At 39.4% G+C, this 288,358-nt stretch overlaps 3 protein-coding genes and 2 long non-coding RNA genes across 5 annotated transcripts; 2 read left to right on the forward strand and 3 right to left on the reverse strand.

The window, feature by feature from the left end:
* Positions 1–57,155: 57,155 nt before the first annotated feature.
* On the reverse strand, positions 57,156–144,622 carry OXCT1 (3-oxoacid CoA-transferase 1). The gene is made up of 17 exons (XM_072030862.1): positions 144,396–144,622; positions 141,966–142,074; positions 140,431–140,521; positions 126,372–126,507; positions 123,677–123,826; positions 122,250–122,356; positions 118,125–118,189; positions 98,242–98,345; positions 95,420–95,531; positions 94,844–94,938; positions 94,298–94,346; positions 90,826–90,898; positions 89,988–90,063; positions 76,559–76,648; positions 70,987–71,067; positions 67,784–67,885; positions 57,156–60,947 (listed from the first exon to the last, which is right to left on the reverse strand). Exons 1-17 carry the CDS (start codon positions 144,474–144,476, stop codon positions 60,912–60,914), a joined length of 1,557 nt encoding a protein of 518 aa, XP_071886963.1. The 5' UTR covers positions 144,477–144,622; the 3' UTR covers positions 57,156–60,911.
* A 12,376-nt stretch (positions 144,623–156,998) lies between these two features.
* RIMOC1 (RAB7A interacting MON1-CCZ1 complex subunit 1) lies at positions 156,999–160,580 on the forward strand. Its single transcript, XM_027446829.3, has 6 exons — positions 156,999–157,157; positions 157,447–157,553; positions 157,947–158,093; positions 158,480–158,611; positions 158,817–158,931; positions 160,280–160,580. The coding sequence occupies exons 1-6, from the start codon at positions 157,025–157,027 to the stop codon at positions 160,564–160,566; spliced, it is 921 nt and encodes a 306-aa protein (XP_027302630.2). The 5' UTR covers positions 156,999–157,024; the 3' UTR covers positions 160,567–160,580.
* A 159-nt stretch (positions 160,581–160,739) lies between these two features.
* On the forward strand, positions 160,740–168,287 carry FBXO4 (F-box protein 4). Its single transcript, XM_038169974.2, has 7 exons — positions 160,740–160,928; positions 161,024–161,259; positions 162,862–163,082; positions 163,931–164,006; positions 164,501–164,679; positions 165,595–165,770; positions 166,627–168,287. The coding sequence occupies exons 1-7, from the start codon at positions 160,740–160,742 to the stop codon at positions 166,714–166,716; spliced, it is 1,167 nt and encodes a 388-aa protein (XP_038025902.1). The 3' UTR covers positions 166,717–168,287.
* A 12,771-nt stretch (positions 168,288–181,058) lies between these two features.
* On the reverse strand, positions 181,059–182,087 carry LOC119714366 (uncharacterized). The gene is made up of 2 exons (XR_005261491.1): positions 181,839–182,087; positions 181,059–181,440 (listed from the first exon to the last, which is right to left on the reverse strand). It is a non-coding gene; the product is annotated as an uncharacterized lncRNA (long non-coding RNA).
* A 7,377-nt stretch (positions 182,088–189,464) lies between these two features.
* LOC140000708 (uncharacterized) lies at positions 189,465–197,945 on the reverse strand. Its single transcript, XR_011805870.1, has 2 exons — positions 197,882–197,945; positions 189,465–189,848 (listed from the first exon to the last, which is right to left on the reverse strand). It is a non-coding gene; the product is annotated as an uncharacterized lncRNA (long non-coding RNA).
* Between the last annotated feature and the right edge of the window lie 90,413 nt (positions 197,946–288,358).

Here is a 288,358-nt window from a genome sequence, read left to right on the forward strand (position 1 = left end):
CCCTGAGCTCGGCAGGGGGTGGGTTAAATAAATGCCTGCTGTGCTGGGACAGGTGGCCCCCCAGGGGTCTCTCAGCCCATGACTGGCTCAGGTTGCTCCTCATATAAACTCTGTGCAGTGGGTTGCGTTAAAAAACATCGTTCCTCACCTGAGCCCTCTTCAATGATCTGTTTTTTTTAGGGTCTGTGATTTTGTAGTGGCCGTTGAAGATGGTGTAAAGTAGTATCATCCACTATCATTCCCAACCAAACTTTATTTCAAGAGGCAGCTTCTTAAAGGTTGGCATTGGCAAAGCAATTTTATTTCTGCCTTTGGATCAATGAATTAGTGAAGCTGATAAAGCTCAGTGACCATCTTGAGCTGTTACAGCAATCCTGATCTTTTGACCTCAACATGACCGCTTATGTTTTATTAAAGTATCTAGTAGGTGATATGTACGTGGAGTTCTGGAGATGTTCACCTGGTGGATCTGCCATAAACAATGCCTGAAGAGATACAGAAGCAATGCTTGCTTTGCCCTGAAGTCCTAGGAGAGCCAGCTCTGGTCCTGTAGTTTGTGTTCTTCCTCAACATTTTCACTAGCAGCTGGCTTTGGAAGTAAGCATGAAAGGAGCAATTATTAATAACCATTATTTCTTTTTCAGTGCAAGTTTGAAAAACAAAACAAACAAAAAAACCTCTTCCTTCAAGCACAATACAAAAGAAGGATTTCTTGAAAAATGACTGAATATTTCTGAGGTATTCAAAAAAAGGAAAATTGCTGACTCACTTATTGCAATAGAAACAGCTCTTAAGGTGGGATCCGTGTGCAGAAATGTGAACAGATGGTTGACCTTGTGAGAGACATTGGATCGCAATTGGTAGTACATGAAAAAAGGGATGGAGTAAACAGTCATGGTGACAGGTTTAATTTTTGCAGTGTTAGTTCCCTGAGTACTAGTATGCTAATCTGCCCTTCCAAAATCACTGGTATTAGTAAACATGGGAAAAAAAAAATAAATCCAGATTTTGAATATGAAGGCATAAAACCCACTAAGGACATGGAAAAGGAAGATGCTGCCTTACTTAATTTTCAAAAGATGGTAAGAAATAATAGTCAAAAATTATAAATTTCCAAAGAGCATTCAAGTGAGGAGTAATGAATATTTTTATTAACATGATTGGAACAAATCAGTTTAAGTGGCAACATTAGTAATGGATTGCACTGTTTACCTGGAAAACTGCTGCTGAATTTTTATCCACTCCACTATGTGTTGTATCTTTTCTGACACAAAACTGATGTATATTGCTTTTTGAAAGGTTAAACATGTTATTAATAACTACTGTTGATCTCTTTCAGTCTCAAAAGCTTTGGGTCTAACTCAGAGCAAAATAAAACAAATACATGAAAGTCCTGTCATTTTTTGATGTATTATTTTTTATAATAATGCTAGAACTATGTGATATCATTCCAGGTCTCTCAGGAATGCATTCTACTTTACTGGAGAACTGTAAGTGTCCCTCTTTGTAATAGCTAGAAATTTGTGGGCCTTTGCTTCCACAGGTAATTGGAGCTTTTGTATCTGATTTTATTTTATTTTATTTTATTTTATTTTATTTTATTTTATTTTATTTTATTTTATTTTATTTTATTTTATTTTATTTTATTTTATTTTATATTATTTTTTTGTTTCAGCATGCAAAGCAGGATTTCTTAAAAGTCTGGATTTTCAAACCATGGATACCCTGCTTTCTAAAAACCAGTCCCCCCCTAGTATGTCTCACACTAACCATGTTGAAGAGGTTTGCCTCTGTTTGCAATGTACCGTAACTGCTAAGATAGCAGACTTGAAATCTGTCACTGATTCCCTATGAACTTCTGAGAAAGCACACACAAGTAATTTAGAGGGAAGTGGTGCAGGAGAGGAAGCTCCAATGGGACAGAAGGTAGGAAATACTTCTCTAGCAACTTGAGAAAACACTTATGTGGAATTTTTGACTTAAAACATAAAGATAGCTTTCTCTTGAGTGCTTCAGTGATCTGTAAGTTCAGAATAACAAAACATCCATGTCTGGGAAGAGGTTAATTAAAAAAAAAAAAAAAAAAACCACAACAAACAAACAAACCAAAAAAAAAAAAAAAAAACCACAAAAAAAAACAGAGCAAATGCCTCTCTTGGTTGAAGAGCAGCTTACTTTGGTTTGGCCTAAACCTATTTTACGGATTTTATTGGATTTAGAATCACAGATTCATTAAGGCTGGAAAAGACCTCCAAGATGATCTGGTCCAACCATCCCCCTACCACCAATATCACCTGCTAAACCACGTCCCTAAGCACCACATCCAGCCTTTCCTTACACACCCCCAGGGATGATGACTCCACCACCTTCCTTGGCAACCTGTTCCAAGGCCTGACTATTTCTGAGAAGAAATGTCTCCTCATTTCCAACCTGAACCTGAGGCCATTCCCTCTAGTCCTGTCACTAGTTATCTGAGAGAAGAGGCTAACCCCCAGCTCCCCCCACCTTCCTTTCAGGTAGTTGTAGAGATCAATATGGTCTCCCCTGAGCCTCCTCTTGTCCAGACTAAACAACCCCAGTTCCCTCAGCCGCTCCTCACAGGACTTGTGTTCCAGGCCCCTCACCAGCTTTGTAGCCCTCTTCTGGACATGCTCCAAGGCCTTGATGTCCTTCTTGTAGCAAGGGGCCCAAAACTGAACACAGTACTCAAGGTGCGGCCTCACCAGAGCAGAGTACAGGGGGACGATCACCTCCCTGGTCCTGCTGGCTGCACTACTCCTGATACAAGCCAGGATGACATTGGCTTTCTTGGCCACCTGGGCATACTGCCAGTTCATGTTCAGGTGAGCATTACTAAAACCTCCAGAGCCTTCTCCTCTGCACAGCTTTCCAGCCACTGTGCCCCAGGCCTGTAGAGCTGCATGGCGTTGTTGTGGCCAAAGTGCAGGATCTGACACTTAGCCATGTTGAACCTCATCCCATTGGCCTCTGCCCATTGACCCAACCAGGCCAGGTCCCTCTGCAGGGCCTTCCTACCCTCCAGAAGGTCAACACTTCCTCCCAGCTTGGAGTCTTCTGCAAACTTACTGTGTGCACTCAATTCCCTCATCCAAGTCATCAATAAAGGTATTAAAGAGGATGGAGCCCAACACTGACCCCTGGGGAACTTCACTGGTGACCAGTCACCAGCTGGATTTCACTCCATTCACCACCACTCTCTGGGTCCAGCCACCCAGCCAGTTTTTAACCCAGCACAGAGTGTACCTGTCCAAGCCATGGGCTGACAGCTTCTCCAGGAGAACACTGGGGGAGGCCATGTCAAAGACCTTGCTGAAATCTAGGTAGACTATGTCAACAACCTCATCCACCAGGCGGGTCCCCCGGTCATAGAAAGAGATGAGGTTGGTCAGGCAGGACTTGCCTTTCATGTACCCATGCTGACTGGGCCTGACCCCCTGATTATCCCACACATGCTATGTGATTGTACTCAGGATGACCTGTTCCATCACCTTCTCTGGCACTGAGGTCAATCTGACTTGCCTGCAGTTCCCTGTATCCTCCTTACAACCCTTCTTATAAATGGGTGTCATGTTAGCTAGCCTCCAGTCACCTGGGGCCTCTCCAGTTGACCATGACTGCTAATAGATGATGGAAAGCAGACCAGCCATAACATCCACCAGCTCCCTCAACACCTTGGATTGATTGCATCTGGCCCCATGGGTTTATGGCAGTCCAGGTGAAGCAGCAACTCTGTTTCCACCTGAACTGTGAGGTGTTTATTCTGTACCCTGTCCCAGACTTCCAGGTCAGGAGGATGAGTACCCCAAGGATAGCTGGTCTGACTATTAAAGAGAGATGTAAAGAAGGCATTGGGAATCTCAATCTTTTCCTTATCCTCAGTAGTCATGTTCCTCACTGCATCCAGAAAGGATGAAGATCCTCCCTGGCTCTCCCCTTACTGTTAATATATTCGTAAAAAGAATTTTTGTTATCTTAAAACATTTTTCGTTATCTTAAAGAAAATTTAAACTGTGGCAGCAAGTAAAACAAAGCCAGAGTTTCCATACAATCTTTTGTTCCTATTTACAATATATATATATATATATATATATATTTTTTTTTTTTTTTTTTTTTTAATCGCATCTTTGTTCAAATTACCTAATCCCTACACACAGCAAGTCTGGAGTGTTAAAGAAAACAAATTCCAGGAATTAAATACTTTAAAAGTTTAAGAGGGACCAGATACAATGGAAATGAAAGGCAATGCACAGATAGTGAAGAATACCATCTTCACTCTTTTATTCGCAACTTTGTTGAGCTCACTGAAGATGCCATGAAGAGAAGGAGAATTGAAATTGTGCTATTTTTTCATGGCATATTGTGTTCTCTCCAGTCTGCAACTATAACCGCATTGATGAACAGTGACACCTCTGCTTCTCTGGAACAGGAAAACACAGTAATTTAGCCAGTAGGAATGTTACTTCAGCACTCAAAATTAATTTCATTGTTAAAAAAAAAGGTTTTCCATTGTTTTCATTCTCTTAAAAATTAGCATTTTAATGGTAAACATTCATTGTTAAATTCTGTCATTTTAACAGTCAGATGCATTGTCTTTTCGCATGTCCTTGGCATCTATTTTAATCATGTGAATAACAAAAGAGTAGTAACAGGATCTTTTTCTCTAAATAGCATAAAGTACATTCTACTCTGAAAGGTAAAAGAAAAAAAATGGCTTAGCGAGACATTGTCTCCCTGTAGTTTTCCTGTTACATGTGATTTATTTAGAGGCTACTATAAATCTGTTGTTAAAGAATTCACAATGAGGCTCTGCACAGAAGAACTGATATTCTTTAGATATTTGAAGTTTTGCAGTAGATCCTGCTTCTGAGGTTTGGTCTCTTCCTCCTTCTTTGCCCATTTCTATGAATAGAAGTTTTTCAGAATACATCCTGGCCACAACCCCACATTAGCAGCTCTCATGTCTTTAAATGATGCCATCAGTCACAACTGGACAGCAAAATCCTTCCAGTTGTTTGCAACTGAATTTCTACTTATCTTCTTGTTACCTCCACAAACACTGAAACCATGCTATTCTCAGCATTGTTAGTCTTCACGGCTAACAGGAATAAATAGACATTTTTATCCTGAAAACAAGCAAAACCCTAAAGAATCAGAGGTTGGTTGAAGGACGTGATTTTTAAAATGACCATATGGATTAATACAAGAAGTGACAAGTATTTTTGTCATTTCAGACTTCATCTGGATACTTCAACAATCTCAGATTGCCTTCATTAAGCAATCTTTATTTGGCAGTACTCATCCTGGCAAAACGGCTTACAAAATTTATGAGTAAACATAAAATGAAGGCTTGTAAAATTAGGGTAAATAGTCTATTTTTCATTTTATAGGAAAGAATATTTGTGTTTCTGTCTATTTTTTTTCAAGGAAAAAAAAAAGTGTTTTACTGTGCACTCTGATTTGTTATTCTCTGCTAAGAAGAACTGAACATCCTTCCTGTTACTGGTGTTGAATCTGAGCAGAAGTCATTGTAGTTGTACTAGGCAGCTGATGAAAAGGATTCTATGTTATTCCCATTTGTCTTAGAGAACTACAGGCACTACGAATGAAATGGGTGAATCTAAAGATCCAACTTGCATTTATAGTAGCATACTTTACAACCAAAGTAGAAACTTCACTATAATATACAGGTGACCCAAGAAAATATGCATGTCTTAATGAAAAACAACAAACAAACAAACTAAACTGAAACAAACAAACAAAAAACACAGGTCCAAAATGTATACTCCATCTACTGTTAACCCAGAATAAAATAATTAACATGTATGGAAAGACAGTTTGTTATAATTAACCAACTCTCAAAAGTTGTGATAAAGTGGCTGAAAGGTGAATTATAATACAAATGTCCAGCATACAGGTGGAAATCAATTTCACCATAGCTACCCCTCTATGAACATTACATGTATATCTAAGGTTTCTGGAAGAGAGTGTTTTGTTTTGTTTCTTCTCATTTCTAAGATTGTCATGCGGAGTTATTTATTGTTTAGGAAAGGCTATATAAAACAAGAAAATGACTAAAAGGTACAGAACATTGTACTTGTGATGAAATGAAACATGTTCAGTAATCACCTACAGCGTGTTTTATCAAAGAAGTTTGTTTAAAAATACAGCTATGGTAACTACTTTTTTATTTGGTTAAAAACAAACAAGGTTGGTAATATTGGCATAATTGCAAAGACTGTAGTGGCATTACTGATTTTGGTGATGGCAAATCATGATAAACCCTATTTTCTGAACAGTAGCATGAGATCACAGAAAAAAATACATATATTCAACTTCAGTACAGGGAGGGATTGGAGAGACGTGTTTTTGTTTGTTTGTTTGTTTGTTTGTTTTTAATCTAAACAGGCCTGACAATGCTTCAAAATACCCTACAGAAGCTCAGGAACATTTTGCCATTAATAAGTGTCTCTGTGACTTTGAAGGCGCCATGTTTAACTCACTGAAAACCTTTCACAGCAGGCTGGATTACAGCATATTAACTTCAACACGTTGTCAAGAATGAAAACTGAGTTTTAACAAAAACAAGAGCTAACTGAACCAGTTTAATGGTGGAGGTATCACAGACAATGCAGAAGTCCCAGTGCTAATCATAAAATATGTAGCCACCCTGCATAGTGTTGAGATGGTCACAGGAGACTTCTTCAACAGGAAAATGTCTACCTTTGGTTACAAAGTATAGAGTTGAAAGCCCCCAGTCAATATCTCCCCCTCCAATTTCTTCCTCCCTCCTCCCAAGTTTTAAGTTTTACAGCAGCACGTATGAAAAAAAAGTTTTCAAGGCAGTCAGACAGACAATGAAGCTACCTAGTTTTGTCAGAAAACCCACCCCTTTGTATGAATATATTTTTTGGCCAGTCTAATTAAAATGTGCACTGAAAAGTAATATGATACTGGACAATATATTCCAGAAGAATTCAGAGTATCTAGATACTGAGATCTTACTTTAGGAGGCTGTAGCTAGTAGAGACAAATTAGGAACTTCCATGGCAGGGTAAAAACTGTTAAAAATGCAAGACAGAACCAAGTCAAGAAAAAAAAATTGTCAATATTTATTAAGTTATCCCATGGTAGTATGAAAAGACAAGCCCACACACAGAAAAATCAGTGAATGTAGCAGGAAAAAAATGGTTGAGATTACCCAAAGTGGATAATCTTCCACTTGTGTAATCTTCCACACTGAAGCATCTGCAGGATTTTACAGTGGACCATCAGAAATAGAAGATGCAATCATTCTGTGTGGGTCAGCCATTTAGGATGAAGTTCAGACCTCCCTGACAGGGTATTTAGCTACCAAGGGAAAAGAGGAAAATAGTTTTTTATTTGTTAAAGTATGGAAAACAAGTTTTATAAAAAAACGAGTCTCAAATTCTACAGAGCTTTCATCACAATCAAGATATTCTGAATGATATCTTGTAATTGATCTTGGCTGTGAATGAAGAGCACATGCACTTCTGTGTAGTTTCCATTTCTTTGCTGTAGGATTATTTTTAAAAGAGCAAACATCAGTTAAGCCATTCATGTTCTGTAGTAAATGTTATTTAAAAGAGGCTAAAAGAAATGGGAACTGAATTAAGTGAGAAAACTGCAAAAGTGAATAAATATAGAATGGCTCCTTAAGCGATTAATATTAAGCAATAATAAACAAATTATTTTTATTTCTTTGCCTGTTGGAAAAATAAACCAAAATCAGTGAAGAAAATGAATTTCTCTGCTGGATTCAGTAGGATTTGGATTCCCTGGATGGAGAACCAGTGTCAGTTGGTTAATTGCTGATGCTTCTACAGTGCTTATATCCAAAGCCACTAGGGATGAGAAGTCTCTTCTATTTTTAAACAGAAACCATGATGGATGACACAGAGTGTTCCCAACAGGAGCTGCAGAGTGTTAACAGTGGTCACTTCCACTTTTGGCAACTGGAACTATGTTTCATGAAAGATGCATTTCAGTGTCCTGGACAAGGCTTCCTAAACAGGCTCTTGCTGTTTGCATAGTAATGAAGCATTGGGCAGCGGTGTTGAAAATGGTCAGCAGGAGTAATGAGATTTTAGCACACTTCTGGAATCAGTAGGGTAGCCACATTTTATGGGCTGCAGTCAGTGCATGCTGTGGGAATGAGAAGTAATGTTCCTTTCTAATTAGACACACCCTGTGATCAGTATGAACAAAATATTCATACTGTCTTGGTATTTGCAGGCCAGGTAGTACAGAATGCAGGGCAGTCTCAGCTCCAGAGAAATGCATGATTCATCTGTCTTCTCCAGAGGAAGAGGTAGGAAGAGGTAGGCATGGATGCCAAAGAAATAAAGATGACAACTAATTCTGGGGAGTCGGCATTTCTGTAGCATGCCAGGCTCTGCCGTGTGTTAATAAGGAATGTTATACAGTCATTGCTCAAAGGTAGTATCCTATACAACAACAAAGAACCTTTCTCCTGAAACCAGGAATATTTGTTTTTCCAGCCCAGGAGAATGAGGTGAGAAGGAAAGAGGGAAAGAACAAGAGAATCAAAAAGTAGCTGGTCATGGAGAGAGAAAGTAACTGCTGAAGGAAATGGAGAATGCTGAAATCCAAAGGTGATTCCTGATAACGACATGCCTGCAGATTACCACAGGGTTCAATGTTGTTAACAAACCAGAGGCTGCAAAAAAATCTGTCAGATGCTATGTCTTGACCAAATCCCCAGGAAGGCAGACTCCAGGAGTATCTGTTGGCAGAGGAGTTTCATCAGCAGATGGCAGGGTTTTAGCTTTCTGCTGAGTGATGAAACACCTTGAAACCTATGTGCAGATCATAGGTCATCAAGATCCTAAACACCTTGTTCTACATATCTTCCAAAATCAGTGAAAGGAGGAGAACTATAAGCTTGGAGGATGAATGTCTTTTATAAAGCATGAAGGCCTGGAAGACAGCAAGCACAGCTTGTCTCAGCCAAATGCCCTGTAGCTAACAGCTGGGCACAAGACAAACGCACACCTGGAAATCTCATCTAACCTGCCTGTGGGGCTAATTGTTTGCAGCCAAGTAACAAAGCAATGGAGACATCAACAGGCCAAACTAAACATGCTATTGAACCCAGGCTAATTAAAGGAAGGGCTTGACTCACATCAGCCCTGGAGAGGAATATAGTGCAAGATTGTTCTTCAGATCTTGCAAGGTCTTTAAGAATGGAAGGAACCACACAATATAGCCTGCAAAACTCAATGTGATAGTGGTTGAATTAAACGTATAAAAGTAATCAATAGAACAATTGAAACAATGCAATGAAAATACAGAATTAGAAGGGGAACATGGAATCACAGCTTTGGATCCAGGCTGGCAAGTACACAGAGGAACTTGAAGTTTGCATAACAGTTGTATGACAGTATGGTTTCTCTTACTGCCTAATAAAGGACCATGTCTGGGGGTCAAGCAAGGCTGCTTGGTAAGGCAGGGCTGGCTGTGAACTGAAAGAGTGACAGGGGCCAGTGGACCACAGCAGCATCCCACACACCCTTGTAAAAGAAGCATGTAAGAGAAGCTGCACTGTAATTCTAGTTTTCTCACAGGGGCTCATGTAGTCCTTGACATGTCTGCATGGGAAGCCAGCCACGTAATTCTGCTGAGCACTGGAGAAATGGAGATAGCCCCAGTGATTAGAGACCACATTTCCTTCAAAGAGCATCTGTCCCCCTGCCTCCTGGCTCCTCCCAGTACCCGCGGACTCATCTCTGCTTTGAATTGCTTCCTCACCCTTGACCTGTGCAGCAAATTAAATTATGCACCTAACACCTTAATTGCTTGATAGCACTGTACCTAATGAACAATTCCAGAAGGACACGAGTGTTTCTAGCTAAAGCTTGGAAATCAGGCATCAGTTTCCAAAGTAATTTTCTGTCCACAGGATCGAGCCCTAATTACTGTGCATCATGACTTGCTACCAGAGTGAAAAGATGTTAAAAACAGTTTCATTAAATGCAGTGTAGCTCTGGATTATAAAGATAATTAAGTTTGCAAAAGCAATGATCCATATGACGTTGGGCGAATAAAAGATAAGAAGAATTTGTAGTAAATATACAAACCCCTTAGGATTAGAACTATTTTTTTCTCAATATAAAGTCACATATTTTAGCTGCTGGGCTGTAAAATATTTGGCTAATTCCCTTAGAAAAAAAATGGGGTTAAAGAATTCATCAGAGACTTCTCTACATGTAACCTGCAAGCACCATAAACCAGCAAGCTGGAGGGAGAGGTTATGGCCCACTATGGTAACTCGCTGTGCCCAGGTCCAGCTGGTGGCACAGCCCTCAGTGAAGGATCAGGCCAGTGAATTTCATTTTCAGTCTCACTCCTACAATGAAATAAAGCCCCAGCATTTCACAGGGCTCTGGGCAGCTCATTTCCTTGACCTACTCACCTGAACGCAAGGTACAGCTGCTTTATCTTAAAATATGTCTGATCCTTTTTTTTTTTTTTTTTCCAGATACCTGGTCTTCTCATTACAGTTTTTCAAGGCAATAGGGAAAATCAACCCTTTGCTGCAATCAGTGTTGCATGGTATTTCCATGAATGGGCTGCATCCAACACATGTTTTTGTACAGGCCAAGCAGGCTAGAGCAGGGCAGGGCTGTAGTGTGCAGTATCTGCTTTTCCTCATGTCGACTCCAGACCCGTGGAGATCATAGGGCTCACACAGGCAAGACAACAAAAAGTGAAAGAATTCAAGTTCCCAAAGCCATGCTGGCTACAATAATTTGCACACAGGTGTAAAACTTTACTGAAATACATTTTGTGTCTGCACAAAGTGATGATTTCCAATTTCTACTGCTGTGGAAAGCTGAAACTTAATCTGGGTTGTGCTCCTGCTGTTTTCACACCTAGGAGGAGATCCTGGGAAGTTTTCACCTGGTAATTACGGTTTCACAAAGCCCTCTTACCTGAGAATGAAATTAAAATAACCTCAGATGACAAGTGGCAAGAGATGGCTGGGCATTTAGGTGTCAGTGGCTCAGAAGCAGAGCCTGGGCCTGGAAAGCCGCATGAATGGCTCAGTGTGTCCACAGCAGCCATGAGGACAGCCACCAGCACTAGCATGGGCACGGGCAAGTGAAGGGGATGCAGATGGACTTGGAGAAGAGGCAGAAGCTGCAGGGAGAGAGCCCTGTACTTGGCTTCATCTTTGGACAAACTAAAAGGTCTTTCTGCACAGGGACAGAACATAACAAAGGGTTTATTTAGTTTAATTTAATTTTTAATTTGAAAAGAATTTATTTAGTTTAATTAGTTTCATTTAAAGTGATAGGTTGAATCTAACGATTTTTAAGTGGTCTCTTATTTTAACAATGTTATTTCTGTGTTAAAGTATGGTGAGGTGTAGCTCTGTCTAAATCAACAGACTGATGCCTGTATATATATATAAGCTTCTCAAAATCAGACAATACATATTTATGAATGGAAGAAAGAGTACATTGATTCACAGTGTAAGTATGTTGTTGAAAATCTCTGTGTGGAAGTGATGCAGCACATTCATCAGCATCTACATGGTGAGGATAGACCAATAATGTTTCCTTGCTGTTACGTTGAGCATATGCCATCTGAAAAGCAGGAGTGTTGATGTGTTATTCTACCAGCCATATGAAGTGAAAATGCCAGCAAAACTTGGGCCCATTTTTAGAATTTCATTTTTGGAAGAGTTTTCCATTGCTGAAAGAGAACCAGCAGCAGGAGGTTTGTGAATATTCAGAGTGATAAGCAGCTTGAATGGCACACAGATGGAGAAGATGCAGTGGGTAAAATCCTCTCCCCTTTGAAGTCAATGGGAGGTTTGGCTCCAAACATGAGGGAGCCAGCCTTCACCGGCACTGTTTTGGCTTTCCCTGGGATGTAGCAAGAGCTTTGCAACTCACATTGTTGGCTAAACAGCCACAGTGTTGTGGAAGAAAAAGGAAAAGTGGGAACTACTTTTTTTTTTTTCCATTGCAAACAAGAACCAGAACCATGCACTTATCTACTGCATCTCTCCTCTTCCCTGGAAACAAACCGGGCATCCCAGGTCAAAAATTTTCTTTACCTGTGTGGAGACAGACATCCTTAACCCCACAAACCAAAGGCATCCCAAAAAGCAAGTGCTTTGAAATGGTATTCCCTCCAGAAAAAGCAAGGTCATTTTGAGCAAAGTGCATGCACACTTTCATGGGTGCACACAAAAGTCCATCTGGGATGTGGTGTGTCACCACTCTGACTCTCTTCTCTGGTACTTCTCACTGCAATATTTTCTGGAAAGTGTCTTTATTGGAAGAAGCTCTTTGAGCAACTTTCAGGAAGTTAGAGCAGTTCAGCTGAGAGTGGGTTGAAGTTCCAGCTCTTTTCTGATGCACAGAGAGGGGCTGTAGGACAATGAGGAAGAATAATTAAGAAAAATGTGAGAGGAAAGGATTTCAGTAGCTGAGTGTGTGCCAGCCATGGATAAATGGCTTGCTGACCAAGGAATAATACCTTTGGAGAAAAAAAAAAAAAAAAAAAGTCTTCACAAAAGTACACTGGAATAATCAGAACATCCTTTTACTGTGCATCCAGTGCTTGAAAAAAAAGGAAGTCTTGCTAGATATAGAAGGAACTTCTGGCACTTCATGTACACATAATTCACAAAGAAAATATTTAAAAGTATAAGTATGAAAAGGCAATGAATATCTGCTAAAACTGCCTCTGTCTCTGGGAGATAAGAGGGCAGGAGAAAGGAGAAAGAACAGTAATTTCTTTTAAATTCTCCTTTTAATCCATTTACAGCACAGCACTGACAAAAAAACATGCAATTACGAGGCAGACACACCAGCAGTATTGCACGCTAGCCTGACCAGAAGTGCCTCACTACTTCTTTCCTTTACCACTCCTTGCTATTCACCCCTTGCCCTACAATAATTTCTCTAATACAGTAGTAAATTCTTCAGCTCAGGTGCTTTTTTTTATTTTTTCAGTGATGTGCTAATAGTGACATCTCCTCATTAATGCCATGCAAATTCATATCCCGAGTGAATAATTAACACAGCGGTATTCCAGTGGCTAAAACGTGCCTGTGAAATTCAGGGTGTGTTTTTGCTTTGGTGTTTCTGCTGTTCTCCTCTATGGCTCTGAAGTCCCCAGTGGTGGGGAGATCTGTGAGACAGGGGGATCTCTAAAATATTAATGAAGGGGGATAAACATCCTTGTTGGTGTTCTATCTGGTAAAGCTTGGTGAACTTAAGGTACTTACCTCAAAAATTAGGAGGAGTGCCTAGGAACTGGGATAGGTTTTTGCTTTATTGGCTTTATAAATCAAAAACTTTGTTTCCAACACCACCCAACCCCATACATGTATATGCTGTGCTGATTAGTGACTTATGGATTTTGCAGAATATAAAAAAGAGTAAACCCGTTTTATTGAAGGAAGGAAGGAAGGAAGGAAGGAAGGAAGGAAGGAAGGAAGGAAGGAAGGAAGGAAGGAAGGAAGGAAGGAAAGAAGGAAAGAAGGAAGAGAGAAAGAGAGAAAGAGAAAGAGAAAGAGAAAAAGAAAAAGAAAAAGAAAAAGAAAAAGAAAAAGAAAAAGAAAAAGAAAAAGAAAAAGAAAAAGAAAAAGAAAAAGAAAAAGAAAAAGAAAAAGAAAAAGAAAAAGAAAAAGAAAAAGAAAAAGAAAAAGAAAAAGAAAAAGAAAAAGAAAAAGAAAAAGAAAAAGAAAAAAAGGTCAGAAACTACGAAGCCCATTGCAAAGCCATGTCACAGGGGAGCAGCTATCTGTACCTGCTTTCACTGTGGGGAGAGAACAGCTCAGAAAGAGCTGATGCCTGATGCCTTCCTGAGCAGCCACCTCATTTGCACCCCTTCCCAGTCCCGTCAAGGAGAAAGAAGCCTTGAGAAAGCTGAGGGAGACTGGGAAATGTGTTCACAGGATCTTTGCTCTTCCCCAAATACATTTTTTCCGCTACCTCTGTATCAAGCATTTTATTAAGGCCAGCTGAAGTGTGCATCTGCGATTCTCCACGGAGAGGGATGAAATAGATGTGCCTGGATTTTGTTTCTTTTAAGGTCTTCTTGAAGGAAAAATGAACTTCTCAAGTCCAATCTTCACGTTTGCAATCAAGCTTCTGGTAGCAAAATTTTTGTGTTTTTCCCTGAAACTCTATAAACATTAGGGTGAGCAGAAGGTGCTGCTCTGTGAGTTTAAAACCCCCAGAAAGTTTATGGCATTTTTATGCCCTAAATCCAGATTGTGTCTAATTATTCTCCTCCATCACACAACGTGCTGTAACCTCGTGCTTCCAGCCACCACCTCCAGAAGACACAAAACGCAGCACTTGTTCCCCGGGCAGGCTGCTGCAGATGCACATTAGGTAGCTTCCCTCTCACTTTGGTTAAATTAAAGCAATATTTTAAACATCCTGGGGATGGGTTTCGCTCGCCTCTCTCGTGATGAGGCCTGAAGGGGAAGCAGGAGATGCTCCCATCTCCTTGGCAACTGAGCCAGGTGTGCTCGGTGCCACCAGCGTGTCCCCGCAGCTGTCTCCAAGCAACAAAGCCACCGCGATGCCAGTGAGGATGGGGATGAGGATGAGACGAGCTCCCAGCCCCAACGCCCGCTCTGGCATCAAGCAGGAGGCAAGACCGAGCAAACACGAGGTTGTCAGAGAAATGGAAATCGATTGAGCAACCCAGGCATCTCCATTCAGCCTGCCAGGCACTGGGTATGTGAAGAATAATCTATTTTAACACAAGCAGCACTCAGCGGGCAGATGTAGATGTATTTTGCTGAGACTTTTCCTTAGCATGCCAACGTGGGGCTGCTACACCTGCTGTCCCAGAGCTGGCTCAGTGGGGAAAATGGAGCAACGGCATAGCAAAAAATATTTACAGTAATAACTCAGTGTTACACTAGTTGCCACAATTTGCCAAAATTTTCATTTGCCATCTCAAAACTAATTCCTCTTTGAAGTAAAGAGACTCACATATACAATGGTTATTGTGTCAGCAAACACTGAGTTTCTAAATAACAAGAAGGTACTAAGGCTTGCCAAATGTAAGCATGACAGATAGTATTGTTCTCCTAAAATAAATAAATAAATAAAATACTGGTTTAGTTAAGGTGAAATTTACTTTGAAAACTGAGATTTCAGAGGAAAAAGCTGCAGTTTATGCATCAGTCTGAGCCAATGCATTTTAGGTGCAGAGCTAACACCTGCAGGTTACAAAAACCAAGCAAGCACTCCCTCAAGTCAACATTTCACACCTGTCCCTAAATTGCTCTTACTGGAAATCCATAAAACCCTCTAAAATACCAATATTCAATCCACTGCTGAAAATATAGTGGTGTTTGCTTCCCAGAAACGTTGGTCGGGAGACAGGAAGGACACATGGAAGATGGCTAGGCTGCCCCTGCTTTGTGGAAGGGTCAGGCTCTGAACCTCTATGTGGGTGCATGGAACCTCTGGAGGCAAGCTGCCTTGTGCTGCTCCTCTTGGTAGCATCACAGAATCACAGAGCAGTTTGGGTTGGAAGGGCCCTTAAAGCTCATATAATTCCAACCCCCCTGCCATGGATAGGGACACCTCCCACCAGACCAGGTTGCCCAAAGCCCCATCCAGCCTGGCTTTGAACACCTCCAGGGATGAGGAATCCACAGCTTCTTATTTTTGTCCTGATTTTAAAGGTTGTCTTTTGTACAGCTTCCCTAGGAGAGCTACCACTTAAAACTTTTTATGACAAGCTGCTGAAATTATCATCAGTGGCAGCTGTTCCTTAATTTAAAAAGAACATAAAATTGTTGATATATATCAACAGTTGTTTCCCACTGAAGTGATAAATACTTGCAGTGGTAAAAGCCTGGATTTATGCTACATATTGAATAACAAATAAATAAATTAGAATTTGTTACTTGACACCAGCTATACACTTTTGTTGGTGCTGCTGTTTTAGCTCAGGTCTCACTGTGATTTTAAATATTAAAACAAACAAACAAAAATGCAGTTTATCTTTAAGAGCAAAAAGTACCAAAATCAGGCATTTCCCTGTTTTAACCAAGCATAATCAAACTTTTGCAGCCTTCAGAAGCTCAAGAAATGCTATCTGGCCCTATTACAGCAAAATAGCTAAGAATGTGTCTAATTTCTTTCATGAGTTACAAAAGATCTTCAACCACGTGAAGAGTATCACCAAATCCATGAGACTAATTGCACGTCTGATGCTAACAAAAGGCTCAAATGTCTTCTTTAATTGAGGATCCAAATTCAAATACACTTTCATGGTCTGCACTTGTCTGCTGCCATTTGCAGTGAGGCATGCTGCCTCTCAGCATGAAGTGGCTTAATCGGAGAAGCTGATGCTCTGTGCGACATGAGGAAATGCTGCCTCTCCGCCTCTCCCATGAACAGCTCAGAGCTTGGGGTCCTTCTGGAGTCACAGAGAGACTGAGGCTGGAAGAGAGCTCTGGAGGCCATCTGCAGGGTGGCTGGACCAGGTGGCCTCTAGAGGCCCCTTCCAAACACAGTCACTCTGAAAACCTAAAACCTTGAAACTTCTTGTGCATGTAAATATACTGAAGCAAATAACATTTTTCTTCTATCAAACTGCTGCAAAAGGAGAACCAGACCTGTGGAAAATACAAACCCATTCCTATTTAATGGTTTTAATGCTCACCTGCTTATTTGCATATGTATTTTAATATGAAGCTTGAAAGAACCCCAATGGAAATAACCCTGTGTAAGCTTTCCTGGAATTGCAGATTTTATGCCTGAAAGAGTAAAAAACAAAAAATGTTTCAAATCACACAAACTATTTTTGGCTTTCGTGCCCCTTCCTTATAGAACTGTTTAAAGACTAAGCTAGAAGTACTAAATGTTTTATTGTTTGTCAGCAGACTATCCTTTTATTAGCCCTTATGCCTAATGTGCACTTGTTTGCTTCTGGCAAGCTCTCCTTAAGTGGCATAACTTCATTCAGGTTTGTTGTTTAAATTAAAGGAAACAGTCTGCGACTGTTACAGAGAAGCTCCCAAACAAACCTAACGTCCACCAGACAGCCTTTTCTTCTTGCAACTCCTTAAGAGTTGGCCCAAAGGGGAGAGGATGAGAGGCCAAGAGAGGAGCACATCCTACACCCTCTCCTGTTATTGGAACATTGGAACAGAAAGGCCAGGGTGGATGATGGCAGAAAAATCCTCTCCCTCTGTGGGGGAGGAGAAAAAAAAAAAAAAAAAAAAAAAGTGAATAACAAGGGGTTCACAATGTGAAGGTCAGACCTGACCCTCTGGGACACTCAGTGTTGGAGGCTAGGGAATTTTCACCTTCCATCTTGCTGGGAGCACAGAAATTATGGAGTGACTTCCTACATCTTGGGGAAAAAAACACTGAACAGGCCATACCTCTCCGCCCTCTGAAGCAGCTCATTGTTGGAATTTTTATATCCTGAATTCAGCACTTTCCTCTTTTCCTTTCTTTCTTATTGCTTAGGAATTGAGAATTCTCTCTAAAATACCTGCACTTTATATTTATGAAATGGGCTTCCAGTCCTGGTACACCTCTTCCAGCAGCAGCAGCTCAGTACATCATAGCTGGGATTTTGTGAATGTATCTATATATATTGGTTTTTTTCTCCATCTCCCTTTGAGCAGTGTGATAGATTTGCAGATTTCTTTAAATGGCATATATGTTCTTTCCCCCAAATTTTTCTTTGGCCTATGTGAGTTGAAAAAAATGCCTTAAAATAAGCCTGCAGAGTTTGAGAAGAGGTTCCTGTCTGGCTGGTGAAGTAGTCCTCTGTGCCTGCAATCCATAGCACAAGCACATACATTAGCTCTCGAGGTGCCAATTCCCCATCGACAGGCAAAACCCATCTGTGAGAAGCTCCTGCTTCTTTCCTTGCTCCCTAGCAGACTCATTTCTCAAGAATAAAATCCTCCAGCGAGGCTCTAACCAGGCGCACGATGGCTCCATTTAAAATTTCCCTAAACAGCACTATGATATTATTAATCCCTGCCTCCTCTCTGATCCCAGACCACTAACAGCTGTCACGAACACAGCAAACCAGGCTGTTTGTCTGTGCCTCAGCACATGCAGGAATCATTTTCTGTTTGATTCTTCAGTCAGATCTGCAGGCTTTCCGTCGGATGCCTCTTTTATTTTCAACCCACACAAGTCAGTAAAATTGTCATCTTTTAAAAGCAAATATTGTACCTTCCCAGTTACATTCTCATTTAAAAAGTAAATCAATAGAGTTTGTAACTGATAACCAGATTATGATTGCTTTTAAGATTCTGGTATCTCTCCCACAAGATAATCTGACAGCATCTGACAGCACAATAAAATATATCTATTTATTACGAGGAACACTCATATATTCAATAGGCCTGTTTTAAGAGAGACCGTAAATGAGATTTAGGATTTTAAACAGCCTGGATGACTTTCCTGCCTCTTAAATTCCATCTGCTTAGTTTTCATAACTGTCCTTCTTCCTGAAAAGAGTTTTAAAGTATTATTTTATGCATGTATGAACATATACATGCATACACACATACATACACACACATGTCCCTGCCCATATAACAAAGCAAAAAACTTCTTTTCATGCTTCTTTCACAGAAACTAAAAGGAGGTGAGACACTTTGCAGAGATCATCAGAAGAATCAAAGAATAACAGAATTGTTAAGGTTGGAAAAGCCCTCCAAGACCATCTGGTCCAACCATCCCCTTACCGCCACTATCACCCACTAAACCATGTCCCTAAGCACCCTGTCCAACCTTCCTTAAACACCCCCAGGGACGGTGACTCCACCATCTCCCTGGGCAACCCCAAGATGCTCATGATGGAGGAGAAGCCAGCCAGATCATGGCCATGGTTTATGGGCAGCATTTGCCTTGCAGTCATCACAGCCTCTTGTGGGAATGAAAAGGAAACTCAGGGAGGGGCGCTCCCCATGCTGGTAATGCAAAACGTAATTTAAACTGCAATTAAAAATTTTTGATCTGAATTAAAAATTACCCTTTTTGATAATTTGAAAAGGTTAAGTTCAGTGGTTAAAATCTCAGTGTGATGGATTTGGAAGTGGGGTGAGGAAAAAACTGGGGTGAGACCAGAACTATGCTGTGCCCACAGGCACCCTGAGGAGAGGGAAGTTCTCTGCAAGCCGTGCAGCCATACAGCTCCCCTCTGCCTCCCAAAAAGCAAGAACCAGCTGTCCCAGCCTCTGGCTGAGCAGCCCCAGCACCAACACCCACAAGGAAGTTGAAGAAGCTCATGTGCTGGTTGATAGCTGCCTCGATCTGCCTTGACAGAGGCCAGCTTTTCTCTTCCTTTTTCCATTTTTCTCTATGTTGCTACATGTGCCAAAATAAATAAATAAATAAAATAAAATGAAAAAGCAGCCAAAAGCAAGCTTGAGTGCCATTACCAACATATAAGCAACTAGGCAGCAGATGCTTGTGTGCACCTAGATGTGATATTTACGTATGCCAGCATAAAAACACAAATCAGATGAAGCAAATATTTCCCGTGTTGCCAGATACAAATCCATTCAGTATCCTCAGTCCAAAGGATCCCATGTTGTGACTGTTGCACGTCCATTGCTCTGGGAATCTGGACACAGGATGAAGAAAGGACACCCTGGCTCTTCCAAAACTCAGATACATATTATTTCATTATGTTTTTCAGTTTGTGAACTCGTAAGTGCTGTCAGATGAAATAAAAGAGTTGCACACAGCATTCTACTAATGCAGCTGTAATGACAGCTTAAAAAGCTTAAATTCCTGTTACTCACAAATAAACAAACCCCGACAGTGATGTTAATTTTCAGTTTAAACTGATTTTTAAGAAATATTTAGGGCTTCTGAGATTACCATTCAAACCAATCACTGGATTTGCAGCAAGCACCAGATCCTGGGCTGCCAAACCCAAAGGAAAATTCCAAGAAGCAGCCCGCTACTACTCAACACACAGGCATTGCCCAAAGTCTCAGCCTTCACCCAGGTCTGGTACACCCTCCAGTAGGGTCAGGAGGCTCTCGGAGGGCTGTGGCTTTGTCTCCCCACCTGCACCCAGCCTTGGTAGGGCTACTGACCTGGTGGACATGCATGACGCCATGAAATGGACTACACCAAGGCTCACAGCACAGCTGGAAAGGAAGGTGGGAATCACAGCTGGGAACCAGGTTGGGCTGTCCCCATCAGCATCTGCTTGAATTATTTAGGTGCTTATTGCCACAGCAGGAGAACAAGAGAGCAGGTTTGTGCAACTAGAATTCAAAGGTTGGCCTTTGACACTTTAAAACCCTGTATGTTGTATGGATGTTTCTGCTTATCTCAAATCTAAGGTTTGCTAGGGAGATTTTTGTCATTATAGGAACTAAATCTGAAGATCAATATTTTTGTAACTTTAGTGCTGCCACATGTCTTGATGGAGTGGTAAGTGAGGACTGTTAGCGTTAGGTCAGAGGTTGGACTCGATGATCTTGAGGTCTCTTCCAACCTAGAAATTCTGTGATTCTGTGTGATGTCTCCTGATGTAGTGGTAACCTTGTATCTGTGACAACCTTCTGCCATGGCCATGGAGAGGTGCAGTCAGGACATCTGTAATGACACCAACATGGTCCGTCCCCGAGCTCCCTGGCACAGACAAACAAACAGGGCCACCACACAGTGCCAAACAGTGCCACTGCTCAGCATGGCACAGCAAACACTCATGCATTCACCTGCTGAACTGGACAGAAAGTTGTGCTGCTTTAAGTGTCTAAAGACAGGAGAAAAACACAGTTGAAACCGCAACAAGTTTCCTGTCTTTTCATTTCCTCCCCTACATTTTAGCCTGTTTATGTGACTGCAGATATTACTATAGACACCTAATCAAAACCAGGTCAATCCCATTACACTCAGAGCAGTGCTTTAATGCCAGAAAAGGCCAGGAAGCCGTCCTTCTGGAAGCAGGAGATTTCCCTGGAGTGAGAGACAGCTTTAATGCACCGGACCCCCTGACCCTGCAGTTAAGCCACTTACATCTGACTCCCAGCTACAGAACGACTGGCCAGAGAACACTCTCTGTTGGTAAAAACTTCTATCTGTGTGTGTTAAGTCAATCCCAATGCTGTTCCCCATCCTAAGTGGTGTTAAAACTCAGGGGAAGGAAAATGCAACACCCCTGTTGGTGCATCCTCTCCAGCACTGTCAGATCTGGGGCTGCAGCCCTTCCTGCTGGCGTTGGAGTGTCTGATGTCTCCTAATGCTCAAATGATGCTAGGCTGACTCAAAAGCCTGAGCCACAAAGTTTTCTCAGGATAAATTGATGTAAAACACCATATCAACACCACAGAAGAAGACTTCATTCATGTTGTCACACATTTTAATCTTGTTCTCTTTCTATTTTCCTGAAGAAAAAAAAATGATTCATATCGTGAAAGCTATAATGATGTGAATTTTCAACTATTATAGTTCTTTCACTAAATTTCGTAATTTTGGTAACACAAGGACACGTACAATGTCTTCACAAGATTAAATAAGACTGAATAACTGTGTTAAGCTACATAACCACTTACAATCAAATAGCTGCTTCCATAAATGTAAGCAGTGTATGCCCTGTCTCTAAGAAACTTTGTATTTGTCAAAGCAACATTTAGATGGAAATTGGAAGGCAGCTAAATTACATGCAGTAGAATTTAAGAGCAGTTTTATTTGTTAAATTGCCTTGAATTTGCTGGACACAAAAGAAGAAAAATAAGCCTATCAAATCATATTCTACATTAAAAACTGATTTATTAAGAAATACACTGAACTGAACAGATTGTTCCTGGTGATGATGTCCTTCAAGATTTTAGAACCAATACATTTTCCTTCTACACTTCATTTTTATTCATAAACAGAAAAAAAAAAACAAAAAAAAACATCGTCTACTTTTTCTGCTCCCAGCTGACTTTCATTTTTGTGGGAAATCATCTTTGGTAGATCTATTTGAGGGAAATCATATAGTCTTTGCAGATACAAAATGTGCATTTTCAACCAAAAGTTGGTTCATTGCTTCAGACATTTTTTTTCTAGATGTATAACCAGTGATATTATTTCAGGATTTTGACATCTTTTGAAAATTTGACAGCAGACATGCACTGCTTGGCATTATTTTGCTTGGGGGAAGTTGGGTTTGTTTTTCATTTGGTGCAGCAGAGATGTAAGCATATAGCATATGCTGAAGGAGAAGATAGGTGAGCAAAAATTCAAGAATCAAGGGTGCCAACTCGTCTTGTATTGTGTCTGGCTACAGGAATGGTCAAAGTGTTTAAATGGTAGCCAATTTAGACCTTAACTTTTCATGATACCAAATTCAAAGTTAAAATACCAAACTGTTCTTCTTTTTAAGAGTGTATTTTTCCTTGCTGAGGCTCATGTAGTGGTTTCATAACAAAAAGGCCATCTTCTCCAACAAATTTGCAGAAATGATCTATATTGTTGAAATCCTTTTCTATCATTGTAAATGTCCGTGCTACAGAAAGGTGAAAAATTAGTGTATGGGTTCCAGTTAGAATAACTCTTGAATAACTCTTAACATTGCCTACTCCATCTCTTTTTTGGGGGGCTAAATGACTTGTGCAAGACAACATGGATAAATGAGAAATGTAAGAGTTTAGAACCATATAACAATTTTCCCTGATCTTACTGTGAGCCTGTTCTTGGCACTCTGGGACCGCCTAGGGGCATCCTTCTGCTTGGATAAGGAGGAGAACTTGGCTCAGCTCTCTTCACTTCTCTCTTCCACCAAAATAAGCTAATTCCCTCCTCATGGAGACATAAGGCAAGTTATACTAGTACAACAGACATTGCCAGTTCAGACTATTATCCATAATACATTTTAATCATAAAAGTTATTATAAATAAACACTTCATACCTGTACTATTGACACAGTCTAGATGAGACTCTAATCCTTCTGTAGGAACCATAGCCAAATTCCTGAGATAATCCAATACTCAATCTCTTTTTGAAATTAACGGGAGTTTACCATGTCATCTGAACTCTTCAGAGTCCTTTAAAGATTTTGACCTTGCCAGTGCAGCGCTGAAGAACACACACACACATCTACCTCTATGTATCTATGTATATATGTATCTATCTACCTATCTATCCCTATACCTGTACCTACATCTATATCATGTATATATCTATCATCTACATCTATATCATTTATATCTATATCATCTATATCTCTATAAGAGTGTACTATCAGGTTATAAATGTGGTGTTATCAAGTGACTATTCCCACTCTTCTTACCCACTGGGAATGAACTATATGATTTTTTAAAATAATGAACGTGAATTCAGAAGGCCAATGCATGAGTGGCTGTTGCAATCCATTATAATTCTTTTCCCTTTTTGCATGGTGTTACATTTTTCAACATATTACTATACTGTCAGACTGCATTCTTAAGCAAAAAACATACTTAACATACCACTCATAAATATACTGCATACAATCTGATGTGCTGAACAGTTATGTGCTCTTTTTAACACTGTTATCTGTGCTCAAACTGCAGCAATGACAGGGCTTTACCACCCTCATTGCAAGCAGTTATTATCCTGTCTTTTCCCTTTAGTTTTATCTTAGCCAATTTTACTTCTGCAAGTTACAGCTTTTCCATCGTCGAATTAGTTCTCTTACTATTAAGTAACTTCCATTTAAGACGGTGAAGAGCCCACTGCAGATAACTGTGTGTGGCACTCTTATTAGGTTAACCCCTCTGCAGCAGGAAGACTGAGATCAGACATTGGCCCTTTTCAGTCCAAATGTCATTTCCAAGAATAATTTCCCCTCGTTGCTTAGCAACTTCTCTTAATCTTGCCTTTCTCTCGTTCATATCAATATCCAGCCCCTCGGCCACATCACTAAGCCAAGGCACGCTTCCTCCAGCCTGCTGTTCATGGTGTCCTGGTAATAACGGTCAGAAACTCACTGGGACCCATTTTCACTATGTTTCTCCATAGTATAGTTGCTTTTATGGTCAGTTTGCCCAAGGAACAGACAAGGCGTAAGATGTGCAGGCAATAGCGCACCAGGGCACAGGGATGTCAGAGGAGTAACAGCAATCAGGTGTTTGCATGTCCATTCCCCGGGTGAAAGCACCTGCAGGCTATCACTCAAAGTATAAAGCATGGTCATAATTTATTGACGTGTAACTTTATATCTACTAAATAATTTGGGGCCCTTGTTTGTTTATTCTCTTTTGTGCACAATTCTTTCCCTTTCTCTCCTATGTTGCTTACAGCCATGCCTTACAGACTGTGCTGAAGTATCACTTATTTGCTTACAAAATAATAATTGGCCCAAGCTTTCTTTGTACACCCAGGTGCAGCTCAGAATTCAATGAAAGCAACATCACATTAACTACAAGACAATTGCCTCGTGTGTATGTTAAGAGCAGTTAGACAAGTCCCTTCCTCTGAAGAAAGCATTTTCTCTGAAGGGCATTTTGCAGTCATCAGCCAAATATAAGGTTTGAGAATCGTAGAATCATTTAGGTTAGAAAATACCTCTAAGACTGTCAAGTCCAACCATTAACCTAGAGCTGCCAAGTCCATCATTAACCATGTCTTTAAGTACCACATCTACACAACAATTAAATAACTCCAGGAATGGTGACTCAACCAGTTCCACCATTTCTCATCCTCATGGTTATTCACTGGTGAACTATAAGGACAAAATATCACTATAGCCTCATATGGTATGATTCTAAACTCTGCTGGCATCCCTGTGTTTGCTTAGGCATAAATAACAAAGATGTGCTCTGCAGTTTTTGTGTGGGAACCCCACTGGCACCTTATGTTTCTCAAGCTGTAGGAAAGAATTGTGACCTTCTCGTCCTCAGCCATGCCAATGAAGAAATTTCATCTGAGATCTTTAACAGTTTTAAAATCTCCTTCACTCTACAAAGCTAGGCAGATAGCAATGTTGGCCAAGGTCAAATGACCCTTTCAATAAACAATCAAATTAAATGTTAAAATAAAGTCCCTTCAAATCTGCGGTAATATCCAGGACTTTTTGCAAGTCTGGATAAAAGCCATATACCCCTCTATTCATAATCACGTGCAGTCCAGATTGGAGAATGCTAGTAAAAAATGAGAAATAGAAACAGTTTTTAACTCAGCTGGAGGCATCAAATGGTTACCAGGCTGTCAGCAAGTCAGCTGCCAAGAAACCTGCCGATGGAGAAACAAAATTCAGCTAAATGGGGTGTAACCTGATAGTCACCCCTGTGGTATGAAACATCAACTAAGAGACGTTCTTTAAGACAGCTATTATCAATACTGAGATTATGAACCATTCCCCTTGGAGGTTCCAAATCACTGTGTGAAGGAAGACTTTAGTAATTGGCACAAGAACAACATAACAGTGCATATTGTCTCTCTTAAGGAGAAAAGTACAAGTCCTGTCTTTTTACTTGAATTGCAGGAATTGGATAGAATTATCAAGACATACAGAAAACCACTGCTAATAATGATACATGCTGGGACCAATATTATATCTAACTAAACTAAACAGATCAGAAGAAAAAAAAACTCGTCTCAATTTTTTTTTGTCCCCATTAGTGAGACAAGACAGGAAGAAAATAATGGAGACGCATTAATAGTTTTACTAAAGTGAAGCAGGTTTTCTTTTTGCAGAGACTGACACAGGAGGATTATTATTATTTTTTATTTTTTTTGAAAGACTGGCTGATCAGTATCTCCTGTGTTGCAGCAATAATTATTGTGAATGAAGGCAAGGAGAGCAGTAAAGAATGTATTACTTCAGAAAATATATGGGAGTATGCAAAGGAGACAAATGTAACACAGACACTAACCCAGCAAATCATGAACAAATTGACCTACAATGACAGAAAATGTGAAAAGAAGTAGTATCACAATTGCTGGAACTTGCAGTAAGAAGCAATAAGAATTGGAAATTTCTCATTTACAAGAAGACATTTAATATAATTGGCATTATAGAAACCTAGTGGGAGGATTTTCATGCCTGGAATGTTAAAAACATTGCTTATAACCTGGTTAAGAGGGATAAAGCAGGTAAGAGAATTACACCAAGAATTATACCATGTGTCACAGGTTTGGTTGTTCACCTTAGGGACTTGAAACTACAGAGAATAAATATAATAAAGAAGAGAAGAATGGGCAGCAGCTTGAAATCTGGGTATACCACCTACGAGTTGGTTTGCTTTTCTTTTTTTAGGTCTTTTTTTTTTGTGCTTGACACATATGGATAGTTTGAACATCGATTAGAAGAGTATATACGTAGAGGATAAAACTGTTATCTTAGCCAGCTTGCTATTCTGACATTCAGGTCTTTGACTCAAATGCTGTCTGGCACGCTGGTGGATCTTGTCCTCCTCTGTTCACCCCTTCAGAGTGCTAACTGGTGTTTTTATTTTTATTTCTAACTTTCTGTAAATTTTCATAAAATGTACTTCAGCATTAAAAGATCATTGAACAAAGTTGTTTTTATTCTCCCTATAATTTCATTATTTACATTTCTGCCTATAAGTCTTTCAAAGTCTGAAACTTTTACCTGTTCCAGTTCTTTTGAATCTTGTAAAGTAAGATCTTTGTTAGTGTCAGTACTGGTAAAAAAAAAAAAAAAAAAAAAAAAAAAAAAAAAAAAAAAACAGTTCTTTTCTTGTATATGAGGAAAGTTTTAGGCAACTTCATCTGAAAGGAAGAAAAAAACAGGTCAAAGTGAAGGAATAAGAACAAGCATTTAGTTCTTTAAGAAAAGTTTTAGATGGTCAAAAAAACTACAATCAAGACTAAACTTCTTTGAGCAAAAGTTCCAATTGGATAAATGAAGACAAGAAGATTTATAATAAAGAAACAAGGAGAAATGGGCAAAATGAACATAATGTCTAGCTCAGAATATAGGAAAGTGTAACAAGAAAAGTTAACAATGTTAGATAAAAATCAGTGGCAGGCAGGGTAAAGAACTAAGTAATTTCCATCTACATATCTACATGTTTTAAGAGGAGGGAAAAAAAAAAAAAAAATAGGCAAGCAAGATGGGTACCCATTTATCAAATAGTTTTTTATATCTCATTAGTAACATCCTTTCTACAATCATTTACTGCTCTGTATCTGGAAAAAGGCAAGATGAAGCACTAGATGAATTAATTTCATGACAATGATAAAAGGATTCCCAGGCCAGCAATAACCAACGAGGCACATCAAGCTACATATAGGGGATAAACACTTGATACAATGGGGCCTGTTAACGTCTTCACAAGTCATGGAATGAGTTTACTGAGGAAGATTCTAGACTGTTGATTTTCTATATAAAATAAAATTCAGGAGAGGCCAGAGAAAATACCTGGTGACTGTAAGAGCTGCAACATTGTCCACACTTCAGCAGGAGCAAACAGGATGACAGATGGTGGGTTAATTTGATAGCAATCTCAGGCAAAATAGTGGGAAATCAAATAATCAATTGTAGGAGATTCAGCCCACAGAAAATGAGCCATCTTACATCTGCCATAGCAACATATTTGCCACTGCTGCTCTTTATTCTGCCCCAAAAGCGAAGGTTTTTGCTCTGCAGACAACAAGATCCAACTTAACTCAAAGGTTAAAACCTTCTTGGCCTTACCCACACCTTTCTACCTTTTCCATGCTTCTTAACTTCTTCCTTCCTCTGTCCAGAGCCAACACTCCTCAGCTGTTGATGGTGAAACTTGTACATTGAATCTTCATTGGCTGCATAGAGTCTATCTAATTTATCATAGCAGTACAACTGATAAAGAATTAGAGGAAGACAATAATTAACTTGAGTCAATGTGATTTTCTGTAAAACAAGTCTTGCCAGACAACTGATTTAATTTATTGAGTGGATAAAGGTAACTGGCTTGAAGTCTTGAACATTAGTAATGTGCATTTGACTTTGTTCTATAGAAATTTATGACTGAAAAATGAGTGGACTAAAATATTTTCAAAGCACTTGAACTGTCTAATGAGATGGAATATTTCTTGCAAGATAATAGAGAAGAATGTTCCCTGAATTTTGAAAAAAAGTATTGTTAGTTATAGTTTCTTGAACACCAGTGCACAGTGGTTTGCTTATAACCTAAGCAATGAGTAAAAGCATCAAACAAGCTCAATTATACCTAAAGCTTGCATGGCAGCAGAAGTAAATGAGGTACATGCACTTGAGAAAACAAGTCAGACAAACAGGAAAAACAAAACAAAACAAAAACAAGCCATCAAAACAAAAACAAAACAAACAGACAAAAAAAAAAAAAAAAAAAAAAAAAAAAAAAAACACCAAAAACAAAAAACAGAAAACCTCTTATGAGGAGAGGACTGGAAGAACTTCCACGGTTCATCACATTCAGCACATCACAATTATGACAAATAAACATGACCCAGAGATGTTCCTGGGCCATCTTATAAAGGTCTTGAAGAATAACATAGCTTGGAAGGGTTGAGTTGGCCTCAGGTGCACCCTCCTACTGAAAGGAGGTCAGAACATGTGGCCCAGGGCTTTCTCTATCCCTTTGTTTTCTTGAAAATCTCCAAGAAAGCCACATACATGTAGCCTTCCTGGGCAACCTTCTGCTCTCTGGACTGTCCCATGGGGAAAAAGTTTTCCCTTTACATCTAATATGAGCTTCTCCTCTTTCAGCTTAGACCCACCTCTCTCATCCCGCTGCCTTGCACACCTGTGGAAATCCTGGCTTTGTCTTCTTGGTGACCTGCTATTAAGTAGGGGAAGGTTGCTCTGAAGTGCCCACAAAGCCTCTCCTTCTCCAGGCTGAAGCAGCCCACTTGCATGGTAGGTGCTGTACCCCTGAACATCCCATTGGCCCTTCACTGGACTCAGTCCACCTAATCCACCTCTTACTCAGGTTTATTTGTACAATAAAAGGCTACAAAGGTCTCCCATTGATTTCCTGGCAGAGATTTGTAATTAAAATAGACTCTGCTGATGGTAGGAGGAGGTAAATTTTTGTTCATTTTTTTGCATTGGCTTGTAATAGCTCCATTGGCCAAGTAATATCAACAAGATGCTCAGTGTTCCCATTTCAGGCTGCAAACAGTGTTATCTGCATCTTGAAATAGAGATTTTTAATAATGTAAAAGACTAAGCTGCTACTGATCAGGGATTAAGACAATTTTGACTGGATTTGATTCCCACAGCATCTTCTGGACCAGGACCTAAACTTATCAAGCTTTCACAGAGGAATGGAAAAGCTCTGCTTTCTCATTTGAGAAGTCAGTCAAACTGTCCAAGTACTGCCAGAAAACAAAAGCCACCAACAGCAAAACTGCCTGTGAATATTCATTTAAGATTTTACATGATTTTCCCCTGTTTACAAGGAGGTCTCTTTGTATTTGTTTATGTGAACATTTTGTTCAATGAATTCACCCTGTGATCTGGCATGGAAAGTTGTTTTGAATTCCCAAACCTTTGGCCTGGCAACTCACACCCAAATGCCATGCAATGTTTGCTTTAAATTAAAACAGCTCAAGATCATTTGTTTTGAAGGCTAGTTGCTCTTCAAAGCAGTTATTTTAAAAATGCATCAAATAGTAAATCAACCGGTAAACCAAATCTCACCCTATTTCTGGTCAACAGAAAATTAAAACATTTGTCGTTCAAGTTATATGTGATATAAGTCAGATCTAAGTCAGATGTGCAAATCTAAGTCAGAAATGCAAATGTCTCTCTCAAAACTACTTCCCCCTACTTCACCTCTACTTTTTATACCTAGCCCAAAACACTGTTCCCCATCTGAGTAGTTTTTAAAAAATTTGCTTCAGTTGAAAATAATTAATTATCATCACCATCTTTAATTTTCTCAGTGTTGAAAGCAACAGAAACATTAAAATGGAGACGTTATATTTGCAGAATACATCCTCTAAAATGAGTATCAGATTCATCCACAATGAATAAACCATCACAGATGCTGTGCACATTGTGCTCAGAGAAAGCAGTTTTCTTCCTGTTAAAAGGGGCTTTATTAACTAATTATGCAGTAATAATCAGAACATGCTGATCCTGGGGATTAATGACCAGAAGGGTTTGATTGTTTCTCTGCACACCTTGGCCCATTAGCTCCCAGCAAGCCCCCAGTTATTCATCCTCAGGAAATTGCATTGTTCTTATTGGCATATTAAACTGCATATGAGAGCAGAGCCTTCAGGTTTATGGATAGCTTAATTTTATTGGCTAATGTAGAAATAGTTAGTGTGTACAGCAAAGAGAATGAATGTCATGTATATCAAATTAATTGGGAATAAACCCTGAACATGCTATTTACTTTATAATCACAATAGATTTTCCTGTAGTAACGTGACCAATTTTAATTTATAGTGCTATACTTGCTACCTGCAACACCATTTTCACACTTTTTTTTTTTTTTCTCAGAGGTATTTGCATGATCTTACACTTTCAGAGGTCACTGATTTCAAAACAGTAATAGCCATTATTTACAAAACTACAAAAACTTTGAAGAAGGGAGGGAAAAAAACGTGGCTGAATTTTCTTGCTGCCAGCAGGGCTGGCTTTAAGGAGCGAACCTCACTGATGACAATGAGATCTGGGACCCCAAAGCTCGGGAGAGGTGGAACAGCCAGTCCTAGCAGCCATGAGGAAAGGGCAAATCCTCTTTCCTACTAAATATGTTCTTCCTTCAACATCATTTTCCACAACATAAAATGTAATAGAAGTGCTTTATTAAATCCTAGCTAGACTAAGTAATTTCTTACCATATGATTTTCTAAGACAAAATAAAAGCAGCTGAACATCTCCCTGTGCCTGAGACTCGTTGGTTAGGCTGCTACACATAAAGTTCAATCTGAAAGCTTTGTTTTGCCTTAGTGCTTGTTGTGGGTAGCCTGACATGTCCTCCCCACCTCTGTCCTGACCATGCATGCCTGTGGTGGGCAGGTCTGGGCTCTCCTGAGCATCAGCAGAAGCCTATGAGGACACATGTCCTCCCATCCCACCAGCCTGAGCATGGCAGCAGGGCAATAAGCAGCATGAGGGGGGCAGTTCTTCAGCTTGGCAGCTTCTTCACCATCAGCAGCAAGCTGTTATTTGGGGTTTAACCAGGGCATGGATTGCTACTGACAACAGTGGCTTAGTCACACTTGTAGGCACAGCATGGAATATTGTGGTGACTTCTCGGACAAGCACAAGTGTGATATGTGCTCTGGATCCATGCCATTTTGTAGAAAAAGTGGCCTCATCGTTTAAGCAAGAAACAATATCAATGACATCAAACATGCCAGTAAGAAAGCAAGGCTGAATGAAAAAAGTAATAATTATAGTGCTTCTACTTTTTAGTTCTGTGTAGGAATACAATGAGCAATTTTATGGTGACTTTCACCCAGTCTGCTCCAAGGGCTTTAATTAAACATATCTCAGATTATTTATTTGTCCATCATTTGTAATTAAAAAAAAAAAATAATCTCTGCTGTAGTTTGATTTTATCTAAGTAGGACCACAGAGTCAAAAACAAATGTTGTTTTTCCCTTCAACATAATATCCCAGTCTCTTACAATTATTCATTAACATAATCTTATCTTATCTGGACTAAAGATCAAAGCCCTATTTCAAGCCATCATTTTACAAATGAGATAGCAAAGTCCAGAAAGAACTACAGATTTGGCAACAGGAGTCATGAGGCACAGTAAATCCTAAGGGCAAGACCCTTATCACAAGTCATGCCATCTTCTCCCTTGCTTGGCTCATTCCCTTATCCTATTGAAGTGACTTTTTACTTTTTACTTTTATTTTTTATTTTTATTTTTATTTATTTTTATTTTTATTTTTAAATTAAACATGCATTAGTACCAATCTCTGGTCTTAAACAAGAATGTTCCGTACGCTTCTGTATGTTATTGCATTCAGGCACATGCTCAGCACACCCCCCCTTCTTACTAAAGAGATACTCAGATACTCAACTGCAGATGCCCTGTGCATCTCAAGCAATAGACAAGCTGTCCCAGAAGTATTATTGTCCCCGGAGGCTGGAGAAGTCCCTAAAGCAGAGCCCATCATTATTCTACCAGTGACTTTGTAGGTTACGATGAAGATTTTGAACTTTGTTCTGAAATTGAGGAGGATGACACAGTTAGCAGAGCACACTGTGAATTGCTTGCCTTGGCCATCATTGTTTAAGAGCATGTCGCTGCACGCTGCACAGTCTCTGGCTTCCTGTAGTGTTCGTATTAATACTGAGGAAAAAGGAGTTGTGAGAGTCTGTGCTGGACATGACAAGAATATGGATCAGTAGATATGTTTCCTTGCTTGAGAAAAAAGAAAGTTTGTGGACCTTTAACAACTTTCTGACCAAAACTAACCATGAAGCAATGCTATGCTCTATTTTGTTAGTCTGCTTTCAGCTGCTCAAAATCCTAGTGAGACAGATTAAAGTACGAAGGTGATCCTCAAAGTGTTTCGTGATAATGGTACAAAAGTACTAAAGCTGTCCAACTTGGGTAAAACTTCTGTCAACTGCTCTTTGCCTATCTGTTCAAATTTTAGAAGCTCTGGAGTTTCTACAAAAAGAAGGAAAGGACAGCAAACTACCTCTGTCTCTATAGAAGTGTGAGTGACACCTCACAGGCTCTCTGAGGCTGAAAAAAATAATACTTAAAAAAAAAAAAAAAAAGAGATTCTGGTGTGCTCACCATTGAACACAGCCATATAGACAAAACTGTCTGTCTACCTAGGATCCGAAAAGTTGTACCTCTGTGCATGGCGGGCCACAACCCCTCATGTGAAATCTTTGACCCTCTCTAATGTTCAGTCCCACCAGAAGCCTGAAAAAATGGCTGTTCTCAGTGACTGCAGCCAGAGGACAGTGCAGCCTCTGAACTGGTGTTCACTAAACCACTAACAGCTTCTGGGTTGTTCTTGAGACAGTGGCTCTTATTTCCAGTAAGGCAAATTCTTAGGTGTTGATACCTCTGTCTAAGAAAACATCACTCTAATTTTGCCTTAGAAACAAGAAGAGAACACTTAAAAACATAACTGTCTGTCAGAATTATGAAGCACATAACCTGTGCGTTACAGAGCTGTTGAAGAGTTTGATTTGTCCAACGCAGATGTGCCCAGGAGAGAGATGATCTATGTACCTGCTGTAATAGTAACACCAAGAAGACAAGAGTTCTCAGTTGTGCTTAGGTGGAGCCTGAATGAGATTTCTGCAGGGATGTTGATTTCTCTGGCCTTTTTCTTTTTTCTGTTTTTAATATAGTCATCATAAAACAATGATGCAATGTGGGGCCACGTACAAAGTGCAGCTGAGTTTGACCTGACATGGTCAGAATTTGTATTATTTCATCAATTTATCAATGTGCTAATTTCTGGAGGTGGCAGCAGAATTGTCTTCTGCTGTGTTTTGAAATGATCAGTTGTATTTCCAACAAAGTACTATTTCAAGGCTCACAAGGAAATGGCAGGTTATCTGAAGTGTCCTTTGCTTAGTGGTAGTTCTCTTCATTTTGAGGTTTAATCATCCACCAAAGAAAAGGGACAAACTACTGATCATCGCTAGATAGTCTTAGCATACAATATTAATTGTAGAATTAACCAAAATTATTTAAAAATTCATATGTGGGTCTCTCTAGATTTTGGCTGGAAGAAAATCGGTAGAGCTTCTAGAACTGTGTAAAGCTCAGAAGGTGAGTAAGGGCTCCTTTTGCTACCTGCTGGCGTACAACATTGGTAAGGACAAGTCATCTCTGTCACAGGGTAGGAATAACAAGAATGGATGGCAGGCATCTCCACCTTAGACGTATGAGGACACAGAGCCTGACAGGTGAAGGTGCTGACAACTGGAACAAAGCACCGAGAGACAGAGATGTTCAGCCATCACTCGGTCTCTCCAAATCGAGACTGTGCATCTTTCTGGAGTATAAATCTTAGATCAATGGGCCAGGGCGAAGCTTTATTGCACATGACATATGGGTCAGACTAAATAATTGGAGTTATCTTCCAGCCTTAATATCTATTAGTCAGCCAGTCAGAGCAGCACATGAAAGGAAGATTGTGTCTTCAAGTAAGAACCACAGGCAGGAACTGACTCTGCCTCTTCAGGGAACACGTTGCATTCAATTCATTAGGGCAGCCCCTAAGTGGTAGGGTCTTCTCTCCAGAAAACTTTGTTTCTCTTCATTCAGATTGCTTTTGTTATTTTATAATGAGACAAAGGACAGGAACAGTACAAGACTTTCTTTTGTAGATCATGATTTCATACCCTACATCTGAAATTGAAGTGTAGCATGAAATTTATTTTTTGTCCTAATATGAAATTGGATCAGGTAAAAGCAATTTCTGTACTCTTAGCAAGAAGAGGTCACTAAAAATGGGTGAAAAGGGCTCCATTCAGTTTTTTAAAAATAACCATATTTGTACCTAAGCTCACAATGATTTTATTACCATCTGATATAAGACTGGTGATATTGAATTACAGAAGAATCACCATATAAAGAAACAAAATTATGAGACTTTCCTTTTGCACTAATGCATTGTTCAACTCTTGGCTCCCTCTGACTCAACAAAAGGCACCAGGCTCTGTGCAGCTGCACTGAAAAGAGCTGCGGTAAAACACCAGCCCTGTTTGCAACAACCAGGAGACTAGTTTCTTTCTTTCAATAAAAGTGGTCTTGTAAGAGCTGCCATAAGATGCTTTTTGTAGATCCCCTGTAAAACAGCTCTGAGACCAAACTAGTCCTTCCTAATCCTCCAAAAGCCCCTCCTTACAGGCAACATGAAACCCCATTAGCACATATCAGCTAGCAGAATTGGCAAGAAACAAGGGTATCTCCGTGTGCCCATGATGCCAGCAGCCCTTTACATGGGGAACACACCCTCTCTCAAAGAGCTGCTCTCTTCTCTACATTTTGCATTGCCTTGCAAAGTACCTAGAAATACTGCGGAAGCACTGTGTCTTGAGTAAATAAACCAACAGTCCCAATTTGTGATTAGTATAAGGCAGAATGACAAAATATAATGAAAAGTGAGACTTTCCCCAGACTATAATGAATTGTTTCTGCTGTGGCATTGAAGAATGATTTGGCTTTGTGCAAGAATAATGCAGACTGAATGGCAAACAGTGAGAGCTTTTATACACCAATAAATTGAAATTATCTAGGTGGAGGAAAAAGATATACACAGACACACATGTGCACACACAGCTTTGTCTGAGAAAACTATTCTTGAGCTATTCCTCTGCAGACACGATGGTTGAATGATCACATTTTCAAACCAGTACGCTGGTGCTTGGCTTCTCCTGCTCAGGCAGCCGTAGTGAAGGACAGGACTAGCCACAAGCAGCAGCTTAAGCAGGTGCAAGATGAGCTCCCAGATGGCAAAGATGCTATTATTTTGAGGAAGACTGTTACTATGGTTTCTGCAAAAATATTCCAGGTAGCACCAAAACTCTCTCATCCTGACAATGTCACAGCCGGTAGCCTCGCCATGGTGGCTTTTGGCTTCCAGCACGGTTGGGCTGGCAGTCCTGTGTTGAACTCCTCATGCTCTGCCATCCTGCATGAGGAGTGGAGAGGCCCAGCTGCAGCCAGGCTGGGGCCTCCCAGCCAAAACAAGAGTAAACATGTTGCTGAGCCCCTAAAACTACCAACTTGCTGCTCCTGGATGCAAAGCCACTGCTTTTAACATTATGGCTCTCTCTTCACTTGCCATGTTAGTTCATGAACACCTCATGTCCCTGCTGTGCCCAGGAAAGGCCTTGTGGACACCAAGGGCCTGCCCAGAGCCCCATAGCAAGGGCTTGCATGAAGAAACCTTACCAAGGAGGATCTGAGCCAGCTGCACTGGCCCCAGTGCCCCAAAGCACCAGCTATGGGCTCTCCTGGAGCAAAACTCTCTGAGCACCACCTTGATCGTGAAATACTCCTGAGGATGCAGACGGTAAACGTGGCCACAGGCAGAAGTGTGGTGGTAGGGCTGTCACCTACCAGAATATGGGCTTACTTCTTTCATTGACTCATCTTAAGAGGTATTCTAGCAAAATATTAAAAATAAATAAATAAATAAATAAATCATAGCAACCTGATTTTTAGATATAATGGCATACACTGAAAGCCATTTGACTTTGGTGAAAGTGACTGCACGTAGACAGTGAGACGGTTAAGAGCAGCAGGCCAGTCCCTGATGAAGCATCCTGAGGCAGCCAGCCGTGGAGACTACAGGCTAGAGGCAGTGGGATTTTTCTCTTGATGTATAGTATTGGTAAACAAAAACACCAGAAAGAAGGATTATTAAAGCCAGGGCATGCGTTAGCACCACAGCAAAAGGCACAAATCCCCATGAACAGCACCAGGCTGGAAATGAAAAGAAGGCTTCCAAACACTGGAGGCTCTGGAGCAGCCTCTCAGCCTGGGTGATGGGCAAGCTATGTGTCAAAATGGGCTCAGCAGGTTCAGGAAAGGGAAAACACAAAGTGACTGGGGGGAACGGACTTGACACAGTCAGGCTTGGATTCTCTTTGCCTATTTGTGGTCAGAAATGTTCAGTATGAAATTTACAGTTTTTCTTGGTGTTTTCACAGTGCTGATGCCAACTAACATTGATGAACAGTGTTTTCATCATTTCTGCACCTGTCAGAGTTTCATTCTCATCCTTGCATGGGACAAAATCTTGCTTCCACAGCTTGTTATTTTTGCCACCAGAACTGTAGCCATGCAATATTAATAGGACCTGAAACTCAAAAAATGTTAAAGCCTAAATTAAAATATTTCCATAGTAAAATTTTCTTCTGCAACTACATTTTTCCCCATAAGAAGACATATTGCAGAATGGGCAGAATGTCCCATTACCTGTCTGAAGTACCTTGGAAACCCTTCAAATACTGCAGTGATGAGGATTCTGTAAAAAACAACAATAACAAAAACCCACCACAACTCTATAAATTCTATACAAGCATGAAGGAAGAAAATTAATGCCATGCTTCAGAGCCTCTGCAGAAACATGGGTGTGAATTGGTGTGTCTAGTACCCTCTGAATTTGTTTCCCTATTACCTGTAAATCTGAATGGGATGCAGGAAATAATACTCTCTAATTCAGACCAGTGGGGAAAAGATTGTTCAATGTTATTAATATCATGTAGAAATGAACTACATCCCTATTGTTTCTGGTGTAAACTGGTCGAGCTTTGTAGACTCCAGTTTTTGTTTTGTTTTGCTTTGTTTTCAAGTTCTCCCATCACTTTCCCCATTCCCCTTCCCTCGCATTGTGTAATATTTTTGCAGCCATATCTTTTGGAGACACTATAAGTCTCTCATAGTGCTAACATCACAGTCTGCTTCAGCATGGCATTGGTCACTACATGATTTTTGCTAAGCAAATGTTCACAAAACATCAGAGTTTTTAATACCATAACAAAACAGGTGTCGGTGTGAACAAGGAGTTGACATTCAGCTGATGTTTCTACATTTTATGAACATAGGTGCAGAGAGCACGTCTTCATGCATGACTTGCATGTGAGACCTGATGGTCATGAGTCTTAGGTGAGTCTGGAGAATAAACAAATATCACTGGGCTGCTTGGGTGAGAAGTTTTTGCTTTATGTTTGTGACTCCAAGGCCTTGTGACAGTGAGGACACCAATCTTGTTCATCACAGGACAACTTTGCTGGAAGTTCTCTCATCAGTAAAGAGAGGGAATTACATCTGAAGGGCTACAAGCATGCGTATCTTAGTTCACCTTTTAATGACAGACCATCCTCAAAAGTCAAGACATTCCTCTCATGGGGAATGAACCTGCAGGATTGTAACAAACTGGGAAGACTGAGGACTGTGCAAAAATAGTCCTAATCATTCAGATCTATTTCATTTTGTAAATGGATGGTGACAGAACTGTTCTGACAAACCTCACCTGGAAAAGACAGATTCTGCTTTATTTTTTTTTTTTTTTAAGACACAAGGGCCCCTCTCACCTGTGGAAGTGCCAGGACTTCCCATTTCTATGGGAATCTAGTAAAGAAGCCTTCTTGTAAAGAAGGCTTAAAAGATGAATAGGCAGTGTGATAGGTGCGCTAGGCCCCAGTAGCTGGTGTTCAAGATGGCCCTATGCACAGCTAGGACTGTGGATAATGATTAGTCATGGTTATAAACTATTTAATGACCTACTGAGTTTCTTTAGTAAGGTATCCATGACTTGTATTAACTAACATCAGACAGTGCTTACAATTAAAAGCATAATGTAAAGCATGGTTAATTATTCCAAGCTCTAGCTTCCAAACAAAAAATTCTTTCTTACTGAAAGACAAAAACTTTAGTAGGAAATATCATTCATAGGACAACAAACAGGGAGGAAGGGGAAGACAAAGGGGGGGAGGAGGTAGGAATGGAGAGGAATGAAGGGGAAGGAAAGGAGATGAATGAGAGGAAAAGGGGCTGCACACTGCCAGTGCCACATATGAAGCTGCACAGCTTTCCTGCCTGTGGAAGACTTTCCCATGCAGAGCAGGCAAAGCATGTGCATCAACAGCACAAGAAGTAAGAAAGGGACATCCTGCCTGATTTGTGTTTCTTCATGGTCCTAGAAGTTGTAGTGCTGCTGGCTGTAGGCCAGGTGTGGCTCTGCCTGTGTTGGTTTATTTATGGTGTTTTCAGAGGAGAAATTTGAACAGGCAACACACAAGGATACAAAAACAACCAGCATGCTTTTTCAGGGCAGGCCACCCTCTCAGATGATCTCACAACCCATTCTCATGGATAGCACTGATTCTCTGACAACTCACAATTGTTTCAGTGTGCACAACCCACTATTAAAACTGCTGTATATTTTTCTTTATTTGCTGCTTTCTTTATTCTCCTCCACTTTAAGAATATTAAAGAAGAAGATAGAAAATTCACACACACAGACACCATGCCCCAGATTTAGGCTCTGACATGAGTGTTGCACCCAGCAGGTACCATGACTGGCTGTGGGAGAACGCTCACCTCCATAATAACATCTCAAAGACAACATTGCTAATGGCCAGAGGCATTACACAGTTAAACAAGCAGCTTTTCTGGAGACAGTTCCCAATCCGATTTTTATCTTTCTGCTACAAGCCCAAACAATATGAATGATGCTTTTTGCTTAGAGAAATGTTTTCTTTGAGGATCTTCATTTAAACAGAACTGTGTGATTTCATCTGTGAATGCTGGAGAAAAATCACACATCAGACAGATAGAGAAGGCTAACTATAGTCATCATAGGTAATACACCTTTCAGAAAAAATCACTCTGGACCAAAACCCCTGCAAAGCAGCATTGCACTTGTTTTCCAGATACTTGCAGGGCCATGCACACAGCTACTCAGTACTCACAGGAATGCCAAGCTAGGGCGACTATCAGGATCCCAAGGTGCAAGGCACCAAGTGCCCAGTGTAGAGGGACTACAGGACACCCACCCTTGTGCAGGGTGCCAGCTGCCAGCTCCAGAGCACCTCTCCACAGCAACCTCAAAGCCCGCAATAATTATCCCAGATCCTTTCTCAGGAAGAGAATGAGATCAGGGATGTCACTTGCACCACTGGCTTTCTGGTAACTGCACCTTATTGCACCATGGCAAAAACAAAAACCAACCACTGCATGGACCAACAAAGTAGCCCAGGATCATGCTACCACAGCAGGCATAAGCAGCCCTCAGTCTCCTATCTGACTTTTTTTCACTGTCAAAGCAAACACCCCAGCAGCAAGGGCACATGTTTCCACCACTGTCAGGGGGATGCCAGGGAACCGTGTCCTTCCCAGCATGATGGAGCATGAAATGCAAGGTAATTGCAGTACAAATACAGCATAAGCAGATGAATTTGTTCTTTTTTCAAAAGCCCTTTGTATTTATTTTGATGCAGCCTCACAGCACCAACATCAACCTTTTCCTCCAAGGATTCTTCCAATCACCTGTTCCCCCTCACATGGGGTCACAGAGCTCCTTCCTGCAGCAAGCACAAGCCTCCCCATTTCCATGACCAAGCAGGCTTTTCAGAACTCCAGACATCCAAAAACCATCTTCTAATTCACAGGAACAATTTATTCATAACCAATATGTAAACATTTGATCCTGTGCTAATGGTATCCTCCAACTCAAAGAACTCTTTCCTCTCCTCAGTATTTTCCACCCAGCATATTTATTAAGAGGTATTACATCCCCTCTAACCTTTGTTCGACCTGGCTAAACAAGCCAAGCTCATCAGAGGAGACATTATAATTATTTTAAAATACAATTACCATTTCTGCTAACAAGAGAGAACAGAGAGACTACAAAGTCCAGGGGACTTCATAGTAACAATTACAACACAGAGATGCCTGCCTTAGAGGTTTTAGCTGGAGATGATCATTAATTTCCTGAATATGTATTCACCCGTGAGACACAGTCACTCAGCAATGGACAGGTCTCCCACTAAAGCTGAGGATAATCCATGTGTTGTTCGACAATATCAAACCTGCACAGCATCCTGCCTGCCTCCCAGCTGCAGAAGGTCGGCGTGCCCTGCCCCTGCACGCACCCAGGATATACAGCTTAAAGGCAGCATAAAAAACACCAAAATGGAAAAGAGCAGAAAAGAACAGAAGACTGCCCTGCCACCTTCCTTAGAGAGCTGCACTGAAAGGCAGAGGGAAACTGGAAATTCTCCCTCCCCATGCATTTGCTCAGATGGCTCTTTGCCCATTTTCTTGCCTTCTCCAGGGGGGTCTCAGAAGGTGCCACTGGCTGTGACACAGACACCACCTGCACACGCTGTGGCAGGAGGCAGAAGAGTGGCTGCACTCAGGAGTGATCACTCGACAGGCTGGCACTGAATTGGCTTTCCACTGACATATGCTGTCAGACCAACCAGCTCAATTTCCAATCAACATGTTTTCAAGAAGAAAAAATACACACACACACACACACACACACACACACACACATATATATATCGTATTTTCCCTTCTCTTCTTTAATCAAGTTGTGATTTGAAGACATTTACATTTTTTACACTGACATGTCAGAGGCTAAATAGCAAGTAAATGAACCAGGGAATTTTTGCCCCACGTTGTGGAAGAGCCCTGTCATTAAACCAGGAGTGCTCCATGAGATGAACAATAACTGCCTGAGGAAGAACAGCAGGAAAAAAAAAAAAAAAGTCTCTGATTTTAATGACAGTCTTCTCCAAGGAGTCACTGTGCTTAATCCTGATGACTCCTACAGCATCTCTAAGCATCTAGGATTTGCATTATGTATATAAACACATACATACATATATTGGTATGAAAGATGGCACCATTAATGCTAGAGGAAAATGGTTCTACTTGCACAGAGGAAGAAAGATGCTTTGGCCTTGTAGTCTACTAAAACTTGTAAAAGCTGTAGGAAATGACTGTAGCTGTACAGATATTTAACACTAGAACAAGGTCAAGTCACTAAATTACAAGGCTAATCCACTCCAACTGCCCTAGCTATCCCAGTCAGCAGCAAGGACTTAGTGAATTTACATAAAACTCACGCTCCCCTTCCTTTACTTCCTATGTAAGTGTTATTATTTTTCATTATTATATTTTTAAGCATGAGTAGCATCACAGGGTAACCGGAAGCCACACTGTGCACTTCAGAAATAGAAGGAAGCTCTTCCCTTGGTCATCCTCATGGGACTCCCACAACCACCAGAAGACCAGCAGCTGGGGGCAGACAACGTGAGCCTGATTTGTGAAGGAACATCCCATGTGTGGATTGAGTTTACACCGCTCTTCAGATATGGGCAGGTTGCAGAAATCCCTTGCCACTGGATGCAAAGGCAGAGAGGTAAATGAAAAAGTAGTGTTTGGTGGAACATGTGTTTCTTCTATATGAACATGACTTTGGGGCTAGCACAGCAAGATTAGCAAATGTGAATGGAGTCATATTTGGGCAGCTCTTGCATCAAAATAACAAGGGTAGAAAACCCTCAATCTGAGCACTAAGCATTAGGCAGAGCAGGGAATGGTGAGCTGGGCTGGTGGTTAATTTGTATAAAGGGAAAAAAAAAAAAAAAAAAAGAAAAAAAAAAAGAAAAACAGAGAGAGGGGGGAAAAACCTCAGCACCAGCACCGTTTTTGTGAGTGGAAGTTGCTGTATATTAAAGATGTTACACAGCACAGCCTAATGTTTCCACATTTGAAAGACAAAGCTTAGCACAATCAATTCACAACACCAGCAGAGACAAGACACTGCCTCCTAGCACCTCCCAAAGCACAAATTCTTGACCTGGGAACAATGAGGCTGGAGAGGGAACCTGGATATTTCTGCACTTGTTGCAGTGCACAGGTTGGAGATGGCAATCTGTGGCTGCTGCTTGGCCCAGCCTCTCTTCACAGAGAAAGGGAGATGCTTAATGATAAATCAGAGACTATTTTTCAGAGTGACTTTCTCCTCCTGTTCTTGTTTACAGTGCTGCTGGGAAGAGGGACCAGTCCCCTCCACATCCATGCCACTCCCTGGGCTTAGCCTGCATACTTGCCATGGGGAGAGCACAGCACAAGCCTGGAGCGGGGCTGGGAGAAAAGGTGCAGCTGCACCCTGGTAAGGTGCCTGGTCCAGAAAGCCACCAGGAACACAGGGTTAGTCACATACACTCATTTGCATGGCAGGTGCTTTTCCCTTTATTCAGGCTGATTTAAGCCTGATCTTTGCTCTGAACACGCAATGAAGAACATTACTGCACAGTGTTGAGTAGCGCTTGAGGCAGGCTGCAGGAATGCAGGCATCAACAGCCTCCTTTGTTACAGCCTCAAAGACTCAGAAATTAAAACAAGCTCATTGCTACTTTGGTACATGGCTGAAGCAGGTAGGGACAGGATTAATTAGGGTAGATAATGCCACAAGGATAAAATCCTGACATAAGATAATGTCTCTTGGTGGTACATAAATGTCAAGACATTCATGGAAGACAAGTGTTGCAGCAAAACAAATGCTTACATTTTCATTACACCAAATGATGGATGAAGATGCAAATGTCACCATATGGCTGAAAGGTGCTGTGCAGATGAGCGGAGGTGGCTTGCTCGCAGCATGCTGCCCAAGCCACCATGCACAGGGCAGGGTCAGATCACAGGTGCTGGAAGGAGGGTAGGCTCTGCCCTCAGGGCTCACCAGGGTCCTGGGGTTGCTGCCTGCAGAAGAAACTGCCTGCACAAAGCAGGTCTCTGAAGAGGCAGGAAGGATCAGACCCTTCCCTGAGCTCCAGTGCTGGAGCTTCTCAGGACAGAATACCAGGACTGGGATTTGGCCTTTTGTGCTGTGGGATATGTCCCTGAAGTGCCTGTACTGGGTTTACATGGTTTGGGTAGCGGGGGGCCGCAGGAGTGGCCCCTGTCAGGAGAGCCCAGCAGCTGCCCCGTGTTTGATAAGAGCCAGCTCCAGATGGCTCCAAAGGGACCCACTGCTGGCCAGAGCAAAGCCAGTTAAGTGGTGTTGTTTGAACCTCTGTGAGAGCAGATTTAAGAAAAGTGAAAAGAAACTACTGTGCAACAGCAGCTGGGAGAGAATGGTGAGAACCAGCCCTGCAGCCCCCAAGGTCAGTGCAGCAGGAGGTGCTCCAGGCACACAGCAGCAGTTCCCCTGTGGCCTGTGGAGATGCCCATGGTGGTGCAGGCTGTCCCCCTGCAGCACAGGGGTCCCACATGGAGCAGATCTCCACGCTGCAGTGGAGGAGTCCTGGTGGAGCAGGTGGATGTGGCCTGGAGGAGGCTGCGGCCCATGGAGAGCCCCCGCAGGAGCAGGCCCCGGGCTGGAGCTGCAGCCCGTGGAGAGGAGCCCACGCAGGAGCAGGGGGTCTGGGGGGGCTGCCGCCCACCCGTGGGGGACCCGTGCTGGAGCAGTTTGCTCCTGGGGCATGTATGGAATCCGTGGTACGGAGCCATGTGGGAGCAGGTCTTGAAGAGCTGCTGGCTGAGGGATCCCATGTGGAGGAGGGGCAGAGAGTGACCATGAAGGAGCAGCGGAGGTGAAGCGACAGGGACTGACTGCAGCCCCCTTTCCTTCTCTGCTTGCAGGGAGGAGGTAGAAGAGGATGGATGAGGGGAAGGTGGTTTTGCTTTGCTTTTAGTTCTTACTGTGCTAGCTTGTTAGTAATAGGCAATAAATTATATTAGCCTCCCTATGCTGAGCCTGTTTTGCCCATGACAATAATTGATGAGTGATCTCCCTATCCTTGTCTCAAGCCTTGAGCTCTTCCTATCATATTTTCTCCCCCCTTCCCTTCAAGGAGAAGGACTGAGAGAGCAGTTGTGGTGGAGCTCAACTGCCCAGCTGAGTAAAACCATCACAGTCTTCCTCATTGAATTAATCCTGACTCCACTGATAACATTCCTTTCACCATCCTTCACATGATGGACGTTTGGGCTCCAAGACGCACTGAGGACACAAACAATAATTAGTGACAGGATGCTACATGGACATAAAATGTCACTGTGAAGATAATATAACTTCAGATAATAATCAGCCTTTTTGCACCATTCAAATCCTACTCCAATTTCACGGCCATTTTTAGAATTCTCTAGCACTACACACAGCAGAGATAATACATTAAAAATGCAAATCACAGATGAACGATGAACTAAAATGAAGAACTAAAATTGTTTTCTAACAGGCAGCAGCAACTCTTTTCTTCCTTTTGCTTCACTTTTTTACTGCTGGCATTGAATGATACTTTGCATTTTGGGGTTTTTAATACAGGCTCTGGTTTCATCAGCGTGTGTGCTGCACCCAGTGGGACTGCGGGTACCTGACACCACAGGAGCAACCCAGAGTGCAGTGCCTCCAAATATTTTGGAGGATATTGCCATTCTAGTTTTCAGGAGCAGACAATTTAGGCAATAAATGGATGATTAAAAACATCAGCCAATAGTTTTCTTTTAAGAAATGACTGACTGGACTTGGAAAACACTGTAATTTAGATGTGTTGAAACAGATTATTGAACAAATTGGTCAAACTTTCTCTTTTTTATTACACATGAATTCCATTCCTTTAGCAAAACGCTTTTCTAGCAGTGCCCCACACCATGGGAAAACTGCAATTTAATGCATTTACTTTTAAAGTAGGTAATTTAACAGAAATGTTAAAGCAAGACAGAGCCAAATAGTTAAATTCCTTTCCTGCAAAGGACTAGAGGTCAATCTTCCTTACTGTCATCAATTTAGTCTTTAATGCATTTATTTCCTTAAGATATATATTTTTTAAATCAAATAAACCTTTAGATAGAAGAGTCTGCTTTTTGCAACTATTAGTGCTCCAAAAGACAAGTCTTTTCTACCCTTTCCATAGTCTCTGCAGGGGCTGCAGCAAGCACCCTCCTGCAGTGCCTGCATGTAAACATGTCTGTGAGTTCAGGAAGAAAAGAGAAAAAAAAAAATGAAAAAAAAAAATGAAAAAAAAAAAAAGATTAAATACCTTCAGCATAGTGTGTGTGCAAATAAACATACACAAACACAGACAGAAAAGGAAGCAGGAACACAGCTCCAGTCTTGCCCTCTTTCAATAATCTGAATATATGCTGGCAGCCCCATCCCATCTGAGCAAATCCGAATAGGTTTGTCAGGCTGACCACATCTCATCCAAGATAAAGAAGAGCCACAGTTTGGCTATATGGTCGCTAATCACTCAGGAGTCTGGGGAGTTTGGGGAAACAAGCCACTAAAGAGAGAGAAAAGCCTTGAATAAAGGACCAGCATGCAGGATGCAGGAGAGAGCAAAGGATTTTTTTAAAAAAACAACTTATTTCCATTTTGTCTCATTTTTGATTTTTTTCCTCAGTTTTCAGAATTTGCTGCTCAAGTTCTGGAGTTCAAAGGCTTTTGGTGACCTCAGCACCCATGATGAGGGAGAAGTGCTGCCCTCACAGCTGTGGCTGGCTGGAAGCCCGCCACTGCCCTTCACCAGTGGGAAAGAGGGACCAATCTGTAAATTTTCACACAAAGACAACATGAGGGAGCCTAAGAAATGCACAGAACACCAGAGCTCTTAAAGTATCATCATCTATAATATCATGGAGCGATTCAGGCTGGAAGGCCCCCCTCGAGCTCATCTAGTCCAAACCCTTGCTCAAACAGGTCAGGTCCAGAGCACGTTGCTCTGGTCTGAGATCAGTCAGGCTATGGGCCTTCCAAGGAAAGAGACTGCAACCTGATGTATCAGGCATGATGACTGGTGTGACCCACTGAGATCCTACACACAAGTTTTTTGACACCAGGCAACACCCTGCACCCACACAGCATCTTGTCTTTTGCTTAGATTCACCCTTCCCAGAGACTGACCTCTGCATCACTCGGTGAATTAGCTTACAAGGAGACTCAGGCAACAGCTACACCACCCAGCAACATTGCCACCACCTGTGCACAACTTAACACAGCTGGCCATACCCCAGACTGCTCACAATTCCCCTTGTTGCTCATTTGACCCACTTAATAACCCTCTCTAAATGCCTGGTGCTCACCTGTGATCATCTCTACGCAAATAGCAGGGTGAACATACAGGAGAAAGTCCTGAGTCACAGAATTCAAACTGCTGGTTTTTGTTTGTTTGATTATTTGTTTTAAGGGATCTTTTCATTTAATATTTTTACAGGGGAGGAAGAAAACAAGAAAAAAAAAAAAAAAGAGAGAGAGAGAGAGAGAGAGATGCAAAAGGAGTCATGCCTTTGCCTTCAGATTTGGATAAGGTGGTGCCTGAACCTGGAGTTACTCATGCACCTATCCTGACTCTCACTTCCCTGAGGTGCTCAGCAGCACCACTTTGACGAAGCCTATCTGTACTCATTAAAAACAAAAACAAACAAACAGGTGTATCTGCCCAGTGTCTCTTGCTCTAACACACACCAATTAAAGGCTGACATCGAGAGTTTTGTTTGAGCTCCCCCAGGATCAAAAAACATATATATTTCCATTTCCATGCTTTTGCAAGCTCAGCGCCATGATGTTCACACAGAGTGCAGTAACTCAGCTTATGGACAAGATAGCTCTGTGAAGAAACTTGGATTTTTTTTTCTTACTGCATGCATATATGTTATACCACAGGCTGGGCTTCCTTCCCCTGATTGAGTTCCCCTGATTTCTTTCCACTTCTGATTAGGAGCTCTCAGGTTTTTTTTTGAGTCAAAACCCAGACACCAGGAATCACCAATTATCCCAGTAGAGAAAGGCAGGAACAGGATTTAAAGATGAGGGGCTGAAGCTGTATCACCTGTTCTTGTTCTTAATTGCACTGTGCACAGCTGGAGTAAGAAAAGGGAAACCTCCTGAGGAGCAACCATGAGGGCCCTCTGCTTAGTGAGGAGCAGCACCAAGTGAGGTTGAACCAGAGGCTGAACCTGTTGGGCAGGATTATTGCCCAGCTCCTGGTGCCCCTGGGAGCATGCTCGTGGCCCCTGGGAGCCCTGTGCTCCACCTCTGGTGGGGTTTCCTGAATTGTGGAGCTGCTGCAGGCATCTCTGCTCTGGTTGCATCATGACTCCAGTTCGGGTGCTCTCCTGCTCCCCCCCTGCAGTCTCCTCACAGGCACCCCTTTGCCTGCTCAGACTATTAAAATGAAAATGTGTGTACTTTGGGTGGTTGCATGAAAACTAGAACTGAACAAATCTTATTAAAAGTGAGCATAAAAAGCCCTATTAAAAGTGTGCGTAATTTTTAATCTGAAATAATATTCAGTAAAAACACCTTTTCTGTTTTAAAACTCTTCTGTGCATTCACTATAGTTTCATTCACATTTTTAGCCTAGCCAATAAGATATGCGTCTTAAAGTACCACTTATAATGGAGTTTCACTGAGTTTTTCATTCTTTTTCATCACACCACTTCTTTCTCATTACACTGTGACAACAGTAGTGCCAGCCAGAGGAGATTAATGTTCCACAGAGCCTGTTGTGAATTTCCTTTACAAACGTGTGGTTTCTAGGAAGATTCTTGACACAATCTTCAAAAATAAAATAAAATAAAAATGTAATAGTAATAATAAATGACAGCAAAAACAACCAGCCAGCCACAACTTCAGCACGTCTTGTTAACTGTGGACAAAAAATGTTGTCATGCTGCTTCTCCCTGGCATTTCTTGTTTTCTCTTAAGATAGCTAAATTTGGATTATTGTGCCATGGAAATTTCATGGAAATTGCCAATGCCACCAGCTTTGGGGTACACAAAAAATGCACCTTGAAATCTGACAACCAGCATCTGCCAATTATTCAGGCCCACATCTTTAAAAAATTTTACTCAATTAAATAGATATCCCTCACAAAATGCAGACAAGCCCTCGTGGAGGCAGTGGAACAAGCAGGTGAATTTCAGCAGAGAAAACTGGAAGGAAGTGAAACCAATACAAGAAAATTAGCCCAGTATATCAGCGGGTGGGAAGTTGGAGGAGGATAGGTGAATCACCTCGGGGTAGGAAGGCAGCAATTAAAAAAGCTATGAATATTACATGGAAATTTAATTTGCTTCCATCAGTCATCGGTACAGCGGATACCATATCACTCCTCATCAGGACCTATTAGTTCAGATTGCAATTTCTGCACTATGCCCACGGTGGACTTCACGGCAGGACAGTCCCTACAACCACCAGGTGTTGATGAGCTCTGCTGGACCCCTTCTACCTCCACACGGGAAGCCTGGCCACCAGGCACTTACTAAATTTGGCAGACTCCTAAATCCTGAAGCTCCCTCCCCATCACTGCAGAGCCTGGATCAGCCTTGTCCGTTCTGCCACGGCCACCAGCATTTGGGGAAGGGGACGAGCACCTGGCTGTTGTGGTAGGAGACCAGAAAGAAATGGCCAAGCCCCTCAAAGTGCCTAACAGCAGAGCAGGTTGAATGAAATAAGGCATAAAAGCTGCACGGGGGCTTGCTGTAGCCCCACATTTCAGGTGTGCCCATGCTAGCTCCCCTTTTCTCTGCCCTCACAACAAGCCCATCCATGAAGGAGGTGTTCATAGTGTCGATGTATGCTCGGACACATGCCACCCTGGTGGCCAGTCCCACCTGCATAAATGCTTTATGTAGAGAAATGATGTTTTGTATTGTCAAGAGAACTCCCCAAATACTAATGGTGTGGTGATTCTGTCCTCAGCAAGCACAATGGAGAGCCGCTAGGGCCAAGATCATTAAGGGATGGCCAAGCTCTGCTGGTCTGGGAACCTCTGAGCACCACCAGAACCTGTGCTTGCTGCGGCCCTGATGGAGAAAGATGTCCTGCACTACTGTGAGAAGCTCTGCTGCGTGTGCAAGAAGAAATCTCTTTAAATGAAGTTTCTATATAAGCCGTGTTGCTTTGGGGTATGGTACGAGGCAGGAGCTGAGCGGGGATGAGGCAGTCTATGGACAGGCTGCCACCTGGTTATGGCTGTGGGAACTTAGTGGGTGAGAAGTGGTGCTGCTTTAACAAAATCAGCTTCAAAAAGTGATGTGATTTAGTGCAAAACACCAGCAGGGGGGCTCTGACAGCAAACTCATCTGGATTGATCCATGGGCATCTAACCAAATTATGCAAGGGATGTTGCTGGTTTGGTGCAGAAGCTCTGGAAGAAGCTGGAGTTCAGGCAATGAGACAGTGTCAACCACTTTGTGTCTCCAAAAACTATGTATGATGTTTAAAACTGATTCTGGAGTGCTGAGCTGGGCCCTAGCCCCTCTACACAGTGGTTCTGACAGTGATTCACTGAGCAGGCTGTGCATTGATCAGCACAGGGTACAACCAACTCATCGGTGTGCTGGGGCAGGCAGCAAGGAGATGGCCAAAATATCACTGAGGGTCCTGGAGGAGAACAAGCAGCTCATGGGCACAGCCAGGAACAATTTCTGCACTTTCTTTTTTTGGAGGAAGCCCACGAGTGTCCCAGGGGGTTGGCTGAGGAGAGAAAAGCTCACATACTTCTGGAAGCAGGACATCGCAGAGCATAGCTGGAAGCTGCTTGTCTTACTTTGCAAACACTCTGAAAACAAATGCTTTGGCCTCATCGAGGAGGAACATCTTGATATTTCCTATTCTCAAGTGGCTTTCAGCTTCTTCTTTATTTTGCATTGCACTTTATTAAAAATAGAAAATCTATTTTATCAAAACAAAAATGTTCTAAATGATCGATTTGAAATTAATTGCTTTTTATCTAATTTTGTAAAGGAAAACTGGATGCTTTGGGCTTTCTTTTCACTTTTTTATGAAAACTAACAACAACATTTTGGGGCTTTCCCAGGAAAAGGAGTATTGAATTTCAAGCAGATCTTGTTAAAAAATCTCAGCTGTTGTATTCACAAGCATATGAATTGCATAGTTTTGTCTGTATCTACAAACTGTGATTTTTCATTCAATTTTTTCCTGGAATTAACAAAGATTTGTGAGCAAGGGGAAGAGCCTGGGGAAGAGTCTAATTTGTTGTTTCTTAATGGTACAGACGTAAAGCATTATCTACATCCCTATTTACAGCTAATAGCAAGATAACATACCCAGGAGACAAATCATAGCCTCTTTAAAAAGCTTGTTAGCTCAGAAACACAGCACCCCACAGCACTCAGCAAATAACAAAGGCTTGCAAAGGCATTGTTAAGTTTATTGTCAGGGAGTAAAGATGATGTGAATGGACACAGGCCTATAAATAATACTATTTCATGAAACACTGATGAGAATTGAGTGTGGCCCCTTTGCAGATGACAGCAGAAGCGAACCCTGGGGAGTGCTCTGGAGAAGGTCCTGCCCCAGCTGCTCTAAGAGCAGATGGGAGGATGCTTGACCACTCCAGTGACGCTGTCTGAAAGAGAACCACGGGCCTGAAATCCCTCCCAACCTGGTGGTCCAGCATGAGATACTCCAAGGAACAGTAATGCAATATTCCCATCTTTTTCCTCAGTTACTTGAGGTCTTCCGTCAGGCACAGCCTGGCAAATGGTTTTGAGCTTTGATATAAATAGAGAACAAATATGTTAACATCAGAGAAGCAAGCCTTCTGCCCTGCCCCTTGTTGCAACTCTCCTGGAGCAGGCTTTTTCTCACCAAAAGAAGAGGTGCATTGGAATAAATTGTTATCACACCCAACTTGCCACCCCTGGCAGACTTACTGTTGAATTTATTATGAAAAGGATATTTAACAGGGGAATATACAGATGACCAAATCTGCTTTACACTCATTAGGAACTGGAGCAAAGGTTAAGTGAGAGGATGAACTTTTAATCATCCTGTCAGATATGAGGTGGAAAAATAACTTTATTTATTTATTTATTTATTTTTATTGCATACCAGGACCCCTGGGAACTATTCCCAAGCCTGATTAAGCCCTGACCAAGTTCAGGCTGAACATCCTCACCGCCACGCCCTGTGCCCTCACCATCACTTCAGTTTGAATGGCTTCAACACCAAATCATAGGATTGTCAGGCACTGTGGCTTGTAATATGATGCAGGGTCCCTTTTTCAGTGCCAGTAACATGACAGTGACCTGGCCAAAGAGATTTTCATTTTTACTTGTACTGCAGCACTTCTAGCCTCATGCCACTTAGCCTCACTGTGATGTGCCTGCCTGCTGCCTTGTCCCCCATTATCTTGCGTATGCTGATGATCTTGAGACTGTGCTGGTAGCATCTGTGGAATAAGATGTACAAAAATAAACTCTCCATCTTGTTCCAAGAGAGAATTTAAAATCAATATTATTTTTTTTTCATGTAGAGGAGTGTGGAAGAAGGACATGGTGTGTCTGCACATGGCCAGTAGGGAAGGGAAGCCACAGGGCAAGGTGTGGGGGAGCCAGCTCTGCCTGAGCTTTCTGGAGATGGTTCTCAGCTGCAGGGATTTTTTTGTTTGTCTGTTTATAGGGATTAGCAAATAGCCCTTAAATCTTAATTTGAGCCATGCCACAATGGAGAACTGCACTTTGTAGAGGAACTCATGCCTGTGTTAGAAAACAATTTAATTCACCCAAGAGGACACAGCAGCTTTCCTTATCACAAAGACCTGGGTCTTCATGGCAGGAACCAGCCAAGAATTTACCTTTCCTTCTGTTGTTTCCAGCCTGTTTGGGCACTGTACTTCCATGCTGTCACCCATGCCTCCTATGGGTGCTGTCACATGGTGGCATGGACCTCAACAAGGAGCACCCCCTCCTGCCCCTTACTAGCTTTTTACAGCATGTCTCAAATTAAATTTAGTGGTTAGTATTTTATTTTATTTTATTTTATTTTATTTTATTTTATTTTATTTTATTTTATTTTATTTTATTTTATTTTATTTTATTTTATTTTATTTTATATTTTATTTATTTTATTTTATTATTCTCAGATAATTTCTAGGCTTCAGCATAATCTGCCTCAATACTTGAAAGCCATGGGCCAAAAACGTTTACTGTGACCCAGTGGTGAGAGCCCTCACCCAGGAGCAGAAATCCTGGGATCCTCAGGCCACAATCTCACTTCATTGCTATGTGTTTAGTAGTTAATGCTTAACCAGCTCAAACTGTGCTGGGCAACCTCCACCTCCCTGCAGATCTGCCCCAGTCGAAGCATCTTGCTATGCCTAAGTGTCTTGCACTTGAAAATCTGTCTCCATTTTGGGTAAAACTATCAACTAGCTCCAAAATCTGAGAAATGTTCTGTACACAAAAGCCTTCAGCTGTGTCCCATCCAGAGCTGGGCTCAGCGCTCAGCCTCCCATGCAGAGAGGCAAAATCTCCATGCCGCAGGCTGAAGTGCCTCCCCACTTTGGTGAGCTCTGCACAGCATCAAACAGGTTTTGCTTTGCATATTAATGACATGGGGCAATGGGGGCAGCAGCACTGCCCATTGCTTCCCACCTCTCCCACCCCACAGAAACCTGCTGTGCCCTGGGGACACTGTCCTGCACTGGCTGCAGACAAGTGCCCTGTGCCCAGGCTGCTGGCAGGTCCCACCTGGCCTCTGAGAGCCCACGCTGCTGCAGCCAAAGAGCTCTTCAGCTTTGGATGGCCATCACCTGCCTTGCTCCAGCCTCGGCTGGCAAGCCTGTGCTCCAGGAGGTCCCCAAGCACACACTCAAACCTGATTAGTTTTGAAGATACGCTTGAATTAAACATGCCATTGTAAAGCTCACCCAGAAGAGGATCCCAACTAAACCCACAGCCAAGAGCAGAGGCAGCATGTGGTCCTCAACCTCATTGCTGCCTTCTGGGAAGCAGCATCAGAGGGACAGATAACAGGAGACAAAAGCCAGCTCTGGCACAGCCCTCACCACCAAAACAAGCCTATGAGAGAGCAGACAGCTCCAAGCACATCCACACCAGCCCTTCCAACAAGTTATATGCTGCCTGCATGGGCACAAAACCTGACCTCCAGTGGCAAGAGCTTGGTGAAGAACTGGGTCTCTGACCTCTGGCTGTGAGCACGTAATCATGCAAGCCTGTGAAAAAAATAGCTGTGCCACAAGTTCAGAGCAGGGGGAGGGAAAGAGGGAGAGGAGAGATGAAGGGGGGGGGGGGGGGGGGGGTGGAGGGAAATAACTAATTCACCCAGGAAACAACTTCTTGGTTTAAAGTATTTCTGTGACTTTATCAGCAACAAAAAGGTGCAGCCTGGTGCTGTGTTCACCCTGTTCCGTAGCAGCAGCTCAGTCCCAAAGCCCACTGTCCTCTCATGGCCCTGGAACCAGCCTGGTCTCCCCTTCCCACAGGCACCACAGCAAAGATTTTTGCCTTCTTTAACATATAGAGTTGTTTTTTTTCAGGTTGCAACAGTTTTGCACTCCATATGCAAATTGGTCTGTGCCGTTTTCTTTGCAAATTACAAATGGGGCTCTGCAAGGCAGTGGTTTATTTCCTATTGATCTGCAGCCTCCTTTCCTCGCCGTGGCAATCAACATGTCCTAAAAATGCTGGATTGCTCTTAATGAGAACATGGATATGCTGTTGCAGACTAATTTCACCATCTTTCAGTTTTACAGCTAGCAGATTTATGCAGTTGGTATTTTTTTTTTTCTTTTCCAGGCTGTCATTTGCCTGAGGAAGAGAACTGAAAATGTCCATATGAATCAATACAGCAGCAAAGCATCAGCAAACAGCAGCTTGTGAGATGAAAGAACAAGGACATAGCAGCGGTACTGTGAGGAGCATCTCCTCATGGAAGCAAAAGCAGGCAGAGAAGTGTTTTTGTGCCATTTCAGACCCAGACCTCAGCCCTGCCTTCTCCTCTGAAGAGTCCTGGGCTATTGACAGACAAGGCAGGCAGATGCAGCACAGCCCTGTCCTGTGTGATGTTAGAAACTGCTACAGGTGTGGGTGATGGAGCCTGGGCACAGGCTGCCCAGAGAGGTTGTGGAGATCTTCCTTGGAGATCTGAAAAATTCACCTGGACACGGACCTGGGCACCCTGCTGTCAGTGTCCCTGCCTGGGCAGGGTTCAGACCAGGTGGCCTTCTGAGGCACCTTCCAGCCTTGGTGTGGTGCTGTGATTCTCACAGAGGCTCACAAACCAGCTCTGCTCTTCTGCTTGTGGCACAGCTCAGCACACGGACACACAGACACACATTTCTGCCTTTCTGCCTCCAACACAGGAAGCAGCCAGGCCAGCGGGTGTCCTGCAGGCATGCGACAGCCCCAGCAGCACCGCGGGCACAGGGAGGGTGCCACGAGAGCTGAAAGCAGGATGGGGCAGAGCACACTTGATGGGCTTTGTTCAAGCAAACGTAAGAAGAAAGTAGACAGAAATGACTGGCAATCTAGAACTTCTGATTATGGCTTTTAAATTTGGCATTTCTCGGGATACTTATTGGGCGGGACTTTGCCTGCCCCAGCCTTGCACAACTTGCTTTATTCACAGGCAGACATGAGAAAGTGCTAATTGCTCGTGCAGATTTCACCATTACCCACAGGGGTGGAGGAAGGACAGTTTTGCAGGATCGCATCAAATCATTTCTAGCCTTCATTCACTCACCACCTAAACAGATGATGCAGAATGTGTCCTAGAATTAACGTATACTTTCTGTAGGTGGTACCAGCATGCTCCTTCTGTGGCTTGCCTTTATTTTTTGGGGGATAACGTTTAAGTCTGCTTCTCATATCGCTTTTGCTCGGTTTATGCAAATACTCTAATTCTCCTCCCGGCTGCAGTTTTTGCACTGCTTCTTGTAATGTATTTTCCTGCATTTATAAGTTTTCACTTCCACTTTCAGCCCACATACTACGTACTTTCCAGCTGAGAGAGATCCAAAGGGAATATTTAGGAACTTATATACATGCATATACATATATATATACATATATATATATATATATATATATATATATATATACATATATATATATAAAGCAAGAAAGGCAGAAAGCAATAAAGACAAAAAGAATAGGAAAAAGAATAATTGATATTGGACAAACCTGATGCATTTTGAACCATCCTGTGCAGAGTTAGGAACCAAACCTTGACAGTCTCCTCACTGGGTTCACGTGGAGAAAGAAGCGCCATCACCATTTTTTAAAGAGATTGTGGCTGTGACACTTGTTATGTTGAAAACCACACAAGCCTACCTACCAGCTGAGTGAGACCCTTCATCAGTCAGGCTGATGAACATTCAGCTCATGAATCTCATACAGCCATAAGCCTGGGACAAACATGATGCTTTGCATTGCAGCATCTGCAGTCTAAGCACCTATCACAGGTTTACAGAAATTTAACACTTCTTCTGTGGATTGCATGCCCAGGGGACGGCATTAAGAGCATGGAAATGGAAAGTCTAGTCCTAGATTTCTACTGCTCTCACATGTGAGTAATTGTCTACTTGTTTCTGCCAGACATTATGAAAATAAATAAATAAATAAACAAACCAAACCAAAAATAAAAATAAAATGTAATTACCATGGGAGGCATAGACAGAAGCCTTTGGGTTTGAAGGCAAGCACTTCTCCCCTGCCCTCACTTCTCAACACATACCTAAATATGTGAACCAGACATAGCAAGTTTATGGAATACAAACAAAATAGCTACTATTTATTGATGCTGGAGCCTCAAAGCCTGATGTTATGTACATTCAGGAAAGGAACTTCTTTCTCCCCAAGCTGTCCCCTGAGGTTGTTCTGTCAAAAACCACCACACATGCTGTGGTGCGGGCAGCAGCTGTGCAGGTATCTTCAGAGCTAAGCCCCCTGGTCTACAGCAGCAAATAAACAAGGGCAGAAGACTGCAGTGCATCAGAGACAATGGGATACAGTAAAGCAGGCAACAACAGAAGATAGGTAAGCTGCCACAAAACTACTCAGACATGCCAGTAATTAAGTGGTTTCTTTCTCCTCTTGTTAGAACCACATTGAATGGCAGGAAAACTTCATGTTCTGCATTTGTACAACCGGATTTCAGAGCCTCAAGTACTCTCGTGTTGGTGCTGGCACTTACCTTGGACCCTATTCACAGGGATGAGAGAATGCTGGATTTTGACCAGACATGTAAATTACTGAAGAATCCAATTTCTGAGTGAATCATGTTTTTTTTGTTTGTTTGCTTGCTTTATTTATTTATTTATTTATATTTTTTATTATTAAACATTTTTACTCACATTCATCAACCTGCTTTCCTATGATGCAGGAGATAAAACGATACTATGACATATTTACTCATATTTCAAAAAGAGCATGACTTCTGTTTGAAAAGATGACCTCACTATCCAGACAAGCATTTTCATCACTTCGCAACCATCCAATTTATCATTCACTACGTGGTTAATGGAATTTGTCTTCATTTGTCACCCAGTGCTATTTTCGGAGTGTAGCCACACGCTAACATCAATAATAAACATCTCAAATGCCATCACTTCTACAGCAGTTTTAATCAAAAGGTGGAAAACACTTCTCTAAGGACAATCTATGTAGTCCATTATTTGACTTGATTGAAAAACAAGTCATTACAAAAATGAATGTGATAATTACGTTTGAGATTGACCCGACATGGAAAATAGTAAGAAGAGTGAACATGGAGAATGTGGCTGTTGGCTGAGTTTTGAGCTTTTTGTTATTTCTGTTCATCAAATCCCTCTGCCCTCAGCCAAGACCTTGAGGATTTTATGTGTGCTGAGGTATGACATGCTGGTGTGAATAGAAGTTAATCCTTTAATGCTCCTAATGGCAGAACAAAACACCATGGAAAACAGTAACAATAGACGCAACCTGAGATTTTTAATCTTTTCTTTATTGATTGTTTTGCAAATACATAGTGGGACTTTGATGTATAGTTTGCAGAGCTTACAGTACAACTACGTTTTATATCATCATTCATTCTTCGCTTTTTCAGGGACAAAAGTCAATAAAATACAAAATGAATTAAGTCCAACATGATAACAGTAGAATCATCATCATCTTCAGGACAAAGAGCATCAGCTGTCCTTGTCTTGTGAAGTGCTGTGAAGCAGGCATAATATCAGTGATGTCCCAATACACCATAAACCTTCACGCATACCAGCTTTCGTACAGCCATGGAAGAGAAAGAGGGATGAGAATCTCTCATCCCCATAATACCCATCATCACAACTACTGCTCAGAGTATACCTTACCTACAAACCAGACTTGTGTCCACAGAGAAGGCAATACTTTGGAGTGTTTTAATTTCTAATCCTACTTTACAAATCTCAGTTTAAACAGCAGAATCAGAGCTTGTTGTAATTAGCTTGTGCAGACACATGACATTTTCATAATACCAGTATTCTACCACAACATAATGTCTTCAAGATAAAAAATATGTGTGACATACAGATATTTGCACCACTGGAATATACTTAGAGTGCCCGTTTTCCTCACTTCCTTGGTCTTCAGCACCATATTGACTTTTGCCCTCTTGCATTATACTGGTGCAAATAAGAGTAGACACAAAATTCAAATATCTAGCATGTATGGCATTCTTCAAAGCACTCTTCCATGCTCTTGATGCAAGCTGAAGAGAAAGCATAACCTGTTGCACAGATCATAGCTGGTTATTCCCCACAACACCCCTGTGAGGTAGGAAGAAAAACATCCCCTTTTCTAGGAAACAAGACAGAGAGCACAGATGACAATATTCAAGGCAATACTTAGAGAATTGGAAAAGCTAAAATGTGGGAGTTCATGGCTCCTAATTCTTTGTGTCAGAAATCAAGGTCCTGAACTCCCAGACATTATCAGGTCATCAGTCTTTTTATAAGCCATATATTAAGGATAATTATGGCTTCTGTGCGTATGCCAGCAAAGCATAGTTCAATGGAAGAAGCAGCACATGCTTGATGCTGCCCTCAGATACTTCTCCCATGCCCTATATATGCCAATAAAGTATGCTGTAATTAACTAATCAGTACTATGACTAATATAACACAGGTAATTGCAATAGATCAATGCTTCATTTCTAGATTTCTTTACGACTTCCCCAGCTATTTAAATAAATTTATTTCTGGATAAGTTATTAAATCTCCTCCCCTGTACAATATTTTTTATATTCCCCTCTAAAAACACCACCCATTCTGGTTGATCTCTATGAGAGCTTTAAGTGACGATGGACAAGAAACTTTCAGGGACCAGATCCATCCCCTTAAAGTAGCTCTTCACCCACCCTTGACCCTGAAGGCAAAGCTAGGCACATTTTGCTGTGTGCTGCATTGCAAGGGTCAGAACTGTCACTGACGTGTTGTTGTGGAGCGTGGCAGAGATCTCTTGGCTGCTCTGTCTGAAACCAAAAATGTTTCACAGATCTGAAAGTCACCTTTTTAATATAGAGACTTTTAATCTGCAAAACCTCTCTGAATAGAATCACTTAGATCATTCCACAGCAGTAGAAATGGCCAAACATCGAGAAAATAACTTGTTTGGAATGAGGGTATATGCACAGGGGTATTAATAGAGAAAATATGAAAAATAAAGCTAGGTAAAAATGCTACTAATCCTGGATATTCTGGAGCACTTTGATCAATGTAGTTTCAGGTCTTGCATACAAATTAACAATCAAATCATTCGTATATGTTCAGTAATGAAATTAACATTTCTCATATAAGACATTTCTTTCTCACATGTTTGGCATTAAGGTCTTGCCTACACATTTAGGCTATACAACAGCCATTAGCACCTATAAGCTCAAGTCATACAGCTTAGTTATTACGGGAATACTTTTGTACTAATGTAAAGGTGCTTACAAAGGTATTTTGTTTATTCCTTTGTGAGAACAACAACATATTCTGGTATTGACAAGAGACTATCAAGGAACTGCTTAGAGTAATTATAACTAAATAAAAATAATTTCTCTAATCAGCAGTTTTACTGCTGTAAAACCCATGTGTGGGATAAGACAAATTTTATAACTGCCCCATGAAAAATTAGTATTTCTTATACAAGGTTACTAGTACAGTACAAAGGCTAGTACTGGAGCTAAAATTGCAGGAGTTTCATATCTGGTTCCCTAGAAATGTGTTACATTCCTTCCACACACACACTGAATACCTCATCCATCTAGTACCAAAATTCCCTTCTACACCATATCCCAACACTGCTTATCACATTTATGATAGGCATATCTATATAATTCTTTGTGCATATACATTTTACATATTTTTCAGTCACTTAATTTCCTTCTATCAAACATCAAACATCAAATATATATCAGGAATTATTTTCACTAAAGTGTTTTAAGCATTCCTGTTTAGATGAATGATGGAAACTATCATACCTGGAAAGAACACTGTAAAAGAACACTGTATTTTAACAGATGCAGACTTCCAGTATTTCTAATCAATTAATGCTCTGTATAATGAAGATCCGTTGTGCTAATCTGGGATGTGAGATCCGATGCTGTCATAACTGTGTTGCTTGCTTGCAAAAACCATTGGTTTGTAGTTAGAACAGGGAAAGATCTTTACCAAATAGCAGAACCAGTATGAGAGAATGACTTTTCATATTGATTGTCTCACGGTGTGCATTCTAGTTATCATGAGTTTGGGTTCCAAACTCTCTAACTTTTGCTGGTGCCTTGATTCTGAAGTGGTGCAAACTTACTGCTTTGTATTCCCTTCAGAAGCAATCTTCCAAATGCCCACAGCATTCTCCTCCCATATGTAACACTGGAAGGGCAGACCTCACTCCAGAAACAGCCTTCATTTGCCTTTGAATGGAGGTAGGGAGGAGAAGGATTATATCTGAAGAGTAAGAGCAGTTCATGTAGGACAACTGTAAAGCTATCAGTTGTTTGCAGGGGAATGGAAACATCTTTTTATCTTCCTCCTGCAAACTAGCCCCATTCTGGCTTGTACAATTTAAACAGAAGGGGTGAGAGTTGGACTGTGGGTACTGCATGGCATCTTAACACCAACAGACACTGTTGAAGCAGCAGACACATTCAGGGCTAAGGGCCCAACCGATACAAACAGTTTTGTCACAGACTCATTAAAAGGTTCAGGAAAAGGGAAGTCCATATTCCTGATGGCTCTCTAAAGATGCATGCATTTGCTATACACCACTCCAGAAGAAAGACACCTTACAGGAAAAGAAACATATTAGTAAATGCTGTAGTTAAAGAGCAACAGAGTGATTTGTAACTTGAGCAACATCAGCAAAAGCAGAGGCAATTGTAAGTTTGCATGGTCATTTCCTGAATCTGTGTAAAAAAACTATTATTTGGCAGAGAGACTAAAAGGCATTTTTTGGACAATGTTCACTAACATTTTAGTATAACATTATTTGAAATTTAGGGAATAAATTCACCCTTCTATTAAAATTGGTAATGCTATGAAAGTAAAATTCCGTTTAGGCTGATAGTCACGGCCTGAGTTTAACTATCTGGAAACTACTTACAAAGCCCTTAAAAAAAAAAAAAAAAGAAGGAAAATTGCAAAACAGTCATCAATTTTTCTTCACTGAGCTCCGATTTGGAAACAAGCCTTCTGGCAATTGAAGCCCAGACTGAGCTGCAGGTTTAAATCTGCCTCATAGGTATCAGTTTTGGCGAAACCTATCAAGAAGGAGGGAAAAAACAGAATAGTTAACATACAGATATAGCAGTACAACCCACAGTTCCCTTCCACCTTTATTAACAATTTGCCACTAAAGAATAGAGACACTGTATTTATTTAAACCCATATATTTGCTGCATTTCAGAGAAACACCGCCACCACTAAATTTCTGATGCAGAAGTACAAGATGCATGTAGTGCTACTACCCAGCCTCTAAATTTCATTTACTTGGAGTTGGGTTATTGATTTAAGAATGCAAGCAGATTAATCCTGGAGAGCTGAACCTGCACTTGCCCCTGCTAACTGTGTGGTCTTTGTGGAGGGCTTCCAGTGCCAGCAGAACGGATAGCTGAGCTCAGGTGAAGCAGCAACTCATTTATACAACACTTAGGATGGTGTGTGAACATCTCAAGAACAGGCCATGGCTTTGTTAATATACTGGACCATAAAAGGCCATAGTTTGTGCAGAGTGGGGCACTGCTTGCCATGAACAGCAATAACAGAGGTAGCTGGAGATGGGCTGGTGCTTCAGCCTTCACCTTGTCCACTTGCATTCACTCACCAATACACTGAATGATGCACAGGCAACAGCACAAATGATATTTAATACCTGCCTGAACCACCACATCAGTATTAAAACAAGCATGCCAAGGAATCCTAAACTAGTATTTTCCTTTCTTTGCTCAGCTGCTAAGTTCATCCTGCTTTTTCCTCCCAACACACCTGGAGATGGGATGCTGTGTGTCAATGGTAGGTCTGCACAGCAGTAGTCAACCAAAGTTGTGGAACATGCGTATTAGCAGGCAGTGTACAATCAAATGTATACACATTCTATATACCTACATTATGTGTAATGTACATATGTGTAATGTACATATAGTTCAATACTTCTAATTTTAACTGTTATTAAATTTTAAAGTCACCTTCTTCCATTCACATTTAATTTCATGTCAGGACACTCATATATTCTATTGTTTTAATCCTATACAGTCATAAAATCCATTAGTTGTATTATAAGATATCCAGTAGACCAAAAATAAAACATATTAAGCCTAAATAGGGAAGTGGGTGAAGACAGAAGGTATAAATGGGAGTAATGCAGAGAAGAGTTCAGAGCAAAGAAAAGCATTGGTTAACAACCATTTGAACCACGACTGCAGATCTACATAACACCCTGAGGAAAACCTCTCCGCAGAAACTCCAAGACTCATTAAATATATCCTGTTCCCAGCCTTATTTAAATGCCCTAGGATGAAGATCAAAAACAATTTGTGTGATCTTACTCTTTCTGGAGGAAAGAAAGTACCACAGATATGTGGCTCCTTGTTGGTTAGCGTGTCCCACTGAAACATCACATACTGCACTCCTTCTGCCTCCTTATCCCATCTTTTTCACTTAGTAGTACTGAACAAGCTAACTTACAAAAGAGCAATATATATGGGCCTTTTCCAAGCACAGGGAAGGCTGTATTTCCAAACATATAGGACTGTATTTCCTACACCAGTTTGATTTCTAAGTTATCCTTGCTCCAGCCACAAAATGTCACTGCCTATAACTTTATGAGAACAGTGACTGAGAAATGCTTAATTTGTGAAGAACGTGTTTAATATATCAAATGTTAATGACATGTTTTCAGTAGATGTAATCTGTTCATTGATTTTGAAAGTTCTGTGTGAACAAGGGTAATAAAAAGATTTAACAGCTATAGGTGCAAAGGAGCTAGAAAAAATAAACATTCCTGAGCTAGTTCCAGACGTACTTCAACATTTCCAACTCAAAGTGGGTATGCACCTCACTTTATCTGGGCCAGTTTCTGCCTCACCTAGGGATGGTGCTACTGAGATAAAGAAAAAAACTGGAGGATGAAGACAGCGCCATTAAAATCTGTACCCTACAAATAAAGACAAAAGGCAATTAATGGAGGAGATGGCTGTTTTTCTGCTAGATTTTGGTACCATCAAAGCTTCAAATGTTTCACAATTCAATGAGTATATTACATTAAATGTAATGTCTGCACTTTTGATGTAAACAGCTGTCATTTGTGTGTACCATTACTCCTGTCTGAAAGGGTCTGATCCTCAGGAGTGCAGAAGTACCATTGTGCCTGCTGAACAGAGGTGGCAAGAGCCCAGCACCACTAAGAACTGGATGCAATTAGAAATGTTTGCTCTAAATAAATGTGATTAAATGAGCAGAAAAATGCTAACATAAAGAAAGGGATGTTATGGGCTTGAAAAACAATAAATAATCAAGTCTGAAATGCAGAAAGCCTCCTGAATCTGCTACTTTAAATCCCAGCATACTCAGTCAATTCGGTATCACTCTGCTAGCAGCACAGCATTTGATAAGGGCTGAATGCGCTTGACAAAGACTATTTCACAGTACACAGATGCATAGTTGCTACTTTCCTGCAGTACATCCTAAGCAACACATTTTCAATGTTATTTCACTTACAGGAAGAACAGCTGATCTTGGAAGCTCCAACAGGCTTTGCTAATGTTGAACAGGCAGTACTGGGAGCTGCTTGCCTTTGCAGTCTGGTATGCAGCCCCAGATCTGCTAAGAGGAAGACCCTAGCTGAGGACACATGGCCTCAGGGACTCCCTAGAATTCAAGCTTGTTGACTTCCTGATTTCCAGCCCCAAACAACACTTTTCAGCTACACTGACATCTCTATGCTGATTTCATTATGTTTATTTACAGCAAGCAGCTCTTTCAAGGGCTGATTCTGAAAGATGCTAAGTCCCAGCAACTTCTAATGATCTCATCAGGAGTATGAAAGCAAGTTATTGTGCAGAGCAGAGAAGAGAAGCATTGTTAGCATAACTGTTAAAATAATAAAAGTAGCTTATACATTATTAACTCTTAATTATTGGAAATTGCAGATAAATGCAAACCATATTTCTAACATCTGCTTTTGTAGGAAAATCTGTTCCTACTGTGAGTTCTGTATTGGGGATGACTGATAAGGAAAAAACACAACATCCATTTAAAAATGGATTCAATCCTTCCCATTTCCTCAGAGTAAAATATATTTCCAGAAACTAAAGCAATGTCCTCTGGTATTTTGCACTCACTGGCTTGAGCTTAGACAGTCAATTATTTTTAAACATACACTAGTCAAATACTGTTCAAGTACCTAATTTTTCCTTTGTCCTAGCAGATGCTTTTCCTAAAATCTGCATTATCTTTTAAGAATCTTTTTTTGTAAAACTGAGCTCTCAGATTATATTTAAAAAAAAAAGATTTTTTTATCTCTATTTTATTTCAGGTTAAGCAGACTTACCCTGATGATCTTTACAATGATTTTTACAACTGCAAAAGTATGGTTTCTCAGTCTGTTCTTTCATGGTCTCATCAAAGCTATAAACCAGTACAAGCCAAAACAGATTACCTGCCAAAGTAACCTATATGCTAGGCAGCAACTAATATGATTTAAGCGCATGAGATAAGCCAACACTTTGTCTTCACAGTGCAGTAAAATTGAGGTTGAATCGTTTATTTTGGATATGATGCCAGTCTAAAATCAAGATTGTTGACTCTAAATCCTATTTTCTTTGTCATTTTCATGTTGCAAATGTCCTTTAGGTGATGTTTTCCCAAATAAGCAGGCTGTGAAAATGGGAATGTATAGCCAAATGTGTCTCAAAAGCCACAAAGACTATAAAGCTCTCCTCTCCCAAAGAGAAGTAGCTTGCACAGGGAGAGATAGTTATATATGAAGGCGGAGTCATTCCTGAAATTCTCACTAGTAACAAACAGAGAGATATGCTAAATTTAGTTCAGATCGTTTTATGCATTCACTGAAAAGCTGCAAGAAAAGGCTTAGCTCCTCTTTTTCCACCTATTAGTCCTGTTACAAACTACTAAAACATATGAGAAAATCTCACTTCCCCCCCCCCCCCCACAGCTTTTACTATAGCTTTACAGTATCACTGAAGTTCCTTGTCATCAATATAGACAAGATACATCATTCAGTGGACATAATCGCAAACACAACTGTTACTCTTGCAAAGAAGCTTTAGGCAGAGTCTTGAAATTTGGAAAAACAGACCAAGGATACTACTTTCTAAACAACTGGCTACCACAGTGCTCAAATCTCTTTATTTTCCCAACTTCAAAATTAAGTGAGGGAGCTATAGATGTTCACTGTGTATGAGAATCAGGCCCTCAAGGGTCGAACATCATGCAACAGTGACCCAGTCTTACTGTCACTTATGCCAATATCAGTTTTGCTGAGGATTTCAATCAGACGAGGAGGACTGGGTCACCGTAACCTAGAAACATGCTCAGTGGAAACAAAGAAAGATGAAAGGAAAAGAGAAAAGGCAGAAAGAAAGAAAATAGGAGAAAGAGCTACTGTTCTTCCGTGCCATGACTTTGATAAACAAATCATGTTAGTTCACTCCTTCCATTTGCAGAGCTGTGGAGATTAAAGGAGTTTTTAAGGAGCTACCAACCAGAATGCAAAGTCAACCTATGCACATACTCAGGCAGAGGTCAGCACAGTACATGGTTTGCAAGAGTTTATGGAAGCCGCATGCTCTCAAGATAAATATATTAAAGTGCATAAACCAAGCAGCATCTACATTTTTCATGCCCACAGATCCTTTAGTGCAGCTCATGATTTCATGCATGACCAAGGCAGCTGTACAAAGCAGACTGCACTAGAGTTTGTCTTCATGAACCGGGAAATGGGGTGGCACTGAAGAATCCCTTCCAGAACCTGGTCTGATAGATCCCAGAGACACAGGCAGAACTATACCTCTCATCAAGTGCTAACCCAAGGATCCAAAGTTTATACTGCTCTTTTGTAACATTTACAGGAAAGTACTAATGGGATAGTAGGTGGCGTTAGTCTTCTCTTTGGTCCTAATAGTCTTAACAGTCTTTGGTCCGCTAATAGTCCTAACAAAAATTTATTTGAACTCATTGGTCCCCATTTCTTCCATTGCCTTCAACATAGGCTCCTGGAGTTTACAGCAGGTAGTACATACTCAATTAAACATATACATATGTAACTATATATTTAGGCCAACTGAACCGAAAAGAAACCAACTCCTTCCAAACAAACAGGTTTGGAACATGTAAGGGATGGTGTCTTCTCATAGAAAAGTACTTTCCTGTAGTTTCAATCTATTGAAATGGTTACTAAACACGACACTTTTCAAATCCAGCCCCAAATTAATCCTCAAATTAAATATATTATATAATTTTATATAATAGATTGCCACAGACACAAATCTACAAGGTCATTTTTATGCTTTGGTATTGGGTGCTAGCTGTTTGAGAGGTTGATCAGCTGAAGAAAAAGAAGCCCTGATACTGACATTTTAAAAAATGTATCTTTTTTTTTTTCCAAAATCATAGACCAGAGCTGAATGAATAATTTCTTTTGCACACAGAAGTGCTAAATATAGAAGCTTGCTACTACTGTAAAGTAAAAAAATAAAAATGACTTCCACAAAATGTTACATAGAAAATGAATAATAGAGCAAAGTGATTTTGTAGCAATTTCCTGCACTCTGCAGTTGCAGGTCACTCATGTTTAACAGAACATTTCTTATTTCCAGATAAATGAATATTTTCTTACAAGTGAACAGCTTTTTATTTAAAATATTTAAAACTCCACAAGGAAAGCATACACCATCACATTTGGTTGTCAAAAGTGTTCTCTAATGGACATGGAATGAAATAAATTCCACGTGTTCATTACTCAGAATATTTTAATTATTGCCAATTGTATGTTCAAAGCCTTAATAACAAACTCTCACGTAACAACTGTTCTTCTATCTTGCAATTACGTGCCCTAGCCCTGCCTCTCTTAACTCTGTGAAGAGTACTACACTTCACTACCAAAAAGGATACTACTCTTCATACCAAATACTTCTAAACCATTTTTACAGCACACAAGGTATACTGTCAGACTCGATGTCCTCACCAAAAGAGGTCTGGATGACCTGCCCCAACTTTACAATGCAGAAGAAAACGCTTTGTGATATCCATGCAGGAGAAAGCCATGACAAAACTGCATTGTTATTGGCTATACCTACAGAATCAGTTACACTCTAGTACAGTACATTTTTCCATTAACAAGCCAGTTTTGTGTTAGCATTAAATATGACTTAAAACAGAATGTGAAGGTAAAATTGCAGTGGGTTTATGGATTAAGAACAAGGCACTGGAAAAGGAAAGATGTTCAGCAAAAGAAACAGTTCAGCATCCCACTAAAACATGAGCTTTGAGGTGTCCCTGTCTGTGGCAGTTGGTTGGAACTAGTTATCTTTAAGGTCCCTTCCAACCCAAACCATTCTGTGATTCTATGATTCTATGATTTAATTGATTGGCAGTAGTAACTAGGGTAGATGCATGTATGTAGTGATCCCTGTTGAGAAGACTCACAGCCCCACCTAAATATAACATGAAAACTTAAAATTAGAGAATTAGTAAACTTTGACAGTGGAAGTACAAATATTCAACCACTGTTCAGACTCCCTTTTCAAAGTATTCAGGGAACTGAACTTCCCTTTCTACATTGCCCTTTTTACTCCTAGCTATTCCTGTATCTTTTCTGTTGTTTTTTGTTTGTTTGTTTGTTTTTCCACCTGGATTCTAACACCATTACCTAATATAATCATATTAGGTTAGCCTTAAAATATTCCGATATCCTGTAAACTCTCTTCCTGGGTAAATCTACCCATGCCTCACCTTTAAAGAAGAAACTTACTGTACCTACAAGTCTTCATGGGAAGATTATTTGTGAATACTCATTCAGACACCAGAGTATATTTGCTTGGGAATATATTTGTATATATTTGTTTGTGAAATTACTTACTGCAAAGTCACAGCCCGTGCTTTTCTTGATGTCATCCACTGACAGTCCTTCCCAGATTTCCACAAGGGTGAGCCCCTTCTTTTTGTCCACATCAAACACAGCCTGTCAGGTTCAAATAGCACACAATTAAATTTTTTAATGTATATAAAAGAAGGAGGAAGTGAGTATTGATACTGTACAAATTAATGTTCTGAAAAGAGTTACTTCAGTAACAAATTATGCTGTTAAAAACTGGTTTTTAACTGTTTTTTATGAACAATAATGATTTCTGCAGCATTTATCTGTACCTAAAAGAATCTAAAGTATAAGATACGTTAATTTTGTGGAAAAATGTGCAACTGTTCTTTGCTGTATGAAATAAAGACTGCGCCTCCTGCTCCAACCTGGCACACAGGAAAGGGCTGAGATATTCTCTGCTGCAACACAATGTCTACCAAGAGATCATAAAAGAAAATAGGGAAAGCCATTGTCTCCCTTGCCCTTCTGTTTTGTTTTTAGGCCAGCAGAGAGGTACAGGGTGGTTGATCACCTTATTGGATGAGCTTCTCCAATAGCTATTAAACACTCAGTTCTAATTTTAGTATTTTCAGAAGCTAGCAATGAACAAAAAGGTTTCTTTTTTTTATTTTCAATAGCAAGCCTGGGAAGAAGTGGCTGAAGGAGCAAAGGCTATTCTTTCTGATGTCTTCACAAGACATGCTTTACACTTCCGAGGCTCACAAACACGTCAAATAAGAGCACCTGTAAAACAGCATGCACTGTAATGGTGCCTGCCAGAGGTAAGTATATAGGTTGCAATTTAGTTGCCAGGGAAACTATAAGGTCTATATTAATTTTTCTAAAATGCAATCAGTAGAAAAAGTCCAGTGATGATTGAAATGGGATTGAAAATGAAGTCTTATGAACCCACAGAAGTGTGCTCAATAGGCCTCTGGGCATATGGGATTGATTTATGGCTTCACTAAGTGTAAATCACATCTGACAAATTTGGTGGCCCTCTAAAACAGGGTTACAGCATTGGTGGATAAGGGAAAATCAACTAATGTCACCTACATGGACTTGAGCAAAGCATTTGACACTGTCCTGTATGATATTCCTATCTCTAAACTGGAGAGACATTGATTTGAAAGATGGACAACTCAGTGGATAAAGGACTGGCCTGATGATCACGTTCAATGAGTTACAGTAAATGCTCAATATCCAGGTGGAGACCAGTGATGAGCAATGTCACTGAGGAGTCAGTATTGGGACCAGCACTACTTTATCGTTGGTGGTGACATAAAGGGTGGGATTGAGTGCACCCTTAGCCAGTTTGCCAATGACACCAAGCTGTGTGGTGTGGTTGATAATGGATGCCACCCTGAAGAACACTGATAAGCTTCAGAGGTGGGCCCATGAGAACCTCACAAAGTTCAACAAGACCAAGGACAAGGTCTTGCACCTGGGCTAGGGCAAACCCAAACACAAAGACAGGCTGGGAGCACTCGCTGAGAGTAGCCCTATGGAGAAGGACTTGGGGGTTCTGGTGGATAAAAAGTTCAACTTAACATGAGCCAGCAGCATGCACCTGCAGCCCAGAAGGCCAACTGTATTCTGGGCTGCATCAAAAGCATCGTGGCCAGCAGGGTGAGGGAGGTGATTCACCCCCTCTGCTCTGCCCTCACAAGGCCTCACCTGGAGTCCTGCACTTAGCTCTGGGGCCCCCAGCACAAGAAACATGTGGAACTGTTGGACTGAATCCAGAGGAGGGCCATGAGGATGACAAGAGGGCTGGAGCATCTATCCTATGAAGAACAGCTGAGAAGGCTCTGGGAAGACCTTATACCAGTTTTCCAAGTCCACAAAGGGGGCCTGCAGGAAATCTGGAGAGGAACTTTCTACAAAGGCGTGTAGCAATAGGACAAGGAGCAATGTCTCTAAACTAAAAGAGGATATATTTAGATTATTCATGAGGAAGAAGTGCTTTACTGTGAGGTTGGTAAAGCACTGGCACTGGCTTCCCAGAGAAGCAGTGGATATCCCATTCCTGGCAGTGCTCAAGGCCAGGCTGGATTGGGCTCTGGGCAACCTGGTCTGGTGGAAGGTGTCCCTGCCCATGGTGGGAGTTAGAACTAGGTGATATTTAAGTTCCTTTCCAACCCAAACCATTCTCTGGGACTGAAATAGCTCTTCTGAGTTTTAAAAGAGAGGCTGGGTGTAAGGAACATCCATACTAGGAAGTTAGAGCAGAAACAGTTTAGAATACAATCTAAGTACTGTTGTACATTTGTGTCATCTTTTAATAAAACAGACAGATTTGATGAGTGGTGACTCAGAAAATTTCTGCATGTTGTTTATTTTCTGTCAGCCTTTATTCAGTTCATTTTTTTGTACCTTACATTTGTACGTGGCCAGTTAGTAGAAAACTGCATTATAACTTGCCCGTTTTCACTTAGTTTCCCTTCCTTAGTGGAGGAAAACTTGAAGTGACAGTAGCAATATACCACTGGGTAAAAATAAATTCTATATCCACACCTTTGAAGTATTCTACTTAGCATGACAGATGGCTCACAGAGGGACTACTCTAAGCCTTTAAAAATGTAAACATTGATAATAAAGGGAGTATGATTACAGCAAGAATCCCAAGTCACTTATCCTCTGCTGAAAAGATCCACTAATGTACTTTGAGCATCGGTAATATCAGATGCTCACCAGGACTTGGCCAGTAAATTGCTTCAAAAGTGGAATCAAGTAAGGACAAAAGAATTAAAGCCCTGCTTCAGCTACAGGTCATATTTCTCTGAAAGTCTGTAGTACACTCCAAGGAAGATACTAATCGTCTGACATGTATGTGCTATAGAACCGTTGCCCTGTATGTATATTTGAAGAAAATGCGTATTTCAGGATTTGCACCTCATGAGGCAAATTTTCAAGTATACTTTGGGAAAAATAAGCAGATATATACTTTGCATACTTCTCATGGATGGCATTTTTCTTCTGAAGGTGTCTAAGAACATCATCTGGTATACTTGATGTCAGTGGTGAGAGATTTAAAACAAAAAATGAGCCACCAGGTCTCTGAAATCGAACTCCAAGGGAATTTTTAGCCTTCACTGGTCACAGCTACTGAACATATTATTCACTTTTATTAAGCTTTACTGCTTTTACTGAGTTGCGCTTCTTCAGAATAGAGGAGCAAAGTATTGACAAGAAAAGTACTTTACCTTCTCTGTAATGATGCGGTTTACACATTGCTTCCCAGTAAGTGGTAAATTGCATTTTTCCAAGATTTTATGGACATTGCCCTGTGTTAAACAATATACAGACAAATGTTAATTTTAAAAAACAATGCAACTAACTCAGAATGCAAATATGTACTTGAAAATCACAGCTTGTAGGCATTGAGTGTTACTGACACATTCACTGTATTCAGAATACTCACTGAATTCATTTCTATGGCAGATTATACCTCTGGCAATTTGGGACAGTTGTAACTAAAACCCTAGATATGGGAAGATGACGGATAGGAGTCTTACTGCGTCACTGAGTGGGTGGTGTTTAGAACTTCTGGATACTTCTGATTAATGATTTGCAATGTGAGGATAAGATACACATGGGACCTCAATGATGACATATAAAGGACAAAAGTTAGACAAAAAATGACATTGTGGGCATGACAGTTCTGTCTTATACTTTATTATGAACAGTATGTGCAGGATCAGACATACACACAGGCATTTCAAATCCCTAGGGCTCAAGTGCCCAGTCATGCTTTGAAACTAGTAAATGGAGTTTCTTTTCCCACATTCAATTCCCATTTCTTCCATCTCTCCAGGAAAGCACAGAAGCACACTAAGAGGTGAGTGAGATATACTCATCTCTCTACAGGTACCTTAAAGGAGGCTGTAGCAAGGTGGGGTTTGTTCTCCCACGTGCCTGGTGACAGGACAAGGGGGAACGGGCTAAAGTTGCACCAGGGGAGGTTTAAGTTGGATGTTAGGAAGAACTTCTTTACCAAAAGGGTTGTTAGACATTGGAACAGGCTGCCCAGGGAGGTGGTGGAGTCACCATCCCTGGAGGTCTTTAAAAGACGTTTAGATGTAGAGCTTAGTGATATGGTTTAGTGGGGACTGTTAGCGTTAGGTCAGAGGTTGGACTCGATGATCTCGAGGTCTCTTCCAACATAGAAATTCTGTGATTCTGTGATCTTCAAGTACTGCAGAAAAGTTACATTTTATTTATTTTAGACAGAACAAATTAGCCTGCATGTATGGCAGAAAAGAATGTATGTAAAGAAAACAGGATTTACTCTACAGCATTTCCTTTTTTAGGGTATCAAACAGCAGCTACTCTAAATACCGGGAAAAATATTACCTAATGAAAAACATAGCTTCTGTCACAAAGTTGGCTGTGTAAGGTTTGGATGGCAGGGTTTTCTTTTCTTTTCCCTCTTTTTTTTTTTTTTTTTAATAGTTCACAAATGGCTTTAGATCTTTCTAAATCTGCAATAGCTCCAAACGGATACAATAAAGATAAATTACTATGTTTTTAGTGAGGATTTTGTGAGCATTATACACATGCAGCATTAAGTGCATATTTTCCCCATTATTATATGTGTTCTTCCTCTAATTATCAATTTTCAATTGTGCATTTCAAAACTCTTGGAGTACTGCATTTAACTATCTGAATGCAATACTTTTTAAATTTACAATCATCAATTTTCCTTAAGGCTTAATATAAATTGGGGAACCATATCTCAGCCAGTTTGATTCCCAAGTGATAACAAAAGGAGCAGTCTATGTGCTTTTCAATTTATCTTTTTCAGTGAAGAACTATTTTTTCATTATAATTATAATTTTACTGGCAAGATCCACATCTGGTATCAAGGCAACTACTTTGATGAAACTTGATCACTCTTTAAAAAAATGACAACTTGTGATGGTATGTTACTTTCAATTGATCAACTTTTGTCTATTGTAAGGACCTTCCTGCACATTTTTCTCAAGAGCCAAGGTTAACCTGCACTATCTGTAGTATCCTCAGTAACATATCAGGTGTAATTCTAAGGAATTGCAGTATCTCTTCTTGGTGTCCAGTTGAGACTGAAATAAAATGAATTTGAAGAGCTGACAGCCTGAATGGCTCATGTGACCCTAGGAACTGATATGTTCCAGCTTTTTAACAGAAGAGCTGAACATTACTGTATTACCAGTTACCATGAAAAGTGACTTTTGGAACTCATCCATCAGGACACTATCAGAATGGGAATCCAAATAGAATTGCATTTTTTTTTCCTGTCTGAATTTATACAGGATTTGCTCAGATAAAGGAAGAAAAGACTGTCATGTAGATATCCAAAGTCTTACGGTGTTTCAGTCTGCTTTCTCTAAATTCTGTTACTGAAGAACCAAAAATGCCCATACTTTTCCAAACACATCAAAAATCAAAACTATTCACAATGACAGAAAAGTTTTCAATTCAGTGCTCTTACGTTTCAGCCACGTCCAAGTCACATGTTTAAAACTAGTTTCCATTCTATTTTTTGAACGATGTAGACAACTCATTTCAAAACATGAAACAATCACCAGCCATTATTTTATTATGTTTTGCAAAACATGTCAATAATGGGGGGTGAAGGACTTTTATTTCTCTTAGGCAGTATATAGCCAAATGGGCACAGGTGCGCAGTGACTGTTCAGAGACTAAATAACAACTCAACATTCTATTAATGTTCTTCACAGTTACAAACAAAAAAAGCAATTTAGCAAAAAATACATTAAGAACTTTCATAACAAATTAGACTCAAGACCATTTGCCAAGTGGCTCACAGTGGCCTAAGCACATAGAACAAAAATAGAGCCACCCCTCAATAAGTATGCCCTTCTGGTTCCTGAGATGCTGTGACATATACATTTCTTGAGCTAGAGACTGCTTCTGGTCAATGCTATTTAATTGTCACTGATGAACTTGAATTCTTAAAACGGTTTAATACCTTTCATATATATTCCATATGTTGAGCTCCTATATCATCCTGCCAAAGATTCACAACTTCATTAGTTGGCTGTGAAAAATACTTCTTGCTGTTTGAGACGTGCTTACTGCTCTTTTCAGTTGGCTACCCTTATTTCTTTTGTAAGGCAGTGACTAGCCATCTTGCATCCCTGTCTTTATTGTTTTATACAGTTCTGTGCTACCCTGCCTCAATGACATTTCTTAAAATGAATTATTCCACAAAAGTAATTTAAGTCATTTTTCTCCCGTATTTTTCAGTTTTAATTTAATATAAACATTTAGTAATTAAAAATTTAAACACTTTAGGGCAAAGGGTGATTAGTTTTATTTTTAAATAAAGGAAAATCGAGTACTGTTTTGAATGTGAAGACAGGTGATAGTTTCACCCCCATAAGTAAGTGTAAATTGTATTTTGCATGCATTGCAAGGACTCAGCCTATTGCTGTCTTTGAAAACTGCAAAATGCATACTCAAAGGAGTACACTCTTAGAAAAATGTATTTTAATGTTTAAGAAGCTGCCACTATTATAAGAACACTTGAAGGGGATTAAAAGATCCTTTACAACATGACAGATCAGACAAAACTAACTGCAAGATCTACCTATTGCTGCAATTCTTGAATGTGTTCATTGAAGGTACTGCATATATCCCGTAGCCTTCCACTGTATTTCAGTCCATCGAGTCTTGACTCCTGTTGATTTACAGAAGGCTTTGGTGTCTAATGATAGATTTCTTATTATTTACTTGGAAAAATAAGATGACAAAAATGTCCCTAATCTAAAAAGCCAGCAGACATAACAGATTCTGACAGTTCACGCACACATTTTCACTTTGTAGCACAATGGGCTCTGAGGAAGAGGAAAGAGGGCTCCTCTGATGCTTACATATGGATGAAATAACAGTTTGAGAAACCCTTTGTGGTAAAGAAATAAAAAGGTGTAAATATAAGATCAGCTCTGTAAGAAGCAGTCACCTCAACAGAAGACTTCTGACTTTCAGAACTGGTGTCACAGGTGCTATATTTGCTTGTTCATCACCTCCCTGCCTTTCCAAGGAGCATATTAAAAGCTGTAAAAGCAGATTCTGATTTTTGAACGCTAGGTTTCTATACTTCATCTCTTGTCCATTTTTGGACAAACAAGAAGCAGCCCCAAAAGAGGACAGGTAAGAAAGAGCACTAAGAATACTGGGAGCCTTCCATTAAAATAAGGATAAAATTGAAAAATCACCCATGTAGATTAGTTTTGCAGTGCCTTCTTACAAAAGCAGAAGAAATAATTTATGAAAGCCTGTAATAGGCTTTCTAAAAGTGCACACCAGGCACCCCATGAATATAAAAGGCCTGCCTTATGTATATGTATACCAAAATAAATAAGTCTATGCCTGAATTGTTTATACATTTAAGAGTGAACCTGTGTTCCTATCTTTTTAAGTTTCAGTGTTCCTATTGACTAAAAACAACAATTAAACAACTTCCAAACATTGTACTGACAAAAGAGTTTGGTAATAGTGCTATTAAGAGATAAATTGTCATAAATAATTACAGCGTGTGGACTCTGACCCTTGACTGAATTCTACAGTAACTTGAAGTCTAGCATAAATATTCATTCAAATGACATTAATACCTGGAGTATGTGTCTGCGCAAATGGATAATTACACATTCAATTTGGTGGGGGAGGAGAGACTGTGATAGGGATGCAGTCAGGATGCTTTGCACTTTTATTTATTTACACATGTGCACACAATAACTATTGGGTCAAACCCAGTCCTGCTGCTTAGAATGTGCTACTTGAGGACACAACTTAGTATAAATAGTCCAATTTCAAAAAAAAAAAAAAAAAGTTGAAAAAACATGGAAAATGAAGATTCATTCCCTAAATCACATTAAAAAAAAAAAAAAAAACAACAAAAAACAACAAACAAACAAAAAAAAACACCACACACACAACCCCACAATCATTAATATATTTAGCTTATCATGCAAATCCCTTATGAATTCTGGCAGGAATATTGATCTTAAATACACACAGCTAATTTTTATTGCAGACACATGACAAAATAGGAATAACAAGCACAGAAATAAAACAGGAAGTTAATTTTTAAACATTTGTTTTAGTTCTCCAAGAATAGAAGATTTTGTCCTTTGGCTCATTTTTCTCTGTTTGGACAGTCCCACTCTAGAAGTTTCAATTGACAAGTTTCCTATGACCTTCTGTAGGAGACTGCTTATTTCTATAAGTCTCCCTCCATAAAGTCATCTCTAGATTAACCTCTAGCAGTGTAGTATGAAATAGTGGTGTAATATGAAAGGCAGCTTGCATTGTATCATGCCAAAAAGATCTGTTTTATCAACTGTCAGTACCAATATAACTGACAGCTTCAAAGGTAAATATCTATCCATCATAACAAATATTTAGCCATGGGGAACCTCATTTCTCAAATTATTCTGAGGTAAAGAGTAAAATCTCTAGGGTAGCATCTACTGTAGCTCTGGCAATTACCACTCTCATTAAATATGCATGAAGCAACTAAAAAATGTGTGCAGCTTTTAAATATCAAATTAATATTTCATTTTTCCATGGTGAATGATTCACTTACAAGAGGCAAGGAACCATACTAACAACCTATCCTCCTGTTGTATCCCCCTCAGCAGCATTTGACAGCAAAACTGTGAGATCCTCACAAAGTGACAGAAGAAGTATGAATGTAAGAAGTCGTCTTTATTATTATTATTCTTTTCTAGCTACAGCACGAGACTTATATAGAAAGAAGTGGCACCTTACCTTGGCTGAGTGCTCCATGGTGACAACAACTTTGGTCTGGGCACTGGATACCAGGTCCATGGCACCCCCCATTCCTTTCACCATTTTACCCTAAAACGAGATTTTAAATAGAAATGTAACATTTCTACTAAAATGAAAAACAAACAAACAAACAAACACAGAAAGAACATATTGGCTGCAACAACAGAATAAGGTATTTATCTTTTTCCTGTGTAGAAAACCCACATTATTCATGACCACTGTACTCAAACACTACCAGAGCTTCCCCTAAGAGGAAACAGTTGTCTCATCTTAGGGTCTATGTGATGCAAATAGGAGGAGAACAATGAGTTTCTACTGCCATGGACCCACTGCCAAGGACCCACTGCCCTGTGAGGCGTCCTGTGTGTAACTTACACCTGAACAGTGACAGTGGGAGCCCTGATGCTGATGAGCAATTAAGCCAGTTCCAACGGTTCTAATACTGTAAAAACAAAGTGTTCATTCTCACAATGTTTGAAATCTCATTGTCTCAAAAGTAAATAACTGATTTTAAATGTAACAACAAGAACATCAGAGCAGTCTCCACCTGCCAGTTCAGAAAGACATTGCTTGTATCACTAGATAAGCATAAACCATTCTTTTTATTCCATTCCAGGTGCATTTGGATGTCATTTCAGAACAGGGGCAATAAATGAGTTTGAACCAGTACTCACTTCTGTTTGTCCTTCAAGCCAAGAAATGCATTGTGCCTTTGTGACTCCCGCTTTTTTTAAAGAGTGTCACAATTGCACCTGTCATCACAACAGCTGTATTATGGCTTGGTGTTCTGCTTTTCATAATGCTGTGGCATTCAACCCCTGACTGCTTCCAACATCTTAAACTGAAGGCGTCTGATCTTGGAAGGTAAGCAGCAAGGCTTGCTTGGCTTGCCAAGCTCAACAAACTTCTGATGGGCAATGACCTTGAGTACAATCTTCTACTAGTACGAGGAGTCATTTTTGGACAACAAGCACCAGAGTCCCACCCCAAAACCACAAGGTAACAACTTCATGTGTCACTCCTGGGCTGCTGGGGAGGGGACCTGCATGATAGGTAAAGTTAGCAGGAAACACGAGGCAAGGAATTTTGGAGATTAAAATCAACTATTTTGTCTCAAACATTTTGTATTCATTCTGTTTCAGCTGCTTGTTATCTGTCATTAAAATCAATGAAGTACAGAAATATATTGCATTCTGTTTTATTTTAGGCCTAAAATGATATGGTTAAACAACTTGGAAACTTCCTAGCATAAAGCTTTTCTCTTATCCTTTTGTTTATTAGCTATGTAGTTCGGTACCATCAGCAGCTATGGCCCATGACACAGAACACATGGAAGAAACTTGCCTCATTAAGCTGTCAGGACAGCAATTTATTGAAAACCTCTTCATCATAATGAAGGCAATACACATAAAAAAAAAATGTTTCGTACAGTGAAGAATAAATCATATTTTCCTTTATCTATAAACAAGCCCTTTTGATTTTCTTATATCAGTAATATTAATTACATTAACACTCCTATTAAATATTTTTTTGCAAACATGAGCCTTAAAGAGATGACAGGATTTATCTCTGTATTTGGCTTCCTGGCACAGCTCTGATCATTCTCAAACCCACCTTGAAATACAAAGCTCTTACAGAGACCACGGTGACTTCTCATCAGCCTGCCAGAGGGTCACTGACAAGATAATGCAGTGTAGCTGAAGACAACATATTATCTCCCCAGTAACTCAAAATAAGTTTGCATCAAGAATTATGCTATCAACACTCCTACCCTGGCAACACCATTAGTTCACTTTTCAGGACTCTTAGTTCTATTATCCAGTAAAGAGCTACAGCAATTAGGAAACATCTGAAGAAATAGCTGCAGATAAAGGGCAATGACAAATGTACTGCTGAAGAAGCTGTCATAGAGGACTCTGACAAGAGATTTCGTTCCTTCATGTACATGGGAATAGGAAAAACCAAGTACAGTTGAAAAGAAGGACTTGAGGGCCTTCAAATCACTCTATCTGTTGTTGTTCAGGCAAACATTCTCATCACTGCAGGGTGACTGGTAGGTAAAGTAAATTACTTAAGCATTATCTCCAAATAGCCGAGCATGCTTTTATTTTGAGGAATATTCAAGGGATAAGAGCCTTACATTATTCTCACTGCAGCTACCAAACTCCCATTAAGTGCCCTGTCCTGCACACCATATTAGGACGGGGCCAGCTGCATTCTAAATTTGAATTAAAACACTCCAGTCAAAAATGTGATTCCCAAAAGACATCTTGTTTCTTTTTGCTTAAGAGAAACATGCAGACCAAAACAGTTTTGGTATTTATAAACACTGCACATTTCCAAGCAATAAGCAATTTGTTTCTTTTGAATTTTAATAGCATATATAATTGCCTCTGTCAAAAGTCCAGCTTTTATTCCAATTCTTTACATGTATAAAGGCAGTCTGCCATAGAAAAACATATTCACTTCCTGGAGACTGCCTGCAACCACCAACACTGATGTAAAATCTCTGATAACAGCTAGGTTGGCTTGACAATGTTCAACACTAACTGGGTTGAGAGCTATACATTTCACTTTAAAAAAGTAGAGATCATTTTTATTTATTTTTGATTGAACAGGCCAAGTTACAGATGGTAATTATTTTTTTTGCTCTTGTCAACTTGGTAAGGCATTTAATCACGATGTTACTAACCTACATGGTGCTCACTTGTTTTAAGTAACTCATTAAAAAGAATATTTCAAATAAGGAATGACTGAAGTGCATTTGCAAGTTTCCTGCTCCTTCTAAGCATGCTAAGGCCCAGCCTTTGCATGTTTGTTTTTCCAAAAGATGAGCTTTTTAAGTTCCCAAACACAGTAGTGCTGCTCGCTTAAGAAATCAGAAGGAAAGACTTAGTTTACTGGCCATGCTTCAAACTATCAGTGCCCTATTAAAAAAAAAAAAAAAAAGATGTCTACTTCACCAGCAAGAGCTTGAAGTGAGCAGAAAATGTGTTTTGAATTTGCCATGTGCTTCCTGAAAGGCCAAGCATTGGGAATACTTATAAATAGGGTAACACAGAAGGCAGTTACCTTATAAATAGGGTAACACAGAAGGTAACACAGTTCCCTTGCAGCTATATTGTTCAAATCATTAGTTAAAAGGTCCAGTTTGCAAGGAGGAATTCTGCCTTTTGTGTCATGCTCCTTCTTAGCAGTTCTTGCTACATCTCAGACCAAATAATCTTCAGGTGCAAAAGGAGGACAGTCATGCACCTGATGGATTTTTATTTGTTTATTTCAATGATATTCAGCAATTTTGCTTTGTGACAGACATTTTAAAAAAATGGAAGGGGGAATTTATTTGATTACTATCATGATGGGTCATTTTAAAGAAAATATTATGGAAGGCTACATATTTTCTCATTTGATGTCTTCATATCTGAACAACATTTGGGTGGTCAAAATATGATGTTAAAGAGCCTGAAAAAGTCATTCAGCTTAATAGTAATTCCTAAGCATTGGTTGATCAGATGGAGGCAATCTATAGGATTCCAACAGAAACTTGTGAGTACTCCAAAGCAGGTGAGACAGTCAAGAATTTTTTCAAGAGAATGAAGTTTTTCTACAATGATGCTGCAAGAAAGATACTAGAGGAAGCAGGTAACAGCATTTATATGGAAAGGAAGCAGCATTTATATCGAAAATCTAAACAGACTAAAGCAAGGTGACTGAAAGAAAATAAAATGTTTCAGGAGCCTTTCAAACACTATTAAAGTCTTGAACCCATCCTGTTGTCCTGCATTTTTCCTCTGCATTCCTGGCAGCAAGAACTATTTTTCCATAGTTGAATTCTATAGCTACTCCCAACATCATAGGATAAAAGGCATCTGAATTGGTATGGTTAAGTTAAAAGAAAATTATCTTTTGAGACAAACAGATATCCCATTAGCAGTGCAGCAAAACAGATGTTAATGATGTGTTCAAGAAAAAGTAAAAACTTACCAGTGCTAAATGCAGAGTTTTAAAGATGAGAAAACAGATGGAAATAAAAGCTCGAATAATTCCATTTAAAATTTAATATCAAAGGAGAGGTAAGGTGAAAACGTATACCACTTTGAAAAGGAACTGAGCCATCTCCCTGTCCATGTTGCCAGCTGACCTAATAATGTACTAAACAAGCAGGATTTAGTGAGAAGTTTTTCTTTCTGTCCATTAAGTAGAAGTAAGAATACATGTACCTCACACATTGCTCAAAATTAGTAAAATATCTGTTGTAAAAAGCTTAAATGAGATTATGAATGCTTCCAGTTTAAACTAGGCTCATGTAGGCTTTCCATTCAATCTGAATTTTGAAGCATGTCCCTGGAAAGACCTTGAACAAATTCCCTAAGATGAGAGAATTAAGCTTTCAATATTTAAACCTTGCGTTAATTTTAAAGGTGGAAAGAAAGTTTACAGGTGCCTTCTTCACCTTCCTGGAGTGACTAAAAGCAGAAAAAAAGAGAAAAAAACACAAACCTACAGACCTTAAACACATCTATAAGCAAAGCTATTCAGATGCTCCACACCTCACAACAGTGTTTACAGGGAGTGCCCATAACGTCTCTGACAGATGCAGACAATACAGACATGGACTAGGTGGCAAGTACAGAACCCATGCTAATGTTGGCTTCATTATGAAAGAAATAAGCATGTCTTGCCAGGGAAAGCTACCAAAATTCAGAGCAACCAGAACAGTGTGAACTCCACAAAGAAAAGAGGAAATGAAGGTAATGCAGTGGTACAGAATTACTCCATCACCACCGCCAGTGGTGCTAGTACTGCAGTCAAAGGATAAACCCCTTCTGCTCTGCCCTTCTCCTCAGTAGTACTTCTGGACTCCTAACACACGTTAGTTGCACTGGTCTTCCTCTCCTTGTGGATACTGTCTGTCTTCACAGATGTGGTGGCTTCAAGTGACATGCACAGGTCATCAGAGCCACATGCAATATCTAAAAAGTATCTCAACAGCTGCTGTGGGTGTAGATTTTTATTTATTTATTTATTTATTTATTTACTTGTTTGCATACTAGCAGACACCTTAGATTTGCACCCAAAAATAAATAAATAAATATCAATCAGCAGGTAACAAAAATACATATGCACAAATCTATTCTAAGTAAATAGAACGTAGATCACAATCCTTTGCCCATTGCTAGTGGCCTTGTGTTTAAAGGAAAGGCAGGCTTATAGTTGATTATAGAATGATAGCCACAACTCATCCTGTATTTCATTTTTCATTTCTTCAGCAAAAAAGACTAGATGAAGACTATCAAGAGAGACAGAGAAAGCTGAACATGAAATATTCTGAATGCCAACTATGACAGCTAGATTAGATTTTACTGAGTATGACTGAATAAACATTACCAAGAAAATCCAGGAAATCATTAATGGGATTTGATTGGTGTGGGCAACGGAATAACAGTGCAGAGTTAATACTAGCTGAATGCAATAAATGGAGCCCAGCCCAAATGCACAACAGGTTGAAGATCATATACATATTTATATTTTAAGAGTGTCCAAAATAATATTTTAATTCTAGGGCTTACCCATGCTGAAAATGACCTGATTTTCATGAATGCTGACTAGATATATCCTAACATATGCAATGAACAGCAAAATTTTAAAGTACAAGTTCTGAAAGGATGGAATACAGACTCTTGAGTTACTTATAATACTTGGCAAAATTTATTAATAAATTTGCACTAAAATGTAGCATACACAAGTGCAGTAACTATATTTGTATTTTACTTTCCATGAGCAGAAAATTAAGATAGCAAGGGATATATGCAAAGAAAGTTAGTCAAATTTTGCTCATTTATTTTCCTGTAAAACTAACATGAAATAACTGTTGGCAACAGTTTCAAATGATTGAGAGAAATTCAAATGAATTGCATCTCAAGAGCACCTCAAAACAGTCTGTGACATGCTTCATTGAAATGGATTGGCTTTATAATGATTAATGTTATTTCAGTGTAATGGGGCAGTTAAACCTTCCATTTACGTTTGCATTCCATTCCCCAAGCACGCAGCATACTGTGCAATAATTAAATATCACTGTCAACATAATACTAGTCTCACCTGAAAGTCACGGTTCCACACAGCAGTCACAATTGCTACTACTAACCCACAGATCAAAAGCCTTTTGACATATGCTCATATTTTTGAGACAAGCAGAATTTCTTCAGCTGCTCTCATTATACAGATGCCTAACACATAGCTGACACTTCCCACATTGAAAATGTAGAGAGAATATGAATAAAATACCAACAGTGAGCTCCAATATTCCCTCCATTATGCTGTCTGCAGAAGAGGAATAAACACAAACAAATTGGACAGAAAATGCCCGCAGAAAGGTGGAAGGCGACGTAGAGCTAACACACACTTTCTACTTTGAGGCTCCAGGACTCTTCCAATGGCAGTAATTTTCATGCCACATTCTGAAGGGCTCTCCAGGGCTTCCTATGCTTATGGGAGAGAAACAGTAAACTGGTATTCTACTGTAGTCTTGATTCTAAGACAGGTGTCCATGAAAAACTAGTATCTAAAACTAACTTCATATTAAAATGATATCCTGCTGAAACTTAGATTTGAAGGGAAAATCTAGGTAACTGCAGGTCCTGTCTTTCCTCTGTGTTAAATTGCTATTGCATATGCTCTACTCAGTCATGTCCTACACACTGAAGTCAGATCAGTACTCAGACACAGCCACAGTCACTAAGCCTAATTAACCTGCATATTTTCTATTTATACAGAATTTATCTAATTTGTAGTGCTTTATTCATTTTATAAACAATAACTGTAAAAAAAAAAAAAAACACAAAATTCTCATAAATTTTCTTACAACAACATGTTGTACAACTTAGAACAGAACAGATAGTTTGATTGCACTCTGTGCAACAGACTTTGTTACCAGACAGTGTCTTTGGATTCAAAACGAAGACAAAGTTTGTTCAACAGCTCTTCTATTCAAAGACAGAGGCAGACAGGCTGCAATAGGGCTCCTTAGAGAAGAACCTACAATGCTCTTAGGCTTCCAAGGATACTTGTTTTTTTTTCTCCCACCATTAACAATGGACATTTCAAGTCAGAAAAGCTCTTGTGGAGCCCTCTGCTTTTAGATTAGATGGTACAAATAGTAACTTAAAAACAATGACAAAAAAACTTTCACTCCTGCAATCACATACTCAGCTATCCTCTGCAACAGTATACTTTCATTTGAAAATGAAAGTTTCTACCAACAAACACACAGTTCCCCTTATACTGTGTAGTACATAAATGAACGTGCAGTTCTCCCATCCTATATAGTATAAAACTTTGCAAAAGATGTACTCTGAAGCCCTGTAAAAACAAACAAGCCTACATACCAACAACATACGAAATTACATTTCTGGTGTCTTAGGATATACTGACCTCTACAGCTAGCAAATTAAATGATTTATTACTAAATTTGAGTTGAGTTTCCTCATATCTTCTTTTCAGAAAGTCTTCTTTGATAAAGTTTACAATTTTTGCATACTTTTCCTTTTGATTTGATTTATTTCATTATCAACTCCTTAATCCTTTAAGTTTGGATACTCCAAATCTGAGCATTAAAATTAAGGCTCCTGTTTCTAAATTTTAGGATGATTTATTCATTTTTTCCAAGAATGAACCGTGTTTATGTAACCAAACTGAGCTACCCGGAACAACTTACATTGCCCTCATGCTCAGTCCCTTAACTGCATTACCTTAGCTATCCAGATACGAATTTTATGCTCCAGCAGAGTAATATACAAAGCTAGAGTTAATTTTCTTGCTTAAAATTTTATTTGGCTACATTGTTTGTAAGGAGTAGTGATGTAAAATAGTATCAGTCCCAGCATCATCCCTAAGGCTGCTGTTTTTTTTAACTGAACAGCTGATTATTGCCCTTTGAGCCTGACGGTTGAGGAACTGCCAGTTTCCTTGGCACTATCCGATGTATCCTGTCCAGCCCCACAGACTGGAATATGTGTATTTGACCAGTTATCTTTTACGATGAGTATTACTCACCTTCCCCCAAATTCTACCACCAACCATGGAGACCATGCCACTAAAACCCAAGGCAAAGATGCTGAGTACCTCAGCCTTTTCTGTGTCCTTCAGCCAAGAGTATGTTACCCTCTCATGAATGATGAGCTTCATAATGATACTCCCTTTCATCTGTAGTAAATTTCTGCCTCAGGAAACATGATGTCACAGAAATTTCATTCATTTTATTTTCATATTCTAACTAGCTGCAGGGCTTCTCCAGTTTTAGTACAACAGTTTTCTGCTGGAAAACCATGTCAGCAATACAAGTAGTTATTTTACTAATGGTGTGTAATGGTTAGGAGATCTACTGAAATGTGCACTCATACTCATAATTAATAATTATCAGTGATAAAACAAAACTTCTGGTATCACAGGGCAACATTTCAGAACTTCTGGTAACCTGTGCCTAGCCTCTAATACACGTCAAAGAGGCAATTAGTGTTATACACTTTCCATCAAGAAGGCTGTGGAAAAAAAAGCTGTATTGCTTAGCAAGCTGTAGCCACTGGAGAGGTGACAGAAATTCCCATAAAATCCTTCTGTTAGGAGATTCCCATAAAGTCACAGGTAGAAAGGAACTACAGGTAAAGCAAATATGGACAGGGAGAATACCAAAACTTTTAAGATGCTGGCATGGAAGTCTGGAACACAACAGCCTATGCTGCTACTCTGCAAAGATGCAGTAATTTCTGCTACAGCAATTTCTGGCAATAGCTTGAGTGAAACGCAAAGGCCAGATACTGTGTCTTAATCCATGACATGAAGCACAGCTCCAACCAGTAGCTCGCAGCAGCCATGGCTCCCATCTGCTCTGGTGTCTGCTCTGCTCCACAGCTTTCTCCTCAGCATTCTCCTTCCACCTATCTTGGACACCCTCTTCTAGCTGCACTTTGTTCCCAGGGGCTCCTCAGAAATTTGACACCTTCTCCTTCCCTCCCCAGAAACCCTCTCACTACAGAATCACAGAACCATCTAGGTTGGAAGAGACCTCCAAGATAACCTGGTCCAACTTCTGACCTAACACTAACAAGTCCTCCAGTAAACTCTACACTAAGCTCTACATCTAAACATCTTTTAAAGACCTCCAGGGGTGGTGACTCAACCACTTCCCTGGGCAGCCCATTCCAAAAATGCCTAAAAACCCTTCCAGTAAAGAAGTTCTTCCTAATATCCAACCTAAACCTCCCCTGGCACAACTTTAGCCCATTCCCCCTTGGGAGATTAGTCTGAGAAATACTGGAAGGAGGAAGAGAAGAAACCATAAGTCTTGTTTAATGCAACAAATCTCTTCATAAATGCCAGTTTAGGAAGTAACTTCTTCAGTAAGTAACCAAGAGAACAGCACTGTTTATTGCACATGCTCAAAATATTCTTTTTTCCTTCAGTCACAGGGCTTTCCTCATCATTAGAAATTGGCAGATATGAAAGGGCTGTAATTATTTCAATGAGCCTTCCTAGTTCAGTTCCTAATAACAAGTGCAAGTAAATATGTAATATGCATCTACTAGAGCTTGAGTATGGGACAGAAAGGATAGTTTCATGATAGTGCTTATTCAAAACATGAAATTTAGAGTTATTACTTGCCTTTGAAATTATAGCAAATACCATCAATCCAAGAACTCAAAAGCTACAGCATGTTAAAAAAAAAAAAAAAAGACACTAAAAAAAATCACACAAACTAAACCTAAATGAAAAGCTGAATGAAAAATGATACAATGAAGTAAAGCTTAAAGAAGTCTTATGCTGTTAGCAAAGTCCATCTTTGATCTTTGTATCACCCCACACAAATCTTCTGGTTAAAAATAGGTTAATCTCACTCTAATCAATTGAGTGTAACTTATCATCGTATTTACAGGATAAGTAGAGAGACCTGAATGCCTACATTGATTAATCCCATTCAGTTAATGCCTTCTCTCCCAACAGCTGCTAGTGTAATTTGGTCATCATGATGAGTAATATGAGAGATTAAAGTATTTCCATCTGTCTCAAGATGTACAATATTTAAAAATGTAAAATTTAAAAATGCGTACTGTAGGATAGTAATAGCACAGAAAAGCAGATTAAGAATCACCTTACCAATGGATCTCAAAATAAAGTAACCAAAGGAAAAATGTTTGCTGACTGGAAAGGCTTCTGATTGGATATATAAGAAGCATCAAATGTATTTACTCACAAGGAAATACATATTCACTTTGCAGACAGTCCAAGTTAAACATGACTGCCAAATGAGGACAGCAAAAATGTCACAGTGGTCTACATGGTGTATGATGGCAAAAAGGTAAACGTCAAAGGTAACAAAAACAAAAAAAAAAAAAAAAGAAAGAAGGCTACCCAAAGTTTTATTTTATTTCACACTTTCCAATTTTGAAAGCATGTTTTTTTTCACAAATCTGAGGGAAGCCTAAACCTGAACAGAATGGAGACACATCTTCATAAGCAATGCCAGATATGAAAAATAATGCCCAATAATACCTTCATAAGGGATACAAAATCTAAAGTTAGAATCATCTGGAGAACAAAGCAATAAAAGAAAGAATACACATGTCTACAGGGTCCTTAGAAAAACTTAGAATACAACTTAATGTTCCAACGTTTCAGGAAACATGTTTGTAAATGCATCTCTTCTGCTAATGCAAAACGCTTTTCTATTGATGCCCAGAAACAATTCTGATAGGCTCCAATTATGACTTATCTTTGGAAACTGATGCTGACAGGAATCAAAGAAGCTCTGGACAATAAACTAAATATTGTGGTAAAATATTTCTGGGAAAAAAAATTAACAGCTTTATTTTGAAGAGATTTTTTGCCCTGTGCAAAAAATATTTTTGATTTAATATTTAAGCAATGTCAAAGCATATTTTGTTGTATAAACTATAAATACATGTGATCTATCAACCCAGAATACTGCTTAAAAAGCACTTTTAGAATATACCAGGAAAAGCCTACCAAAAGACAATAGCAGATGAGATTAAAATAAAAATAAAGCTGGGAATGTATGGGAATGTAGCATAATAGGCTTTTTTTTTTTTTTTTTTTGAGGGGGGAGTAGGGGAAGGGAACATAAACAAAACAAGTAAAATGAAAGAAATCAACAAAGCAAGTGGTGAATTGCTCCTGGTCATGATAACTCTTTTCAAGAATAAAGATTCTAGTTAATAGCTTTTAGATTCAGCATAGATGCAACTGTGTGAAATTTAATATCCTGAGATATCAATTTGGTCAGTTGAAATTAAAGTTTTTTGTTTGTTTGTTTGTTTGTTTGTTTTGGGGGGAAGGGGAATGAAAAAAAACTATCTACTGATGAATCAGTAAGATTTTTTTTCCCCCTGACCATTTCAACTTATTGGCTATCACATGCATTTTGCTTATTTCCTAGGAATATTATAGAGTAGGGATCATTTAATATTTTTTCACTTGGATATTTTGAAGAATGCTTCTCTAGACTCTTCAATTTACAAAAGCAATGTAAAAGCACAAAAAAGCAATTCTTCTTACCCAAAATTTAGCCCACCCCCTTCTGCTTTCTAATGGGCCTTTCAGAAATAACTTGAGAAAAAAGAAGGCTTTACCAGGTGCAGGAACATTTAACAGAGCTTTTGTAAAACCAAAGGACTGGGAAAGAAGAAAATCTCAAGACTTAAGTAATCTTGAATATACAAGTATAGGGACATGTAAATATAGTGATTTTTTTTTATGCAAAAGCATAAAGAGAATGTCTGTCTAAGGCAACCAAGCAGAACAGAACAAAGAATTTATCTGACAATTGAAATAAAAATATGGAGAGATTAAAAAAATATATATATTAAACTATGCCTATGAGAGTACCTCTAAATACCATAAACCAGGCTAAAAATGCTTTTTTGTTTGTTTTGTTTTGTTTTTGTTTCCCTAGGTAATTCTGATAAAAATAGTACCGTATTGAAAGCCATTGAAAATATCCAACTTGTAAGTTATATGAAAAATACATATGTTATCTGATGTTAAAATCTAAAGTGTGTTCAAATAATGAATTAATGTTATCAGTTGCTTAAATAATAACGAGACTGGCTTATATTTTTATGTTTCAAACCTGCTGAATTATTTGCACGAATATGAGTTACTTCCTTCTAGGTGTATTCAAAATGGTAATGCTGAGACTGACAGAAATACTGAGAAAAATAGTGCAGGCTATTTTCTATCATTATACGATGAGCTCCATACTATTTCACACCTTCCTTAAAGGTTTTTCTTCAGTTACAACTATACAAGAGTTGTTGCTCACTGAAGAAAAACCATCATGCCTCAGCTGAAAACTTGACATTTTAAAGGCATAGACCCAAAAGGAATAAAACCCAGCTTACATAAATCAAGTTTAGTTTTTCACATTACTTCGCACCAACATAACTTTAGAGGGCTGACTTCTTGTATTTTATTGCTTGGTGACAGCAGTATCCAAGGAAAACTGTTAACCTCAAGGTTGCATGTCCTCTATTATTATTTTTTTTTAGAACCACAAAACGTCTTGGGTTGGAAGGGCCCTTTAAGATCATCTAGTTCCAAACCACCTGCCATGGGCAGGGACACCTCCCATGAGACCAGGTTGCCCAAAGCCCCATCCAGCCTGGCCTTGAACACTTTCAGGGATGGGGCATCCACAGCTTCTCTGGGTTGACTGTTCCAGTGTCTCACCACCCTCTGAGAGAAGAATTTCTTCCTTATGTGCAATCTAAATCTACCCTCTTTTGGCTTAAAACCATTATCCCTTGTCCTATCACTACATCCTTGCAAAAAATCCCTCCCCAGCTTTCTTGTAGGCCCTTTTTGGTACCAAAAGACCACTGTAAGGCCTCCCTGGAGCCTTCTCTTCCCCAGACAGAACAACTATGAAGAGAGGCTGAGAGTTAAAGAAGAGGTGCTCCAGCCCTCCACTAACATGCTCATGGCCTTCCTCTGGACTCACTCTAATAGGTCCATTTTCTTCTTATACTGGATACCCCAGAGCTCAATTCAGGATTCCAGGTGGGGTCTCGCAAGAGCAGAGTAGATAGGGAGAATCACCTCCCTTGACCTGCTGACCATGATTTTTTTTGATGCAGGCCAGGATACAGTTGGCTTTCTGGGCTGCGGGTACAGTTCACACTGAGCGTCTCATCAACCAATACTCCCAAGTCCTTCTCCTCAGAGTTCAATGAGTTCTTCTCCCAGTCTGTATTTGTACTTGGGTCTGCCCTGACCCATCTTCTCAATGCTGCTTTTGCTTCAAGCCTTTTCTCCTTTCCCTGACTCTCAGTTACAAATATGTTTATATTATCCTCAATATGGTGCACTGTCAGTTATACAAACGTCTACTTACAGGAATCATCCAGTTGGCCAGGTCACCGTACTTAGACACCTGCATAGCTCCAAGCATTGTCAAATCAACATGGCCTCTGGCAAGAGAAGCAAAGTGTGTAATTAGCATATCATGTTCAAGTAACAGCCCACAACACTTTACATTTTTTTCCCAGAGTCTCATTGCATCACCTTTAAAATGGTATACCACAGACTTAGCAACCATTTTGTCACTCATAGGTTTTTGTTTTCTTCTAGATACATCACTGCTGCAAATTTTCCTGCCTGCCTACTGAGCCTCAGAAATGTTATTGTTTCTGTCTGGTTTTGGTTAATTGCATGCACAGACAATCAGCTCTGAACTCATACTTTTAAGTACACTCCTTCACATATTTACATGCACTCATTATCTTTTCAGAGCCATTAGGATTTAGTGTTTGTTTGCATCCAGCCTCCTTCCCGAAAAACAAACAAAAAACAGGTGCAGATGGTGAATTTCCATTAGGGAGGAGGAATGAGGATCATAGTTGCAAGCTGAACAAAGAGAATACACAGTGTGCAAGCACAGATTAGATACTTGGAAATGACCAAAAAGTAGTTGTTAGAACCTAGTTATAAATGTGTTTATATATGGCCAGGTGGTGGTAGACACAAACGTCACTATGGTATCTGTTAGTTAGTGTTTTTCAATTTCCAATAGCTAGACCTAATACTCTATAAACCATCACTGATTAAGTCCATAATCATTTTGCAGGCTGTTAAATGTTAACCACATCTCAAAGAATTACTAATGAGTTCAGCCACTGACTAAGTTTATTCTTTTCATGTTTCAAAAGATCAGGGTTTGTGTTGTTACATACCCTCTTATCATTGCAAATGATTCATCGCTAGAGAAATAAGAAGAACCAGGAAGAACAGTGACTGTCTCCTTACCTGTAAAAGAAATAAGATATTGTCTGTACATATTTTGTTTCTTTGACAAAAGAAGCTACAGCTATTAACCAAGAACACCACGTTGGATTCTGTACAATTATGGACCTGATTACACTTAAGAATGTAAACCTAATCAATCATAATGGACAAGGAAGCAGTTTGTGACAGTTTTTAATAATAGGGTTGGCCACTGTTTGACCACCAGCAGTCTCAAGCAAGGCAGCACTGAGACAAGAGGTTAAGAAATTTCTGTGGACTTCAGCTTTCTGCACTACCAAAACTGAAAGAGCATCTTCAGGAGATAGGCAGGTTGCAAAGAAGAATGAGCAGACCAGGCTCAACACAGTCTACACTGATAATGATGTAGAACACACAGAAACAAATGATCTAGTCTAACCTTGCCTTAAGTGCAAAAGAAAAAGGGCTTCTGTGTGTTTCACTGTTCTTGGGTTAAACAATGGAGCATACTTGGAAATTTTTTTTTTTTTTTTTTGACTCTGTCCAGAGCCGTCTCTCTCCTCTCCTGCCAGTACTTTGAATCAGTCTGAGGATCAACCATGTATTTAGGGTGCCAATAGAAAGTCAAAAGAAACACAGCTGTGGATAAAAATATCCACCAAACATGAGATACTTTAGAGAAAAAAACAGACTTTAGCACCAGACGACACTGAGAAGATAAAGTTAGACAACAACAGCAGGGAAGAGACATCATTAAACAGTTTCCTGAAAACTGGGAAAAAGAAGACAAGAAGGAAACAAAAAGGATGGGAAAGGGGAAGGAAACACTTCAGGAAAGTTGAAGGCGAGACCTAAGTTACCTGTTATAATTAATTGAGTTCAACTGGTGTATAACATACACCAAGATATTGTGAGGAAATAAAATTTTGATAGAAAAAAATCAGAGTTAAGGTTATACAAGCAGTCTTGCAGTCAGATCACAAGAATTCATCATGCAAACACCCAGAGCAGCTGTGAGACTGACTGAAATGTCCTTCCCTACCAGGCAATCAAGGAATGGGAGAGATGATGCAGAAGAGGCATGGAGTGAGAACCTCAGGAAAAAGAGACGAGCTAAGACAGTGCTGAGAAAAAAAAAGGCTGAGGGCCAAAGAACAATGTAACAAGAACACCGTATTACCCAGTTCTGGAAAATGCTTTCAAGAAGTCAGTGCTTGTAAACACATCTGCTGAAAGGCGGACAGAATCTACCTTGAAATTACTGTCAAGATAACCTGACTCTAACTGAGACATTCAGAAAATGGAACAGACAACAAAACTTATTTCAGAAAAATGCAATTACATTTGATAAAAAAATGGCAAGAGCCCAGCCTTGAGTTTGTTTTGAAAACATGGAATTTGGGGCTAATACTGCTACTTTTCAGGCTATGAGCAAGAAAAGAATTAAATTTTACTCCTTTGTAATTTAGGATCTATTTTTCTTTCTATTCTTTGTAATTTAGGATCTATTCTTCTAAATGTTTTTATAAATTTGGCTGAAAAGCACCTAGAGTGGTCTTAATCCAACTAAGTATCAGTGGGGTTTAGCAGTTCTGCATGTTTCAGCAATGATAGCAATAATAGTTTTGGTGACTGAGCAGAGATTCACCTAATCTTGTGTTTTGTCTATTGCAACTTCAGAGAAAGATGTTAAGGAGCTTAACATTAAATTACCAATACCAGAACAATCTGATTTCCATGTTGCATTCTAATGTTTTATGCTACCTGGAAGATTCTGTCTTCAAAAATATTTGTCATAAACAAGATCATCTTGATGTCCATATAAAAGCAGAACATTTTTTTCAGGCTTTATCATGTTCTTGGCTTTTTTTCCCTTTATTACTCTGTTACTGTGTTCATTTCTAATGCACACGTATTAGAAATTACCATTAAGTTCTAACAAGGTTCTATATTGTTTTACCTTTTATGATAAGTATTTTTATCTAAATATTTTTTCCTTACAATGACACCTTCAGTATTTATTTAAATCCTGAAAATAACTTCAATCATTAACTCAGCTTCTATGTACCCCTGATATTTTTCTTCATAAAATGTATCTCAACAGTTGAAACACTGGACTGGATTCCTTAATAATTTCTAATCAGAAGATGGACTTAAATAGCTCCTTATTTAAAACATAATTCAGCAACAGAGAAACAACATAGCACAACATAACAGTATCAATTAGTTAAGCCAGGTAGCAAATGTTTCAAGTCAGTGAACAATTGCTGGACTGCACCATGATATGAAATTAAAAGCCGATTTGATGTCAGTACTTTATTTCCTTTGGCTATTCAGAATTTAATTGGACTAGCTAATGGACACAGAGAAAGGTGCTTTCTACATATATATATATATATTTACACACATATATACATGCGTACAGAAAGAGATAGAGAGACTTAACAAAGTAAGTCTAAGCTTGTCAGCTATGGGTCTACATTCTGTATCATCAGAATGAATGAGAATTCATAAGGTGTCATATAAGAATGTATAAGGCCTACTTCAGTTTGTCAGAATGCAATATATAGGTTTAGTCTTATGTAGAAAGAGAGAAGGGATGTGAGTACAACTTCCTATTAAGACAACAGAAATCATATCACAGGCAGATGCAGTAAACCATAACAAGTTTGTATTTTTGCATTTTGTGGCTGCTTCTGAGGTGAAATGCCCCAAAAGAGCAGGCAGCAGTATGAAGCTCAGATGGAGAAATACAGGGGAGCCATAGCAGGTGATACATGTGGAAAAGGAACATTCCTCCAGACAGAGCAGTCCCAGACCTGCTGCTCCTTTGTGTGCCTCCCCATCCCTGCTTTCACTTCATAACCTGAGACCTACACTCCACCCCCAGTGAAGGGAAAGCAGCCTTCCAGCATTCTTGATCCCTCAGCAAGCTCCTTCCCCCAGCCCTGGCTACAGCTCCCTCCCCAAACATACAATCAGGCATCATGTACACAATTCACTGTACAGAAAGAAGCCAGGACACTACTTACAGAATCTTTAAAAACATGTCCCACCCATAAATCATTGAAAAACGTTTTCTAGAAGAACATGAAAAGGAACAGGGAAAAAAATATCCATATTCATGTAAAAGCTCCACTAAACAACCTCACTTCTGAAAAGGAAAATTGTACTCTTTACTGACTGGCCTGGAAAAGAGCTCCCTTCAGCAGCTACTAAAATGAACAAAAGCATAAGCTCTCTAACTAGAATATTAAATATCTCTATTGATCAAAGCCAACCTTCATTTCAAAGACTAAACCAAGCCAAATATGTTAATATTTATAAGTAAATAAACCAGGAGTCTGTTCAAATGCCAAATCAAAAGAAAAATTCTAAATTAACAGTGAAGAATCATTTTCGATATATTAAATTGACTTAAAAGATTTTAAAAGATTTTACCTGCATTAATCAGGTCTGGATCTACTTCACTTTCAAGTGGATAAGGACCCTGACAATAACACAGACATATGTCAGCTTTATATTACAATATCTTTGAGATACAATTCATGACTGCTTTACTATTTCTAATGCTTATTGCAGAAAACAGATCATCACAAACATCCATTTTTTTCCTCTTCAGCACAACACTATCCGTGATGATAAAAGACAAAATTTACGTCAACTAATGTATCAAGAGTGATGGATATACTGTTTAGAGGCTGTTAGAATCATTAAATAACCAGACTGGCTTTTTTTTGCTATTGTGCGTTTTTTTTTTCCTAACCAAACTGACAGACATTTTTCAGAAAGAGGTATTCAAGTGTAATATGGTAAAGCTTTACCACGGCAAAAATAGTATTCCCTTTTAAGTTTTATCACCATGCAATATTGCTTGAATATGATTTCTAGTAAAACGGTAATCAGGATGGGGGCAGCAGCAGGGAATAAAACCTTGCAGCACAGCAAAGTAAGTATTGCAGATAAGGGACTATGATACATCCTTACCAAACCCAGGACTCCGTTTTCACTCTGTAAGTGAACAGTTATGTCTGGACTGATGAAGTTACTGGCCAACAGTGGGATTCCAATACCCAGATTAGCTGACAAAAAATCGGTCAAGGTGCAAAAAGGAATATATTTACTGTAAACTAGTAAATTAAACAAAGTTATTATTGGACTACCATTAGAACTGTTGTTTTCATAAACATTTCAATTTTTAGCAGGATGCCTCACACTTGTGCTGAATTATTTTGTCATTTGGACTAATTGCATTGAGTCAACATACTAAATAAAAACAAACAAAAAAGCAGTCCAACAAAGCTCCATTGATAATGCAGGTAAATTTTAAAAGAAATTCTTACGAAATATTCAACTGCCAACAAGCTCTGCAGATATGCCTGAATAAAGACTCCAGGTATCCTATGCTTTAACATCCCATCTATTTCAACAGAGCGTTATTAAAATGCAAGAATTCCAGACTCTTGGAAAGACAAATAAAGAGCATGTTGATTAACTTTCATGAAACAAAAACAACTAGTCTATCAAGTCGTCATTTTAACCTATAGCACAGGTGGAGGATACCATACATGCCATCCTCAAACTCTAAAGCAGCCCGTCTGATGATCCTCTCCCTCACATTGTCTCCTTGTTTTTGTTTGGCTTTTGAGTCTTCAGGTTTTCGGATTGATAAGCGCTGCAAAACAAACAAACAAAAAATAACCATATGCAAAAATTAGCATCCAGATTCTTGCTTCTCAAAACACAAAAGCCTGATCTGTGATTGCATTGAGATACTTCATCTAAGAATAATGTTATTTATCTATCTCTTACAAGAAAGATGTTTTGTCTATCTATTCAATCTTACCCAAGCCAATAGTCATCAGACAGCCCCAATGATATCTTTAGAGCATAATGTTATTTCTTTGTCTACATTGCCAAGTACCTTGTCTATATTGTCAAGATATGTGATACATAGATGCAACTAGTTAAGAAGAATAAGAGTGAAAGAAGGCACCAAGTATTAGTGCAGCTACTAGCAAATTTGGCATTCATTGCCCCAGAGATACCTAAATAGATTTATTTTTTTTAATGTCAGCCTAAAATTCACATACTGCTCTCTTTCTGCATTCATTTAATTCAGTGGTGCTATTCTGGATTTACATGCATGAAACAGGCAATTGCCAGTCATGTAAAGATAATGGGAGTTAGGCAAGTATGTTTTCAGAAATAAGTCAATACAATCTTGCATAATATGTCTGAAGTTTTTTTCCTGAAGTTTCCTGGCCTTAAATTGATGCTTCCAAAATCACATATATGTGAAAAATGCCCAGCATTCAAGATTTTTGTATGATCCTTTCTGTAGGTATTTCTTTACAGAAATTCTGTTCTTCATGCATGTCCCCCATGGGTATAAGGCTGATCTGGACAAAATCACATCCTGCACCCACTGTGTCCTCACATTCACTCCTAACTAGGATATAATTGACAAATCTGGCAAAACTATCATCTGTTCCTTTTCATTACCACAAGATAATTTTTGCATCATTTTTTTTCCTCTGTATTGGAGGTCAGTCTCCTCTTGGGCAGTCAGGAACAGTATTAGTTCTCTTGAAGTTCCTGATGACTTTATTTTATGCTTTGGCTGTTTTTCCTAGGATCACTTCCCTTGTATGTTATGAAAAAATTAGGATCAATCACCAAGGATTTTCCTCCACCAAACAGAAAGTCAGGTAGAAAGTATGACACAGACACTGTCCCTAACAGAGGGAACAAGCCTGAGCTCAATTAGGCAGGAACCACTACCAGTAAGAATTACGATAGTCTTGTTGCTCTTTTTATTCCTTTTCTTCCCTCTTAGCACTTACACTCAATGTTTTCATATGGACAAACACTTCCTAATCTTTCATCCGTAATCTTCTATGGATAATCTCTTATGGATGAGTACATAAATCTGCCATTTTCTTCCCCTACATATTAAAGAGCACTGCTAGAGTTACATAGAAGCACAAACAAAGCACAAATAAAATTAATCTCTGTTACAACTCTGTTGCATAGTTTACTGTAGCATTTTTCTTTCTCTTACTTGTTTTCTTTTTTTTTTCTTAAGCATATAGGAAAGGGGGCATTTGACTAGGTGTCCACCCCCCCATTACACAGACAAATCAAAGAAAATCAAGCAGCTTATGTACTTTTTTTAAAGGTCTCTCCTTGGAAGAGAATCACCACTTTATCCAATGCCAAACTGTAATCAGAACATAAGTTTATTAAATACAAAATGGGTTTCTCCTCTGCAAGTTTAAAGCTTTTAAACTCTACAATAGGGTATCAATTCAAAAGGATGAAATAGAGCAGTCTAACACAACACACCTGAGGAAAAATATGAGAGGTTTGATACTTCTCTTTCCAGTCAAATACTCAACAACAGGGAAAATGTTTTTGCAGAATGAGCAGATGCAACAACAACCAAGAGCATGTTTTAATGTTAACCTAAACAAGCTTACTTAGAGAAAAGGCCTTTTATGACTTCATAGGACTTTTTGACTTCAGTTTAATAATAAAAGTTTAGTTATTACAATTCCTTTTTGCACTTTTTTTTTTTTTTTTGGTCAAATATTTCTTTGTTGTTGTTGTGTCATGTAGTTCACCCTCCACCAGCTCTTCTAATAAGATTTTGAATCATTCCCATCTCCAGGCTATGGATACACTGGAGAAACACATAATTTTTAATTGGACTTTAAGAGCATTGTCACATCACCAAGATGAATGGAGAGACATAGCCTGAGTGAGGCAAAGCCAAGGAAACAAAGAACAATTACATAATGGTCATTTTCTTGGAAGTTTTCAGTGTTTGAATAATATTCCTGCAATTTGTAATAACTATTGATATATTTTATTCAGAAATGCCAATGTCTAGAAAAGTTCCCATTTAGTGAAAAGGAAAGTTCTGTGACCTCTGCAATGGGATGTAATTCACTGTGAGGCATGAAGGGGCTGAGACTGGCCCTATCATATCAAAAGCTTCCCAATAGGAAAAAAAAAAAAAAAAAAAAGCACCTTATTGTAGACAAAGGGGGAACACCAAGACTTGACAGACGGAGAAACAGGGGAAGGAAGGAGAATGAAGAAAGTTTTTCCATCACCAATTTTTCAACTGCAATAAAGTCATCAAGTACCACAGGCACTTGTTCTAGCTTATTTAGGGATTGAACCTAAGAGGCTGATGCATGAGACAAAAAAATCAATTCTCAGACTCTCATCTACCTACTAAGCACCTACCTAAGCTCCAGTACATAGGTTTGACAGGTTGTCACTCCTGCCACTTAGTGGCTACAGTAAGAGTGCTGTAAATTCTAAAATGCAACCCAAGATAAGATATATCATGGCCAAGAATCTGAGCTACTTACTTCAATTCTCTTCTCAAACTTCTCTCCTTGTATCAGGCGATCAACATAGATTTTGGGAACATGTATGTCTTCTGGGGCAAATGCTCCTATATCAACAATTTCTTCTACCTACAAAGAGAAAAAGAAAATATTTACAAACAATATTAAATGAGAGAGTTCATTAGCAGTTAAATTACAGTTAAATATACAGCAGATCAAATCACTGAAGAAAACCAAGAAATGGGACAAAACAGATATTCCATTTAAAATAGGCTATTTTTTACTGCTTATCTTTCCTTTTCTTTCATATGCAGCAAAAAGCACACTTCTTTCAAAGGATATTTCTATATACGTATTTGAAGTAGTTGATTTTTTAACCACCCTAGTTGTACAACCATCATACAGAATTATACCATGTCAAGATACATCAGAATTGTTTGTATCTACACCTAGTTTACATCCAAACAGGAGGAAACAGTAAGGAAACAAATAAGTCAGAATACCAAGAAGAAGCCTAGATTTAAAGGATACAAACACAGGAGCTGACTTGAGGTTTCTCTGCAGTGTACCCAAAAATAAAATTAGAAACATTTGAACTATAATAATTAATTGCAATAAAGATTTAAAGAACTATAAGTTTCTACAACTTGTGAAACAGAGATTCAGCATGGAATAATATCAATGCACACATGGTACATTTAAAATGTGACCTAAGTGGAGAACCACAGACTGGGGTTTTCCTCCCAGCTTTGTCCAAGTTCAGGGTGCCCTAACTGGAGACCCTGATACAGCCTCACACCTGCAGCACACAGTCTGAGCCATTCCTGGTGCTTTTTTGGAAAATCTCAGGTGCATAAAGTACATCTCATTCTGTCACAAAACTCACAAGACAAACACTGCGATGGGACTCTACCTTCACCAAAACACAGAGAAAATTTATGATGTTGAAGCAACGGATCTAAGATAGCATCTGAAATAATCTACTTGAAAGGAAATTAAATAGCTTCCAAACTGCCTTCTGTTGCCATCAGAAGCTAATTAAGCTTTCAGGAATATCTGAAAGAAGTCTAAGAATTCCAAAACAAGACCCCGGGTGTGACATATCAGTAGGGTTACATCTTTTGGCAGCCATCACCAGAGAAGCAACATTAAAGAACTTAAAATTCAATTTAACATCCTACTGTTACTGCATAATGTGATCAATAATAAAATCTATAGCGCATCTGATAGACAACTACCTCCCTACTGTGCCAAGCAGTGTGGCTATAAACAAACAAAAACAAATCCACCATAAAAGCAGCAGAGGGAGAAGAAAAATTAACAGACTGAGGATCACAGGATTTGAAAAAGATGATCCCTAAAAAACAAAAAACAAAAAAAAAAAAAAAAACACACACAAAAACACACAAGCCATGGGGTAAAAGCAGGAGGAGACGAGATGTGAACGATGTGAATGCTGTAAGGCAAAGATTGCAAGGAAGAGGTTTTAACAGCCAGTGACACAAAACACAGGGCTCACAGGTATCAGAATCACACATCCAGAAAGTGCAAGGCTACCTGAATTTTTACAAAAGGAGGAGAGATGATGAAATCAGTATTTTAAAAACTCAGTCCACTGTATTCAGGAAAACAAATGGTGCAATTGCATCCATGCCCTCTCTAAATTGTCTCACTAAATTGAAGGTTATTACTTTATACATTTATTTTAAAGTTAATAAGGACACCAAGTCAAACACAGGGCAAGATGAAAAATCCTACACCTGAAGATGTTCTCTAAGAGCTGGGACTACTACCATAACATGCTCAAAGGGAGGAAAATCAGGAGATTGACTTTGAAATGAAGCTATATATAAGCAGATGATCTGCTATCAGCAGAACTCCCAAATTCACCTTGCCTAATTATGTTTGTCTTCATTTATCAGGTTGAAAATTAGGTCTGGGGAATACTAATTGCTACTGATTTGAACTTCATCATAAAAAGAACTACTTTTATTTGCTTCAGTAGCTGAGGTTATAAAATCAAAATCTTTACTGGCACAGTTCAACCAAATGCAACAGAACTATGCTGTCAGAAAACTTGACACACTGCATCCCTCCCCCTGTAGAATACACAGAATAAATAATTTATCCAACAATACCAGATTTTGTTATTAGTCACCCCATTCCCTTAATTGGTTAGCATTTTATCTCTTTGGAAACAGCCATCAGCAAGATAGCCTTTCCTCACAAGAACCATCAACATAATTATTTATTTTCTCAGTACATTATCCTAAATGAGTGTAACACTGACAAAATGTATTTTGCCCTAAGGATTTTAAATGAGCCTAAGGATCCCTGCAGACTGGAACACCTTTGTGATCACAGACAGCCCTCTACCATTCTTACTGGTGTCCTGTAATTTCCATGTTCTACCATTATGTCAAATGAGCGTCGAGTATAATTAAAATTAAGTATGTTTGAAATATGCATATAACAATAAAATGGAATTTTGAAAAGGGATTGTAATTTTGCCTGTAATACAAGAACACAAATTTGCAAGAATACAAATCATCCACTTCTGCAAGTAAAATTAATCAGCACATTTCTTTGGAAGAGTAAGAACTCTCATTGAGAAAGTACAAATGTGATCTGATTACTCCAACTCTCCTTCCCAACTGTGCTCACAGAGAAACTAGATGATGCTCCAGCTGAAACACTGGAGGTTGCTGGCAGCCCACCTCTATCAGTGTTGCCAGCGCTGCTACCACAGATGAAGATAGGCCAACAAAACTGAAACGGGAAGTCTGATGGCTATGGGAAACAGCAACATAACTTTCTACTAAGCACTACTGTGACCAATGCAAGACATAACCTAAGCATCTTTCTAGAATGATAATCAAAAAATAAACATCTCTACAGCTGGGCATATTCAGTTCCCTCTCATACTGCATATTATTTTGTAAGTCATTCCTGTATCACATCCATAGTCTAATTCTCAACCACCAGCAGACACCTAGGAGAAAATTTATATTAAAAATTAAAAGGATGTGTATGAATTGTATACGACATATCTTTTTTTCCCGTTTTACTCTCAATTTTATTTGTCTTTCTGCTCTGTCTTTCCTCTATTTGCCTAAGGCTTTATTTTGTCACAGAGAAGAACCTGTGTAAACATCTGAAATCCACATATGACATCCTGCCCAAGAGACACACAAAAAAGAAGTATGACAAAGCTTAAATAGGGAACTAATCAGGACAGACCACCTTTTGTACTTTTTTGAATTAGTAAATCAGATACTTTGGTACTGTTGATATTGTCTTGATCACATGTTCATTTTCAATTTTAACCTCAAAGTGATAGAAAGTTCACACATCTTTGCTCACACATCTTTTACAGGTGAAGCTGAAGAGTGACCATATGGGCTGAGTTCTCTCTTCTGGGGAGGTTCTGATTCATGACTCAAACATCCTTTCATTGGTTCAAGAGTTTTGCAATATCAGTTTCCTTCCTTGGTGTAAATATCCTTGCAAATCTTGCTGATTGCTGACAATGGGAGCAGAATGAATAATTTCAAACATTTCTGAATACTGGTTTATCTGCAAGTACAAGCAGAACACAAAAGCTGTTCTCTGCTATGATTCACAAGAGCCTTCTGCCATTCTTTTTGGTATCAGCACTCATAGAATCAATGGTCACTTGTTTCAAAATATCACTTCCTTCTGCAATTTTCATCCACTTTCTCTTTTAAAGAAGTTTTAATTTTGCTTATGGAAATTCAACTAATATTCTGAAGTTTTAACTCAGAATTTCTAAAGGCTTCTAAAGAGAGAAAAGGAACCTTCAAGGTTATGAACTTCCAGTAAGATAACAAACACCAGTTCTAGAACAAAAATTGGAAAGGAAGTTATAATGACACATTTTTTCATGTCAAAACAACTTGAAACTTAAAAAATGGTTACTCTGAGAACTCACTTTTTAACCTGTTCCTGTTGTCTAATTAGGTGTTTTATGATATGTGAAATGTTCTTAGCTATATCTGTTTTATAACTCAGTTTTAATAATACTAAGCCTCACAGCCTCACATGTAAACATAATTCCTTATTATGACCAAAAAAAAAGTATCAACAACAAGATAGGGGGAGACAATGTGGATGGCTGGGGGCAGGTGATTAACAAAATCTATGCACTTATTTTTAAAATGGCTTTATTAAATTCCTCTAACACTGTCTTCATTATCCCAGTACCTTTCAGTTCATCAAACTAAAATAATAAAAACATCCAGCAGAACATAACTAGCAAAAACATGACAACAAACAGAAGAAATAAAACAAATTTACCCCCTTAGATGCTAGAGACAAGCTTATTAGAATGCTTCTTCAGTGCACTGCTGGAAGAGTCAGGATGTAGCTCCAAAATTCATTGTAACACTTATAAACTCATACAAAGTGTAAAGAAAGAGCTATAAGAAAAAGATGTGTCTGTTTGTCTACTCCAGAGAAGACTGAAGGCAGTCAGGAACTGTGATAAACCATTCCCCACAGCTAATACAAACAAGAAAAAAAGTCAGTCTTAATTGATTTTAATTATTTAGACTGAGTATAACAAAAACCTTTGATATTGTAAAACGATGGAATATATACTCTGAAAATTGTCATTGGAAATTAAGAACAAACTATTCAGACTTACTGGGCTAGAGGGAAGAGCAAAGTAGGTTATTATTTACTCAGTTCTGCCTGAATGCAAGGAGATGAAATAGATGTTCTGAATTCTGTTCTGTCCTTTTCTGGTTTTGAGATCAGCCACACCATGAAATTTCAATTCCTGTTAAGTTTCCATTGTAATGAAATAACCATCAGTCTATTTCCATCCTGAAGAAGAAACTTTTACAACAACTTTAAAAGTGAACAACTACTCAGTAGTCTGATAAAGGTATGTCTTGGTCATAACCAGCCAGGTCGTGTTCATGTCAGACTTGGAATAAATTTCTTCATAAGCGTATCAAGACACGGGAACAGTAAAAATCTGTAAAGTGCAGATTTATTAGAGAACCTTTAGGCTAATGAGGCTGATCTGCGTCACACTGAAGGTTCAGTTAGTCCAGTAAGCCTCCATCTTGGCAAACAACAGAAGCTTAAAAGATAGCATGATACTCCTGGCTATCTCCTGCCAGTTTCTAGCACCTACAGTTTAGGAACCTCTTCAGTGAGAGGCTACACATAGACCACCTTGCTTCATAGCTTCTGATGGACCACAAACTCATCTAATAATTTCCTCAACACCCAAATGATATCATATCATTGCATTTCTCAGATTTAAATAGCATGAAAAATATTTGTGATAATATTCTTGTGATTTCACCGGGTAATTCCTTTTCTTGCAATACAGGAATAGGAGGCAGTTGGTTTTGATTCGTCTATTCTGTGCCAATGAATATTCTATGTATCTGAACTATTTTCTGGTTTCTAGCAGACTTGTCCTCTGTGAGCACAGAAGAAAAACAGTGAAAGACGTTGCCAGTATTTTATATCTGAACATTATGGAAGCAATACTGACATGAATCTTTTACATTTGCCATCATGCGGCTATACATTCTTGTAATTTAGGAGTCCCTGCCAGATTATACTCCTTTCACCTTTGTTTTCTCTGTTCTGTATCTCTTCAATTACCTTCACTTTTAGTTTCCTCTGGCTTAATCTCTCTTCTCACATTTCTCTGTATCTGCTGCCTCCATTCCCTGCAACAGCCACTTTCCATTCCATGTAGTTAACCTCTTCCTCCACGCTGTACTAGTGACAGCAAAGAAGTATATAGGCTGCATTAAATTACCTGCTCTTGGTACTCATGCATAGCTGTTCTGGCATAACACCTTGAAAGAAAAGAGGAAGCATACTTGATTATTTACAAAAACTGTCTATCTGTAAAGTTGTGTGCTTGTATGTAGGAATGAAAAAAATATTGAAGAAATGAGCTGCTGGCCTCCAAAAAAGCTCTATCGCACACATAGAATTATACTTCAGAAATTTAGAAATTGTTCAACTTTTAGCACTACCAGGAACACAATATTCTTAAGTTTTAAGGAGAGAGAAGATTTCTCAAAGGAAAAGACCATAACATTCTTAAACAATGTACTTTGCCTTTATTTATTTTTTTTTTCATACATGTATAACTGGGCAGTTTTATCCAAAATAATCACTTTAAGCATACTCACTAAAATACTCTAGAAGTGCTTTTATAAAAGAGTAGCAACTTCAGCAATAGATGCCTGTAATCAACACTGCCTGTAAATATGTACTGTAAAAATGACTCTGTACGTACGTACTAAAACTTGCAGGTTTTTTTCCTCATGGTGTTTGCAAAGTATGTAACAAAGAAAAAAAAAAACAGCATCTGCCAGATATTACTGGTTACTGAAATACTCCCTTAAATTGATGGAAATACTTGTTTGATTGGTTGTTTGCCCCGGTACCTAAAGGAGGCCTACAGGAAAGCTGGGGAGGGACTCTTTGTTAGGGAGTGTAGTGATACGACTGTGATAGGGGAATGGCTTTAAACTGAAAAAGAACAGGTTTAGATCAGGTATTAGGAAGAAATAGTTTACTATGTGAGAGCTGATGTACTGACACAGGTTGCCCAGAGAAACTGTTGATGTCCCATTCCCGGAAATGCTCAGGGCCAGGCTGGATGGGGCTTTAGGCAACCTGGTCTGGTGGGAGGTGTCCCTGACCATGGCAGGGGGTTGGAACCGGACAGTCTTTAAGGTCCCTTCCAACCCAAACCATTCTGTGATTCTATGATTATTTGCACAAGTTTGTCTATATAATTCTGTATGCATCAACAAGAAAAAGTGATAAATGACAGCAATTTTCTTGCCATCTTAAATTTATTCATTTGAATTTTGGCCTTATTTTTCAACTGTAAAATTCATTACCTGAAATAAAAGTATGAGGGATTGCTTTAACACCAAGCAAGCCAGAAGTCCCACCTTCCTGCAGTAAGCACACCTCAGCAGGCTTCCTAAAACCTTAAAATCCGTTTGTTTTGATATAAACTTATTTTGATAGTTTGAAATCATCAATAAACTCACACTAATAGTGATTGGATTTTGCAATTTGTGCTTTCTTGATGAAGCGAGTGATTTCATAGTTCTCAATACTTAATTATATCACACTGAACTGAATAACAATAGTGACAACAGAAACTGGAACTTAATTATATTTTCACCTTTTAATTATAAAGCACCCAATTTGTATTCAGTATCTAAGTTCTTGACAATAAATGGAACATAACCATTCCCATTGAATTGATATAAAATTGCTTTTTCAGCTCTGGAAAAGTTAATTTTGGAAAATAAATTTTTAGATTACATTACATAGTTTTCAAACAATTAAAATAACGGGAGAAGAGCTTGGGGGGGTAATTTTATTTATTTATTTTTAAATCCAGCAGACATTGAACAAATTATTCACTTGTTAAGGGCTTGTTAATGGCAAAAGAACCTGTTTAGCCTGTACTAGGTACATCTGCTGGAATAAGGTTACTGACCACATCCCAGATCTTTCCATTCCTGAACAGTGTAGCTGCTAACATAATAACTCTACTGGAATTATATCATTTAACATTTTTTAAAATGAAATTTACTTTGCTTTAAATACATTATTCCTGTATTTCACTGCTTATTTTCATAGATTCAGAACTATTGGACTGATAAGAAGGTAAAAATAAGTAACAGGCTTTTTTTTTTATTATTATTAAAATTGTTCATACATTATCAAGAAGAATTGAAACCTAAAGAAGTTATCTTTAATCTCAACAAAAGATTATATTTTCTTATTCATATCAGAGAAATGACAAATGAAAAGAGACTGAAAGAGATCTTATCTCCTACGCATTCAAAGAAAATTTAACTTAAAGGTCAGGAGACAAATTTAGGCTTTACTGTCAAAAATGAATGAAGAGGAATTTAAGTACTGAAGGAAGAGGAGAAAAACTTAAAAAACAAAAAAACAAAAAAACAAAAAACAAAAACCACAACCAAATACAAAACAAATTTATTTGCAGCATCCAGGAAGGAATTCTTTATAATTCCCGGCTTATGCAAGTCTCTCTAAATACCTTTGAAGCTCGAATACATCTAAATAAGAATCAGCCCAGAGCATGCTAAGCATGATATATACATACAGGAAGGTAATCAGGGTGAAACAATGCAGTAGCAGCTATTTTATAACAGATTGTTTTGGTGGTTCTCTCTGGTAAGAAAAAGAAATCTTGAGCTATTTCAATACAAAAGACAAAAAAAAACATGATCCTGAAATGCCACTTTATGTACACATATTTATTAGTTATCCTTATTTCAAAAGTTCATTATAGACAGTGGTAGTTCAGAAAGATTTTTGAAAAATACATACTACCACTGCTTTTCTCCTCCTCAATGAGGGATCAGTGTGATATATTTGACCTCCAAGACCATAGCAGAGATCCAAAAAAAAGAAAACCAACCCAAAATATTAAAGACCAACTCTTCTGCAGTTTTAAGGAAGAAAGTAGCCAGAGTGTTTTTCAAGGAAAATACTGAAAGAAAGAAAGAAAACAACTGATGGTAGTATGTGATGAGGTTTAGACAGTTTCCACAGATTCATCAGAAACCACAGGAATTTGAGTATCAAGTGATTTTAAGTTATAACTCTTAAGAAAAATAAAACTTCTTTTACACTTAATTACTATCCTTCCTGAATGCTGCCTGGGAAGGAGAACACTAAACATGTATATGAATAAGGAACAGGAATAAATGCTTCACAGAATCAAAAAATATTATTTGAGTCCGAAACTGACATAGACATATTAAATCAATCTTTCACTTCAGAAGTAATAAATACATGTAGTTTTGTTTTGTTTATCTTACTCTAATGAGAAAATTCTGATTCTGATTTCCTTCCCTCTAACGTGTACAGAATTGTCTTTAGCACATCTGATATTGTAACTTATAAGAAGTAGTACCTCTGATCTCCTGATCTCACCAGAGTTTCCATTCTGTCTCTGTATTTATTGATCAGGGAGAATAACCAGCGAAGCAGATCAAGGCAATACTGATTGGCATAAAATTCCTAGTAGAACTCTTATACAACTCTTGTAAACTGGTTTACCTTTTGCTTTTGTAACCCTCCTCTCCCCAGCGACCTCAGAGTAGAAATACATTCATCATAGATATCTTTGCTGTCTCTAATTAAAACAAATTATTCAAATAAAAATGTAGGACTCTCAGAAAACTATGCGTTCATTTAGCCATTTTTGTTCTTGTGATGGAAAGTCTAAATGTTGCCTTGAACGGGTGGTTGAGTGGCTAACTTCATATAATTCATCTGGTTCTTCCGTTTCCCGTAAACTTCCTGGCAGATGTCTAACTCTAACATTTGGTTAGCACATATTCAACCCTGATGGAATCTGATGTCATTCATCACAAACAGCAGATCATTTCTACTTTTATCATGGCTCAATTTACTTCCTTAAATCTGGAGTTTCTTTAAATCCCAGATTAGATCTAATTTTGAATGAATGAAGCACCTTGCATCTACCATCACTTTTCTGTAAAATGTTAATTCCTGTAGAGACAAACACATGTAAAAACTGCTTTACTCATTGTATGAATGACAGGAGAAACTGAATGCCTGCATAGCCAGCTCAGGGAAATCAAGAGATGGCCCACTTCAGGGCAGGGATAGTCTTCTAGTTGCTGGTGGCAAAGACAAATACAAAGCACATAATCCATCCTACATGCTTTACAGGAGGTGACCAAACATTGCAACTGTCCAAGCTAGAAAGCATGTTTCTCAGCTGGCCTCATCTCAAGATTCTACAAAAGCTATGAGACTCTTTGGAAGACATAAACATGAAATAAATAAATAAATAAATAGAAAATAACAGCAAACTATCAGAACAAAGCAAAGCAACTGGAAAAAGGTGGCTAAAACTTTTCTAATCCACTTAGGAAAATTAAGGTGAACTGCGAGGTATCAGTATACTTTCTATCAGCCTGGGCTTCAAATAGCCAAAAAACATTTGCATAAAATTCAAATGTCTAATTTGAAGGTCATGTAGGAATAAAATTAATATCTGAAAATATTTTTTATTAAAAAGTTGTTTACTTAAAAACTATTAGTTGTGCTTGTCCATTCATTTGCAGCTCTTGATGCTTAGTGAAGTTCAGCACTTTGAATCTTAAATGTAGAACTCCAAATTTGAAGTTGCCAATTAGAATCCATGTTAAAGTAATACTGCTTTCAAAATTCAGAATATATATATATATATATATACATATATATATATATATATATGCATATTTAAGTCAGAGGCAGCACCTACAACTTTATCATCAGAACCAGGAGGGCAGTAGTGCTCCTTAGCATACTGGCTTACACAACCCATTTGCTAGGTATCACATAAGGGGGGAGGGCAAATGTCCCTATTTTTTTCAGTTATTTTTTTTTTTAAATGAAATACAAAACATGACTTAGAAATAGTTTAGCTGTCACTTTCTCTGGCTTAATCACAAGTGGCAAAGAACATCTAACTCAAAGGACTGAATTTCCACACAGTGGACTTCATGAATGCAAGTTTTTTATAAAGCAATTTAACATAGTTTGGGAAAAAGTGCAAGAGTAGTCTACTTGCAAATGAACACCAGGAAATTTAGCCTGTTTGTGAAATGGTAATAAAGAACTACTTCATGGCCTGCATTCATTACTTCACTATCTTTTATAGATTGCTGTAACAGCAATAAATACTCACACCTGAAAAGAAAATTCGGTATGCTATGAAGTCAAGACAGTCTTGGTATCTCAATCCTTTACTTCTCTTTAAATCATCATTTTCTTCACTTAATAATACTATTTTAAAGCATTTTCAGGGAAGGACGCTGCAAGAGAAGATAAAATCTGAGCTACAGATTCAAGTGACGACTCCAAAATTCTCGTCCCAGTATGAGTTACAAGGATGCAGCTTTTCTAATCTCAGTATTTTGGCCACCTAATGAAATGCTGTCTCATGCCAGTAGGTATTACTCACACTGTGAACTAAGTTTTTGTATTATTAGTTTGAACTTCAAATCTTCATTACTTTGTATACTAGGAATCTCCATCAGAAATGACAAAAAGTTATTAATAGCATAGGAAACAAATTTTAACTTTAAGACTTAAATAGAAATATACATGCACATATAGTCTTTGAATCATCCCTAAGACTCTCCACAGCATCTTTTCAGTGATACAATTATGTAAAAGGTGATTTAAAATGTAAATACAGAAATCGTTCATTGATTAATGTATCTTAAGTACAAAGCAGAGCATAAGAACTACCGTTAACTGATTGTATATATTAATACATACAATGAAAAGTTCGGACTATAATATTTTAAAATCCTATTCAGGTTCTCTTAACAGAACATGAATATGGTAAAATAAATGTACATGTACTTCAAAATGCAGTTTTAAGGCGCAGCATAGTGGATTTTCTAAAAATTGTTACAAGAAAACCAACCAAACAAACCACCTTGAACTTTGCTTTAGGAGTCAACAGAGGCTTTCGCAGCACAATAACTTTCTGGCAATCTGCAGCATCTACTGATCAACCACAGACTTGCATTAGACTGTTCTTTTTGAATGTCGTATCTGTTCTTAACATATATGACAAGGATAAAAGGATTTTTTCATTAAATATTAAATTCAACACATCTACATTGAACTTCTGAAACTGAATGTGGAGAATGCTCATGATATTCATTCCAGAAAGTATCGATTTTATAAGAAAAAAAAAAAGAGAGAGAGAGAGACAGATAAAAGAATAATAAATTCAACTCTTTCAGCACCGTATTACACATAGGTAAAAGTGACTGAACAAAAGTCTGAACACTTTGATCTGCTATGAATTTCAACAACTTAGCATTTACTACTCCAGCAATAAAGTGTCAGATCTGAACCCAAATAATTTAAAGTTATAGATTAAAAAAATAAATAAAATCACAAGTAGGAAAACCCCACAGCTAAATTAGCTCTTAAAGAAGTTTCCTTCCCTGAAAATCAGAAACATACAAAAAGAACTACATCTTGAAATCGCTTCTAGCCAAGTCTATTCTAATGCTTCTCAGAACATTTCAATATGGTCTGCCCAACAGCTGTAAAAATGTTTTGCTGTCCTGCTCTCTCTCAATTAATGCATGTACAGACAAAATGAAATAATCAAAGAATCAAATCAATAAAAACAACAAAAGAACATTAAAATCTGGCAGTGGCCTTCCTTTTGGCAAACTAAAATTACTATGGCAGTAAATGGTGTGCAACAGCTTCTATGAGTTGCTTTTCAAAAAAAGTGGTTTCCAGTCCTTCTCAAACTTGTTCTTCAACTTTCTGTATATGGCACCACAACAGTGAAACTGCTTTTTAACATTACTGAAAGACAAGGCAGAAAAAGCTCTAAGCCCTTCAGCTTTCATGGTACTTGTGGTGGTTTCCCACTGATGGCCAGCTAAACTCCAACACCGCATGGTTGTCTCATTCCCCTTCCTCAAGTGTAGAAGGGAGAGAAAATAATGGAAAATGGCTCAAGGGTTGAGATAAGGACAGGTAGAAAACTCACCAATTACCGTCACAGGCAGAACAAACACAGCATAGGAAGATTAGTATAGTTGATTGCCTATTACTAACAAGCTAGAGCAGTAAGAAATAAAAGCAAACTAAAATCACTTTCCCTCCCATCCACCCTTTTCCACCCCATCCCAATGAGTGGCACAGGGGAACGGGGGCTGTGGTCAGTCCCTGACGCTTTGTCTCCGCCGCTCCTTCAGGTCCCTCTCTTCCCTGCTCCCCGTGGGGTCCCTCCCAGGGGATGCCGTCCTTCCAGAACTGAGCCTGTGGGGGCTGCCCACAGGCAGCAGCTCTTCAAGCACTGCTCCCACAAGGCTCCATCCCACGGGGTCCATCCCCCAGGAGCAAACTGCTCCAGCACGGGTCCCCCACGGGTGGGCGGCAGCCCCCCCAGACCCCCTGCTCCTGCGTGGGCTCCTCTCCACGGGCTGCAGCTCCGGCCCGGGGCCTGCTCCTGCGGGGGCTCTCCATGGGCCGCAGCCTCCTCCAGGCCACATCCACCTGCTCCACCAGGGCTCCTCCACCCATGGGGGGGCTGAAGCGTGGAGATCTGCTCCATGTGGGACCCCTGTGCTGCAGGGGGACAGCCTGCTCCACCAGGGGCCTCTCCACAGGTTGCAGGGCATCTCTGCTGCGTGCCTGGAGCACCTCCTGCTGCACTGGCCCTGGTCTCTGCAGGGCTGGTTCTCACCATTCTCGCCCAGCTGCTGCTGTGCAGCAGTTTGTTTGTTTTTTTCCCCCTTTCTTCAGTCCACTCTCTCAGAGGCCCAATCAGTGTCACTCATCAGCTCGGCTCTGGGCAGCAGCAGGTCCCTTTTGGAGCTGACTCTGATCGGACATGGGGCAGCTGCTGGCTCACAGAGGCCACCCCTGCAGTTCACTGCTGGGGTCTATCAAATCCTTGCCAAATAAACCCGGTCCAATACTTTGCATTGAGAATTTTACTGTCTTCATCAGAAAGTGAAATACAAACATCCCTAGTTTTCTAGCCCACTATGTATGTACTCCTAAAGATTTCTTGGTATTTCAAAGTCTTCTTTATTTTGTACTGGGCTGGAGCTTTCTGAGTTTGCTTCTACATGCATAATCCATTTTTTTTATTGTATTCTTGCAATGCTCAGCCTCAGTTATCTGACCTTGTTTTCACTTTCTGCCATTTTTCTTTTCTGCATCTGAGATAGTGATGATTGTGATCAAGGTGATACTCTACTGCTCTCCCAAAGCTTTCTCCATCCTAGAAAAGTTGCTTTTCAAGCCCTTAACTGTCCTTCTTTAATTTCATTTATTTTTAAACAGACGTCTCAGAAGCTTTCACTTACCAAATCTATGAGCTCACAAAGTCTGTCTTCCTAAAAGCCATTCCTGATATTTTGCCATTTTCCATTCTGTGCTTTCTAAGGATCTCAAGCCTGCATTTCATAGTTACTATCCCACTCAAATCTTTTTTTATTCACTCAAATTTTTCATCTCAGTTACCTTTGAGAAAGGATACTGCAATGTCTGGAGTCTATAGCTGGGTTCATATTTATCTAAATCCAGATCTAGAAATATCCCTGATACGGGATTTAACCCAAACCTAGGGACATAAATCCAGTCATGCAGTCAAAGTCGCTGACTAACCCTTAGATGCTTTAGATACAAAGACTTCCATACGTAAGTGTATATATTATGGTAACTAACATTCTATTGTAATTTGTGCCAAAAGCTGCTGATATCATAGGACTAAGCAGTTCAGTACCCACCCTGTGCCAAATGAAATATTCCTATCCTGCAGTCCCCTCCAATGCTTTCAGCAGTTGTCCACTGAGCACATACATGGTCATCCCCGAGTACCTAGATAACACTATCAAAAACGGCTATCAAATGCAAATTGGTGTTGCAGCACTTGCTCAGAAGGAGGGGGTACACCTTGGTTCTATGTCTTCCTGGACCTCAAACCCTAAACTGAAGTCTTCCAGAAAGACGTCTTAATGCATAGGCAGTGCCCATCCCAAACTGAGAATTGCTTCCTGTACCAAGGTTTGGTTTTGAGTTCCATGGCTGTGGCACCCAGGCAAGTAAAAACATTTTATTTTTTTTTTTGAAGATTCTTTTTCCCCCTTAAACAACAATTGTAGGTATTTTGCAATAAACTGTCACTGTGTAAAAACCCTGAAGAATTTCTCAGAATGGAGCTATGCATCTGAGGAAAGTTTTGCTAGTGTTAAAACATTTGGTAGGGTAGACATTAAAAAAAAAAAAAGTTATTTTTTCAGTTTCCTCAATAAAACACAATGCCATGATTTAGCACAGATAACAGGGTACAAATGGCTTATTTCAGTCTGCTTCTGTCCCTCAGTGTAGCACAGTTCATTGTACCTGAGATAATGACGCTCACTGACGTGGCTGTGTTGTTACCAGGCAACCAGAGATAAAATGCAGGGTTTAATGATTTTTATTTAATGTATTTTTATGAGAAAGTACACTCTCTTTTTTCCTCCTGTGATATTATTTGAGGTGGAAATGCTGTTTACACAAGGAGATATATTTAGCCATCCTCTTGCAGTCTGAACAAGAAAATTATTCAAACTGGATATTCAAACAGCCAGTCAATAAATATTTCTGAACACATTGACTATTACCATTCTCAAACACTTATATTGTGGCAGTCGCTGAGATCTAAAACCACTTTGCCAGGGACAACCATTCAGGAGGTCTTATAGCAGAGAATAACAGTGGCAGCGAACAGAGAGCAGCTTAGTGGTGTTGAGGCTGTTACAGATGTCCACGCACTTGTGCAGGGCACATACAATTTAGCCTCTGCCTAAATCACCCTTCACCTCTCGGTACTGTCATGATGCCTGACCCTGGCAAAATCATCACCAGAGCTGTCCCTCCTGGTGGGGCTCTGCTCTCAAGAGCTTCTGCAGGAAGATGCATGTCTTAGGGGGCAGCCTAACACCACAGCCCTTGCCCTAGCAGTACGGGCCACAAATGCAGGTAGTAACACTGTAACTTCAAGATGCTACATGTTCCATTTACTATCACATATCTCAATTAATCTCTTGGGAAGCCTGACAGCAGTGCCAGATGATGAACTCTGCAAACAAGTTCCTCATGAAACACGGAAAACCTGGAAAAGGTTACTGCAGATGTAAGACCACACAAGCCCTCGTGTTTCTCCAGGTGACAAGCCCTTCCTCTGCACCTTTACAAGACTCCATGCCTGGTCTGTAAATTGTGACTCCTTTACAGCCAGTAAAATCCTTTTAGACTGGTTGATTCCCCAGCTGTCCTACCCTTGTTGTAGGAATGCCTTCCTCATAGGAGCAAGAAAGTGTTCATAGATCCAAAAAACAACTGAAGGGCACTGGAGGCCTCAGGTCCAAACAAAGCTACAGCTCTAACTGCATGATGGATTTCTGTGAGTTTTGCAGGATGAAGTGACAAATAGATGTAACAAATAAAGAACCATTCTGGAACTCAGAACTGTAGAAGAAATAAAAAACAATCAAACTCCTGTGTCATTTTTGTTTTCACGTACAGGTAAGGACAAACTAACTAAAGTTTCTGATACTGGATTATTTAACATTTTTCTCTGTAACAATTACCTATCAAAAAAACAGAAATCACACAATTCAGTTAAAACTTCTTTTTGACCCTTAGTATTGGTCATCTGCAACTGAAAGTAGAAAATCCACTAGCCAGCACAGTTGGATCTGTCCAGATAGTTATCTATGCTTCACCAATCATCCTTGCTATCAAGCATCTTATCAGGTTCTACTTCCTCTCACTTCGAAAGGCAAAGAAATGCATGTAACAGTTCAAAATACTTGTGTAGTTCAGTAAACACCTCTTGCATTTCACTTGAAGTTTACAACCAATATATTTCCAATCCCAGAAAGGCTACTACTTTTTCCTCCTCCTTCACAAGCCACTCTATGCACAGACAGCCTTTTTTAAGCAAACAAATTTTAAGCAAGTAATAGCTATCAGTTTGTGGATTTGTGTGTTGGTTTTTGCATGTGTGGCTCTGCTCCTACTCTTCTTATCCACAAATGCTGCCAAGTTCTCTCACCTATGAACTCTTACAAAAATTAAGTCTCTCCATACTTCAACAAAGACAGTGTAAAATGCCACACTGACTCAAAACAGAGTATATATTAAACGTTAATGTTTAATATATACTTATAGACCACTGGTAAAATGAGTGTTTTCAAACTTAATATATTTCTAACACAAAGTTAGACAACTTTGGACAAGGAATAGCTACCATACTTCCAGAATGCACGTTGGAAATCATTGATTACACCTTTCCTGAAGTATGCCAGAAAAGGATTGACAAGGTGTACACAACTAACTCTAAAGGAAACCTCTGTAAGGGGTCTAAAGGAAACCCCTGATCATCAAGAAATATGGGTGTGCAAAAAATGACTGCAGCAGGACTGGACAGAAGGGTAACCCTACTTTTGCAGGTGACAGTAGTGGTATCAGTATTATAATGTGAAGACACTCGTATTGGTCACATCTGTAAATTTTCAGAAAAACAACAGAGGCAGAAGGAGATGGAGATAAAATGTATAGGAGAGCTGAAAATGTTTTACTGTTAGAATCATTAAGACCTCAATCTGCTTATCATATCAGCAGCACTGAGAAGTCACTCCGTGGAAAGGAAATGTCAGCTACAGAAAGGTTTCTAATCTAGCAAAAGAGAGCAAAAGCATTGGAAAGAACCTAAAGCCAGACTAATTACAGTAAGAAGACATATTTATACCAGTGAGGGTGATTAGCCACAGGAACAGGCACAAAAACAAGGATGGGTTTTCTACGTCTTGCTTTATTCAAAACAAGGCAAGATAAATTTTCTGATGAAACCTACCTTCCAAAATTCAAGTTACACTGATTCAACATACTTACTGAACTTATTACAAACTTAATTCAATAGCCTAGTACCTGTGCTTGTAACCTAATGATTTAGCAAATTAAGCTCTGTTTCTAAAAAAGATTGCTTCTAAAGGAATGGGTAAAGCTAGATGTATAAAAGAAAGCAGAGAAGAAAAAACAGTAACTCACCAGAGTATCTACCAGAAATAGCAAATCCCTTTGTTTCTGTATTTACAGCATCAAATTTTAATGAATGCTGTAAAAAATAGTTTCTAGCTTAAAAACTAGAAACATGGGGCAGGGGTGTGTGGAGGGTGTGCATCTACTTTCTGCTAGTTACCTGCCTCAGCTTGGTACTTCTAGACAAGCAGATGTTGCCAACAGAAGTCTGGTTACATAACAAGTACAAGGCTACAAATTCAAACTCAGGATACGAGTGCCAAACAGAAATTATAATCCTGCAAATCCCAAGTCACTGCACGACTCTGAAGACAAGTCTGACCTGTAGCTAGTGGTGACAGAAAGGAGCAGGGATGGCTTCAAACCTGTACTCGTAGGACTGTCTGTTTAAATTAAGTTAAATGGTCTGTGAGTGAAAAACGAACAGAGCTTTAGGGAAAGATACCAGAACTCAGAAATCCCTGCTGCCAAGGAAGTATCCGGATTACTAGACTACCTCTTTTTTTTTTTCCCTTTTTGTTTTTCTTTCTCACTGTAAGTGGGATTGAGAATTTTACCCTTCAGCTTTGAGCAACAAAACTAAGGAGCCTGATGAAACTCTTTGCAATCGCCTCAGTTACTTAGCAATTAGCTCCAGGCAGCTGCACGGCTGGCAATCTTCAGTACCAAAGATGTACTAGATGGTATACTGAGATAGTTCTTTTTTGTTCCCTGGGTTTGAACTCTTAAATCCTAACACAGCATCCTGAATTCTACTTTGGAAGAAATACTTAAAAGTTAACCCAACGCATTGCATTTGGCTTGAAATATCTATTTGTCCTAAATCTCTGCTTTTCACCCATTAATTAATTGATAAAAAGCTAGAGTTGTAAAGTAACATTAATGTGCTATCTTGCAAAAAGCAGTTTTAAAATGGTATAGAAATTGCAATAAGACTCAAGGTGGACAAAGTTAAAGACAGATATTCCAAAGATTAAGTGGAATTATAGCAAGAAGGATGTCACATAATTGTTGCTCCTTGACAAGAAAATTCTACCCTATCAAATGTGGATAGAAGAGCAGAGAAAGAGAATGAGATGGAATGTAGGTGGAAGGCTTTGATCTACTCAAATTCTCTAAGCACCAGACAGTGAACAAAGTATGAAGGGTGAGCGACTAGAATGAAGGGGAATGATGAAGGATTCTTTACTTCATTTTTAAATGGAAAAATATTTTAAGCCTTTCTTGAAAACCAATTGTGAAAATTCATGTACTACTGCCGAACTGTCACTAAAAGTCATTTAACAAATTCTATGGCATATTTTGTTATAGCTCTGTACAACAGAAAGAAATAACTTCCCAAATGCATTATCTAGAGATGCTTATATAACATTTTCCAGATATGCTTTTACAAAAACAAACAAACAAAAGCACATGAACCCAGAAGAGACCAAGGCTCTTCTGTTTTGAATTTACTGAAAACGGTATAGAAGAATTTCTTTTGATCTTACTCAAATCATATTTAGCTTTTTTTTAGGCATATAAAACAAAAAAAAACAAAACAAAACAAAAACCTACCAGTTGTTGGCAGTGAGAAAAAGCCAACAGTCTATCTTTCAGATATTACTATGCCCTAACAACTCTCCAGTCACCAATATATTTCCAGTATAGGCTCCTCCATGTTTTCAAACACTATGTTTTCAGACTACAAGGCAAAAAGACAAAAAGATTGGAAGAAGCTTCTAGATTACCTAGCCCATCCTCTTTCTCAAGGCATAATCAAATGCTCATATCTAATTCCTACATGTGAATTATATACTTTATTTTTAGAGATCTCAACTGTGATAGATTCATGATCTGCTTAATCTTTGTTGTTACACATTTATCCTCATTATCAGGAAGTTTTACATAAGGTGTTACATGAATCTTCTCACATGCAGCCTAAGCCTATTGTTTCTTCTTTCATCCATATATTGTCTTATTTAACAAATGCAAAACCTTTCAAAGGCTGATCAGAAAAAATGAAGTCCTGGTCATAATCAGACGAAAAGTGATAAACTGAAGAACGATGATAAACTAATCACTACAACTGAACACAGTGTAGAAAAAAAAATCAGAATTCAGAAAAATCTGAAGACAGATTAGACCACCATCCCTCATAGAAAATTCACAAAGTGAGTCAAGAAAAGGAACTCGGTCCCCAGAATGGCATGCAAAACAGAGGGGGTCTGCTGCCTACGGGTGTGTAGAGCTTACTACATTTCAACTACCTACCTCCACCACGGTTGTCTTGGCAGCTTTGCACATTGGCTGGTTGAAATTTCTTGCAGTTTTCCTACAAAAGAACAGAAAATGAGTAAATACTAAAAGTTGTAGAAGTACAGACATTTCAGAACTAAGTTACATCAAGTATCTCTGTAACATGAACATCACAAATCCTTCTGCCAAATAGCTAGAAGACTAATAAAAACAAGAAGGAAGAAAAAGTACTGTGGAATTGTATAAGATGCATATGAAATTACATCATATCTTCCTACATCAGAAAGTATTTATTACAGCTCTTTTGACTTTCAATCAGCACTTTGTCTAATTGAAATTGGGTATGCTACTGATATCTTCATTTATCAGATTCAAGAGAAGCAGCAAGCTGAGCTGTGTACAAGGTACCTTCCCATTACTTCACCACACAAAGAATGAATTTCATCTCCATGGGGGAGTGAGCACAGGGCCTAACAACCTCCCAGATCCCACATATGCCTTCATAATTTAGACTAGGCAGCTATATGGACTTGGGCTAACACTTTGCACGGTAGTAAATTTAATCCAATTCTCTTGATTAAAAAAGCTGTGCCAGTTTTGGCACTCACTCAAGACTCTGGCATTCTTCCTAAGTATTCCCACGCCGTATTTCTGTTACAAGGAAAAAGAACTTCTAGGAAGTAAAGTAAGACATGGTATGTATAACTGCACCTGGATCATACTGGACACAAGCATAAACAAGTGACCCATTGCAGTGCTTCTGTATTTTCCAGAAAACAAACAAAATTGTAATGTATAACATGTAAGAAAAAAAAAAAAAAAAAAAAAAAACTATATTGGTGGGGTACCACTCATTTTAAAGGTAGAATTCTGTTGTGTTTTTTTGTTTGTTTGTTTTTTCTTCAAAATACAAGAAAATAGAGTTCCAAATAATTCAAGACCTTTTTCCATGTTTCCACACAAATATTTTTTCCAGATTATCCTTGTTTCCCAATGTCTTGTCCTCTTTTTTGCACCCTCTTGTCTAACGGCCATACTTATTACAACCCTAATGAACTTTGGCATGCTGCTGCCACCTCGTGGCTTTGGGGAAGGAAGGAAATGGAAACGTGTAAATCCTCATCTGCCATGCATTTAGGACCTAATGCAGAGACCTATAGAATGCAAACTATACCCCAAAACATGTATCTTGAGCAATCCTGTTTTATTGGCAATACATGGCAGCTGGGAAGTTTTAACAAGAGGCTGCAGAAGGCATGATTTGTGGCTGCATGAACACAAATGCAAGAATAAGTTTAGTTTGTATATTAGGAAAAATGTCTTCACTGAAAGGGTTGTGAGGCACTGGAACAGGTTGCCCAGGGAAGGGCTTGAGTCATTATCTCTGGACGTATTTACAGTCATGTAGACGTGGTCCTTAGAGCTGTAGTTCATTGATAGATTCGGCAGTGCTAGGTTAGCAGCTGAACGTGATTTTGGAGGTCTTCTCCAACCTAAATGATTCTATGATTCTATTAAAAAAAAAAAAAAAAAAAAAGCCTTTGAGTTTATATCCTTTTCTTAATGTTTGAATGCAGTACTAGAAGAAGTCATGTAGAGAAATATACCCTTAAACTAGGTAGAGTATAAGATGAGAAGAAAAATATAGCTGAATTAAAATAGCAGGAGAATGAATACAGGTGGGATAAGCAAAGAATTCAGTATTTCATCCCAAGTGACTTTTTTTTTTTTGCCAAAGACCTTTTCAAGATTGTACTGGTTAGTCTGCCAGTAAAAAAAAAAAAAAAAAAAAAAAAAAACAATATAAAATTATTGTCGCTTGAAGCGACATTTCAGTGTCATATGAAGAAGAGTTAATGGGCTTGATTCTGACCATATTTACAAAAGCTGAAAGTGCTTTTTGGTTAATAAAATGTTTCAGTAGTAGTTGTAGTTTACGAGATGAAAGGTATTTTCTAATGGGTACATCAATCCAGAAGAAGAAAATTCAGGAATACTAATCTTACTTTCCAACACAGAACAGCATTCTGGTTTTTGGAGTTTGAAAAACAAAAACTATCTAGCAAAGGCTACCTTCTCATTTTACAATAGATTTCTAGATATCTAGACACTGCAAGCATATGGATTCCTTTGTTCCAGCGTTAGATTCATAAACTGATCCAAACACATGGCAATGTCTTTTCTCCCCACAGACAAAAGACATCAAACTAATTAACAGAGAACTAGAATAACCAAGTACATCCACCTAATGCTGCCAAGCTGAAGTGACACCTTAGCTGTTTGATGAATCTATGTATTACAGAACCGCTTGATGTGTGAAGAGATGACCTGACATAGCTGGCTGTGACAGCAGGGGGCCTAACAAAGGACATCCTCTTCACTGCCCTGTTCTTTTGTCAGGAGTGTACTTTTATGGGCACCAAACCACACCTCAGACTGTGTGAGAGTATATTGGGCTAGACAATTCCAAAACTGAATACAACCAGATGAAAAGCAAGTGCAGCCAAATCAGGTGGAATATTCACAGAAGCAGTGAAGCTGCCTGCTGTTGCTAACAAAGCCCCATGGAAGCTTTAAGATCCTTGCCCCAGCTAAGCAAAATGAATAACTGCATCAGACTAACACAGTGAAATGCTCAGATATACACCCTTACAGCTAGCACAGGAACAAGGTGAAGTTATTTCATTATGTTTGAGGGAGTTTTGGATTATTTGTCTTGGTAATGGTGTATCGTATTGAAAAATGAAAGAGCTGTGATGCAAAACTGTCTGCTTACCATAAAGATGCCTGAACAAAAGTAATGACAGCATATTGTATGGAAGAAATGCACTAGGGAGCCTGAAGTCACATGAAGAAAACCCTGTTTTAAAAGCTGTTTCCTAAAGGAACTAGTGCCATTCAGGATCCCAAGAAAACAGTATAGCTTCATGCAGGAGAACAGACAAAAAATTCACACTGGCCTGCGTGATTCTAATAAGTCTACCTGAAGTGTATCCTTTATATTTTAAAGAAGCTCTTAGCTTGAGTGTGACTAACAGTTTGGCAGTCATTCCACTCCTATTGGCTCAGCAGGTATCAGAGTCATAGGAAATTAACTATAAATAGTGCCACACTGTTGTGAAAGCAGTGGCAGATGCCAGTAAACGAAGAGTCTACATCTATCTTGGCATACATTGGAAAATAAAAACAGAATTTGCATAATAGAAGTAAGTATGGAAGGGTCACAGTGACAGTGACTACAAATCCAGAATGTGTCACAATGCCAAAAATATATTTTCCTTTCTATCCTGTTGATGGAGCCACCTATAAAGCAACTGTACTTTTTCCCCATTTTTATCCCCATATTTTTCAGTGGCTTCTTCAACACATTGTTCTTCTCAATACATACAGTCAGACTACATCGTTCAGACCCTTCATACAGTAAACTGCAACTGATTGTTATAATGCTTACCTTTTCATCTGATAGCCATAAAACAAACAAATAAAAACCAGACATTAAACATAAGCAAACCTCTCCTGCTTCAGTTCAGGACAAACCAGAGGACAGATGTGACTACCAAAATAAATGTTATCACTAGTGCAATGCCCAAGTTTTTCACTATAAAAGATGTTTAAAGTCATGTGATGCCTCTCCCTACACCACTGAGATCAAATAGACTTTAAACACACTTTTCTGGGGACAAAATCAAGCTTTCCCATTATTGACTGGTCAGGAGACTGACTCAACTCCCTTCTAATCTGATGATACTTGTGTCAGCCTTCAGTCACACAAGAAAAAGAACCCAAACTAACACAAAAACTGACAGGAACAATGTTACTACGTTTCTCCACAGACGATACTATGACTATGACTCTCCTATACATTATTTTTAACTACCAGTGTTTAATTGAACAGCTGTATTTTAATTCTCAGAAGTCCTTAGAAAAAGCAGGGTTGGTTTTTTTTTGTTGTTTGTTTGTTTGTTTTTAATTTTTGATAAGTGTGATAAGTGTAATTTGACATTAGGGAAAGGCAATATGAATTAAAATGAAATCAGTAAAATTTTATTTTGTCATCACACACGCGACAAGATTCTCCTTCACTTTCATTATCAAAATCGTTAAAGAATCTTTTCCAACTGATAAACAAGTCGTACCTGAAAATGATGTTTCCTGCACGATCAGCCTTCCATGCCTTCACAAGGGCAAAGTCTCCTGTAATTGACTTCTCGAGGATAAAGTGACGACCATCAAACTCTCGCACCTACAGAGGAAGAGTACACTATTGAGATATAGGTTTCTTCAAACAATCATCTTATGTAATTTTCATTTTACAAGGTTAATTTTACAGATTGTTTTATCTGGTCTTTTTGCATTATGTACAATTCTATCTGAAAAACTGTAGCTCATGTGTGTAGCCACAGAGCTTGTAATAAATCCCAGGCTTATCCCAGTGTGTGTTTAGTGAAGCATATACAGAACAGAACAAGATACATATTCCTGCTGCTCCATCTACTGGTATTGGACATGCTTTTTGTTGTATATCTACCAGCTAATTAAGAACCAAATTGCTAAAGCAGAACTGTTGAAAAGGTTCCTAATGACTGCTTATCAGCAGAAAATCCAAATTTAAAAAAAGACAATTTGATACAAAGCACTAAATTCAGATCATCTGACAGGCTGAATTTTGTTTTGTCTCCCTTTATGATTAATATTTGTAATGATAGTGTTCATGAAGTCTGAATACTAACTGACAAACAGATACTATTTTAACAGCTGCATAAAAATGAAATGCATTTTTCGAGAATAAATTCACAATTTCTTCTAACCAAGGTAAAAATTCTTCTGATTCACTGACAAGCTCACTCATAACACACTTGGGCTTGGAAAGCAGGTGAGTTACATTCCATGCAGAAAATTAAGTCTAAAAAAGTATTCTGGCAAACTTATCACTAGGTTTTCTCATACATGGTTGCATTTTCTTTGCAGTCACAAGTAAAGCTCACTATTGAAATACTGTATAAGGCAGAGGCAGAATTGAACCTGAATGGAGTATTCAATATGCACAAACTCAAGATATAATTTTTTTGTATCCACCAGATTACTGATATGAAGTAAAAAGTTCAGGACTTTGTTAGCTCTTTAAAAGAAGAAAAAACAGACAGCAATGGAGTAGACAAAAGGAATTCCTCTTCATGTTATTAGATAAATTTTAAGAAACACGAGGATATTTTTGTGCTTTTATATATCCAGTTAAATCCACCAAAGAGAAGTTAGTTGGACTAGGTCTCTGCCCTCTCCGTGTTCTCTGTCAAGGAGCCTGAAACTATCCAAGATCCTACAGCCACAGTATGACTTCCTCAAGAACCTGTTCTTCCCCATCTTGCTTTTATCAGTTACAGAGGGCAGGAATGAGCAGGGGGAGGAAAATTATTCTACCTGGTACTATAGACGTACTATTAATCCAACATACCAAGGTTAAACTTGGCCAGAAACAGCTTAAACAGCAGCTTATCTTGGAAATCTGTATGAAATTCAGTTTTCAAAGCAGAAGGCATCCTGAAAACAGATTGACAGATCTTACCTCCCTTGGCTGGCTGGCAATGGCAATGGTGCCATCTGTATTGTATTTGATAGGTGCGCCCCCTTCCTGCACCAGTGTCCCATAGCCAGTACTGGTGTAAAACGCTGGGATTCCGGCTCCTCCTGCTCTAATACGTTCAGCAAGCGTACCCTGTGGAAAAACACATTCAAGAGCTAGTAATTTTGTCTAAAGTCATATTAAATTTAAATGGCACTTTCCAAAACAGAAACACAACATTTATCTTAACATAAATATTTCAGACCCCTGTATTTCCTTGCATGTTATTAATTCACTTTATTGTTCACCAGTGTACATACATAGGCTGTAGACCTTTCGTTGCCATGAAGATTTACACAGCTTGTCTATGCAGTCCACAAAGCAAATCACATGCCTAAGGAGTTCAAGGTCTTCTGGATGGAACTACTGAGCATGAAGTAGGAAGATGGAAAAAATGAATTGCAAGGTGATAGAGACGTGAGATTTGAGGCTTTTGAAATGTGAGAAGTGACAAGTGCCTGGCTATTTCCATGTCAGCTGACTGAACCACAGAATGGTTTGGATTAAAGGAGAATTTAAAGATCACCTCGTTCCAATTCCCCAGCCATGAGCAGGGACACCTTCCACTAGATCAGGTTGCCCAAAGTCCCATCCAGCCTGGCCTTGAATAGCTCCAGGGCTGGGGCATCCACAACTTTTCTGGGCAACCTGTGCCTCAACTCCTTCATAGGAAAGAATTTCTTCCTAACATCTAATCTAAATCTACCCTTTTTTAGTTTAAAGCCATATCGCTCCACCCCCTGACAAAGAGTCCCTCCCCAGATTTCCTGCAGGCCCCCTTTAAGTATTGGAAGGCTTCTATAAGGTTTCCTCAGAACCTTCTCCAGGCTGAACAACCCCAACTCCCTCAGCCTGTCTTCACAGGAGAGGTGCTCCAGCCCTCTGATCATCCTTGTGCCCTTCCTTTGGACTTGTGCTAATAAGTTGAAGTCCTTCTTGTGCTGGGGGCCTGAGAGCTGAATGCAGGACTCTAGGTGGGGTCTCACAAGAAAACAGTAGAGGGGGACAATCAGCTGCCTCGCCTCATGCTGCTTTTGATGCAGCCCAGGATATGGTTGGCTTTCTGGGCTACAAGCTCACATTGCCAGCTCGTATCGAGCTTTTCTTCAACCAAAACCCCCAGGTCTTTCTCCTTCGGGCTGCCCTCAATCTATTCTCTACCCATACTATATTGGTGCTTGGGATTGCCCTGGCCCAGGTGCAGGACCTTGCACTTGGCCTTATTGAACCTCATGAAGTTCCCACAGCCCCACCTCTCAGGCCTGCCCAGGTCCTCGCATCCCTTCTCTCCAGCTTGTTGACCACACCACACAGCTTGGTGTCATAGGCAAACTTGCTGAGGGTGCACTTGACCCATTGTCCACATCAACAGGAAAGATGTTAAATAGCACCGGTCCCAAATACCAGCCCCTGAGGAATACCACTCATCCCTGATCTCCACTTGCTGTTGACTGCAACTCTTAGAGTGCGACCATCCAGCCAATTCCTTACCCACCGAGTGGTCCATCTGTTCAATCCTTGTCTCTCCAATTTAAAGACAAGGATATCATGGGGGACAGTGCAAATGCTTTGCACAAGTCCACATAGGTGATGTCAGTTGCCCATTCCCTGTCCACCAAAGCTGTAACCCCTTAATAGAAGGCCACCGGATTTGTCAGGCGCATAGGCTCTTGCCAGTCACCTCCTTATTTTCCATGTGCCTTAGCATCGTTACCAGGAGGATTCATTCCATGACTGGGTATAAAAGGATATTTCCTGTTCATCCCTGGGAGTCTTAGACACAATACCAAGAGATTGAGCCCAAGGGACTATTTTCTGTAAAATCTTTATACTGTAGCTTTGCCTAGAGACTTAAGTTAATGGCTATTTCAAGTCCAAAAGCTTTGCATCACCTTTGGAAATGCCTCCCAATAACATGCTGTAGGTTTTAAAGTTATAGTACCTATTTTATAAAACGAGTTCCCAGTGGAACACCAATGCTCATAGGAGTAGAATCTCATTATATTCCAGCTATGCAGGTACCTTGCCAGTGCTAAAAAGTTGTAGATGTTGGATCATAACACTGTAGACTAATTCACTGAGATTTAACAAACAAGAACAAAAGACAATGTATTCTAAACATCGTCTCAGAAAAAAAATGGTCTCCTCTTTTGTTTCTTACCCACTAGATGGCAGACACTGCATACCAACTTCCCCAAAAAACACACCAGAGCTACCATCAATCCAGGGATTCTCTGACTTTTTTCCCCTTATATGGGCCACAGCAGTAAGCCAGGCATAGTTCATGTGTTTTTCTGTCACCCAGGAAGAACTACCAAGGACAAACATTGTACAGTAAAACATATTATATATAAACACACACACATGCATATATGTATATATGTATGAGTGTACTTATATTTACTTGAAAATAACGTAATGTACCATGCCATAACACAAATTCACACAATATGACCAGTTAGGCCTTAACAGAGCAGTTGCAGTCTACAGCTCGTGACCTTAACTTGGCAACTGCCATCTTTCTCTGCTGCACATCTGCACAGAGAAAAAACATTAAGAATACAAATTAATTTAAAAGACCACTTAAGGAACATTCAAATCAGTTTTTTAGATGAAAATTAATCACCAGTCTTCTTACCTGAGGTGTAAGCTCAACCTCAAGCTCACCAGATAAATACTGGCGTTCAAATTCAGCATTCTCTCCAACGTATGATGATACCATGCGTTTTATCTGCTTAGTCTGAAGCAGAAGACCAAGTCCAAAATTGTCAACACTGTGTAGAAAAACACATAACAATACTGGGCATTTATAACTGTTTTGTTGTATGCAAAGCATCTGATAAATTTAACAACTTAACTAGAACAGGACAAAGTTATCTTCCCCCATTTCTGCCATAAGGGATTGTAGATTAAAAAAATAATAATAAAATACAGCTTTAATGGGGAAAAAAAGAATCAAAGCTAAAACTGAAATGTAGGAGTCTATTGCTCACACCTCTTTTCTTCGAGGGCACTGAAGAAACCCAAAACTTCATTTTTAAAGACATTTTCTATGTCACAGGTACAAATATTGGCTTAACAAGTGCTTTTATGCTACATACATGCACCTTTAAAAAGCCTTGCTAACTAATAAAGAGTCAGACAAGGCACAACCTGGCTTTTAGTAAACAGAGACTAATTTTTTGTTTGAACTCTTGCTCCCTAGGGAGAAGACCAGTTAAAGTGATTGTTTAGCAGCTCAAGGAGAAAGGTACATTCACATTTATAGTGCTGGATTATACCCAAAGCAAGAGAATATTTATATTTAAATTTTCTTACTACAGTAAATATTCCACTTTCTTATTAAGAAATTACCTACTCCAGCAACATTGCATTGGACATTAAAATTGCAGTCAAGATATTCTTGTCTGTCACAATGCCAGCTTAAACTGAATGCCAAAGATAACAGATGTTTTCCTGTGCCAATGCTTCAAAATATTCCTAAATTCTAATGTCCTAAAGATGGTCTTTGTTAGTCTTTAGCATTTTTGTGATTTTTGCCAACATATATTGTGTACTGATAGGACAAGAACATACTTCAGGTTTTTTGTGACAATACAAAAATGGAAATAAACAGAAACAGTATTACAAAGAAACGTTTCTTTCACATTGCCACATTATGCAGGATATCGGCAGACTGGTACATGTGAGTGAAGCTCCTCTATCTCTGTGCTGATCTCTGTAACATGAGTGGAGAACTCAGACCCTCCACGCACAACATGGGAAAGATGCCACAACCCAGAGGCACCTCACAAAAGTGAGGTGTATTTGCTAACAGCTGTCTCAATTCAGTAAAACAAGATTATCCACACAGCGGAGCATAAGAAGTACTGAATGAGTGTTCTACGAGAAACCAAAGCCAGTACCCAGCACACTGTACTTAGCATCTGTTTACAATATAGGCATCCTACTGAAAACACCACTCCTGAAAAAGAGATTCCAAAAGCTTGTCTGTATTTTCTAATTACATTAATTGCTTTAACGAAATATATCGCTTCTCAGTACTAATCTCACCCTCTTGGCATTCTTACATGATGATGTCTACAGTACTCTTCCTTCTCTAGATAGTCAGAAATTAACCTTTTCCACTAATGACCACATGCAGAAAGTAATGCATCATACCACTTTCTTTATACATTACCCAAATTATCATTAAGTATATCCCCTAGCCCTGGTATGGCAATGGGGAAAAAAAAGGAAAAAAAAAAAAAAAAAAGAGTACTGATGCTGAGTGTGCCTAGCATTATTTGTTTTGCACAATGAATAGTGTAGTTCAAATGAAATAATCCACTGGACCTCATTCAATTCATATTAATACTCCACCCCTTGACATTTGACATTCCATTTTACACATCTCAGTTGTGACCTCCTGGCATCCTTTCAAAAGGCCAGATTCAAAAAGTTAGCACATAATCAGTCTTTATTTTCTAACAGAAAAGCAGTAATGGTGAACATAATCTACATGCTTATACATTTTTATTCTTAAATATAATTCTGATTAACTAACTTGGACCAATGCAGTATTCCTGTTGTGGTACATAATATATAGTATTTTCCAGCATTTACTGTTCAGACAGCTCCACAGATCAATGCAGAGCATAAGCTTATCTCACAGTAGCTGTTTTTTCCACACACTGAGGCACTGAAAGTCTAAGTTTCAGGCAGAATGAGGTGGCTTAGGGGATGCTTTTGAATTCTTCTCCTAAGTGATTAACCCAAATTCACAAGAGTCCAAGCTGTCTCTTCTCCAGGCTGTACCAGGCCCAGCTTGCCCTCCATACAACAGCACAACTACCCTCTTGCTTGCCAGCACTGCAGCATTTGTTGCAGTGTTGCATGCAAAGTAAGATGGGGCTGAGCAGAGCAGTACCAGGACCAGCTATTCCCCTCCCTATCACAGTGCTCGCAACAGCTGCAGAGAGCAAGATGTGCAGTCAGAAAGACTTCGCAGTTGCATGTATAATGAGAACTATTTTAAGATTTGGCAGTCTGCTTCTATGCATACACAAGCAATTTGGAAACGATGCATGAGGAAGTAAAACAAAATTTTCTTGCATGATTCTTCAAGCTTACTTTTTGTTCTGTAGATGTGAAGAATTTGGCTTTAAAAAAAAAAAAAAAAAACTTTCTCCACTCTCTAACTCTGACCTATAAAAGAAATCCAGCTCTGATGCAATACCATACAATGTCAAAAGTGTTCCGGCATGCCAAAGCCTTGAGAATAAAATCTGTGCCACATGGAAACAACCTATATTTCTAACTCCCCACAGGAAAAGATTCCAGAGGCTTGGAACTAAAAAAGCTGAGAACAGAGTAAAACAAGAAATCTTGTAGGCAAAGAAAGGGATTAAAAATAAATAAAAATACAAGCACCACGATTTTCTTTGTTGTGTCAGTCAAAGCAGGAAAATCCCTCTCAAAAGAAAACCATCAAACCCCGATTTATTATTATAAAAGATAATAATGAGCAAATATAACAGACCAGATAATATCTGATAGCAGTTTAAAGGGGTTGTATAACTAGAGTACTGCATAGTGAAAGAAGGTACATTAAGTAACAGTCTGCAGAGCTTTATGGGGGGCAGTCTATTTAACTGTCTACAAACTGGAGTTTGCTACTCCTGTGTATCATCCACAAGGGTAACACAGCACTTAATGTTTCAGAAATTTCAAGCTATCCGACAGAAAGAGGCAGACATGAGATTTCTGCATGCAGGCAAATTTGCGATCGCACATGCACATAGGAAAGGAATTGCAGCAGAGGGCCAAAAGCTAATTTGTAATGGTTATGAAGATATTTCTGCTTCATTTCACCAAGACATCTACTCTCTGCTTCCACAGGCTAAGCAGCAGCTACTGGAGCATATAGTCCTTATGCTCCGGTCTTTAGCAGGACTCTGAATATCTTCATGCAAGATCCCATACAGATATGTTTGCTTCTCTCATGTACTGCAGGGAAGTATCACCTCTCAAATAAAACTCTGTGGTTACAAAACTCCCTGTGAGAATTAAACAAAAAGTTATTCTGTCACACTCAAACCAAGGTATTTCTAAGTCACTCTTTCTCCATATCTCAAAGGAGGTCAATTTATTCAAAAATAAAATTGCAGTGAGGATCAGTCACAGAGTGCACAGGCCATGCAGCCTTTTTTTCCTAGCACAATGAGAAGAGGCATTCTGCCTTCAGACAGTCATGCTCTGCCTGCCTGACACACAGAATTACTTCCATTCCCAGGGATTTCATCTTCAGAGAAGCATCACAAAATCCAATTGCTGTTACTCTTCCTATATGTTTATATCATATGTCAATTATATGCAACATGCATTCAGGTTTCCAGCTGAAAAACCCTCTTTCACAGACATTGTATAACCTTTCAAGCACATCAGCAACCTTTTGTGCACATTGTTTTTCCATTTCCCTCCAAAATCTCACTTGGAACACTTAATCCTAATTTGTTTTCTGTGTTAGTTTTTTTCCTTATACTAGAATATCCTAAGAAAACAAATTTCCACACAATTGTCAAAAATCTGTTATCATTCCCCTTTTCCCCATGCTTTGCCCTTTACTTAATATCTCTATTCTGGAATTAAAGTAAAAAATAATTTCTGATTTAGGGAAATTTCATTAAGTGTAACTTTTTTGATTGTTTTAGGGCGATTGTTAATTGCTTGTTCTTCCTTTTCATGTTCTACTGCTTTCTTGGTCTTTTTGTTTTGGACACAAAAGTTGCTTTGAATTTTTAAGCTTTGTTTATACTGAGAATGTTATCCCTAAATATCTCTCCTGCAGGCAGTGCCCTTGCTATCAGATAATAGCCATAAGAAGAAAAATCCTTCACTGAGGGAATGGAAAGGATGCATCCCGAAACTGGGTTCAGTCCCTTAACAATTTAAACAAAGGTGAGTGTAACAAAAATGTGTTGCTCTGAGCAGGAAGGAAAGAGGCGTGGTGGAAGTTGTTACAGCTTTTACGTATACTGTCAGAAGAAGGAAAGTACAGAGACAGAGAATGCTTTATTTTACCCTCATAGCCATCAAGATTTCTTTAAGTTTCCTGTTCTGTATTAGGATGAAATCTGAATCTATAGAATACATGAAATGAATACAGCAAAGGAGATCTAACATGACACTGATCAAGAATACAGGTGACCCAAATTCACGGTCTCTGTTTTGCCAATGCTGACCGGAAAACGTAATCACAATTCAGCAGGTCTTGTTGTTCAGTAATGAATTCCTTTCTATTGTTCTGTCCCTCTCAGACTTACAAAATCTTCCTGTCAAAAACCAGTGTCAAGCTTTTGTAATAGAAAACTAGCCAAAGAAGACTCCCAGGTGGATCTAGCAAATCTCAAATACACTTCAAATAGTCTCGACAACATGCCTATGTTGTACTCCAGATAAAGGTCTAAGAACTGCAAACTACATTTATTTCCTTGGAGTCTCAAATAAAATACATTCTACAGCATCACAAGGAAGATGAGTTCATGAAGTTTCCAAGCTTCACACACCAACAAGCCCTACACAGCCCAATGAAGCAGGTAACAGAAATTTGCATTATTATTCAGACAAAAAGGCAGAGTTGGGATGTCACACTGCTCTGGCAAGACGTGAGATGGCTTTTCATCCCTTTAGAGTAAACAGTGCTAATTACACTCTCCTCTCTGCCTTTGTAGAGACATTTACATGTATCAAAGAAAAGCACAAATATATGTATAAATGACTGGCTGCTCTTTCTGTGAACACTGGAAACTGCTAGTGAGCATCATCAGTTAACTCCATGGCTTTGTTCTATGTCTCTTAAAGAGAAGTTTTTCTCCGTTCTTGCTGCACAAGGATTCTCCGGGACCTGAGGTGGATATTCCTTGAAGATCACACCAAGACCAGAAGTCACTGGATGTGAAATGTTAACATGTATATTTGGGTTTTGTAGTATAAAAATATGCCGGCCAAAGAGGAGCTAACATAATGACATACCTGACCTTCCTCCTCCTACAGTCTGGAGATTGGAAGGACAGGAGGGCAACTACATAATCCCTGGAGAACACAGACTGAGAAAGAAAACCATGTAATAAAAATACTCAGGCAAGGACCCCCCTCAAGCAGAAACTAGAGTTTCTTGAAACTTGCTGTTGCTGCAAAAAAGCATACTTCTCTTCATCCTGCTACTTTGGTTATTCATTCTGTAGTCCCAAGGTTTCTGACAGAGATATTTTTCTGAAGAGTGCTTTATATGAAAACACTAGTCAGTTTCTGGAGATACATGAGCAGTCTCTCTCTAGACATTTGGCAGGTCACAGCGTTGCACAGCTACGCATGAAACCTGATAATGTACAGATCCGTTCCAAAGCTAGAAATTTTCCTGGCAAGAGGCTAGAAGTGGGAGAGAAAAATAATTTCTTCCATCTCTGTCCACTTAAAAGAGGATTCATCTAGTCTCTTTTTACTTTGTAACTTTAATTTTACTCTGCTCCAAGTTACATAGATCCTGTCTCCCACTAGGTCCACACTTCCTGAGGAAGCCCAGGTAGGCTCCCAAGCTGAGAGGTACGGACTGACCACTGTCTGTCAGTAATACAGCCTTAAAGTTGCATGCTCAGGGACTGCCCTAACTACAGCATGAAACTTGACCAACATGAAAAAAGGCTGAAGAAACCATCCAAGTTCTTAGTGATGCACATTCACAGCCCCACAAAAGTCATCAAAGTGCAATCCTGGCAGCATCAGAACATGACCCTTTGTGCAGAAAACGAGTGAATGGCCTTTGCCAGAAGACACCTAAGTGCACGCAATCAAGGATAAAATAAATGTGGGCAATCAATCATCTAGCAGCACTTGATGTCTTGCATTGTCCAGTTATCTAGCTGTAAGAGCATGTCCCACAGTAATCCCTTACACATTAGGTTAAAAGACTAGTGAGGAGCCAGCTAAGCCAATATGCTGGTTTTGCTTCTTTTCTGTCCTGCACTACCAAGAAAGTACATGGAGAATGAGAGGAAGATGAGGGGTGGGAATCAACTAGCAGAGAGAGGGAAACTGTAATTTTTTTTCTTTCCCTTCTAGGACATTTTTCTGTCTGAGAACTGGTTAATGGAAGGCAGAAAAGAGGTAGAATCTATCTTAGGGAAGATAACTGAGAAGAGAGGAGGAAGAGAGAAGTATTGGAGCTTCAGTATGCTAAAGCACTCCCAGTCAGAAGGAAGAGGCAGGACAGAAAGCAGGGCAGATCACAGGGTCCAGAACCCATAGCATCTGTCTCACCACCTTTTTTAGCCCATGGCAAAGGACAAAAAAAATGATGCACTGAACCTCTCTCAGCTCAGCAGACTGAGACTGCCCCTTTCACTCTGAGGGGAAAAAGATGAAAGCAAAAGGAGCCCATGGTTGCTGAAATCATGAAGCCCTGCCTGCAAGCTATCAGCATGACTGAGCTTTAAATTCCCTCCACTCACTCTCCACACTGCTTGCACTGCACTCTTTTCCCTCCACTAGTAAAGCCTTCTTAGGGAAACTCCATCCTCTCTGCTCCAGTAACTCCAATTCAGCTTCAGCCTCACAGCAAAACAACAGTGTTGTTCCTCTGCCATCCTTCCCTTCCATAAAAAAAGATGCACCACTGCTTGTACGAATGACTAGTGCATATATACATGTATACATGTGCATATATACATCTGCCAAGTTCATCAAAATGCTGTGAAGGCAGACAACTTTTGAGAAAGACAAGTACTGCACATTGGAAACTTACATCAGCAGCAAGGACTCCTCTCTCCATCTTTCTTTTTGCTATGAAGTAGCATATCATGTTTCTAATACAACAAATAAAACAAATTCCATTCAGAGCTTATAAAACTTGCCCTATTTTTCCTTTGCAGTTAAGTTAAATAGTATACACTTAATCCATTAAATATTTGAATTTCATCGTGTATGCATCATACTTCCAATCTCCTGGCTGAAAGCTAAGTTTAACTTTTATTGACACTTTTCTAAAATGAAGTTGACAATTCTTCAAACACACTGAATTCTTTACCTACTTGGTCCTCTTCATTTGTAATCACAACCTGCAAGTCATCCTCTGAGCTGATTTCTCAATAGTTCTATGTAGTGCAAAGTTTAGTACAACTTGCCCTGCCAAAATCCTAAATAACCTCCACACTAAAATTAGCAAGATGACCTGGTCAGATCTTGAGTGATTTGCAGTTCAAAGAGGGTCAACAATCTAACAGTTGTAATAAAGCATCCAATTAGATTCTTAAAAAAAAAAAAAAAAAAAAAAAAAAAAAGATTAGAGGAAAAAAGAAGTAAACTGCCCCAAATATTCATCTTAACACTGAAAATAAATTACAGACCTTTCCCCCATTACTGTGGCAACCTGCCATATGTAAGAAAGATAAGAGTCGTTGGTGACCTTGTGTTTCACTTGTGAAAGAATGTTTGAGATGTTCAAAGAATTTCTTATGTATGCAGAAATTACATCACAATGTAAGATCTTCTGAGCATTATCTTGATTGTATCTTTGTGACATACAAGCTTTCTTCACGCTCTTCCATAAACTTCTTCAGTTACATTTTTCACTCTGAATCAAGTGATTGTCACTTTTATGATCGTTAGAAGCACTCAACACTTTATTGATATACTACATGGAAAAATTTCTCAACTTTCTGTGAATTTGGGATGCGACTTCTACCAGAAAACTTTTTTTTTTTAAACATAAAAGGAAAGAAACATATACATTAATATACAAGGAAGGAATTAGGGCATAGGAATTACATGCTCAAAGTAATTACAGACAAACAAGATAAATTTTATCTATGTTAAAGTTTATTAAACCTGCCTTAAAAACAAAATATTTAATTGCTAAAACTAGGAAAGTACCTTTCATACTTTTGAATTAATATGGGGTGCACAGTCATACAATAAGTAACTTAGTGCACACAGGCACAATGACCAAATATTTATCACAAGGCTATTTTCTCCTTAGAAATGCATAATATCGTAACATAAAAATAACTTCTAAATGAGCACAGAAACCAAAGGTTCAAAAAGCTGCTAATGCCTTCTTAGCAGATAGCTTGAACCTCTGATAATCTGACAGCATGCGGTCAATCTTCTTTAAAATGGTCACCCAGGTGATTAGTAGTTAAGATATATTAGCTGTGACTTTTCTATTTTTACTGTAAGTGAGACCCTACTGTTCAATACTATTGCATTCAAAAAGAATGCATATTTAAATCCCACAAGCAGACAAAACACAGAGAGAAGCAGACCATTTGTAACAACAGTCAGACCACATGTGCAGCTAGTACAAGTAACTAACAGACTTCATTTTTACCTAGCACAAAGTCAGTCAGGTAGTACAGACAGAATAAAGGTATTCATCTCAGAATGTGATTATACCCAAAATTAGTTAACCATTTTGTGAAGCATAATTAATGAAAAATAACAATTTGGAGCCAATTCCTTAAACTTTAATTTTAAATATCTGGCTTTGTTAACTGTTAACAACAAGATTAGTTTTGTTGCAACACAGATCCTGAAACAATGGGCCTGTAAACCTGCAAAATGGAAGCTTTGGTGTAAGATGACCTGAAATGTCCAAGTCTACTATAACCTGGTCAGTATGCAACAGGTACTATGAAGTCATAGTGCAGATAACAACAGCCACATGCAAGAAGGTACTCTTTGTCAATCACAGCTATGTTGGGAATTCACTGAGTCAAGGTTTAAAATAAGGGTGCACTGATGTATATGTAGCTAACCAAATTTAAACAATGCAGCAAAGACAAAATAAAATGGATTCTAGAAAGTTACTGTAATAGAATCTTCTAAATTTAACGGGCATGTAATCATACATTGTAAAGGAAATACTTAAAATATGAATAACACAGGCAAAACAAGTTATAAGGGAAGGTGTGAAAGTATGCATTTTAAAAGCACACCTGCCCACCATAGTACCTTTCAGTATCTCCCATAGTTCACAAGCCCCAGTTTCACCTGCAGCACGTTGTGTAAATAGCAGAGATACGGGATATTTGTATTGCTTCCCTTTCAAACACTTTGCTTTGTTTGGATTGGCAAAAGAGTAACTACTCTTAAATATGCCATTTCACTGGCTAGTGCATAGCTTACGCACTACAGAAGCGCACAGCAACAGGCCATGTGTTGAGCAGGATCATGTTTCTAACTCAGGTGCCCACGAGCACCTCATACAGGACTGTACATCCCCTCCCTGGCAAGGCTTTCACAGCTCAAAACAAGGACTTGACCTGCTAGCAGCCATATGAACCGAGGAAGGACGTGCAGGAGGAAATCTCCTCCCTGTTGCACTGTAGCACAGCACAATAAGGTGTGAATTTGCGATCACATACTCCTCTGAAGTTGTTTCCCCAGAGTGCCAAGCATTTCTAAACTTGGCTGAACCTTCTCTCCAGCTAAAAGAAAGGAGTTGGTACGAGTGCGACAGGACTTCCTCCTGCTCTCTCCTAGATGCAAGCGAAACGTTGTCTCCCTTGCTGCTCTTTAAGTCACAAACAGATCGCTCTGTAAGAACGTTTTGTGGTTCACACATATTGAAAGCCATGTGACTTAATCCATGTTGCTGCACTGTTCTCTAGAAGAGGCTGCCTGTCTGCATACTTGGCTCCTTCTCTGCTCCAATTACAAGCTGCCTTCTAACCCCACTGCCGGATGAAAAAAAAAAACACACACTAACCACAGCCAATTACCTCTTGTGTGCTGGAAGAGCTAGAGAATAGAAAGCAGTTGCAGTCAGGAAGATGAAACACAGCAGGGTATTAGCTGCAGCACAACACTCAGCACCAGAGCAAAATACTGAATCCTGAGGCATCTTGGAAAGTGGCAAGTTAGTCATTTCACAAAGCACTTGACATCCCAAGATTAAAAAAACAACTCACCCTTTGAATACTAGTGCTGCAGGGCATATGAGTGCTCTGCTATTTCAGTTTTCAAATCTATTTGTTAGTATTGCGATACTTGGTAGTATCATTATGCTTTTTGCTATGGTATTCTAAGATGTTTAAATGGTTTCACTCACTGTGATGAGGATTTTGACTTTATTATTGACAACATCTGTGATTTGATTCAGATGTCAAACTCTATCAAATTATAGCAGGCTAAATTCCATATAATAGTTAAGAAATAAAAACAAAAGATGAGGCCATATTCTTAAATTAATTTCAAAATAGACAATACTGTTTAATATGAGATTAAAACCAGGCTTTTTACAAGCTAGCTTTCATGAAAAACCCAGATGTTCTTGGGCATTTTCAAGTCATCTGATATCACCTACAAGGAAAGCCTTAGCACAATTGCTGCTCTAACAGCCCCTCAAAGGTGACAGCCATTAGCAGGTATACAACAAGAAATGAGGATGCAGGTCTGAAGTGCCTTTAAAATCTGTAGAGGTGGAAGCCTGCACTGGAGACAAATTCAAATACCAACACTTTGAGTATGCCTAAAAGGAAGCACAGATCATCATATTGTTCCATGAGGTGCTTATCAGACTTCCATGAACATTCATGGAAAACCAAACGTTTGACACTAATCTCTCCAGCCTCAAAGATCAAAGAATTTTCAGGGCAACTCTTTCAAGCAAAATTAATTCCAACCTAACACAGAATTAGAGAACTGAACAGTTTGAGTTGGAAGGGACCTTAAGGAACACCCAGTTCCACCCCTGCCCAAGGTAAGGACACCTTCCACTAGAGCAGGTTGCCCAAAGCCCCATCCAGCCCGGCCTACAATACCATCAAAAATCTTGGTGAAAGATTTTTCACCTGCTAGGTGAAGGTTAGGTTGGGCATCAGTCAGGTGGTGAGCAATTGCACTGTGCATCACTTGTTTCATACACATTATTAGTAGTAGTACAGTTATCATCATCATTATTATTGTTATTATTTTCCTATCTTAATAAACTGTCTTTATCTCAACTCACAGGCTTCACTTTCCTGTTTCTCTCCCCCATCCCAGAGAGGGAGGGGGGAAGGTGAGCAAACAGCTGCATGGTGTTTAGCTGCTGGCTGGGTTAAACCACAACAATATTCTATATTATAAAACACAATAGAAAGTGTCTGCTTCTGAGTTCCATTCCACAATGCTTCTCTTTTCACATTTAAACCTTGACAGGCCTCCTAGAAGCATCTGTGCACTTACTCTGTTGACACATATGCATGTCATTCAGAAATAAGGGTATAAGGAAAGTGATTGATCTCTTCTACATGATTGATCTTTCATAAGTTCTATCTCTTTGTCTCCTTTTTAGCATCCAACAGAAATTGTTTTCAAAAGGATAGTGAAGGGTTTGAGTGTGACTCTCTATGTGCTAATGCAAATTATACCCATTACTATGCATGCACAATGGCAAGCATGAGGAACTGGAAAAAAAAATCAGATTAACATATTGTGAACTTCAGCTGCCTGGATTATATAAATAAGAACAAATTTTCTTCTAAAAGCAATACTAAATAAAAAAAGAAGAGAACCACAACTGCATTTCATTAAAGTAAACATAAAAATAAAACTGGTGGCTTATTTCTAAGGGGTCCAAAGAACTCAAACAAGAGAAAACAGAAGTGAGAACCTTAGCAGAACTAAATATCTGCTATATTTAGTAGAACTCAATCAGTACCTATGTGACCTTCTATCAAACGTCGGAAGTTTTGTGATGCAGCAGGAGGGTCACATACTTTGCCAGTTTAGTTGGAAGTGAAAACTTCAACTAAACTTCACTATTGCCATAATGATTGCTCAACAGAATATTCCAAAATTTGTAAGATTATATATCTTAGAAAAAAAATACTGCCTGATTTTGCTCAACACATTTTTTCCCTTACAATATCAAACTTTTAAAGAAAAAACATTTTCTGAAACACTTTTCCCTGTTACCACTGCTAATTTCAATCTACAGGTTGGTATTATCTTATTAACCAGGAAACAAAGCTGATAACAGTAGATAACAGAAGAAAGTACTTCCTCTTGTTAATGTTTAAATCTGAGTTTGAAAAGGTAGTGAAAAAGACCACATGGAGATTTCAGGTGTTTCCTTGTTCTATGACCAAGAAACCATGTCTGAGATATTTTAAGTGAGAAGAGACAATGATTTGCAAAACATATTTTTTTTTATTAAGTATTAATTGTTATAATTGCTACTTTACCTGTATTTTTAAATTACATTCTGTTCTTAAATCATGTTAATTTCAGTCTAGTTAATACAGACTGGGATACAAAACCATAGACATAGGAGACCATAGGAGAGATGTAATGACACAGATGACAAGAACAAAAAGCTTTACTGGATAAATCAAACCTAATTCACTTCTTTGGCAAGGTTGGAGGAATTGAGGAAGCAGTGTTTGACATCTAAGTTCATTTCACACTAGGAACCAAGCTCTTCATACCCAAACAACCCTTCTGTTTCACATAAACCCATCTCTCCCTTATTCTGGTGCAAGTGTCTTGATGCACCTTTAGCAAGCTTTTTTTTTTTTTTTTAAGAGGGCTCATCCTAAACTCCTGCCTTGTGAAACAAGAGCGTTTTCACAGCTAGATCTACTGGGGTTATAGTATTATACACCCCAGGTGGTAAGAAAGCTGGTGTGTGAGCATGGTGCATGAGCATTCTTACCCTTTCTTTCTTTTCTTTTCTGTAATCATGTGCAATTTCAGCAATTAGAAATTCCCACGTTACTGCATTTTTTTGTGAACTACTTAATTTTGTATGCTGCATTTGACAGGGAATAGTAAATGAGGATTTTTTATGGTTTTCAATGTTCTTTAAATCCACAGTGAACCAAACTATACTGAGATTATTTTGTTGCTGTGGGTGATATTTAATATGATAAGTTACTGCACCGAGTTTAGGGCTACCTGCATATGCTACTCATCCAACATGCTGCAAGAAGCAGAACATCCATCTTATTGACCTGGCAAATTTCAAATACACGTCAATACATTCTGCATGTCAGAATTTTTATTTAATTTTGTTTCTATTCCATCAATGCACTTGTGGCTATATTTCTCTACATGAAGACTGTTAGGTATACTAGATGAGCAGCTTGTGTAAAAAAAAAATAACCATAATGCGCTGGGAAACTGCATGTAAAAATTATTTTGTCAATCTCTCATGAATTTCTTAATGGGCAAATATTTAACAAAATGATAATTTCAAGACCCACAAAAAAAGTTTCTCCATTGATTTATCATAAATATTCTCCATTGTTGTGGGGTTATTTTCCTCCTCCCCCCCTTTTTTTTTTAAAAAAAGTAACGGAGCTATAATAAAATTTTGTCAGAAAGCCTCAAAATGTAATTAAAAATTCCCATCTCGAAATTTACAGACACACAAATGACTGATATTTTCAGTTACAATCAACCAGTTAAATATATGTAAATATACATAATTGCTATGTTCTACAGCAACAATTGCTCACAGACAAATGGGGTATATATACACACAGTACTGTACTCTCTGGACTCAGTACAAAAATAAAACTGACACAGCTATTTTTCATACTGATTTTTCATTTTTTTTTATATTATTTTTTCATGTTAATTTTTGGACACCTTATGATGAAAAGTAGTATTTTTTAAAACATACCAGCCTTCTCTCATGAACAGAATGAAGCCACAAACACACGTATACCTACCCTGCATTGTTACTGACAGCTGTAATTCCCTTTACTCCAGTCTTCAGCAAACCCCCAATGAGGTTTTCAGGAATCCCACACAATCCAAAACCTGTGTATAATGAAATAAAATTGAATATGTCACAAGTGTTTGAAAAACAGTTTAATCAGAAGCACTGGTTAGTTAAGTCTTTCCTGAATAGAATGAGCACTTTAGATGACTAAAGAAACCAATACTTATGGAAAGCGTGGTGTGCCCTAGTACTGTAATCTCCCAGTCACTGGATGCTTCCCAGTTTGGATTAAAGCAATTTAGCAATATTAAAGCAATGAAGGTATCAGATACCTGCTCATATGCAAACAGCCTTTGGATAAGGGCTCCAAGACCTTGGCTATCCTGGTGTGTGCCCTATCCATGCCCTGTGCCCTTATACACATTACTCCTCCTTTTTTTTTTTCTTTTTTTTTCTTTTTTTTTATTTCTTTTTTCCAGGCAACTAACCATCAGTAACAATGAATGGTAACATTATCAAACAAAAGGAGCAAAGAGTTCTCCCATACAGCATAACCTGCAGTCAGTGATAAGAATCTGGAAATCTTAAACTTCTGGGTAAGACCAGTAACTGGAAGCACAGTAACCCAGATCTCCACCCAGGCTGAAGCACCTCACACCCCTGCCTATTGTACAAGAACCTCATACTCCTAAAATGAAGTATGATAGCACATTTGAAGCACCAGTCTTACTCTTAATACTATGACTACTAGCATTTTACTTGCAACCATTGCATCTTTTCGTTTGTTCCTACTAAACAACAACAAAAAAATAGATAGTAGTAAGGCAAAATGATAAATAGGAAGAATTATCATTTCTTTGCCTTACTACAGATCTCTAGTGATGTTTCCCATGTTTTACAACATTTCATTCACTACTCTTCTTCAGTACTAAAAATCAGTTATGGTACATTACATAAAGAGACTGCCCTTTCTTTCAGGAGGTTAAACAGCATGAAACTGTGAAAAACATCTAGAATATTTAAGAGCTCAAGTTGTGTTGAAAGCCAGTATGATACAATTTCTTGACTCTTCTGGAAATATTACACATAACCATTCAGTATAACATAGGTAAGTTATTTTGACTTCCAACAGTCAAACAGCTCAGGTGATTTGTTCAAGGTCACAGAGAGCCAGTGAAAAGGCAAATACAGAGCACAGAATGCATAAAAATAATCAAGCTAAAATGCCTTTCTTCACCATCTGAAGCAATGATCCAAAAGACCAAAATAACTTTCTGCATTCAAATTGACGCAATTAAGGTCTAACGTTTTATTAATGGGGAAAAAAAACTAATGATTTTTTCCTGAGGATATTTCCTTCAACTAAGAAACCAAGATTTGCTTACTGATAAGGTCTGTCCCATGATTAGTAAGGTAGGAAATGACTCGTTTAAAATACCTATATAAAAGATATGGATTCTCAAATTAGATAACGTTAAAAGAACCACAAATATATCATTAATAGAATACAAGTTTTCATCCATAAAGAATTTAAATATTTACCACCAACAAGTATAGTTGCCCCATTGGGTATGTCTTTCACAGCTTCAACAGGATCGGTATAAAATTTGGTGTTGCGTTGAGAGCTGGTAGAAAAATAGCATCCAGAAATCTAGAACAACATTAAAAGAGGTTAAGGGAGTGAATACGATGTATCATATGGTAGTTCTGTAATGATGACCATTCCTCTGGCTAACTAAAGGGGAAGACGTACAAAAAAGACACTGCTAAGACAGACTAAGCTTTGATATTTGTGGAAGGATGGATAGAAGGGTAGGGGGACATATACATGGGTTAGGCTGTCTACAACAAGGACTCTGCTGTCTCTCTATCCCCCAAATCATATCACCCATGTTTTGCTACATTCATGTATGTTATGAAGGCTTTAGGACTAATATAAACTGCATCCATTAGACTATATTCAAACAGATTTACATTTTCTGAATTCCATCTTAAACTGTTGAGAAGTCGTGACTTACTGTAAACAGACTCAAAAATGCAATTCCTCAACATGAGTTTGAGCAACATGTAGATTGCTCCAACCCGACATTACTGCTTGTTGCTCCAAAGTATCTGGACACCAAGGATAATCAGTAGGCACTGATGCAGAGGGCCAACATCACCACAAACTCTGGGTGGAGGCCAAGGAACAATGTGAAGTACAGCACTGTGCTGGCTGTGTAGTGAGCAGGGATGCCCAGCTTCCTCCTGCATTCTTAGCACTACATGCATTGTTGGAGAACAACCCACAGTGAGGGAGACTGCCACAAACAGATGAAATAGGAGGACAAAAGGGAAATTAATAGGACTTCCACCCCAAAATCAAGACTTCATAGCGCAAACCCATTAAACAGTAACCACCATGAATCCTCTGCTGTATTCTTAGATCACAGCTATCCTAAAACTTTTTTTTTTTTCCCCTTGAAGCATTTCACAGTAATATTATCACGGATTAATACTAATGAAGTACTGTCAGTGCTCCAGCAGCAACTGACATGTAAACCACTACACTATACTTACACAGTCTTGAAAAATTGAGCATATTTGGAGGTCAAAATACTAGCTGATGTTGTTTCCACTTCTAATTTGATGTGTAAGTAGAAATTGTAGACTGGGAAAGGAGGAGAAGAATGGGTAAATAAATAATAATCGAGCTAATGTATGCACAACGTAAAGAGAATGGCAGTATTCTTCCCTGCAGAGTTGTCTTAAGATCCAGTTACAACCAGTGCAGTAATTTTGGCTCAGTTTCAAAACTACACAAACCGCCTCCTTTATAAAACTAAGGCTAGAAGGGTTTGCACGGAGTATTAAGAAAACCTGTTTGAATGGAGGCTTCTTTCCTTCCCAATGCTCCCCTGCCATCGATGCTCCTCTGCTTTGAGGGGCTCAGAAAAACATTATTAAGTGGGAACCGTACTGGTTGAAAATAAGACCCTTTTCCCCATGCTCAGTAGCCCCATGGCTATTTCCTTCAGAAACACATTTTCAGAACTGCAAAATGTGTCCCTACACACCAGGGCACGAAGCCGAAACCCCAGGTGGTGGCCGTGGCTCTGGCAGCTCGGTGACACACGGTGGCCACCCGCTGTCCCCTGCCGAGGGGCGGGGGGACACACAACCAGGAAGGCGGGCAGCAAGTGGTGAGCCGAGATAAAGGGAGATTAACAGGGAAGAAAAAGTGGGGGAAAAAAAACAAATACACAAAGCAAGCAATGCACAGCGCAATTGCCCGACCCGTCCTTGAGCAATGGCAGACCCCTGCCAATTCTGCCCCGTTTTTTTTCAGCACAGCACCGCATGGTGTGGGACATCCCTTTGGGCAACCTAGGGCCAGCTGTCCTGGCCCTGTCCCCTCCAGCTCCTGGTGCACCCCCAGCCCCTCATCCCCCGTGGGGCAGCAGGAGGGGCTGTAATGCCCTGGGCTGTGTGTGAGCACTGCACAACAGCCAACACATCGGTGGCTTTATGGCTTTATTCCTACCCTAGAGCCAAAGCATGGCAACATTTTCTCACCGCTATGAAGAAAATCAGCTACCCCAGCCCAAACCAGGACACCCGAGCGACCAGCCGAGGGGAAGGACGCCTCGCAGAAGGGGCAAGCCACAACCCGACAAAACAAAGGCAGGAGCAGCCGGGGCCCCCTGCCCGCGGAGACACGCGGGGCAGCCGACACGTGCGGCAGGAGGCAGCAGGTGAGGCGCTCTGCCCCCCAAAAACACACCCAGAAGGGGATCAGAAGGGGATACCGGGGGCGGGGGGGGGGGGGGCGGGGGGGCAAGGGGAGAGGGCAGGGGCTGAGCCGCGCTGCGGGGCCGAGCCCTGCATCCCCTCTCGCCGTCTCCGCCAAGGTCAGCGCGGACGGATGGATGGATGGATGACACGGACAGACGGACGGACGGACGGACAGACGGAGGCCGTCCCGCCCCTCACCTCGGCGGCGCCCCGTGTCCGCGCAGCGGGCAGGAGGATGCGGCGGGCGAGCGGCGGCAGGAGGAGTCTGTGCGCCGCCATCTTCTGGAGGAGGAGGAGGAGGATAAAGAAGAAGAAGAAGAGGAGGAAGATGAGGAGGAGGAGGAGGAGGAGGCGGCTGGTGCTGCTGTCCGGCCGGGAGAGGCGCTGCCGTGGGCTCAGGCGTGCCGGGGGAGGGCGAGGGGCTCGGCCCCGACGCCCACTGACGTGGCCGCGCCCGAGGCGGGGCCCAGCGGCGGAGGGAGAGGGGAAGGAAGGGTCCGGCCCCGCGGCGATAAAGGCGGTGTAAGCGGGGCGTGGGCTGCGAACGGGGCTCCTTAAGGTTGGCCGGGCCCCCCGCGGTCTCCCGTCGGATGCTGTTTGTGTGGAAAATGTGCCTGGAATAGACGCGCGCCGGCCGCGGCGGTCACATGGCGGGCACCTCTCAGCGCTGGCACCTCGCCTTGCTGCGAGGGGGAGAATTCAAAGCACGCCTCCACCGTGCCTGACGCTTCCTAAAAATACCCCCGGGGATCAGCCCGTGCGCCGGCGATGCCCGGTGGAACAAAGATTGGCGGAGGAATGCGAGTAGCGGCCGGGATGCAGGAGAGGAGAAATGCCCCCGGCACATGACGGGAGGTCACGCTCCCCGCCGTTGTTCTCCTTTCCAGCACAGCTGCCAGCCTCGTCCTCCTCAGCTATGGCTGTGCAAACACACAGCAGGGTAATATACCACAAAGGAGGCAAGTTTTTAAAGAGGGCTGTTCCCTGCACATCTATTTCTTCTGGCTCAGAGTGCTGGTCCAGCCTCTGGTGCCCACGAGCAGAGCACAGCCGTGTCACCCTGATGTGTAAGTGCCCCCTACACGCTTTCAAGGACACCTGTAGTGACAGGTCCCATAACACAAACCCTGCAGACACCAGCAAAGTGTGTGGTGGGGGTCATGTCCCTGCTGGACTCCAGGGCACTAGCACCCTCCCACCTCCCCAAGGCACTGGATTCAGCTAGACAGCTAGGTCTGGGGCACTTCTAGGTGGGAAAAGCTGCCATTTACAGGGGCTTGATGAACTTGCAGGAACAGTTGGGTCTGTATTTTCTCAGGGCTAAACATCTGCAGGCAAGTTCTACAGAACTGTTTTTCTGAACCTCAGTTCTGCGTAAATTTCATATAGACATGTAAATACTTAATGTCATTTTTCCTTCCATGATTTTTTTTTCTCTCTAAGTATTGCAAAACTTATTCATCTAAATGTTTGTTCTCTTCAGTTCAGTAAGTATCTTCCTTTAAACCAGCAGTGTGCAGTTACAAACGTGCCAAACTGTTCACTTCTGAGGAGGTGTTAGATACTCAGCTAGCATTTGTTTCATGTGGGTTTTGGACTACTGGGGATTCCAAGGGGGTATTGTCTGTAGGTTGGAGAAAGGGGGCTAACCGCATGCAGTAGGTACAAGTGAATGAGTAATAATACCTCCTTGGAACATCTATTATGCCAATCTGATAATCCTGTCTATATAAAGTAGTTAATGAACTAGGAAATTAGGGGGATATAACTTTTACTTATGAGGTGCTATAGATTTTATAAAAACAAATTATTCAAAAAAGACTGTGCAAGGTCCTCATGTTTTGGGGCATAAGCATCTTATTTTGGCAAGTTCCAGACACAGCTGAATGAGCAGATAATTTATTCTGGAGTAGTTTATAAAAGATGGTAGGTAATCTACTTTGCATTAATTTCTTAGATGATTTTGAGCTCTTCACACAAGGGACTATAACCAGATAGCCAAAGTCTCCAAAATAATCAAAGATAACTGTAGTTTGTTTGATCTTATTTTGTTCAATGAAGTAAACCAAGTACCAGTGGTAGCATGCAAGTCAAACTATTTTCACATTTACATTTATGAATGGGTAGAGGGAGAGTGTTGAGCACCTGGTGCCAAAAACAAGCCAGTAAGTATGTATTTTGGAGGTTAATCATCATGTATAACATTATACAGCCAGCTTAGTAATACTACTATCAAGTATATTAAAACAAAGTCAGCACTACAATACAGTGAAATACTTATTTCCCCAACTCCAGCAAAAGCTATCAAAGTTAGCAAATAGGCAGATTTTTTAAATATATTTCATCCATCTATACAGGGTGGAGAATCAGAGCTCTGAAATGAGCAACTTCTATACAAGTTCTGTAATATTTGTAGTTGACCTAGATTTTAGCTAATTAAAAATTAGCAAATTACTTTCTTTCAGATTCATTAAAATTTCACAAAACCCCACAGTTATTGATGCATGAAAAATCACACACTGCACCATGCAGAAAGGAATGTTCTTTAAATTATACAGCATCTAGAATATACACAGAACACCTGAGCTTACCTCCAATGCATTAATAGTTCCCAATTCTGAAACAAGAGTTTGGAGTTTAAATACTTTTACTTGAAATACTGGGGTATTTTTTACATTAATCATTCAAGAGCACAAGAAACTTATCTTTGGATATAGTAAAATTAATCTAAATCCCTTTGTATGGAAAGTCAAAGAAAATTTCAACAAGATAATTTTATAACATCACCATCTTCCTACAAGAGGGGAATATCACAGGGAAAAGCAATTAGAGGAAGAATAAAAAGAAGACACCTTTTGAGAATTACATAATAGCATTGGATAATTGTAAATAAATTTCATCTAAGAACATGAAAATAACTGCAAGCTCCTGTGCAAAACCATTCAAAACTTTAGGATACACTCATAACATTTGCAGGAGATGTATTTACCTAGAGGAAGACAAAAGGGCTGCCACCTGCCTGACCAATAATTACACTAGTAAGCAATGTGAACTTACATATTCAACTTATTAATAAGGTTCAAATGAAAAGAAATAATCACAAAGAAAAAAAAAAACCAAACACACACACTCTTTACAAAGTAAAATGGGCACTTGAGGGTTTAGTGAAAATTATACATGATAAAAATTAGTAGGGAGTTAGCAAATGAAAGTTCATGCATAAAATTAAACCAAAGACAAAAATCAACTAGAAAACAAAAAGCCACCTTCTAAAGAGTTATGGAAATTAAAGGAAGTAAGAGAATCACAGTGCCAAGACTGTGGAAGGAAAACCTGTGGAGCGGCTGAGGAATCCTTTTGTCAACTAACTCTGCCAACATTTTCTCTTGAGGGGCCAAAGCTTAGGACCGAAAAGGAAATTCAAATGCAATATGATAGTCTTAAAAATAAAAAACTTCAATCCTTCTGATCACTGGAAATGCTTCTCCTCCATTCAACGCTGGAGTACTTACAAGATATAAGTAGTTAAAATTGGGATCATTTTTATTAAAAACAAACAAACAAACAAACAAACAACAGCAACAACAAAAGTCTATTACTCAACATGACCCTTGGCACTTCTATTCATGTTTTAGTAATGCATATTTAGTAACTGTTATCAACACTGTCTTAATTAATTAAGCATATTAACCTTCAACAGTGACTGACAGTATGTCTCCTAGTTCAGGAAAGGGGATAAGTGATTTATCATTCCTTTACAGAAGGAAAGAGAAAAAAAAAAAAAAAAAAAAGGTTAATTCAGCAGATATTGGCAGACATCCTCTGCAGAAGTGGCATATGTTTGTTTATCAATATTTATGGAGGCTGGTTTAAATTCTTATTCAGTAAATGCTTTTTTTAATTGCTCACTCTTCATTTTTGAGAAGAAACTTTTTGCTGCAATAGTGTAACAGAACAATAAAGTCTTTTTTTTTCCCTTTGGCCAAGCAGAAAGAATGGGGTTATTTTACACTCCAATCCTAGTGTTGTTGAGGGTTAAAGGTAAACACAGCATAAGGGGCTACAGAAACAAATTGGAAACAGGAATCCTGAGCAGCTGACACTCTGCATGTCAGCACATGTTGTTAGCACTACTGTAACAGGCTTTTCCAGATTCTGCAACTCAACGTTACATTAATAAGCTGCATGGGGTATGCTCAAACAAACCTTGTAAGCAAACAGTATGCATTTAAAACTCAGAACCCAGGAAGACTTTATTGAACTACTATTGATGAAATAGTTTCCTTGTAGTTGATACGTAAATGATAGAAAGAAGTATAAAACATTAACATGATAAGGGACCTGGGGTTGTTCAACCTGGAGAAGAGAAGGCTCCCAGGAGACCTTACAGCAGCCTTCCAGTACTTAAAGGGGGCCTACAGGAAAGCTGGGGAAGGGACTCTTTCTCAGGGGGTGCAGTGATAGGACAAGGGGGAACGTTTTTAAATAGAAAAAGGGTAGATTTAGATCAAATACAAGGAAGAAATTCTTTCCTATGTGGGTGGTGAGGCACTGGCACAGGCTGCCCAGAGAAGCTGTGGGTGCCCCATCCCTGGAGGTGTTCAAGGCCAGGCTGGATGGGGCTTTGGGCAACCTGGTCTGGTGGGAGGTGTCCCTTCCTGTATCAGGGGGAGTGGAACTAAATGGCCTTTAAGGTCCCTTCCAACCCAAACCATTCTGTGATTCTAACACAGAACCACATTTGCAAACATGGTATGCAGTAAACAAATCACACACCCTGTAACTCAGTGAATCTAGTCCTGCACCATGAGACTATGGGACAGCCAGTGGAGCTGGAAATGGAGAAAAGCAACAAGCCTAGACTGCAAATTTCAAAGAGGAAACCAGAGTTACAGGTGAAACTTGGACTTTGCCATCCATTTCATGGGTGTGGTGCTTAAGTGTCAAGCACCAGTTCTTGGCTACAGGAGTCTGGCATGCAAATCCACACACACAGTCCAAGCCCACATAACGATTTTATCCACTCTCTAGGGAGCCAGCTCCCTGCATGCTCTGACAAAACCAGGTGCCAATATATTTTCATCTGCATTGCTTTGCCTAATTCAGCTGCTGGAAGAACAACTCTCTGCAGCTCAGACCTTCCCTGTACAGTGGAGCAGTCCATCAATAGCTTGGTCAATATTCTCCATGGGAAGCATGATCTGAACATGCAAAAGGAAAATGTGACAGTCATTTCTTGTTAGATTTCATTTCTCAGTCTCAATCAAATGAACAGAAGAACTAGGAAGGCAACTGATCTTACACATGGCAATATCTGAAAATATTATTATATGTTCTTTATCAGGTGATTTAAAAATAATCCTTACTATTCTTTCATCCAACTTTTTAAAAGGCCTTTTAGAATTGTTTAGTCATAAAATTTGGGGATTTCCTTCAGCTCTCCCCAGGTTTTGGAAAAAAATAACAGTCTGTTTTCAGATACGGTCCCAAAAATAGACACAAAAAGGGAGCTAGATGCCTGTTAAACCTAAAAAGCAGGTAAGTTTCCTGCATTTGCAAGCTACACAGATATTTGTTGAGAAGCTCTCAGGCCTCTTGCTCTTAATTTGACCAGCTCCAAACAGCTTTTCAAAGGTCCAGACTTTTTTTTTTTTTCTCTCTCCAGATGCCAGCCTGAAGCCATACTGCAATAGTTCACAGAGACTTCACTACTCTGCTGTAGGGGGTTTGTACAGTTTTTCATTCGAGACTGACATTAGTGCTATGCAACATCCCCATTTAAAGCCTGAAATGGATTGAGGACAGTGGAGACACCCTGTGGCATCCCTCTGAACTCTCAGACAGGCAGAGTGAGCAGTTTGACGTTTATCTTCCTCCGGCAACAACGGCTGTCCTCATGTAAAACTATAAGGCCTCAATTAGGTGCTACGTCTGTACCAAGCTTGGCACAGAGGTCTTTAAGTAATCACAGTAACTGGGCATACTGAAATGAAAGTTATTGCTATGGGAATGGCAAGAAGAGCCTCAGATTCCCATAAGACATTAACAGGCCTTTAGGATGTATAATTCACTTGACTCTCAATTGTTCATCCAGTAAATAATGTTGTGCTTTTTGTTTGTAGTGTATTTAAAGAGTTAAAATCTTTAAGCAAGCACTTCCAGAGTTTCATTCAACTTGCAAGCTATCCACAACAGGAATCAGAAAACCTATAATGGGATAGCAATCTTATATTTCCTATATACCACACAGAATAAAACCTTGATCACTGTTATCATGGCTTGCCACTCCAACAGTTGTGTGCCATAACGAAAGAGCTACCTATGACAAGAACTGGTCTTCAAAATCAGTATGCTTGCATTTATTTTATTATGGGTTTGAAAGATTTGGCATTTGGTTAATCATAGGTCCGAGAGGTTGTACCAGCAGTCATTCTTCCAGGTAAAGCAAGCACATGCGTGTGTGAACACTCAGTGTAGCCCAGAAAAAGGGGTGGGGAGGCTTTGAACACAGACGAGCTTCCCAGCCATGTTCATCATGCACTACTGCATGAGCACAACCTACAAGGCAGCCTAAAAAAAGTGGACAGAAGGAGCAAGAAAGCAGAGCAGCTGTATAAACTAGCACTCTTCCAAAAGAAATGCTTGCCGAAATAAGGCATGACACCTCTGCCTTGTTTAAAAGTTTATCAAGTGCATGTTTCTTCACCCCATTACAGAATTCCTCCCCTCCAGCAGCCCCAAAATAACCAGGAAAGCTTTATTACTAAATACTACAATGATTAATATAAAATCCCAGTTAGCAGATTTAATTTTGCTATGATCCGAAGGAATTAACGGTATAAAGCCTCTTACAGTGGAACAAAACTTTACTACAAGACTGACTTAGGTTCTCCAAGGGTAAGTTTCACATAACACTCTCAAAAGGAAGTTAGTCTCTGTCTGGGGGACAGTCATCAAAATTGCCAGTTATGCAGCTAACAGCCACCCAGATAAGCTTGATACTCAGTCTGTAGGGAAAATAAATAAATAAATAAAGGCAACATATAGTGAGATAAGCAAGCCAACCTCACACACCAAACCATTACGTGACTCTTAGATTAATACAATGAAGTGGTGGGAACATGCAAGTAGGGACGTGAGTCTGGACACTTTTTTTTTTTTTTTTTTTGACCAAATGGCTTTATTTCTATGTTAGCTAAAAGTCAACTGTGAAATAATACCCTGAACTACAAATGCAGTAATCTGTAACAGCTGGAGGCTGGGGTGAAGTTTACTGTAAGCAAATTCTCCTAGCCTGACACCTCCAGGAACCCATAAATTAGATGTTTCAGGCAGAATGATGAAGCTGTCCACAGTACACACAGCTCTTTGATCATTAACCATACAATGGAAAAGCTGTTTAAAAAGCTACTTCAATTCTGTCCTCAGCTGCAAGAAACCATCCCTATTTGTCAGGCTCTAACATTCTCCTTTTCCAGGGAGATCATTCCAGAGAGCAGTTCCAACTTCAAAGTTCAGCACGTGCCACTTCCTAACAACCAATAATCAGACTGCTTGATCATCTTATATTTTCTGAGCCTACTTAAACTTAAACGCAGGTCAGGTACCATGTTGTCCCACACGCAGGTGACCACATCATATGAAAGCAGGTGTTTTTTGTTTTGTCAGTGCACCACCCAAAGTATGAACAGACTGGAAGCAGGTAGAACAAAGAACCGTCATGCAAGGTTAGACAAGAAAAATATGACACACCTACAGAGGCTATGAATAGTTGGCAGTCACGTGCCTCTCTGGAATTAATTATTTCACATCCATTGAACAAAGTACAATTCCATTACAGATCACCCTTATGCCCAGTTTCACATTTGGCATCATCAATATGAATATCAAATGCTCTATCTTGAATGTATTTCAGACTGAATATATAGCCTCATTTTAAGAGGGCTGACTTAATTTGATAGCCCCTAAATCGATTACATGACATTATCCATTACGACTTTGAACTCTGGAAATCATTTTCATAGAGTTTAATTCCACAGAAGTATGGAGGAAATTTTTGGTAACTACTTTCCACTCTTTTAGCACTGTTCTGATTAAATTACAGTTTTGCTCACCTTCACTGGTACTTCTAATGTCACTCTATAAAATAGAGCAAAAGCACACACCACCCTTTGTGAATCAGAGAGACATTTGAAAAGTGGTACTATAATATTGAGCAGCTTTCTTATAGATATTGTTAGACAAACAAAGTCATGAAGCTCATGTGCTACAAATATGCTCATATAAATAAGCCAAGACTAACCTCAAATAATACATTTTGAGCAAACTTGTATTATTCAGCCCCATAGCAGATAAATGTGAGTAAATATCATTGATACAAATTAGTAGAAAGAGCAAGTACATTGGATTACTTTTTATAGATTGCCTCTTAGTTACTGGAAGCACAACTTACTAGAAGAGCACTCTTTATAAGACAGATAAATCAATCTAATATCCACCACACACATAAATCCTGAATTTACACTGACAACAAGTAAAATGGTATTTGTCCCTAATTTGGGTCATTGCGCTTTTGTATGTTATAAAGTTTGTAACCTTGTAACTGAAAAAAAAAAAAAAAATATATATATATATATACTTTAAAAGAAAGAAAGAAAGAAAGAAAGAAAGAAAGAAAGAAAGAAAGAAAGAAAGAAAGAAAGAAAGAAAGAAAGAAAGAAAGAAAGAAAGAAAGAAAGAAAGAAAGAAGTGAGTCACTTCTCATTTCCTTGTTCTTGAAAATTTGCCATTCCTACCTAACATTTTACAAATATACACCAAGCTTCAGTAATTTACCAGGTAAAATAAAAGCATAGATTTATCCTTGAAATCATGGTAATTTACTGTCATTCTAAGATACTTACCAAATACTGTATTATAAACCTTTCCAGATTCTACAGGACTTGAAGCATACTGCTGCAAACTGAAATCAGCCAAGCACATCTATATTAATATCCGTGTTGTGTTCAGTCTTCATTTCAAAGCCAAATGTTGACCACAGACTTTAAAACTGCTAGGAACTGCTGGATAAGGAGTAGTGTCTGGTAGCTTGTTTGATCAGGTTCAATCCAGTCTGTGCAACTTTATCTTTCCTTTTTTTTTTTTTTTTTTTAATTTTGTAAATTGCTTTCATTCTTTCCTTCCCTCACACATTTTAAAATTATTTTTTATTATTTTTTATTTTTATTCTCCTTCACATGAAGAGTTAGTTTATAACAAAAGAAAACCATAAGTAACCCAATGCTGTCTTCATCACCAGGTTTAGTAACCTTAGGTCAGGGAACAAATTTAATGAAAGGAAAGCCTCTTTCTTCCAATGTTCTTTCTAGAGATCAGAACACCACATAATCGAAATATACAGTTCACTTAATCCAAAAAGTTCCTCTCAGGATATTTTCTCCAAGAATTAGCATGATTTCGTTATCACCCCACTTATGTGCCACAGTCCAAGAAAATTTGCACAGTCTGCAAAAAGTTCTTGAGACTGCTGGTAATGATAAAAATATACCATTCATTGCTGCACAAAGCTGTTTTCCATAGACAAGTCTGTATTTTTAATTAAAGCTAATATTTTCCTGCCTCTATGGTATTCTAGTTCCTCTCTTTAAACTCTAGTTTGGGTAACACTAAACATAGAGAGGAAAAATGCTCTCTTATCTAACTATTGTTTCCCTAACCTCCAGAAATAAGAAGGTCGCTAAAGCAAAGTATATTTTGTATATTCAAGACATTAGTTGTTCTAACATGTTCAAAATTTTCACATATTCAGAGATTTCAGGCAAGCCCTGTTTTCCAGCCATGTTTATCATGATAGTTATGAGTGCTGGTGGAATACCACAGGACAAAAATAATTCCTTACTGGTAACTAGGTTACAGACAGTCTGTTTCTGTAACAGCATGCACATTTACACACAAGTCTCAGAAGGATTGAAAAGAATGTGGTTTGGAAGGAAAGCAGCAGTAGACTCTACTGTAGCTAATAATAATAATTATAATTATACAACATACCAAATTTAAACAGATGGTAGTGTATATTTTGGAGCTACAAATTTGCAAAACAAAAATCATAGCTATATTTATTACATACATAATTCTACAGATACTGCACAAAACCAATGTTTAAACATGTGTTTCATGCATGTACATTGACACTGTGCATATGTACTTGCACATACACACACGTATGTATATATAAAACCCAAATGACAGGACAGTTGTGACAATGCCATTTGCTTGGCTCTGAAGAATGAAATAGTAACAGGTCTCCTGCTTCTGTCAACCTAAACTGTTCACACACTGATATTTCTCAATTTACCTATTGTGCTTCCATCAATTTAAGAGCAGAACCTGTTTTCAAATGGCCAACACCTCACGTCCTCCCTTAGTAGTAACAGCAGCTTTAAAAATGGAGACGCTAAGCAGCAAATTATTGCAAACCCCACATAAATATCTTTAACTAAGACTGTTTTACTATACTGCAATGATTCCTTAAAGTAGCTCTACACAGTAAAATGTTTTTTGCTTCAAAAAAAATGTATGTTAAGAGTCATCTTGGAAGAGCTTTCTTCTTAAACATGGAAAATTTTTCAAAAAATATGGGATGCAACTTTCTTTGTGGGAAGCTTGGAGAAATTAGATTTTAAGATTTCCCAGCCCTGAAAATAATAGGGAGAGGTAGCAAACCCAAAACCAGGACATTATCTTCCAAACATTTGTCGGGGCTTTTATCCCAGGAGGTTCTAAGCAAAAACAAAGTATCAGGCATATTGAGATCATTGCTCTCTCAAAAAATCAGGCATATTCTTTTATCTGTCTTATGAACAAAGAGCTCTGCAGGGTGTGTGGCAAAGATTAGCACAGTAGCTCTACAAGCTGCAACACACATCTTAGGAGTCTAGTGCCAGGGGGAATGCAGCTTGGAGAAGAGACGGATGCAGAGGCCACCCTGGCCAGGAGCAAGGCCGAGCCCAAGCAGAGGTTTGAGCTTGTCCATAGCAGCACGGCAGCAACATCCCAACCAGGCTCAGCCCAGCCCTCTCTTCCCAGCTCCATGGGTGTTTGCCCAGAACTCTTGATACCCTCTTTGTTTGTAAGCTCCTTCCCAACAGGGTACAGAACAAGAGAAATGCTTGAAAAACATTATAGCTTCCACTCACAGACTGCATCAGTGGCAAAAAACAGGTTGGGAGAAAAATAAATAGATGATAACACTAAAGAACTTTGAGGTACTCTTTTCCTCAGAAGTGTGTGTCTCCAGTGTTTGTTTTTCTTCTTTTTCTTTTCTTCATTTGTAGCAGCTTTCTACTTTGCCAGCTTGGTATTAACAGAAACACCTCACTTCCAGCTAAACCACTGCTGAGAAAGGTCAAATCCAGGCACAAAAGTAAAGAAACAATGTGTAACTGTTTCTGGAGGGAAGCCTCTGCATATACATTTAGCTTTCTTTCAGAACAGATACAGCTAAAATAAGATACAGTTAAAATAAGCGGCAGTGCCCAAGCACAGGCTGAAGAACCATACCACTTCCTTTATCGAATGAGTCAACACACAACCATTACAGGTTTGTTTGTTTGTTTGTTTCTCCACGAGGCACATCTTGAAAGACTACCTGACATCTCCTCCACTATTAAGAGCTCACCTGCTTGCCAAGTTGTAAAGAAAGCCACGAAGAAAGCAATATAAATCATAACTGGATGTTGAAACAAAGAATTGAAGGCAGGACCACGGAAGCAGAGAATCTGGGGCAGCAGAAGGGAACTTAATGACATGCAGCCATTTTTCAGTCCCCAAGCTGTCAACGTGGCAAGTATTGCATTTCATTTTAAACATAAAGCAGTATCTCCTTGACTCTCAGGAATGACGCAATTATTTACATTAATACTTTCACTATTAAGGCAACTGTTCTTTAGATGAAAAAATTGTGCTTGGATGTGGACTATGCAGGAGTAAATAACAGTACGCACAAAAAATATTAAAGGATTTCTCCTAAAATAAATAAATAAATAAATAAATAAATAAAATCAAACCATTTCTGGAAGCAGGTATTTTTGGCTTTTTGGTTTTACTTTTTCATTGTATTTGATCTGTTTGATAGCTCTTACATAATGCACATAGCACAGGCAACAGCAAAACCACTGGTGTCTGTGTGTAGGCAGCTTTCCACTACCAGTTCACAAGCACAGTAAATTGCAGGCAGCTTTTTAGCGCACCTCAGTGGGAGATAAGCACCAACATAGTAACTAACTTGGGAAGAGATTGCGAGCTAGATGGGAAAAATGTCTCCAGTCACTCTTAAAATGTTTAAACTAATAAAATCCAGCACTGCATGAGCGCAGTGCTCACATGAGCGCTGATGCATTAGTTTTTCCAGAAAGAGGAACAGTTAAGAGCTAGAGAAACAACGCACTGAGATCAAACATTGCTGCGTTTATTGAATAGAAAAAGCAACAGACGATTGACAGCGGCGCAGCAGCAAGCAGAAAATAAAACTGTTTTTCTTCACAACACGACAGCTGCCCATCTCCGGAGGTCAGGAGGAGAGCTGCTCTTAAGTTGGACGGCAAACTGAAACCTTAAAAAAAAAAAAAAAAAAAAAAAAGTAAAAAAGCTCAACCGTAACGTCACCAACCGCCACTAACGGCTCCCGACCCCTGAGGGGAAGCAGCGGCCCCGCCGCTAGCGCGCACGCGCAGCAGCCGCGCGTCCCCGCGGAGCCGGCGGCGGGGCCGCCCCGCCCCGACATGGCCGCCGCGCGTCACGTGGTGCCGGGCGCGGGCACGGCCGCGGGCATGGCGGAGGCGGCGGCGGCGGGGGGGATGGCGGCCGAGGCGGTGGGGGGTACGGGGCCGGTGCCGGGGCTGCGGCGGCGCCTGGCGGCGCTGGGCCGGCGTCTGGAGGCGCCGAGGGGAGCGGGAGGCGACGGTGAGGGGCGGCGGCAGGGAGCGGGGCGGTGGCGGGGTGGTGGCGGTGGTCGTCGTCCTGGTGTTCCCCGTGAGGGGGGCTCGCCCCCGGGGTGTGCCTGAGGAGGAGACGGGCACCCAAGGGTGCTGTCGGTCCGGTCGGGGCTTGTGGCAGCGGGGCGGTTTTGGTGCTTTGTCCTGCTGCTGTCAAAGGTATCACCAAGGGGGTGAAACATAATGGAAAGCGGGAGGAAGCGGGGCTGTCGGTGGGTGGCTGTCAGCGCTAAGGGGGCGTTGTGTTCTTCCCTCAGATACCTTCCTCGCAAAGGGCTCTGCTGCTCTGGAGAAACTGGAGGCACTCTGTGGTGAAGGGAGCGAGAACACACACCCTTCCAAGCTTTTGCAGCTTTATACACAGGTAGTGCCTTCAAAGCATTCAGAGCTCCGTTTAAAAACATGCACTGTGTATAGGAGAAGGTTTGGTGTGTGACAGAGGGTGTAACAGAGAGGGATTTCTGTTACTCCTGTGGTAATTACGGAACATCCATCAAGTACAGGGCTGCTTTTGTCTGGAGTAGAAGAGAAGTTAATAGTAATTGTACTGATACTGTGAAGACAGGAAGGGTTATGAGTTTATGTTCACCATCAACACCCTTACAATACCTTGAGCTTGTTACTTTTGTAAATTAAGTGCTGAAATTACCATAAAATTGTAATACTTTATAAACTCAAATGTATATGTTACTGCACGCTACCATCTGATTAGTCTGCAGGTAGTATTCTTGCATTTTATATCTTCTTGTTTCCGTAGGCTGTTTTAGACATTACATATTTTGAGGAAAGCCAGCTTGTGGATGAAGATTTTCCAGAAGAAACTTCCTTGGAAAAAGTTAAAGAACTTACTAGTGTTCTGTCAGAACCAGAAGATCTAGTGACGGAATGCAGCATAAATGAAGATGTGAGTACTAGTGTTACTCAGTGAGAGAATCAAATATTATTTAAAAATCAAAAATCTAAAATAGGATATGATAGTAGTATTTGCATTTTTAATGGACAAAGTTTAAGATCTTTGGAAAACAAATGATGTCTTAGGGTTTACTATTTAAATACAACTCAAAATAACTTTTCAAAGAACATGTTGTACACTCATTTTTTCTAATGTTTCATGGTTACAGAAGCTTTAAGCAATACAAATCTGAAGTATGAGGTCTGTGTCTATGACCCATGCTGTTAAGTACAGCCTCTAAGGCTGGAGGCTTAATATGACACTGTGTGTGTGTGTGTGTATGAGTAGTGTAGATGGTTTACTTTTTGCTTAGCACAGTTTGTTGGATTTTATTCCAGCCTATTAACATCCTTGGTACAGAGCTGGTAGAATGTCTTTACTGGAGAAGAGGAGCCCTGCTTTACATGTATTGTCATACAGTAAAAGAAAGGAGTGAATGGCTACAAGAAAACATTGCCATATTTAAAAAGGTAAAGGAGAGTTTATAGAGTGCTACAAGCATGTGAATGTCCATAAATACAGTTTTAAAGTGTGACTCTTTTTTCTTTTAAAATACATTTTTTTAATTTTAAATAAGGTTTGGGGGAATTCATGTCTGGAAATATTTCTGGCTATCATTAAGTTAATTAGAATTTACCTAAAAGCTTTTTTTCCTCATTTTGTAACTGCGTTCAGTGTCTTAATGATGGAGTTCGTTACTTGATGAAGATGCTTAGCTTTAGATGCCCTCTTCGAATAAATGAAGATGTCTCACTTCAAGATAAAGACACAGCTAGATTACTCAGTGAAGGTAAACAAAAAAGCACAACCCCCGCCCCCAATAACTACTCCACTTTCTGAAATGCTTTATTGTGTATTTTTGTCATTTGACTTCATTTGTATTCAAAACTATCTTTTTACAGCAAATCAAAAACTAGCAGACAAAAGAAGCAGGCATGCTTTCCTGATTCCCTCCTCATCCCCTATGATTTCTTCTGAGTAATGGATTTTAGGAGTTGGTAACACTAATTTTCTCTGTATTTTTGAGTACACTGAAGAAAAGTGAACTGAGGCTTTATACACTGTGTGCACAGTGTTTGTGGTTTATAACCATACAGTTGTCAGTGGACAAATATTGAAAGTACAAACACAATTACAGAGGGCACAAAATGCTTCCATGTTAATCTCCTTGTTTAGATCTAGAAGAAAACAGATATGATGAATTGTTGACTTCACCCACGTAGAAAGTATAACCAAAGATAGTTAGAGTTGGGAAACTTTCTCATCTACTGTAGCTTCATGTAAGTTACATTACTATAGTGCAATTATGTCAGCATCTGAGACTACATCAGTGGTGCTGGTATGGTGGTGGAGCAGGAGAGGATTTCCAAAGTAAAACAGCTGGTGATACAAATGGGATGTTCACATTATACCCTATCAAAACTACTTCTACTTTGGTTCTGTGCAACAAATGCTCACGGGGGCAGCAAAACATATTGTTTAATTTCATCCAAAAGTGTGATTGCTCTAGTTCAGCTCTACATTGCCTGAACAAATTCAGTAACTGATTTTGTACATTCATTCAGTAGGATTTCTTTGCTTTGAATGACCATGGACACTTAATGTGTTTCCTATTCAAATACAAAAGCTGTTGCTGGTTAACCTGAGTTAAGATGATGTTCAAAAAGCTATTTTCTAGGAGGCTTAAACTGTGGGAGGCACAGAGGTATTCTCACGTGGTCAATTCTAATACATGGTCATACCTGCACTTAATGGATAGTACAGAAATACTGAAGTTGCCTAAGAGAAATAGGCAAACATTTTATATCTTACCTATCTATATTACATTTTTATATTATTTATATTTTATATTATTTATTTATATGTATATGCTAGTCCTTAAATATTTTAATATTATGGAAGGGCAAAATAGGTGGAGCAATGAGCAAGACCTCAGTCCAGGTTCTCCTGTGGGCATCATCGGTCATAAAATGGCAGAAAATTGTTCTTTGGTGTGTACCTCTTTAATAGGCTTATGTTGTCTGTACCATTTTTTTTTTGTTTTTTTTGCTGTGTTCCTAAGAAAAGGATGTAGTCAACAAGCTGCGTACTTGCTCACAGCAGAAGAATAAAGGGCTTGATCTGAATTATTTCTGCAGGTATATTTAGTGACACTCACTTGCTGGCGATGGTGTACAGTGGAGAAATGTGCTACTGGGGACTGAAACTCTGTGGCGAGGGCGAGCAGGAAAGCCTGGAGACCCCAGACCCAGCGCCCGACAGCGGCCCGGGCTGCAGATCGCACAGCGCACCCCTGGATTTCCGAGAACTGGGCAAAAGCATGCTGACGAAGTACGTGTCTGTATGCGAGGGACCTTTGCACGGCCAGGGCTGGAGCACCAGCAGCGCCAAGCAAATGCTGTGTTACCTCGGGACCAAGAAATAAACGAGCTCGCCGTGCTCTCAGCCTCCCCCTCCACGCCAGCCGCGGGGGCTCCGCCTGCGTGGCCGGGGGGGCGGCCGCAGCGGCGCCTCCTCCTCCTCCTCCTCTTCCTCCTCCTCCTTCTCCTCCTCCTCCTCGCCCGGGGCCGCGGCGGTGCGGTGCGGTGCGGGGTTGGGATGGCGGCGGGCAGCGGCCCGGCGGAGCGGGGCGGGCTGGAGGCCGCCGTGCGGGGCCGCCTGCGGGGCCTGAAAGAGCGCTGGGCGCGGGGGCTGAGGGAGCGGGCTGAGGCCGCCTCACCGCCGGGCCCCCCGGGCGGGGAAGGGGAAGGGGAGGCTGAGGAAGCGAGCGCCCTGCAGGTGCTGCCGGTGAGCTCGGACCCGCTGTCCTCTCCTCCTCCTCCTCCTCCTTCTCGCGGCCATCGGGGCTACCGCGGTTGATGCGCCGGTGTCGGTGTTTTCAGATCGACGTGCAGCTGAACATCATGTCCTTCCTCTCGCCGCAAGACCTGTGCCACCTGGGGAGCACGAGCTGCTACTGGCGGGCGGCCGTGCAGGACCCGCTGCTCTGGAGGTACTTTCTGCTGCGGGATCTCCCCTTCTGGACCTCCATTGACTGGAAGTCGCTCCCGGATGTGGAGATTTTTAATAAAGCCTTCTCAGAAGTCAGCGATAACACGCTGTATGACTACATGGCAATGTAAGTGCCTCAGCGTTCTCTTGCACAATTTACAGCCCACAGCCAGGGTTCATATTTACTGCAGAAAACTGAAAGCCACTGCTCAAATTTCGATGTGTTCCCAAACCTGTCCCTTATTTTAGAAATTTAATTTCCTGCTCTGCAAGAGTTTGGCCCTGTATTTCTTCTTGGAATTCAACAGGAATGTAAGATGTTACCAAAAAAAAAAATCAAAACTTTTTGTAAACTGCCTACTGTGCCATGAAAAATCTTGCACTGGAGAAGCAGTGTTCACCACTGATCCTGATGAAAATGCTCTTCACTCTCAGTGCAATGAAAAATAATGTATTGTTTTAATAAAAGTACTAAAAAGTGTTTAAAATACAGCGAGTGGAATGATTCTTGGTTTTGTATTATATCTTATCTGGAAGACCTAGTAAAAAATAAAATGTTATTTTTGAATGTGTGCGGAATAAGTACTAATACTGCTTTAGCTCTAATGGTTAGTGGCAGTAAGACAGAGCATGTAATTTCAACCAGTGTAGCTGAAAAGCACAGCAACACTCCATATTATGATGATTGGATGATTGAAAAGTCCTCTAAGAGAAGCAGATTATTCTGCGGTGTTTGTGTTTTTTAAAACTCATTCAATGCCTTTAATTAATTTGCAATCAAAGTTATTAATTTGCATTTACGTTTTCCAAAGATGATTTCATGAAACTCTTGCTTCACAAAAAGTGCACTGATTGCTGTGGTCTCTGTGCCCTTCATCCCCATTTTACAGCTGGGAAAGAGGTGTTTTGAACATGAAGTGCAAAATATCATCGATTTTGAGCACTGCATTTAAATGTCTTCAGGTCCAAGTACTTCAGAGCATCACCTATTGGAAATCACCTGTCACTGATTTTCATTGTGTCTGTGAGCACTTGACGTTGTTGCTGATCTTAAGTGAAACACATATTTAATATATTCTTGAAGTCATTTGTCCAGTATCACAGTGCAGTGACCAACAAAGCAAAAATTGAACCTGCTTCTCCAGGAAGTCTGTCTCTTCCATCACTGTTACTTCTTTCCCTGTGATTACAAAAGTCATTTCATGCCTTCCAGCTTCTCCATCAAATGAATGCATAAGGCTGCAAACAACAGCTTGTCTACTTTCGTAACATGTGGTCTCTGTTCCTCAATGGGAAATGGTCCTTTCCAGGTGGAGTGAACAATTAGTAAACACAGAGACAGTTTAATGAAGGTTGGAAGTGCACTCAGAATTTTCCTATTTTTTTATGCTGTTTGCAACACAACAGCTTTGATTTTATCCTACCAATGCTGTGTGTGCAGTGAAGTTGGGAGAGTTTCTAATTTTACTTTTTTTTAAAAAAAATAAATATTCCATTCCATGGAGGTACGTTGAAGGTCCAACAAGACCGCGTTTGGAATTTGGAAGGACTAATTCTTTTGTCTGCTTTAACCCGTTGCTGAAGTTCAAAACTGATTATTTCGGTCATTTTTCACCTGTGCTTGAGTTGTACCAGTAATAACGCATGAGAAGTGTGGGACCTGAGTAAACGTTGATTTTTACCTATTCTGTATTTTACGTTTAATTTGTAGTTTGGGTCTATTTTACAGATACAAAAAAAGCTGTCCTCAGAGCAGAAAAAGCTGGAAATCAAGCCGTCCCCGGTATGGGGCTGTAACTTCCTTTTTGCAGTCACTGGTCACTCAGGCAGAACCTCGCTTTGCGATGTTTGGGCCGGGTTTGGAAGAGCTGGATAACTCTTTAGTGCGAAAGATGATGACATGCCCAGAAATTCTGCTAGTGGCTGGCCTACCTCAAAGACGAATTCATGGTAACGATGGTGTTGTTGTTGTTGGTATTGCTTTGTTTTTAATTCTTATTTAAATCTTAAATAAATCTTTAAACACAAAAACATTGGGGAGAAATGGAAAACAAAAATGATGCTTTTTAATAAATACTCCCCTTGAAAATCAATAGCATAGTGGTAAAAAAAAAAAATAAATCACTCTTTGTATTTATGCAAAACGATAAATGCAATAAACATTATGATCATGTTGTAGCTGCAGTAAATGTAATGATTTAATTTGTACAGTACCATATCAAGATTTTGCTCTTTTTACTTCTGTTTTAAATCCTAAATTCCACTTAAATCCAAACCAGACAAAAATGTACGTTACTTTATATCCTTTAAGCACAGCACAATTGTAATAGTTACTTTGTATTTACAGGAAGTGTGAAAATAGACAATTCTAAGAAGTTCATCTTTTTTTTTGTTTTGTATCATTGTTAATGCAGCCTGTTGTAAATAATACAGAACATTTTCTGTACTGATTTAGGCTAATAGAGGCAAATCTAACTCCCCTCTGACCTAGGTTTCTAGGTTCTAATCTAAATATAAAAAAAACAACCAACCAACCAAACAAACAAAAAATAACATGGAAATACCTCCTTGTTTTAATTCAGTTCTATTTATTTTAATTAAATTAATAGTCTGTGTTACAAATTTAGAGCATGTATAAAATTTCAGCATGAAATAATGTATATGCTACCCTTAACAGCAACACCTAAGTTTGGATATGTCCATTGTATAGCACCACTGGAATTTTCAGCCTACCAATTTCAGTCATATCCAATGACTAAGTATTTGTAACCTCATATACTCATTTTTTTCCCATGTAGGAATTGGATCAGGAGTCAGTTTTCAGTTTAATAACAATCAAAAATTCAATATTCTGACATTGTATTCAACCACCAGGTAAGATTTGTTCTGCAGAAAAAAGGACAGTTTCTCTGTTCTTTCATATTTCTCCTTTCAGTTTTGTGATGTGGTTTTTATGCCTGTGTTCATATGCATGGATATTCCTTATAAACTGAAGCTTCAATACATACCTTCAGTCTTTGCCTTCCTTTCTTCAACCTATAAATTTTCACATGGAAGTAATAACTTTATTTTTCAAATCATATACATAACAAATGTATATGTCAAAGACAGCAGGTGCTCTTGTCTATCTTGATAACCTGATTAATTCCCATTTGAAACACTGTATAAACTTATCCTGGAGTGTATTTTCATGAGTTCTTGCAAATTGCTAGCTATCTGAATACATACACTAGAAAAAAAAAAGTGTGAGGAATGAAACTTATGCTGGTTTAAGCTATTTTCCTGCCCCTCTGCTATGCTGCCTAGATCCTGTTTTTGCATTTTCTATTTAATTAATCTGACTACTGAAATATTTTAATACCTTGCAGTGTGGAAAGAAAGAGAGCAAGGGAAGAGCAAGCTGCTGTTGTGAATAAGATGTTCTACCAAGAAAACAGTGTAGTAGGAAATCAGCAAGCTGTGCACTACAATGTAATAGCTCAAGTTAAAAAGGTGTGCGAAGTAGTTGATGGATTCATTTATGTTGCTAATGCAGAAGCTCATAAAAGTAAGGTTTTTCTCTTTACTCATATTTTATGAAAGGTTGGCATGTCACAAAAGATTTATGAAGAATATAGAATACATCAACATTCACATTCTGATTATTTCGAAATCAACTTCATTAGTGCTGTTTCTTCATTTCTTACCTGGTCCAAGAGGTCGCTTGTCTAAGTAGTCTGTTAGCTCCCTGTGAGATGTTATAGCCCATTCTTTCAGTTATGGATGGTACTTATATGTCTGCTCTCTATGCTAGATCTGGGAAGTGATTTTGGATTTTAAAAAAGCAAAACTAAACCAACCCGAATGAAAAACCCTTGGGGGTGGCTAGGAGAAGCAGCCTGGAATGGTGCTACGGGTATAATGGCCTGGAAAGAGAGCCTCCACCAGAAAGAGTGCAGAAAAAGATGCAATTAGCTCAATTCAGGACAGTCCTATAATAAGAATAATCCAAACAACTATCATGTTAATTTTCTTTACATTCATCAGTTTTAAATGGATGGAAAGGTCTAGCTCAGGAAAGAAGAGGGTAAAAAATGTGAGGGGATATACTAAAACGAAAAATACAGTCGTTAGGGAAGGGCTGCTGGCTGTACAGAGTGTCAGTATATTTTAGTGGTTTGTTGTTGTTTTGGAGTTAGAGGTACCTAGAAAATACTCTGTCATTAAGGACTGGAATAGCCCATCTGTGGAAATCTCTGAAGATCTTTAAATAACAGCTAAGTGTGACATGAAGACAGATGATCTGGCCTTGAGTTAAGCAGAATGAGATAATTTGCCTATACCCCTTCTAGTTCTGTGTTGCCTCACCTCTGAGATCTTAAATATTTGAAAAATAATGTTCTGAAAAAATGTTTTTGAAAAAAAATGTTCTTCTTGGGATTTGCATATATGTAATACTTACAAATTAAAAATTGTTTCCTAGAACATGATCGTCAGGAGGAACTGGCTCATATTTTGGCAATGATTGATCCAACCCTTGGACCTCCGAACAGACCTCTGCTAGTTCTGTCTTGCATCTCTCAAGAAGATGTGAAAAGAATTCCTTGTGTTTATGTGGCACATCAGTTACAACTAAATCTGCTAAATCAGCCCTGGATGGTACTTGCTTTTTAACCTTTATTTTCCATTTCCATGTGGCTTAAATGTAATTTAAGTAATTTGTATTTTCTGAACTGTACCCACCTAAGCAAGCTTTCAACACTAGTATTATATGAGCACTCCACTTAAATGAATAATTTAGTTTCTCTGGTCCTGTAAGTGGTAAGTGGCTTGCCTAGGTACACAGAAGAAACTTCAGCTGGAGCCACAAGGTAAGGAAGGGTCTTGAAGGGGGTTTCTCTCCTCTGGATGTATTCAAGGACCTGAACATCCTGTTTATGTGGTGGAGACTACAACTGCAACCAATATTCATGGTGAGGTTGTGCCAATGCTAAATATAGTGGGAGAATCACCTCTTGACCAGCTGATCAAATCCCAATTTGAGATAATTCCTTTGTTTTCATTAAAGAAAATGTTCACAAGCTTTAAAAGTATACCATTTCTAATAGATGCTTTAAAATACATTACAAAATATGAGAAGTAGTAATGCCTTGAATTCTAAAGTCAGTGACAATTTTCCTGTAAGAGTTATGAGAAGAATTTGCAAGTGGCTTCTCATCTGTAAAGAAAATTGTCTAGAATAGCCAATGGAGTGATTAAGATAAAATTCACCTGGATATCAATGCAAGGCTTTTTTTAATGGGTCTCATACTTCATTCTGTAAACCTTAGTGTTTTTGTTTTGTACCATACTCTCAGGAACCCTGTTTAAGGGATATAGAAGCCAGTGGTGAAAATTTAGATTTGAGGAGTGTTTTTGACTTCAAAGATAGACATGCATTGCTACTAAAATATTGTTACATTGCCTGCTATTTGTAATACATTAACTTTTTATTTTTCATTTTTTATTTTTACAGGTGCAAGATACTGTAGCTGCAACTTTAACTGGATTGCTAAGTGGAATCGAATGGCTCTTAGAAGAAGCAGATTGTAAAAATACACAATAATGGAACTTGCTTTGGTTTACTGTATAGAGACTTTGGTGTTTGGCAGTTAGATGAATTGAGAATCTTGTCCTGACACAGACGCATCAGAAAGGAGATTTAAAAGACAAACCTGCATACATTTCATTGCACATAAATAATTAACATAGTTAGTTTTCTTTCTTTTAAAATGAGGCCTTTAAGGTGCAATCTCTTCTCAGTGTATCTGATAATCTAATCTCATCTGTAAATATACCGAACTAGGTTAGTTTATCAATGCAGCTGTATGGCACGCATCACACATTCAGTAAATACATTCAGTGGATGTCTCGACAATGACAGTTCCTAACCAAAGAAAATACACTGTGCATTGTATTATGCTCCTAACTCATCATCTTTTGTAGTAGATTGACAGAAAGACAGTATCTCTTTCAGAAGTGTAGATTTTCCTTTTTGTCTTTTTTTTCTTCAGAAACCACAAGACCTTGACAAGAAATAGTGCTTGAGGCATAATTGACAGCCCCAACCAAAACTTGCACAAGCAAACAAGCAAAATACCTTGCATGAATCAGTTATTTCTTGGTTGTGATCTAGTTTATCAATTGACTACAGAAACCCTTCAACATCTGCTTTCTGCTGCAGTGAAATTATTAATTCGAACTGACATACCCATTGCCATGAGTGAATGTAAAATAGAGTTATTAGTATTTCAAAAGATTTATCAAATACATAGATCTCCAGGACCTATTGTTTACTCAGATAATTGTGGCCATTTGCAGATGTGAAGTATTGGGCTTGAAATTTTCTACAGAGCTGTAAATATTTTTATAAAAAGTAGACAACATTTTAGATCCAAAATGTCGTTTTTCATATTGGTGTCTTTTGGCATAGTTCTGCTCCTAGTCTTCCACCTTTTTAATATTTTTTAATAATTGGATGAATGTTCAGAAACTTCCCTTGGCTTTTTTTTTTTTTTTGCCTATGCATGTATTTGTTTTTTGTTTTGTTTTTTCTTTTCTTTGCTACGTGAAAGTGCCATAGTCTCAAAAACAGTTTTTTGCTGTTACCTAGATAAATGTTGCACATGGTGCACATTCAGCTTGCAACTACCTTCATTCTGGTATACATGTTTGATGTTTAACACAGCTACTTCAGAAACATTCCATTTGAGAAGTCTTTGTTTGTTTGTTTAATGAATTAATACAGAGATAGGAATTGTAATCTTATTTTGTTCATCTTTATACAGGATTAACAGTTTTCTAGGCTTTTTGTCTGACTTCATATCAGGAGATGTTCTAAGGGAGGATCCGTGACAAGCAATACTATGCTAATTGTGTTTATTATCCTGAATTTAATAGAATATGTGTACTCTGTGCTTTAAAATAATGTGCAAAACATGAATAATAGGAGAAAAAAATTGACACTTTGTGACTGGGTGATTGTGACCTTCCTGCTAGTTACAATAATTCTGTTGTTATCTGTCTATGTTTAGGAGAATTGAATGCAGAAACCTGTGTTAGCTGTTACAAATGATTGTTTATGTAAGATCTTTATTCTGCTTTCTTCGTATGGAATAAATTATTTTTTAAAAAGGATTTCCAGTCTTTCTCTGTGTTAAGCTCTCTCCCCGTCTGCAAACACACAAACGTGCACTGTCTGCAGTCATGCTGCCAGAACAGATAACTATAATTGCAGCATTGCTTTCATTAGTGACTAATGTTATTAAATGTTTAATTAACAGATGTTAATTTATTGTCATTTTAAAAGGTCAAGATAACGTAGGGAATACAGTTTATCATAACCGGGGGGACATATATTACATTAACTTAGAATATCTTGAGATTTTTAAGGGCACAGCCTTGGAGCCATGGAAATTGGCAGTCTGTGCAGCTGCATCACTGGAATCCCAAGAGCTGGGGGGGCAGCCTGTATGATAGTGCAGTCGGTGGCAGATCAATATGACTAAGGAAGATGATGAGTGGAGTGTGTGCTTTGCAAATCAACGGCTTGGGTGCAGGGAGATATGCCATGAAAGAGGCAATCAGCCTGTTGAGAATTCATACGCCAAATAAGTATTGCAGAGAGGCACTGCCGATGTCATTTAGAAGTGGCTTTTGTATTTCACCTAGAAAATACACTATTTAAATTCCTGAGCCTGGTGAATTTAGAAGCATGATAAAGCAATTAGGTTTGGGACTTACAACACAATTTCAAAGGAGTTGGATATTGAATATTACTAAAATTTACTTTAAAACAAGCTTTTAATTTGTTGTTGGTTTGTTTTTAATATGGTTTTTACATTTGTATCGATAGCAGCAATTATGACTGTGATGAGATTGTGAGAAATAAAACTCAGCAATTTGTTTCCCCGAGATCTTGTTCTCCCAGAGAAGAAGGATTCTAACTCTGCTAGAAAGAGAATCGTTTTCCTGTCCGCTGACACAGGATGCTTATTTAAAAAGTGTTCACAAAATAAAAGCAAAAGAATAAACTGACAGTAAATCTAATTTATGATAGATCTGTTAATGAGTCCTCCTCTGAGCAGCTTTCTCCCAGCAAAAAAAAAAAAAAAAAGGAAGTGGCCGGGGGGGTGCTGCTTTTCATAGTCTGAAACCGAGAATAACAGGAACGCTTGCTGTCTACTCCAAAGAAGGTGGAGTGAAGGAACCTGCCGAGTCCATAGGACACCGGTGGTGCCCCAGGACGGGCTTGGTGTCTCTCGGCTTCTTCTCGAGCGGTGCCGGGCGGTGCCGAGCATCCCGGCGGGGACCTTCTGCTCCCCGCAACCCCACCGCGTCCCGCTGGATGGCACTGCCGGTCCGCACCTCGCACCGGCGGCAAAGCTGCTTCAAGGGGTCCCGTCCCTCTGACTTTCCTCAGATACAGGCAGTTATAGAAAAGCCTGTGAGAACAATCGGCGTGATTTTCAAAGGGTTATAGAGAGGGAATTTGATGCCCCTGCTTTCAGTCCGGTGGGTATTGGCACCAATTTGCACGGAAGGATTCTGATTAAAGAAAGTTGCAGTCAGGAGGATGCGTGGAAATCTGGCATCTTTGAGAGGTGGTTGAAGCTTAAGCCAGTGATTTAGTGTGTCTGTCATGCCATTTTAGCAAGAGTGGTTCTGGATAAGATATCTTTGGTATGTAGAAGAGTGAAGAAATGATATTCCTGGGCCAATTAGACAAGGTGATGCTAGAGTTTGAGCTTGTGCTTAAATCTCAGGTCAGATGTTTGCACACAGGCTGCTCCCAGTTCCCTGGGGAGGATGAAATTACAAATGAAGGATAGAAGTAGCCGTACAGAAGAGATGTTCAATGAGAGACAGAGCAAGCAGCAGAATGCAGTGGCTCTGGACACAGGGGTATATTTAAGAACCAGCGAGGCTGGATGATCTCCCTCACTAGCTCACTTCCCCACCAGCATTAAGTTTACTTTCTCTACACCTCCCTTCCCAGGCCCCACTCTTAACCACTTCAGCTGTCCTGTACTGGATTCTCTATAGGGTATAATCTCTCTCACACCACAGACCTGAACTGGACACAGTGCTCCAGACCCACAAGTTCCCAAACCAGACCCTGACCCATCATGTTCCCTTCCAGATGATGGACTTTGCATTTATCCTTGCTCAGCATCTGGAGGTTCCTGAAGAACCCACTTACCCACTGAATGCACACTTGCAAAAATTCTGGCTGTCCTTGCACCAGGATCCTTGTATCTCTGGAAACACCAGCCCTGCCCGTGACAACACCCAGAATCAGTCATCTGCTGGGACAGAAAAAACAAACAAACAAACAAACAAACAAACAAAAAAACATAAAGGCATTCAGTCTTTTTGTGAAGGCTGAAATCAATCAAGCCATCTGCTCCATCAAAAAAGTTGAATACTGTGAGTCTCAGAGCCTCTAAATAAATTCCTGCATAGTTTGGCAAACTGGTCACCAGTGAAAGAGAGCATCTGGGACTATGTTAGTCTGATACTGTCCCAGAAGTGCATTTCTCCAAGCTCTGAAAAGTTTTGCATTACGAAATAGGGCTGGTGACAACCCACAAACACCTACCATACTTGTTAAACTATTTAATGGTGATGGCAAGAAAATAAACTTTTCTTCAGTTTGGTCTCAGGAAGGACAATCAAGGAACTGAGGGAGGTTGAGAGGGACTGAGGGCTGTATTTATTAATCAATTGCATTTTGTTGATAAATGGATGCAATTTTTTGGTGTCTTTCATATCTTCTCCACTGACTTGAATTACGAAGGCAATTCCACAGCCTGATTGCAGGGGGGACACATTCCACAAATGTGAACATACAAGGGCTACTTTCCAAGAACAAAAATAACCCTATTTCTCTACTTTGAATCAAATCCACCTTGTCTTTTATGAAAGCGTCGTATACAAGTTTCCCGTGCAAAATGAGTCCAGAAACTGCAGTTGCTTTGAACTTTGTTCTATAAGACTGGTAGTATTTCCAGCCAGTCATCTTTGAAATTGAACTGGCTTCATATTAAATTTTGTATAGATTTAAAGATGTGTCCATACCTTTAATTCATATGAATATGGTAGTTTATATTTGACCTGGATATGTGCTATACATTAAATTCTGTGTGAGGAAGTATTTAGAGTTGTATTATGAATCTGAATCACTAATTGTTAAGCAAAAATGTTACCTGGGAATCTCCTTTTTGGACTATAAATGTCATTCATTATGCATCCTTGTACTGTACAACAGTACAACATAAGGATGTACTGACACAGCTGCACAAATGCATCTTTTAAGAAAATCACAAGCTATATTCAAGACAATAAATAAAAATAATGTTTAACTAACAGAAAGATTAAAGTAGCCTTATGTTTATCCAAAATTAGAGATTCAAATTTTGTAAAAACATAAATTATTGGGAGAAAAGGACCTAATTACCTGATCACTGCTGCATTCATATAAACTAGGAAGGGCAACTCTGAGAATAATCAACATGTAGTTGAATTGTGCACTTGAATACAAGCATATTCCAGTCTTCTGATGAAAAAAAAAATGCAGCTGAACCAATATCAATATCCTTTTCAGCTGATACACCTGAACTTCTTTTGAGCTCACTAAAAAATCACAAAGCTTCTATCAAGCACTTACAATTTTTTTAACTTGTTTTTAATGACAGGATGTGAGTCGATACAAATCAGCTGGTGTATAGATACACAACGAGACATTTTTCCCCAGCAGTTCTCTGATCACTTGTTCCAGTCACAAATTGTTAATAATTTAGAGACAAATTGAGAATTAAACAAGCCACAGGAAGTGTTGGTGTAATGATTTTTTGGAGTGACTCAATGTGCCTGAGGGTGTAGTCATTTGAAGGGCCCAATTTACAGAAGACATTGCAAGCTGCTGCCACCATGATCAACAAGATTCATGGTAGGCACTGAAAATCACCAATAATGGAAATTTCTGGCCGACGACAACAACAACAAAAAGCATCATAGGGACTTTACAACATCCAGGGGCATGTTCATGCTGACCCCCTCACACTGACCATGAGGCTCACAGTCAGCTCCTGCCTTAATTTCCCCCTGGCATCTCTGGCCTAGAGCAGTAGAGCACAGCACTTTTTTCCTGCTGTTATTCTGTCCACCAAATTCTTTTCATTGGCCTGACCTGTAACTTGCTGAGTAGATGAGGCTGAAGTCAGGGGGTGGAAGAAACTGCAGATCTGTGTTGCATCTGGAGCCCATGGTCTGTGTGAGATTCTGCTCTCAGAGGTGCAGCCATATGCCAGGAACCCTCTCCTAATCCTAACCACATATTTGAGCACACAGAATTGCAGACACTGGGAGAAAGGAAAGTCTCAGAATATTTGAGCTACATCCACAGAATTTCAATAGTTGTGGCACGGCATATAGGGAAATTCCTGAGGCCTAGTTATTCCTGTAAAACCACTGCTGAGATATTTGTATGCATTTATATATTGCTAGCTTGATCTCTTCATGCGTGTGTCACAGGAATGGAGGTATTTGGGTACTGGAATATCAGCACTGTCACAGCATTTCCTTGCAATGGCAAAAGGGCTTGCTCTAGAGGGATGCTTACAGCACCCCCAGAGATTGTCAGTCTGCATATTTATCTGAGCCACAGGTGGAAGATGGCATGATAGCCATGTCACCTCTCTTCAAAGAGGGTATCTTCCTCCTGACAACCCTGTGGAATGTCTAAATGGCTTGGCTATGCTTGAAAGTTGGCTCAGATTAGAGAGTGAATTCAGAAAGAAATTGCTATTCTTGGACAATTGCAAGTAGGGCCACGCTTACTCCAAAGGAGGAGCACTTTGTTCATTCCAAGTGCAATAAACTACACCAGAAAGACATGGCCATGTCCTGGAAAACAACACCAGCACAGTGGACTTATGCTCAGGGTTAAAATGTCACCAAAAGTTCCAGAATAACTTCACAGAAAGTGAGCCTTAATTGTGACATCTAATGTAAACATATTAATGTTGTAGCTTCAAAATACAAACACAGGAATTTCAATCTTTGAAATAAGTCTTTTTATTTCTTCCTTGATCATTGTTTGACAGACTGTGGTCACAGGGACACTGAGAAGCACACACCCTGGCCTCAGTGAGCTGCAGTCCATGCTTGCACTGTACTTCAGCTGCAGCATATGCCAAAAAAAAAGATGCACGATCTGTACCCTGACAGCCCTGTACGGTGCCATACTGTCAACAGAGTGCATCGCAAGTAGTATGTGTGTGGACCCAAGTCAATAATCCAGAGTGACAGCAAGCTATGACAAGGAACACTGTGGGCTTAAGTTATTTCCTCTGAGGTGCCAGTGCACTGGAGCACACCTGAAACCTAAAACTTTGTCCCAGTCTAACTGATGGTGGGCTGGAACTAGCTGCTAAATAGAGCAAAAATGTAGCCTAAATCCACTAAAATCAGGTTTCCATTGGCTCAGGTTAAGACAGGATAGGATCATATAACTTGTTGCTCATCACTAGGACTCATTAATTAGGACCCCTGTATTTATCACCAAGATTTCTAAATATGTTTTCATCATGCACCTATTTTAAGAGCATTTAAGTAATGTGTTGTTGACAGTATCCACAGTTAGGGATCTGAACTCCTGAGAGAGAGAGGGAGATGGGGAGAAATGCTACCTCAGAGAGCATTTCAGAGCTCCTGTGTTACTTCAGCACATTGCAACACTGCTCCTAAAGATTTTGGTTTATGATATTTAATTACTTTTGTTCTATCTCTTTGAGACAGCCTGAAGTCTTGGATGAAAAAGTGCTGGAGTCTCTCCTAGCCAATACTCTGCTTTTGTCTGGATGCTGGCAATATCATGTCTTGCTCCTTGCTATCAATCACACAGAGGTCACAGCACTGTTCACTCCGGGAAATTGCCCCATTGTTTGCAGAATAATAAGAGCTTCCTGTACAGACTATGTTTATTTAAACACCTAGGACATCAGAGTGTATTTCTGCCATGAACGTAATAAGACTAGTGCTATTACTCCTTCAATATGCTTACTATACTCCAGAATCAAACTACATGTATGGATTTGGATCCTACACTAACCACATAGGTGGTAATGGTTATTGAAGGCAATAAATAGTACTGCGCACCTGAAATCTGGCATGCAAGTCTTTGCAAAATGGGTGTCTTGCTTTTTCTTTGGAAATGATAAAGGATTTGTATATGTAGATGCAATAATTGATTAATTTTGCTTCTTACTGGGTTCAAGTGTTCTGATCAGACTGATTTTGAAGCTCTAGGTTTATTTGATTTTATGGGTGTTTTGGCTGATTTCTTTTCCAGAGCCTGAGGACTTCAATCTGTCTAGTCCTGTGCTTGCCAATTCTCCTGTGTGCAGGACAAGAATCACCTTTTGCCTGCTTTGGGGTTGCTGCAGTGATTTTACCTCCTTTATCAGCACGCTGTAGGCTTGTTGTTCAGTAGGTTACTGGCATAACTCACTCCTGAGTCCAGTGCAGAATCTGTCGAACCTGGGGAGGCAAAAAGAATTTCGTTCATAAATAAACATGTGGTAAAAATTTCTGTCAGCAAAATATACAATTGATACCAATGAGGTTAAAAGTCTACTGAAGTCAGTAGGGACTACATACTTGAACTCCAGAGCCAAAGGTGCTTTTACTGGTATGTACATAGACCTCTCTTCTAGTAACCATCACCCCTCTCTTCTCTCTTTCCAACCCTGCTTGCAAAGGGTTTGACCAGATAGGACAATGCTGCATATCCAGATGTTCTCCTCATCCTTAGCACGTGTACTGTTCCAGCACTCAATTTCAGTGCACTGCAACTGGTCTCGCAAGTCGTCTGATCTCCTTTCTCCCACCAGGCCTAATCCTGGCCTCCCCTACACATTTGCTCACCAGCTCTCTAGGTGCCTTCTTCACATGGCCCCATAGCCCAGCACCTCTGGCTCCCATGAACAGCCTTCATGGCAGCTCCACCACCGCAGACCTACGTACCATGGGAAGGGTTTACAAGATGTTGGGCCTAGGCATGATCAGACCTCTTTATCAAAGTCTCTGAGCCCGGATTTTGTTTTTATCTCTGTAGCATTTACTGTTCTTAGCCAAAGATGTGGGAGCAGTTTGTGCAAGGTGCTGTTCAAACACAAAGCAGGAAGATCAATCTTACTCCAGTGCACTCACCATTTAATTATGAGAAACAGAGGTGGATAAAAGAGGGTAGGTGTGTTTGGACAGGATGAGAGTGGATGGCTCTGCACTGTGATAAAGGTAGCACAGCAAAACAAAGTTTTAAAGACATTTTTCTTCCTTTACCCGTTTGCTTTACTCATTTCCTTTCTCGTATTGCTTCAGGTAAACAGTCATTTTCCCTGAGGCCTGTTCATCTGCCTCTCTGGTTTGTTCCAGATTGTGCAAACTTTGACTGCTGCTTCTTTCACTTTATTACACAGAATCAAGGATTTACTTTCCTGTTTACATCACTAAATCAGGGAGAAGGAAAAGAAGCTGGAAAAACCTTCACCTAAAAAAAATTTTTGCTTATGTTTGTTAACTGAAGAACTTCGTAAGAAATGTTCTGTCTGAATAGCCCCTTTACAAATTCCAAGTTCCACCCCCGGTTTTGCACACTACACGAGGAGAACATTTTCATGTACTGCCAGTGAAGGGAGGTTGTGGGTTTCTAGGCCATGAAAAAGTCTGCTGGCTAGTAGGAAATAACAAAAACTGAAGTTGAAACCTAAACTGAAAACATGAGCTGGAGGCTGGGAGAGAAAATGGATGGTCCAGACATGTTTTTTTGTGGTACTGCTCTCGGACCCACTGACTTCTTAGAATTTAAAAGGCAAACAAAGTCAAACATATTTCAGTGTGTCTGTTAGCAGACACCTCACTCTTACCTCAGTATCAACTCTCATAAAATGATCAGGCTGACAGTATTTTATTGTCTGTTTGTCCCACATGTAAAAAGCCAGGAAATCAATTCTCATTTCAAGAAGAGCCTGTGAGCTATTTTTAACAATTGTACCAAACGTGCTACTTTCATATGTGTTACATATCAAAATATGCATCTCTGTTCACAAATGCAAGAAAATTACCTGGTACTGTTAAAAGTATCTGTAGAACTCCTCATGAAAACTACTTGGTAAAGAAAGTTGCAAGGTCCTTCTTATGAGCAAACACACACGAACTTGGCTTTTGAATTTTTTTTTTCCATTGATTTTACTAAATCCTCATAAGGACTGGTTAAGTTTTTGTTTGTTTGTTTTGTTTTGTTTTGTCTGTTTTGTTTTGTCCATGTTTTGTTTTTGGATTGTGGTCATTTTCCCCAAAGCTAACCAAATAATAAAAAATAGGAAGCCAAAAACCCTGGAAAAATGCATTTTAGGTATGTGTTAACTATCTCTCCATTGTCTGCAGACATCGTGATGGAAAAAATATATATATATTTCAAAACAAAAGGAGTATGGCAGTTTTGAGACAATCTATAATAGTAAACTGCATACCTCAAAGTGAGGGTTGAAAGCCAGACATCTGCCACCTTAAGGCTTTATCTTTCTATCAGAATTCTACACCAAAAAAAGCCTCTTGAATATTCCTCTCTGTGACACTGAGGGAGAATATCACTGCTGCCTAATTAGTTCTCAGCCTGCTGCAGAAATTACAGTGGATGTGCTTATCACTGAGAAAACAGCAGAAACACCTAACCAAACAGCTGCCTTCATCCACAGTGACACAGAGCCATGTTGGAAAGGGAATACTAATACGTCCATGCAGTACACCCTGGAGAACTGGAGACTTTGTTTTTCACAGGGTACTGCAAAACAGCAGCACTTGAGAGTAATGATAAGAGTGATTCAGTATTCAGTATTATTCAGTATTTCCTCTGCACTGCTTACACCTGTGACCAACATTATCTTACATTAACCTAGAACCAAAAAAGAAACACAAATGGTTTGAAATTTGTGTGCTTATGACTGAACATACAAGCAACAGAGTGCAGCAATGCTGGGAACAATTTGCTTTTTATTTTATTTTTATTTATTTATTTATTTTAACCAAAGTACAGCTGTTTTGTGGTTAGTGGCAGAATTAACCAGAAAATAGATTTAACTACTCAATGAATGCTTACTATTTCATCTTGATTACTGGGGGTTTAAGTCAGAAGTTACACCAGTTCCTGTAGACCAATGAGCACTATTAGACATTGGAATTAACTTTGAGTAGAACTTACTACCTAGTTCCAAACAAATAAAGGGAAAAAGGCTTTTTTTCCTCCCACACAGTTAGATATTTCAGGCAGAATGCTGCTTCCCATTGCATCAGTGCTGTTTAGACAATTTGAAGAGGATACAAATAAGATGAACTGGAAGAAAGAAGAAGGAAAGTAAACTATTCAACTTTTGCATGGAGGAGGAGGAGGAACTGAGGGTTTATCCTAACTCCAGCAGGCTGTTTTTGTTTGTTTGTTTGTTTGTTTTGATTGATTGATTAGGATGTTGTTATTCTGTTATGTTGTTCCTAGCTTTTAGATGTGGAGGTAGCTGGAAGGCAGCAATACACAGTACAAGGCAAGAGGTCTGGTGGCATTCTGCCCCTCTTGTTCTATGTGTTTGGTTTCAAAAAGAAACTCATTACCTGACCAGTAAAACTCAGTGCACCAAGAATTGTTACTGATTTTATGTGCATCATTAGATAGTTCTCTATATATTTAATGTGTTTACCCATTCTATCACTAACATGCCAACATCCCCCAGTAACTAAGGAGTTGTGATGGGTCAATGTGAAATCTCACCATTCACTAAGGATGCCCACTGTTTTATTCCATTTGTTTAGTCTCTTAACTAAATCATACCCACCTTAAGTTCAGTGTGAGTGTTCTTGGCATGCTGATAGAGCATATTGTATAGGAACATTGCAACAACTACTGCCTGTAATTTAATACCAACATTGTAAATAGGCTACTTGACTGCAGACAGCATCTTAAAGTCCATTCACACACGGGTTACCTGCAAAAATGCACTAAATAAACATAATAATCTGAACAATACAAATTAAACAAATAATCACCTCTGTTTCTGGAGGTCTGCATTGTTGGTAGGATGATAATGAAAGGATCAAGTGAAAAACATGGGTTTAGCTTTAAGCCAAGTGAGATCATGAGTCTGCAGTTCCTTCTAAGTATAATGTATTTTCTGATCTATTTGAAAAACTAAACATTTTTGGCAGAGAAGTCTTTGGAAAATAAGACAGTGATTGGCTATCTCAATTGTAGAGTAGTAATTTATTGAATTTATTGTACAAATTACATAGTTAAAGTCTGCTCTCAAAATTAATACTTCTGTCTCCATTTATTTTTTTTTTAAACTTCGGACAAAGATAGGTTTGAAACTGTCAGGTCATGAAATGCGATTGCTAGAATAAGAAATGTGACTGCTAGGATATGAGGGTGTGACTCAACGGGACGATATTTCACTAACGTGAAGTTGACTGAGGATGGCAAGAGATGTAGACCACTTCACTTGGTTGTAACCAGTGCTATTTTCTTCATGCTTTTCCATGTAGGCATACAAACTTGCTCAGAAAGAGCTAAAACATTTATAAAATGGCACTGCATGACATGTCCCTGCATGTCTTCTACAGTTCTCAGTTCACATAAACATCATATAGGGCTACCAGTACAGAGTAAAGTAAAGTAAGTCTGGTGACAGAATTCAGTGGCACTTGAAAATTGCCAGTTGCCACTTGGGTACTTCATTGAACAGTTGGACGCAGTACATCCAGGTGGAGACAAGTGACAAATGGCATTTCTTAGGGGTCGGTACCAGGACCAGAGCCTCAAGGATGCCTTGACAAGCCATGTTCATGGGTGCTGGCACTGTCAGGTCTTTTGCTGCAGAGTTGCTCCCCAGCCAGTCAGTCCACAACCTGCACAGGTTCATTCTGCACCAGCTTCAAGACTTTCCTCTTGTCCTTGAAATTCATGAGATTTCTGCTATCCTACACTTTTAGCTCACCAAGACGCTATGAGTGACAGGCCTGCTCTTCAGTGTATTGATTCACCACATTTTGGTGTCTTCCCCAGACTTGACAAGGATACATTTCATCCTGTTCAGGTTGTTGATGACAAGGTTAAATAGTACTGGTCCTAGTATCAAAGCCCGCGGAGCAGTACTCATCACCAGTTGCTGGTTAGACCTCACAGTGTTGACGAGCACACTTGGAGCAGAGGAGTAGGGGTTTTTCTCTACCTTGTTGTTCACCAAACCTACTAAATGCATGTGGTCAACACTGCAGTCAACAGCTGTCCATGCGGAGGTCAGTAATGAGTGGTGTTCGCCAGGGGTCAGTATTAGGACTGGTGCTGTTTAACATTTGTGTCAGTGACACGGACAGTGTGATCGAGTGCACCTTTAGCAAGTTTGCCAACAACCCCAAGCTGTGTGGTATGGTCAACACACTGGAGGGAAAGGATGTTATCTAGAGGGACCTGGGCAGGCTTGAGAGCTGGGCCTCTGCGAACCTCATCAAGTTCAACAAGACCAAGTGCAAGGTCCTGTACCTGGGCTGGGGCAATCCCAAGCACCAATACCAGCTGGGTGGAGAATGGATTGAGGGCAGCCCCAAGGGGAAGGATCTGGGGGTGTTGAAGAAAAGCTCAACATGAGCTGGCAAAGTGTGCTTGCAGCCCATAAGGTCAACCTTATTCTGGGCAGCATGAAAAGCAGTGTGGCCAGCAGGGCAAGGGAGGTGATTGTCCCCATCTGCTCTGCACTGCTGAGACAACACCTGGAGTCCTGCATTCAGGCCTGAGGTCCCCAGCACAAGAAGGACATGGACCTGTTAGAACAAGTCCAGAGGAGGGCCATGAGGATGACCGAGGGGCTGGAGAAGATAGGCTGAAGGAGTTGGGGTTGCAGGTATGTTGGATCTGGGTGATCTTTAAGGTTCTTTCCAACCCAAACCATTCTGTGATTCTATGAAGTACATGTACAATATGAAGGACACATTGGACTCCTTCTCTGTTGAGAAAGTTGCTCTCAACTTATAATGAAACTTGACTCAGCTACAATGAAGATATAAACAGACACAATAAGAATTGCATTACAAGTGTTCGTATTATTCAGAGAGCTGAAACCATCTGGTGTTCAAATTACTGGAAAACCATCCTCGTCAGTTCAGAGTTAGGGAGATTAGTTGTATGTGAATAGTACATTATGAGTCCAATTCTCTGCTGTCATCAAGGTTTTTTTCCCTGAACAGACACATCTTAAATTGCATTTTTATCCAATTTTCTAACCACACTAATTAAAATCCAAAACCTTATTTCATGTTCTCGCCTGTGTCACTACCATAGCCAAAAAGTGAGGTGCCATACTATGTAGATGACAGAAGAGAGAGCATTTCACTGAAAGAGTACCTCAACCCTTCTTTTGTAATTCCCAGAGTGGAAAAAAATTGCATCAGAGGCTCCCTGAGACACAGCAAGCAGTGGGAGCTGGATCCAGGCACATGAGGGGACAGGTGCATGTGCAAACAGCTTGGATCAATTCTATTTCACCAATTTCAAAGGGAATAGTGTTGAGATAATCACTGCCTGAATCAAAAGTTAAGGTAATTATTACAATAGAATGAAGCAACCTGTAACTGCTCTGCTCCCAAGACCTAGAACCGCAGCTTGCTTTCTGTGCTTTGCCATGCCTATGGCTTCCCTGGCAGAGGAGCTGGGAAATGGCTCTATGATCCTCATTTGATTGCATATTAAGCTACAAAGTCTAATAAGTGAGAAAAATGCAGTGCCGTGGGGGAAAGGTAATAAACTCCTTTTTGGCCTACCTGCAGCCATACGTGCAGAGCCCTGTACTTTGAACACCGATGTCCCAATTCCCCATTACGCCACAGATCCTGGACCATCCATCTGGCACAACAGAGTGGTCACACTGTGTAGGAATTACTTTATATGAATTTATGCCAATTTACAATAGGCTCTTTTAATTCAGTCTACAAAAGACTGCTGCTGCCTGGGTGCTCCTGTAAGGGTCTGGGCCTGCAGCACCCCACAGGGACCCAGGGGCACCACCAGCCATATTACCCGGGGGAGTCTTGGTGCCTTGCCATGGGCCCCTCTCACTGCAGACCCAACTGCTGGCGGAAGAGAGCCACGTCAGGAAGCAGAAGGCTCGCCTCTGGTGGTATCACTGCAGTAGTAGGGTTTGTGGAGCTCTTTGTTGCACACAAAACTGAAGTCAGTTGATACAACCTGGAAAAAGGATGATGTGGGCTCTTGTCAGCAGCGTTACCTCTCAGTGCAGAAAGCTGCCTGTAAGTGGCATAGGCAGCATGAGAAAGGTGCCTGCAGGTTGAAGGAATTGGTAGGTCCCTCCTGTGCCACATTTTGGCACACTGTGCCAATTTGACACAAACTGTGTGTGTTTTGGAGACACTGGGCCCTGAGGTTATGATGAACTGAGGGTACAGCAAAGGGCTGTGAACAGGCTTAGGGGGCAGTCAGGGCCTGCATTTATAGAGCCCTCGTAATACCTTGGAGTAACAGAGAAGTGCATGGACTCCCTTAGTGGAGGCTTTATAAAGTAAGCACATCATAGTTCTTTTACTAACTAAGTCAAAATTCTGCTTGCAAGGCTGCTCTGCATTTACCTGTTAGAAAACATGAGGAGAGGGCCAAGCAAATGTTTTCATTGTAGAGCAGTGAGTACATTTTATCAGTCCCTTCAATTATCCAGGTCCAATGTTCCCTTCTTCAGGTCAGGATACACATTCCCCACACCAGCCCAGTGTTTCTGCCACATCATTTATATTGGCTTAAACCAATTGTGAAGTTATACAAGACAGAGAGATAAAGGGGAAAATGCAGTGCTACTGCTCCTCTTTCTCTGCTGGAGTACCTGTCAGACCATACAGGTGTCAGAAAGCCAGAGAGCTCCCATGAAGTGCTAATTTACACCAGCACAGGTGTCTGAGATTAGGAAACAGAAATCAGATGACAAGCAGAGTAGGAGCTGAGAGGCCACAGGTGTGTTGCTTTCTGACAAAAGTGAATTTAATCAGGGCTGGAAGAAGAGAAGGAAGAGGGGCATTTTTTTCTTTTCTTTTTTTTTTTTTTTCTTTCTTCCTCTCCTCCCCCTTCTCCCTCCCCTTGCTTTTTGCAGAGTGGGTGAATTCTTGGATGGTATGTTACTAAATATAATCTATTAGTTCACCAGTTTCTTCATATCATTTAGTTTCAGTACAGCACTGACTCTCGAAGATGTGATAGGGGTTAAACACTGGACTAAGTTCTTTACTTTTTGAGCTAATGAGGCTGATGTGAAGAATAATTTGAGCTTAAAAACACATGGATACCTAGTTAGATAACACTCTGAGAATAACTTCATATGAAAGTGCTTCCTCAGCCAAAGAAAGCTGTAGTGTCTTAGGGTGCAATTTATTACATTCATTATTACCATAACTAAAAAATCAATGGATGTGTTTCTTTCATAGAAGCTGGGTGCAACATTTCCTTTGGTGTTTATGCCACTGCAGATTGGATTATTCTCCTACACAAAGCAATCCATTTTTCATTTTCTGAAGTGAAATAGAAGGTGATATAAACAACACAATTCAGTAAATTGGATGCCTATATTGGTATACTCTAAGGTACTTACTGTTTGTGTTTAGCAAACCTTTTTAGACAGATTTGTACACATGCAAATGTTTTTAGTTACTTGTGTATTTTTCTCCTTTTTTTTTTCTTTTTTTTTTTTTTCTCACTTCCCTAGAAAAGAAATTATTAGATCAGACGAGATCTTCTTTAACTCTGCCATACCTGCATTTACAAATAATATAACAGGATGTCTAAGGCATAATTGATGGGTTGCCTTAGCAAGCTATATTGCTAGCTGGTGACATTAGGAAACTTTAATTCCAAAAATTTAATATTAACTTCTCGTGGGGGTGGGGGGAAAAGCTTTAAAGTAACTAAACTGTCAAAGTAATACACCTTCAAGGACAGACTTCTCGTTTGAATTCATAGCTCCAAGAGATGAATAGCTTTAGAACCTCAGCTGCAACAAACCAACTACATTTTATTAATGCGAAAAAGCTTGTGAAGTTTTCCATGAGGTAGGAAAGGTCTTTAAGTTCCCCCCCCACTCCCATTTCTCCTGCACCCTCCCTAATCCAAAGAATCTGTTCCCTGGGGATATATTTATCTCTATTTATATTCTGGCTCCAAATAGACATTCAGTCTGCATTATAATGCCACCAGCTTTGTGCTCTCTCCTTCAGCATCGGAATCTAAATGTTCTCCGCCCTACAGTTCACCTCTCATTATCAGTTAGAGCACAAGCTAGCCGGCTAATACTTCTGGAAAATTTCAGGCTCACTTTAGTAACTTCACGCAAAATGCGTAGCTCTATGAAATAGCTTTGCCTAGTGCTTTTTAAATTACAGATTATTGAAAAATACTGGGACTGCATTGCACTGATACAAATAAGTATCTTCAAAGCCTGCTATGGATTTCTATAATTAGTCAGTTTTCTTGTGCTTATTACTTCTCAGTACTTTTTGAAGTGAAGATAGGCAACGTAGGTAGTGAATTATGTCTGTACATGCTTGTCTTTCACAAAGAAAAGCAAGAGGAGCTCTTGCTCACATGCCTGTAGTTGGACCTAACTTTGGACCCAATGGAAGTCTTATATCTGAAAGGCAGTTTAATTTCAACAGTCTATTCAATAAGCTAAATATTTGTCAGTGATTTATATTCTTTAAGTATGATTAAAGATGCATATGACTGTAAGCATACCTGGGACATATACATTAAAGAGCTAATGCTAGTATTCAGTATCCATAGCACATCCTACAGCCCCTGGTGAAATTAATTGAAATGATAACTCAGGAGGAGAAGAAGAAAAAAAAAGAAAAAAAAAAAAAAAAAGGCCTGGAGGAAAACTATTTGAATGCAATCAAAAAATATTCAGTGAAATTCAATGTAAAAGAGTGCTACTGGGATTAATATCGTAATATGTTTAGAAGACAAATGTAAGGTTTTTGGTTTTGTTTTCTGGCTCATGTCTTCATGGATAATAAGAACAAACTAATATAAGACCAACTGCAGTCAGATATTAAGTTTAATTGCTGCTGGAAAAGAAGGAAATTCCAATTTTATAAAACACATCACTATTTTATATAATCACTTATTCTTTACTTTCAGTTTTTGTATATAAAATGGAGGAATCTGCCTGTAATGGATAGGAGAAAGTTTGTAGAAATGTAAATAGAGGTAAAACTGGACATAAAATGGAAATTTTATTCGATAACCTATGCAGTCCTTGATCTCAGGTTTGGGAATAGGCATATACTTAATCAAGAAAGATTTCATTACTGCAGTAGTTCAGAAGTCTTTCTATCATCTTTTTGCTTTTAGATGCAATTTTACAAACCTGTAATAAATTTTGTACTCAGGTGTTCATTTTGCCTTTCATAAAAGATTTACTACTGATCAAATTTAAGCCAATACATTTATTCTTACCTTGGAAGTCTTGTTTACAATATACAGCAACCTCTGTGGGATTTACCACACTCTGTGTAATACAACCACTAATGAAAACTAGGGTCTGTATATTCTCTTTGATAAATCTTTTGCCTAAATATTCTCAATCAGATATTTAAAATCTCTACCAAATTTCCAGGAGGCCCTTGTGAACCATTATCTTTTCTCTGTATAATGAATTTGCTACATTAACATTTTTTTAATATTTTGACCTGTTATGAATCATGTGAACCATGGAGCTCTCACTGCTACAAAAATAATTTAAACTGAATATATTAAGCAATGTGTTCTTGCTTAAAAGAATTGAATGTACACTGGAGGAATAATTTCCCTGGAATAATTGAAACTGGAGACAAATGTCAGGAGGTCTACAAAGTTCCACATTCCAGGATTTAAACTATTCTGAAAGATTAGAATGAGATGTAAGCAGGTTATATTACTTCCTTAGTTTAAGATTTTTGCAGTCTTTTGGCAGCTGTTTTCTGCTGCTATTGGCAGAAAATCAAACTTCTGAATCAGTTCCTGAATGATAAGCTCAAAATGTAAAAACATTTTTCTTGCTCTAAGATGACTGAAGATGTGTACAAGTTTAAAGTAGACGTATGACATATCATTTTGGCTAAATTAGTCCTTATATGTACTGTGTGTATGTGGTAAGATTAGTATCAGAAATAGCTAATTCAGGGTTAGGTCAGGAATTTCTCTATTGTTCCACAGTCAGTGCTTTGTCTGTGGTATAGATGCATTCAGGTACCTGGACTTAGTTTCACAACCAGGGTAATAATAAGTCGATGGATTTAAGAAAAGTTTCTTCTCAAACCATTTCTAACAAAACAGTTGAAGCAGCAAATTCTATTATCAGTAAAGGAGAGAATTCTTAAAGGTAAAAATGAACACTTAGAGCTCATGTTTTGAGTTAACATCATTAAAGGAAAGGTTAATACTGTAATTATTGTCATTAACTTTTTCACACCCTTTCCTCTTGTTTTTATGTCTTCTGGTTGGAGTCTGAAGTTGCCACACTTTTCTTTTCCTCTTGAAGGTCAAAGATTCTTCTGTTTTTATTTGAAATTGTTTCCAAACAGTGTAGAAAATACTTTAAGCTGTTAGTCTACTCTTGTTTCAGCTCACAGAAATGCCTTCATTTTTCATTGACATTGCTCTGAGTCGGGTCAGAATACAAGATAATTCTCTAGAAACAGAAACAAGGGAGGAAGCTTTTACTGTGCAGTATTTGCCTTTGAACTCTCTCTTCTCAGTGAATGTTAAAAAGTACTTTGAGGACCAGTCCGCATGCCTCTTGTTCTTTTCTGATTCATTCTGTCTTTTCAGAATGCTTTGAAAAACAAAGTAGAAATTGATGTAGAAGCTTGTGCAATCTTGGACTCCAATTATATGCGCTTAACGGAACAGAGAGAGCACCCTGCTGTCATGTTAAAAGGATAGGTACTTATGTTTTGTTTTAAATCTTTGATTAATTCAAAGGATTTTGTTTGCAGATCAGATGCTATGATTCAAATGAGATGGCCCATCACCTATTTCTATTTCAAAGGCATTGGAGTTTGCTGATTACATATTAGGCATACAAGCGCTCTTCAGTAGTGGGTATGCTCTTGCTCCCTCACACAGCTCTATTAAAATGAGCCTGGCTGGGTAATGTGTTTGCAGTAACAGATTTTCTAAAGTTATGCTGAGGAGCAGCAAAAACAACATCTTGATTTGAATAATAACTTCTGGCAGGATGGCTGCACCAAGTACCTGGGGGTCTGGACAGGTGCAGCAACCTGTTCACCAGCCCTAACAACAAGCAGAACAGCATGTCTGATATCAGTCTGAGTTTCTTGGGTGAACTACTTTTGGAAAAATCAAATTCCAATTAAATTGGAATCCAAATTAGTCTTTCTCTTTCCTCCTAATATATCATCTTCTATGGCTTTAGGACTTCACATCTTTAAGAAACCTCAGTCCTGCAAGACAGCAGGCAATCTAATATTTTTGCCTAATGTTACATAATGCTTGAGGTGGAGTGACTTATCTTCAGTAAGAGCCTCTGGAGATTACAAATTTAGGCATATTTTAAAAGGTAGATTAGTTTATGGCACTCTGAATACTGGGGAAAGGAGCCAAGTCTTCATTTGCTCTTCATTGTGATGTTTCCTACCTAGCTCACAGCCTGACTGGGCAGCAGAGTTTTTATGTTGTTCTTCTCTCTAGACTGGTGCAATGAGCTGCAATGATTTTCTTTAGCTAGAGAAAGTACTTACCTAAGCCTGCCACAGTAAGAAGCAGCCCCCTGTAGAGAGATGCCATTCAGTTTACACTTCAGCTCTTGGGGATCTTTTCATTCCTGTTAGCTGAATGCAGCTTTGCAGACTTCAGAAAATAGGCTATTATGTTGTATCACATTTATTTCATAAAGTCACAGTGCTTATTTATAAATATTTGTGTGTACTTGCTGTGATGGAAGAGCACACCAGAGACTTCATTTGGTTACATTTTCTTTAATGTGGATTATTTGCCAAGAAACAGGCACTATGAGGGACTAGCAGGTGAAACTATTAAAATGAGCTCACTCCAGGTGCTCACATTTTCAAGCTAATAGAGATCTCATAGTTAATAAACTTGAGCAAAGCCTTAAGGGGATGTCCTGCTATTGCTTTTTCTATCCTTTTATGCAGCACTGAATTCTTAGGCCAAAGTGCTCACATTACTTCCAACTGTAGTTGGGATTTTGCTTGTTCTATTCACTGCATATTAAAGTGTTGAATTTCCTTTACTGTCTTTAATACTTCTAAGCTTTAAAGTTTAAAATAAACATCAACAGCCACAACCTGAAGTTTGCCTAGTCAGGTGTTTCCAGGTTTTTGCACAAGTCTACATGAATACTCTATATTTTCAGGAAGCAAGGTTATTATTTATTTGGCATTTTAATCAAGTTTTCCATTTGAAGAATGATTCAATTTGCTCTATTGAGAACAATAACCAGAAATATATTTGAGGATAGATGAAGTTGGTTTCTTGAAGACTTTTGAATCATTACATTCTAGGTCCTAGAGATTTTCATGTAAAGGCCTTTTTAATAGAGTACCATATGTTGCAGCAAGAAGGGAGATTCGCATGCTCTCTGTGCTTCATTTCTGCCCTGTAAAACAATCCAGGTGCCTCCATGCACGTGTATGGGAAGCCACTGATATGCTAATCAGTCAAGTTTTTTAGGTCTTTTTTCTGTTATGGAAACTCCTAGAGGCTGCCTCTCTACTCTTCCTTAGTGCTAGATTCTTAGGGTTCTTATTTGAGGCTAACCTTGCTGTACAATTTTGAAATTTATTACTGTTGAATTTTTGCATCTATGCTAATTTGAGGGTAACTTTTGCATTATTTTAAAACCAAAAGACATTAGACATCACCATGCAGAGTTTAATTTTAAAATCAAACTGGTAATTAAAATTAAACTGATAAAGCTGGAGGAAATCCTCTCATTCATTTTCATACATGCTTTCAGACCATTTCTGTCTTACTACAATGTAAGACTGTTCAATAGTACTTTAATAAGATCTTCAGTGATCAGTCTGTTTGTCCTTAGAGGGTTAATGTATCCTACAATTTTCCTGATGCAAAGACTACTGATGCTACCACTGGAGAAATGGACCAAAACTGACACTGGTCCCACTTTCAGAAACATCTGCGCGATCCATACCTACTCTAGTCAAAATAATGGAACTCACTGGGAGTAGCTGTACCTCACTGGGCAGAGCTGGTAAATACTGTAAATAGAGAGAGCTTGTTCTTTATCAGAATAAAACTGTCCTTGTGCTCACAAGGCAATGTACTATTGATCAGAATGTCAGTACATGGTGGCTATTCCTAGGGTCTCTCCCCCATGACTCCTGCTTTAAGGTGGAGAAAAAGTCTCTGGATGGTAGGAAAGGGATGGGCAAACAGCTGTGGTCTAGGTGCAAAAGTAACAGTTTGCAGTCATGATGTCCAGAAAATGTCTGCTGGTAAGAAAGAGTAGCCTCTTGGGCTTTTCAGAGACTTGGCTGTAGCTCTCAGATACACTTGTGACAGGTCGATGTGATGCCCACTGTTTGCTGGGTACCTGCTGCAGACTGTTTTGCCAGAAGAGCATGACTTGACAGTGGAGAAGCCTTGGTCCTGGCTGCTGGATGCTCTCTTGTGGATTCCTTTGGAAGGTCAGGGATATAGATTCTTCCTTGGGGACAGGTGTGCATGTCCCAGGAGAAGCAGTGCTGGGAGTTGGGATCATGAAGCTAAAAAGGGGACGGAGCACTCTGGAGAGGAGGATGCCTTCATCTGATGAAGGGAAAGGAGTCGTAGCTACTCCTCAGACATGAAAGAGAAGTCTCTCCTGCATGTGTACAACCTTTTCAGCCCAAGCAGCTACTGGTGGGCTATGAAGCAACACAGCAGGAGAGACTTTGTTTTTCAAAGTCAGAAGATAGTTGCTTTTTGAATATCTCTATATCTTGTCTGTTGCTTGCAGCAAATCTCAGTTCTCTCTAGTTAGAGATTGTATTGCTCTAATATATTGTTTTGCTAAAAGAAAGCTGAGACTCCTTCATCTCTTTGGTGCATTCACTTAAAAGAAAAATGGAACTTTCTGTATTTTTCTGGATCCATATTTTTCATGGTAAACGTACTGTGGGTTGTCCTGCCTGTAACAAATGTGCATTCTCTTTTTCTGGAAATAATATATGTGGGAAAGGAGAGTGTGCCCCTGGACCCTAGATAGTACTTTATTTTTATTTTTTCTGTTGGAGTTGGAAACAAGAGGGAAACATGCAGATAAAGATGGCCAAGAAGTTTTGAAGGTTTTCTTTTTACAAGTAGCTAGCCTTTCCTCTAATCAGGAGGGAGAAACCTAAAACAAATCTCTAACAAATAATAGCTCCAGTCCTTCACAAGGAACATTGTATCTTCAGCACAGAAGATTACCCAGCTCCTAACTTGTGATCTATCTGTGGTGTATATAAACTTAATGGTGATTATAGCAGGGGCTGTCACCTCCATGGAACAAAGCTGCACAGATAAATTCCAGCTTCTTTTCGAAGTTAAAGCTCTTGTGTGTTAGAACCATAGATCTCAGATCAACCACCCTGAAAAAGAAAAATACATAATTACTGACTATTGGAAGATTTGTTGCTGCATTTCCTGCAATAAATAAATTCCTGCTTATGAATGCAGGGGTACACCTTGCTGTTCAAGTCTTATCCGTGACAGAAGAATCTCTTTTCCTGCATGCCATTGTCTTATTTGCAGGTAATTTCCAGCTACTTCACACTAATGAACGGTGGGTCCTAAAGCCAAGACCTTCTTTCACTCCATAGCCCAGGATCATCCTGTAACTTTGCCCATTCTGGTCAAAGAATGAGGTGGAGGTCCACAGAAAAATGGCTGATGACTGAAGACAGCTACAGTTCAAAGGACATGGGCTTCATCTCCTGTCAGCCTTAACTAAAAGATATTGGCTGTTCCAGGATGAATGTTTTCTGAAGACAAATTCTTTTTAAGTAATGAAGTGGGGAGGAAGGGTGGAAACCTCAATTTAAATATAAAGGTACAGAGTTGTATTTAATCTGATTTGACAAAATCTGCTTTGATAAAATGATAAGCACCTGTACATCTGCTGTACTCTCTGTAATTATGTCAGAGTTGTTTATATACGGTAGTGATGATATCTCACTTGTATTGAAAAGTGTTTAGGTTAGATTGTTAATAGTAAGCTATTTCAAACAAAATGGAAGCAAAGGCTTGCAGAAAAGTCTTGTGATAATGACTGGTTACTAAAATATCAAATGAAAGGCACTGATGATATGGGTGAAGTGAAAAACTTTCTTTTCCACTCTGTAAGACAGCGAAAAATAGTCCTCATTTCACATGTGCAGTGTAGACCCAGTGATATCTCCTCTCTCTTCCATAGCCATATGCATTGAAGGAAGCATTGGCGTTTTCTACTTCAGCAGAAGTTAACAGCACTTTGTCGTTCTTATTTTTATTTTTATTTTTTATTTTTTATTTTTTTTCCCCCTAAAACAACTTTCTTTCTACTAGCATCAGTAGTTGAGGCATTTTGCAACTATGCAGCAAAACTACTAAAATACTTAAACGTGTTTTGTGGCTAAAATATGAGCTTCATTTAAAAAACAAAACAAAACAACAACAAAAGAAAAACACAGATGCTTGTTATTTTGTAAATATATCAGGCTTTTCAGAATGCTTTTGCTATTTCTAGTATTGATAAACGCTACTGGTCATATCTACAATGTCAATGGAATGCTGACCTTACTCCTGTTAGAGTATTTTGCCATTGTGTTTCATAGATACAAAATTTCAAATTTTGCTTTCAGGTGAGTTCATTAAGTCTCAGTTCTTCACCCAGACAGTCCTACTATGAAGGCATTGTTATTTTTCCATTTTTAATTAATGCAGAAAGTCCAGAACACTTTGGGGTTTTAAGACATTAAATTTTCAAGAGATAATTTAGTGTTAGATGCTGCATATCACAAAAGTTATTCTTGCACACTGAATAGTTATAGATCATCTTATATTAAAAGATTACCTCTGTAAATAGGGAACCTTATTCCCCCCTGAAAATAATTGCAGTAATGTTTAGTTAGGTATTCCAAGCTATTTCCACATGTAAAGAACTGTACTCACACAACAGAGTATAAATAAAAGTAGTAGGTAACATTGATACACAGAAAAGTAACAAAGCAAACTCCTAGACATTACCTCTATGTACTGCAAAGGCCCCAAACACAGAGTTCAGTTGAAGCACCTGTTGTGAGTTTTTCTCTTAATCCCAAATAACATACAATCAGAATAGTTTTCTTAAAAGAGGAAAATTACAGCATTAACTTTAGCTATCCATAGATTTTCCTTAACAATAAAAATCTGTCAAGCTGGTTAAATTGTATCTGAATGATTTGTTAAATTGTTGCACATTAACGAAACCAAAACCTTTGAAGACTTAATGAGATGTTAATAATGAGCTTGGGCAAATCATTTGACTAGAATACTGTAAATCTGCTTTCTATATATATTGGTGTCAATTTCCTAAAGTCCTTTTTTTTCTGGACACATGGAACACTGAATAAAAAACACCTGTTCTTCAGGCTCTTTCATCTTTGGCAAATAATAAGGTGCTGTAATAAGCAAGTAATGCAAATAATTATTATTGGCAAATAATAAGGTGGTCATAAAATAATATGAACTGTTGCATAGATTGCAACTGTTCATCTATTTATGACCCTGCTAGTGTGGTTGTAATTTAAAGCTTGTTGCTGCCTTTTATTCAGGATAATGCAAAACTTGTAAAATGTAGGATTACAGCAATAAATAAATATATTTTCCCCTCCATATTGTTAATAGAAGTATAGAATACTTCTCTAGGAGGACTCACCACAGAATCTGTCTAAACTGAAGTTCTGGAGAAGAGGCAATGAACACAGGGACAAAATAACAAGTAAGTAGTAGCACCCCAGATAATTTCTTCAGTTCTAAAAGAATTCAAGATTTAAAATGTCTGCACTGCTAACAACACTATATGAATTTATGACTGTCCTGGGACCCAGAGCTGCAAGTTGAAGTATGTCAAAGAGCCTAGATATAAGTAAGACAGTAACTCAGTGGTGCCATGACTTCTCTTTTTCTTCAGAGAATAGCTACAGAAATTTTACCCTCACTAAAATTCTTCAATCAAAAGTGTATTTCTTTGGAGGATTAAAAAGAAAGCATACATAAGATGTCAAAAACCTGGTGTGGTGATGGCAGAATTGTGGGAATAGAAATGTTGTTTTTGCAGAGTTGCATTGTTTAGAAGGAGGGAATGTGGTACTGAGATATGCTTATAGTGATAAGAAAGTTTAGCAGGCGACCTAGTAAAATGCAGACAACCAGACTCCTTAGGACAATTAGGTGAAAATCACGGTGTCAAGTCAGATAAGTGAAGAAACATTACCACTTCAAGCAGTAAAAATGTCAAAAGAAATTTGAAATTTAACAGGCCGGCAACTGAAGGCCATGCATTGTTTGTGAAGCATCAGATAGATTGTGAACCTGGATTACCCACTCAATGGGGAAACAGGGTAGGGTCCTGCCATCAAAAGGTATATAAACTGTGTTTTGGAACTAGTAGATGCGCTCTCTCCTGCTTGTGGGGCGCCCGCCATTGCAATCGCAAATAAATTACTACTTCACTGAGATCCTCGCCTGAGCCTAAGTTATTGGCTACGGAGTGTTTCTCACAGAATCAACTTGCATAACAATTACCTTAACTAGGGAAATAATACACTGATTGACATTGTCACTAACTCTCATTTTGAGTACAGTGGCAATCTTGCATTATCAGGAAGAACAAAATGTTCCTGAGGTTATATGTTTAACTATAACTTACATGTAGCCCTGTGCAAGCGAATGTTTAATTTAACCAGAAAAAAATAGAGTATATGAAGTGGTTTGTTTATTCAAGAGAAAGAAATAATGTGATTTATTTATTTATTTTCAAGGAGGAGGAGGAGAAGAACTTGTATATTGAATCTGAAAACAAGGTACTCAAGAGCTTTAGCTCTTTGCTGGTAAACACCTAGAGAAATGCCAACTTTCAGGCAGATATACTCTGTGCCAGCATTGGTGGAGCCCTAAAACCCTTCAACAGTTCTGCTGAGCATGGGGTCTGAGGGAAGCACTTGAGCATCTCCCTACCCTCAGCTACAGGAATTACAGGAGCCCTGGAGAATCTTCCTGCGAAAGAGTAAAGGAAAAGCACAGTGCTGCAGGCACAGTCTATAATGCACTGCAGTAAGACAGCCTGAAGCAGAGTAAATGGAGTTGCTGGGAGAGTGGGTTAAAGTGGTCTGTAAGTCCAGTTAAAAGGAAAGGGCTAGCTAGATAAGGAACAGATAGCAGAAGTAGCTCTTCCCTAGAGCTGTTAAGGTCTGGCTTTTCTAATGAGCATGCCTTTGTAAGAACAACTTCTACCACTTCTTTTGCAGAAAAGATTAGTATATGCGGCTTTTTGAGTTCATTTGGGGCTAGTTTAGAACAGGGTTAGTTGCATGGGTATGTGCAAATGTTTCCTCAAAATGTGATGTCTATAAAACCACAAGTATTGTTTGGAAATAACTAGGAAGCAATGCTGGCTGCCGTTGCAGTCTGTTTGGAGAGCAGTCAATCAATAGAGCACAATAATATTGAAACCCTGAAAGGTCTTGAAAAAGAAGATAGAATACAAGAAGCTTGTTTTGCTTGTTGTGGTAAATCTGTATGAGAAGTACATAACATTTTCTGTATCACCTAAAGCCACTTTCCTATCCTCTTGCTACTTTTTGCCTTACTGGAAGCACTGTATATCAGTAGGGCAAGTATATATATAGCAGGAAGCATCTCAGCAGCTAAAACGTTTGTACTTGTTTTAGAGTGTAATCTTAAAATTACATGGGGAAAGTGTATCTAAATAATTAATTTGAGGTTAACCTCTGAGAAAAAAAACACAATTTTCTGTTTCTTTACGGTTTCTTTGTAGCCATACAAACCACTCTTTGGGGTAATTTTCTCAGATCAGTAAAAGTCATGCACCTAATTCAAGAACAAATCAGTTTATTGTAGGGATAAAAAGCTAAAGGCAGTAAAACTTGCAAAGTGCTCATCTATGACCACAATTTTGATGTAGAAGATGAAGATATATCTGTTACACCCGCCCTTATCTGTATCTTTTGCATTCTCCATCTTGAAAACTGTGGTTTTAAACAAAAAGTGACCTCAGTAATCCAACTTTACACTTACTGGAATTGCTGCTCATCTCTTTTTAGTTACTGCCTTTGAGTTACCTCTAGATGGCACACTAAAAAATGAACTTTGCATTTTTTATTTTATTTTATTTTAATTATCGTATCAGTATTAAAACAGTGGGGAAGAACAAATCTTGCAATACTTAAAGTTCATATAATATCTATTTTGGCTTAAAATCTCTGCTTAATCTTGCTGATCTTCTGCATATTTCTCACTGTTTTAGCTCTTCAATATTGTATCCTGAGCAGGGCTTCAGAATCTTTTTGGGATACCTTGAATTGTTGCTGTGGTTTTGACCTTTGGATGAGATATGCAAGATCTGTTTTGATTTCTTTGGAAGAGAACAAGTTTGTACCCTGTCAGATGCCTTAGTTTTCATTAAAATAAATTAAAATTATCTCTTGGGTATAACATGAACCACAAAACTTCAGCCCATTTAACTTTCCTGTTCTCCATATTTAAAGTGTTGACATTAGGAGATAAACTCACCCCCACACACACACCTTCTCCCACCCCCGAAAATTTAACACTTTTTTACTGCCAAGTAATGTTGAGAAGTATGTTGTAATAAGGAATCAGACAAAGATGCAGAGATTATCCTATTTTCTCAAAACTGTGGAATGGCTGAGGTTGGAAGGAATCTGTGGAGGTGGTTTTAGTCATATATGATCCATACTACAGATTCAGAAGCAGTTGCATGTTCTATGGTGATAAAATTCCTGATGCAGAACACAAAAGGTGGCCTTGCCTTGCTTTGTGAGTTTCTATACTTTTCTATGCCTCAAGGTGATGAGAGAGAACATTGTGTTTAGCATATGCAGTAGCTCCCCTGATTCCCTTCCACCTGCAAACACAAGAAAGAAGCAAACACAGAAAGAAGACTGTATTCAAACATGTTATTAACTCTTACAGGTTGGCACCTGAATTCTGCAGGTTTTTCTTGTTTTCTTCTGCAGAACTATTATATATATATTTGCCTATGCAGTAGAATATTAACTGCTGCTAGTTTCCTTCATGCCTTTATCACAAGTAATAGCTGAAGGTTTCATTTTGTTTTCCAGCCTGAGTCTGAATGGACAGGTCTGTGCAAGTGTCACCCTTCTGCACATAAAAGATATAAAAGGACATTTTCCCTTGTTTCAACCATTGCTTACATCCATAACCTGAAATAACGTTGTGGTTCTGTTACTGCCTACAGAACCAGAACAGACATTATCTGCTTGAGAGTTTAAGTCTTTGTTTCTGAAGTCCAAAACACATTAGCCTTTCATGTGGCCAAAGCATTTGAGGACTCTAAAGAGAACATGCTGTTTTGAAAGGAAGACCCTGAAAACAGGCAATCAGCAGTCTCTCATCATTTCTTTCTTGTTCCCAATTCATGCATTTATTACTGGAATTAGCTTACAAGAAAACCTTGTTAAGCCTCTTCTCCTTTCTAAGGAGTAAGCCTGTAGGGACAGGAAGCGTGGTTTTCAATAGAAAACACTTAGTTTCAATAATGAATGTTAGCAACATCAGGAACACACAATGACCTGAGTGATATTTGAAAAGAAACAACAAAACCAGCTTGGGACAGAGGTCAAGTAGAGGACATCCTCAGTCCAAACAATATATTTTGAAAGGTGGAATTCTTTTGAATTTTAAGGGTCGCTTTAATTATTTAATTTATTTATTTTTAAGGAAAAGTTGAAGTGCATTATAGGCTCCTGTTTCTTACTGTTTGATCTTTCTGTTGATATTACCAAGCAGCTGAATTGCAGAAAGTCTAAGTAACTCATTGGATGTTTTTTGTAGATGTCACAGGGAACGTGGCTCTTCCAGAAAAACTTGAATGCCCTTATGAACCAGATCAGAATCTGTTATTGGATGCTATAGGAAATAATAAAAGAGTGTAGATGTAGAACAAATGGTTCCATTCACAGTTGTAAATTTGACATTAAACATATTTCAGAAGTCCTTAAGGATCTCTGAAAAGCATGATTTCAGCATGGAAATTACATTCACACTGAGCATAAATCAAAGTTGTTCTATGTGTAGCTTATAAATAAAGTTCACAGAAAACCTGAGCACTGACGAGCAAAGACTTCAGACAGGTTTCTTCTATAAAGAAATGTAAGAACTATTGCATGATTTCTTAGCTAATACATCCAGCTCTTACTTTCTTGTCAGTTTCATTGTGTTTTGTTATTTGGCTACAAGGAAACTGAAAGAAAATAACGTTTTTAATAGTATCATTCTTGTCACAACATGTATATTATTCTGCTTATTTACCCTTCAGGTTCCACCTTTACAGCCTACTTCTCTACATCTCTGTTACTGATGTGTGAATGTAGCATTGTGATACAAACATGAAAAATGAGGGAAATAATAATGAAAAAGGGAAAGTTTGGAGTTCAGAATTTAGATTTTTATCTGTATTTCTGAGGTGGTTCATGAAGAAATACAGCAGAAAACTGTATGAGAAAAGGATTTCTTAGACTAGACATAGCTAGGCTAGGCATGAAGTACTGCTTTCATTGTGCCATTTTTTGTCACTGGGGTGTAAATCCAGCCACTGAAGCAAATAAGTTGCTCAAAGTGCAGGTGAAATCTGGAATCTTAACATCCCAAACTTCTTACACAAGAACAACATAGAATCACAGAATATCCTGAGTTGGAAGAGACCCTAAAGAATCACCAAGTCCAACTTCTGTCTCCACACAGCACAAACTAGAAGTCAGACCATGTGTCTGAGAGTATTATCCAGATGCTTCTTGACCTCCAGCAGCTTGGTGCTGTGACCACTGCCCTGGGGAGCCTGTCCCAGTGCCCGACTACGCTCTGGGTGCAGACCCTTTCCCTAACCCCCAGCCTGACCCTCCCCTGTCCCAGCTCCATGCCATTCCCTCGGGTCCTGTCGCTGTCCCCAGAGAGCAGAGCTCAGCGCCTGCCCCTCCGCTCCCCTCGTGAGGGAGCTGCAGGCCGCCATGAGGCCTCCCCTCAGCCTGCTCTGCTCGGGACTGAACAAACCAAGGGGCCTCAGCCTCTCCTCAAACATCTTGCCCTCTTGACCCTTCATCATCGTTGTAGTCCTCCTTTGGACACTCCCTAATAGTTTTATGTCCTTCCTGTATTGTGGTGCCTAAACCTGCACACAGTACTGGAATGGAGGCTTCAGCAGTACAAGGTATGTTCAGATGGATTTAGAAAGAGAATCAAAATGTTTTAATCGTTGTTTCGCCACTGACTGTAAAATTTTGGGGCAAGCCAATTACAATTGGTGTTCAGGTTTCTCTGCCTGAATAATTGGGTAGCATTATCTCTACCTTTAGAAATGAGCCAAATAGTAAAATAAATGTACCTTATATTTTGCTTGCAAAACAATAGGAACTTTGCTGTTCATTTTGATGGGAGCAGCATTTCATCCTAGGAAAACAAAATCTGTCAGAATAGAAAACTAGCTAGATCAAGTGCTATTTATCCTTAAGCAAACTTTGTGAGATAAATGGTGAAAAAAAGAAGTAATACTAGCTACTGCTCCTTTATAGAATATTATAGACTGCACTTTTGCAGTTATAAAATAAAATAAAATAAAATAAAATAAAATAAAATAAAATAAAATAAAATTATATATATACATATATATATATATATTACTAGACCTCAGTAGCAAAACATTTGGGAGTGGTTAAAAACAAAATAGTATTTTTAAGAAAGCTCAAACAACACTGGAAACATTTGCTAGTTACGTATAAAAGCTAAAACAAGCAAGAAAACTGAAGGATAGGCTACCAAAAAGCAGAAACCAAACCCAAGTCCAATGTCAAAACCTGATTTCAAAGACACCAAGAGTGAGCCTACTGAGATGATAAATTGAGCCAATAGATACCACCACAGGAAAGGAGCTTTCAGAGAAGGTAAACATCTAGAAGAAAACCAAATGAGATCATGCTCAATGCATGTGAGCTTCAAGAGGTTTGTGTGCCGGAATTCTTTTGAGAGCACATTCATCAGACTCAGTGTCTCAGTGAAGTGTTAGTGGAAGTTGTAGAACAAACAGATAAACTGAGGTACAGCAGATTGCCAGAAGCAGATCTGTATTTACCCAGTACCTATAAAAGTTCGGCTCAAGGATGAAATCTCTCAACAAGTAACTAGGGTATGTAGCTAGAAGTTCAAAAATCTCTTGCATTTCAGGCCTCAAAGTTGTTAGTTTTGACAGTAATTTTTGAAAGGGCTGCATGGGAGACCTAGGGGAATTAAACTCTAATAATCTTGCTATCTGTAACTGGCAAATTAGTGAAAAACTAGTAAAGAATATTTCCCGGATACTTAGATAAGCTTGTGAAGAGGAGTAATTGTGTAGAAGGCATTAGGAATCCTGAGAAAGGGGGGGAGAGATACCTGCTCAATCTCATCTACCAGGACTTCGAAGAGGTGTACCATGAGCTTCCTTACCACAGGCTCCTAAAAAAATTGCCATTGAATTAAAAAAAAAAAAAAAGTAAAAAAAATGTTTTCAAGGGTAAGGAGACCAGATAGAATATTTAGGTGAGAATTATCACTAGCACTTATATAAGTGGTTGTACCCTCCCCTCCCGCTCCCAATTTCATAAAAAAATAAATAAAACAAAAAATTCTAGTAGATCTAGCAAAAGCAATGAAGAATGTGAAAAGGCAGATAAGAGTTATGAGACGGCTTTCATTCCAGCAGTTACTGATTAAACCCAGGGCTCTCCAGCCTGGAACAGGGACTGCTGACAGCAATATCATAGAGGTGTGTTAGATGAAAGTAGCTTAGATATGATGCAAAATAACTGATTGCTAGGATCTTTTCATATACAATAGCTTAAATCTTTCAATCAAATTAATAGGAGAAAGGTTCAAAAGAGATCATGAGGCTCCTCGTACACCTTACCAGTGACCAGATGAGCTCCTTTGGTCAGGAAAGCTGTAAATGCCAGAAGGCTTGGGACAGGCATAACAAGATAATTGGTGAGAAATCATTTGAGATTTGTTAAATTTATTTGTTTCAATGGTCCCGAAACTACAAATTGCTGGAGTCTGGGAGAACGTTTTGTAGAAGCATCACTACCTGCTTTTATTTTCACTTCTAGGCATCTGGTTACTTAACAGCCTGACCCAATATTAGCAGTGTTCAGTCTTTCCTCCCATAGCTTACAGCTGGTTGCTTCTAATCGCACCTCTTCCAGCAACCACTTAGTCTACTTTGCCCGGATGTAGCACTTGACTTTAGATTCAACATTCAGACTGCTTTATGATCTAATGTAGCAAGAATCAAGCAGAGGTCTGGCTGTGTACTCTGTGAAGTCCTCTCTGTAGCAGCTCTTGTTCAGTGACTGTGGAGAAGGAATTATAGCTCAGTTTGTTTCCTACTCACTAAGGTTTGTTTACCAGCCTTCTCTCTTGCATCTGTATAATGTATCACCTAATTAGTTAATAACTCTATTCGCATGCTAAGCATGCACAGCCATTATTAGTGTCACTCATTCAGTCTGTGGTAAATGTTACTTTAAGATCTTTTCTGGTCTCTGTCCTTGTTGAGCATTTCCATAGCTAATGTGAGCCAGATCAAAGCTGTCCTGCTGTGATTAGCCAAGGCTTTGCAGCCTTATTCACTTACTACCTCAAAAACACTATCAGTCAGCCCTAAGCAGCTGTGCACATATGCACTTATCCTCTTTTACGATAATGTATATGCCTTCCACCTATCTATCAGTTACCAATTATATCATGTCAGAGTTAGTCAAGGTTGCTGTAATTTTCATGCACGCATAAGTGATGGGCTGCTCTGAATGCCAGCTTTCACCTTTTTAATGCCACTTGGCACTGGTCTTTATAGCTTTGCTTTCTGGCTGAGCAGTGGTAAATGGACAGATAAAGGAGCAAGCCTAAAATACATGATGTCAATTATCTGTTAGATAAAATGTGCTCCTGAGAAGAAAGTATGGCGTAAAACCTCACATATCAGAGGTACAACTAAAGGGAGGAAGGGAAAAGGCTGTGCCATGTAATTCTGTTATATGTTATATCAGATTTATTTTGGTGATTCTTCATCATTCATTATTTTAATTGGTAGTTTAGGAGAGAGTCCCAAACAATGAGGTGTCCATGGCCAGGCAGGAGTGCAGACTGATGGCCCCAGACAGGGCTGAAAGGGGCTCCCGGGCCATGGACAAGGGTTGGATGGTCCTGAGGGGGGCTGGCAGGGCTGTGAGGCACACCGGTGCCATCAGGACACTTTTCAGTGTCCAGGAAACCAATCAGAAAAATAAATTCCTGCAACACTTGGATATAATTGTATTTTGAAATATGGTGACATTGAGAGTATATTCATACTTACGTTCTTCCCTTTCATGGCTCAAATGTATTGTAGATTTGGACAAAATAGTCTGCTAGACATAATTTTAAAAGCTTTGAGTTTTTTTTGCCAAAATATTTCAGTAGGATTTTTTTATTTTTTTTCCTGGCATTATTTCTAATGGTATTATAACCCTGAAGAAATTGCACAAATAAAGTCATCTATGTAATAAAGAAACACAGCCAGGAGATCATCTTCTAGCTATGTGTTTCAACTATCAGATTATTGAATACAGGTCTCTGCATACCCTGGTGAAGCTGATGCGGTTTTTGTAAAATTCTTAAATATTTACTGTTCCAGAATGTGGAAGAGAATTGGGCTGCTGGTTAGAAAATCCATGAAGGACATGGTACATCTGGATTATGTATCATGTGTCAATAAGAGTTTAATTACTTACACAAGAATATCAACAGGAGAGATTATCTAATGAATCTGTGTCTTGGCAAAGCAAACAAGTATAAATGTTGAATGTCAACAGCATTTGACGTTTCACATCAAATCAAACCAGAGGGCACTGCACTACCGTGTGCACTGTCACTTTTCCACAGCTTCATTACATGCGCCCCGTCTGGAGAGACCACCCATGGTCACTGCACAGCCAATGCAGTGACCTCGATGAACAGGCTGTAATGGTGCAACATTAAAACAAAAATGTGATAAGATTAGTGATGGGTTTTCAGTTTGCTATCACTGATAAAAGGTCACTTTTCTCAAGAACATGGCTACATGACTGTAGCTGTTGTGACATACTGGATAAGTGAGGCTATATCAATGACAGTTAAGTGCATGTCACTTTGGATGTCCATGTAGAATGGCAGATCAGGAACAACAAGGGCATTCTCTAGGATTTTGAGGTTTTTATCTTCAAGATGGATGGAGGTCACAATGGTTGTGTTAGCAATCCTTGTAGGATGAAGTGTTGCACACACGCTACCACAGTTTTATACTGATGCATATGCACAACCTATGGAGAGTGTTGAAAGATGTACATGTATAATATTTTACAGGATATTAGAAGAATGAAAGCTTGCAAAATTGTCATTGATATGTGGTTGTTTTCTCTTGAGGCTATTATGAAATTTCATTTTGGTGGTAGTCTGACTTCTTGTGCACGTGTGAGAGAAGGTTGAGCCTAGTGTTACAAAGATACACAGTTTTAATATTAGGCATTGCAGGTCAATGCACATGTCATTTGTGGACCACAAAAGCACCGTGGAAGTGGGCTACATCTGACAGTGGTTTAGTTGCATTCATCTAATGATGTCAGCTCCCATGCCAACATTTGAGGTAATATGCAGGTCAGAGAATGCTAGAACTCAAATACCAAGGAGTGTTTCATCTGCAGCTTTTGCAAGGAGAATAGTACTATTTCATCAGCTGTCTATTTTCCAGATAAAATTCAGTCATGCATAATGCATCCTCCTTGTATCTCACTATGCTCCTCTTTGTCTGTCTGGTGGTAATGCACCAGAAGATGAGACATTGCTGTACTGTGCAACACATGCGATACTGATATCTTTGCCCATTTGCTGCATTTTGCAGCTATTCTCTGGCTTTGGCCAGGCACTCCCCACATTTTTGAAGTTTTTCCTGTATGGTAATCCAAATAAAGATCTGGACTGGGAAAATGCAAGAGTTTAGGCCAAGTTACGTCAAGGTCTTCTGAAAAGCTAATGACATATACAGTGTAGGGCTGGATTTTAGATCATTTAATGTGTTTTGCACTTGTGATACTGAAGACTTCTAAGTAGTTCAGAAGTGGCTGAGAGCTCTCTTTCCCTGAATATTTTGTCAGCTGGTTGTTCGAGTGCTGTCCTACTAGATGACAAGTTTATTTTCCCTGAGAGAAGAGGAACCACCTCTGTGTATGTTTATGACTGAACAAGCAAAACTATTTTTTCTCCATTTCTGTGATTTTCTTTATTCAACAGGCCCTACCCTAGAAATAGTTAAACCTGAACTGAAAATCTGGGAAGGATGGGTAAGAGAGGAGGGGTGAAACCAGTTGAGGGCTACAAACCATCTACAGAGCTGGAGCTTCCATTGTGCTTTAGCAAACAAGCAAACAGCAGCTCTTAGACCTATTTGCATGTATCTCTCATGATCCTCTATTGTTCTTGCTGTGTTATTAGTGAATGTTTCTCCCAGTAAATTGTCCTGGGAAGTGGTCATAAGGTAACAGCCATCCTGTATCCATCTCCCTTGCTACAACTGAAAAAAAATAATATCACAAAGCACAACTGTTTGCCTCTGAATAATTCAATATAGTTTTTTATTATAAAGCACAGGACTGGGGCATACCATTAACCTGTGCATGTGAGAGATATTCTGAAAAAACATCTGGGGAAGAGTGTAGTTCTGTTTCTAATTTTGCTGTACTCTTGCTTATTCTGCCACTTGGAGAACATTGCACAGAGCATAAATTATTGCAGTAATGGGGCTTCCCTTAAATTAGATCAGTGAAATAATTTGGAGTGCCAAGCATAGAGAAATCAGATTTGGAAAACTTCTGTGGCTGCTACTTGTGGACTTCCCTTCTAGGAGGACAAATATGAGAACTCATTCACAGATGATGATAAAATGCTGAGCAACCAGTACTTTTCTCAGTGCTTAAGTCTTGAGCAGGATCTGTAAACTTGTTGCTGTATATTTTAGAAAAACGCCAAGTTACTGTGTTTTGCCTCAGTGAAGTCATATGTGCATTGGTAACCCCTGAGGAATGACACTTTGGACTATTTTACTGGCTGCTTATCATACATCAATTAAGGCTGACCAGTTAAGGGATTTGAGGTAGCTGTGAACTTCATGACCAACTCTGTTATGCAAGTCATGAATCTTCCAGGTTATAAATAGCTTTTAGGGGAGTTTTTTCAAAAGTAACTTCCATATTTTTGAACATACAGATGTGTTTTTCTTCACATGCCCCATCTGATTCTCCTGTGAATGGCAGCCAGCATCCTGTTGGTGCTGTGGACACAGAATGTCCTTTTCTCAGTTAACAAATTAGTTCACTTTTATTTTACCATCTCCTATCATTAATTTCTTTATTTTTCTTTCCCTCTTGCCTACCCACTCATCACGTTAATGTCTTTTGTTGTCCTTATTTTGACAAGACTGTATTCTCTCAGCAAATAAAGAAACTCAACCTCTGGACCCAATTCCTGGCACTTCATTTAGATTTCTATTGTAATTTTTCTGGGAAATGTAGTCTTCTGGATGACTGGACAGAATTTTAAATCTTCTGGATTGAGAAGCTGATATTGGGAAGAATCATATTACATCTCTTGCTATAGTTTACACTCAGGAATGTAGTTTCTTAAGCCTTTAATCTGGAGGTATTTAATTGTCTTTGTTATGCTTCCAGAGAATTTTATTGATAATTTCATTTTTCTATTCTTTTTTGAGGTTTAATGCATCCGCAACAGCTTTGAGAGATGGGGGACCCTCACTAACTGAAAATTTGCACAACAGTTAATGTCAGATCAGTCTTCACTGATCTCCAAACCTTTTATCATTAACTAAATGTTATTTTTATTAGTGATTCACCACAAACACTGTGCCTATTTGCAGTTGTAGTTACTTCTAGACCCACAGTAAACATTTTACCAGACTATTTGTTTAGTCTGCTTTAGTTTACTTAATGTATCATTTAGATGAAGCAAATATACCTTTGCCCTGTTTTTCCAACTCATCAGTGTTCAATTTATTGTAATATAAATTACAAGTATCTTCCTACATTATCATTTTTATACATATATGTATAATTTTATACATTATATTTTGTACGATAAGGTATTAAGATTTTAAAACATAAAATTTTGTTTTCATTCTATTGTTTACATGTAAATACAAATAACTGGCTATTCTTTCTGATGTTGTTAGTATGCAATTATATCTGATTAACTCTTCTAGTTTTCATTTTCATAAAGTTCACTGGGAACTGGCAATTTGCATAGCTGTGTTGTGCATAAGTTAATAGCTTAATTGACAATTACAGCTAGAATGAAGCAACAGTTCTTCCTGACAAACAACTTGGGGAGAACAGGGAGTTAATATATTTCAGAGAGCAAGGAAAGAGCATGTAGAAAAAATATAATTAGGCATGAGGGAAGTATGGAACAACAAGGGGTAGTCCTTAACCATTATTGTATATAAATAACATGGTAGACTGGGACCAATATTTGGTTCATCCAAGCTCTCATACATGGCCCTGGTACCTTCTCTCTACAATTATCTTTCAACCAAGGAGCTCGAGAAAAACACCCTGAGTCCTTTTTCTAGGCTGCTGGAGAATGGTTGGTCACACCTTAAGATGGCAACGATTCCTTACATATCAAATCTTTGTACTGTCTTCGTATTCACTTAGAAATGTCAGCATGATGGGTATGCTTTGCTATGATTTGCACAACTTTTGCGTCAAACGAAATTATATCCTACTGATCACAGCAGTGATGTATTAACAACTGGTAGCACAAATAAGTTCCTTCTACATAAAAGAAGCATGATACCTCCTGACGAAATGTGTTTGTAGTCTAACAGATTATTCCAGGATTATTCCACAAGAGCTCTTGGGAAAACTTCTATGAGTCATCCCTTGGTTCAATATTTTACTAGAATTCAAGGGTCTTATACTGTGCTGTTTGGACATAATGCTGTGGCATGTGAGAGTAGCTTAGTATTAAAAGTTGTCACACAGCAAGGAATTGAGAAGTGAAATTTCTGGTACCATAAAGACTGTCAGATGAGTACGTAAAAATAAGGAAAGCACAGCATGCATCTTGATGAGCATGAATTACCTGCCTACATTGTAGGCCAAGAGCATCCCCCATGCTTATATTTACAGAAAAAATAGGCCTTTTTAATAAGCTCATTTGTTTTAGCAATGGCAGTAGAGAATGCACTAGTGTGGAATACTGGGGACCACTCACAATAATGTATTTTTATAGGAATAGTAAGATTGAAAAAACAGTCACTGAAAAAAATTGAAAGAGCTGAAAGTTTAAGTTATTCTGACAATGTTATCTTAGAAGTAGACTGTATCCTGTGGGCTTTCTGATAAAGATATAGTTAAATTTTACTCTTGGCAATGGACAAGAGAATTAAAGCTTTGCCTTTGTCCTCTTTTCCTGAATATTAGCAGGCTAACACTGGAGGAGCAAGGGTTAAGACCAAAATACCTTTATTTCTAAAGGCTCTTTTAAAATGTTAATTGTATTTTTCTCATTCTTGGGTAGTGTGTTTTTTTTTATCCTTTTTTATTTATTTATTTTATTTTTTTTCCCCTAGGAAAAAAATACAAACATAAGAAATCTTCATAGCTAATCAAGTTCGGTGCTTTTAGTAATACTGTCAGTTTTGTCAGAAAAAAAAAAAAAAAAAATCACGAATTGGAGCTATTAGGAGATATACAAACATTTTATAGAGATGCTTTGTCAAAAAATCCAGGAAACCTTGAAAAGTGTTGAGTTATGATTAAGCCAGCTACATTCCCTTTGACATGTATTTTCATCATATTTAAATTTTTTCTGAAGGGTTTAGGTATGTCTTATACTTGTCTCTAGATCCTTTATGATATCAGCTTGTTCAGAAAAAAATAAGGTTTTCTGTTGAGCCATTTTGCATGTGTACTTCATATACGATTTATTGCCTTTATGAAGTACTACTAACAGTAAAACTTCGGATGAATCAGCACTTTTCATGCATTTTACAGCATGAAAAATGCTGTAAAATTCAAGTTTTCATTTATTTTACAGTCCTTCATCCATTGCAGAGGATATATTTTCAAAGTGGCTTTGAGTAATACTAAGTTGAAAATGAGCACAGAAGTAAAAATATTTTAAGAAGTTAAATCAATGGTAGATCTTCAGGTTAGTGAAGATTAACCACGATTTTCCATACAGAAAAGAAAATTCACAAGGTAGTTGTTTTCCTTAAAGTGAGTCATAGAGCATGAACAATTTCACATAAGATAGATACATAGAGAGATATATGACCATATAGTTAAAAAAATACCTCATAGCTTTCACTCTTTTGGAGTGTATGTAGGTGATCCAAGCAAGGTAACATGAGGTGATTAACTGAATTTCAACCCATTAGTCTTATAAATGATAAAATCAACCCACTGATGAATCTAGTTAAGGTGCACGTGTGCAGTCTGGCGTATTACTAACACTGCCTAGCAGTCTGTGTCTTTGATGTTTAGTGGTTACAAGCGGTGATATTTGTCTTCTGATAAATAGTGAGGGGTGTAACTTTGTGCAGTTGCCAACGTGTGAGTCAAAGGTTTAAAGAAACTGAGATACCAAACTTAGTGCATGGCTATTGCTGTTTCCCAGCCTTGGAGTTGCAGTTTGGAAAGAGAGTAACTGGGCCATTGGCCTCTTTACAGAAGCAGTATGCCTTCATGGCAGTAAACAACCACAGAAACAATAATTTAGCTACCAGATAAAGACAGTGTTCTGCTGAGTTTGCCTCAGCATGCATATTGACTATATATATTGCTAAATAAAATTGTCAGAGAGGAAAAATGAGCACTGGATCACTGATAGTCCACATTGCTTAGTTGCTAGCAGATGACCCAGGATAGTTATGTCTGTGCTAACTTGTCTTCGGCTACTCTGTCTGTTCACGAGCCTATGCCAGCTAGTCCAGGAACAGTTAAAATGTTCACATGCACCAAGACCATGCTTAGTAGGCAGTATGGAAATAGCTATGCTACACTGCTCTACAACATTATCTCTCTATCCACTGTCCCTGTCTCACAGGACAGTCCATACTTACAGGTATTCAGCACATATCTTCTGTTTCCTGTTATGAATTGTAGAATAGAATCATCATAGATGATGACATCATAGATGAAAACACCATTCTGAGAAGCTGTAAACCCCTCACATTCCTTCAGGTTCTTTGATGTAAAAATAATACTTCAGGATACCACACAGGGCTTAAAAGAACCATATGGGCTGGAATGTGTTCATATCTCAGGGACAGCATTTGGTATCTTGTTTTGTGACATAGTACTGAATTTTTGGTTATCTTTCAAACAGTAAATCTAGAATGGTGAGTCTGGAGACTTTTTGAGCTAGTTCTCCTAGTTTCAGCTGGGACAGAATTAATTTTCTTCATAATTTTAATTTTCTTTTCTTTCTTAGCTGGTGTGGTGCTGTGTTCTAGGACAAAAGTAATGCTGATAACACATTGATGTGTTAATTGCTCCTGGGTAGTGCGCATACAGAGCCCGGGACATTTCAACTCCTCATGCGGCCCTGCCAGTGAGGGGCTGGGGGTGCACCAGGAGCTAGAGGGGACAGGGCCAGGACAGCTGTCTCAGGCTGTCCAAAGGGACATTTCAGTCATAGAAGCTGGGAGGAGTTGGCTAAGGGGGGCTGTTGTTTCTCAAGGACTGGCTGGGCATTGGTTACTTGGTGAGTAATTGTGTTGTGCATGACTTTTTTTTCCTTCTCGCTATTAAGCTGTCCTTATCTCAACCATAGATTTCTTCTGCTTATACCTTTTTTGATTGTCTGGCACATTCCTTTGTGCAGCAGAGTGCTGAGAGGTCAGTTCTGCAATAGCTGTTTGCACTGCTCTGCCAGGGTCCCTACTACCAGCTGAGAGTGCCTCTGCCTGATCAGGCCCCAGCTGAGATTGAAAAACTCTGGTGTGTTTGATGCACAGAAGTAAGTAAATAAAAATACTGAAATATCAAGAGAATTCACACGGTTGCTTTAAGTATCTGATTTCTGTGTTCAATTTGTGGCATCTGACCTTACCAAACTTTATTTTTCATGTATTACCAATGGAGAAATGCACTTCAAGAAAGTCATTTGGATAACCTGAATTTAGGAGTATTAAGCTACCTTCTATTGCTTGCAGGTGGTAAACTATGAGGAACACATTTGCAAGCATTTTTGCTAAGACTGACTTAATTATTTACCTTGAAGCAGAAAATATAACGTAGGCATTTGTTAGAAAGAGACCATGTACTCCTAATTTTCTCAATAGTTATTTTCATACATTTATAAAGAACATTCAGTTGGGGATGCCTCTGTGCTTGTCAGTTGTAGTCTATTGCTCATCATTTAGAAATTGTTCCTCTGTCAGCCTAAGTGTCTCCTACTTGCCAAGGCCTGCACAGAACTTCTAATGGCATACATGTAAGTGATCTCATTGCCGTGTGGGTCCCTGAAATAAAGGTACTCATGAGGATGTCTCTGAGAACCCAGAACATATAGATTGGAATATCTGAGGGATGGATCTTGTCTTTATCTGATGGACAATTCAAAACTAAATGGGCTTCTTTCCCAGGAAGTCACTATAATATTCCTCTTTTGTCGTGGTCTTTGCCTTCTGGCTCCTTGTTCTTCGTGAATCTGTGTGTGCACATGTGTGTGCATAACTATAGTTTTACAACTTTTTATCCACAATTGCCAAAATTATTTGCATTCCTATGGAAAAGTACTTCCAGAAGGAGATGAATGTGAGGGAGGAAAAAAACAATAAGTCAACACATTTAGAAATTTCAAGGCTAGCACAAAGTCCAGTGCAAAGTTATAAAAATAATTGCTTTAATCAGTTTAGATATTTTTAATGTTGCATGTAACTTCAGTCTCTCTATTTTTTTTTTCTAAACAACTCTTTAAATATTGCATACTCCAGCAACTGGAGAACAGCTATGAAGATGACAGAAAATATCTGGAAAGAAACAAAAATTCTGCAGCAGCTAGGTCACCATAACATTTATTTAAATATATATATACACATATATATTTTAAAGTGTACAATATCAAACTCCTTTAACAAGAACGAGCAATGTGGGTTCATAAAGCAGAATGCTGCACATGTACCCAGTTGTAATACATTTACAAAAGTAGTAAGTGTTGGGTATATGGCCTTTTTCCTAAGTGATTCGATGTATTTATTAAAATTTTCATGAGTTTACAACAGCCAGATTTTTATGGAGCTAAATTGCTAAAGCAATAAAGAATTTAAAAGGAGTTTTGCCCTTGAACAACTGCAGGAAAGAGTCTTACACTGAGACTTACATATTTAACACATTGCTGAAAGCAAGACTCAAGAGATGGAGGTTGTTTGCATGTATGTACATGTATGTAGATTACAGTATAAGCCTTCTCATGGAATATGGCTAAAGATAGGTAAACAGAAGATGAGCTGAAGGGCAAGCTGAGAAATGAGTGAAGTATCTGCAGTGATGGTACAGATCAAAAGAAAGAGTTTGAGACTCCATTTTCATTTATCATTTAAGTGTGGGAGTGCACTCAGTCCATAAACTGATAATACATCACATAGGCATATAATTCTTTTATTGGATCTAGCCTTGTATTGAGGTAATTAGCACATCCCTGTTGAAGCCTGAGGCACTTTCTAAGGTACGCACTTTCTTAGTGATTAAGGACATTATTGTAATTCACTTGATACTCTTTTAAAAATTTCCTGCTAGGTTATGTACTCAGATATTTTAGCTAATGAAGTACTGAAGAAAACATTTTTTTTTCCTTTTGCTTTGCGAAGGCTCACAGTAGACTGTAAACTGCAAGTGATCTTATGGTGACAAGAGTATTGTTCCCAAGGGAGTATCATTTCAGGATTGCCAGAAGTCAATTTCTACGGCATTATTAGTCACATTCTTTTCCCCTTAATTGATCTATTACAACTGTTTGCAATTTAGTTCTGCAAACTTTTGTGTCCTTAGCCTCCACCAAAACCTACAACAGAAACTGAAGACAGCAGTTAGATCCTCTCAACCCTTTTCTCCAGGGTGAGTAAGCTCAGGTCCTGCAGCCTCTCCCCATACATTCTTCTTCCCATTGACCATCTTGGTGGTCTTTTGCTGTATTCACTCAAATTTGTCAGTAGCTCTTTTGGGGGACCAAAACCATCTATGGTACTCCAGTGAATCTCAAAGGACAGTAGAAAATTAGTTTTTCTCAATCTGCTACTAATGCAGCTCACTGTGTGACCAGATTTCATTGCCTCAAGAATGCCTTGACAAGCCATGTTCACAGGTGCTGGGACTGTCAGGTCTTTCGCTGCAGAGTTGCTCCCCAGACAGTCAGTCCCCAACCTGCACAGGGTCATTCTGCACCAGCTTCAAGACTTTCCACTTGTCTTTGAAATTCATGAGATTTCTGCTATCCCACTTTTACGGCTCACCAAGTTCCTATGAGTGACAGGTCTGCTCTTCAGCATATTGATCACTCACCACATTTTGGTGTCTTTCCCAGACTTGACAAGGATACACTTCATCCTGTTCAGGTTGTTGATGGCAAGGTTAAATAGTATTGGTCCTAGTATCAAACCACCAGTTGCTGGTTAGACCTCACAGTGTTGAAGAGCACACTTGGAGCAGATGGGTAGTTTTTTTTTTTTTACCTACCTTGTTGTTCACCATCCACTCTCTATCTCCTTGGTTAGGCTACAAACATGAAGTGCAAGTGAAGCCAACGTGCCTTCACTAAGGGCAGATCATGTCTGTAAGATCTGGTGGCCTGCTACAATGGACTTACAGCATTGGTGGTTAAGGGAAAAGCAACTGACATCATCTACTGGACGTGTCCAAAGTGTTTGACAGAGTCCCACATCATATATCCATATGTCTCTAAGTTGGAAAGACATGGATGGACCACTCAGCGGGTAAGGAATTGGCTTGGATGGTCACACTCAGGGTTCCAGTCAACAGCTCAATGTCCATGTGGAGGTGAGTAACGAGTGATGTTCTTTGGGGGTCAGTATCGGGACTGGCGCTGTTTGACATCTTTATCGGTAATTTGGGCAATGGGATTCAGTGAACATTCAGCAAGTTTGCTGATGACACCAAGCTGTGTGGTGTGGTTGACATGGAGGGAAGGGATGCCATCCAGAGGGACCTGGACAGGCTTGAGTGGTGGGTCTGTGAGAACCTCATGAGGTTCAACAAGGCCAAGTCCTGCATCTGGGTCAGGGCAATCCCAAGCACCAATGCAGGCTGGGTGGAGAATGGAATAAGAGCAGCCCTGCAGAGAAGGAACTGGGGGTGTTGGTTGATGAAAAGCTCAACATGAGCTGGCAATGCGTGCTTGCAGCCCAGAAAGAGAATGGAGTCAAGCTGCGACATGGGACATTCAGGCTGGATATCAGGAAAAGGTTTGTCACTGAGAGCATGGTCACACACTGGAACGGGTTCCCCAGGGATCTAGTCATGGCACCAAGCCTGTCGGAGTCTAAGAAGTGTTTGGACTATGCTTTCAGCCATATGGTCTGAATTTTTGGGTAGACCTGTGTGGAGGCAGGAGTTGTACTCAATGATCCTTGTGAGTCTCTTCCAGCTCAGGATATTCTATGATTTAATTAGAAAGCCAGATGTATTCTACTCCTTTACTCCGTTCTCATGAGAACCCACCTGGAGTCCTGCATTCAGGTCTGGAGCCCGAGCACAAGAAGGACACTGAATTAATTAGAACAAGTCCAGAGGAGGATCGCAAAGATGACCAGAGGGCTGGAGCACCTCTCCTATGAAGACAGGCTGAGGGATATGGGGTTGTTAAGCCTGGAGAAGAGAAGACTCTAAGGAGACCTTACAGCAGCCTTCCAGGGACTACAGGAAAGCTGGGGAGGGACTCTTTGTCAGCGGGTGGAGTGATAGGACAAGTGTTACAAGTGTTATAGCTTTAAAATAAAAGAAGTTAGATTTAGATTAGACATTAGGAAGAAAGAAATTCTTCCTTATGAGGGAGGTGAGGCACTGGAACAGGTTGCCCAGAGAAGCTATGGATGTCCCATACCTGGATGTGTTCAAGGCCAGGTTGGATGGGGCCTTTGAGCAACCTGGTCTAGTGAGAGATGTCCCAGCCCATGGCAGGAAGGTTGGAATTAAATGATCTTTAAGGTTCCTTCCAACCTAAACCATTCTATGATTCTATGATGTTATGAGTGAGAGTGTTACCCTGCATATAGGAAATATATAAGCCATAGGAAATATTTGTTGCACTCTACTCATCTTCAGGGTCAGTCATTTCTTCTTAGAAGGCAATTAACTTGATTAATCTGACTTAATTTCCTTCAATGACAACATCACACAGCTAATTGACAAAAGGAAGCCAGTCAACATAATCTTTCTGGATTTCAGTAAAGCATTTGATACTGTCTTCTACATTACCCTTCTGGACACAATGACCAGAATACAGATAGATAAAAGCATAAGAAGGGTGAACAATTGTCTGTTGTGTTGGGCCCAGACAGTTCTTGTAAATGAGTTTACATCATGCTGATGACCTGCCACTAGGTGGTGAAGGGTCGAGGGAACAAGATGTATGAGGAGCAGCTGAGGTCCCTTGGTTTGCGCAGCCCGGAGCAGAGCAGGCTGAGGGGAGGCCTCATGGCGGCCTGCAGCTCCCTCACGAGGGGAGTGGAGGGGCAGGCGCTGAGCTCTGCTCTCTGGGGACAGCGACAGGACCCGAGGGAACGGCATGGAGCTGGGACAGGGGAGGGTCAGGCTGGGGGTTAGGGAAAGGGTCTGCACCCAGAGAGGGTGGTCGGGCACTGGGACTGGCTCCCCAGGGCAGTCAGTGGTCATGGCACTGAGACTGCTGGAGTTCAAAAAGTGTTTGGATAACACTCCCAGACACATGGTCTGATTTTTTGGGTGTGGGACTCAGTGATCCCTGTGGGTCCCTCCCAACTCTGATATTCTCTGATTCTATGATTGGTAACAGCTAACATGAATTTGCCATGGCCAAATCATGTGTGACCAATCACCTTCTTGTCCTCCATATTCCTGCAAATGGCTTCTATGAAGATTTAATCCATAATTTTCCAAGGGGCAATGGTGAGACTGGCTTGACTCCAGAGCCTCAAGCCCTCCTTCTGGCCCTCTGTGAAGATGAATCCATCTTTTACCCTTTTTTTCAGTCATTGTGAAGTCTTTGCTCTTATCTCCAGAGCTTTTCAAAGACAGGGAGCACCTTCACAATGACATTTACAGTTCTTCTGCTGAAATGAAATTCTTATTGTTCCATTACCTGTGAACAGTTTAATGCTCTAGAATATGCATGAATAAGTACCATATTTATATTACTGCAACTAAAAGAAGCGAGGTACGGAGATGTTACATTTCAACTGTGCTTATTCACAAACCTGGGATGTTTCCGTACAAATATGCAGGATGGGTTTAGAGAGTAGTCTTGGCTCCAACTCCCTCATCAGTCCCTCTATAACTGCAGGGTAAGATAAGCCCTCCCCAGCACACAATAGCTACTCCACTTTCTTCCTTGTGCAAAAAATTACTTCAGAGAGTCCCAGGGAGAAGCTGTCAAGACTTGCTACCAGAGCTGAGCTGCTGCTTTTCACATGAAAGAGCAGAGACAGGTTGGGATGGCCAAAAGAGGGGCCTGGCAGGAGGATACAGCGGCTGCTGCTGCGAAGGAACTTTCTCATCACAAGTATGCCTTGCCTTGCACTCCTTAGTTCAAGAGCAACATCAGCCCAACTTTTCAGGGATATGCTGCCAGTGCCAGGAGGCAGAAAAAGATATGCTCAGGTGTTTGAGTAGTGTTTGCCCCTCAACCCACTATTTTCCATCTCTAGAGTAGGCAAGATGGAAACAGTGTGGATCATATTGATGCATAGGAAGTTAGCCATAAGCTAGTTTCATCAAAATGAAAGAGCTAAGTAAGAATTTTCAAGTTTTTTTGGAAGGGCAAAACAGCTGTATAAACTGAACAAGATATTGCTAGCATCATTTGAACTCACACAACTTTAGAGGAATACATTGGAACTGGTTTACCTTAATGATATTGGAGAAGAGTAGCTCCTTCTCAAGGATAATTCTTCTCCTTCAAATGTATAGTCTTAAAGCAGTCACAAGACACTTTCTGTACATGCCTATTTCTAGTAATCTGCATAATGAACCAGAAACCATTTCAATATTTACACCTCAAAAGGAAGATGTTATCTTTTAAGGATGGGAAATGACCAGGATTTTGGATATGGAATTGATGTAATTCTTTTAAGACTGCAGTTTAACAATCAGCTAAAGCAGAAGATTTTGTAGCAGCTGTGGACTGGGACTACCTGAGCATTGCTGCCAGCCCAAGGGAATGTAGAAACTTCCTTTTGGTGGAAGCACATTCACATCCAATTAAACAAGTTATGCACCACTTCTGCTATATTTATTTTAGCTTTTGTAGTTTTGTTTACTGATGTAAGCAAAAACATTTCAGATTTTGTTCATAAGATTTCAGAAGAAGCTTTTGGAATTCAGTGTGAAAAATAGTAAAGTTTGTAGCTATGTGAGTTATGCATAGATTTTTGTGGGCTTCCTCACCTAGTTACCTAGATGATCTGCAACACCACATTAAACACTTTTAGTCATTTTTTTCAGACATCAGTTATGAATGTACATGTTAAGTATGGGATGTGTGTGGCCAAATGTTTGAACTTCCCCAAAGCTTTATTTGTTACATTAAACAAACCTTGAATTAAATTACTACATTTTTGGAAAATCATACTTCATTTTGAAATAAGAAGTCATAAACATAAGTAAGGCATGAGGAAAATGGCTATAAGCATGAATTTCGGTGTGAAAGTAATGTTCATTTCTCATTTCTAAAGTATGAAAAGATTCTTAAATGTCTGATCTTTCCTGCTGGATCAAGGCTTTCTAAATAAGCTAATGGGGGCAAAGGCAGGAGCATCGTAGCCACTGCCTTTTGTCTTCCATATTACCTACAGTTTGGATTATCAAGTTGACATGTTTCTTTTTCTTCTGAAAGAGCGTGAAGCTGAGAAGTGAGAAGATGTTTTGTTAGTGGCATAATGTGCAGCTTAAAAATAAGTGTGATATTCAACATTGCAAAGATACAAACAGCTAATTTAGTGAATAGTGAAAGTATCCTAGCCATTACTTGACATCTCTGTATACAGTTCTGCAGAGCTGTTAGACCACTGTCTTCTTTGAAAGCATATAAAGTGTTACATTATTCTGGCTTTTAACTGAAGGGGGGAAAACTTCCCGAATGTTTCTATGGCACGATCATATAAAATAAATGCATCTCAATTGAAGGCTGTATGGGTCACCTCTTTCAGAAATAATTAAACAATACCTTTTGACAATGATTTTTAAAAATAAGTCAACAGTAGAGAATCACTGTACTTTATGTCCTAATACAGTTCTAGAAAGACACAGCCAGATGGTAGTAGCTCCTACTCAACTGGATCTACTGTAGCAATCATTAACTATGGTTAAAAAAAAAATAATAGTCAAAGTATTGTTAACTCAAACAGTTTCTCATCTCGTAGTTAAACTGTAAAAAAATAAAAATACCATTTTTTTATATTTGTGTTGGAATGTGCTTCTGCAGTCAAGCTGTGACCATTGCAAAATTAGGCTGGACCTTGGCACAGTCTCAAGAGGAAAGGTTCAAACGATATGTGAGATATTAACTCAAGCCAAGCCAAGTATAAAAAGGCAACAGATTTTTTCATTGGCTTCCTTTGTATTATTTAATCACCTTACAGTGTTTTCATTTTAAAATATGTTTGGTCAGATCCTGCTTTACAATTCTAAATCTTCACTATCAAAAACAAATATCCAGTTTTAGTTTTTACAGTCCTTTGATTGTCTTGTTATATCAGTCTATGTCTATAAAATGGGAAATGACAATAAACCTTGAACGGAAAGCCTCAAGAAAGCTGTTCTGCTAAAGGAAAGAAAGGTTGCAGTCAGATGGTTTGTTCTGTGTTGGATTTCTGGTTGTGTGTGTATGTGTGTGCCAAGCTGTCCTGTTTAAAGTTTTCATACCTGTATAATCTCCTTTCATTGGCTACAAGAACAGCTACACTGAAACAGAAAAAGGTGTTCTGGTCTCTGTAAGCGGTAAGTACTGAGAGTGTAAGAACAGTGCAAGCATAGATTGATCTTTCCCTTGCCATTTCTCCTAGCTTCCCACAGTCTGTGGGTTAGGCAGTAACTGAGCTGGAGGTTACGTGAATGATGCTCTATATTCCTTGAATTACTCCAATCCCTTTGGCCTCCTCAATAGCCTCTAGTAGTGAGTTCGATCAATGGATTTATTTTAATGAGGCTACAGAAATGCATTTCATCTCAAACATCTTGATCATTTCAGAGAAAAGCTTTTCTTTTAAGAAATACTGAATAATCTTTTCCCATTCACATGCACTACATGACTGTCATGTACCCCTGAAGTAAATAATTTTCAATGCTTTTGTGAGGGAAGCAAGAAGCAGTCAAGTCTCAAAGATGTTTTGCTAACCACTGGGCAGGTAAGTCTTAAGACAATAAATACAGTTGTTACGGAGCTTGGTTCTTATTAATGCTGTCTTGTTGAGCAGATAATCATTTACTATCCTTTAGCACTGGCTATAGTGTTGCAAAGGAATAATGCATATGTGTAATTTTTATCTAAGTGGCTGCAAATGTTTAAGCTATTTATGCCCTTTCCATTTTTAGAACAGATTTCAATTTTCAACTTATTTTCAATTTAAACTTAATTTTCAATTTAGTTTTCTTCTAGCCTACTTCTAGCCTGGTCACTGTTTCTGTGCCCCAGTATTGTTTCTCACTTTCCAGGCCAACTGATTGTTCTATGCCCAACTGTGTTCTGTGCGCCTCTGTTTCTGCCATGTCTAGCCGTGGTGGTCCTGCTGTCTTCAAGAGCCTACACAAATCTCATTCTGTATGTTTGTATGACTAGAGCACATAAAATTCACTAGTCTCTCTAGCTCTTCCTCCTTTCTGTTCTGCTTAGTTTGGTGACTCTCAACTTATGCATTTACTTGGTCCATTTTCTTGCATTCAGTGCTGTAAAATTCTCCATTTAATAAATATGTTGAAAAGAAGTTCTTTGAGAACATGAAGTTCTTTTTCCCCTTTTTTTTTTGGGTCTTGCATTGTCTTTTGTGGTATTGTGGTATTGGGAAAACTTGCCTAAAAACAATCTGGCTTGTAGCTAATGATCTCTATTTTTATTTATTCATATGGGGGGTATTTGTTTTCTTTTGTCTTTTTGGCATTTGTCTGCAGCATGGTTTTTGCATTGCATAGACAGGGAAAGGAAGTAGATTCATCTCCCAAAATACTTCTGAAATTCAATGCATGGTACTCATTAACTTGCACGCATTCAGAAATATGGGATGAATAAACAAAATGCTGAGTGTAATAAAATGGTGCAGTTAAAGATGTGAATGGAGGCCAATTTGTATCACGCAGAGGAGGAAAAAAGGTAAAATACAGAGAAATGGTAGAACAGTGAGGGTGTTGATACAGAGAACCTTTAAGCTTTATCTTATAAAATCTGTGCACTCAGTAGAGTGCTATGTGTTACTGAATTTTTGTTAATAGCAAAGAAACCTTGAGCATTCACACATGCTGAGCTCTTTCTCTGAAGGAGGTGGGTGGGCTGTAGCTATGAACAGTACTACTCTGGCAGGCACAAATACACCTCAGAATCAAATCAAAAACAGTTGGATCCCACCTCAAAGATAATGCAGTGGTTGGTAGGTTCAGCAGATTTTGTCATTCCTTGTTAAATGTTAAATTCCATTTCTTTCTACACAGTTGCCTAAGCCCCTTCAGCGGCCTCTTTCTAAGGTAGTGCCTACGACATGCTTAGAAATGAGCATGAATCTCTATTACCATTTTCTTGTGAAACAGTGCCCATGGTTTACATAAAATGTGAGTATTTTCTTCAGAACTTGGGAGGGTGGGGGGAAAGGCTGTAAGGTTTGAGCACCACCGAGCCTGCAATGAGGTTGGGTGCCTACAAGGCTCAGCCACTGACAGCCGTGGGGTTTGGATTGCAGTCTGGGACATGGGATAAATTCTTTGTCTAGGTTCCCACGGCTTTTAGTAATTGGGACTTGGGGCATTTGTGTCCCGTGCTCAGCCCTTATTAGGCTACTGCTGTCTATCTAGTGTATAATGCATGCACCACACTAGTGCAGCAGGTCATATTAAGGCAGAAAGGGGATTCTACTTACAGAAGACAACTATTTTCCACTGTGGGAGGTAGATTTCCAGGTTGCTGGGAACAGCAGCTACTACAGATGCCAAGCTCTGCTCTCAGATACATCACAGTTATGCAGTATTTTAATGTTGTGAGTGTCAAAATACAGCATCTGTGTTCTTAATAAGGTCAATGACAAATAAATGCTTTAGCTGCTGGCCACTTTTGTCCCAAGAAGACAAGCCACATCTAAAATGTGTTGAACTTTCTGTGGTGGAGCTTATTTTGTAAACACAGTGAACCAGTGCCCTCCTCCCCTCTACATCACAGGATGTGAGGAGAGTACTAATAATAAAAGTCAATTGTTGGCTCCAGTTCTGGTGTTGGTGACAGGTTTCTGGGTTCTGTGACAATGGGATCTGTTTGCAGATCAACATCTGCCTGAGGGAGATGGGATCTACCTTGCTAAGTGGGGCAAAGATGGTTTTGCTTATATGATGACTAACCTTGTACAAATGGCTTTAAAATACGTGTGAAAGAGTGATGGGGAAGGAGCATGGAATTACCAGCAGTGTTCCCTGTGAGGGAACAATGGACAAGGCTGATGAGCAAAGGTCATGAAGTGATGTGACAGGAATAGAGCATAAAAATCAACAAAATGGAGCTTAAGTGGGGTCATTTTGAGCATTTGCAGGTAAACGACGAAGTGTCTACAAGGCACCATTATAGAGAAATCTCCAAAACCTTTCCAGGAAGCCAGCATGCTGGGATGCCTCTCAAAAGTGCCTGTACTCTACCTCACACAGTACAGAAAGTAAACATGTTAAGTTAGAGATGTCGGTGTGGCTGCAGGACTATAATCCAGCTGGGATCATGGAGATGTGTTGAGATGGCTCCCATGACTGAAGAGTTGTAATGAAGGGATACAGGCTCTTTATTAAGGACAGACTGGGAAGGCAAGGCAGAGGAGTTGCCCTTTATGTGAGAGAGCAGTTGGCATGGTGCTTTGCTTGGTGCTGTATGAAAAGCCAACTGAGAGTTTATGGGTTAGGAGTAAAGAGGAGACAGGTGAAGGTGACATTATAGTGGGTATCTACTACAGACCACCTAGCCAGGAAGAAAAATCAGACGAAGGCAGCTACAGACAGACAGGAGCAGCCTTGTGTTTGCAGGTCCTGTTCCTCACAAGCAGTCAGTGAAGTGGATTGAAAACTGGAAGAACAACGCCCAGAGGGTAGTGATCAGTGGTGCAAACTCTGCAAATAGCACTGTATCCTAAGGGTCAACATGGGTTCTGGTCCTGTTTAATGTCTTCATAAATAATCTGGATGATGGGGTAGAAATCATCCTGCAAAAATGGATCGTAGAAGCATAAAATAACTGAATATCCTAACTTTGAAGGGACCCACAAGGATCATCGAATCCAACTCCTGGCACCACACAGTTCTACCCAATAGTTTAGACCATGTGACTAAGTGCACAGTCCACTCACTTCTGGAATTCAGACAGGCTTGGTGCAGTGACTGTGTCCCTGGGGAGCCTGTTCCAGTGTGCAACCACCCTCTCGGTGAAGAATCTCTTCCTGATGTCCAGCCTGAACTTCCCCTGCCTCAGCTTAACACCATTCCCACGGGTCCTATCACTGGTGTTTACAGAGAATAGGTCACCTGCCCCCCCCACTCTCCCTCGCAAGGAAGCTGTAGACTGCAATGAGGTCCCCACTCAGCCTCCTCCAGACTGGACAGGCCAAGTGCCCTCAACCGCTCCTCATACGTCTTCCCCTCTCGGCCCTTCACCGTCTTCGTCGCCCTCCTCTGGACACTCTCCAACAGTTTAATGTCCTTTTTTGTACTGTGGTGCTCAGAGCTGCACTCAGTACTCAAGGTGAGGCCACACCAGCGCAGAGTAGATCTGGGTGTTCTGGTCTGTTCTGATGGCAATTTGAATACCAGTGGAACAGGTATCCCTCTTCAAATGCAGTGTTGGTTTCCACTCCACTGAAGGATGAAAGATCCTTTAAAGACTTCTATTCATGCAACCAGGTTCAAACCCTTTTTTCCAAAGACTGAAATAAGTTACAGAAACTTGAAAGGATTTCTCTTTGTATTTATTCCTACATATCTGTGGGATCTGTTACATTGATCAAACCTTGAAACTCATCTTTACGAGGGCTGTTAAACCTTCATCTGAATTATCTGACCCTTGTCACCTGGATCTGAGAAGAGCACAACGTGAGCTAGTTGAAAGCTAGCTGACTACCGATTAGGTAGAACAACATCTTCCAGCACAGACATTCTCGTGTTTTCTCCTGAAATAATAAATTTAAAAGGCTGGTGGCAGTCTAATGATAGTGCAGCATTTAAGACCTGGTGTCACTTTTCACTGACTGAGTTGTATGGGAAAGCCCGTCTCCTCCTGATGGTGCAGCATGCGCTGTGTGTATAAACAGGACTATTAATCTGTTTTGACAGGAAGAGGTATGAGTCATATGAGATTTAGCTTTTTCAAACATTTGTACGAACGTGCCGTTTAAAAAAAAAAATAAATCTGTTGGGAATAGAATTGGGTGCATGAATTGAATTTCCAACTAGAACAGGCAGGCAGCAGATGTTATTGCTAATATCTATTCTCTAGAAAACCCTATCTAAAGAATGACCTGTTATTTCCAAAGTCAAGATTGCCGAAGAAATCTGCATTTACATCAGGCAGGAAGATGCTTCTTTCAGCTTGTTTTTTGCAGAAGTGTGGAAAAGACAACACATGAAAAAAAAAAAAAAAATGGAAAAGATTTTATTTTCTTTCTGATTTGAAGTTTATCTCTTTCCACAGGAGTTGTGGTGTTTATGTCCTTTTTATTGTTACCTAGAATAGTACATTAAGAAGTGGTGTTTATGGATGGAAGATGCATTGTTTTTCACTATGAAAGAACTAGTAAGCAGCAGTTGTCAGCATCTGAGCTAAACCTTTAAAATAAAATAAAATAAAATAAATAAAATAAAATAAAATAAAATAAAATAAAATAAAATAAAATAAAATAAAATAAAATAAAATAAAATAAAATAAAATAAAATAAAATAAAATAAAATAAAATAAATATTGATGATGCTTCCTGCCCAATGGTTTTCATATGGTAAATATATCCCCTTCACCAGGTGTAGAAATGGTTTCTCCATAACCCGTCCAGATATCCGTCAGTCACATTAACTGATATGGTTCCTGTGTTGCCAGCCTGTAGGCTGACATTAATGTTTCATGCTTCCGGTATTGTTTTTAAAACACCGTTTCTTTTTGTTTAAAAAGGTTGACAGGAAAGTGAAAAACTACCAGTATATTGATGTGTGGAATGCTGTGATGTCCTTGTATTTCCTTTTTCTATTTTTCTTTTTAATTTTTTTTTCTTTAAATGTTTACCTCATCTTTAAATGTTTATCTGTGGACAGATTTTTCTCATACATGCATAGATCTTAAAAACTTTTTTAATCTATGGGATTATATCTGTGGGATCTGGCTTTGTCAACATAACTGAAATTTGAATCTGAACCAGTAATCTTTTTTTTCCCTTGCTTAGTATACAAAAACCACTTTTTTAAAAAATTACATTACTTTTATTAATTAATTAATCACAATTCTTCTCACTCATGCTGTAAATCTGTATTTGTACTGACCCTTGCTTGTCTATATAACACAGAGAGAGTATGGGGAGGTAATAATTGGCTGTTAGCTTCTTCACTATCAATTTTACCTGAGTGTTTAAGTGTCTAGGACAGAACTTGGCTTAGGTATGGGACAGATACTGCTTACCTGTAAGGTTCACAGTAATAACAATATCATAGAATCATAGAAAGGTTTGGATTCAAAAGGATGATAAAATCATCTAGTTCCAAACCCCTTGCAATGGGCTGGGCACCACATACTAGACCAGGTTGCTCAAAGCCCCATCCAGCCTGGCCTTGACCACCTCCAGGGATGGGGCATCCACAGCTTTTTTGGGCAACCTGTGCCAGTGCTTCACCTTCCTCATAGGAAATAATTTCTTCCTCGTATCTAATCTAAATCTACCCTCTTTTGATTTAAAACCATTCCCCCTTGTCCTATCACTACATTCACTGTCAAAGAGCCCTTCCCCTTCTTTCCTGTAGGCCCCCTTTAGGTACTGGAAAGCCACTAAGAGGTCTCAATGGAGACTTCTCTTCTCTAGGCTCCATCTCCCTCAGCCTGTCTCACAGGAGAGGTGCTCCAGCCCTCTGGTCATCTTTGTGGTCCTCCTCTGGACTCATTCTAATATATCAATGCCCTTCTTGTGCTCAGGCCCCAAAGCTGAATGCAGGACTCCAGGTGGGATCTAGTGAGAGCAGAGGGGGAGAATCACTTCCCTTACCCTGCTGGCCATGTTTCTTTAGATGTAGTTTAGGATATGGTTGGCTTTCTGGGCTACAAGGATACATGGCTGGCTTTTGTTGAATTTCTCATCAAGCAACACCTCTAAGTCCTTCTCCTTGGGACTACGTTTGATCCATTCCCTGGCCAACCTTTATTGGTGCTTGGGATTGCCCTGACCCACATGCAGAACTTTACGCTCAGCCTTGTTGAACTTCATGAGGTTTGCACAGGCCCACCTCTCAAGCCTGCCCAGGTCCCTCTAGATCCCTTCCCCAAGTCCTTTCCCTCTAGCATGTCGATTGCACCACACATCAACAAACTTGCTGAGGGTGCACTTGATCCTACTCTATGTCACTAACAAAGATGGCAAACAGAGCCAGTCCCAGTACTAACCCCTGAAGAACACCATTCTTTACTGATCTCCACTTGGACATTGAATCTTTGACTGCAACTCTTTGAGTGTGACCATCCAGCCAGTTCCTTACCCACAGAGTGGTCCATCCATCAAATTCATATCTCAAACTTAGAGACAAGGATACATGATACGGGACTTTGTCAAACACTTTGGACAAGTCCAGGTAGAAGATGTCAGTTTCTTTTCCCCTACCCACCAACACTGTAACCCCATCGTAGAAGGACACCAAATTTGTCAGGCACTATTCTACCCTTAGTGAAGCCACGTTGGCTGTCACCAATCACTTCCGTATTTTCCATTTGTATTTGCATAGTTTCCAGGAGGATCTGCTCCATGATCTTGCCAGGCAGAGATGAGACTGTTTGGCCTGTAGTTCCCTGGGTCTTTCCTTTTTTACAATTCTAAAGATGGGGGTTATATTTCCCCTTTTCCAGTCAGTGAAATACAGGCTGCTACATATTCAAACAGAGCTTCTCTTTATTTTTCTTGCCAGACTGCCTGTTTTATTCAGCTTCTGTCCCATCAAACTTTCCCTTAGATAGTATTTTTCACTTACTGATGTTTTACACTATTTCTGAGCACACTGTACTCAGGTTTGCAGGAAAAATGTTGCAGTAGCATATGGACTGGATTTTATATTTTTAGAAAATGGATGAAGTTTGTAGCTTTAGCATTATTTCTTCCTGAATGTTTAAACTGCCTAGCACTTCTTTGATATCCACACAGTATTTAGCTTGTTATGGGCACTAATGAAAACAAAGACACAAATTTCTCCGCACCCCAGGTGAAGCAGCCCATGAATTTATGGCCTTGAACTTCCTCTCACAAATGTCCACCAGGATAGACCCGGTATTCGGTCCAGTATGAAGCCATTCTTCCCTTATCTTTTCCCTCTGATCCTGTTATTCTCAGTGGTGGGGTTAACTTGGATGCAGTGTTTCATTTTGTTTTGTTTTTGCTTTGGCTATTTAATCTGAATATGAGTTGTTGTGAAATCAAATACTTTTTTCATTACAGAATTAGTTTTTACAGAATTATTATGGCATGCTTTTTTTTTTTTTTCTTTCTTTCCCCCATTGGATTTAAAAATTCTAGTAATTTTTTGTTAACAACTTATATGACTACTATCAAACTTTTCAGAAACTTGCTAGTTTACTCAAATTTCATGTATATATGAGAGACCAGCTGACTGTGGTCAGCCCACGTGTGGACCAACCCACTCATCTGACTCTATATGAAGCTTCCTGCAGCACTGTGTGCTATATTTCCATGATGTTCCTTTACCTTTTTGGTTGGCTTGTGAGACTACTTCGCAGTCATTTGGACCCACTGACGATCTCTGTTGATGCGTTTGCAGGCTATGGACTTGTTTTCTTAGCTAGAAGTAACCTTGCTGAGCTTTTTTGTTCTTGTCTGTGTTGTACCTCATCTTATATAATAATCATAAAACCAATACATTAAAAATTAGACAGAATATGTTAGGGAAAGGAAATATCTAACATATGTAGCAAACTCAATTTTCTGACAGTTTTCTAAAGTTTAACTTTTCTATAGCCTTCCCAGAGCTAATCAAGGATCATAAAATTTGCAGATCCACATTGCTTACAACTATGCCTGCTTCCACTAAATTCAGTTTACCTTTTCCCATAATGGAGTTACCTTGTCTCATCTTTGAGACAAGGTTTGTGAAGGGTAGGTCCTGCCTAACTAACCTGATTTCCTTTTATGATAAGATCACCCATATGGTGGACCAAGGGAAACCAGCTGATGTGATTTTCAGCAAGGCTTTTGACACGGTTTCCCATAGGATCCTACTGGACAAAATGTCCACCATACAGCTAGATAAAAACATCATACGATGGGTGAGCAATTGGCTAACGGGCAGGGCCCAAAGGGTTATAGTGAATGGGGCTGCGTCAGGCTGGCGGGCGGTCACTAGTGGGGTCCCTCAAGGCTCCATTTTAGGGCCGGTACTTTTCAATATTTTTATAAACGATCTGGATGTAGGAATAGAAGGTATTTTGAGCAAGTTTGCTGATGACACCAAACTTGGAGGAGTTGTGGACTCGAATGAGGGTGGAAAGGCCTTGCAGAGGGATCTGGATAGGTTGGAGAGCTGGGCGATCGCCAACCGCATGAAGTTCAATAAGAGCAAGTGCCGGGTCCTGCACCTGGGACGGGGAAACCCCGGCTGCACGTACAGACTGGGCGATGAGACGCTGGAGAGCAGCCTAGAAGAGAGGGATCTGGGGGTCGTGGTAGACAGCAAGTTGAATATGAGCCAGCAGTGTGCCCTGGCAGCCAGGAGGGCCAACCGTGTCCTGGGGTGCATCAAGCACGGCATCGCTAGTAGGTCAAGGGAGGTGATTGTCCCGCTCTACTCTGCGCTGGTGCGGCCTCACCTCGAGTACTGTGTGCAGTTCTGGGCACCACAGTATAAAAAGGACATGAAACTGTTGGAGAGTGTCCAGAGGAGGGCTACGAAGATGGTGAAAGGCCTGGAGGGGAAGACGTACGAGGAACGGCTGAGGGCACTGGGCCTGTTCAGCCTGGAGAAGAGGAGGCTGAGGGGAGACCTCATTGCAGTCTACAATATCCTCGTAAGGGGGTGTCGAGAGGCAGGAGACCTTTTCTCCATTAACACCAGTGACAGGACCCACGGGAACAGGGTTAAGCTGAGGCAGGGGAAATTTAGGCTTGACATCAGGAGGGGGTTCTTCACAGAGAGGGTGGTTGCACACTGGAACGGGCTCCTCAGGGAAGTGGTCACTGCACCGAGCCTGTCTGAATTTAAGAAGAGATTGGACTGTGCACTTAGTCACATGGTCTGAACTTTTGGGTAGATCTGTGCAGTGTCAAGAGTTGGACTTGATGATCCTTAAGGGTCCCTTCCAGCTCAGGATATTCTATGATTCTATGATTCTATGATCTGTGAAACTTGATGTCCTATGTTTATTAGATAAATAATAATTCTGAACCTTGAACCGTGTGTCCTCTCTCTCTCTTTTTTTTTTTTTTTTTTCTGTCAGATTTTACCTGAACCAGCATCAGAATGGTGTTATAATGGAAAACCAACAAACTGCATATTAATATAATCTCAAGTTTATCAGATTTATTTTGTGTTGAGTAGTGATTGCTACAAGAGAGTCAGAGAATGTGTTTTGATGGAATTCATAGTTATGAAAAGCAGATCCTCAAAAGCCACAAGTTCATTCTGGTGGTAATGATACCTAAAAAGCACAGCTTGATACTATCAGACTTTTAGCTGATTTTGGAGAAATTATTCATATACTGGTAATTTTTAATGCCTCCATGTGGAGGTCCAGCATGGAGTGTAATATGGAACTTGCAGTCAGCCTTCAAATATACAGAAATCCTGATCTGTCATTTCATCCCTGGTTAAATGGTGGGTAGTCCATACTACTCCATATATTTTTTCAGATCTTTTTCTTCATTGGTTTAATTTCATATTTTTGCCCTTCTTAAAAGAGAAAAATGATCAATGATAATCAGAACATAATCATACATTTAAAAAAAAAAAAAAACAACACCATGTTTTCCTTTTTTCTAATAAATAAATAAATAAACAAAAATAAATGTCACCAGTCTTTTACAATAAAATCATCCTCAATTAATATTCATGAGGAAGGCTAGGATAGCTATTATAATGAATGTTGCTGAATGTCAGTAAATGTAAATAAACTATTGGCTTTGCCTTTTCATTGTGCTGTAGGTTCTAAATTTCCTATTAAAATCCAAAATCAATTTTAGACTAAATATGTAAGCATGTTTAAATAGAAATTGTTATCTGAATATCATTACATCCATCTATATTATTAAAAAAGAATTTGTGTAAGCCTACTTCGCTGGCATAGAGGAAATTGTCTGAAGTTCTGAAAAAGGGTCTCTGAAACATTTGGAAATGTTCACTTGTAGCAATATTTCTTTAAATTAGACAGGAAGATGGGACACAATTTAGTTGCCCGAAAATGTGTATTTGATACCATTAAAATGCTGAAGAGTTATCAACAATTTCCATGGAGCTTGTGTGGGACTTGAGAGAGTCATGCTTTTATGTGACCAATAACTGCATTTACATTGTCCTTTAGGTGTTTTTAATAACTCCCAGAATAACCTTCCCTATAAATTTGCCAGGCACTGAAGACAACCCCCTAATTACCAGGGTCTTCTTTCTTGTTATTATTGAAAACTGAAACAATGTTTGCCAGCTTCCAGTTGACTGGGACCTCTCCAGATTCCCAAGACCATTGAAAATAATTCAGAGAGGTCTCACAATGACATCAACCAGCTCTTTGTGTACCCTGGGATGAATCCCATCAAGCCCCGCAGACTTATGTGCAACCAGCTAGAGCAGCAAATCCCACACAAGTTCAGGGTTGACTGGGAGATTGTTATTACCCCAGTCATGGTCCTCCACCTCAGAACTCTGGGGCTTCCAGAGTGTTGAAGACAGAAGCAAAGAAGGCATTAAATATCTCTGTTTTTACCTCTCTGTTTGTGAGGTGACCATCCTCATCAAGTAACAGACCAAAGTCTCTGGTTCTCCTTTTACTGTAAACATACTAAAACTGTACCAAATCAAACCAAAACAACCCAATTTTTTTTTATTGTCCCCCACAGTCCTGGCCAGCTTCAACTCTAAGTAAGCTTTGGCTGTACAAATTTTCTCCTTACAATGTCAAACAGCATTGCTGTGTTCCTGACATATCACCCAACCTCCCTTCCAGTGCCAATATAATTTGTACCTACGCTCTAGAAGATCCCTGCTCAATCAAGATGATCTTCTGCCCTGTCTGCTTGACTTCTGTTCCTATGCCCATAAGAGGTGGTATTTAAAAATTGCCCCACACTGATGGACCCCAATGCCTTCAAAAATTGTTTCCCAGAGGACCTTGCTAACTAGTTCCCAAAACAGACTGAAGTCTGTTCTCCCCAAGTCCAGGGCTGAAGTTTTGGTGGCGGTTTTTACTTACTTTTGAATTGCTTGCTTCACGTAACTACTATTTCTTTGTCATGTGTAACCAGCACAAATAACCATGGTCTAATACAAAGACATGAATGTAATGTGTCTGGGCAGGCAGAAAATACACAAACACACACACACACACAATATAAATAAAGTTTGAATTACTTAATTTTGAAGAGCAAATTCCCCTGTGTTCTTTCGCTCAGGCTTGTAAACTGATAATAACTGAAACCATGCTCATAACTGAAAATGAGATAAGAAAAAAAGGGTGTTAGTTTTGCTTTAGAGTTCTGTATCTTACTTTCTTTCACCAGTAAGAGTTCATGCAATAATTCCATTTAAGAAAACCAAAAATTTCTGATTTTGTTGTTGTTGTTATTATTTCCTAATACAGATGGTAAAGATGATATGATATGCTACTATGATATGATATGCTACTATGGTCCTTATCCTGCCTCTGCTCATAGCAATGGGATCTTTTACTTAGGTTGCATTGAGTCAGTGCAGTTCAGGGTAGATGACAACATCTATCTAAATTGGAATCAGACATTCTTTTTTAGTGAGTTGCTTCTTAGCTTTGACACAAAGAACACTCAGAAAACAATTTGAAAAGTGTATTATTGGATTAATGCTGGCTGTATTTTCCAGAACACTTATTAATCTGACTAGTATTTACTTGGCATCCAGATAGGTATCAACGTAACTCCACTAACAAGCTCTGACTAAATGAAAAGTTGGAAATATTTTTCCCGTTCTTTTTTTAGTTATTAGAATGTTATTAACTGGTAACTGAAAATACAACATGAGGGAATGGAATTGGAACAGGAAGTGTCTGTCACATAGAATCACGGCGCTGCTGAAAACAAAGACAGTTTTTATCATTCTTTATAGAAATTTGTTTTTTCTTTAAAGGAATAAGTAAACAGTTAAAAGAAGGTAACAAGGAGATTCTAGGCATAGAGTCATTTCTGGCTTCACTATGAAGGAAGAAAAAAAATAGGAAAAAAGAAAAAAAACATATTTTAAATGCTGCTTAAGCAAAGAGTATCTGAGAGATCTTTTCACTGTGCTGATATTGTTTGGTTTTCATTTTTTAGTAAACATAACTTTGACAAATATGATTGCCATCAATTTTTCCTACAAACAGTAATAGACAACAGAATCACAGAATGGCTGAAGTTGGAAGAGACTTCCATGTGGGTTTTGAATATCTCCAGAGAAGGAGACTCCACAACCTCTCTGGGCAACCTGTTCCAGTGCTCTGTCACGTTCACAGTAAAGAAGTGCCCTCTCATATTCAGGCGGAACATCCTGTGCTTCAGTTTGTGCCCATTGCCTCTTGTTCTGTCACTGGGCACAACTGAAAAGAGACCAGCTTCACCCTCTCAACACCCACCCCACAGTCTTCTCCTCTCCAGGCTAAACAGGGCCAGCTCTCTCAGCCTGTCCTTGTACGACAGGTGCTCCAGTCCTCTCATGATCTTCGTAGCCCTCCTCTGGACTCATTCCAGTAGTTCTATGTCCCTCTTATACTGGGGAGCACAGAACTGGACACAATACTCCAGGTGGGGCCTCACCAGGGCTGAGTAGAGGGGCAGGATCACCTCCCTTGATCTGCTGGCATCATTGTTCTGAATGCATCCCTGGATACATTAGCCTTCCTGGCCACAAGGGCACATTGCTGGCTCATGGTCAGCCTGCTGTCCACCAGGACTCCCAGGTCTCTCTCTGCAGTGCTGCTGTTCAGCAGGTCAGCCCCCAGCCTGTACTGGTGCTTGGGGTTGTTCCTCCTGAGGTGCAGGACCCAGCACTTGCCTTTGTTGAACTTCACGAGGTTCCTCTCGGTCTTACCCTCCAGCCTGTCGAGATCCCTCTGGGGTATCAGCCACTCCTCCAAGCTTTGCATCGTCAGCAAACTTGCTGAAGGTGCACTCCACTCCATTATCCGGATTGTTGAGGAATAAGTTGAATAAGACTGGACCCAGTACTGACCCCTGGGGGACATTGCTACCTAGCTCCAGGCCTCCAAGAATGGCTTGGGTTGGAAAAGACCTTATAGATCATCTAAGTCCAACCCCCCTGCCATAGGCAGGTATGCCACCTGCTAGAGCAGGTTAGCCAAGGCTCCATCCAGCCCGGTCTAGAACATCTCTAGGTATGGGGCATCCACAGCTTCTCTGGGCAACCCGTTCCAGTGCCCCACCACCATTCTACAGTGAAGAATTTCCTCCTAATGCCTAGTCTATCCTTCTCTGGTTTAAGACCACTCCCCTTTGTCCTATGCCTTCTTACGGGTAAGAGGTATAAATGGTATAAAACACTCCTGATTTTTACCCTAGATGGAGCTCCTTTTGTCTGAGAAGCTTCCTGTGCTGCTCTGAGGAGACCAGCCCATGCTGGACCAGTCTATTCCTGAAGGACTGCTCCCTGTCATAGGGTTTCCAGGCTGGCAGTTCTCAGGCCGGCAGGCATTTTCTTCTGCCCCAGGTTCAGGAGACTTTTTCAGTCAGCCTTTTTCCAGTTAGGGCATGGTCACCTTTAGGGCGGCTATATCCCTCAACTGAAAGGATTCAGCAAGCTCTCAATCACCTGTTAGTTCATATTTCTGGGAGACACAAAGGTGGCCGTTAAGATCATATCAACCCCTGTTTTATTTGAATGCACTTCTCCACACACAACTACTAAACAAATGAGGATGACATTCTAGCTTCCCTTTGTAGAGCTCTCTGAGGTGTGCTTTGAAAATCTGTGCAAGGAGTGCAGCAGAAGGGAGAGGCAAAGTACCTGTTTGGTATTATCAAAGTATGAGGATGATGTTAAGCTGCCTACTTTTATCAAAACTCAAAGTTTTGTATCTTGCTAATATCGTTCATATCTTAATAATCACTAAGGTTGTGAAATTGAGCACCAATGTTTGCTAGACATCTTCATGTACACAGGACTTTTTTTATTTATTTATATTTTTTTTAAATTAAGGTATCTATAGCAATGGGAAGTCTTTTAATGTTTTCACTAATCTAGCCATTACTGCTTTGTTTCTTTCTTTTTAATTAACGTTGGTTCAAATGTAATATTTGTTATGTCCAGTTACTCTTGCCATTCACTCTGAATGATGACAAAAACACTCACAGAAATGTTGCCTTTTTGCAGTCACTGGGCCTGATTCAGCAAAAAATACATTGCTTATTATACTTATTTCAATAATGAAGTCATGGTTCAAGAAAGGAATAGACTGTTTCAGGACACATATTTTGATTTCAGGTTGAAACATCCCCCATGTTTGTGAAAAGAAGTTCTGATGTGAGGATGCTACCTCCATTTAAAGCTTTTTTTTTTTTTAATGTTTATTTTACAGTCTGTATTAGTCCTGTGCTTCTCACTTTGCAGCTGGTCATTCATGGATATCACAATTACACTTTTAAACCAATGATGCATCAATTCAACTGTGAGCTCAGAAACCTTACAAGAACTTTGTCAGTAGTTCAGACATGTCTGTAATATTCCTAAGGAGGCACTGTGTTCCTCTGCCCATGGCTTGGGACTGGAAAGGACATCTGGGCTCCCTTATAAAGATTTTCTACACAACTTTTGCTAAGTTATTTATTTATTTGTTTCCGAACCTCTCCAGACTTCAAATAGTGATGATAATCATGTTACAAATCTTTGCAAAGTACTTTGAGGCAAAAGCACTATATAAATGCTAGGTAGGCTCTTTTCTTCAAGGGACTGTCTCGCTTGTTTTTTCTTCTCATTCATCTTATTTACTCACTTTGTCATCACTGTCACTGAGAATCTACTTATAGTGCCAAATTTGTTTCATAAGAATGACTCAGGGCAAAAAAAAGTATTTTCAAAGTCACCTGGAATGCCAGAAGAAGGCATCTGTAGTAAGTGATATTCTCATATAAAAAGAGCATAGTCATAGATTTTAAAAGCAGGAGCCAACTCTTACAATGCATCAGCCTGATCTGCCGCAAAATAAATGGTTATAACCAATAGTTTAGCAAGATAACTACCCAATCAATGTTTTTAAAAAGCTCAGCTAAGAGAAATGTACTGTGCACAAAGGTTGATTATTACAGCACTTGAAAATAATCGTGTCTTTTAGTGTCAGCTGCTGATTGTTGAATTCCGTTATGTCTATTTTGTTTGCTAAAGGAACTGTCTGGTATCTGAAATCACCACATGTATAGACCCATAGACAACTTCATTTTGTCCAGGTGAAATTAAGGAACAGATCTCAGGATCATTCATAGACTTTTCTGAACATTTTTCTGTTCACCATCTTTTTAAGCTATAGAACCAAAAAGTGCATGCAGTTTACCAGGAAAATTATTGATGCTGTTAGTATCTAGCTAGCATACTTTCACAGGTATGGCTATTCCCTCCTTGTTGCATGACTTCTGTTCATGGTGGGATGACTGGCAGCTGTATATGCAGTGTCACCAAGCAGTGTCCATGGCCCATGGAGACCTCTATGCCCAAACACAGAGACAGAAGGAGGGTTGAGTTCTGAGATCATAGAATCACAGAATGGTTTGTGTTGGAAGGAACCAAAAAGATCACATAGTTCCAACCCCCCTGTCATGGGCAGGGATGTTATAGAATCATAGAATCATAGAATATCCTGAGTTGGAAGGGACCCTTAAGGATCATCAAGTCCAACTCTTGACACCGCACAGGTCTACCCAAGTTCAGACCATGTGACTAAGTGCACAGTCCAATCTCTTCTTAAATTCAGTCAGGCTCGGTGCAGTGACCACTTCCCTGGGGAGCCTGTTCCAGTGTGCAACCACTCTCTCTGTGAAGAACCCCTTCCTGATGTCCAGCCTAAACTTCCCCTGCCTCAGCTTAACTCCATTCCCGCGGGTCCTGTCGCTGGTGTTAATGGAGAAAAGGTCTCCTGCCTCTCGACACCCCCTTACGAGGAAGTTGTAGACTGCGATGAGGTCTCCCCTCAGCCTCCTCTTCTCCAGGCTGAACAGGCCCAGTGCCCTCAGCCGTTCCTCGTACGTCTTCCCCTCCAGGCCTTTCACCATCTTCATAGCCCTCCTCTGGACACTCTCCAACAGTTTCATGTCCTTTTTATACTGTGGTGCCCAGAACTGCACACAGTACTCGAGGTGAGGCCGCACCAGCGCAGAGTAGAGCGGGACAATCACCTCCCTCGACCTACTAGCGATGCCGTGCTTGATGCACCCCAGGACACGGTTGGCCCTCCTGGCTGCCAGGGCACACTGCTGGCTCATATTCAACTTGCTGTCTACCACGACCCCCAGATCCCTCTCTTCTAGGCTGCTCTCCAGCGTCTCATCGCCCAGTCTGTACGTGCAGCCAGGGTTTCCCCGTCCCAGGTGCAGGACCCGGCACTTGCTCTTATTGAGATTAGGTTGCACAGGGCCTCGTCCAACCTGGTCTTTAACACTTCCAGGGATGGGACACCTACAGCTTCTCTGGGCAACCTGTTCCAGTGCCTCACCACCCTCTGAGTGAAGAATTTCCTCCTAAGCTGTAATTCTACCAATTCTTCCCTCTTTTAGTTTAAAACCATTGCCTTAGTTTAAAACCATTGCCCTTTCTCTTATCAGTATCTGCTCAGGAGAAGTTGCTCTCCATCTTTTTTGGTACTGGAAGGCTGCAGTGAGGTCTCCCCAGAGCCTTCTCTTCTTCAGGCTGAACATCCCCAGCTCTCTTAGCTTATCTTCACAGGTGAGGTTCTCCAGCCTTTTGATCATCTTCATGGCCCTCCTCTGGACCCACTCTAACAGCCCCACACCCTTCTCATGCTGGGGTCCCCAGATCTAGATGCAGCACTCCAGGTGGGTCCTCACGAGGGCAGAGCAGATGGACACAATCCCCTCTTCCCACCTGCTGGCCGCTCCTCTGTTGATGCAGCCCAGGACACCATTGGCGCACACTGCTGGCTTATTTTGAGCTTTTTGTCCACCAGAACCTGCAAGTCCTTCTCTGCAGGGCTGCTCTCACTGGGTTCTTCTCCCAGTCTGTGCTCATGTCTGGGATTGCCCCGACCCAGGTGAAGCACCTTGCACTTGGACTTGTTGAACCTCATTAGGTTCACATGGGCCCACTTCTCAAGGTTGTCAGGTCCCTGTGGATGGCTTCCCTTCCTTCTGTTGTATCGACTGCACCACTCAGCTTGGTGTCCTCTGCAAACATTCTGAGGATGAACATCATTCCACTGTCTATGTCATTGATAAAGATATTAAACAGCACTGGTCCCAGGACAGCCTCCTGAGTGACAACACTAATCACCAGCCTCCACCTGGACATAAAGCCATTGACCTCCAATCTTTGGGTTTGGCCATCAAGCCAATTCTTTATTTACTGAATGGTCCACCCATCAAGTCCATATCTCTCCAGTTTAGAGAGCAGAATGTCGTATGGGACCATGTCAAAGGCCTTACAGAAGTCCAGGTAGATGACATCAGTCAGTCTTCCCTTGTGGACTGATGCAGTCACCCCATCACAGAAGACCACTGGATTGGTTTGAGATCTCATTACTGAAAAGATCCTCCTTACTTCTAACCTGGGCTATGCCAATCATGTTTCACTGTTCAGTGCGATAAATGTGTCAAATACACTGGATGCTGTTTTCAAATCATTAGTATGCAGAAAGATTATAGCAGTAATCAAATTTCTTTCCTAACCAAATTATGCTCTATGAAGAAAAACACAATCATTTCTGTCTTGAGCACAAATGTATTAGTGCTAATGAAAACTCCAGGGCAGCTTTTAGCAATTTCATTACACACTACCTTGGAACATGGTAGTTCAATTAATCTCTGCAGTGCCACATTGCATTCTTAACTTCTTTTCAAACAAGTCTCATTTAAAGAATTGTGTTTGATCTTCAGTTTTTAGTTGGTTTAAATGGGAACAGAACCTGATATGTTTAAATGGGTATAATACAAGGAAAAGTGTTTATTTAAAATACCAGTTTTCGGTCCTCTTATAGTACATTCCTGCCAAAGATTCCTATTTCAGGTATAGATACATGTATATCTAAAAGATGCTGCAAGTCTCAAAGTGTGGTAATTTTATACTTTTCATTACATTTCCTCATGCTCAATATGAAGAAATATTTAGCTTCAGCCTTGCATAAGAAGTAAGAATTATACAGGCAATATGCATGCACCATCTGAGGATGTAACAGAAGAAAATACCTTAATAATACATGTAGATAATAGATTTTTAAAGTCATGTTTCTATCAAAGAATCATAGGGTTCATCATGTCTTACATGTCAATGCCATTACATCCAATGCCATTCTTCAAAAATTCGAAGTCTGGTAGTCCTGTTTTCTTGCTCTTTGGAGGTTTCTTTATGCTTTCTCTGGTTACATGTCACTATTGTATCTGACTCTTCAAATATTTTGTTTTATTTTTAATTTTATTTTTTAGGCCAAATTGTTAAATAATTCCATAATCTATCATTTTGCAGGCATGGTTACAAAATATAGTTGAGTAGAAAGCCATGATTATTCTCTGAGAGATCCTCGCTGTGTGCCTTCATACTATATCTATGCAGGTACTTTATGAATGTCATCACCACTATCAGTTTTGGGGCAAACCTATGCCTATCACCCAGGCTACTTCTAATGGGAAGATTTTTTCAGTAGTGTAACTGTGGTTTTCTTTAATCATCTTAGAAGTCCAGTAAGGTTTATTCATTTGTACTGACCTGCAGCTTCCCTGTTCTAGCATTATAACTGGAGAAAATAATTTTTTTTTCAGTTGATCAAACTAAATTCTTCAATTCTTCCTGGTTTTCTAGACACCGCTGGTTTATTCTAGATATTTTTTTCTAACATCACAGTTTCTGTAGTGTCTTACCTGTTTTTGTTTGTGAGCACTTTCACTATAGGTACCTTTCTGGTGTCCTTTATGATCCAGAATGCTGCAAACAAATTATTCTTTGGCTACTTATATAACTCCCTTTTGAGTGTGGTGATTAACTCAAGTGTTTCCAAAATACTGTAGAGTGTTCCTGCCTATACAATGAGCACTAGACTGTCTGTTGTGTTTTTGTATTACGCAATATTCCTGATAACCAAGAGGATATCTTTGGCATATTCAGAACCAAAATAAAATTCAATGAACAAGGATCTTCCTTCCATCCCCCATCTACACCTGACATATCCTATTAACACTTTGATGCATTGATTCTTAGTCTGCAATCACAGGTATATATCACTCATGAAAAAAATGAGAAAGGGAAGGAAGGAAGGAAGGAAGGAAGGAAGGAAGGAAGGAAGGAAGGAAGGAAGGAAGGAAGGAAGGAAGGAAGGAAGGAAGGAAGGAAGGAAGGAAGGAAGGAAGGAAGGGAGGGAGGGAGGGAGGGAGGGAGGGAGGGAGGGAGGGAGGGAGGGAGGGAGGGAGGGAGGGAGGGAGGGAGGATCTGTTTCTTTGGTATAAATGGGGTTGAGTTGATTTTTTTATTATTATTTTTGTAAATTACCATGTGTCTGGAGGACAGATCCTTTTAAGGACTGAAAGCTTGTTAAGAAAGAGGAAGAAAAGGCTATGATAACTTTTTCAGGGGGAAATGAATCAGCAGTGATGATCTTGTAGGATTGGTAATTGTCAGGGTTTATTCAACTTTTTCATTGATGACCTGGAGGAACGAGTGCACAGCAAAGACCTGGTTGTCCCTAAATAGTATGGACTTTATTCTTTTGGAATCACTTCCACAACTTTAATTTAACAATAACAAATGTGCTGGTTTCTGTTGCTCTTGTAGGAATACCAGTCAAGACCAAGCTGTATTTCCTTAGCTCCTGTATTTCCCCAGCCCACTGCTCTGTGAGGCACTGAACCTGCCTTTTAGAAGGACCCAGGGCAAAATTCATCACTGGATCATTCACATCATTTTCTTTAACTGACAGTTGAAGAATGAAAGTGAATAACTTGACAACACTTCCCTTAAACTAGCGGCTGGTGGAAGTTTGCTCAGTGGGAATCATTGTCGGTACAGGCTTGGCTGTGCTTCTTAGATGAGATTTGGGTATTGCTGTGCAGACAGCAAGATTTGTATCTGACTGTTGTAGGGAAACTGTCAGCCTTCATGCCATGTAGTTTGACAGTTACCCATCAGCAGCAATCTGTTTACCATTTTTGATTGTCAGCTAATGAGTGTGTTCTATTAATTACAGAACACAAAGAAGAACCTTTCCTGCAGTGGAAACCTCAACATTTAAAGTTTGCTGCTCTTTTGGATTATATTACTTAGTGTCATTCAGATCAGTTATTTACAGGAACGGATGACACTGAGGCATGAAATATAAAATTATTCCAACCAGATGAATTACAAATAAAGTAGAGTGGAGTTATTTTTCAGTCACAGGTAATTTCAACCATTTAAAGATTACTGTGTCTGTGTATCCTAAATAAATGAAATGGAGCTATGTAATTATCATTCTCAAGAAGCCTCAGAGACTGCTCTATTTTGCAAGCTGTCAGACACAATGTTGTAAAACTGTCGCAAGCCTCAGCTAAACCTCGCCATGCAAATGAGCTCACTGTCTCTCACCAGACAGCTGAAAACTATTTGCCTGTAGGAGTTATTTTAAAAGACTAACTTGAATCCTAAAACAGGCACTTGACAACAGAATATATCAACTAATCCTGCGGAGATAGAATTTCTTCCCCATTTTATTGCAGCACATTACACTGAAAATTTGAGACTAAATGGTTGTCCAAGCTTAAAACATAGCAATTACCTTCTTCTTCTTTTCACTTACTATTTCCCTCCTTTTGCCCCTCTCCTCTCCCTTTGAATGCTGTAAGGTATCATTAACTTCTCTAGGAAAGCAGCTATTCACATCACGTGCTAGAATGTCTCAGCATGCACTGGCACAAAGTGGATTAAGGAATAAGTGGTTTGTCTTAATGGCTTTCAATGCTTTCAAACTGGAGTGAAATCTAGATTCCATGGTTTTTACATGTGCTTAGCTTTATGAAAAGCTGTTTTGATTGTATAGACAACTTGTAAGAATTACTTCTGCTTTTTCACAGTCATACTGATGTCAGACCTAATCCTGACAAATGTTTTAGCACATAAATAATCTCACCATAATCAGTGTAACTGCAAAGTCCTACCTATTTTAAGTTTGGCTAGTCTGGGATGATAAATAAATTAAAAAAAAAACCTACAGGGATTCTGTAGATGTTATTTGCCTCAACATATGCAAATCAAGATGCCAATACTAATCCATTCTAGATAGAAATGTTCCTTTAACCAAGGTAGACTTACAATTCCATCTTTTAAATATATATATTTAAAAAGTACCATTAAAAAAAAAAAAAAAAGTGAAACTCTGAGCAAAATTACAGCCTTGTGAACACTTCTGAAAAATCATGTCTGTAACTTATAAATTCAAGGGCTAGCACTCTTGTGAAATAAATATGGTAGTCCTGATTTTTTGGTGGTACTGTTTCAGGTTTTCTGTTGTTTTAAAACAAACAAGCAAGCAAAAAATATGGGTCTGTTTGTTAGTTGATAATTTCATTTGTGATTACATTGCTATCTTTGAAGATCACACAGCTCAACAAAAGGCAGCCTCTGTACTTTGTGAATTGTTGAGATGTGAAAGAAATATATACTCAGTTTATTGTTTAATAATCTGTAGTTATTTCACTGGTGTTTTTCTGTCCTTGGCATGTAGCATTTCTGTTTCAGAAAACTAATAAAGAAGATGATAATGGAACATTAAAAGAATTATATTACATAGATTAAATTCAAAAGTGAAAATGATTTGAGTAAAAGAGAGTGCTCTAAAACCTTGAATATGGTAAAACTGATGATGTGCTCAGTTCTTTCATTTGTACATGTTTGGGAAACACTAAGTCACTAACAGCAGCATAAATGATTTAAGTTAAGTAGCTTAAATTGCCAACTTATTATAGGAAGATAAAAGCTTTAATTTAAAGTCTCACCAGGGTTCATCAAGATCATGACAATTCTTATAGATAGATTTTTAGTCTAATCCAGAGTAAAGAAAGTATACTCGTGTCTGCTGCTTTCAAGAAAGTTGACGTTATTGTCAGAGAAATGCTTTACTCTTTGAAAACAGTTTAGCTACATACCAGTGGTCATATAAGAGAGCAAGAAGGATGAAAATGAAGGAAAAAAAAAAAAAAAAAAAAAAAAAAAAAAAAGTTGTTTTTTAAAAAAAATTATGGTTACACAAATCCAGTTTGGGGTACATAGGAGGTACAAAAATTATACCTAACTTGGCAACCTTGAAATGCTTTTAAAAGAAGCCTTAATTCTGGATCTAAATTTTGGTGCAAATCCTTGTTGAAGAATTGCTGAGTATATTCATTTATCCCACAGTGGACTGGAGTCTGCAAGCTTTTAATCATTTAGCCAGAGCCTTCTTTGCTGCATCATCCTTACTTAGCTTAGCCATTCCTTAGCGAGGCTACAAACCAGATGAGATAACAGTTTCTGGAAGGACCAATTCCTCCTTATAAGTAACACAAATTAGAAGAGAGAACAGGGGATGTCAAGCCTTTGAGGAAGAGGAAAGAGGTCCGTTATGTCCAGAAGAAAGGGTGAAACAAAACTGCAGTGCCCTGAACCAAACAAGAAATATTATGAGTTACATTTCTTCCCATTCCTGTTTTCCACTGCCACCTGTTTTGCAAAAGAGCTTGCTCTTCTGTATGCTCAGTAGGCTGTCTTGACATGGTCCTCCCATCCCCTCTTAGCTCTGAAGCAGCTCCTCCAAAAATTAGTATAGATGAGTCTTTCCTCAAACCTGAAGCTTCCTGAGTTTTGAGGGCAGGCCTCCAGTTCTGGAGCCTGTTCTGCTTAGGAAAGAGGTACAAGCCCCAGAGAGGTGTTTTGGTTGATAGTGGTTGTGTGAGCAAATTGTGCAGTAGGAGATGAGAAACTACAGCAGAACCACTGACAAGGAGTACACTGTGGCTGCCACATGCATGTTGCAGGAGTTTTACCTCAGACAACCTCTTGTCTTTCCAGCTGGCCAGAACACCTATTAGCAGCTGGAATAGCTCTCCTGGATTAGTTTTTGCCTGAAAGCACCCAAGGTTGGACACTATTAGTCCTTCTTATGGTAAAACCAAAGCATAGCAAGGGGTAACCATTAAAATTTCACTCCTAAACCAAAGTAAAATACTAATTGAAGATAGCTTTTCTGATGACACTTGTGGTCAACACCTTGCACGATGTACTGTTCAGAAATCACTGGAGAGACTTAAATTGCTGTCACTCTGAAGTGTGTGGCCAGAGCTCCCAGCAGCTAAGACCTCCTCAGACCACCCAGTTAGCTGCTTTTCAGTGCTACTGTTTCACACGTTTTATCCTCAGGTAAAAACAAACAAACAAATAAATAAACTAATTAAAAATAAAAATAATAATAATAAAAAAATGCAGCAATTCGTTGCCATTGCTACCTAGCAAATCAGTGCACAATAAATTCAGAAGGAAACAGGATAAAGCATTTGAATGTGCTGACAGAACATCCATCTTATATTTTAATTTATTTTGTTTCTGTCTATTACTGCTAAAGTTTAATCAAATGTTCTGAATACTAAAAAGTTGGGTCATCTAGTGAACCTGTCATCCAAGCCCATCAATTACTACAATTTTTAGATTTAATCTTCTGGTTTTTTCATCTCTCCTTTATCTGTCTAACCTGAATTGCTAAATCCAAAGAATTTAAAAGGGACCATGATTACCAAAGACCCACTAAGTAAGGTCAATGACTGAAAACTGAAGCTGCCCCGGAAAAGAAGTTTTGATGCATGAATGTGGCAAAAACACATGCTGCAAATAAGAATTTTTGCTACTGAGATAGAAATTAGATGTGTAAATTAGCTTATTTCCTTTAACACATGAATAGATTAATTGTAATGCTAAACCTAAAGATTATACTTAAATATCTGTGACTTTTGAATGCCTTGTACTATTGAAGGTATGTTATCATTTAAGAAATATTTTTAAACTAACTGAGAGCAGCATTAGATAAGATACTAAGCATGCTTCATTAACAGTATGGTGCTTTAAAAATAGACCTGTAAGCAGACTCTGACATTATTGGTTATTTCCCCCTCTTAAAAATGAGAGATCAGACAAAAATTGCACAAAACTCTTAACAGAGTAATGAAGCTCATGTGTCATGGCTTGTAAAAACGGAATAAATATATATATATACACATAATTATGACAAGTAACAAGTAAAACATTATTGGCTAGAACGCATAGAACTGTAACGTACAGGAAGGTTGCAGGATGTCTGCTAATATTTAATTTTCTTGGTTAAGAGCCAGTGAAATGTTAAAATAGGTAATCTGGTAATGCAGCATCTAAGCAGTCCTTTTGATCTTTGATTATGAGGATAATTACTTAGAACAAATCTCTAAATTATTTAGATTCTAAATACTGGAGTGATTTGTGTGTGTGTGTGTGTTTTTCTTCTTCTTTTTTTTTTTTTTTTTTCTTTCTTTGTGACTGATGTCACAAAGTGACAAAGTGACTGAGTGCTCTGGGCTCTGAGCAAATTGCTTTCCAGCACTTTGGTCTTAGTGATGTGATATCCCAGACCGGTGGAGGCTGGCAGAACTGTGACACAGAGAGGAGGAGGTAGACTGTTCAGAGCTGTTCTCTATAGCAACATCCTGGCAAAAGTAAGAGTTTAACAAGCCAGGATTAGTAAGACTTGATCTTCCAAATCTAATTCTTTCCACTACATATTCATCCAGGGCAAATTTTAGATCAACATTTCAAAAGCCTTATTATTTATTTATCTGGTATATTTTTTTCTGTATATAACACAAATGAATATCTATTTTTTTTAATAAAGACAGAATTAACCAGTACCAGTGTTTACATCTGCATACATAGTCTTGGATTCCTATTCTTTTCCAAATACTAATTGTGTCTATCAGAAGAAATCCAAGAAGTATTTATTATAAAGTATTATTATGAAGTATTTATTATAAAGTAAGCACTCTGGGGAGACATAGAAGCAAATAATCTAGCTAGCTATTCAGTGCTGCATTTAAATCTAGTTGTTATGAATGAAACAGCTGAAGTGACCTTTGTCATTGGCAGCAGCTTCTGAAAGGCCCTTCCAGACTGACAGCATCATCAGGAGAGGGGGAGCAGAAACATCCAAGAAAATTCAGGTGATCAGATCATATTTATTACAAAGACTAGTATCTTTATAGGTGCATGATGTTTACATTCACATATGTATGTTTATATTTTTAATGCAATCAATTCAGACTGATTTGTTTTTTAATTGCTTTGCTGAAGAGCAAAATTAAATGTATTGCTGTAGTCCCAAGCTGGGACTCTTCCCTGTCTGTAGAACCTATGGGCAACATAAGCTGTATTTTAATAAAGCAATGAAAACTATTTATAATAAGCAAAATGTTGACTTTAGCTTCCAGTTTGAAAATATGTAAAACAAAGCATTCCAGAATTTTGGGGTTGGGTTTCTAATGGTGCAGTTCATTATCAAATTTCAACTAAAAGTGAGAAAGGAATCTGTGCAGCTGCCTAACAACTGAAATCAAGTCTGTTTGAAAAGAAACAGTCAGTTTGCAACAATGACAGAGCTGAAGACTTGCTTGCAGGGACCAAATTCAAAAACGGGCACCTCAACACTTGTTTCTACTGTCAGTTAGTGCACCACAAAGAGGAGCAGAGCTCCTCGCAGAGGATTTGGAAGAACCAGCTCTTCTACATCTTGATGGTTTTTGCTCTTTATTTCTCAGAGATAACATCTTGCTGCTCCTAGCTTAGAATTTTACCATTGCTTTGTCTGTAGATGGTCTGCACCAACAGAAGTAGCAAAGGGAAGGAGAGATTCTCTCCAGCATAGCACTGCTAACAGTCTATGGCAAGAGGTGGGTGAGCACATCTTCTTGCCCAGTTAACATCTCAATATAAATATATCTCATCTATAAAAAGAAAGAAAGAAAGAAAGAAAGAAAGAAAGAAAGAAAGAAAGAAAGAAAGAAAGAAAGAAAGAAAGAAAGAAAGAAAGAAAGAAAGAAAGAAAGAAAGAAAGAAAGAAAGAAAGAAAGAAAGAAAGAAAGAAAGAAAGAAAGAAAGAAAGAAAGAAAGAAAGAAAGAAAGAAAGAAAGAAAGAAAGAAAGAAAGAAAGAAAGAAAGAAAGAAAGAAAGAAAGAAAGAAAGAAAGAAAGAAAGAAAGAAAGAAAGAAAGAAAGGAAGAAAGAAAGAATGTTACCAAACATGATTCCAATGCACCACTGTGAAGATCAAATGTAATCTCATTTGTGGCATCCCTACCTGAAAACACTTAGAAACTCACAGAAGTTTGACTGCAAAACTGCTAAATAAGTCTTCTCACAGAAGAGTTCTTTCACGAAGTCATTCTCTTCCACCCTTCAACAAAGTATAATGAATCTCTTTTCTATAAAAAGAGGAAATATAAACCCTTTCAAGACAGTAGAGATTACTTTGATTTCAAATCCCTTTATACATGCTACTTCAAAACTATTCCTGTGAATTTTTATAATTTACTGGGCAGATATATTTCTAGTAATTTTGAAGTATATTAAACTATAGTTGGGATGGAAAGGTGGTAGAAATCCAGAGTCATGAGATTTAAAAATAAATAAATAGAAACTCTCATAGAGTTCAACACACTTTCTTCGGGAATATGTCAGGTGAAAGATGGGTTGCAGTCTGGATGCCTGACTTTAAGAACACATCTGATCCACTCCCACTGCAGAACTGAGCAGTATCTGTTTGTTGTCGTTTGTTTGTTTGTTTGACTGTGTTCTCCAATGAATCTCATAAACTCCCTTTGCTTCTTTTAAGAACTGTAAGTGGTTATCCACATGGCTATCTAAGCAAACTAAAGATGAGACATTTCTTAGCAACCAGTTACCAGGAGTTGTGACATTTTTTGCAAGCTTCAATTTGGCATTTGTGAATGTGGCCAGTTTTCAGTCTACCCAGCTGTCAAGCTGTGGTGATGTAGCTAAACTACTGTTTTTTATGAGCTGTATTAATTGAAAAAGTATGGGAAAAGGATGAGAGACTAAACCTGTGTTTGATCAGTGTACTGAGATGAAAGGACATTTTGGCTTAGTACAGGAGGGCAGATGAAAATAACTAAAATTGATTACCCTGTTTATCGCTGACTCAATTTGTTGGTTCCCTTGGCAACTGGCACTGAAGTAGATGAAGTTACTAGTAGCCTGAAGGAGATCAACACATAAGATTTCTATTTCTATCAGCTACATTAGGCATCTCTTGATTGTCAGAAATACAGAGAGAAAAGTACAATCTAGTGGGGGATTTAGACTGCTCTCACTCCAAGTGTAGGTAGTCCAACCTAATTATTTTTTAAAATATTTGCATCATATGGAGTCAAGAAAATGGTAGAATATTGTGTTGTAATACTGTATCATTTTCATTTATCATTTTGTTTTCTGATCCAGAGAGTAAGCTGAGTGAGTCGGTGTTTCATGTGGAAAAGTCTGTAAGAAAAAAATCCTCTCTAGTGTTTCAGTGAGGTGTGGTAGTCTTTACGTTTATGTATTACTTCCTCACTCTGTTAGGTATTTGATCAGAAGTTCCTCCATTTGATGTTTGGTGTGATTTAATCTTCATTGTGGCAACTGCTTGGGAAGCCTATGAAACTCAGAAATGGTGATTTACAAGAATTGGAATTTTATTGTAGACTGTGCAGTTCACAAATCCATAGGACAGGATGAAACTCGGTACACAGTGGCTATACATTTCCAGCAAAGATGTGGATTTTCCACAATTTTGGTTCTCTGTTTGGATGTGTTTTTATTTTTGAATGTTCTCTTCCCTCAGCCTACAGAAAGAATGACTGGGAGACCGTATTGTTTGTTTGTTCTGCTTACAGGATGTAGTTCAAGAGCGGTAATACAGAACTTCCTCAGAACTGTGTGTTTTCAAGTGCTAAACTTTACTGATGGAGATTTTATCTTCTACCTCAGTCCCACACCTTATTTGTCTCCTTATTTCTTTCAATAGTCTGATCCATAAGGGTGTGAGAGCTGGGAGGTGAGGCCTTTCATGTCAATATTCACATTTCTCCTTGCTTGAAGACAGGTCTTATGAAAAATCAAATGACGGTGAAGCCTTTCAGTCTTGTTTTCAGACCCTTTTGCACAATTGGAGCATGAAAACCAGAGAACTGGGGAGCCAGACCCTGGCTCTCTGTGGCTCTGTCTGTACTTTGGGATCTGGGAAACCTTCCCAGTTTCCAGACCTGGACACTTGCCCTGAGCACGTTGACTCCCTGTAGGACAAAATCTGTCTGTGCCATTTTCCGTTCATACACACGCGCAAATGTATACTCTGTTTCTAAGGAGAAAGTCTGGGCACGTAGGCCAGAGTGTTCCCACAGTATACCTCATCTGGATTGTCTGGGCTTGCCAAAAAGCCTGCTTAAGTTGCAATCTACACATATTTGGAATGACTTTTACGTGGTTGTTTTCTCTGAATTTTAAGTGAATCTCCTCATTGAGATATCGGGAGCCCTAGACCATATATACACGCGTAAAATACTTCAGACATTTTACAAAACAGGGAATAATTATTTATGAGAGGTTTCTGTATGGCTCTGATTCAGAAAACTTCAGAGCATTTCCAGCTAATATAGGTCAAGAGAACAGGATTCTTACACACTGAATGGAAAGCATTCAGTTGCCCATAAGAAACATATGCACTGCTGGCAGTAATATAGCAGCAACTGTAGTCATCTTTGGCAGACTAAGGTTTTTCTTGTTGTGTAGAAATAATTTCTCATACTCTGTTTCCATCTGTTCTTGAGTGTGGCTCTGAGTTTGTGGACTTCACTGCAGGCTTTCCTGCCTACAGAACTGCTGCTCTATAGGGAGCTGACTTCAACTAGTAAAACTAGAAGAATAAAATCAAAAGAATAATTCCAGTTTTCTCTTTCAGTGCTTATTTTTTGATGTTTAAATGAATAAATCACCTTGGAGCTTTTCTCTACATTTAGCACTGAGTGCTTACATATTAACAGCTGCACACAGAGTAACCTTTTAAAATAGGGATTTATTTAATTAAGCCATATGCTAGCAACAAATCCTAACCCACTCAATTGTAAATTGTCACAGTTGTGCAGTGTGCTTTCTCCTGCTGAAATCTGATTTGGTTGGTTTTCTGCCATAGGCTATATATTTGGAACAAACCAAATTCCCAGGCTTAATGAGCAAGAAACTAAAAGACCCTGAAAACCCATTTTATTTGAGTTAACCAGAGAGATCAGCAACATCAAGTGTTCTGTTCCCAGATGGAGCTTGTATAGAAAGCAGTCACAGAGATGCTTTAAGGTGTGTTGAGACAGACACTGAAACTGGCTCATCTGGGAGCAATGTCCTAACAGACTGCAAAAGAAAAAAATGTAAAGGCCTTCTTGGCACGGGGATATTAGCTTTACCAACCTGTTTTTCTTCTAGGCTTTCTTTTGACGGTATAGAGAAATAAAGAAAACAGAACACTAAAAGGACTTAATACAGTAGTTTCTAAGGTCACTTTTTTTTTTCTTTTTTCTTTTTTCTTTTTTTTTTTTTTAATTTTTCTGTTCTAAGAATGTTTTTTCACCTTACTACAGAATTAAATTTTCTTTTTTTTTTTTCTTCTTCTGTTTCTGATTAAAGCAAAAGCAGACTGGTATGGATGGAACTTACACAGCCATAGCACTGCTAATTGAGATTTGTTCCAATGACATCAATGAGGCAACAGCAGACGTGTTTCCTACCATAGGGACAATGATAGAGCTGTGACAAGAAATGGAAATGAGGTGAAGATTAAGGCTGCTGCCTTCTTGAAAATCATAGAAAAAAAATTGCTCACTTTCTTATGGATAAACTTTTACTTTAATTTCTGGAGTACCAATTTAAATGTTACTTTTTTGATATTTGACTGCAAAATCTTATCACCAGCACCTTCCCCCAGGGGTGTCCCATGGTGCTTAAAGGGTATTGAACTTCCCAGCTACTTCCCAGACCAGAACAATAAAACAGATTTGCCTTCAGGGATACATTGTTTTTATTTAGCCTGATTCAAAGCACAATGAAGTCTATGAAACATTCTTCCTTTATTAGAATAAGGTATTTTCTTCTAATGGAGAATGAGTTATATATGAAGATCCTCTGTCGAGCAAGAAATGGCCACTCTGTTTGGTCAAACAAGATTCAGGGAATTCAAATTAATTCAACTATTTACCTCTAAGAATATTTTCATGATCCTCTGGTTTTAAGCTCTGAGAAACATCTAGTTATCACTGCAATAGGTGTTTGGGAAATTTAGCTTGATATGTACATTAATATTCCAAAATATGTTGATCTGCATTCATGTAGCTGCCTTAGTGTAGAGATGTCACTAACACCATGGATCCAGGCTGATGACATTAAGCAGCTTCTGCATTTTCCTGGGACTCTTGGTGGACAGCAGGCTGACCATGAGACAGCAACGTGCCCTTGTAGCCAAGAAGGCCAACAGTATCCTGGGCTGCATTCAGAAGAGTGTTGCCAGCAGCTCAACAGAGGTGATCTTGCCCCTCTACTCAGCCCTGGTGAGGCCCCACCTGGAGTACTGTGTCCAGTTCTGGGCTCCCCAGTACAAGAGGGACACAGAAATCCTGGAGTAAGTCCAGAGGAGGGCTACAAAGATGTTGAGAGGACAGTCATATGGAGACAGGTTAAGAGAGCTGGCCCTGTTTAGCCTGGAAAAGAGAAGACTGAGGGGAGACCTCATTAATGTGTATAAATATCTGAGGGGAGGGTGTTGAGAGTATGGATCCAGTCTCATTTCAGTTGTGCCCAGTGACAGGATGAGAGACAACGGGCACAAACTGAAGCACAGGATGTTCTGGCTGAATATGAGGGGTACTTCTTTAATTCAAGGTCTACAGAGCACTGGAACAGTTGCACAGAGATGTTGTGGAGTCTCCTCCTCTGGAGATATTGAAAACCTGCCTGGATGCCAGGTGGTCCTGATTGGCAGGGGGGTTGGACTAGATGATCTTCAGAGGTCCGTTCCAATTACACAAATTTAGAAAAAAAAGAAAAAAAAAAAAAAAGAAACTTCAAATGAAAAAAACAGTTATACAAGATATGCATTTAGCAATCCAGATAGAGATCCTGGAAAGAACAAATTAACAGTAAATTATGTAATGGCCTATAAGTAATGAAAAAAGAAGAGGAAGAAATGCATTACGTAAATACTGAGGAACTAGAATCACAGAATCACAGAAGAGTCAGGGTTGGAAGGGACCTCTGAAGATCATCTAGTCTAATGCCCCTGCTGAGCATTAGCATGCTGACGATGCTCTGACGACAAGTGGGTAGCAAGTGCCTCCGGTCCTTAGCAACTCTCTCAGAGGTTGCTGGCAGAATCTCAGAGAGCCACAGCCCACCAGCAGCACCTTTTTTTTTTTCTTCTAAATTTGTATAATTTGGTGTAACTTGAAAAGAAGGTCCTCATAACTTTCTATCTAGCTTCCTAGAATAAAAAAGTTTGGGCATGAGATTTCTGTGAAGCCTATATCTTTTGATTTTAGGATTTCACTATGTAAGACTTTAAGTGGTGGTGAAATAATAACATAATGTGAATATCATGGTTTTGATTGTGACTAAGCAGAGATTAGCAGAGATGTGCTTGTACTGCTCGGGGAATAGCCAAGTAGCTTCCTCAGATTTACAAGTCAGGTTACTGAACTCTCAAGGATTTTAGACAGAATAATTCTCTTTCTTTTCCTGTTTATTCTGTTAACTTTTTACAATGTGACTTTTGCTTCCAAATACATTTCCAAATGGAAAGTAGTAAACTGAAAGTATAACATTTTTGATTCAGAGCCAAGGTGTAGAAAGTGGCAGTGAGTGCTTCGTAATGGACATAGTTTTGGAGCATACCTTTTTACTTTTGAGTGATAGGATAAAAATCAGAGGTTTTGGTTTGTTTAGTTTAGTTTTGTTTTGTTTTCTGTGTCAAAAGCAGCTATTAAATGGTTATTATTAACACAGATAAACCCTACGTTGTTAAAGATCTTAAAGATTAGTTGTAATTCCCTGTCTGAATAGGTATAACATTTACCTATAGTTTATAAACAAACAATTAAAAAAGAGCACTACTTATAACGTGGAGGTAATTTCCATATGAAAAAAAAAAAAAAAAGTAATTTTATGCATTTCAGTAGTACTTTTTCAGAAGACGAGCACAGAAACACTCAAGCAGTTAGGCAAGGTAAGCTAATGGAATTCAATGTCCTGTGTGTTTTCCTCTCAGGGCTGGTGCAATGCCACATCCATGAAGTCCAGATGGATACCCACTCTGTCTGCAGTCTCAACTAACAAGTAAGGCTTAACAGTTAAATAGAATAATTGCTTTATGCTCCACTGTGCCAAATACTGAAAGAGGAAAGCTGATTTCGGGGCCTGAAGCATCTTCCCTATGAAGAAAGGCTGAGAGACCTGGGTCTGTTCAGCCTGGAGAAGACTGAGACGGGATCTCCTCAGTGTATGTAAATATCTGAGGGGTGGGGGACAGAAGGATGTAGCCAACCTCTTCTCAGTGGTTTGTGGGGATAGGAGAAGGGGCAATGGCTGCAAGTTAGAGCACAGGAAGTTCCACATGTGAAACATGTGAAAGAACTTCTTCACGTTGAGGGTGACGGAGCATTGGAACAGGCTGCCTAGGGAGGTTGTGGAGTCTCCTTCTCTGGAGATATTCAAGACCTGTCTGGATGCCTACCCGGGCAGCCTGCTCTGAGGAACCTGCTTTGGCAGGGGGGTTGGACCCGATGATCTTTCGAGGTCCCTTCCAACCCCTACAGTTCTGTGATTCTGTGACTTTTCATCAGATAAGGCCATAGCATTGTGTTGAGTTCAAGGTATGTATACTCAGGTGTCAGCTCAGGGGACTACAGGTGCAATGGAAGACCAAGGATTGTGCATTAAATAAACTCAGATAAAAGTTATTCCAAACCTTAGGAAAAACAAAACAAAACAAAACAAACAAACAACAAGAAAAAAACTGTTAACAGGATCCTTAATCAAAGGTATTACTGGTAAAATAAGAGATGTAAAATGATTAGAGTTATCATTGAAAAAAAATCCTTCATTTCTAAAGAGGATTTTTTTTTCAGGATTTTATTTTTTATTTTGGTCAATTTATCCAGGTCATGTTGAAGGAAGAAAATGAGAAATCTTGAACATGGTAAAAATTTATGGACTTACTGTTTCATATGCACTGCTGGAGTCTCAGCAAGGTGCTTGTTGTTGTGGGACTTCCTACTCACTATTCAGACAAATATTATCTGTCAAAGGGCAACATATTGCCTAGACTTCGGTGTCAGCACCTTCTGTAAAGTAGTGTGTTGTTTAAAGGGGTTGTTTCATGATGAAGTTGACTTGTTGCTGACTGATAATTCATTTTTACTATCAGCAGATGCATTTGAATAGCTTGATATTTACAGTCCCAAGTTCAGAGTCTGTGTATGTCAAAGCAAAAAGCTGTAGACCAGTAGTACAAGGTTTAAGAGTGAGAGCAGCAAGAAAGCAGTGTAAACTACTAATAGTGCCTAATACTTATATTTAATGCAGGATAACAGTAGAAAAGAGAAGAGGGTAAAAATTTTTCTTAACAAAACTAGGTGGAAATCCTCTGGTTCAAGCAGGAAACTGGTAAATTGCTTTAGCTGGGAAATCATTGAGAAAATAGCATCCACGTTCAATTGCCCTGGTGCAAGCCAGTGGAAACTTGTGCTCCCTGACTGTTGTGAGTGCTTTTCATCCCTTTGCAAATAAAGAGGTATATCAAGAAAATATGAAGGCTTTTGTATTGATCAGTTAATAGCATTTCTGTAAATACACTACTGTTTCCTTGGATAGTCTGCTCCTTCAGTCTGTTGGCAATCTTTGATTATCCATTACAGAACAAAAGTAATAGCAAATATGAGACAAATATTTCCATAAGCTATACATGAATAAATCTATAAGAAAGACAAGAAGAAATAAAAGACATTTAAATCAAAAGGATATAGCGGTGAATATACAAATGCATTGAGTAATAGAATATCCTGAGTTGGAAGGGACACACAAGGACCACAAAGATCATCAAGTGCAACTCCAGATTCAGGAAGAGTGTAATGTGGGCTAGAAATGAGAACAACACTATATAGACGGGAAAAAAACCTACATTACATGTATTCTTCAGGTTAATGGGAACAAAACAAACAAACAAACAAACAAACAAACAAGAAACCTTTTTGAGTATATGGAAGGTTTGTAAATTTGTGTGTTGAGATGTGACATGCAAATAAACACACTGGATTTATATATTAAGTTTTATAATCCAGGGTGCTACTGCTAAAGTTATTTATACTTTCTAAAGCCAATAAATTATTTGGTGCAATTTGTCACATAAGCTCTTCAAAAGCCTTTCCAAGAAGTCACTCAGGGCATTAGTTAAGTCAGCATTCTGTAGAAACCACAACTGAACTTACTGTAGTTAAATATATTGTTCTTTTTGTCCTGATATACATCAGAAGGAAAAAGGAAAATGGCCAGTTTGTATTGAATTTCCGCAATTCATCTTCGCAACTCGAATTTTGTCCTTCCAAATAGCATTTTGTTCTTTCTTCCAAATAGTATTTTGTTCTTTTTTTGCAGTCATTTTGCTGTTGTGAGGGATACCACCACAGTGGCTGATGAATTAGTCCATTCTGAGTCATGTTTCATGTTCATGTATGCTAGAAGTCAACTGCATGAACATTACGAAATACACAACTTAATCTACATCTGTTTAGATGAAGTGTTGTTATCATCTCCCTATCTGGTCACTCATATTTTGCAAGGGTGTGATTTCTATAGTGTTTTCAGGAAAAAGAGAGAGAGAGAGAGAGAGAGAGAAGTTTTAAAAGTTTCAGTAATGTACAGACCTGTTACCTATGTTTCCTAGCAGAACAGGTGGAGAGAAAACCCACATATTGAGTTTATAGCGTAGCTTTAATAAGATTTCTCAAAAATATTTGAACCCCAAAAAAATGGATAGCTGGTTTTTGAAGCATTTTTTTTTTCCAATCAATTTGCCATACCAGCCTGGCATTCAGGTCATTCTTAGACACAGACTTAGAGGTGACCTGCCTTAGCAAATCTTGTGGGTGAGACTTACACGTGTTGGTGTTCTCTGTTCCTGCAAAGGCTTCCACAAGCTCTCTCTTTCATACCAAGAATAAATAATTTTATTTCATCAGCATTATTTTGGTATATAAATTTAATTACGTACGCATCAAAAAAATTTATGTGTTGGGCCTTGTTTTACATAAAATTAACGAACTATTACTGTTTAACCAATTACTCAGGAGAAATGTATGAAGAATCTCTGGGCTAATCTCTCCTGAAAAATCATTGAGAAGTCCAGTTCCTAAAGGATACAGTTATATATTAACATAATATTTGAGGTTCTTGAGGAAGGGACTGATAAAGGTCCTGCCATGTATTTTCATCATAGTAACAGAAATGAATAGTGATTTGCACTTCACATTGTTTTCTGTTCAGTTTCATGTTTACAGGAGATTTTCTGCTGCACTCCCTGCCCTCAAGGCCACCTTCTCAGTGTGCAGTTTCAACAGCACATCACAGGGCTTTCTTTTCAGAGGAATTCAAGATTCTCTTTTTGCCTCTTTAGCTGTCTCTATTGATGAAGTATCATTTTGCTTGTTACTTCAGCTGCACAGAGCTTAATGCCATGTGCTTGTTGTGAGAAATTCACATTATTAATAATTTTCTCAGACAGGCTCTTCTGTCAAGCTATTTTATTTGCAGGAGCGCCCAGCAAAAGTATATAATAACCTTATGTTCCCTATAACCCAACACTTGATTTCTTCCCTGTTTCCTCATTGGCTGAGTACTATAGGTTCACAAATGACTCGATGCTTATTACTATACCATATATGCACAAATTTATTTAACTAACCGTTAATTTATCCTTTTCCATTTTTTTTTTCTCTCCTTCTCTCATGACTAGAGGGTCAGTGGTTTTTTTTTTAATATTTTTTTTTTTACTGATTTCACACTGCTCATCCTGTTTCTCTTAGCTATCCTTCTTTTGAGACAGTGGGACCTTCCCCTTATCTGCTTCACATACTCCTCACTGCTGTGCCACTGTCATGCCTGCACAATCACTGTTGAAAATGCAAGCTTAGTTTCCACTGCAAAAACATTCTACTGAAAAAACACAATTTTGCTTCTCACATTGATGAGACAAAGGACACAAAACTGATTGTTGAGGCCATTGTTCTTTGAATGGGGAACTTGAGCCTTCCTGAGTATTTCTAAATGTCCACTGTAATACTTTTGGAAGGTTAGAGATCTTCAGAACACACCCAGTTCAAAATCCGGAAACTGACAGGCACGCTGGAGTTGTTTTCTTTTAAATGCAGGTCCATACCTATGTAACTCCTGGAGGAAGCATTGTTTCTGTTTTATTATTTTCATTACTCTTATAATTTGTTAATCTTATAATTTTTTAACGTATTGGCTTGGTAAGTTTTTCTGCCTTCAAGTTATTAAAAAATATTTATTTTAAAGTGTGTTCATCTCCCATAGAGAAGGATTCAGGTCTGGCCTCATAAACATTTGAAATATTGCTTTGATGATAGCCATGCTTTTAAGCAGGAAGAACAAAATCTGTTGAATTCTGTAGCTGTAAGTTTTCATGTATTTTTTGTAGCATGCATGAGCATTAATAATATCTTCCAATATTAATAGTAACTACCCTGGACATTTTATTTAAGAGATTCTGTTAAGCCACTTTAAAAAGGGGCTGTTCACATTTTTTATTGTCATCTTTTCCAAATTTTCCTGCTGTTATCTTAAATTCATTAAAAATTTTAAATGTTAATGTCCAACAACATGTTTCTGTTGTCAATTATTACATGCCAATTATAAAATTAGGTAATGTTTTTTAGGAAGATCTTAATAAATTGTAGATCTTCTTAGCTTTCTATCACCTACCCATTTGAGTACACACACCAGGTTAATGATTCTGGTCAGTTCAACTCCTCAGCATGAATGCTGGTATTGATTTCATGAGTCCTGCATCAAAGCTTCATTTACTTTTCATAGGCAAGAATTACTTTTGCCCAGTACCACTTCTTGATGTTATGCAAAACTTTCTGTAGCTTTGTTTACTTTAGTATTTGATACCTCCAGGGGTACATTTTTGGCAGAAAATGAGGATTTCTTCATACAGTTAACCAAAATGCCTGAATCTTAAACTAAATCAAATGTTAAGGTCATGTCACAGTGCAATGCCATGTACAGGAAGCAATACTGCTCAGGCAGAAAGTTCTGTTTGTGTTCTCTTACTGTTTTCAGATCACTCAGAGAGCTAACTCAAGTTTGTCCAAGTTGTGCAACAACATTGTTTAAGCTTTATTTTTCTAATATAACGTGTTATTGTTAATGAAATTATGAATCAGCATTTGTGAAAACACCATCATTTGCCAGAAAAAAATGAAAATCCCACTATCTGTTGGAGGGACAACACAGAAGGACATGAGCAATCCAGAAGGTTCCTGAAATGCATTAACGATAACTCCCTTCTCCAAGTGAGACAGGAGCAAACAAGAGGTGTTGTGCTGTACCATGTTTTCACCAACAAGGAAGGGCTGATGGGGGATGCAAAGCTCAAGGGCAGCCTTGGCTGTTGTGATCACGAAATGATGGATCCTTAGGGCAGCATAGCGGGAGCACAGCAAGCTCACTGCCCTGGGATTCAGGAGAACAGACTCTTCAGGGATCTGTTTCATAGAGTACAATGGGACAAAGCCCTGGAGGGAAGATCAGACATGGTGTGTATCCTGTATGAACAAGGATGAACTGATAAAGATGAAATAATTGTTGTCACAGGTCACATCCTAGAAAGGATTAGATGCCTTAAAAACTTGCTGAAAAGCTTCAGAAACAGTCTGGATGAGCACATGTGGGTTTAGGTGAACTTCTGAAATATAAGCTTTTCAGTTATTAAATAATAAATAGAAATCATTAAGAAATGGTGCCTCAATAACTAAAGTAATAAGTTGATATAAAGATTTTAAATTAATTTTCAAGATTTAATTTTCAAGAAAGAATTTGCATCTAAAAATATGTCTATACATCTATCCACTTACCATTTAGTGTTAAGCGCTATTTTGGGTGCTAGAAATATGTACATTTCTATGAATGTCAGTGGATTTTAACGTGACAGTTAGCCCACTGCTCTTTAGATGGATCAACTGCCAACTTTTCTTTCTGCCATCCATTTTTAAATTGTATTTTTAAATGCAAGTATAACTTGCTGACATCCAAGATTTAGCTGTGGTCTGGAAATCAGTAAGTTCTGGTATTTCTTCAGAGAATTAAACATTTCACTCCCTTATTCTCAATTAATTCCTTCAAAACCTTGCAACACCAGGGACACTACCTATTTTTGTGTGTGTGTGTTGTACATAATATTTTCTGTTTTTCTTATTTTTCTAACATACAAATTTCTGCAACTCTGAACCATACAGATTGTGTAAATAACAGTGTTAAAGGAAAAACTCACCAATATTTCTGTGCATCAATACCAAGTGTCTCTCATGATACAGAATTCCATAAAATCAGTTGGACATCCTTCCAAAATGCTTTGCAGCTCTGGGTCAGTGTATAATAGTATTTGTTTCCAGTTTGACTTATCTTATAGATTTTTGTTTTCTTTTGATTTTTAAATTAGGCAACAGTATTTCCATGCTGATATGACTGTTCAGCCCTTCCTCTGACCCCCCAGTTAAATCCATCCTTGGGAAACCAGGTTCTTCACAGCACATGCTTTACCTGCTACTAGTAGGAGCCTGGGTTTCCTTCTCCATGTGTGGTCTTGGGAAAGTGGAGAGAGAAAAAATGAACCTCTGGGCATAAGATTATGATGTGATTTGTAACCAGTCCTTTGCTTATTGGAAGCCTCTGCTTAGGTTTGCCAAGGGTGTCAATCCTGTATGTGCCCACAACCTGTTATCATGGTTGTGTAACCAGCTGCAGGGTGGTGCAGGAGGCTGACCGATGGTTTGTTGCAAATACAAAGTGTACAATGGGATTGCACAGCTTGGTCTTTGCTGGTCAGTGTGTCTTCGGGTGTAGGCAAGCCACATATTTGCCAGCACCTGATTTCTGCTCCTCTGTCTCAGTTACTCCTTTCATCACCCCCACATTATTCATGACATTGCTGCTGCCTTGGTTCCCACATTCATGGTGTGTGATCCTGTTCCCTAGGGTTCTGCTGTGGTACTTGCTTGCTTCCTCTGCTTTTATCACCTTCTTCTGCCTTGTGATCCCATAGAGTATTCTTCTAACCCTGACATTCATCAAGATATCTGTCTTTCAGTATATCTTTATCTTGCTCTGGCTAGTCATGCTATTCTATAGTATTTCTTGGAACCTTTTTGGTCTCTCACTGGCCTACTAAAAGTTTCTGTCTCCACTGGTGAAGCTGAAGAACCCTCCCAAGGATATTTTTAACAGTGCTTTTGTGCTTCTGTTCAGATGAACTGTATTTTCCTCAGCATTTCATAGCAGAAATATATTTCAGTTTAGGTTTCTTGACTTCCTCCACCTGTAGCACACAAGGCTTGATTAAGTTGATATTTCAGCATGCAAATTACCTGTGTCATGCCTGTAGTCCAGTGCTATTGATTAACTTAGAGAGGAGACCCCAAATCTTCTCTAATCATGTTTCAAGCTGAAGCCATCTCAGACCAATAGCTGTACTAAGACCAGGATTTGACACTGATTAGGGATAACTTGAATCATATCTGCAGCTCATAAAGGTCAGCTGCTATTAAAAGGATGTCTTTGCAGCTGTAGATCTCCATTAATTTGTTTTTGGATCTATTTTAATGGGGACAAGCTACTACAGTAGTTTTAACGTAGAGAAATAGCAGCCGTGATAGAAGTGACTCTTTTAGCCTACTCTGAGTTTGTACCCTGTCAAATGCTGAAGGCTAAGTTGTTGAAGAAGCTTAAGATTAAATAGCACTCTACTGCAGTATTGCAGGTTTCTTATAATTTCAGTTAGATGGAAAACTACTACTAATGAGATCCATGTTGTCAACAAATAGGCTGGATTTGGAGCCTCATCACAAGCAGTTCTCACTTTGCATGAACAAGGTAACCTTAAATGAACTGATATTTGCAAAGTATTTTAAAGGTCAGAGTCTACTCTAACTAGCAGTCTTTTTATCAACCATCTGATTATTCTTTTACTCTTTTGTTTGCTAAAGCACCAAGTCAATGCCATATACCTCTGCCACAGTAGTTGAAGCAGAGGAACATACTGTACTAATAAGTAGTAATGTCTGAGTTGCAGACAGGTCCATAATGTTTAAGGAGAAAACAAACTTACAGACAGAAAAAAAAAACTTTGTAGTTTCAGGTAGGATATAATAGATATTCTTTTTTTTTTTTTTTTCATTTGCAAAGCTTATCATATATGACTAGATATCAAGTTGTTGGATATAGAATAGAAAGCGTAGTAAAGCTTAAGCTTGATTCTGTGGTTTTGAAAGGAACTTAGTTTCAGGAAAAATGACAGAGTTTCCTCGGCACCAATAAAAGGTACTTAAATAATGCATTGAGCAATGACTGTTGTAACTGGGACAGAAACTCTTGCAGAAATTGTTACTTTTAGCTGCTGACCGCAACCAAAAGTTATAGCACTGGATAGCAGACCTCAGCTTCATAAAGTCACCTCTACTCTCAGATGTAGTTTTGTCCTGTACTTTCTCTCTTCGTATCCTTTGCTTCATATACTGAAGAGAGGTAGCAGCAACAATGGTAATTAATTATTTATAGGGAGGCTTTTTTCATTTGAGAAGCATTCAGATCAAAGGGTATTGGGACAACAGCTGTAGAAAGGTGTATGAATATGTTGTTACACATTCTCACCCCCCTCTGTGTCCCCTGATATACTCCAAAAGATATCAAAACTCATCATCCCCTTCCCAGTTCTCAGGGCTTAGACTCATGAACATATATCTGCAATAGTTGCGCAATAAATTATACCATTGCATCTGTTGCAAAGCACATGTACAGGTGTGTACTCTAGGTTCTTGGTTATTTTTTTTAATGAAGGGGTAAACTGACTCAAGGTACTTATTATTTTTCACAAATAGAGATGAAAGTATTGCAATAAGCCAATTTTTCACAAGTAGTTTGCTTGTATGTTGAAATGTATAACATCTTAATGACACCTCCTTCAGTATCAGATTGAGTATCACGTTACCCGAACAAGCTTGAGAAGTGAGTCCACGTGAACCTGATGAGGTTCAACAAGTCCAGGTGCAAGGTGCTGCACCTAGGTCAGGGTAGTCCCAGACATGAGCACAGACTGGGAGAAGAACCCAGTGAGAGCAGCCCTGCAGAGAAGGACTTGGGGGCTCTGGTGGACAAAAAGCTCGACACGAGCCAGCAGTGTGTGCCTGCAGCCCAGAGGTCCAACTGCGTCCTGGGCTGCAGCAACAGAGGGGTGGGCAGCAGGTGGGGGGAGGGGATTGTGCCCCTCTGCTCTGCCCTGGTGAGGCCCTACCTGGAGTGCTGCATCCTGGGCTGGAGCCCCCAGCACAAGAAGGATGTGGGGCTGTCAGAGTGAGCCCAGAGGAGGGCCACAAAGATGCTCAGAGGGCTGGAGCACCTCTCCTGTGAAGAAAGTCTGAGAGAGCTGGGGATGTTCAGCCTGAAGAAGAAGAAGCTCTGGGGTGACACTTGCAGCTTTTCGGTACTTAAATAGGTCTTATAAAAAAAGATGAAGAGCAATTTCTTTCCTGGGCGTATAATGATAGGACAAGGGGGAATGATTTTAAACTAAGAAGGAAGATTTATATTAATGGTTAGGAGGCAATTCTTTAGTCAGAGGGTGGTGAGGCACTAGAACAGGTTGCCTAGAGAATCTGTGGATGCCCCATCCCTTGAGGTGTTCAAGGCCAGGTTGGATGAGGCTGGGCAACGTAATCTAGTGGGTGGCAAGAGGGTTGGATCTAGATGATCTTTATGGTTCCTTCCAACAGGATCTGTTCTATGAACTCCTGTGAGGACAAGCTGAGATGGGACTTTTGTTCTTGGAGAAGAGGAGGTTCAGTGGGGATCCTATCAATGACAACAAATAACTGAATGGAAGGTGCAATGAAGATAGAGGCAGGCTCATTTCAGTGGTTCAGGACAAAGAGTGATGGGCACAAACTGGAATGCAGAAGGTTCTCTCTGAACATCAGGAAGCAGTTCTGTGCTGTGTAGGTGATGGTGTCCTGGCACAAGCTGGCCAGAATGGCTGTGGAGTCTCCTCTTTATGTGGGCAACTCTAGGTGTCCCTGCTTGAGCGGATATTGGACCAGATAGCCTCCAGATGTCGCTTCCAACATCAGCCATTCTGTGAATGATCTGAAATGAAAAAGTGCCTCTGCTGTGTGAATTTATCAGAGACAGATCTCAAGTGCAGAGCAAATTACTTTAGGGGAAGTAGGTGGAAGACTCAAAAGAAAGATGGACTCCCTGCTTTAATTTATTCTTAACTCCTGTTTCACAAAATTTAGATGATATCTCTTTAAAACTATTTATAATGTATTTTTTAAAAGTGGTAATGTAACCATGGTATATTGTGTCATATATTTTCTGTTTTATATCCTTCTAGATAAGATGCAGTGTACTTCTACACTCCTTAAAGTTGTCATGAAAAGTAAATATATAATGTCCTTTAGATATAGACTCTAAAATGAGGATATAATTCTGACTCTGTTGACATTTGATTTCTAAATAATCTAATTAGAAATCAACTGAAGAGAGAAAGAGAGAGAGAAAGAGAGACCAAGAAAGAGAAAGGAAGGAAGAACGGACGGACAGATGGACAACCTTGAAACCTGAAACTAGAGGTAAGAATTTCTGGGAAGCTAGCAAAAATTGTTCTATAAAGTCAGATCACAGATGTCAGAAATAGGAACTAACTAGGAGCCTTAATGTAAATATAACTATTTTGCCTCTTCATATGCTGAATTCATGTCAAGATTTTTCCATCTCCTCCAACACAGTATGTAAAATGGTTATATGCAGTTTACGCACACAACAAATGTGCCAAACAAAACTTTCATTTCATTTGCCCAGGCAGCTGACATAAACATGGAACTTAAAGTTCAATTTTTTCTACTCCAAAGCCATGAAATTAAACACCAAGCCTATCACATTGTTGTGTCTCTAATCACATTTTAATCAAACCCTTGGAAACTAGAATATATCAAACAGAACACAAGAAGTAAAATATGCGTTATACAAGTGCAACACTTGAGATGATGGATAACTTTACTGCTAACATCTAGGTAATCACTCCTTCCACCCCTTCTAGTGAGAAGTTGTGTTTTTTATTTATTACTCTCTTCTTTACGCCAGCTAAGCCTGGGCTGATTTTCTTGTTTACAGGGAGCTATGTTGTAGTCTTGATTCCAGAAATGCTAGCATCCTCCCAAGGGTGTTGAGGGAGCTGGCAAATGTAAATGCTGAGCCGTTTTCCAACATCTATCAGCTGTCATAGTCAACTGGAGAGGTCCCAGATGACTGGAGACTTGCTAATGTGACGTCCATCTATAAGAAGGGTCGCAAGGAGGATCCAGGGAATTACAAGCCTGTCAGCCTGACCTCGGTGCCAGAACAGGTGATGGAACAGGTCACTGTGAATGCATTCACACAGTATATACAGGACAATCAGGGGATCAGGCCCAGTCACCATGGGTTCATGAAAAGCAAGTCCTGCCTGACCAACCTCATCTCCTTCTATGACTGGGCGACCCACCTGGTGGATGAGGGAAAGGCTGTTGATGTAGTCTACCTAGACTTCTGCAAGGCCTTTGACAAAGTCTCCCCCAGTATTCTCCTGGAGAAGCTGTCAGCCCATGGCCTGGACAGGTACACTCTTTGCTGGGTTAAAAATTGGCTGGGAGTCTGGACCCAGAGAACAAATGGAGTGAAATCCAGCTGGCGAACAGTCACCAGTGGTGTTCCCAATGGGTTGGTGTTGGAGCCCATCCTCTTTAATATCTTTATTGATGATTAGGATGAGGGAATTGAGAGCACCCTCAGTAAGTTTGAAGATGACACCAAGTTGTGGGGGAGTGTTGATCTGCTGGAGGGTAGGAAGGCCCTGCAGAGGGACCTGGACAGGATGGATCAATGGGCAGAGGCCAGTGGGATGAGGCTCAACATGGCTAAGTGTTGGGCGCTGCACTTTGGCCGCAACAACCCCATGCAGCTCTACAGGCTTGGGACAGAGTGTCTGGAAAGCTGTGCAGAAGAAAATGATCTAGAGGTGTTGGTCGATGCTCACCTGAACATGAGCTGGCAGTGTGCCCAGGTGGCCAGGAAGGCCAATGCTATACTGGTTTGCATCAGGAATAGTGCAGCCAGCAGGACCAGGGAAGTGATCATCTCAGCTCTGGTGATGCCGCACCTCGAGTCCTGTGTTCAGTCTTGGGTGCCTCAGTATAAGAAGGACATTGAGGCCCTGGAGCATGTCCAGAAAAGGGCTACAAAACTGATGAAGGGTCTGGACCACAAATCCTGTGAGGAGTGGCTGAGGGAACTGGGGTTGTTCAGTCTGGAGGAGTCTGAGGGGAGACTTTATTGCTCTCTACAACTCCCTGAATGGAAGATGTGGGGAGCTGGGGGTCAGCCTCTTCTCACAGATAACTAGTGATAGGACAAGAGAGAATGGCCTCAAGTTGTTCCAGGGGAGGTTCAGGTTAGGAATGAGGAGACATTTCTTCTCAGAAAGAGCAGTCAGGCATCGGAACGGGTTGCCCAGGGAGTTGGTGGCGTCACCGTTCCTGGGGATGTTTAAGGAAAGGTTGGACGTGGTGCTTAGGGACATGGTTTAGTGGGCGACATTGGTGGTAGGGGGACAGTTGAACTAGATAATCTTGAAGGTCTTTTCCAGCCTTAACCATCCTATGATTTTAAAGAGAAAATACTTAACATACAATTCAACCAGTCTCTCCTTGCATGCAGCAGCTGCAGCATGATGTCTAACTAGACTTATCCTGGTTCTGGCTGGGACAGAGTTTTCTTCCTAGAGGCCTGAATGATGCTGCAGTTTGTATTTTTGATTAAAATAGTGGTGATAACCCGGGAATATTTTAGTTGTTGCTCATCAGTGCTTATACAGAGACAAGGACTTTGTCCTTGGCCATATTAATCTATACTCAAAGAATATCTCTTAAGCACTTGTGTACACAGAAATTTGTATTTACCTCCTTTATCAAATAATCTAGTAACATATTCTCTCTCCTTACAAACCTTACCTTATGCATACCGAAAGTCCACCATGACTTTAACAGCTATTTTCATACTAAGAAGAATTCATTGCATGATTTTTGTCTCTGATATTGAAAAGATGTTTTTCTGACTACTTTTCTTCAGCTGTTCTGACAGGTAGTACAGAAAGTTTTGAATGTGAAATCCAGAAGGGTGAGCACCAGTATTTTGCTTTGCTGTGCAGGAAATCTAAGCTATCACCCCTGACTTCATTTAAGCATCTTTGAAAATTTACTAATAGTTTTGACAGAGCAATCTGCTTCTTAGATGAAAGACCCCAACAGGACAAGATGTTCAAGTGTCTTAAAAACAATGTTTAAAATTTAGTATATAACCACAAGCCAAAGCCATGAAACTAGGAAAAACAAGGTCACATTAATGCAATATATATATATATATATTAATGTCTGAAATATATAGGTGAGAAACACCTAATACAAGGAAAAGTCTGAAGGACATATTTGCCTCAATACCCTGACAGAATTATGACTAAAGACAGCAGGAAAATACAAACTAAGCTAAAAAGAGACTGTTGTGCTGTGTGAATATGAATGCTTGGATGGCAGAGAGTAGGTGGAGGTCAGCTGGTATCACTTGTGAGCTGAGATCGTGTTATGAAAACACTGGTGTAGAGCTCCTTACTCCTCACATACTAAATGAACTCTTTCCATCTGAAATGCAGCCCTAAGATAGAAATTTCAAGAAGCTGGTCATCTCTAGAAACAAGCAAAGCAGAGGCAGATAAATCCTGACATGTACTCAGTTCTAGTGAGGCTGCACCTCGAGTACTGTGTTCAGTTTTGGGCCCCTCAGTACAAGAAGGACATTGAGGTCCTGGAACGTGTCCAGAGAAGGGGTACAAAGCTGATGAAGGGCCTGGAGCATAAGTCCTGTGAGGAGCAGCTGAGGGGACTGGGGTTGGTTCGTCTGGGGAAGAGGAGGCTCAGGGAAGACCTTATTGCTCTCTACAGCTACCTGAAAGGAAGGTGTGGGGAGCTGGGGGTAGTTGGGAATTGGAACGGGTTGCCCAGGGAGGTGGTGGAATCACTGTTCCTGAGGGTGTTCAAGGAAAGTTTGGATGTGGTGCTTAGGGACATGGTTTAGTGGGTGACATTAGAGGTTGGGGGATGGTTGGACCAGATTATCTTGGAGGTCTTTTCCAACCTTAATGATTCTATGATTTTTTCCTCAGTTCTAACATGACCTTTTAGTATTTTGGTTTTGTTTGTTAATTTTTTGTGTTGGTATATTTGCATTACCCTTAAAATTCCCAGCTGAGACAATCAGCAGCACAGCTAAGGCAGCATGGTTGAATACCTGCAGTAACTGAACATTTGTCCAAAAAATATGGACAGATGTTCGGATCTGGATTGTGCTAATCTAAACTTTACCATGGCTTCACCGCTAGAGCAGCAGACCACCTAATTCACAACTAGCCTGGGTATGTTTGGTCACAGCTCTTAGGTTATTCTTCTCCTGTACGATTCTCCAGCTTGACATTTCCATAAAACTTAGGAATGCTGATACGAGCTAGAAGTGTAACTTCTGGCTCTGTTCCTGCACATCCACTTAACATAGCACTTTATTGTCACCTTTTTCATCCCAAACATTCTTTGGGGCTCTGCTTCCAGTGCATTTGTTCCTCTATTGAAAAATCCATCTCTGAAAAATGCAACTTCTAACAACTCAGAAACGGAGATGGCAGAGAAGCCATCTTAGGTAATTTTGACTATTCCAGTGTGTTACTTTGTAAGTGCTTCCATGAATGAGGGTGGGGGGGAAAACAGCAATGGTTTGAAGAGTACCCTGGAAACTACCATGGCGGCTCATAGTTCAAATGTCATCCTCCTTCCTTTCACTAGGATTTATTTTTTATCTATGTGTTGTTGTGGGTGTGTGCAAGCAATAAATAAATAAATAAATAAATAAAAATTGTTCTCTGATTCTCAAAAGCTAAATTTGTATTGGCTCCCAAATTATTTCATGGTCTCTTTTTGTATTTGGCTTGCTTGGCAGTTCCCTCATTTTACCTAACCAAAAGGAAAGTTCAGAAGTTTAAATTTGGTTCTACTATCACTGCTAGCATTTAGGGGGCAGTCTATTAGAAAAGGTTGGTTGCTCTTCGTTCCCTTATATCCTTAGCTCTCACTTACTAATACACTTAAAAGAATGGCAGAGTTAACAGACATCTGCTATGGGAAATACCAGATGTTTAAGCAATATTTGTCAATATAATTCTCAGCTAATTTATGTATTTATATTGCAACAAATAGACTTGTTCATTATCTAGAATTTTGTGATACATTCTGCTACTTTACTAGAACATACAAATTTCTCTTCTTGAGTCACCTGGCATTTTATTATTGAACTGAGTAACATCAGGGCTTCTACCTAATGACATTGTTTTTCAGAGAAACGATGGTCAAGAAGCAGAAATGAAAGCAGGTTACACCTTACTTCAGAAACATTATCTCTAGAGAGTCTTTAAAAATTAAATCATGCAATATCACCTCGATCTTATTTCTCCCAAACCCCCAAAACTAAGTTTTATATCTCAGTAGTTTACAACCTTTCTCTTTGCTTCTTCTTCAATACATTTCACAGAAACCTGTGTTTGGAATATGAGGAGAAGTTTAAACAGGAGATTTCACATCACCAGGACTCCTAATTTTCTCCCCAAATTTTTCTTTTCCAATCCATACCAGCAGGTCTAGTTCAATACTATACTCAAAATGGGACATTTGCAGTCCTTGTGTTTGTAGGATTTCATCAAAAATGTGAGCTGCTCAATAATTGATAGAATGAAAAGCTGAATTACTGAAATGATGATGTTCTCCAAATACGAGTAATTGCAGGGCATAAAGCCATCTTCATCTACCTCACCAGCCTGTACCTGTTAATACTTTAGATACTTGTTGTTGTTGTTGGTTTGTTTGTTTGTTTAAAACATTCTGAAACATGTTTTATAAAGAGGTTGGAAGAATCATAGGTTTTTGACATAGCTATTAGCAAATACTGGAAATCTTTATCTCTCTCTCTCTCTCTCTCTCTCTCTCTTTTTGATTTCTTCTTTTCTCCCCTGGCTGTACTATTAGAAATTCAGGGGCTTTCTTATTTTTTCCCCCACAGCTCAGTATTACAGGCACGGTACAAAACCTAGACTGGACCACCAATAGACAGATGGCACTGTGTATTGCAAGGAAATGAAATTCAGTTATGAGGGAAATAAAATTTATTTAGTCCTCCCCTTATTTTTTTAAGAAGTGAAGTGGTACTTCTTAAGGAAGACCTGGAAAGCCTTGAAAAAAAATAGTATTGGTAAGGTATAGTTTGGACAGTCAATCAGTCTTGTTTTCCACCAAATTAAACAAATGGTGTACATCAACTTATTCTGTGTATTAGTTTCAGTTTCTAACAGAGTTGTTTTTGATCAGAAAATGAAATGTTTGAGCTTGAAAGAGTTAACAGAACATGTTTAAAAATGTTTAAGGAGCTTTTTGAAAATGACCTTTTCCCACAAAATATTTTGGTTTAGATGAATCAACATTTCCAATGAAAATGTTTCACACCAAAAAAAAAATAATAAAAAAAAATCCAACCAGCCATATGCATCCACCACTGCCAGTACTAAGCATTTAAAAAGTCATCTGTTGAGCCTCAGAAAATCTTCAGAAGTTTAATGCAGCTGGGATTGATTTCATTTGCTTTCTGGTGCATATGGGTCAGATTGTTATGCTTTTATGCTTCAGTACTATATCATAAAAATTATAAACTTAATAACACAAAAGCAGATACAAAGATTCTCACCTTATGAAATGTGTTATGGACCTCGTAATATCTGCATAACATACTGGTAGTGCCCATACACAGCCTAATGATCAACAAAACTGTTCTGTGCCCTTCACCAGCTTTGTCCTGTGCTCATCCCAGGGACAGGGTGGTGAGGAGCAGGGCTCCAAGGCCTGGGTGTGAACCAGGAGAGGCTGGGAGGTCAGACCTAGCCTAGGAGCAAAATCAGTGGGGGGCTGATGGAATGGACAGATATAGAAGACCACAGAATACATAGGTTGAACTGGTGAGAAGACTGCAGGCTTCAACTTATTTAGGACTTGGTGTGGAGAACTCATTACAAGCAGGACTGAAAACGAAAAGGTTGAGGGAGGAAAGGGAGTACCCTCCAAATGACTACAATCACCTCTATTAATATTACTAATATTCATATCACTAATATCAAAGAATAATATTGCAAAATCCATAGAATTATACTATCATCTAGGTTGGAAAAGACCTTCAAAATCATCGAGTCCTATCATCAACCTTATGAATCAAATCCCATCACTAAGCCTTGTCTCTTAGTGACACATCCACATGTCCCTTAAATACCTTTAGGGATGGGGACCCCACCACTTCCCTGGGCAGCCTGATCCAGCTGTTGACCACCCTCTCCATGGAGAAATTCTCCCTAATACCTAATCTAAACCTCCCCTTGGCTCAACTTGAGCCCATTTCCTCTTGTCCTGTAACTTGTTACATGAGGAAACAGACCGACACTCTCCCTTCAGGTAGCTGTAGGAGTAGAGACTTCTTTCTGAAAACTTTCTAACTTCTGTATAGCGCCATTTTTTTTAATTTATTTATTTGTAAATTTGTATGAATTGTTTTCTTCCTAGGAGTAAGGGAATATAGACATAGTGTATTAAACCTTTGATGAGGCAAATTGTCTCAGCATTTGGATGGTGCCATCTTCTTCTTTATCATTTGCAGGTGGAAAGATGTCTCCCAAAGTTCTTCATTAGAGAAGAAGCTTTCAAATAGCAGGTAGAACTGACAGTTCATGTGGTTTAATGTTTAAAGAAAAATTTGGCATAAGAGAAGGAAACATGCATTTTTTTGCTGTAAATCATTATTTATTGGAGATAGAGAAAATCTGAGAGACAAAAAAAAATACTTCAGGGAACTTTGACAAACAAATAAAAATGCTAAATATAATCCCAAACCTCATGTTTTCTATATGTCTCATGCTTTCAAGAAGGTTTATTTGATTTGTTTTGCTACATTTTATTTGACTGATGATTTTTGAATTAGGAAGTAAACAGTCAGCAGCACAGCAGCGGTGCTTATGTTTTGCATAAGATAAATACAGCAATAAATTATTTAGCTCCTAAATGTCAGTAATGTTCTGTGATTGTTTTTAAAACACCTGTCCTGTGAGTAACTGACAAAAAAAAAAAAAAAAAAAAAGATCCCTCACTAGCCCCCCCCCCCCCCCCCCAAAAAAAAAAAAAGTACGAAAAATTGTTCTATTGATGGAAAAAAAGAATTACGAGAAATTGTTCTGTTGACGGACCACGTCTGTCATGGACAAACATTGTCATTATTGCAATTATGTAGAGAATGATAGAAATTACAGAAATAAACTTACGTTTATGCTTTAAAGAGATTTTTAGGTAGTTGGAGCTGTTAAGAGTTTTTCTTCTAAAGGAATACATTTCCTGTAAGTCTGCAAAATACCCTATGGCAGCAAAGGTTAATATATTAACCCTGAGTCCTGAAAAGGTGGCAAGCAGATTTTACCAGTAAACAATGGTTCTGTAAATTGGTAGCATATTCTTCCATCTAAGGCAGGGATTTAATTGGGAACACTTGGATGTATTTACAGACAGTCTGGCCCTACCCTTTATGTTTACACAGCTAGGATCTTCTGAGCTGCCTGCATTCTACTTGGCTTCCACAAGGTTACAGCTGCCTTCTCTTGCCAGCTCCTGCTGTCTCATTTGGTGACACTGAACTTGCAGAGCATAAAACTACAAAATGGTTTATCTGAGAGAAAAATTGCACTTTTAAGACACAACAGATAATAGAATTCTGTAGTGAGGACTCTACCATAAGAAACTTAGCCTTAACATCAATAACAATTGCCAGTAATTGTTTTAATTAAAAAAGTAAAACAAACAAACAAACAAACAAACAAAAAGCTTTTCTATATGAGTTTTTTTAAAGAACTGTATATTCTGCTTTTCAGTAAAATCTAGAATTATAATTTCTCAAAAGAAAATATGACAAGGCTGTTATGATAGGAATATTAAGACATTCTGTTCTGTGTTATACCTGCAATGTGGACTGCAATATATAAATCTTCAATTCATTCCTTTATTGAAATACATCTTAAAGTTTGATAGACTTATTAAACAGAATTTGGCATTTAGACTGTCATTGAAACCATGATGTCAGGACTAGCACAAGTTTCTAAAACTATTACCAAATGAATGTAGTCTTTCAAAAGAATAGTCTAAACAATGTCCTGAATGTTCCTGTATAGATTTTTGTTTTTAAAAAATGTGATAATTAGAAGATCCAACTTCACAATGAAAAAGTCCAAAATAGAAAAAGAGTTGAACACAGTAGTTCATGAAAAGCTCTCAAAGTCCAAAAGGAGATAAATTAGTCCCTAAATAAATACCTTGCTAATATTTACTCAACAACAGAACAGACTTTGAAAAAATTACCCTGAAGTAACATGCCATATGTTACAAACACCTTGCCACAGGCAAAACCCGAATCACTGTGCACAAATAGTGCTCAGTGAGAATACGTCTATTCTCTGTGATCACTTCAGCCTTCAGAAACCCAGACACACAGCTCCAGAAATTACTCAAGCCTCTGAGCAGGAGAGGATGGCATATTCTTCCTGTTAAAGCTGTTTGTCTTTGCAGGAAAACAGTTGCAAAACAATCGGTAGAGGAAAGAAAAATGCAGATAGGATACCAACATGACTTGCTCCCCTCATAGTGCGTTTTCAGCTGGCAGAGGCATGGACAGTTCTCCACATCCCATTAGGTATTTGTGTAGTTTATATGAAGATGGATTGAATAAAACACATAACTAACATCTACTGAGATAGCTTCTAGTACCTAATAGTGCTTCTCCAGTTAAGAATGCCTTTAGGGATATCTGCAAGTGTACCTTAGACAAGTGGCACTTTGAGTGTCAAAGATGTGCAGCTGAAAATGTTAGGCACTTTCATGGTTCAGTGGCAGGAAAATGGGAGTCTGAAGACATTTGTGTGTCTTAGATGTTTGGATGCCTAAACCTCCACAACAAATTTTCACCCTTTAAAAAAAGGGATGATTATCATCTTTAGGGTTATCGTCTCTAGATGCTCCCAGATTGTAGAATTTCATTTTGCAGTGGCATTACCCTGTTATATATGATGAAAACTCAGTGAAAACTCAAAATCAACCTTGATTTTTGTTATGTGCGATTTCTGTACAACTGCTATGATGCTCTATCTTCCTCAGGCAAGTGCTGTGCACTGTTACGCTTTCAAGTGTCACGTTAACATCCCAAAGCTTTTAAATCCACTTAACCTGTTTTCAAATGTTGGAAGCACCACATTAATCATGAGGCATTTTGCTGACTGCAAGGAAGCTCCAAGGGTGGAATAAGACCGAACTCATTCATCTGTGTCTTTTTAACCACTGTAATGAGCATTTTCATTATACGTAGCCCAAATTGCCATGATGTTTTAAAACACTGTGACTAGGCTACTTTATAGTTGCTACAGTTTTAGACTTCAGAAGTGCTGATTTTGACTTCACAGCTTTATGGCTCAACTTTGTGCTATAGTTCACCTCTACAGACACATAAATAATTTCCTGATGACATCCACAGTGCTGAGTTCTCATGCAACTTTCATTTTATGGAATTGCCCAAATAGGAACTGTGCTCCTTTAGTAAGAAGGACTTGTTTTAAATACCAAATTATTGGAAATGTGGGCTTTAGAATATTTGAATGCCTGACTCACATGACTGTGGTTCTTTTTCTGAACAATTCTATAATTTGGAATCAAATAACGCAGTGAAAGGTGGTAGGCTTCATAAGAGGAAAACAGCAAATCTCCCAACAAGGTAATGCCAATGAAAGACTTTTTCTTTCTGGAATTATTTTTTCTGTATTGGGATGACACATCAGAAATATACAGATTCTAAAACATGCCAACATAAGATTTTGGTACTGAAGCAGCTTAAAGACCAGTTGAGAGGGAGTGAATTACTTCCGCCCCCCCCCCTCCCCCCCCCCCTAATTATTGTTGCTTGCAGTTTTGTTGCACTGGGTTTTTGTTGAAGCTGAATGTCATGTGCTTAACTCTCTCTTAAAGGTCAAATGCTCTACAGATAAATTCCACTTTGAATAACTGTTGCTGAAGTATAACCTGGGTTCCCAGGAAAACTCACCTGTCAGATTTGCTAGTTGGTAGCCAGGAAGCTGGTGGTTCCTGAGGAGCCAGAGCTTCCAGAAAACAAGGCTTCATACTGGCCACCTCAAAGCCAAGGACAACTGCATTTCCAGCTGCACAGAGCACACAGGCATTTCACTGCCCTAGATCAACTAGGAACACACCAGCCCCTTGGACTGGTCTTCTGTACTACCCTCTCTGAGACATTTAGAAACAGTTGAATTAATAAAACCTAAATAAACATGACCAATGAGGTTAAAACTTTCAAACAACCAACAAAAAGTTTCACTTTATCCTGGCAACCCTAAGCAACTTTCCAGGTGTATTGTACAATCTCAGTAGGTCTGGCACATGCTATGCAGGGTGTTTTCATGTGCAAATCACATGCACATGCAGCGTTTCAGCCCTTCACTTCCCCACACCATTTTGTGGTTTTATTTCAATTTTTTTTTTCTTAAGAAAAATGTGCTACGCCTTTCTTTTGTAACCAAATACATTCTAGGCAAAACTTTCAATGTTTATTTATATTTTATTTAGCCTATTTTATTTCCTTGCATACTTATGTGTTTATATATTTTGAGCTTTCTATTTAAATTTCCTCCTTGTTTGACAAACCATCTTTGATGCTAATAAGGCCAGAAGAGTGCATCCTAAGGTATTCTCCTTCATGACCTATTTCTACCTACTTTAGCACAGAAGACAAGTGATAGAAAGTGAAATATCAACTAAAAAGGAAAATGACAGTTTACAGGGCTGATATCTAGCATTTTGTGAGGCTAGGTATGCTTCTTCGATGTGATACAAATAGCAATGAAAATAAATAAATTTGATTTTGCTTTTGTAACTTCTTCTTCCTAACTTCAAATTTTAGAGAAACAGTACCTTCCCAAAAATATGTTTGTTTCTCTTTCTGCCTCCAAGATCTCTGGTTTTCATATCATCTTCACCACCTTTCTATTCTCCTAAAATTACTTTTTCCTTCCCAGCTCTAAGCTACTATTGATGATCAAAATTGAAATACCATGTTCAGGCTTCTTATCTTTAAAAATTGCTGCTCTATTTTCAACTATCTGTGATTTATTTAAGGTATATTATCAAAAAGAGTTCCAGTCATTATATTGCAGAATATTGAAATACTGCAAGTATCTCTTCTCAAGAGCACTCCACATTTCTCTGTTGGGCTTCTAGTGTCTGTAAACAGCATGTAAAAAGATGAAGATGCTCACAAAAGGGATCCAAAAGAGCAAGCACATCTGGGTAAGTAGTCAACTAATAAAGTCTTTAAAGAAGAGGGAAAAAAAAAAAAAAAAAAAAAAGACGATTTATTAAGTTTTATGCTTTCTGGTACACAGACACTTTGCCCTGACCTTCTTGGAGGAGAAGACCACACACTAATCAATTAATCACAGCCTGAGCCTTCCTCCAGTCTTGTTTCTACATCTACTCTTGCTAAGTGAGTAGAACATTGTCTTTTATTTTTTTCTTCCCAAAAGGGGTGATGATGCTTTCTTCACCCAGATTACAAGCAAAGCACTGTGACATTTCTGTTTTGAGCAATATTGGAGTGGCATGAATTGGGTGTGAGGGACATTTGGTTTCTCTTCCTGAATCTGGAGAGTAGACTTTCCTATCTGTATGCTATTAAGCATTTAATAGAGACAATAAAATATTAATTAGAACGAGAATAGAACTCCAGCTCTCCCTTCTCTCAGAAAAGTGCTCTAGCAACTAGATGATAAAGACATGAAAAAAAACTTACCATTCCAGCCAAGTCCAGTTGGAGGCCAGTCACTAGTGGCGTCCCCCAGGGCTCGGTGCTGGGGCCGGTCCTCTTTAATATCTTCATCAATGATCTGGATGATGGCATTGAGTGCACCCTCAGTAAGTTTGCAGATGACACTAAGCTAGGTGCGTGTGTCGATCTCCTCGAGGGTAGGAAGGTTCTGCAGGAGGATCTGGATAGGCTGCACCGATGGGCTGAGGTCAACTGTATGAAGTTCAACAAGGCCAAGTGCCGGGTCCTGCACCTGGGGCGCAATAACCCCAAGCAGAGCTACAGGCTGGGAGAGGAATGGTTGGAGAGCTGCCAGGCAGAGAAGGACCTGGGAGTGGTGGTGGACAGTCGGCTGAATATGAGCCAGCAGTGTGCTCAGGTGGCCAAGAAGGCCAACGGCATCCTGGCTTGTATCACAAACACTGTGACCAGCAGGGCTAGGGAGGTGATCGTCCCCCTGTACTCGGCTCTGGTGAGGCCGCACCTCGAGTACTGTGTTCAGTTTTGGGCCCCTCGCTACAAGAAGGACATCGAGGTGCTTGAGCGGGTCCAAAGAAGGGCGACGAAGCTGGTGAGGGGCCTGCAGAGCAAGTCCTATGAGGAGCGGCTGAAGGAGCTGGGCTTGTTCAGCCTAGAGAAGAGGAGGCTCAGGGGTGACCTTATTGCTCTGTATAAGTACATTAAAGGAGGCTGTAGTGAGGTGGGGGTTGGCCTGTTCTCCCATGTGCCTGGTGACAGGACGAGGGGGAATGGGCTAAAGTTACGCCAGGGGAGTTTTAGGTTAGATGTTAGGAAGAATTTCTTTACTGAAAGGGTTGTTAGGCACTGGAACGGGCTGCCCAGGGAGGTGGTGGAGTCACCATCCCTGGAAGTCTTCAAAAGACGTTTAGATGTAGAACTTAGGGATATGGTTTAGTGGGTACTGTTAGTGTTAGGTTAGAGGTTGGACTCGATGATCTTGAGGTCTCTTCCAACCTAGAGATTCTGTGTGATTCTGTGTGATTCCCAATGAATATTTAATAATATTTAATAATGGTGTACTAAGTGAAATAGCTCTGGGATCATAAAACAGATTTCTATTCCGGTACCTACAACATGGGACTTTTTATCAGGAGGTAAAACAGGCATGTTTGTATCCATCCTGGAAGAGACACAAATGAATCTGTATCTCCTACCTTCTCAATGTTGGTCTGAACTTTGAGCAAAGTGAAAAGGCTACACATTGCTTTAGCCACATTTTGCCAGTCTAACAGGCACACATTATCAAACCTTAGGAAAAAAACAAGGTACAGAAACCTCTTTCTGAAGAATCGTAGTTATGACTAATTCTGGGGAAAGTTTTAAGCAAAAATAAATAAATAAAAACGAGGCATATTTTGCATACAATTCTAAGAAGCTTAATATTAACTTAGATATTGGCTAAGATGAGCAGCATCTTCTAATCATGCTGTTTCCTGGGCCATGTTGTGTAGAAATTGTAAGGACTGCAACTTCCATTGCCTCCAAATAGCAAAAGTAAATACCAGGAGATACTATAGTTCCTGCTTCCTTCGGATTTATTGCTTCAATATCCTTGCAGGCTGCAAAATGATACTGATTCACACCAGTATTAGATGTTTATTGTGCAAATCAAGAGAATCAAAAAAAACAATGAAACATATTTTTATAAATCAGTTTTTTGGGGGAGCTAGTGTAAACCTCGCTGATATCACTGCAGTGGTCTCAAAGCATCTGTTCTACTATTTGAGAAGTTAGTATCAAGTATCTAACATTTCTCTCCATCACTACACTGTGTTCTTATTTTTCTAAGATTTATGATTTACTCACAGCTGATTTTTTCATCCTCTTTAAATAGATGCAGTTTTGTTACGTTTAGAAATTCTAAGTGTTAAGGCAAGAATACCTAATTTCTGATCTGTTAAGATGTTCCTTCATGCTCATATTTTGGTGTTTAGTCATTTGTATAGATTTGCGAAATCTGATAACCAGTAGAATCACAGAATGGCCAAGGTTGGAAGAGACCTCTGGAGATTATCTAGTCCAACCCCCCTGCTGAGCAGAATCACCTAAAGCACAAACTCAAGAAGCCCTAAGAATGTAATTCCACGTATAAACATTCCGTAGTATCTAAACATAATACTGAAACAATACCAAAACAATACTGAAGCTTATCAGGAGGCAATCCAAGTTTCTAAAATACAGAATCACAAAATCATGTAGGTTGGAAGAGACCTCAAGATCATCGAGTCCAACCTCTGACCTAACACTAACAAGTCCTCCAATAAACCATATCACTAAGTTCAACATCTCAACATCTTTTAAAGACCTCCAGGAATGGTGACTCAATCACTTCCCCGGGCAGCCCATTCCAATGCCTAACAACCCTTTCAGTAAAGAAGTTCTTTCTAATATCCAACCTAAAACACCCCTGGCGCAACTTTAGCCCATTCCCCCTCATCCTGTCACCAGGCATGTGGGAGAACAGATCAACCCCCCACCTCCCTACAGCCTCCTTTAATGTACTTAGAAAGAGCGATAAGGTCGCCCCTGAGCCTCCTTTTCTCCAGGCTGAACAAGCCCAGCTCCCTCAGCCACTCCTCATAGGAGTTGTTCTCCAGACCCCTCACCAGCTTCATCGCCCTTCTCTGGACTCTCTCAAGCACCTCGATGTCCTTCTTGTAGCGAGGGACCCAAAACTGAACACAGTATTTGAGATGCAGCCTCACCAGAGCCAAGTACAGGGGGACAATCATTTCCCTAGACCTGCTGGCCACACTGTTTCTTACGTAAGCCAGGATGCTGTTGGCCTTCTTGGCCACCTGAGCACACTGCTGGCTCGTATTCAGCCGACTATCCACCAATACTCCCAGGTCCTTCTCTGCCTGGCAGCTCTCCAACCACTCATCTCCCAGCCTGTAACACTGCTTGGGGTTATTGCGCCCCAGGTGCAGGACCCGGCACTTGGCCTTGTTGAACTTCATGCAGTTGGACTCAGCCCATCGGTGCAGCCTATCCAGATCCTCCTGCAGAGCCTTCCTACCCTTGAGCAGATCAACACACTCACCTAACTTGGTGTTGTCTGCAAACTTACTGGGGGTGCACTCGATCCCCTCATCCAGATCATCGATGAAGATATTAAAGAGGACTGGCCCCAGTACTGAGCCCCAGAGGACGCCACTAGTGACCTCCCTCCAACTGGATTTGGCTCCATTCACCACAACTCTTTAGGCCCGGCTATCCAGCCAGTTTCTAACCCAATGAAGCGTGCGCCAGTCCAAGCCAAGAGCAGCCAGTTTCTTGAGGAGAATGCTGTGGGAAATGGTGTCAAAAGCCTTGCTGAAGTCAAGGTAGACCACATCCACAGCCCTTCCTTCATCCACCAAGCGCATCACTTTGTCATAGAAGGAGATCAGGTTCATCAAGCAGGACCTGTCTTTCATAAACCCATGCTGACTGGGCCTGATCGCCTGCTTGCCCTGCAAGTGCCACGTGATGACTCTCAAGATAATCTGCTCCATGAGCTTCTCTGGCACTGAGGTCAAACTGACAGGCCTATAGTTCCCCAGGTCTACCCTCTGGCCCTTCTTGTAGGTGGATGTCACATTTGCTAGCTGCCAGTTGACTGGGACCTCCCCTGATAGCCAGGACTGCTGATAAATGATGAAAAGCAGCTTGGCCAGCTCTTCCACCAGTTCTTGCACTACCCTTGGGTGGATCCCATCTGGTCCCATCAACTTGCATACATCCAAGTGCCATAGGTGGTCACCAACCATTTCTTCATGCATTGTGAAAGCCACATCCTGCTCCCCATCCTCTTCCACCAGCTCAGTGTACTGGGTATCCAGAGAGCAACTGGTCTTGATGGTAAAGACTGAGGCAAAGAAGGCATCAAGCACTTCAGCCTTTTCCTCATCTCTCATCACTAAGTTTCCCCCTGCATTCAGTAGAAGATGGAGATTCTTCTTAGTCCTCCTTTTCATGTTAATGTATTTACAAAAACTTTTTCTGTTATCTTTAACAGCAGTAGCCAGATTGAGCTCCAGATGAGCTTTGGCTTTTCTAATTTTGTCCCTACTCATCCTTACAACATCCTTATAATCATTCTGAAAGGCCTGCCCTCTCTTCCAAAGATCATAAACCCTCTTTTTTCTCCTAAGCTCAAGCCACAGCTCTCTGTTCAGCCAGGCCTGTCTTCTTCCACACCAGCTCGTCTTTGGGCACATGGGGACAGACCGCTCCTGAGCCTTTAAGATTTCCTTCTTAGAGGAGTGCCCAGACTTCCTGGGCTCCTCTAACCTTCAGGACTGCCTCCCAAGGGACTCTGCCAGCCAGTGTCCTGAACAGCTCAAAGTCTGCCCCCCAGAAGTCCAAGGCAGCAGTATTACTGATCCCCCTCCGACTTCACCAAGAATAGAGAACTCTACCATTTCCTGGTCACTCTGCCCAAGACAGCTCCCACCAGTCCTCCTCTGTTTGTGAACAGAAGGTTCAGTGGGGCACCTCCCCCAGTAGGCTCATTAACCAGCTGCATCAGGAAACTATCTTCCACACTCTCCAGAAACCTCCTAGAGTGCTTCCTCTGAGCTGTATTGCATGTCCAGGATATGTCTGGGAAGTTGAAGTCCCCCACGAGGACAAGAGCTGATGATTTCACAACTTTTGCCAGCTGCCTGTAGAATTCCTCACCTGTCTCCTCATCCTGATTTGGCGGTCTGTAACAGACCCCCATCAGGATGCCTGCCTTGTTGGTCTTCCCACTGATCCTAACCCATAGGTACTCAACCTTATCATTCCCAGTCTCAGCCTCAAGTTCCACAACACCAAAACACTCTACAATATAGAGAGCCACACCACCACCCCTTCTGTGCTGCCTGTCCCTTCTGAAGAGCCTATAGCCAGTCATTGAAGCACTCCAGTCACAGGAGTGGTCCCACCATGTCAGTGATAACGAAGTCATAGCCTGCCTGCTACGTGATGGCTTCCAGCTCCTCCTGTTTGTTACCCATGCTGTGTGCATTAGTGTAGATGCACTTCAGCTGGGCCATTGCCTGCTCCCCCGGCCCTGACATTGTTCTCTCTGGCACACCTCTAACGAGCCTTATTCCTTCCCCATCCTGGTCCCTGTCCCCCTTCCTACCTAGTTTAAAGCCCTCTCAATGAGCCCTGCTAGCTCCTGCACTAGTGTCTGTTTTCCCCTTTGAGACAGGTGGGACCCATCTGCAGTTAGCAGGCCAGGTGCCGAGTAAAGCTCCCCGTGGTCAAAACCTCAAAATTTCTGTGTTAGCATCAGTCTCTGAGCCATGTGTTTATCAGGTGGGCTTTCTGAGTCCTCTCTGTAGCCCTCCCTGCCACTGTAGGGATGGAGGAAAGCACAACCTGTACTCCCGCTCCATCCACTAATCATCCCAGTCCCCTAAAGTCCCGTTTGATAGCCTGCATGCTTTTCTCTTCAATATCACCTCTGCCAGCCTGGACTATCAAAAGAGGATAGTAGTCAGAGGGGTGAACCAGGTTAGTAAGCTTTCTGGCAACATCCCTGACCCAGGCCCCATCTGAAGATTTTTCAAGGGAAATCCAGAATGCACAGCAGAATAACCAGTTGTGAAGATTCGTTCTCTCTCCTTATAACTAGGTAGAAACTTCTGGCACCTTGACAGCTGCCTATACTATTTTGAGCCATAAAGAACCAGGGTAAAATTCACTGAAGTTAATCACAATTTTACATTGACTTGAAGAAATTTCAGATTTCATCCCAAACAAGGCTAGTGCCTAATTCTATATACTTGTTTTTAGATGAATATATTAGGGAAGTAGAAAACAATGTAGACTATCAAGAGAACCTCTACCACCTGCTGTGGTAGTGGATATTAAAAGAAATAGTGATATTCCCATTGCTGAGAGCTACAAAGAGTTAATATTCTTGGTAGGTGAGAAGGAAACCAATTATTTATGAAAAATGCATGTAATGATCTAATTCTTTTGTCAAATTATATGATAAATATACAAATAATAACAAGACTTTCAATCTCTGGCAAATTATTCTGTGGTAACCTATGGACATCTTGCTTCTGTTTCATCAGAAAATACAATTTGAATTAATAGGGAGGCATACAGGAGGAATTGCAGTTAAGTGGTACTTGATTATACAAATGATCAGGTTTTATTTTTGACCAAAAATGAAACTCCTGTTTTTCTCAGAAGAAAAGAAACTTTCATGTGCTTCCATGTATCTATTAAGAGTAAACCTACTGATTTTATTAAATTAAATAGGGTTAAAAATAGCTCCAATTCAGGACTCTTCAGGATAGGTGTGAGTAAGACAGGAATCTTCTTGTCCAGGCTCCGAAGCAATCATAGATCTGTTTTATGGTTATTAATATGCAAAGCCATACTTCACTTGCGAGAGAGTGAAAATCCTTCTGAAGCTCTAGTACCCACATATGTGCCTGTAAAGAAGGTCTTGAAAGGACTTTTCTTTATTCAAAATAAACAGATTTTCTGGAAAACAAACAAACAAAAATTTGACAGCTTGTTTGCCTGCTACTGAAAACACCATGCAGTCTAGTAGAAAGTAGGGAGAACACACACTGAAAAAAAGCTGAAAGTATATTTTTTTCCTGCAAAAACAAGAAGCAATAAAAAGCTGTTCTGTACATTTTTGTATTTCAAATCTTAAACTCAACCTACTGCTAAACATTTTCATTTCCAGTGGTATCCCAAATGCCAGAAGAAAGGGGTTTTAAACATTTATCAGAATCAAGGTATTATTTGCTGTGTGAAAAATGTTGTGTTTATGTTGAAGGAAGACAAAAACTCATACCTACCTGTGATATCAACTTTTTACTATGTTTTAGAAGAAATTTCTAAGGATGAATAATCAAAGTCAGAGATGTAACAATAAAAGGGGACAAAACCCAACCAAAATCAAAACAAAACAAAAGACAAAAACAAAGAGAGTATTTAATTCCATATTGCCTTATTATATATATATATATATTCACTATTATTATTATTTATTATTATATTCATACTTATATATATTTATATGTAAATATATATAAACATACATATAATATATATCATATACATAATATAAAAATATTAATATTATTTATATTAATATATAAGTATATTTATATTATATTATATATATTAAATTTTATATATTTTATTTGTATTTTATGTATTATATTTTATTTATATTTATATATTATAATATAAAAACACATATGTTTATTTATATATATAAATATATATATTTACTTAATACATTTATATATTATTTTTATATTATGTTAATATTTTATATATAATACTTATATACATTATTATTTATTATTATTATATTATATATTGTTGTTTTTGTTGTAATTTTATAGGCAAAACAAATAAATTAAGCCTCAGAGGTTTATTACTTTCCTGTTGGGTACCTGGCAATCACAATACAAGCAACTCCTTTCCAGAAGGCACTTATGGATTCACTGGTGATGTTACAAGCCAGAAGATGTATTTATACTCATTAACCAGTCAGCCAGCTGAGGGGCAGACTGGGTATCTCAGCCTGCGAAGAAGGCTGCCTTTTTTGTGCATTTTGTGCTGCCTTTCAACACTCAGGTCAACAAAGCCAGAGATGGGAACGACCGTGTTACGTAGGGAAGTTTGCAATAGGTAGCAGAAGAAAAAAGGGAAACAAGATGACAAGCAGGAGGAGGTAAGGGACATTGTGGTTCATTTGGAAATGGAGACAGAGTGACATAATACTTTACTGCCCAGAAGTACCACATGGTGTGGTATGTGACCTGATGATGGTATTTTGGCTCTATAATGACTCGCCTATTTGCTTCATTAGGGTATTCTGGATCTATTTGCTCTTTGATTGAAAACACGAGTGTCTCCTACTTCTGGAGAACTTCCCAGAAAGTAATAGCGGAGGAGTTAAATGTCTCCATTTTTATTTTCTGCTCTGCTAAGTGTTTACCTGTTTTCCTAAAAGAGCAAGGTGGTCCATTTTTCCTTGCAGACCCTCTGGGTGGTTGGAGCCGTGTCCTCCTCTTGGAGTCCATGCCAAATGCTGAGAGATATCTGCAAAGTGACATAGTCATCTGTGTTTATTGCATTTTTTCTCAGACACCAAACATCCTTCTTCTCCCTTTATTTTGTTTGTTTGTTTGTTTGTTTGTTTGTTGCTTTGCATTGATCTTTGAGCTTTATATGTGTATATCTCAGTTCTTTTCTGTTCTGCAAAATATTTTTTTTCAGTACAGTTATGTGATAACTTTGATCTCCATTAATTTCAAAATGAAATTCATGACTTAGATTGCTCTGTGAAGCCTAAAAGCTGTATAGAAATAGGCTCTTGATATGTATAAGATAAATACAGGATCTGGATATCATAATAGGCTCTCTCTGAGGTTCTTTTTTTTCTTTTAGTTATTCTGATGGTAAATAGTCTGACATTCTAACATCATTAATACCTCAAAGTATTATCTCAATTTCTGCGACTGACTGGTACTGAAATTATGGGCAAGTTGCTTAGAGGTCACACATGCAAAGATGCTTAAGACACTAAGTCCTTTTGCAAAATCTTTATGCATCTAGCATTACTCATCATTTGTCTTTTTGGGCTATTTGGATTACAAACTCTATGGAGAAGGAGTGCTCTCTCCACTTAGGTATACCTGGAATACTGACCACATTGAGATATATCCTGGTATCATCCATGGGGTGTCTGGGCTCTGATGTTATATAGAAAGTAACAGTACATTTATATACACTTTCAAGTTTTATTTATTTATTTATGTTTGTAATCCATTATGTATATATATACGAAGATACTTCTTTTCCTACTGGAAGTTGTGTATACTTGATATACATCAATTATGAGAAAAGAGATCATTTTGAAGAAAAAAATATTCTTAACCATAGAAAGAACAGGGGACCTAAAAAATACACATTAAAGAACATCACATTAAAAAACATCCTTTTATTTTAGCTTTCAAATGGTCAATTGTGGAGATCAAAACATGTGAAATATGAAGTGCTTCCAAAACATTACCTATGAGTTTGAGTGCTTTTTATTTTTTTACCTGCAGGTCAAAATGGGCTGTCACATTAAGATGGAAAATAGAGAAACCCTAACAATGGTGTTCTTGAAATTTGGTACATGTTGGGTGAAAAATCAAAGAAAATATTTGTATATTGTCAAGATGGCTGAGTAGGAGATGCAGGTGCAGACCATCAATATCATACAGTATTACCTTTGAACTGTAACAGTATAGAACTGTTACAAGCATGTAATAAAAAGATATGGACTTCAGTCTGTATCTAAAATACAAAAGGTACTGAATAGAGGCTGTTTTCATAGCATAATTGCAGCTGTTTTCAAGCAAGCTATAACATGATAAGGAGGAAAAATTCAATGTCAGTAATATAATTGGGTATCATATATCAGTGTCTCTTAGCAACAACCCAGTAATGTTCAGTGAAGGCCATGCTCAAATGGAGTAATAAATAATAGCAGAGAATATTTTCAATGAATGGTTACGCTACAGATTTTTCCCCCTTTGAAAAAACATTGGATGTTAAGAAACCTTTCCGCTCGAGGTTGGAAACATGAATCACTGGCTTGTTTTTTTTGTTTTCAAAATCTGGTTATAATTCAGCTGTGACAGTGTTCACTAAGCAAAACAAAACTTGATTCAAAATACTTTCTTTATCTTTGTTATACAGGTAGATTTTCTGTCCTGCCAGGAATCCTGTCTTTCAGCCCCTGAGATCTCTCTCAGGTAAGAGTCTCGTCTTGTGATGTACCCATAATGGTGAATGGGTACCTGTATAAACACCCATTTAAAGGTAGAAAAAAATATATATTTTTTTTCCTATGTTCAAGATATGTCATCTCAGATACACTCACAGACCTTCCCCCTCAAAGTTCAACTCATGTCTGAAAGCAGATAAACTTCTAATGTTTCAGCATCCAGAACGGAATGGATTCAATCAAACAATTAAAAACAGAAAATGCCAAGGAGCAGAAAAATACTTAAAATTGCTACTGAAACCCTGAAATTCTAAGTTACATTTTTATAGCCTTATGATTCTTTATTCATTGTCCGAAAGCCAAAAATCATGTGTGAATTAACACTATTGTATCAGCAACTTGGAAATGATCGGAAGTAAATTCCCAGCTGCTGTTCACACTTTATAACAATTTGCGTTACCTGAACCCCTCACCCCTGCTTGGTCAGTACTCTTGAGTAAATCCATCTTCTGGAAATTTTTCTGCCTGATGTATTTTGTTTTAAGGAATATTGCTTTAGCCTTTCTTTTTTCTTTCCAGTCCAAGTGTTAGGGAGATACATACTCTTACTTCTTTTAAAATATTTACATTTTGTGAAAGAGAAGCAAAAGTATAAAACTGATTGGACTTCTCCAAGAGAATAAGCCTTCTCTTTTCAGAACAAAAGGTTAATACGCCCATATACCATTTACTTCAAAAGGATTTTTCCAGTGTTTTAACACACATTTAAGGTCCTGCAGAAGAGCTTATCATCTGAAACAGCTGCATTGTCTGTTAAGGCAACAAAGCAGGTGGCACTTGAAAGTAGATGACAACGTAGTGAAAAATTGACAAGTATTGACCATAAAGACAGTATGTCTCCCTACAACCAGTGATCTGTATGCGAGTTCATTCACACAAGCCATTTACTTCACTACCAGAGTCAGAGCATCTCAGATTTCTCAAAGGTGTGGAAATATTAAACTTGGCAAGGCAACGTCTCTATCTCAACAGGCCACTGAAGGTTTTATCTGGAGTGGAAAACTAACCAAAACAAATAGATTCTTTCTATTAAGAGCCCTTCCCAAATAACATATTTTTGGCCAGGGCCTCTGGGCCAGTCTCTGCATTGACAACACCTCCGCTCACAAGAGATAAAATCCTGATGTCATTCTGAGAGTATTCAAACTCTGATTGCAAAGTTGACTGGGTCTGCAAATTCTGTGAGTGAAACAACTTCTTTTCCTAACTCCTCAAAACAAGATAGAAACAACCAAAGAAAGTACTCCCGTAGATGGACCCACAGCCTTGTGTCACACTCTGGAACTGATCCCCTCGCCAAGGCCATGTGAAGGCTTCTTGACATAGGTGGGTGCAGATAGGGCATATCTCCCTCAACCCCTTCCAGCCAGGCGGACACAGACTGGTTTTGGGCAGGAAACCTTGAACTCCCATAATTATGCCACCAAGCCCAAGGCGATATACTTTGTCCCTTTCAAGACTTTTAGTTTAGGGTCAGCAGTGCTCTAGCATTGCTGCACAACTTCTGAACATGAGCCAGCATCCATCTGTCAGACCCTGAGTGGGCAGGGGACAGACACACGGCTCTGCAGCTGCTGCTGGAGACAGGCCATGGGTCCCAGACGGCAATACACAGTTGAGGCAGGAGGACAGAACTTTGAATACAGGCTCAGGCTAAAAAACATGAACCTAACAGTGGTCAGCACTGGAAGCTACAGAGGAAAGCACAAGAAATCTGAAGCTGGCATTTCTAGAGCAGTGGATCCATCAGAAAACTTCATCTTACTGGCTTGGCCAGTGGAATAGGAAGGACAAACTTTTCTTGCACTGCTTGCGACAACCAAACCTAAACCGCTGTGCCCAATCTGATGTGCTACTCTGAGCAGCACACATGGTGACTGCCTATATCTGTCGTTCCTATCTTCCATTCTAAAATGCTCTTTTTCATTCTATTCTGCACTGCAGGCAGTTATAGGAGAGAGGTCGGAGGGAGGAAGTTTTGAAAAACCTGCAAAACACAAAGTATCTGTGCAATCAAAATGTACTTTTTTCATAAGTCATCCAAAATGATAGAGAAAGCTGGCAAGGCAGGCCTTTAAATTCTTTCTCAAGGCCATTTTATGATATGCCTATAAATCCAGCATTTAGAATAGATTATAATATCATTTTTCCCTTTCTTCACTGAAAATTTTCTTTTGAAAAAATCCTTTTAGATTTATTTTTGTGCAAAATAGATCAGCAGCAAAAAATGCAAAAGCAAATATGATGTGGTACTTACTACTTGGAAAAGAAACCTAAATGAAATGTAGACTAGATACAACAGCACTAGCCTGCTAGATAAACAGCATAAGCAACCTTTTAGCTATCTCGTAATGGCACTCTGCTTTCCACAGAGTTAACTGTGTTTAAATAGATGGTATGATGATATTGCATATGAAGAAATAAATTGGGTATTCTACCTGCTAATCACATCATGGTAAATGATTTTCTCTAAATCAGTTTCTGGAGATGCATCAGATCAGTGTTCTTTCCAAGACTTAACCAATTTTTAACTAACCCAGTAACACACCAGAAATTTTGCTGTCTGTATTCAAGTCCATGGTGGGGCTGCACAGATGTGATTTGTTTGATGGAGGTAAACCCAGTGCTTCCAGGAAGGGTCAGTGTTGAAACATCAAATGTGTTTGGGAATACTACACATTTCTTTGCTCAGTCAAACCAACAGCTCTGTGTAAAACCCTGGCTGCTCTGCTCTATAGAAATTTTTAAACTAACACTGCTAGTCTATCTACAGTTCTTCTGAAGTATACTGAAACTGCAGTCTCTCCACACATGGAGCAAGGGAGTACCTGGGTTTCATGGCAGTGCTGTGGTCGGTCTGTTCAACCTAATACCTCAACTATATTATTTATTTCTTTGCTTGTTTCTTTATTTATTTATTTATTTTAGATCTGAATTTCCCATTTTCAAAACTGGTTTCTTCAGCATTTAGAATCCGAGTTAATTAATCCCTTTGGGCTCCTTTCTGTGTTAGAAAGAAAATGTGTAAACGTAGAAAAAGGGAAAAGGGAAATTTTATTAATGAGAAAGTAAAAAAGAAGCTCTTCTGGTTTCTCCCAAATTCAAGGAAAACTCAAAATTTCATTCTGAATCAACACAAAAGGATTCAAAATCCACATCACAAACATATTTCATTTACTCTCTTGAGTACTTACACTTTTTATTAAAAAAAAAAAAAAAGTTTTTTCATTTAAAAAATTGATCAGTTTGTACTCGTCATTTCAAATTAAAAAAAAAAAAAAAAAAAAGAAGAAGAAAAAGAAAATGCTTTTTGAAGACGTTGTAGTCAGATATTTCATTTGCAGCATTTTCAAAATTTTCTCAATGTCTCTTCTTCTAAACCAAATTTTATTGAATTAGTCTTATTTTCACAATATTCCATTCCATTTTTGCTTAATTCATTATTAGAAAAAGAATTAAAATGATTCACCTGTAGCTACGAATGAACCTTGATCCCTGTAGGCATTCAAACTATGTTGGGTGGGATGTCAGTTAAGTTGTGTTTACCTCAGAGCTTGTTATTTTTCCAAGTGTGGAAAAGTCTGATATACTTAGAATTGTTCAGCCCCAAAGAACTTCATTCTATCAGAGCTCTAACCCTAGCTCTATTTATAGTTTCTTGTGTTACACAATAGAATCTCTTTGAAAGGCATCTGTGTAAAAATAAAAGTGAATTCTTGGAGAATGTTCACACATTACACAAGTATACCAAAAATGATATCAGATCATTGTCATGATTTTGTAATCATCAAACCTGTTGAAAATTTCATAAGCTCTACCCTCAAGTACTGTGTGCAGTTTTGGGCCCCATGTTGTAAGATACAAAACTGTTAGAGAGTGTCCAAAGGAGGGTTACAAAGATGGTGAAGGGTCAAGAGGGCAAGATGTTTGAGGAGAGGCTGAGGCCCCTTGGCTTGTTCAGTCCCAAGCAGAGCAGGCTGAGGGGAGGCCTCATGGCGGCCTGAAGCTCCCTCACGAGAGGAGTGGAGGGGCAGGCGCTGAGCTCTGCTCTCTGGGGACAGCGACAGGACCCGAGGGAACGGCATGGAGCTGGGACAGGGGAGGGTCAGGCTGGGGGTTAGGGAAAGGTTCTGCACCCAGAGGGTGCTCGGGCACTGGGACTGGCTCCCCAGGCAGTGGGCACAGCACCGAGCTGCCAGAGTTCAACATGTTTGGACAACACTCTCAAGACACATGGTTTGTTTTTTTGGGGTGGTCCTTTGGGGATCCAGGAGTTGGCCTCAATGATCCTTGTGGGTCCTTTCCAGCTCAGGATATTCTATGATTCTAAATCTGACTAAAGTGATATGTTGCCTTTATTTATACTCTTGTATCCAATGAGGCCAAACTGGTGAAAACGACTTTTAGCACTTGCAGTCCTGACACTGCAGTTTGTACAACTCCTGACGGAATTCCTGAAAGCCACTAGTCTGCATTTTACTGGACTTCTTGAATTTGGCCTTAAAATTTGTTACAAAACGTAGTAATTGGAATATGCTTTCAATACACCAGGGTCTGAGAGACACTCAGCTGTGAACCCTTTATATTAACGCATAGTTTTCTTAGGCTGAGGCTTGGAATGACTATTGAGAAGTGTCCCACAGCTTACTAACCACTTGAACAACTAGGAAGTTATATCAGATGATGGTACTCAGGTTACTTTGTGAAGCAATAATTAGATTATTAAGAGGCTAAAATAAAAGTTCAAACACCTACGTTTATTTTGGTTATCGCCTTATAAAACAGAAATAAGGTTAGTTTTCCAAGAGCAAAATAATCTGGATTAAAATGATAAATCCTGTTTTATCTTAATAAAAGCCCAAGTAATGCCATAGAGTTAGAAGACTACTTGTGATGTTTAGCAAGCTGGTATCACATTTATCTAAAATTCAAAATTAGTGCATCCAGCATGACAAGGAAGAATCAGTAATCCGATGTAGAAGACAGTCATTGCCCTAATTGTGATGAATCAAGAGATAAGAAAGAATACAGGAACATTACAATGAGAGAATTAGAGAAAAGAGTGGAGTAGACTGAATAGAGAAATAGATGTTTTGTCATTTCTGGACAAGAATATTTATAACTGCTTGCAGTATTCAAGAAAATAGAGTAACAGTGGCAGGATATTTCAAATATGCAGTATTAGCCTTATGAATAAATTAGTTTTGTTGTTGTTGTTGTTGTTTTTTATAATTATTATTTATTTATTTATTTATATTCCAGGTTTTGTGTTTCAGGTTACAATAATCTGTAGTTGATGAGTGTCAAAGACACCTGTTGTACTGTTAGCTTTTCAAAGAAATAACAATTTTGTCACTTTATATGAATTAGTCAACCCCATTTAAATATACTACCTTCCTAATTTTAGAGGAAACAATTGCAGTTCACCGTCTAATTTTGTCTGAATATTCAGGAAATTGTGTTATACTCATCTGTGCTTACTCTTGGAAAAA

This window comes from Anas platyrhynchos, chromosome Z, assembly GCF_047663525.1.
Source record: "Anas platyrhynchos isolate ZD024472 breed Pekin duck chromosome Z, IASCAAS_PekinDuck_T2T, whole genome shotgun sequence".
Classification (NCBI taxonomy): domain Eukaryota; kingdom Metazoa; phylum Chordata; class Aves; order Anseriformes; family Anatidae; genus Anas; species Anas platyrhynchos.

Excerpts from the sequence above, each read along its gene's own strand:
- OXCT1 (XM_072030862.1), bottom strand. The coding sequence starts at position 144,476 with ATGGCGGCGCACAGACTCCTCCTGCCGCCGCTCGCCCGCCGCATCCTC. Across the intron at positions 123,827-126,371 it reads AGGTTGAGCTTACACCTCAG|GGTACGCTTGCTGAACGTAT; the intron begins GTAAGAAGACTG and ends GTTTTTCCACAG. Across the intron at positions 60,948-67,783 it reads GCACGGGCTGTGACTTTGCA|GTTTCGCCAAAACTGATACC; the intron begins GTAAGTAATTTC and ends CCTTCTTGATAG.
- RIMOC1 (XM_027446829.3), top strand. The coding sequence starts at position 157,025 with ATGGCGGAGGCGGCGGCGGCGGGGGGGATGGCGGCCGAGGCGGTGGGG. Across the intron at positions 157,554-157,946 it reads TTTTGCAGCTTTATACACAG|GCTGTTTTAGACATTACATA; the intron begins GTAGTGCCTTCA and ends TTGTTTCCGTAG. Across the intron at positions 158,094-158,479 it reads AATGCAGCATAAATGAAGAT|CCTATTAACATCCTTGGTAC; the intron begins GTGAGTACTAGT and ends ATTTTATTCCAG.
- FBXO4 (XM_038169974.2), top strand. The coding sequence starts at position 160,740 with ATGGCGGCGGGCAGCGGCCCGGCGGAGCGGGGCGGGCTGGAGGCCGCC. Across the intron at positions 163,083-163,930 it reads ACCTCAAAGACGAATTCATG|GAATTGGATCAGGAGTCAGT; the intron begins GTAACGATGGTG and ends TTTCCCATGTAG. Across the intron at positions 165,771-166,626 it reads TGCTAAATCAGCCCTGGATG|GTGCAAGATACTGTAGCTGC; the intron begins GTACTTGCTTTT and ends TTATTTTTACAG.